The following is a 279,546-nucleotide window of genomic DNA, read 5'->3' as shown; positions in this document are numbered from 1 at the left end:
CTGCCTGCTCTTCCTGCTGCTGTCAGTGGGAGAGGTTGGTTTTGGCTGCCCTGGTTGTTCTGATGGGTTTCCATGAGCACCAGGCTCCACTATCAGGGCAATAACTTGTCCAGTTCCTTTCTTACAATAAATTATTCTGTTCTCATTTAGCTGGGTTGCAAAAAAGGCAATAGACTGGTGAGCTCACTAATGAAAATGGTCAGTAGACTTCATTGGAAAGGGTTATTCCACACCTCCCTGCCATGCCTGGTGCTTCAGCTGCTTGTCCCGTGCTGGTGGGGTCCAGCCTGTTTAGAAGAAGGATGCTTGTACATGGCAGTGAAACAAGGAGATGGTAAGTAATTGCTGCCAGCTCTCAGTGCAACAGAAGAGCAGCCTGGATATTTGGGTGAATAAGAGGAAAAGGGAAGACTCTTCCCAAGTGAAGAAAATCAATACAACACAAGTATCCAGGGATGTTTCCATTTTATGACCTAATTTGTTGAGCAAACCTTTGTAGCAAGTGAAAGATCAAACAGAACAGTTTGCTCTTCCATGCACAGAGTGGTCCATGAAATAAAAAATAAGGATGACGCAGCAGGAATAAGAAGCAAACTATGACTCAGTGTCCAGACATCCCTGCATTAGCACCACTCATCGGACCATGTTAAAGTGGTCTCATTCATTTGCTGTGTGGTGGGCAGGATGCAGTCACTGGAGGAGGAGGATTGGATCTGATTCCAGCCTGCAGATGTTGCCTGTTTTCCAGGTTTGAGAACTGGTCCCTGGGCCCACACATCTGGCCACAAAAGAAAAGCAAAGCAGCAGCAGACATTTATTTTTCTCAAGAATAATTTTCTGCCCCTTTCTTACCACCTAAACTGCTCAAAAAATGCTTTCCCACCAGACAACAGGGAAGGCTCAGAGGTCTGCTCCAAGGCAAGTGCATCTCTCCCTTCCCAAGGGTTTCAGGGAAGCAAACTGCACTTACCCTATTCCAGTTCAAGTTGGGATCTGGATTGTGTCTGCAAGGAACACATTTAGGGATCATTATCCAGCTGCATGAGAGGGATGAGTAGTCCCAGGGCATAAAACTTCTGATCCCGAAGGCTGAGTGAACTTCTGGAATCTCCTGCTTCTCTCTTTGAACTCTGCAGAGAACCTGGATTGTCTCACTGAGACACATCCAATTTGGACACCTTGAGCAGCCCTTCACTTGGCCTGGGACCTGCGTAGTCACTGCATTGAGCCCAGTCCCCCAAACTCTCCCTAGGACTGACCCCGACAGAAGAGGTCTCAGTCTAAGGAGAGGAAGAGCTGTGGGCTGCAGGGGGGGAGGACACCCTGATGGTGTGAATAGACTTGATGACTAACCCTTCTAGGGTAACTACACACACCCAGACACCGATCCTTGCCGAAGTAGATGCTGAGACTCATATTTTGGCTCTGAGCTATGGTGAGGATGAAAGAGTTGTTTTTCATGCTCCAGTTTGACTTCCCCAGCCTTAAGAAGATGAACCCTTTCAAGAAGCCATCTGAAACCTTGTGTACATGCAGCAAGCTCCCTGGGGTCACCAGCCTTCAGCTTAGTGTCCTCTTGGAGACTTGGTCCTTGGTTCAGGCTATGGGACTGGGTATTTGGCACCAGCCCAGGCAGTCAGAGTTCCTCCATTGATCTCAGTGATGCAGCATTTGCTGTACAGACACCTCTAGGACCTCTCTTCTGGCTGGGTTTTAGCAAGAGCTCTATCACGACTCTGGATCTTCGTCTGACAGGGCCATGAGCCCCAAACCATCTGAGCTCATCTTTTGTGGTGCAAATGATCTCAAACCTAGAAGGTCAGGTGGACGATTGGTTCAAGGGAAGCACAGCCAGCCTTGTGGCAATATCAGGAGGGCAATGAAGGCAACAAGATGAGAAGAAAGTGCCTCCTTTTGTGTCTTAGATTTGCTTTGCTGGGGTGAGTCAAGTCCTGGACTGTGGCATCAGGCTGAAGATGTTCTCATCCTGCCCAGATGGTGACCTGATGCCCAAGGTGAACCTGGGCAAAGTCACAGCTCTCAGGAGAGACCTGCCATAAATAAATCATTGAATCACAGAATCATAGAAAAGTTAGGGTTGGAAGGAACCTTAAAGATCATCCAGTTCCAAACCCCCTGCCATGGGCAGGGACATCCCACTGGATCAGGCTGCCCAAGGACCATCCAACCTGGCCTTGAACACCTCCAGGACATCCACAGCTTCCCTGGGCAGCCTGTTCCAGTGTCTCACCACTCTCATGGTGAAGAAATTCCTCCTTATGTCCAGTCTAAATCTGCCCCTCTCCAGTTTATACCCATTCCCTCTCATCCTATCAGTACAAGCCTTTATGAACAGTCCCCCCAGCTCTAGCACTCAGCTGGTTTCCAGCACACCAGAGTTTTTCAGAGATAATGAGCTTCCTGCATTCACATCAGCTGAAACTGCCTCATCTGCCACGGCTGCTGGAAAGGTCTCGCCCTCCCTTTCTTCCATATCAAAGCTTTGATTGCAGCTCCATGGGAGTTGGAATGCACTGCAGGATAAATGCAGAACTAGAGCTCTTCATATTTCTTTCACTGGATTCAGCTCTCTGGTAACCGACAAGAGCTCAAATCCCTTTCCCACACACTCATTCCTGGGTTAGTTCTTGCTCTAGGACTTTGAGAATCATCCTGGTGGCACCAGAACCCACGTGTGACTCCACTGGGCCTGGACAGAGGTGGAGCAATCCCTTCCCTGCTCCTGCCGGCCCCACCATGGCTGATCCAAGCCAGGAGGCTGTTGGCCTTCTTGGTCACCTGGGACACTGCTGGCTCACGTTCAGCCACTGTTGATCAGCACCCCCAGAGCCTTTTCCTTTCCTACTGCTCCCGAGTGGTGCACCAGATCCCTCCTCACTCCTTGACAGCAAGAAACCCGGTTGAAATCAGTGCTGAGTGAACAACAGGAAGATTTCAGGAGTAGACCTACACAGGTCTAGGTTTGCCCAGTCTGGCTTTGGGCACTGCAGGCTCCTCTTTAGCCTGTGACCTCCCCCTGCTCCCCTCTACTCACACACAATCCAGACCCACTCAGGCTGTGCTACCGTCCCCAATGTCTCCTCCAGCCCCACATTTCACCCTCCGAGTACTTGCAACCCTGCAAATCCCAAACCCACTGATGCTATTCGTGCATTTGGAGCCACACCAGCCAAATCAGGAGTGAAAATGCACTCCAGAAATCCAGAGGAGAACCCCAACAGCCTCTCCTGAACCACTCCTGCAGGCTGAAAGAGGTTTGATAAATGTGTTAAGCTGCCATAATCCAACCATGCCTCCTGGAGACACAGACGGGTCCCTGTCCTCAGCTGCTCATTCCCAGCCTTTCACACCCTTTTGCTGTCACAAGTGTCTGGGTAGCCCTGCCCTGGATCAGTTCAGGCATCCAGCTGCCTGGAAAACAGCATCAAAAACCCGTTCATGAGCCCAAAGAGCACTTGTGTGGATGCAAAAGTGTGCCCAGTAAAGGGAGTGTGTCTGAGAAGTGGGGAAGGGGAGATCATGGCTTATCTTGTGGTGGCAATGCTTTACACTGATCCCCACAAACCTGAACAAGATCTCCCCTGAGATGGGCTCATGTTGAGTCTGCTGTCTCCTTTGGAGACACAGAGCAGCCCAAAGCATTGATAGACTCTATAGAATCACTTCTCCCTTTCCATTGGGCCATCAGTCCTGAAAAGAGGACACAAATCTTAGTTGGTGTGAATTGATCGTGTTACTATTTATAAACCTCGTATCTACTCACCCCACTTTGGTCTGATATCACCCTGATGATGGGCTGATGGGCCCTCCTGTTCCTCTGGCCAGGTTTGTTGCTCTCTGCTCCATCTTCCTTTTCTCTCAATCATCCCAGAATCCCACCCTGAGCACATCCCATGCATCTACAATATTGCTATATCCCACCTCTCCTGTTCTGGTCTCTTTGCTCACATCCCATTCACCACCTGCTCCTGTCTGGATAGTTACGAAGATTAAAGCTAAAAAAAAGAAACAACCAAACTCCTCTGTCTTCCCTGCATCCTCCTCTGTTTTTTCTTTCCTGCTGAGCAGTGAGCTGAAGCTCTTCTTCAGTCCCCTCGCTGCAGCTGCTCTTCATTCTGCTGCACACAGCAGCCTCTGCTTTCCCATCAACACCCTACTCACTCCTGTTATCTCTCCAGGTTCAGCCTTGTCCATCTGTTCTTCTCTTCAATGCTCTAGGGTGTGAGGGCTTGTGCAGCTCTCCCACTCCTCTCCTGGCATGTCCAATGTTTCTCTGAATTGCCAACACTTCCCATGGAGCTAAGAGTCCCGCTTGGGAGCTGGCAGCTTTCCTGTCCTCCTTGTCTTCACAGATCCCCTGCTCAGAAGATCCTTATGGGCTGATGCCAGCTTTTTTCGTTGACATCCATATCCCAGGGCTTTTCATAGAGTCATGGAATGGTTTCGGTTGGAAGGGACCTCAAAGCCCACCCAGTTCACCCCCTGCCATGGGCAGGGACACATCCCACTGGATCAGGTTGCTCCAAGCCCCATCCAACCTGGCCTGGAACACCTCCAGGGATGGGGCAGCCACCACTGCTCTGAGCAACCTGGGCCAGGGCCTCCTCACCCTGACAAGAAAATATTTCTTCCTAAGATCTCATCTCAATCTCCCCTCTTTCAGCTGAAAACCATTCCCTCTTGTCCTGTCCCTGCACTCCCTGATCAAGAGCCCCTCCCCAGCTTTCCTGGAGCCCCTTTCAGTCCTGGAACCTGCTCTAGGGCCTCCCCAGAGCCTTCTCTTCTCCAAGTGAACAACCCGATCTCCCTCAGCCTGTCCTTATAGCAGAGGTTCTCCAGCCCCGCATCATCCCCATGACCTCCTCTGCACCCATTCCAACAGCTCCATGTCCTTCCTGTGCTGAGAACTACAGAACTGAACACAGGACTCCATGTGAGGTCTCATCAGAGCAGAGCAGAGGGAAGGAATCCCCTCCCTCACCCTGCTGGTCCCACAGCTTTGGATGCAGCCTTGGACATAGTTGTTTTCTGGGCTGTGAGCGCACATTCCTGGCTCCTGTTGAGCTTCTCATCCCCTGGCACCCCAAGTCTTTCCCCTCAGTCTTTCTGCTCCCAACCCATTCTCCACCTAATCTGTAATAATGCTTAGGATTTTACTGACTCAGGTGCGCAACCTTGCCCTTGGCCTTTTTTGTCCTTCTGTTTTGAACCCTCATATTCAGCTGCATTTAGACTTTTTGTGGGGTCAGCCCTTACTTGAAGCTGAAAATGAGTGAAAAGCTCATATTTAAATGCAGCGTTTCTTTGGTTTGCACCCAAACAAACCTCATCCACGCACTCCTGCTCTCTGCAGGGCAGCCTGGTACAGAGGATGCCACAAAGCTGTGTTCCTCCAGCTCCTCCACACGCCCAGAAAAATGAGTAGGTGATGCCATCCCCAGGCTCTGAGAGAAATAGCAGAGGGTTTGAACAGTGAGAAGGAGATGGGCAGACTGGGCACACACCCAGGGATTGTGGGCACCTAGGAGGGAGGAAACAGCACTGCTTTCACACAGCTGTCTTCTCCGTCATACGGCCCTGGGTCTCAGCATCCCCCAGCAACTCACATGCCACATGCAGAGCTGCCGAGTGTCCTTCAGGAAGCACTGGCAGAGCAGGGCTGGTCTGCAGGGACACGCAGCTCGTCTTGCGCTGGCTGCTCCAGGCTTGTGCCTCTCCAGCAGACAGGGAGTCCCCCAAGCCCTCCTTAGGTCTGGGAGACTGTGCAGAGCCTAAGGACAAACCTTGAGTTCAAGCTGCCAGGCTGCAATGCAACCTGGAAGACTTTGTCCTGCCCTGAAGATTAAGAGGGAAGGTGGGATGATGCACTGCAGCCCATGGAAACCAGGGGGAACATAGCTACCCAGGCTGAGCCAGAAGATGAGTTTTGCATGCAGATCTGAGACCTCAGAGCCCTTCGGGGAAGAACTTGTTTTGGCTTAGACAAACGGGGATGTTTTTAACCGGTGTGAACAGGGCTCTGAGCCTCATGGATGAAACTCAGCTGAAGAGGCCACTGGGCACAGGTGTCTCCACCTTCCTTTGATGGAGCTGAGAAAACTGAATAGAGCAGGATGTTGGTTTGATGCAGGACTGCAGGAATCCTGTACCTTCCTGTTCCTTTCCTCCATTTCTGAAGTCCACAGACTTTGTGGTCCTCACCCAGGGACCTCAGCAGTTGAGGGGTCAGGCTGTCCCAGGAATTTGGGAAGTCACCAGGTATTTGGATTGGCTGAGGTCAGCTCCTCTGAAAGGTGGACAATGCTCCAAAGGTACCAGAAGTCTCTTCTCTCTCCGGAGGTTTAGGAATTCTTTATCTCATTCCCCTTTATGGGCAGGTCCTGAATCCATATCAGCAGGTGATTTCTCCAGTTATTGGCAGGTACAGCCAATAACTCCCACCATTACATCCTTTCATTGGCTGTTACAGACCCCTAAAGACCCTAAAGACCCCTTAAACACTGGAGTGTTTAAGGACCCCCAGGGCAAGGGCGGTGTGAGGTTTCTATCGTGTTTAAATATACATGGACCAGCCTTTTTCACAGAGCAAGCATACAACTGGAAGTCTATTAAGGTACTTTTATGACAGTTCACACTGAGAGCTCAGATTAATTAGCTGCCACTATTGCTAATGATCTCTGCTGCAAGGAGTTGTGCTGGGAAATGCAGGGCTCTGAGGGCTTTGGGGTCTCGTGGCATGGTCTCTCTCCAGACAGTCTGTCTCCCCTTGCACAGACATAGCTCCTCCCTCCACTTGGAGAGCTGTAGACCTATCTGGTCCACCCAGACTCTGCCAGGATGCTCCAATTTGTTTTCCCTTCATCCTACCCATCTCTTGAGATCCTGCAGCAAGCCACTCCAGTCCCTGGATAGTCTGGGTGGACCTTCCCTTCTCACCAGCCCTGCGGGGCCACCAGCCAGACCGGAGATTTCCAGGATGGTCCAAACTGGACTAGGACTTGGCTGGGGGTAGAGTGGGAAGAAACCATGGTGCTTTGGCTTGCCCATGCCTGTGCTGGACCATGGGCTCGTGACACTGGGATGTCACTCTGGAGAGCCTGCAGGCTACAAAGAGCAGGGTCTCTCCAAAAAGGGGACAGTGTCACCAAACAGCTGGCAGCCACCAAGTGCTTCGCACATCTCATTTGTTCCCTGCCCCAGCCCAGATCTCCATGGCTGGGGCTGAGGACACCATCAGCCGCTGGGGTAAAAGCCTGGCTGACTTAAGTTCAATAACATCACTGCTCTGAGGGTTGTAAGCTCTTTCTTTCTTGCCTCTGAATTCATGCTTGCCCTCCAATTATCAGAGCACCACTCCTACCCAAGGGCCACATTTCTCATCACAAAGGCATTTGGAAAAAAAGACAAGTTTCCTTTGGGCCAATTGTTTTGTGCTGCTGCCTTGGCAAAAAGAAGATGATGGCAAAGCTGGGAAAGCTCCACGTCACGTCTGATGCTGGATGGTGCACAGACCCCCTTCCCTTTCTTCCCCATGGCCCTTAAGACCTGAGACCTCTGAAACAAGGAGGATCACAGGGAAGGGTGAAGGTATCCAAGCCTGAATCCTGAGGACAGGAGGGCAGGGATGGAAGGATGCTCAGGAAGGGCACCCATCCCTGCTGAGCATCCCCTGGGCAGAGAGAGAAACTGCAGCAAGTCTTTGGTGACTGCCTTAGCAACTGGCAATCCTCCACCCATCGTCTGAGAATCATAGAATTATTTAGGTTGGAAAAGGATGTTAAGTTCATCAAAACCAACTGTAAACCTCACACTGCCAAGCCCATCACTAAACCATGTCCCTAAGCAGTACACCTACATGGCTTTTAAATACCTCCAGGGATGGTGACTCAACCACTTTCCTGAGCAGCCGGTTCCAAGCCTAGATAACCGTTCCAGTGAATAAGTATTTCCTAATATCGAATCTAATCCTCCCCTGGTGCAACTTGAGGCCATTTCCTCTTGTCCTATTGCTTTTTACTTGGGAGAAGAGACCAAGTATCCAGCGTCTTGGGATGTTGGATGACTTTGTAGGGCTTGTCTGGGCCCTGTGGTGTGTTTGATACTCTTCTTGGCTCCATCAGGGATTGGTGTCCCACGGGGATAGAGATGCAAGGATTCCAGGCCTTCGCTGGCAACTGCCTCTGCATTTCTGATGGCTGCACACATAAATAAACCGAGGGCCATGCTCAGAGCCCCTGGTCAGAGGCTCCCCACGTCTCCTTGGCTCCTTTCCTCCTCAGCAGCTTCTCCACTGGGAGGATGGACATGTCTGTAGGATGTGAGCACTTGAAATCCTGCCCAAAAGCAAAATGTTTCCCATGTTAGGGAGCCAAAAGAGGCAAAATGGCCAGTGCTGTCCCAGGACCAGCCAGCTCTGAGTCCTGAGATGGACAGAAAAGGCAACGCTGGGGGAGAAACTCGGGCTGGATGGCATACTAGAGGCCATTTGGATGCAGGTGGGCTGGGGGAGGTTAGGAGAGGGAACCAGTGCCCAGTCCACCTCCAGTGGTCTGCCCCAGGCACATCCTCTCCATCACAGTCGCCTGGTTCAGAGCTGCTCTGGTCTGAGCTGGCCTTGGGAGCAGTGCGGTTTGGGGTGTCTGTGGCTCCCAGCTCATGAAAATCCAGGGCTGAGGCGGGAACGTGGTTGCTGGCTGTACCAGCGGAGAGCAAATAGGTCAGTTTGCACCAGGGGTGGGTAGAGCCATGGGGAGTGGATGTGCTTCAGCCCCCCAGGGCTGTTGCCATCACCTTGGAGGAGGGACTGCTGTCCAGCTGCAGGCTGGGCAGCAGGCAGGGATGTGCCTGCAACATTCCAAACTCTTTCTGTGGTCTCTCTGAGGTGGCATCTGAAGGTGGTAAGGAATGTGGGGCTCTATATGGCCCTGGGTAACTTTCTGCATGTGCTTTTCTGTGGGATGGGCTGCCCACCACACCACCCTTCCACTGCGAGGGGCCCCAGGGAAGACTCCAGGCACCCCTGGAGGTGTCTGTGCCGCTCAGGGGAGCCAGGAGTGTAAGGAATTGCAACTCTGCAGCTTCCATGGAGTTCAGCACGTCCCCTGAATCACAGTGAGGAAATTCAAACTATGTGCAGGGCACGGGAGTTCAGAACAAGCCCAAGTCCCCAGCCGCCCATAAAAGTCTGGCCAAGATGAAGCAAAGCCTAAACATCCAGGCAAGCAATGGATCCTAAGGACCACGGCAGCTCTTGGAGACAGTGTCCGCTTGCTTCTGTTTTACTAATGAGCTGCAGTCTTGGGGCTTCCTCTGGTGGACCTCTGTAAGGTCCTGCATGGGAACTTCAGCTCCTGGGATGGTGCAGACAGCCGAGATCCCTCCTCACCCCGCAGCACCGACTGGCCAGGGCTAGGACAGAGCCGAGAGGGGGGTAGGGGCCTGACTCTGATCTTCTGAGCTCTAAAAGAGCCAGACACTGAGATACAACCAGTGGTGTCCCTGCCAGTCTTCAGCAGTACCAGGGCATATGGAGAGCCCTGGGCTGATGCTGCCTATGCATCACTTTGGCTTTCAATCCACAGTTGCCAGAGGGGCTCCAGGGGCTATAGCCCCAGGGACAGAGGTTGTCCAGGGAAGGTGCCCAAAAGAGCACAAGCTGCTGGAGTCAGCTTCAGGGCAGAGAATGGGCAGCCCTGTGCTCTTCACCACCCTGCTGCCTGCTGAGCACTTTGCTCCCCATCCTGCCTCTCTCCACCTTTGAGATGTAAGCTCTTCTCGGTTCTCGGGATTGCCCCAGGCTTGGGAAACATCCCTTCTTCCCTAAACAGTGCGGTCGTGTGCAGCTAGAGCAGCAGGTGCAGTGGGAGGAGCAGTGCTGGCAGAGCCCTGATGCTGTGCCGGACCCTTCCCCAGGGCCTGCCATCCTGATCCTCGTGGGAACTCCCTGCCACCCACCAATTCATCTCATTTAGGTACAGCTGCTGCTCACAAATGGGGCTTCCCAGGATGGAAACCTCCAGCAGCTCTTCAGAGTGGAAAAACATGTGAAAACCTGCCACAATGGGCTGCCTGCGAGGCAAACGCCTCTTTCTTCAAGGCTCATTCGCTCCCTGGCTCACCTCCTGGCTCTGCCTCGTCACCTCCTAGCTCTGCCTCGGCCGCAGGAACCCTGGGCTGGATGGTCACTGACTGCCCCTTCACTCCCTGTGGAACAAAACTGCTCTCAAGGCTCCTGCCTGGCTCTGGATGCCAGAGTGTGGGGCTCGTCTGAAGACAGAGGTCAGCCTGAACATCACGATGGCCAATGATGGAGTAGGACGCACAGTTCTACACACTCAAAGCTGTGCCCTTTGGGTCCCCTGCGCCCTTCTGTTTGCGGCTGTGTCCTCCCTACGGAGTGAAGGCTCTCATGAGGAACGAGAAGCGACACCAAGAGCTTGGCAGACTCTATTCCCAAGCTGAGGAGCAGGAACAGGCATTGCGGCTCAGCAGCCCAGCAAGAGACCCCCTAAACCTCTGAACCTTTCAGGCAAGCCTGCCAAGGTGGCCAGAAAAGAACTTGCTTAGGAACGAGGGGCAGAGGTTCATGCCTCACCCTGTTTTAAATGCAGACGCTAGACCTGCCCGGTGCTGCTGCCTGTGGTTTCCCAGCAGCCGGTTCATGCACCGGGCTGTGTGCCTGTGGGCAGCACGGCCGGGCTCACGGGTCACCCGGCACGCAGCAACGCAGAGCAGCCTTGGGCCACCCTGTGAGGCTGCGCAAACACCAGGGTGGGACCTCGCACGCACAGAGGCTCCCAGCACACCAAGCTCCCCCCCGAGCACACAGGCTGCCAGGGTCCATCTGGGAGGTCAGAAGGAGAAGGAGCCCAGGAATTCAGAAGAAGAATGTGTTTGTTGTTTGAACTGTCAGGAAGATGTTCTGGGTTGTGGCTAAAACCTGTTTGCAATGTGCTGATCCTGTTGTGAGAGCTGGCAGCAACCTACAGAACAAAGCAGGCAGGGGAAAACCCACAGCACCTTCTTGTCTCCTGGGTGGGCAGCTCTGTGCCCCTTCTGCCCCAGTTCAGAAGGGAGTTGCTCCAGGGATGTGTAGTGGGACTGGAGGTGGACCCAGGAGAATCCACACTTGGGGCATCATCTCCCCTTGCACGATGGGGAACAGATGAGCAGTAGGAGCAGAGCCTGTTCCTGCCTGAGACATCTCCCCAGCACTGCTGCCGGGCTGGGGTGAAGCACGCTGGAGCCTGAGCTCCTGAGAGCACACTTCCAGCAAACTCCCACTGATCTGGGGAGCCCATCTGAAAAAATGGGAAACTTCCCCAATTTTCAGAAGACACTGAGTCAAAACACCTGAAAAACCAGCCCTGCAGGGGTTAAGAGCCTGCACTGGGCCCCCTGCAGCTTGGGAGCCAGAGGAGACAGAAGGCGAAAGTGTTTTTAAGTGGAGATGTCGCTTATAAGGCTGAATCAACACTCTCATTTCCCTGGGGACTCCAGTAGTGACATTTACACTGCCTTTGGCAGGAGCCCAAGCAGCCCAGAGGACGGGAGCCAGCGCAAGGCCCATGCGGGAAGGTGGCTGCTGGGATGGTCCCGGCCGCGTGCCCCAAGGCCCTGGGGAGCAGAGCCATGCCCACATCTTGCAGCCTTGTCCTGCAGACAGGGGCATGTGACATGTCCCATTGCTGGTGTCCTGGTGGGATAGCCAAAGCAAATCAACCTTCTTTGCCACCAACAGTCACCTCTGCGGGGCATGGAGGAGTCCTCCTGTGGCCACGGCTTCATCACAGTAGATCTCAGCCTCCACAGGGCTGTGTAACACGAGGGAGGGTAAAAGAGATGACCCAGGTTCAGGATGGGGCTGTTGTGGTCCTCCCTGCACAGCAACCGCGAGTCCAAGGAGGGTTGCAAGGAACTCTGAGAGGTGGACAGGGCAGGGTCATCCCTGGGAATGGGATTTCTCCAAAGAGCTCTCCATGGTTTCTGCCTGTTGCACAAGAGCTGCTTTAGCCAAGCCACCCTGACCCCCACCAGGCCAGGCCTCCTCCCTGTGCTGGGACACTCCTCTGACTGCAATCGCTGGTCTGTTTTCATAGTATCATAGTGTAGTTTGGGTTGGAAGAGATCTTAAAGATCATTTAGTTCCATGGGCAGAGACATCCCCCTGGCTCAGGCTGCCCAAGGCCCATCCAACCTGGCCTTGAACACCTCCAGGGATGGGGCAGCCACAGCCTCCCTGGGCAACCTGGGCCAGTGTCTCACTACTGTCACAGTGAAGAAATTCTTCCTCATGTCTAGACTAAATCTGCCCCTCTCCAGTTTATACCCATCCCCCCTCATCCTGTCACCACAGGCCTTTATGAACAGCCCCTCTCCAGCTTTCCTGGAGCCCCTTTAGGTACTGGAAGGTCACTATAAGATCTCCTCTGAGCCTTCTCTTCTCCAGGCTGAACAACCCCAACTCTCTCAGCCTGTCCTCATATGGGAGGTGCTCCAGCCCTCCGATCATCTTTGTAGCCTCCTCTGGACCCGTTCCAACAGCTCCATATCCTTCTTAAGTTGAGGATTCCAGAACTGGACACAGTGTTCCAGATGAGGTCTCACAAGAGAGGAATAGAGGGGCAGAATCACTTCCCTCGCCCTGCTGGCCACGCTGCTTTGGATGCAGCCCAGGATACGGTTGGCCTTCTGGGCTGTGAGCACACATTGCCATCTCATGTTGAGCTTCTCATCAACCAGCACCCCCAAGTCCTTCTCTGCAGAGCTGCTCTCAAGCACATCATCTCCCGTCGTGTACTGAAAACGGGGATTGCCCTGGCCCAGGTATAGGACCTTACACTTGGCCTTGTTGAACCTCATGATGTTCTCAGAGGCCCACTTCTCTAGCCTGTCCAGGTCCCTCTGGATGACATCCCGTCCTTCTGGTGTGACAACTACACCGCTCAGCTTGGTGTCATCTGCAAACTTGCTGAGGGTGCACTCAATCTCACTGTCAATATCATTGATAAAGATATTAATCAGCACTGGTTCCAGTACGGACCCCTGAGGGGCACCACTTGTCACAGATCTCCATCTGGACTTTGAGCCTTTGACCACTACTCTCTGAATATGATCATCCAACCAGTTTCTTATCTACTGTACCATTCACCCATCAAATCCATATCTCTCCAACTTAGAGAGAAGGATGTTGTGGGGGACTGTGTCAAAGGCTTTACAGAAGTCCAGATAGATCACATCTGTTGGTTTACCTGTGTCCACTGCTGTGGTTACACCATCACAGAAAGACACCAAGTTGGTCAGACAGGATTTGCCCCTGGTGAAGCCATGCTGGCTGCCATTAATCACCGCCCTGTGCTCCATGTGCTTTAGCATGGCTTCTAGGAGGATCTGTTCCGTGATCTTCCCAGGCACAGAGGTGAGGCTGACAGGTCGGTAGTTCTCAGGGTCATCTTTTCTACCCTTTTTAAAAATGGGCACAATGCTACCCTTCTTCCAGTCACCAGGGACTTCTCCTGACTGCCATGACTTTTCAAATATCATGGAGAGTGGCTTGGCAACCACATCTGCCATTTCCCTTGGGACTCTGGGATGCATCTCATCAGACCCCATGGACTCATATACATACAGGTTCTTCAGGTGTTCGCAAACCTGATCCTCCTTTACTGTGGGAGGGGGTTTAGCCCCCTGGTCACCATCTTGCTGTCCCATGACCCAGGAGGGGCGATGAGAGCAGTTATCAGTGAAGACTGAGGCAAAAAATTGTTGAGTACCTCAGCCTTTTCCTCATCTGTTGATACGTGATCCCCATTTCCAGTCATCAGTGGGGGTACGTTCTCTTTGATCTTCCTCTTTCAGTTGATGTACCTGTAAAAGCCCTTCTGGTTGGAGAGGGTTGACTATTCACACCCGCCAGGCTCCTCAGGTTGGGGTGGGCAGGCACTGTCGGCGTGCGATAGCTGCCACAGCCCCAGCAGGCTGAGAAACCGCATGGCTGCTGTCCTGCCTGCTGTCCCACCTGCCTGCCCCTGAAATTCCCCACCACAAATGGCTGGCTTGCTTTTCCAGCTGGCTTTTCCTGAGGGACACCCGCTGCAGGCACCGGACCCCGGCTCAGGCTGCAGCACCCGGAGCAGGGCAGCCCTGAGGCTCCCGTGCCACTTGTCCCCACACCCTCTCTGCCCCATCGCATAGAAAATCTCCAGAGGAAAAGACGTGGGGAGCAGCCGCTTCTTACAAACCCCACTCAGGGCCCTCTCTCCTCGAGCTGCCAGACCTCTCGCAATAAATCAGAGGGTTTTCCCAGCACAGCATTCCTTCTGCCAGACCACAGAGCTTCGCTTCGGCTTTTGTCTCTCATTCCTGATTACTTGCCTCCTGTTTGCTTTCCTGTGGCCTCTGCTCTGCAGTTACCCGCCCCCCCTTTCCTCGGCGATGGGTCAGCAGTGTTCTCTCAGAGCTCTGTGCCCCACATCTCCCCTCACTTCATGTGGGTCTGCGTGGCTGAGGGTGGGAAATGCAGGTGGGCACCAAAGCTGTGCCCACCAGCACCAGCTCCGAGTAGTCATTTCCAGGAACAGTGGCTACGTTGTCCAATTTGAGCTTCAATTCCTTTGAGTTTTTCACCTCCTCTGGTCTTAAGGCATTTGGGGCATCCTCTACATCCAGCCCGACGTGCGTGACAGCAGGGCAGGGTGCCGGGGCTCTGCTCTCACCCATAGCCAGTGCTCTTCCAGGTAGGATGTCTGGCAGATCTGGAGGTCACTGAGGCTGTCCCACAGCTTGATAGGAAATTATCAGTTTGGGCTACAATCGCTGCCCCCCAACACCTTCACCCATGCAGCATCCAAGCAGAGTTTGCGGCTCCATAGCTCCAGATGCACAGAACAGGTCCACAGCCACCCTGCAGACAGTGGTCCCCTCCCTGATGGGAAGGACTCCAAGGAATGTGTGTCACCCCAGGACACCAGGCGAGGCTGCGCTGCAGCACCCGTGTCACGCATCCCCAACCAGGGCCCTGGCTGCCCTGCAGAGACAGAGGGACACAAGGATGGGCTTTTCTGGGCTCAACCACAGCTTGAAACTGCCCACTAAGTACCAAACGTGCCTCCACTGGGACTGCTGGAGGGGTTTCACCCTGCTTTGAATCCTGGGTCCTTCTGGGCTCTAGAGAAAGCAGGCAGGGAGAAGTGGAGGAGTTGGCTCAGGTGACATCCAGGTCTATTGGTGACAAGCAAGCCCTGCCACTGGCCCCCAGACCAGCCTGGCCTGCTGGTTAACTTCTCAATGGAGCTCGAGAGAGCAGTTCTGCTCCAGGCAGATCCATTCACTTGTGCAGTTTGCAGGGCAGTGGAATTTAGTTCCGTGTTTCCGTGCTGGTAAGAAAAGAGTTCACTTGAAACAGTGCAGGTAGAAATTCTCACCGAGGGTGGCATCCTTACCCCGAGCATGCTCCAGCGCTACAGCACGTGAGGCATCAGAGGAAATATTTGCTCCTGGCACATTGCATCAGGGAAAGTGTACAGGTCAGCCCAGGTGAGGACTTGGTCATGCCCAGGCAGTGCCTGCTCCAGAGGTTTGTCACTGGCGAGAGAAACCAAAGATCTGGGAAGACCACAGGAACTTAGGGGGCACAGGAGGAGAATTTGGAACTGAAAGGCCCCATCAGCTTGGAGTCTCCCATGTTCCTCTCATTTACCTCCAAAAGCTGAGCTTTGGTAGCAGCAAAGATAAGAAAAGGCAATAGGGCCCAGCAGTTTCTCTGGAGGACACAGCTTTGCAAAGCAAAGGTTGGCCCTGAGGGCTCCACCGGTTGTGCTGACCAGGAGCTGCTGCCAGCATCTGCCTGGGTTTGTAATGAGAGGAGACAAAGAAAGCAGGACAGAAGCAAAACAACCTGCTGTCCAAGGTTCCTCCCGTGTGAGGGACGGGATGGAAACGTCTCTTGGTGCTGCATTTCGCTTTCATTCCTTGACAAGGCCTCTGACACAGCGTGATAGAAACCAGAGCAGCCCTGAGTCCTGCACTCAGGGTGGGAGCAGCTTCTTGCTCGCTCTGCCCCAGCTCCACACCAGCAAATAGGCACCACTCTCACTAAAGGAGAGGATTCAGCTCTCCCTTCCCCTGGACCATTAATATCCCGGCTGGGAAGGTGACTCCCATGTGCCATGGGCTTTGCATGCATTCTTCTCTCACAGTGGGTCAACACAGCTTGGGCAGTCTGACCCAGATCACCAGCTGACGTGTCCATGAGAGGATCTTGTACCCCTTTCCCACCCCTGCCCAGCAGCAGTTCCAAGGTAGCTGATAAAAAACGCCCCCACACCCCCCCGTCACCCTGCCCAGGGCCTCTCCCTTGTAATCTGAATGAAGCCCAAGAACAACAGCTCAAGAAACTCAGACACCTTGAGGAGATACAACACGAGGGGCCCTGTGCAATGAGTTGGTGGACACGGTGGTGAGCTGCTACGGCACAGAGAGGAAAATGCACCACAGGCTCCAAAACAGCTTCAGATTCTTGGAAAGCTGGTGAGGTGGGAAAGGAAAAGGAGATGCAGGCAAATAGGGAGTGTTGGGGGGTTGCTATTAAATAACAACGCAAAGCAAACCAGTCAGTGTTTCCATCGCACTCGGTTTCCCGCTCATTTGGCCTGGCTTTTCATCAATAACTGGGATGAAAATAAGACTTCTCTAGAAGACTTCTTGCATTTTTCCATTTAGAGAAAAGCATTGAGGCTCATTGATGCTGAACTGCCTAAAAGCAAACCATTCCTGCTGCCCTTCCTCGGAAGAAGGTGGCTCCTGAGTGGTGTGTGCCGTGGTTCCATCCTGAACTGTTGTGGTTCCCAAGAGACTCCACACATGTGATTGAGGAAGGCTAGAGAGCAGCAAGAGAGGGAAGCAATTGTTCACCTCTATATGGCATTTGTGGGGCCACTTCTGAATTAATTGTGGCCTATTCTGGGGCCCTCAGTACAAAACCAACTCTGACAAACTGGAGTGAGCTCAGTCATGATGCTCTGAGATGATGAGGGACCTGGAGCACAGGACATGCGAGGAGAGGTTGAGGAAGCTCTCTCGTCCTGGAGAACGGGGAATCTGGTAGCAAACTGTCTTCATATCCCTGATGGGAGGGCATAGAGGCTACAGGGGGGGTCTCTTTTCAAAGGTGTGCAGTGAAAGGACAACAGGTAAGCGGAACAAGTCACAGACAGGGAAGTTCTGATGGGAGTTAACAGGATGAAGGCAGCAGCACTCTGGAATAGAAGCCCAGTGAAGCAGAGGGATCTCCATCCTTGGAGGTACCCTGACCACAGTCCTTAGCTAACCCATCTATGCTGGCCCCACTCAGAGCAGAGATTGGACCAGAGACCTCCAGAGGTGCCTCTGAACCTCAGATCTTGTGTTCTGAGAGCACCAGCCCTGCCTAGGAGAGTGCTAAAAGGACTTGCCTCTCCTACTGACTTCTGTGGCCGGAGAACCCCAGAGAGGCCAGGACTCATGGGTGGCACAGCAGAGATTCTTCTTTGGGAGCTTTCCACCAACAGCCTTTGGGTGAAAGAGTCCAGCCTGATACCACCTCTCCTGGAGATGGGGGCTGTGAATCTGTGGTCATGTATCTGCCTATCAGAGCCACAGCCCCAGACAAGCCTTGAGAATAGAGAGACAGTTAAGTTTGTTCACATGACTCATCCCAGAGAGATGAAAAGGGACCGCTGCCCAGAAGTCTCATTTAGCAAAGTGTCCTTGATGCTGGGCTATAGCCAAGCCCTTCCTCAGTTTCCCAACAGCTTTGCTTTTTGAGTTTATAGCTGCTCTTTGGTGTCTTTGCTGCAGTAGGCAAAGAAGGGAAGTTTTTCATAGCATCATAGAGTGGTTTGGGTTGGAAGGGGCCTTAAAACTCATCCAGTTCCAACCTCCTGCCACGTGCAGGGACGCCTCACTAGGTCAGGCTGCTCATCAATCCATCCAGCCTGGTCTTGAACACCTCCAGGGATGGGGCAGCCACAACTTCTCTGTTTCCACTCAGCCTTGCCAGGCAATAGTCCTCAAGACAGAAAAAGGTTTGAATCCAGCTTTTATCTGCTGCCTAACCATGGTCTTTAGACAGAAGACGAAGAACACTCAACTCCAGGGTTCCAGCTCACGGCCGGCAGAGGGCTGGTGGACAGACAAGGAAAGGACTGAGACTCAACAAATTTGGTGGTAAAGACAGTCACATCCTTCCATGCTTCTCACTGGTGGGATCTTCCTGTCTACCTGCAGAGCACCACATCCTGCCCAGGGCTGACCACACTCTGCATGGCCCCATCCCTCCCCAGGAGGGCTTGCGTCATCCCACAGGGCAGCCAAGCTTGCACCAGCCTTTGAGCTTGGCTTTCCTCCCTGGAGGTGCAGCACCAGACCAGCCGCAGATGGGCACCAACCCCTGGAGAGGGTGAGACGGTCACTGCCCGGACACATCCCTACTCGCTGGAGGCCAGTCGCTGTCTGGACTGCAGAAGAGAAGTCCGATCATGCAGAGTCGTGGTAGGAATCACTTTCATCCAGCAAAGGGCTGTTTGCAGATGTAGGCAGACAGGAAACATCTGCGTTGTCGTAGCTGGCGGGTCCTCTGTAAACACAGGATACAATCATTAAACAGCCTGTTTCCCTTCCCTGCCTGACAGTGGGTGCCAAGTCAGCCTCTGCTCAGGTGGGATGAGCGAAGCTTTGGAGGGTTTGCTCCAGTGTTGCACCTTGGGGCCACGCACACCTCAGCCGAGGGAGTCTGTCAGGGGGCAGCCCCACACCAGGACGGGCACCCCAGCATGGGCGTGGGGGTGCTGGGGCTCAGGCTGCTCCCTGTGCATGAGCTCCTGGCCCTGGCACAGTCCAAACTGGGCAACGTTGGGCTCTGCAGCTGATTTCTTCCATGAGGGACGTGGGGTTTGATGAATGGTGAGCAGAAAGATGGTCCGTTGTCGCTCCTACAGGGCAGAAGCCTCCCCTCTGGTGTCCCACAATACCACAACCCCTTCACAGGTGGCTTTGTGCAGTCATTCACAAAGAAAACAGCAAATGCTGGCACAACGCCCCACAGCTGGACCTGAGATGCCACAGCAGGAAAAGACATCTCACTTCTGTCTTCCTTTGTCTTGCTTTTACTCTCCAAGTAAGCAGAAAATGATTCCAACACCAAGCAATGTCACAATTCCTGAAAATATATCCTTTCCCCCCAAAAAATCAGTTCCTGTTATCTTTAATTCCATCTGAGATTTGGTCAGACAGGGAGATTTGCTTATGGAAATTTCATGGCGAAGGGGAAATGGGATGAAGGAGGTGAGAACAGGAAAGTTTTAACAACCACATCATGTTTTGGACTCTGCTTTCCCCAATATTCCTGGAAGCTCAGGTAAAATGGTCAAAAGTACTGCTGAAGGCATTGCTCATCTCAAGACAAAGCAAAGCTGATGCCTGCATGAAGTACAAACCGAGATGTCCTGTTGGTCACTCTGCCAATGTGGTCCAATTCTTTTCATCTTCAGGGATGGATTTTCCCATCACAGCTCAGCGTGCTCCATCTTAGTAGTCCCTGGAGATGCTCCAGACTTGAACTGTCTGTCCGCAAAGGAGAGATGCACGTGTGGTGTGTGCAGTTCACCCTATTCAGAGAGAAATGGAGGACTCTCAGCGGTGCTAAACTAAATTAACCTTGAAAAATTCATGTCACATCTGACTGCAGCAATTAGTTGCTTTTAATGAGCTGCTTCACCCAGGTTGATGTGCGAAGGTCCTGGAGGAAATCAATATCTACTGCACATGCCCCCCCAACAACTGATGGCTGATAGGAGCTGGCAGCCACCTCCCAGCTGCTTCTCAGTAAGAAGGTCCCCACATCTGTGGCTGCAGTTTCTTGGTTTATAAGCCTGAGCGCTTCGATGAAGGTCCCTGAGCCCACTGCTTCACTGGTGCGTCCCCAGGAGAATAGAAAGGAGAGACACTTTTTAAACAGACATCATGGAAGGATAAAACTTAACAATATTTTCATGTCAAATCCCCAGGAAAAGGGCAAATCAATAGTGTTGGAGCTGCAGCTTGGTGCAGGGATGTGCAAACGGCTCCTTGGCTCTGCTGACCACGTCTAGGGAGGGTTGGGGTCCCCCAAGGGGCTTTGCTGGGGAAGGGGCAAGTAGCCTTGCTGGCCCTCGACGTGGGCTGGGCTCTGTACAGCAGGGTCTGCCACTGCTTTCTCATCTCTCATTTTAACTAATAAAAAGAGCCAGCAGAGACCCTGCAGTACAAACTGGGACATCTCTAGTCCATCCTTCGGCCTCATGGGAGCTTTGCTGGCTGCACCCCTGTTGCTCTTGACCCTTACGTCCTCCTAAGGTGGGTTGGCTTGCCCAGGGCATCCCATGCCATACTGCCGTGTGGCTTCTGCCCTGCTGGGAGACTGCGAGTCAGACAAGCCTGTGTCGCTGAAACGAAGCAGCACCCTTGATGAGGAGGAATGGAGAAATACGAGGTGCGCTCTGCACAGGGCTTATGCCCTTGTTCCCATTCGTCCAGCACTGAAAGGGGCTCCAGGAAACCTGGGGAGGGGCTCTTGATCAGGCAGTGCAGGGATAGGACAAGAGAGAACAGTTTTGAGCTAAAAGAGGGGAGATTGAGATGAGATTTTAGGCAGAAATGTTTTGCTGTGGGGGTGGGGAGGCCCTGGCCCAGGTTGCCCAGAGCAGTGGTGGCTGCCCCATCCCTGGAGGGGTTCAAGGCCAGCTTGGATGGGGCTTTGAGCTCCAGTGCATGGTGTCCCTGCCCACGGCAGGGGGATGGAAGTGGGTGGGCTTTGAGGTCCCTTCCAACCCAATCCATTCGATGATTCTGTGGTCCTATGATTCCTGTGTGCCTGCAGAGGAATCCAATACATGCATTAGGGACTTAAAATGGCTTGGGATTGCTTGGGGTTACCAGGCTGTCCTGCCACCTTCCCAGGTGGTACATCACACCTCTGACATTCTTCCTGCCTGCAAGGAGCCAGTGCCAAACCATTGCCCTATTTCAGAGAACTCAGGAGCCCACACACCCCTCGGCATTGCTCTGTGGTCAGTCTAAATCCACTTGCAGGCTTCAGCGCTTAAACGGATGCTGGAGCAGATGTTTGGCTCATCTTCCCCTGCTTGGGTCTGCAGTTCATTGCTCTCACGCTGCATTTCCCTGCCTGCTCTATCTCTGCATCCCATCAGGGGCCCCACGCTGCCCCTCTAAAGGCTGTTGCTATTTCCCAATGGGTCCCTTGGACGCCTCAGCTCTGCAGGGCTCCTATCCCTGACCTTACTCCTGGCATTTTGCTTTGGGCTCAAACATGCAGCAGTGATGTTGTCCATGCGCCGGCCTGATCCCAATGCATGTCTTGGAGCTGCCCAGATTGCTTTCACAAAACCCCTGCATAACCCCAAACCTTGCACTTTGCTGTTTGCAGGCCCAGGTTAAAACAAAATGATTTTTAGAGATGCCTCGGATCCCTTCCCTGGGCCTCGCCTCTCACTACGGCTTAAAGTAAATACTAATAAATCTAATGTGGATTTCTTTCAAGCGTAACCTCCTCTCGTGTATGCCCTTGATTTAGCAGAAAGGCTCTCAATTTTCTGTTTTAAAAGCCATAACTGCGCAAAACATCTCCTGCACCAAAAATTCAAACCACATTAATGTTTATTCATTAACCACTGGAAGAACACCAATGTTTTATTTTCTTTTCCCTATGCAATTTGCTTAGCTCTGAGAAGTCCAGAGGAGGCCACGGAGATGATCTGAAAATCTGGAGCATCTCCCATATGAGAACAGGATGAGTGAGTTGTGGTTGTTCAGCCTGGAGAAGAGAGGGCTTTGGGGAGATCTTTGAGCAGCTTCCAGTACTGAAAGGGGCTCCAGGAAAGCTGGGGAGGGGCTCTTGATGAGGGAGGACAGGGATAGGATGAGGAGGAATGATTTTCAGCTGAAAGAGGGGAGATTTGAGGTGAGATCTTAGGAAGAAATGTTTTGCTGTGAGGGTGGAGACGCCCTGGCCCAGGTTGCCCAAAGCAGTGGTGGCTGCCCCATCCCTGGAGGTGTTCAAGGACAGTCTGGATGGGCTTTGAGGTCCCTACCAACCTAAATCATTCTATGATTCTATGAAAATCCTTTCTCTGTACTTACACCAAAAATGCAGTATACGGAGCATAATTTCCATGAGGTGCTCCATAAACAGTGGATACTGCATGTGCTAAGGTGTTTAGACAAAGCTTTTCACAGGAAAAAATGGCCCCATCCTGCAACCTCTCTGGTGGTGCCCATCCGCATGCAATGGAGGTGCCTGGAGTAGAAGCAGAAGATGGGACCCCAGGGCAAAAGCAGCACATGTCAGAGGGAATCTCTTTCTAAAATAACCATGTAGCTGCCAACTTGCAGACAGCGCCATCAAACCCAGATTCCTCCAGCGTGGGGCAAAACAGGATGGCATTGAGCCTTGGAATCTGCTGCAGTGTCCAATTTTCATGCCCAAAGTGTCAGAGAAACAAGAAAAGTTGGGGCACAGTGTCATATGGTTTTGCTGTGATTCAGCAAACCACATGAAAAAAACCCTCTGTGTAATGACTTGTGATGGACCAAGCCAGAATCCAGCCTGTTTGTTTTCCAAAAGCTTGTCATTTCCTGGACAGTGACATTAAAGAGAGACTGAAGATTTCAAAACCACCTCCAAATGTGGTCGATTTTGCAACGTGCCCTGGAGCTTTTTACAAATGCATGTGCTTGACAAGCAGAGTGCTCTGAGAAGGACAGCTCCTTCTAGGTTTGGCATTCTTCGCTCAGATATGCTTTTCAAGAGCTGCTTGTCCTCCACACCACATCCCCAGCACAGACTTCCTTGGTTGGTGCTACCTCAGAGGGTCACAACAGCTGAAGCCAAAAGGAATTTGCCTGCACGATGGGGCAGGCTGGAGCAGCCAGGTCTGGAAATCACTGTTACTCCCCTCTGAGCCCTGGAGGCGTCTCAGATCCTGTGCTGTGATAATCTGAGACCTACAGGTCTCCTCCTTCTGCCCCAAAGTGCTCCTGGACTGGAAACAAGCAAGTCAAGGCTTCAACAAGACTCGGTCCAGTGCATCCCAAGTGACAGGGGACAGGACAAGAGGAAATGGCCTGAAGCTCCGTCAGGGGAGGTTCAGGTTGGATATCAGAAAAAAATTCTTCACAGAAAGAGTCATCGGCACTGGAACAGCTGCCCAGGGAGGAGGTCGGGTCGCCTTCCCTGGAGGTGTTTAAGGAACGGGTGGATGAAGTGCTGAGGGACATGGTTTAGGGAGTGTTAGGAATGGTTGGACTCGATGATCCAATGGGTCTTTTCCAACCTTGTGATTCTGTGATTCTGTGATTCATCTTTCCTGAAGTTTTGACTTGCTTTAAGCCTAGGGAGGATCCTACACCGATGGACACCCGCTGGTGAACCAGCTGAGTGGGTTACACATGCACACACATGAACAACATCTCCTCAAAACCCCTTCCCCACACCCCTGCAGTGTTAGAGCCTGATACAGGAGTCAGGGCTCTTCTCCAGGACAGGCACCACTGCTTCAGGCTGCAAGGTCCTTCTCCTCCCTCCTGGGGTGCAGTATGCTGTGAGGACATCCACTTCTCATCCCACTTTGACTCCTGCGGTCCCACCAGCCACACCGCTCACAGCCCTACTGATCTTCATACCTGCAGAGAACCCTCCTGTGCTGCGTTTCAGGACTATGTTCATACCTCAGATAACCTGACTTTATCCACCCCAAACCATGCCCCCTTTCTAGCAGGGTTTCGGCTCAGCCCATTCCTCCCAGCGGTGCTCTTCTCCAGGGCTCCTGCTTCCCCGTCACTTGGAGACAAGACCTGCCCCATCAGAGCTCGTCATCAATGGTGCTGCCCCTGGATTCGGCCCCAGCTCTTCCCCCTCCTGCATCCGTCATGGGTCCAGCCCAGCCAGGGGTATGAGGAGCATCCAGCTGGGATGGGTGCAACACAGAGAGGTGAGTGTCTGCCTGGTGGCACCTTGTGACCCAAGAGCTTGCGCCACCTTGACTGATACAATGGGGAGACGTAGAGGTGAACCTCAGGTGAATTCCTCCCTAACAGATTTGCACTGTACTGGAGTCCTGCCAGCTCTGTCCATCTATCCGGTGGGAACCACTCCTGAGCAGACTCTGTCTCTTACTTTGCCCTGACTCTCCCACCTGTAATTCTGGTTGGAGCAGCCCCTCACTCAGACCTCCTGCTCTAGTCTAGATAGCTCCAGCTATAAATACATATCAGTTTGCCCTAAAGACATTGACCCCAAGTCCTGGCAGCCTGAATATCCATGAGAACTCTTGTCCCTCCAGTGATCCTTGGGCTCTCCCAGGACGCTCCCTGCTGTATGTGCTTCTCCTTCTTGAGAGCAGGTCCCAGTCTGCCTTTCTGAAGGTCACCCATGCCTCATCCATTAGGATGCATCAGGATCTCATCTGCTTTGTGCATCTGCCTTGTCCAGGTCCCTGCTTTCCACTGTGTGCACCTGCTCTGACCATAACACCGGAGGGACCAGGGCTGTGAAGGTCCTTGGCTCCTTGCACATGAGGACACCTTAGACCTGTCCAGGAGGAGAGCAGAGGGGCTGCAACCAGAAAAATCTTTTGTTCCTGGGGAAGCACAAGGCTCATGTGTCGCTTAATTCCCCATGGGGCTTGGGAAGCTGTGAGCATTGCAGGCCCTGCTGCAGCGGATTTATCTCCAAACCTGGAGGAAAGCCTGGAAAGGGGTCATCCCTTGATTTAGTACTGGACAGGTACACTTGGAATTGATGATCCTAAAGGTCTTCTCCAACCTAATGATTCTATCCCTAACACTCCACAGCTCCAGAGCCAGCGTTCCTGCCTGTCTTCACTGCCACTGGGTATGGGATGCAGCCTGCCACCCTGGCCACGCTGAGCACAGGTCCTGGCAGTGTGATGACTCCAACAGCTGAGCAGCACAGGGAAAGTCACTTTGGAAAAGCACAGCAGGTTTGTAGTGACCCAGTGATCCATCCCGGGGGGAGATTCAGGTGATGGATCTGGAAGAAGGGAAAGCTGTGATGTTTGACATGGCAGAAGCCCCAGGCTGGGCTGGGCTCTGCCTGGATGCAGGACCAAGGCAAGGGTCTCTGCTTGTGTCTGGGTCACAGCCTGGAGATAAGTCCCCTCTGGTATGCTGGCCCTGCCACCCTCACACCGTGTGTCCCCCATCAGCCGCCTCTGCCTTGGGGCCCGCAGAGCCCCAGGCACATTCTTTGGGATTTAATCATGCTGATGGGGAGAATGCAGGTTCTCAGGGCAGAGAGGGAACCCGGCAGAGGGAGGAGAGGAGAGGGAAAAGGCGATGATTGCTCTGGGAGCAGAGAAGCAGGTCTAGGTACTCTGCGTGGTTGGGTTATTTATAAGCGCTGAGGTCAGAAGCTCTGCATTAAATACGCTCATTTCTGCCACATGTGCTAATGGATCTGGGGCTCCAGGACCCTGAGATCAACTTCCAAATACAGCCTGGTCCCTGGAAGCACCGAGCCACCCCGCCAGCCCAGGCTCACAGCCTCCTGCTCACCAGGACTTGTACACAAAGGGGCCTTAGAGCAGCGCTGGATTAGAGCAGCTCACAGGGCAGCGGGACAGGAGCCAGGACCTCGGCCCCAGCTGCCCTGCTCTCAACGCCGGCACGATCCTGCCCGCAGGGGTAGAAATCCCATTCCCCAAATTATTTTCTCCATGATTCCCTTCCCAGAGGAGGGGAAAGAAGATCCATCATCCCTTCAACACGCTTGGGACTTGGCCATTGGTAGATGAGCAGCAGTCCATCATCTCCCCCTGCGTGAAGGACTCTCACTGCTCTCCTCCAGGTCAGGCTGCTGCAGCCCCAGCTTAGAGGTCTGGGGGCTGAACCAGCCTTCCCCCAGCACCCGAATCCCTGAATCCTGAATACGCCAGGCAGAGAGATTCCTTGCTCCCGCTTGTCTTTGCTCTGCCCAGGGAGAGGCAGGTGTGGGGTGAGATGGAGCAGAACACAAACATTGCGTTAATGCCGGCTGGCGCTAATCAAAAGCTGATGTTGCACAACCCAGCCAGCCAGCATTGCTGGGGATCTGTGGGAAAAATGGGATCCACATGGCGATTCACACTCCAGCTGCCGCCTTATCTCCTGGAAATGTTCTCTCATGCACACTTGAGCTGGAGCTTTTTTATTTTCAGATGAGGAAAAATGTGTCAGTTTTATATTTATATATTAGGTCGCAATCCCATGGGAAATTAATTTGCCCAACAGCAGAAATTCTGTCATCGCACGCATCAGTCAGTCTGGGAATGGGAATCTCCAGAGCAGGGCCCAGAAATCAGGGGAATGGCTTAAAATAATAACCATGGGAGGATGCGGGAGGCTGAGCACATCACCAGAGCTCCTTCCCGACTGCAAATGTATGTAGGGGGAATTTCATGGCTGATAAACGCAGAGCCGGAGACTTGGCACAACTCCTGGCTCCCTGGGTTCCCCCCATGGGGAGGAAGCGGCTCAGCCCACACATGCTGTGGGATGCGAAGGGACCACTCTGGCCTCAGTGCTGCCCCTGTTCCAGCTCGGTGCCCAACAAACCCCCCCCAGACAGTTGAATCTCCCTTCAGAAAGCGGGCAGGGGACAGTGGTCTGGAGCGTGGCCATCACTGCATCCCCACCACTCGTGGCACAGCAGCTCTGGGTGCTACAGGCAGGGAACACCTGGGGGACAACCCCAGCTCTGCAGCTCTGGGTGCTTGGGTGGTACCAAGGGGTGCAGAGCTGAGCCTTCACCTCTGCAGAGTGGGGACGCTGCCTGGTCCACTGAGGCTGGGATGAGCCTGGCCCTAAAATTTCCCTCCCATCATAGACGTAGTGCAGCACCAGGTGCAGAGCATCTCCCAGCCCACCGGCACCACCCTGGACCTCCAGCATCACACCCACCCCGGGCTGAGGGCTGGAACGTGGTTCGGGGGGTGCTGGGGCTGTGGTCCAGGGACTGCAGGAACCATGCCTCTCTGAACCAGGGGGCTGTGGTGGCTCGAGAGCACGTGCCCGCTGCTCTCTCGCCTTGCAGGTCCCCATGGGGTGATGCACGTGTCCAGGGAGCCCATCCAAGCTGGGGGGTGTCAAGTTCTGGCCGCAGGGCTGCCTCGCTGGACTTTGGCAGCCTGAACAGACGGTGTGGCGGCTGCCAAATCACGTGGAGGCATTTGCTGCCTGAACAGGGATGTTTGCATGGAGGGAGCAGTGGGGCATGGAGGCTCCGAGGGAAGGAGAAGAAAGAGCCTGGGGGATGAGCAGGGTGGGGGAAAGAGAAGGGGAAGGGGAAGGGGAAGGGGAAGGGGAAGGGGAAGGGGAAGGGGAAGGGGGAGGGGAAGGGGAAGGGGAAGGGGAAGGGGAAGGGGAAGGGAAGACAAGGTGCTGAGACAGTGGTGAAGGACAACGCAGAGCATCCCAGACACAAGGAGTTGTCTCAGCCAGCAGCAGGCAGGGCTCAGGTCACAATTCAGAAAGTGCCAGTGCAGAGGTAGGCTGGGACCTGAGAGTGCTGTGTCCCTGTGCTGGGGGATCACACCTGCTTTGCCACAGCAGGAGGAGACAATGGTTCAGCAGGGTGATGGGCAGCGCGTGGACATGATGGGATGCAGCAGCATCGCAGCTCTATGAGGTGCCCAGGAACAGTGATGGAAGGGGCTGTGGCCCCAGAGAGGTGGGGAGCTGCAAAACCCAAAGTGTGCTGGCACATCCCTGGACTGTATAGGTCAGGGGTGCTGCTGGGTGCTGACAGGGCTACAGCCTGTCCCTTGTCACAAGCAGCTGACACCCCAGCGAGGTTGGTTTTCTTTCAGTGGGATGCAGTCCATTGGGTGGCAGAGCTCCCCAGGGCGGTCCAGAGAGTGATGGTCCCCCAGGCAGTGGTCACGGCAGAGGGGTCAGAGTTAAGGTTATTTGTGCCTTGGTGATCAAGGTAGCAATGAAGCACTGGACTCTGCCTGGCCTTTGCAACAAAGCTGAGGCAGCACAGTAGCCAGCATCTTCCCAGATCCACGTCCCTGTGCCACAGCTTCCCAGGAAAGCCCTTGCCACCAAGCCAGGACTGCTTTTGCCAGACTAAGCCCTGTCAAAGCCACTTCCAAGCTCAAGATCTCTCTTCCTCAGCAGACACGCGTCCCCAGATGCCTCAGTCACTTTCTCCATCCCACTTTTACTCACTGTTTTTACCCATCCTTAAGCCCCAAATGCCCTCTGAAGGTAGGGCGACACATCCCACCTTCACCAGCTCCTCCAACCCACAGCCCAGCTGGGTCTGGGAGCCAGAGAGATCAACTTGCCCAGCTGGGATCAGCTGGTGGAGAAGGAGAGAGACCTTTCCCTTTGGAAGTGTTTCTCCTGCAGCACCATCTCTGCCTTTCTCTGCTTCCCAATAGATTGTCCTTCTTCCTTCAAACCCAGAGGCTTCCTGGGAGCTTTTCTCCTTCCTTCTCTCTCCAGCCATGCAGAGCATGCGGGCAGGGCTCGAGTGCTCTTATCCAGCCAAATTCCCCCAGGTTTAATGAGTAAATCTAGCCTGTTTTCTCATGGAGACACTCCCACTGTTGAAAACTCCCAACCTGAGTTGGTGGCAGCCCTGATTTATAGCCAAAAAACACCAAGGCCATGCCAACCTCTCCTTCATAGAATCACAGTATGGTTTGGGTTGGAAGGGACCTTAGAGATCATCTAACTCCAACCCCTCTGCCATGGGCAGGGCCACTTTCCACTGGATGAGGATAAAATCAAAGAATGGTTTGAGTTTTTCTCCCCTAGTTTTTGTGTTTTAAGAGCAAAACCATTCTGGGGCTGGAGGGGCACAGACACAGAGGGAGGCTGAGATGGACAGATGCTCTTGCAAATAACGGGGCTTTGTGGGACCCTGAAATTCAAGTTTCACCCTGTAAATAGAGACTGGCAGAAGCATGAGGCTGAAGCAGAGCTGGGAAGTGCGGTCCCGAGCAGCTCCAAGGCTGACGTAAGAGCAGCCCCGGAGCTGGCTCGCTCACCACATACCTAATTTTCCCATATAAGGCCAAGGAGAGCAATAACTCTCCTGGCAAGCAGATCAATAAAAACAGATGGTGGGCTTACAATTCGAGATTAAGCACATACCAGTCCAGAACAAACAGGCCATAAATCATACGTGAAGGGGTATTTATAGTTTAGATCACATTCCTTAATTAATTCAAAATGGCCCAGAAAAGAAAATAATACAAAACTGCTCTTTTCTGCTTTGTTCCTGCTTTGGTTTTGCAAAGCCACATTCTTTTCTCAGGGGGTGCAGAGGACGGGGCAGCCACAGCAAAGACTCCTGCGGGATGATCCAGCCTGGGCTGCCGGGGGAGGAAGGCAAAGGCTGGGGCTGTGCAGGAGCTGTTGGAGCAGGCACCGATGCTCACGCGTGCAGCAGGGCGAGTGCCCGGGGCCTCGTGGCATGAAGCACCTCTGCTATGGGGACAGCCTGAGAGAGCTGGGGATGTTCAGCCTGGAGAAGAGAAGGGTCCGGGAAGAATATAGAGCAGCTTCCAGTACAGAAAGAGGCTCCAGGAAAGCTGGGGAGGGGCTTTTTTTCCGAGAGCATGGAGTGATAGGATGGGGGGGAATAGCTTTAAATGGGAATGTCTTCAGCCACTAAAGCCCCACTGAGTGAACCCAGGACACCCATCAGTGGGAGCTGAGCCACACCCCAACCACCTGCCCCCAACCCAGGGTGGAGCAGGGCTGCCGACATCCTATGGATGTGGTGCACAAGGAGCAACTCTCACTCTGTCCGAGGCAGGCAAGCAAAGCGCCAGAGCAGCCTTAAAAATAAAGCGAGCCCTTTGGAACTTGTCCTCCTCTTCCCGCTCTCTGGGTGCTGTCAAACAAGCAGGGCATGAAGGAGATCGTTGAGCTTGTGGAGCTGGAGACCCTCCGGGACAAGGAGCGCAGGAAAGACCCTCGTGGCAAAGCAGACAGGACCCAACCATCCACCAGGCTCCTTAGCATCACCTGCAGCTCTGCCTCTCAGCAGCCCTGTGCCTTCTGAGTTGGCAAACTGGGATAAGGAGGCCGTACTGACTGGAGCTGAAAATGGAGTATCTCTGACTAGAAGTGATTTAGGAAGAGAACCTGGTCCTGGTGCAGTGGTACAGGGTGGAATCCACATTCATTTGCATGAAGCAACCCCATAAGCACTGCCCAGCTCGAGGACATCACAAGAGGTCAACCAGAGAGGGCAAAATGGATCTCTGTCCAGCACAGTAGTTTGAGCAGAGTGGATCCAAACATCTCATCACCATTAGAAGTCCCTGGCTGGACAGGGCTATTTCAAAATCCCAATTTGCACCTTCCTTCCATGTTTGAGCTGCTGGTGGGACACCGTGCCCATGTCCAGACATTGACAATGGCTTTGGAGATTGCACTGGCACAATGCTATTTGTTTTCTTGGCTCAGCTCTGCATTTTGTGGCTTTGTGGAGGGGTTGTAGACCTGAAGAGATGGGGAGCAATCCCAGCCATGACGTAGTTCTTGTGATAGCGATCATGCAGGCATCCACTGACAAGCAAGTCTAATCAGCACGCGAAATAGCATGTTAGCTGTCCGCTATCATAACTGATCTGCTGACAATCTCGGCTTGTGTAATAAACCAGAACTTCAGATCATGAGGCTATAATTGCCCTCTGCAAACTCGCTGTGGTTTATAAGGCAGCCCAGCTACTGTGTGGTGACTTTCCAAACCTGCAGCCACAATGAGGTCAAGGCCGGCTGTGTAGGTTCCATCAGTTGCTGTTGAGGTGTCCTCCTCTCACAGACATATTTCAGGTCTGCGCTGCACCACAGAGGGCTGCGTAGTGAAAAGGCTCCACCACAGAGCAGGGGAAGAATCACCAAAGCAGCAGTGGCAGGTATTTCACGAGCAACCAAGATCTAAGGGTCAGGATCTTTCCCAGAAACCATTTAATTCAACAGCAAGGCTGTAATCCGTGCACCACCTCTGTGGGTATCACTTTCTGGTGCTTTTCTCCAGGAGGCAAGGCCACTGTTGTCTTGGTGCAGACACCATTAGCTGCTTGCAGGATAGTTACCTCCTGACCATCTCCACCTCACTCACCACCAGCCACCACTGCACTCATCTTGCACACCCACCCTCTGCTCCACCACCACGTGTGAAACGCCAAAATATGCCTCTACGTTTTTGTTGCATTGAGGAGGGACCAAGCCTCCCCTTAAAAAACCTCTGTGGTGGAAATGGTTTAACTTTTTTCTTTGACTTTTACCCAATCTTTTACCTTTTTACCCCCAACACCATTTCATGTCCTGAAAGAGATTTTCATAGAAATCATAGAATCATGGAATAGTTTGGGTTGGAAGAGACCTCAAAGCCCATCCAGTTTCACCCACTGCCATAGGCAGGGACACCTCCCACTGGATCAGGTTGCTCCAAGCCCCATCCAACCTGGCCTTGAACACCTCCAGGGATGGGGCAGCCACCACTGCTCTGGGCAACCTGGGCCAGGGCCTCCCCATCCTCAAAGGAAAACATTTCTTCCTAAATTCTCATCTCAATCTCCCCTCTTTCAGCTGAAAACCATTCCCCTCATCCTAACCCTGCACTGCCTGAACAAGAGCCTCTCCCCAGCTTTCCTGGAGCCCCTTTCAGTACTGGAAGCTGCTCTAAGGTGTCTCTGAAGCCTTCATCATTTCCATTCTTCTATTCAAAGCAAAAAGGACATTGATATCTTTTATGCAAAGTATTCACAAATATTTAAATTACCAGAGGAGATTTTTCCCAGGGTGAAATTCTCCCCAAGCATCCCCCTGGCTGGGACAATCCCCGTGACCGAGGAACCTGTGGGACTCAGATGTTTGGGGGGAATTACGTTCTTGAAGCCTTGAAACAAAAGCCATCCCCACTTGTGTTCAGTGCTCTGCTCTGCACAAAAGAGCCTCTGTCGGATGATCTGAGGAAGATGATGGTGCACTCTATAACAAAGCACTGCCACAGAAGGTGTCCATGGTTTCATAGGGTGTCAAGCTGCTGAGACCTGGCAGAAACGCCCTGTATGCATAGAATCATAGAATCATAGAATCATAGAATAGTTTGGGTTGGAAGGGACCTTAAAGATCATCTGGTTCCAACCCCCCCGCCATGGGCAGGGACATCCCACTGGCTCAGGCTGCCCAAGGCCCATCCAACCTGGCCTTGAACATTTCTGGGTATGGGGCAGCCACAGCTTCCCTGGGCAACCTGGGCCAGGGCCTCACCACTCTCATGGTGAAGAAGTTCTTCCTTAGTATGCAGCTGGATGGACTCGGATGGCACTTGCCCAGGTCTTTGTGAGCCCACTGCCCCCCCAGCCCTGTCCCCATTGTCTGTGGTGTCCAACTGCAGAGTGAGGAGCTGTCAGTGACTCCCTCCAGGCGATATTTAGCAATCCCCAGTACTGGAGATGCAGACGAGGTGTGTCTCCTCCCACACCCCTGAAGCGATCCAGGCCCTGGTGATGCCTCAGCTCTGGACTTGCTCCCTGCAAGCAGGTGAACACCCCTGTTTTCAGCCTCCTCCACTGAGGTTCTCTCCACTGGCTTTCACCCAAACAAACTCTGCTGATGGAAATGCCACCCATCCCATCTTCATTAGTCACAGCCTCTCTTCACCCTCTTCGGCACCTGCTGTTTGCAGACTCAGCTGAACTTCCCTTGAAGACTCCTGGCAAGGAGAGATTGTCCTCTGCTCTGGCAGTGACCGTGGAGGGCTTGTGCTGGGATGCATCCAGACCTCAGCGGAGGAATCAACTCCCTGTAGGGCAGTTGCATTGGTGTGAATTGTGCTGCAAAGCCCATCTTCCTCCCAGCGCACAGTTATTTACAGGCTGTGTTAATACGTTGGACACCACGCCAGCCAACGCACAGGGATTAAACCAAAGCCCTTCAAACAAACTGTGCAAACTGCTGAGGAGGGAGGAGGGACCCAGCCCTTCCCATTGGGTTGCCAGGACCCATTGAGCTGAACACACTCTGTGACACCTTGTGCTGCCCCATGCTCGTCTGCCAGCTCCAAGTAGACGGGCAGGTTTATCAAATGTGTCCCAATCCACAGGAATCGTAAGCTTGTCCATGTTCATCACACTTACTGTCAGTGGTGTCCACTGGCTCCGGGGGAGCAGCAACGCCTATCTGGCTGCTTTCATCTGGTATGAAATCACTCCAGGAATCCTCTCCTAGCAGTTAGTCAGCCTCCTCCTCCCCTCCCAGGGAAAAAAAAAAAAAAAAAAAAGAAGCTGTTTTGTCAGTAAATGTGATAAAAATCTCCCCTTCATCTAGATTCAAGGAGAAGCTCAACAAAATATTTACACAATCCTCCCGATACTGCACACGTTAGGGGTTTTGTGGTGTCCTGATTGCAGCAGGTGCCCCTCGAGCAGCGCTCCAGCCCAGAGGAGGATATCCCAGGCTGGCTACCACAGCCTGGGTGCGCACGGGCATCTCACATCGTCTGTGTGGCTGCTTTCTGTGCTCATTGTCCCCATCCCACCCCATGCTACTGGCTGCAAGAAGCTATGTCTGCCAAGCAGCCAAAAGCCTTGCACATCTGTGGGATCGTGTGTTTGTTTGCTCATCTGGCTGGGCTAGGGCAATTAAAAGAAAAAAAGCACATTAAAACTTGCGCTTCCACCCTGTGCCAACAGGAGATGAACCCTGGTTATGGTCTGTCTGGCCCAGTGTGGGCAGCACAGGGCCGAGCAACCCATGCACGGGCAGATCTGCTTTTACCCACCCTGAAGCCTGAGGCTCTCTTGCCTGGCTGAGCCCTGCCCATCCTGCTCAGGGCATGTGGTACTGGGCAGCCAGCACCCATCTGGGTGGATGCTGACATTCTGCATCGCAGCGTCCCTTGGGCAGGAGCATGGGTGTTTTTTCCATCTTTGTTCACACTGCAAGATGAGCGTGATGCAAAGAACGGCAACTCGGCCAGAGGCGCTGACAGGCAGTTCCCCTGTTCCCACTCATGCACAGTGAACCATAGTTGTACTAACCGTGGGCTGTCTGGTTGTGTCTGAGGGGTCCTGCTTGTCTCCACCAGGCCAAGAATCTTCCCATGGTCCAGCAACTCTCTGTCTATCTCGAGTCATCCAATCTTACCAGATGGCTCGCTGTCCATCTTAACTCATCCCACCATACCCAATGGCTCCCTGTCCATCCCACTTAGTCCCACATGAACATTCAGCTACTTCCATGAGTTGTGTTTGCTGACAAAGACATTAGAAACATAGAATCATGGAACGGTTTGGGTTGGAAGGGGCCTTAAAGATCATCCAGTTCCACCCAGTTGCCATGGGCAGGGACACCTCCCACTGGATCAGGTTGCTCCAAGCCCCATCCAACCTGGCCTTGAACATCACCAGGGACGGGGCAGCCACCACTGCTCGGGGCAACCTGGGCCAGGGCCTCCCCACCCTCACAGGAAAAGACTTCTTCCTAAGATCTCTCATCTCAATCTCCCCTTTTTTAACTGAAGACCATTCCCCTTTGTGGCTTCCGCTGGGCTCACTGTAACCTTCCTGAATGAAATGCCAGATCTGGTGGCCCCCTCTCACATTTGCAGAAGACCCTGGTAATTTTCTGGATCCATCTAGCGAAGTGAGCATGGGCTGTCTCCTGCAACACCCTCCAGATGGAAAACATTGACCCTTGGTAGATATGACCAGAGGGTGATTTCAAGAAGCAGTGGCCAACCCTGACTGAGATCAGACTGAGACCTTGATTTGCTTTCCGTTGACAACTCACACACCTCTATGCCTCCCACAGCACCACGTTCTGACAACGTTTGCCAGCAGATGGAAGCTGCCGTCACTGGTACCGGAGTGTGATTTCATCATCACAGTGGATCATAGGCCGGCTCCTGATTTTGCACCCATTTCTGAAACTGCGGTTATAAAGATTAGATCTTATGTTTCCATTTCCACCTTTCACTGCAATTTGCTTAAAAGTAATAGCGCTGATGCGTGGCCCCGCTCCTGCTTGGCCAGGTGAGCCACATCTGCCAGCGAGGCATTTCATTTGCATCTTTAGCTACAGTGGATCCAGGAAGATCATTTTAAACATCTGAGAATAAGGATCTAGAACAAGGTCATCTTTTTGTTTGGTTTGTTTTCCAGGCACTATAAAGAAACAAGTGCTACTTCAGTCCTGGAGATAAGCTTTTCCTGGACTATTGTTCCAGGCTGTTTTCCTTGATGTACTCTATTTTTGGCACATGGAATAAGCCTTAACATCCCTCCCTATCTTGAAGTTCGCTGGAGTCCGGTTTAAAATATGTCTGGCCTTTATCTTAGATTTTCCGGCGCTGAAGCAACACTTTATAACCTTTAGACCTTATTTTTGTCTTATGAATCACCAACCTTTAAACGAGACCCTACTGGGTATAAAAAGCCCCTGCTAAACAACAAACGGTGCCTGTGCAATAACGTAGCGGCTCCCCACAGGCTCCTCTACAGCAGTAGCACTGGCATTCCGTTTGCATCCGACCGGAGTCTAGACAAGCAGTTTTGATCCAGCAGAGAAGTATTAGTTCAAGCTCTGGACTTTGCTCCCACACACTTTTATCAAATGCTCCCAAAGTGCATTTGAAACCACTAAATCTTCTCCTGTTAACAGCCCATTTGCAGATGGAAAAGGTATTTCTGCAGCCTTGTGGGGGCAGTTTGTCAAGCAGGTTTCACTGTTATTGGCTTCCTGTAAACAAATATATGAAACATTGGTACTGGTTTCTCCTTCTCTGGGGATTTTGGTGCTCTAGCACCACATCGGTCTCCAGGTTCAACCGTGCTGTTGCAAAGATGAGTACCTGTGTCCTCCTGGGACTGCACTGGCCGACATCTCCTGGAGGCGTTTGGTCCCCGTTGCAGAAGGACACGAGGGTAAGAAGGCCAAGGAGAAATTCCAGCTGGGAAGTCAAATTCTCCCAAGTAACAAGTGATAGGAGGAAATCAAATGATCTCAAGTTGCGCCGGGGAGGTTTAGATTGGATATTAGGAGAAATTTCTTTACTGAAAGAGAGGTGAAGCACTGGCAGAGGCTGCCCAGGGCAGTGGTGGAGTCTCCATCCCTGGAAGGTTTCAAAAACATGCAGCGCTTCAGAACTTGGTTTAGCAGGCAAGGTGGTGATGGGCTGATGGTTGGACTGGATGAGCTTAGAGATCTTTTCCAACCTCTAGTCTATGAACTGTTGGGACCAAGAGGGTCTGTCATGCACAGTAGGTCTCCAAGGCCCAGGAGTGCCTCCCAGTCTTGTATTCCTTTGCAGTTTGCTGCTTGTCTCGTGTCTCCTGGGGAATGCATCATGCTTAAAGCTCTTTGTGGGAAAGCTGAACCTCATGCCTGCTGTATGTCTGTGTGATCCATTCTGCTGGGCTGGGGGGACAGTTCTCAACATCAGTCACACTCAAAGGTTCTACAGATTCCTGTGTCATCAGAGGGGGCTGCTGCTATGCCCTCATGCTTATCTTTCACAACTTGTTGCAATAATTTCTCACTTAAGCAAATTATTTCCAGATTTATTCTGTTGTCTTGATTTTTTTTTCTTATTGAGCCTTAATCCAGGAGCTCTGGCTGCTAAAGAGTGGCTCGGACCCATGAATCATGTTCCTCTACTCTTTCCAACTCAAAACATCACCTGTAGAACATGAAATATCCCAAACATCATTAAAAATGGGTTTATTTTTCTGTGCTACCCTGCAGTGCTGCCCACCACCCAAACAGCAGTGAGGTCAGCGTATCCTAAAGGAGACCTCATTGCACATGAGATTGCTCCTGTTTTTCCAAGCCTACCTGCCAGAGCCCCTCTAATGCACATAATGTAAAACTATTTGGCATGTGTCACTTCCCTCAGAATTTTCCCCCTGGAAAGCAGTGGAAATATTTCTTCTACACATGGAGCATGTTGGGTCTGGGTGTGAGTGGAGAGTTGTGTCAGCTGCTTTCCAGCAGCGATCACCGCACACCTCCACCCTCGTTTGGGCGTCCAGCACATTATGCCACTTGGTTCTTCTTTTAGCCCTTCCTACGGGGACGGACAGGGGTACCATTGGGGTCTTCTGCTTCTTTGCATGGAGCTGGGAATTTCTCTGGTCAGTGGAAGGTCACAGAATCATAGAATCATAGAATGGTTTGGGTTGGAAGAGATCACAGAATCACAGAATAGTTTGGGTTGGAAGGGACCTTAAAGATGATCCGATTCCAAGCCCCTGCCATGGGCAGGGACACCTCCCACTGGATCAGAGGGCTCAAAGCCCCATCCAATCTGGCCTTGAACACCTCCAGAGAGGTGACATTCACAACTTTCCCAGGCAAGATGTCCTCAAAATCCTCCTCTACAGCTCTGGCCCTTCAGCTAGCAAATATGTTGCTGTGAAATCTCTGCTTTCTGCCCACTTACAGGTAATGCTCACCCTTACAACACTCTCTTTTCTACACTTTTAAGTCTGCACCTTTATGGTCACATTGAGGCCCTGGCCCAGGCTGCCCAGAGAAGCCGTGTCTGTCCCATCCCTGGCTGACCAAGGCCAGATTGGATTGGGATTTGAGCAACATGATCCAGTGGTAGGTGTCCCTGCCTGTGGCAGGGGTTGGAACTGGATGGGCTTTGAGGTCCCATCCAACCCAAACCGTTCTGTGATTCTATGATTCTGTGATTGCTCAACTCTTCCATGGAGATGAGTATGGGCTGACATCTCCTTCATGCCTACATGCGCGTTTTTCAGTTCACCGCTAATATCTGCTCCTCGAGCCACTCCAGCTGCAGCTTTAGGATCTAATCTAGAAAAAGTAAATGTTCTGATTGCTTACAGCCTGTTCATCTGCTTGTCCTCTTCACCATTGAACAATGATGTTCCCATGAAGGATTTCTTGAACTGGTGGAGCTGCTGCCTGTGCTACCAGAGCCCTGACAAGGGAGAGAGAAGCCAGAGTAACTCCTAGTCATTCTCACTGGCTTCATTTGTGGTGTCCCAGCAGCCCAGATTCAGGGATGGCAGAACTTTCTGCCTTGGGTCTCCTTCCCTGTAGTCCTTGGGTTTGCATCCACTCCCAGGCTGGCACACCCCTGTTCAGCCAAAGCGTTTGGTGTGGACCAGGTCTGTGTACTTGCCCAAAACTAGTTCTGGGCTCTGGGATTTTTGTCCTTGGTCTGTGTTGCAGTTTGGTTTTGTGCTTGGGACTCAGTTTGCCTCCTTGCCAAACTGTGTCACTGACTCTCAGCCCCAGTCTGGTCCTCACCTTCTTGCATTTCCCACTTTAAAAGCCCCTCCCAGGTCCTGTTTGCTGGCTCGGTGCAGGACACCAGAGACTTCTCCAGCAGCTCTGTTGGTTTTCACCGAGTTACACAAAAGCTGTTAAGAGTGTCAAGTGCTGAAATCAGGCTGCCTCCACCTCTCCCTTCCCTTCAGCCTCCACAGAAGCAGCGTTTAAACCCTCTCTCCACACAGATGGAGTTTCTCCTCTGAAGCTTGAACTATTTTGCTCTTCTACTCCATGTATCTTCTTGGCTCATTCTCTTCTGATCCCATGGGATGCTCAGGAGTCTCTAAGCCCTGGGATGTGGCAGAGACTATCCTTGGTCCAATGGCTCCTCTCTGACCCATCAGGATGATGCAGAGGACCTCCCTAGCAGCTCTGGGGACCATATCTGGAGGTGGAGGATGCGTGCATGGGCATGACTCTACCACAACCACCACACGAGAAGCCTGGCAGCACCCCGGGACTCAGGTGAGCTGATCTGGGGCTGGGCAAGACCCCAGACCTGCTGGGAGCTGCACTCCATCAGCCTTTGCCTGCAGATGGTCTCCAGCCCCTTGACAGAAGCACGGCCACCAGCAGGGCTGCCAACCGCGTAGCCTTTGCTCCCAGAAACACCTCACACTGGGATCTGGCTGGGACTCAGCACAGATTCCCAGACTAAACCCTTCCTGCCTGGTGATGAAATCACCCCTCCAAAGCGCGCGGCAGTGCTCCCACCATCAGCCAGATGTCTGCCGGGGGCTGTAGGGGAAGGAGCTGGGAAAATAAACACTTCTTCCTGCGCACGTCCCCGTGCTGGAAGAATGAAATCACTGAAACCAAACACGTCCTTTCTGTCCTGTCCGTGAGCTGGGTCAGCTCAGCTCCAGGGCCACCAAATAACCAGGTGCCCATGGTCAGGAGGTACCCAATTCACCTCCCAGGCCACAGGCAGAACCTGCTTTGCCTAATTTTGCACACGCTTGAAACAGGAGGTTGTCAAGGATTGGAGAGGACCGGGACAGGGAAGGAGAGAGGAATTCCTGGGAAATCATGGGTGAGGATGACCAGAAAATCGCAAACCACAGAAAATGACGAGAAAGACGGGAGAATGAAGGCAAAGGAGATATAAGCTTTGATCCACCACTGCATGGACAACCCCTCCTGGTTGTCCCTCCTGGACAATGTCCCTCCTGGTAAGCTCCACAGCAAGGTAACATCTGCCTTGGCACTGATCCCAACAGCATGGGGACCCCTCACATGGCCCCTGAGCTCCAATGGTGTCACCGCACCCTGGAGCCACTGTCACAGTAGTGACAGCGGGATGCTTGGCTTGAATAGCAAAGGCTCAGCCCAAGTGTCCATCTCCAGTGCTGACCTGGCGAGGATGCTCTCTGCTAACATGCTGGAGGGGAAACAGGGCGCTGAGAGCAAGCGGACAAAGACCTTACTGAGCAAATCCCAGAAATAAAGATGAAAACACTTCCAGGAAAACACTTTCCCCACAAAAATAGGGTAACATAACTCATTCTGACTTAGCCTTCAGACCCCAGCTCTGCCCAAGGCCACCCAGCTCCTAGCACCCAGGAAGGCCTATCACCTCCCATGATGTCTCTTTGTTCAAGGAAGAATTTCAGCTCCTTCTTAATATATTACAACTCAACAAGCTTGGACAAAACAGCTCCAAGTTTCCCCCCCCCTCCCCCGGAGGGATTCAGTGAAAGCTGTGATTTATCACGCTTTGCATGTAGCACTTCCTCAGGCCTGACTCCCATCCTGTGCCAAATACTGTCCCCGAATGATGTGAAAAATGTGCCTTTCCTTCATGGTCTCTGACCTGTGTGTGGCTCATAGGGATATAATGCCTTTATCCAGGAACACCAAAGCTCTGTGCAAATACCTACCACCCCTCCAAGGCACAGGAACCCCACCGAGAAGGAGAAAATAAGTCACAGGATAATGATGTGACTTCTCCACGCTCATACTGGAATGGGTCCAGCCAGCCCCGTGATGTAGGAATTATGGGATGCCCTCACTTCTGGAGTTGTAGACAAAATGTGAGAGTTTTGCCACAATTCCCAAAGGCTTTCCAGTACCAGAGTTCTTCTAATGAGGTAGACGGCAATGATCTGAAATGCCTACCATCACTTCCAGGTACTTTTCTTGCTGACGCTGTACTCGTTTCAGAGCTCCCAGGGTGCACGTGTAATGCATGGTGGAATGTGCTAATTACTAACCTGGAACTGGTTATGTTTAGGATCATGGATTTATGCTGCAGGGTCCTTCCAAGTTAACTGTAACAGCCTCCATTCATCCTTTATGTATGGAGAGCCATCCTGGATGGAAACAGAGGGAAGGAGGGGTTGGGAGGTTTGTGTTCAGTTTCTTGCTCTTTAGCTCTGGCAAGACTTGGCAGAAGAAGGCTGGCCTGGTGATGAATATACTAAATGAGATTTAGGAGATCTATATCCAGCTCTTGGCTTTGTCACAGATTCCCTGGATGACTTCAAGTTAGACGCCTGCTTAAACCTAAACCTGCACAGCAGCATTTCCAGGATCAGGGTGATGTCTCTTATCAGGGGTGAGGCTGATGTTCTGCCTCCCTGGCATTAGGACAACTACATTTTGGCCACGCCACCATAGAGAGCCTGTGGCTGTTTGAGCAGCCCTGGTGCTGAATCCCCACATTCAGCACAGATGCCTTTTGGTGAAGCATCCCATGTCCAGCCATGGGAAACAGAGCAGCATTGAGCTCCTGGAGGTCTTCCAGGGCTACTACACAATAGGGGACAAAGTAGATATATGACGATCTGGACCAGGGTATTCCCAGTGTCCAGGCAGCTAATTGTTATTAGTGAGAAGGTCTTGGTCTTCTCCATCCGCACAACCACAGATCCATGTGTGCACGGGAGATCCTCAGTCCCAGGCTGTGTTGGAGCTACAGCGTACAAGCAGATCAGCCAGCAGGCTCATCCCACATTAAAGCTGCTGCAAGTAAAACCAGAAAATACAGTTGTCTCGCCAGCAACCAGAAAGGCAATAGCCAAACCAGCCAAGCTGGATAGAAACCGGTCGGGTAGCACTTCTCGCCCCGGTTAGGCTGGGCTGGGAGCGAGGCAACGGGCAGGTTTAGGAAACATTCTTCAAGCTTCTTCTAGGTGCCCCCGTTTGCATGCCCAAAAGTCACTTTCAAAGGCAATGTCTACAGGCAAGGAGGACAGTGTGTGACCCCTCGGTCCCAGCTCTGGCAGAACTGGCTGCAGCTCCTGGAGACACGGAAAGTCAAGGTTTCTCCATCTGAGAGCTGCCACTGCTTGAGGCAGTGGGGCTCAAAGGTGATGGAGGAGTGAGTTTGGCTCGTAGGGCTGCAGGATGAGGAACAGCAGGAATTCCCTGCACACCGGACAAGGACTGAGGGACACAGACAGACCCTGTCTTACAGGAGTGTTGGTGTGGATGGCATTACTCACAGGGCCTGCTCAAGCATCCTTGGCTAGGAGATCTCTTCCTATTTTGAGGGATGATGACTTGGCTTGAGCTTTCTACAAAAAAAAATGCACATCTGGACACAATCAGCAGCCGTGGTGGCTGGGAAGAGGGGCACGCTCATCCCCACTGCCTGTGAGGAGAAGCACAAAAGGACTTCGGACAGAAAAGGTGGAAAATGGATGGCTCAAGCTTGAAGAGCTTCTGCTGCACTGTCTGAGAAGTAAATGCAATCACAAAGCCAAGTTTTAATCAGACTTTTATTTCCCATTCAGCAGAAAATGAGGACAAATGTCCCAGGTTTCAGCAAAAGAACCCCTTCCTGCTGTCTTTCCTATGAAGCCCTCTATCTTGCACCCAATACCCCGCAAGATGCAGGAGCTCAGCCTCCCTTTCCAGATCTAATGCATCCCTCTTATGCTGACGGCATTGGATGCTCTTCTGGCCCCTTGCAGGTCCTGCCACGAAGGATGCAGTGTCCCTTTTGTTAGCAGGATGGTGCAGGAGGCGAGTGGCTCGATGGGCACCTTGTGGTGCTGCACCAGGAGGTTCTCAAAGGTCCAGCCCAGGGTGTACAACAGAGGCACAGGGACCCTGGGCCAGGAGCCCAGTGCTTCAGCAGGGCTTGTGTTTCAACTCAAAGGATTCAGGGAGTGCAGGGACAGGACGAGGGGGAACAGTTTTCAGCTGAAAGAGGGGAGGCTGAGATGAGACCTTAGGAAGAAACGTTTTGCTGTGAGGGTGTTGAGGCCCTGGCCCAGGCTGCCCAGAGCAGTGGTGGCTGCCCCATCCCTGGAGGTGTTCAAAGCCAGGTTGGATGGGGCTTTGCAACCCCCAATCCAGTGAGAGGTGTCCCTGCCCATGGCAGGGGGTGAAACTGGATGGACTTTGAGGCCCCTTCCAACCCAAATCTTTCCATGATGCTATGATTGTTTCACTTCTTGGTGGCTTTTTTACAGAATTCAGAAGCCCACCGCATTTTCTGTAGATGGAACTAAAGGAAAAACTTTTTGGGACAACACAATTTCCAGTGGGAAGCTTTTACTCTGTCTTAGAAACAGGAAAAACAGTACAACTGGAGGGTATGAGGCAAAGAGAGGAAGGTGAAAATAACCACATCCAGTCGAAAATACCCACATCCAGAGATTCCGGCTTCACCTCTGTGTCCATGTCTATCAAGCGGACACCTTCCAGAGCATGTGGGCAGCTGCAGAGGCTGGACTGGAGGGATGCTGGAGCAAACAATACTCCTCTGCTGTCCTCTCCTCGTGTGAATCCGGTGACTCGGACTGCTGACTAGCGGAGCTGAGAAAGCTCGAGTGCTCATTTCGAGGCCTGCAAATGATATCAGCCCTGTTCAGTCATCCATGGCTTGCCTGACAAGTGATCCACATTTCAGACTTGTCTGCAGACTCTAGTTCTTGTGAAGGAGAAGACCCCTCACAGCTGTAAACCAAGGCAGGGAGGGCCAAGCCACCAAAGTGAAGAAAGAGGAAAGGCACAGGATGGAGGGAGAAGCATTGAAAGGTACAGTGGGACTGTCAGACTCCAGAGGAGTGTCTGCTCAGTGATATCCTGCTGAAGCCTGGCCAAGAGGACAACAATCTTACTAGAGCACAAGAAGTTCCTTGACCATCAGCTGAGAGCCTGGGCCAGGTCTAAGCCAGCTTGGCCAGGTGATGCTCAGGTTCCCACTGCAGGGTTCTGCCCGGAAGCCAAGCACAGTCTGGAGGTCTCAGTCAGGGAGATGGGGTGCATGGATCAAGCAGAAGGCTGGTGATAGCTCCTGGCTAGTGGTCACCACAATGCCAGGAGTGCTTGGAGGAGGCTCAGGCATGGGGTATCCAGGAGCCCCTCGTGCCAAGGTGGTCTTGCTAACCACAGGAATTCAAATGTTCATCAGTTCAGTGTAAAAATAAACAAGAGGAATCCATACTATTTGAGCTGCACCCACTTATTTTCTACTGGTTTCTGCAAAGAGCATTCTGTTGGAAAATGGGAGAGACCAACCTATCTCTGCACGGTGCCTCAGTGGGGACTCAGGATAGTCAGCATCACGGTTTCTCCTGGGTGAACCTAGTGGTGGTGGTCAGCAGACATAGGATTTTCACAGCCCCAGGGTCTGCATGAACCAGGGGCTGCCCGTCTTGGAGCTCTGGGGCAGGGGTGCCCCAAGGCCGTGTCCCAGGGGAGGCTCTTAGGGGCAGGAAAAGGGGCTGTGGACTGAGAGAGAGAGACCAGAATCACCTGGTCCTGGGCAATGGCACAGGTTGGGCTGTCTTCAAGGCTCAGCCAACAGGCAAACCTTGGGCAAATCCTGTCCCTTCCCAGTCCAAGCTGTCTCCCAGGGACACAAGCAGGGAGCCCACATAGGGCCTTACAGGGCTGCTCGCAGGTGATGGTGACAATGGTGAGATATGAAGTAGAGGTCACGCTGCACCCATTCCTCCTTCTCACACATCCCTCTGCTCCCATGCAGCAACTGTTCATCTCCAGGGTGGGTCTCATAGAGGACTGCTGGGTCTGCACATCAACACCTCCTCCTTCTCCTCCTCACCAGTGACCCTCCAAGGAGTCCTCAGTAAGGATGGCCCCCAGCAGGTCAAGGGAAGCTGAGTTGCAGCGAGGCTGCCAGCGCTGCCAGTGCAGGGGCAGCTGCCCAGACTTGCTGAGCACCGTTTATCTCCAGCAGCTACTTCGAAGGTGAAGCAATGCCGGCGCTGATAGGAAACCGCTGAGCGAGCAGGGGCAGGGCGCGGGGCAGGTACTGCCATGCCGTGACTCAGCCCTGTGCTCCATCCCATCAATTTTCCACCCAGGCAGCCCCGCTGAGTCCAGGGCTTATCCTAATTTGTGATAAGGGCACAGGACTCAGCCGTGAGGTCTCATCCTAGCATTGAAATGCAGTTGGATTCCTATGCCAGCTGGGCAGCCTCCCCATTGCCACCACTTATACCACTCGGCATCCTTCTTCCCCATGGACATGGAGCCAGCAAGGAGCCGCTCCTCTCCTGCCTGAACCAGGGTAGGAGCTGAACCACACTCTAAAACATACACATGGGTGTTTGTCTTCAAGGACCTTTCAGGTTTCTATTCTTTACCCTCTTGCTCTGCAGTTACTGCCAGGAAGCACAACTTCTTCAAGCACCAGAGGCAAGATTTTCACCTGGGATAAAGGGACAACCCCCAGAGCAGCCTCTGGATCTGCCCTGTTTACACTCACTCCCCATGTAGCCCCACGGCCAGTATGTCTTGCAGGTGGAAGAGCTCTGCACCAGAGCTCAGCAGCTTAAAATTATTTAAGTGACTTTTTCAGTGCTGAGAAGGAAAGATCTGATGGCTAGGGGTCAGCCCTGCAAGCACCTGGTGAAAAGCACAAGTGAGGCAGAGTCATCCTCCTGCCAAGGATTTCCCAGAAGGTATGGAAGAGCTCATGGCCATGGGATGAGAAGTCAGGGTGCTGGGCGAGGAGCTGGAGGATGCTTAGGTGCATTTCAGGTTTGCGTGCCACCAAGCTGCAGAGTATGCGTGTGTGAAAGGGAGAGGTTTCTCATTAAAGCCAGTCTTTTCAATGCTTCCTTGGCCTGGGACATCAGATGAGTTTGAATAGAAACAGAGTCAAAACTCTTGAGGCTGCTTTGGCAGCGGTAACAAATACATATGTTACACATACAAAATGGTATTAAGACAGAGTAAGGGGGAGCTCAGATATCTGTAGTTAGGGGCGGATAATATTACAAAGTAATTGCTATTAACCTAAACCCAAATGTTATAAACCCAGGAAATTCAGAGCTGAGGTTAAGCATCAGGGAATTCCAGACATGTGAGGAATGCAAAGATCAGGCACAAAACACCTGTAGTGAAACCAGAGAGGGGAGAAATGAAATGTGTCTTTAAAAGAAGGTACGTCTAATCCAGCCCCACTGAGTTATCGCTCCCCTGTGTCACTGTGGGACAGAGCAGGCACCTTCAGCCACGCAGAGGAAAGGGGGATGTGGTCGTGAATTAACAAAGACATTTGCAAACAGCTCCCGTGCATGGTTTGGTGTGGTCCAGCCTGCCTGCACATGTTCCTTCCGCTACACGTGCAGGTTTTTGTTATTCTATAGTGCTAGTGAGAATGTTTTAGAAAACCAGAGAGACAGGAGACCAAAAAGAGGGGAAATCTAATTGTTGCACTTATGAAGGGAAGGATGAAAAAGTGAATGACTTTTCTGATTTGGCAGAGAGCTAGAGATGGGTGCTCCGGGCCACAGAGCAGATGGGGTGAAAGCAGGAGGACCACTTTGCTAGGACAAACCCATGTGGCTTCAAACTGGCCGGATCCCTGCCATTTCCCGTGTACCTTTCAGCCAGAGACACTGCCCAGCACAGGTGTTTATTGGGGAACATTACCAACACATCTCTGTGCCCACAGAAGTGATGCCAGGAGCAAAGGGCTCAGTCCAGACCAAAGATGCGACACCAGCCCTTTTGGGGCAGCAGCTCCTCAACAGCAGTGGGGAAACACCAGCTAGTAAAGAGGCTTTGCTCCAGGACACCTCCCCACTTGCAGCTGTCACCTGCAGTTTGCATCCAGCCCTTCCTGTGGACGGAGTTGCAATTAATCCCTGGTGACAGTTTGCTTCCTAGATGCACAAGCATTAACACCTTCAGTGCTTGTGGCACCGTGGTGGCTCAGCAGTGGGTGGGCTTGGAGGGGTTAACCCAGCAGAGCCACATGGCAGTTAATCAGATTGGAATTCAGTTTGATTGCAGGTTGCTCGAGATTCTTGATGCCTGCTCTTACAAAGTGAAGGAAAATGACAAATATTTATCCCTGCTCTGGCAGCAGCCCTTTATCTTCCTACACTGTCATCAGGCTTTTCCAGCCCAGCTTTCAGGAGGGAAGAATGTAAGCAGATACTATATAAGGGTAAAAGCTGGTTTGGGCAGCTGTCAGCTTTTGCATTTGCAGCATTCCTGGGAGGAGAGGCTGGGGGAGGAGGTGTGAGACTCCAAGGTAGCTCATGGACACCTAGACACTGCCAAAAGGGCTTCCTGGGATCCCCAATATCCAGGGTCCCCACTGCCTGGGAGGAGGAGGCACCCAGTCCAGGTGCCACGGCAGAGTGGGCGCCTTCGGCGGGACACAGAAAAAAGGAGATCTGCATGAACCCTGTGTAAGGTGTGGGATAACCTGCAGTTATCCCTGAGCAAGGAAAGCTTTTCTGCTGTTGTGCAGAGATGGGGAGCGGTGAATTGTGCTGCTGCTCTTGCTCCACCAGCCCCCTGCGCTGGGCATCCTGGGGGCACATGGGTAGGCGAAGGAAAACACCTTTGGGAAGGCACAGGCAGAGGAAAGCAAGCCAGGCGGCGGCAGCAGCCACACAAGCGTGCAGTGCTTCACATTCAGTGACACAGTGACTATGGTGGTGGCTGTGGGCTCCAGCAGACAGTCAAGCCCTCGCCAAATACACCAGAATTTCTCCCAGGGGGAGTTGCAGTGCTGCAAAAAGATAGAGTTGTGGTCTGATCCTGCAGCTGCAGCGTGCCCTAAGGGTCCATGGGCCTTCTTTGTCCCTCATCTCCCACAGCCTCATGATCACCTGCACATTCCCATGGTGCCAGAGCGGAGGCCAAGCAGGAATCCATCCCACTCCTATTCCCCAGCTCTCCTAAAAAACAGCCTGGTTTCTCTCTAACCCTAAAGCTCAAATGGTCAAGGGATCATGCTTTGACCCCTCTGCAAAGTGGCCACCTTCCACCCTTCTCCTGGCACTTTGGAAAAGCTGGGATGGGAGCATGGAGTTATGAAACCATCTTCCACTGCACTGGACCTGCTTGGCCACAGCTAGAATAGTTTGTGGCTACGCCAAATTTTCCAGCAAAGGGCTGTTTCCTCCACTAAAAAAAAATAAATAGGAAGATTTGAAATCTCCCCCTCCACAAGATGCCTTCAAGTCAGCACATTTTAAAATATTAGGAATGAATAAATTGCATTCTGCCTCCTAGGTGTCCAAGGCTCCTTTGTCTACGAGAGAGCTCACCAGCCTTTCAGTGTTCATGGATTACCTTGCTACCGCAGGTTGCAATATTACCCTGAATGGGTTTGTCTCCCAGACATCCTGCAATATCTTAACTCCCGTCAAACTCTGCCTTTCTTCCCTCTGCAGCCCTCAGGGTTTGGACACCCGCCAGCGTCCTCTTTAAACGTTACCAGAAGGGCTGGCAGGAATTCAACCCTAACTCATTACAGGTCCTGCTTACGTTCAGCTGGGGGTGAGCGCTGGCCTCTTCTGGGACCCTGACAGAAAAGTTAAATTGAAAGGAGTGGAGGGAGGGGAAAGAGCCCTACAGAAAAAGAAAATTCCTGACAAAGATGTGTATACTAAACCCTCTCCACAGACTGCATCTCCTGTTGCAAACTGATAGCCCCATCCCCTGCAGCATGCGCTGCCACTGTCATTGAAAACAGCTCTGGCAAGCGGAGGATGTTGTTATCCCATGCTCGAGCTGGGGATGGTGGGGGCTTTATGTACCCTAAATAGTGGCTTTGCTCCCTGGCCCGAGTCACTCCATCCCCTCAGCTAATGCACCAGGGTGAAGAGTGTCCCCTGGGTGCAGTGGCTCTGTATCTGTTGCTGAGGACTCCTCATTTCCCTGCTATTGAAATTAGATTTCTTTCAACTACAAGCTCTGCTCATCTCTTCTGTGCTGTTTCAGTCCTTTTGGTGGTGCTTACACCATGCAAAGCCATCATCGCTCAGCACTATTTAAACACCATCCCTGTATGAGCACTCCAGCTCTGCGCTTATTTCCACATAGTTTTACATAGAAAAAGCTCTCCGCTCTCTGCCCTGGATGCACAGCAGCACGCAGAGTGGAGGTTGTAAAAGTAGAAAACAATGCAAAAAAAATATGGTATTTTATTTTTCCCAGATTCAGGTTTGGTTTCCGCCCAGTGCCGAGGTCTTTTGGTGACCCAATTGTTTTGCAGAATCAACCTCTATAACCCAGCCCCCCTCGTCTGCTTTCGCAGGTCACAATAACAACACACATTTAAAATTACAACTAAGAAACTATAAATAAATAAACCAATGACAAAAACTTGAGCTACTAAAAGAGATGAGGATCCATTTCAGACTCTTTAAACTCCAGGGTGTAAATAAATGCAGAGAAAGGAAATCTCTGTCCAATATTCAGCACAGAGATCCTTCAGAGGAGGCGGGGGAGGTGGCAGTGGCTGCATCTCCAGATTGCTTTAAATTCTTCTGCTGGATAAGTTTGTTAAAATGATGAATCGGGGTATGTGGGCTCTCTTCAATCAAGTTGCAGGTGGTTAAATGAAGGTTGTTGCAACCGCTGCTATGCTGATATGCAAATACCTGCACCAGGTTAACTTAACCTAGCAGAGTTCATCCTTTAACAAGAGCAGACCTTCCTACCATGCCTTCCAGCAAAGTCAAAGGCGACCAAGGTTAACATCCTGGATAATTAATAGCCTGTTTGTTTGTTCTACAAACAACCTTTTCAGATGCTCAGACCAATCTCATCCATCTTAAGCATATGAGAAAAGGCACAAGTGCAATTAAAAACTAATTCATTGAATCATTTGCAATCACTTTTATCTCCATCTACCAAGCATCATCACCATGGTGCTTGGCCCCTGCTCTGTGTCTGTCAGCCAGGAGCAATTATCAGGGTGGGGGGTGTTAGTCCAAGTTTCTCCATGGCCCTGACATGGGCTGTATCCACGCTAAGGCGGGAAATGGGAATGCTGCCTACATTGGAGCAGGGTGATGATCACAGGAATGGGGCAGTCAGCATGGGAATGGAGACACAATCACAGGAATGGGGCAGTCAGCATGAGAATGGAGACACGATCACAGGGACAGGGAGGTGACCATGGGAATAGGGTACCTACCACAGAATTGTGGATATGGCCATGGAAATGAAGCGATGATCAGAGGAACAGGGAGATAGATAACCATGGGAACAAGGTGACGTCCATGGGAATGGAGAGATGACCATGATGAAAGTACCTTGCTTACCGTGATGCTCTGCCCTTTCAGGTCCCGATGTCACGAGGCAGGAAAGATATTTCTGTACCTCCAGGAGCCATTTATGTGGTACCCAAGCGCTTCAAGCTCTTCACTGTTGTTCTCCCTTCCTTCCCATGCAGTACCCACGTTTTCTGCCTGCAGAGCGCAGGATATGAACAAGAGATTGAGGTATTTTAAAAGCCATCCCATGGCTGAGTTGTCCCTGCTGGGACTGGTGAGTGCCTTCAGCGCTATGCTCCAGCCCTTCGCAGATGCTGAGATTGCCCACAGTGTCTCAGCCCAGGCACACTGCTTTGTGTCCCCATCTGCCAGCCAGGGAAACCTTCTCCACATCATTACTCTGCTCCATCACCTCTTGAGGGTTGTGACTTGGGGACAAGATACACCAGCACAGGACAGTGATCCTGCTGGTGTGATCTCAGTGCTCAGGCCAGCACCAGGGCCACAATAGAGTGAGTACAATGGCCTTAACGGGGCTGTGCAAGCTCTTTATCCCTTTGGCATCAAGAGAGTAGCACCAGCACCCATCTGACAGCGGAGCTGGGCTCCACACCCTAATGTGCAGTGTGGGCTGTGCCAGGGGTTAACTGCTCCTCACCCTGCTCATCTTCACTTGCCCGAGGGACTTCGATGTGGGACTGAGCAGAGATCGATCTCTTCCCCATGTCTCCTCCCCAGCCCAGAGAAGGGCTTGGCACATGAGTTAAAAACTGAATGACCAGTTGATAGCTGAGTATTGGCTTGCTAATTAAATCAGCAGGGTTCAGTCAATCATTAAATTAGATTGAATGAAATCAATGGTAGCTGTGCGCTACCATCCCAGGGCGAGCCCGGCTGCCAGGGCTGTGACAGAAACTCCCTGCGCCGCTTATCCCAACAGAGCTACTACAATATGTATGGGAGAGGAGGATCACTGATCACTTCCCTTTGCGGGAACATTCCCTAGAAATAATTTATCTCACTGGGCTCAGCTGCTGGGTTTCCAGGGGAGAGGGTTTCTCCAGCTGACCCTTCACCAGCATCAGGAAGCTGGTGTCCATGAGGCCTGACTCTTCTGCTTTGAAGACAAAGATAAATAGCCACGGAGGAGGCCTGTAAAGGCCAGCTGGCTCCTTTGAATGTAAGATGATAAAACAAACTGCATGTGATGATTGATAACAGGAGGAGACCACCCTCCTTCCTTTTAGGCGTACTAGCATGCCCCTTGAGCAGAGATGAACTGGATCAGGGCAGAGATCCCTCATGCCTGTGAGTCCACAAAGTGCTGTATCACAGGAACATAAAGTGTGGGCTGCAAGAGAAGAGACGTATCTGACAGCCACTGGGTCTGTCACAGTATCTGCTGGATGCAAGGGGGGGAGAGTGGCTGGGACACTGCCTCTGTGCAGTCCTGAGCTGGGGGGCACTGAGATGTGCCCAAGGCAGGCAGCAGGGCGAGCCTGGATCATATCTCCTGTGCCACAGCAGAAGCTGGGTTTAGCACCCTGGGAGGAACACCTGCACATTTGCGTCAAAAACATTGAGGCAGAAACCTTGAAGCCAAATTTATGGGACAGAAAAGCCACCAATGAACCCCAGGGCAGGGGATGAGAGGTGGCTGTGCTGCTGGAGCCGCCAGGCAGGATGAACAACTCTCCAACCGGCCAGCCTCAGACACACTCATGCCTCAGGGTTTGGGTCCACTGACGGACAACCAGACAGGTTCCTGCTGGCCCAGCTGGCAAGAGTCACTCATTCCAAGACCAGAGAGGGGCTGCGGTGCTTGTGAGCAGGCGGCAACTATAAAAAGCTCTACAATTGCCTCCCAAGCTGGTGATACAATAACAAAATGCAGAAGTAATATTAAAGCTGCCTGCTGTGCCAACTGCTGGCTGTCTGCAGCAATAAAAATGCCATAAATCAGCTCCAATTAAAGGCTACACGGAGTCAAACAGGAGGTTCCTACTGAAGCCAGGAAAATCCCTGGGCAAACCCTGCATGCCATTGCTTGCCACTTGCAAAAGACTGGAGGAGGTCAGAGAGTGCAGTGCTGCAGCCTGGCCCTGCAAAAGCTCACTTTGGAAGTATGAGAGGGTTTTACAGGGCTAGGAGAGTTGGCAGTGTCTGTGCCCCGTGTCCAAAGATGAGGCAGGGCTTGGAAATGCTTCTCCATGGTTTTCCAAGGAGGTACAAGTTCCTGAGGTCAGGTCTGAAGAAGCTGAAGTTCCTGATAGCCCTGGAAACTGCTGGCAGTCTAGTGGGACCTGCTGGCACACTTGGGCACATCCATGCCTTCCCCAGGTGGACCTTGAGGAGCACACACCTCCTCACAAGGCAGGGAGACTTTCCAAATGCGCTATTCATCTTTAAAAATGGGCCCTAGGCTTCCAAGGCACATCAGTAGCTATGAGCTCTCTGCTCTTGGTGGAAGGTTTCTCCCCTATGGTCTGCTGAGTGCTATTCTCAGGTTGGGTTTTGGCCATTTGCTCCTCAGAGTGGGCCTTGAAGGGTTGCATCTTCTCCTCCATGGGTTGTTAGAACATTTGAAAAGCCCATGAGAGTGGGTGTGAAGCAGGCTTTTGGAGCTGGGATGCAGGACAGGCCTGGTCTCCAGCACAGGTCCCGTTGTGTTCCAGTAGTGTGACCGGTAGCCTGGGGGCTGTCTGGGGCATCCCTGACCTAAGCGTCCCCTCAATTCTCAGCATCTCACTCACAGTCCTGCCATGCCCTCTGGCCCTGCAGAGAATGGCCAGCTCTGCCAAGTCTTTACTCCTTGGCCCGGCCAGAGCTGCCACCAAGGGCACGGGGTATGCCCAGAGGGGAATTTTTTTAGCACTGTTTCCTCTTTGCTGATCCTTTAATTGGGTACAAAGTGGATGGGTTTAGTTAAATCTCTGCCAGAAAAGACTGGTTGCTCTTGGATGGAGTTTCTGCTCCAAGAGGAAGGACTTGAGGATCCCTTCAGCCTGGCCAAGGGACACTGCAGGGTGGTGAGAAAAAGGCTCCAGGCAGCTGCCCCCTGCCAGACACAAAGAGAGCTCAGCTCTCCTGTCCTGGGCTTTTGGGACGTGAGTTGTCCCAGGGGCAGCCCCTTGCTTTCTGCTCAGCCGCTTGGCATAATTTTCCTATATGACAAATCTCAAAAAAAATGCCCTGTTGGATTTGCCCGGCTCATCCTATTTTAATGCAGGTTAGAAACTGTGCTGTGAGCTCCAGAGCATGGATAGAGGGACAGGGGAAGCACAGTGTAGGGATAAATAGGGTTTCCAGCTGCAGTACCCAGGGTGAATGCTGTACCGGTGCTGATGCACAAGTCTTGCCTCCAGGCAAGGAAGATGGGACATGGGAGAGCAATCTACCAACAGTCTCCACATCCAAACTGCGAGGAGGGAACTTTTCCCATCCGGAGAGGTATGTGTGATGGGCTCATCCTGCTGGCACCTCATCTTTCAGATGTGTTGAGTAAAGGCCAGTTCCAGATGAGGCAGAGATCCCCACGGAAATGTGGCCTCCACAAGTGGCTCCATGGGAAACCTCCACCATTATCTTTATTCTAGGTACGCTGAGCTAAAGGATCTTTTGAAGTGCAGTCCCACCTCAAATACTGGGAGCTGCAGTATAAAAAGGATCTAAAGCTAGCAGAGAGTGCCAAGAGGAGGCCACAAAGTTGGTGAAGAGTTTAGAACAGAAGTCGTGTGAGGAGTAGCTGAAGTCCCTTGATCTGCTCAGCCTGGAGAAGAGGAGACTGAGGGAGACCTCATAGTGGTCTGCAGCTTCCTTACAAGAGTAGCAGCAGGTGCTGATGTCTTCTCCCTGGTGACCCATGACAGGACCTGCGGGAATGGCAGGAAGGTGCCAGGGGAGTGTTAGGTTGGACACTGGGAAAAGGTTCTTCCCCTAGAGGGTGGTGGAGCACTGGAACAGCTCTGCAGGGAAGCAGTCACAGTGCCAAGACTGACGATATTCCAGAAGCCTTTGGCCAATGTCCTCAGCCTCACTGTGTGAATGTTGGGGTGTCCTTGTGCAGGGACAGGAGTTGGACTTGATGATTCTTGACGAGACACTGGAACAGGCTGCCCAGTGAAGTTGTGGCTGCCCCATCCCTGGAGGTGTTCAAGGCCAGGTTGGATGGGGCTCTGAGCGCCCTGACACAGTGGGAGGTGTCCCTGCCCATGGCAGGGGGGTTGGAACTGGATGGGCTTCAAAGTCCCTTCCAACCCAAACCATTCTATGGTTCATCCTATGATTCTACAATCCTTGTGGGTCCCTTCCAACTCAAGTCGTTCTGTGATTCTGTGACATCCATTCCAGCTTGAATGACCTTCTGATCCCAATATGCCTAAGGTGTTTCTTCTGGCCTTCCTGCTAACTCGTGGCTAAAATACTTTCCTCTTAAAAACAGTAATGCAAGTGAGAAGTGCTTCTGCAATGCAAAGTGATGTAACTGGGATGAGGATCTGGCCCAGTTAATCGCAAGCTCCCAGCTAGCCAGAAGTAGAAGGGCAGCTCCCCAAACCTGCCGCACGTGGTTTTCCTGGGACAATTTCCGCTCTCAGGGTGTGGTTAGTGAGGCGGGGGATGACATATCTTCCAGACAAGTCCCTGCTTCGAGGGGAAAGGGGAGGTTCAGGTTTGTGTCTGTTTTTAAGCAGAAGCTTCTGAATGAACCCTTCTTTTCCTTGAGGGAAGAGAAATGCATGCCAAATCATTGTGCGGAGGGTGGAAGGTATGGTTGCAAAAATCCTGCTCTACATTCCCAGCCTCTGCCTCTTCCAGGCGTGACAGATGGAGGGATGGGGAAGGAAGAGAGAAAGCAAGGAATAGGTGAGCACAGGTCCCTGTGTGTGTCTGGATCTTGCTCCTAGGATGATTGCAACAGGATGATCCAAGATGGATCTCCCTTCAGATTCTCCAGTCCTTCATGCTCAAGGACCTTGAGATTTTCTATGGAGTTCTCAGCTTTCAGCACAACCTGTTAGCAAACGGATGCATGGTTGTCTGAGGCTTGCTCGGGGGGAATGCAAATCTTTCACTCCGCCACTCAGATCTTGACTCATTTGCTGCAGAGGTGGCTATTTTTGCTGATCTGACATCAGGTTCACAGCAGCTTGTCCAAACAACTATTGTGCAATCCCCTTTTGTGAGTAAGAAGCAGACTTTCCATTCCTGATTTAGCTGACTTTTTAAAGTATCCAGGACTAAAGTGTATGAAGGATGAGACAATGAAGCTCATATTTGGTGCTGATCCCTGCATGGCATCCTGGAGAACACCTCCTGTTTCAGAACGTTTCCTATTGACATATGAGATAAAATAAACGGCATGGTCCTGGGGGACAGCATGCTTCAAGAAATAAGTGTAAACTCATCTTGCTGTAATGCTTTACATCTGAGAAAGCTTTGAAACTCAAGCGTTAAGCATGAGGCTTGAATTTCCAATTCCTTTCAAGCTTCTCCCATAGAAATATTTATTATAAAATAATTTTATTGTGGAATAATTTTTCTTTTATTTCTATACTTCTCTGTGTTTTGATTCCACGCAGCAAAGCAACCAGTTTTTCATGTAAGAAATTCTGCCTTTTCCTCACACCTTCCTCATGAAAGCGTCAAAGCACTTTATATGTCAAATGTGATATCACCTCTGAAATGGCAAATGAGTGTAACAAAGCCTCTTCCCTTCACGGGGTGAGCGAGGACAGTGAAGATACCACGGCTGCCCAAAGCCAGGATTTGGACTGGAAACCAAATCCACATGGATATTATTCACACATCCCCTTGTCACCACTAAACACAGACCATGTCTGTGCATATGCAACTCCTGCGTTTAAATATTTATTTCTAATCCCTGGCTCAATATTGTTCAGTACTTGAAGTTATGGAGAAAGTTATGACCCAGAAAGACACTAGGCTGTCCTGCTTTGCAGAGATGTGTGGCACCTGGGGGAGGCCAGACCTGGGTCTGGAGAAGTGCCCAAACTCTGTCGCAGTCAGAAAGCAGGGCAGGGAGAGAGGACATCAGTTTCCACAGGAAATAAAGTTGTTGAATAATCATGGGATGGGGGTTGTTTGGCTTATTGGGTGCTGCAAAGAGGCATTGTTTGGCTTATTGGGTGCTGCAGAGGACAGAGCAAACAGCTGTTGGATGTCAGGTGTGTGTTTTCCCCTTGCAGAAGTTTGTTCTGGCCAGTGATGTCCAAAGCAGAGTGGGGATGAAGGCGCACATCGTTCAGTATGGAAATCAGCTTTCCAATATGTGGCACCAGTAGTAAGACCTCTAAATTAGAAATGAATGGAGCATTTTTTGCCTAAATCATACACATCATTGCTTTAAAAATCTCAAGCTTTAAGCTTAAGTGATTATTTACCTGCTTGGGTTCCAGCTCTAGAAACACTCATGGCAATATGCTTTGCCTTAAGCACATGCACGCCCTATTAGCAAAGGCATCATGAGCCTTCAGTTTAACTGTAGGAAAACAACTTGAGGATTAGGGACTAGCTGAATTTTTGTTTTAAATAAACATCCTTTACACAGGACATTTGTTTCTGCTTTTTCCAGTCTCCTGGGAAAGATAAAAATACCGTCTTTCCCTTCATGGGTTAAAGACATCCAGTGGATTTGGGGAATTCCTTCCTAATACTGGCCTGGATATAAATAATTGTGTGATAAAAATAATAGCTCAGTGCTATAACCCTCACATGCTCCACGTGACACCAACGGGATCCTCAAAGATTTTCCATGGAGATAACTTTCTAAATGAAACTGAAGTCTTCAGCCAGCTTGCCTTTAGAGTAATGTCTCCTGTGTGATGTTTCTATTTTTCTTTTAAAAGATGCTGTATGCCTAAAAATGGGAGTTTTGTGACTGGAGCCCAAGCAGCGTGATGTGGATGTGCTGACCAGGAGCAGGAGGGCATCAGAGAGTTGGACTCAATCAGCCTGGAGAAGGCTCTAGGGAGCCCTTAGAGCAGCTTTCAGTACTGAAAAGAGCTCCAGGAAAGCTTGGGAGGGGCTCTTGATCAGGCAGTGCAGGGATAGGAGGAGGAGGAATGATTTTCAGCTGAAAGAGGGAATATTGAGATAAGAAATTGGGAAGAAATGTTTTGCTTTGAGGGTGGGGAGGCCCTGGCTCAGGGTGCCCAGAGAAGTGGTGTCTGCCTCATCCCTGGAGGTGTTCCAGGCAAGGCTGGATGGGGCTTTGAGCTCCCAATCCAGTGGGAGGTATCCCTGCCCGTGGCAAGGGGTTTGGAACTGGATCATCTTTAAGGTCCCTTCTAACCCAAACCATTCTGTGATTCTATGATTTGATGATTCTCTGATTTAAGCACCCCAAACTCTGCATGGTTATGGCCTCACTCTGCTGCCTACGGCAGCTCACCACGCAGCTCAGCCGCCCCAGCTCGGGAGTGGCAGCCCTTGCACAGCGAGAAACAGCTGGGGAGTAACCAGTTCAGCCTTTCAGCTTTCATCTACTTGCGTTTGCAGGTCAACACCCTTACTTTTCGGTGAAACAGGATGTATGAGACCTCCCACTGAAATGGTAATTAATACTTTCATATAAATCCAAGTGCCAGGAGTTGTGCATGAACTGATTTGTGTGCAGAGAGGAGCAGAACTGACCGAATGATTTCCAGCTCCATATCAGCAGCCCGGTTCCCTGTGGTTTGCCTTATCGCCGCCCTTTTTGAGCTAAGCAATCTGTTAAAAAATGCTAAGTTGCTTCAAAATGGCAGATGCCATCCTCAACAGATGAGGAGAAGGCTGATGTACTTAACTTTTTTGCCTCAGTTTTCACTGATAACTGCTCTCCTGACCCCTCCTGGGTCATGGGACAGCAAGATGGTGACCAGGGGGTAAACCCCCTCCCACAGTAGAGGAGGATCAGGTTCGCAAACACCTGAGGAACATGAACGTATATAAATCTATGGGACCGGATGAGATGCATCCCAGAGTCTCGAGGGAACTGGCAGATGTGGTTGCCAAGCCACTCTCCATGATATTTGAAAAGTCATGGCAGTCAGGAGAAGTCCCTGGTGACTGGAAGAAGGGTAGCATTGTGCCCATTTCTAAAAGGGGTAGAAAAGATGACCCTGAGAACTACCGACCTGTCAGCCTCACGTCTGTGCCTGGGAAGATCATGGAACAGATCCTCCTAGAAGCCATGCTAAAGCACTTGGAGCACAGGGCGGTGATTAATGGCAGCCAGCATGGCTTCACCAGGGGCAAATCCTGTCTGACCAACTTGGTGTCTTTCTGTGATGGTGTAACCACAGCAGTGGACACAGGTTAACCAACAGATGTGATCTATCTGGACTTCTGTAAAGCCTTTGACACGGTCCCCCACAACATCCTTTTCTCTAAGTTGGAGAGATATGGATTTGATGGGTGGATGGTACAGTGGATTAGAAACTGGATAGTTGCATTCAATGAGTAGTGGTCAATGGTTCAAAGTCCAGATGGAGATCTGTGACAAGTGGTGCCCCTCAGGGGTCCATACTGGAACCAGTGCTGATTAATATCTTTATCAATGATATTGACAGTGAGATTGAGTGCACCCTCAGCAAGTTTGCAGATGACACCAAGCTGAGCGGTGTAGTTGTCACACCAGAAGGACGGGATGTCATCCAGAGGGACCTGGACAGGCTGAAGAAGTGGGCCTCTGAGAACATCATGAGGTTCAACAAGGCCAAGTGTAAGGTCCTATACCTGGGCCAGGGCAATTCCCGTTTTCAGTACACGATGGGAGATGATGTGCTTGAGAGCAGCTCTGCAGAGAAGGACTTGGGGGCGCTGGTCGATGAGAAGCTCAACATGAGATGGCAATGTGTGCTCACAGCCCAGAAGGCCAACCGTATCCTGGGCTGCATCAAAAGAAGCGTGGCCAGCAGGTCGAGGGAAGTGATTCTGCCCCTCTATTCCTCTCTTGTGAGACCTCATCTGGAACATTGTGTCCAGTTCTGGAATTCTCACCATAAGAACGATATGGAGCTGTTGGAACGGGTCCAGAGGAGGGTTACAAAGATGATCAAAGGGATGGGGCCACCTTCCCTATGAGGACAGGCTGAGAGAGTTGGGGTTGTTCAGCCTGGAGAAGAGAAGGCTCAGAGAAGATCTTATAGCGACCTTCCAGTACCTGAAGGGGCTACAGGAAAGCTGGAGAGGGGCTATTCATAAAGGCTTGTGTGGATGGGATGAGGGGGAATGGGTATAAACTGGAGAGGGGCAGATTTAGACTAGATATTAGCAAGAATTTCTTCACCATCAGAGTAGTGAGACACTGGGACAGGTTGCCAAGGGAAGTTGTGGCTGTCCCATCCCTGGAGGTGTCCAAGACCAGGTCGGATGGGCCTTGGGCAGCCTGAGCCAGTGGGATGTCCCTGCCCATGGCATGGGTTTGGAACTGGATGATCTTTAAGGTCCCTTCCAGCGTCAACTATTCTATGATTCTATCATTCTATACTGCTGTGAAACACTTCCATTTGTCCAGGTAGCCCATGGACAGTCCTACTTCCTGAGTGCAGGGAATATGGGACATCCTTGCTTCTGTACACAGGTGTTGCCTGAGACCCCCAGCCCTTCCTGGGATCCCCTCCTGTGGCTTGACCTCATGATACTTCCTGCCACTTCCCTCTGCTCCTCACTCTGCTCATTGACTTGATCAGAAGGGTCCAGCATAAACTCCTTCCACCAAAACAGCTCTAATTTCTGAGCTACTCACATTTGTATTTGGTCTGGGTGGAGAATGGAGACTCTCAACTCCAGCAACGGGAAAACTTGATGCTTTTAACTACCTGCTTGCATGCAGGGCTGGAGCGAGCCATGGTTGTGGGGAGAGGTTGTACCAAAAAGAAAGAAAGGCCACCTTGGTGTTGAAATTCTCCATCTGGAAATCCCAGGCAGTGGCAGCTCTGGAGCGTGTGGTCCAGAAGACCCCAAGCTGATACACACAAAGCCCACCCAGAAGCAATATGAGCCCATGAGACTCTTGGAGACACTGCAAATGGCTTTTTTTTCCCTCATGCTTTTGTCTCCACTGATCCAGAAAAGGTGCAAAGTCTCCAAAAGTCCTCAGGAATGTTTAGGGAAGGGGAAATACACACAGGTGAGCAGGAGCTTGGAATCTGGTTTGGGTAGAGGAGGCTTAAGTGTTGGAGTAGTCTCTGCTGAGGGGGCTGCCAGGACAACCGGATTTGGAGGGCTAGGAGGGTGCAACAGATGGGCAACGAGGGCTGGGCTGTTATTTCTAATAGAATCATAGATTCATAGGAAAATTTGGTCTGGAAGGGACCACAAAGGTCAACCAGTCCAATCCCCTGCCATGGGCCGGGACACCTTCCACTGGAACAGGGGGCTCAAAGCCCCATTCAGCCTGGCCTTGAACACCTCCAGGGATGGGGCAGCCACCACTGCTCTGGGCAACCAGGTCACCCTTATCATGAAGAATTTCTTCCTAATGTCCAATCTAAATCTTTCCCCTTCCAATTTAAAGCCATTCCCCCTCGTGCTATCACTCCATGCCCTTGCTAAAAGCCGCTCCACGGCTTTCCTGAAGCCCCTTTCAGCCCTAGAAGCTGCTCTAAGCTCTTCTCTTCACATTCATCCACCAGGAACCCTGAACTGGGTGGGCTTTGAGGTCCCTCCCAGCCCAAACCATTCCATGATTCTGTGACCGCACCTTGAATCCCGGGTTCAGTTCTGGACCCCTCACCACAAGAAGGATGTTGAGGCTCTGGAGCGTGTCCAGAGAAGAGCAACAAAGCTGGTGAGGGGCTGGAGAACAAGTCTTATGAGGAGCGGCTGAGAGAGCTGGGGTTGTTTAGCCTGGAGAAGAGGAGGCTGAGGGGAGACCTTATTGCTCCCTACAACTACCTGAAAGGAGGTTGTGGAGAGGAGGGAGCTGGGCTCTTCTCCCAAGTGACTGAGGACAGGACAAGAGGGAATGGCCTGAAGCTGCACCAAGGGAGGGTCAGACTGGACATCAGGAAAAGATTTTTCACAGAAAGGGTCATTGGGCACTGGAACAGCTGCCCAGGGAGGGGGAGGAGTCCCCATCCCTGGAGGTGTTTAAAAGATGGGTAGACGAGGTGCTCAGGGACATGGTTTAGTGGTAGATGGGAATGGTTGGACTCCACAATCCAAGAGGTCTTTTCCAACCTGGTGATTCTATGATTCAATTTAAAGCCATTCTCCCTCATCTTATCACTCCATGCCCTTGCAAAAAGCCCCTCCCCAGCTTTCCTGCAGCCCCTTTCAGTCCTGGAAGCTCCTCTAAGTTCCTCACGTTCATCCACCAGGACCGCTGCACTGGGTGGGCTTTGAACTCCCTCCCAGCCCAAACCATTCCATGATTCTGTGACCCTGGGAGGGCAGTGCCCGGAGGCGGCTTTCCCCCTTCGCTCTCTCTTTCTCTCTGCCGGAAGGCGTTTGGGGGCCTGAAAACGCTCTTTATTGACCTTAAACTGAGGGACATGACCGGGGGGGGGGATGGGGGGGGAGTGAGGGGAGGCGCGCCCCCGCCCCGCGCTGCAGCACCGCGCCGGGCACCCGCCGCGCCCCCCCCCCCGACCCAGCCGGGCGTGCTGCAGCGCGGGGCGGGGCCGCGCGCGGAGCGGCGGGGCGGGCGGCCAATGGGAGCAGCGCCTCCTGCAGACGGGCGGGGGGGCTGCGGCCAATCAGCGCGGGAAAGGGGGCGGGGCTTACGGGATAGCGTGGAGGGGTTGCTATGGCCGTGGCTGCAGAGCCGCCGCACCGCAAACCAATGGGAAGCGCCGACGGGAGGATGGACGCGCGCGGCGGCCAATGGGAGCGTGGCGCGGGCGGGGGGCGGGCGGCGCGCGGCGGCGCTAAAGGAGCGCGGTGGGCGCGGGGCGGAGCGGGCGCGGAGGAGCCGGGCGGAGCGGTGCGGTGAGGGCTCCGCGGCGCTGACACGGGTGAGGCGGCGGCGCCGGGAGCCCCAGGGGTGGGTGTGCGTGGAGGGGTTAGAGGGGGCGCTGTGCCGGGCTGAGCCCGCGGGGCGGCGCGGGGGCGGGCGGCGGGCCCGGCACACAAAGACCCTCTTGTGCCGCCCGCCCGCGCCGCGCCCCTGAGGGAAGGTGGCCATTTTCTGCCTCTCCCGCATTCTCGGCGCGGGGGGCTGGGGCCGCCGCCGCCTTTGTCCGGCAGGGCCCGCCCGGGGGCCCGGCAGCAGCTCCTGCGGCGCCGCGGCTGCCCCTGCCCTTGAGAACGACCGCCCCCCCCAACCCCCCGCGCTTTGTTTCCAGGAGCAGGGCGCGTTGGGCAGGGTTTTCCCATCCCCTCGCCGTTTTCTTTGGTTTTGCTGGGTTCCTGCTGGATAAATGTGAAGAGAAGAGCTTAAAGCAGCCTGCCAGGGTTGAAAGGGGCTGCGAGAAAGCTGGTGGGGAGCTTTGCGCAAGGGCATGGAGTGATAGGATGAGAGGCTTTAGATTGGAAGGGGGGAAGATTGAGATTGAGAAGAAATTCTTCACAATGAGGGTGGGGAGGCCCCGGCCCTGATTGCCCAGAGGAGTGGTGGCTGCCCCATCCCTGGAGGTGTTCAAGGCCAGGTTGGATGGAGCTTGGAGCAGCCTGATGCAGTGGGAGATGCCCCTGCCGATGGCAGGAGGTGGAACTGGATGGGATTTGGGCTGGAAGGCTGAATGGCCTCAGGCTGCACCAGGGAAGGTTCGGATTAGACCTCAGAAAAAATTTCTTCAGCAAAAGGGTTCTCAGGCACTGCAGTGGCTACCCAGGGCGGTGGTGGAGTCACGTCTCTGGAGATATTTTGAAGACCAGTAAATGAAGTGCTTAGTGATATGATTTAGTAGTGGACAGGTACAGCTGGACTGGATCTCAAAGGTCTTTTCCAATCTAGTGATTCTATGATTTGAACGCTATGGTGAGCAGAGGGGCAGGGAAGGCTGCAGTTTGCTGAGCTGCTGCAGAGGTTCTGGTGTGATGGGCTTTGCAGGGTTGAAAGCCAGAAGGGAAAAAATGACCCTGAACCTGTCTGTGGTTCCCTGTCATTGGGTATAAGGTGGGTTGTAAGGTCAGTCCATGCATTCATTTCAGCCTTCAACACTTCATTCCACTGGGGACCAGTAATGATTGATTTTGTCATACAAGTTCTATCTGACCTCTACGTTCTGCTCCATCTTGGTGTGCAGAACTGAGACTGAGCTTATTATAAATGGGTTTGTCTGTCTGTCAGCTGCCCAGGGAGCCGTTGGACCTCTGCATGTGAGGGCAGCAGTGTGGTGTTGGGGTCTTTGCTGCACTTCAGCTGCAGTCTTGCACAGTGGAGACAAACAGCGATCTGGGTTTGGTCTCAACAATCAGAGTTGGGGTTGAAAGCTCAGATACTGAATCTGAGGGCCTCTTGAGTGAACCATAGCATTCCTTGACTAATGTATTCATTTTTTCTGGCTGAGGAGTACAGCTATTGCTTGAGGTGTCCCCTCAGTGAATACCTCTTTCTTAACTGAATTTTTCTCTTAGAGGCTCCCTTAGAAGTACCTGAAATGTTGAGTCATTGCCTCTTGATATGAATTAAGCTGTCAGTAGTAAACGGTCTGCTCCTCAAGCATCCAAAGGGTTCAGTGACTCCATGCTTACTTACATTAATGTTGGACAATGTAACATGCCCATGCCTTGGTTGGAGATACAATTATTCTATTTAATTACACCTTCTGAGGATGGGTGTGTTGCAGAATTGCCATCAGGGTGCATACCAGAGTGTGAAAGATGACAAATTCAGTTTGCAAAACCTCCCTTGCGTTTGAAGCTGACCTTTAGGTTACCTGCTGGAGGAGGCTGCCATGAGCTATGTAACATTCTGCAGCAGAAAAGGCCTAGTGTGTAGAAAAACAAGATATTTAATGACCTGGCTATGGTGTCAAACTTGACCTTGTTGCTCTTGGGGCAGTTGCAGATGAAACTGCTTGCTCTGGGAATCATGAATGTGACAGGATTATTAACTGGAGATACAGTGGCCTCTGTTAGATGGAGGCAGATAGGTAAAATGAGCATGCAGGAGCTCTCGTCAGCAGTTTTTCTTTCCCCTTCCAATTACCCATGAAGCTGTTGGAAAATCTAGCATCAGTCCTTGCTTGTGTCTTGAGCCTCAAGGTAAACTTGAGATCTGGAGATGTTTTTTTGGCATATGGTAATGTCAGCATTCACGACTAGGAACAGAAGCAGGCAATAGGAGTGCAAAGCCTTATGGTTTGGGGAGGAATATGAGCAAGGTTTAGCTAGCTTAATGGCTCGCAGAAACCCCAAGTGTCCTGAGTTATTGTCTGTAGTTAAATGTCCACAATTTAAAACTTATTCTTGCCTTGTTTGGTTACTGTAGTTAGCTCTTCCTGAAAGTTTTTTGTATTTTCATCTATTTTTTTTTTTTTTTACTCTTCAGTTGTAGTGCAGCTTGTTAAATTTCCTCTTCCCTGTTTAGGCACAGAACACAGGTGTGTGTTTTTCCTGCTGGTGGTTCTCACGTTCGCTGCAGTGTCTCTGCTGGCGCACAACTGGAACCAGCTTATGCTGAGTTTCCTGTACTGGGTCTGCAGTTGTACTTGGCAGATCAATTTAGCTGATGTGTGGCCATTGGTGTATTCCAAGTGCCACAGTGTAAGTGGGGGCTCTCAGCTGTGTAGCAGCTTATTTAGGCAATGGTGGTCATTAACAATGCCTCTTCATCAAGAGAAGATGTAGATATTAGTGATCATTTAATCAATGTACTGTACCTCCATTTAGTTGATAAGAATATGGTACATAACATGCTCTTTTCCTTCTTTCTTCTCTGTTTTACAGGGTAACTGATAGTGGACGCCTTCACTTTCTGCAATGGCACAGAGGTTGGGACAGGAAGATCCGGAGAGATACCTTTTTGTGGATAGGGCTGTGATCTACAACCCTGCCACCCAGGCTGATTGGACTGCTAAAAAGTTGGTGTGGATTCCTTCGGAGCGCCATGGTTTTGAGGCAGCCAGCATCAAGGAGGAAAAAGGGGATGAAGTGTTGGTTGAACTGGCAGAGAATGGAAAGAAAGCACTAGTCAATAAAGATGATATTCAGAAGATGAATCCCCCCAAGTTCTCTAAAGTGGAAGACATGGCAGAGTTGACCTGTTTAAATGAAGCCTCTGTACTGCACAATTTAAAGGATCGGTATTACTCTGGGCTCATCTATGTAAGTAATAATTATTAGATTCATCACGGGTGCTAATTCAGCTGAACTTACCTGATTCCCATCCCTTTACCTACTTGAAACTCAGAAAGTGAGTCTTATCTTAATAGCCTGAATATGTTATGTCCCTAGCATTTAGTCTGGTGCTTTTTTTTCCAGGCTGCATACAGGTCAGGAACTCCGTTGTCATAAAACATATAATACAAACTTCTCCTATGGAAATAATTCTGCCAGCATCTTTCAAAAATAGAATGCGAACTGGCGGCTCTGGGTGCTGAGCTCATGGCTCTCATTGGAGCGCTTGCCTCAGACATGCTTAACTGATACAGGGAATAGTATCAAATGGCTCAGTTGAGCCGATGGGAAATTACAGACCTGAACTTTGCTGAATTACTGTTGGTTAATTGCTCGTATGAATAAGCATATGTCTTGTTTGAACTTGCTGTGTATTAAAGATGATAATAAGAGGCTAAGCTGTTGTTTCAAAGCTGAAGTTGCAGAGCACTAGGAATGCAAAATGGCTTTTTGGAGTCTAAGATCAACTTAGTGGGCCAGGAAAGAATGTGCTCAAGCGCTGAAAATAAAACGATACAATAAAGCTTTCTTTTTCACTGGTTTTGAAGCGCTGGGTGGAACATCTGGCTTATCACTATCTTTTATAGAGTTGGAGATCGCAGCACCATTGATACTGCTTCCAACCTCGTGCCTTCCCTGAGTGATGTCAAACGGGTGCTTGTGCTGTACCGTTAAGAGCAGCTCCTTGTCTCTTGGCAAGCTGGCTGCATAGTGACTCCTTGAGTCACAGTATCGTTAAGAGCTACAAGTAGGCTTTCTGTCTTAAGAGAAACTGGAACATCTGCTTAAATGCTTGGCTCATTTTAATAAACACTTGTTCTAAAGCTTAAATCAGTTTTCTTTAGTTCTAGTAGTTAACTTGGCTCATTCCCCTCCATTTAGATATCAATGGGGTTTTGCTTGGCTTGTTGTAACATTTGGACTTATTAGATTATTAGATGCAAAGCTGCATCTAATTTTTAATATTCATTTTTGTGCTTCTCTACCAGTTGCCTCTGTGGGATTTTGGTTCTTACCCCACCAAGGCCCCTGCAGCAGAGCACTGTGAAAAATACTTCTGGAATGCTTCCTGCAAGCTTATAAGTAAACTAATTGGATAATTAGTAAGGACTGGATTGAAAATTAAAAGTAAACAAGTTGATCGGTCAAAAGTGTTTGGGATGTTTATCAATCATAGTGATGGTTGTTATGGAATTAATTATAACTGATATAACCATGTTTCATTATGAAGGTTAAAACCCGAAGGCCTTAAATGTCAAAGCAAGCTCTGGCCCAAGGACTCCATGTTTTTATCCCTTTACCCTCTGCTTCCTAGAAAGGTGCTTTCTGTCTCCATTCTTTAACTATTGAGGCAGACTAAAGCTTATTTCCTTGGTGTTGATATTCTCCTGTCACACAGGAAGATCACCGCGTTGGTGTATTGCTAGTGACCTCCCCCAGCCCTGGGCTGGAAGTTGGTTAGGATCAGGAAGCTAATGGATTTGTTGGCCTTGACTGGAGGCCTGAGTTATGGGAACACTGCTAGAGGATGCTACTGCTACCAAGAATAATGTTTCTATCCAGCTGTAATAACGACTTCTTCTTTGAAATTACAACTCAGCATGTCTTTTTGGAAGGCGGGGGGCGGAAAGCAGCTGTGAGTACTGTTAGAGTGGAGGCTGAATGCTGGGAAAGATCAGTAGGTCATGGGGAGAAACTTTGAGACCTTGAGCTGGTGTGGATTTCAGTGCAGTTCTGGTAGGAATCCCCATCAGGGGTCCCTGGACCCCTTGACTGCAGCACTGTGGCGGCAGCTGCCGGCACAGCCTGGAGCAATTGTCATTGCCTGTCTACCCTGCTGATGTTTGCTTGGTGTGGAGGAAAGAGCCAAAGTTAACTGAGCTGATGGGGTGGATTATGGTGGTTTGGCCATGGCAAGAATCAGTTAAAGAGATGCTTTGATTTCCAGACAGTGCTCTTACAATAACCAAACTGATTATATCTGGTGGTGTTCGGGTGGAGATGGTTTTCTTTAAATCACAATGGATAGTGTTGCCTTTCTAGGAAGCAGATGAAAGATACAACTGAAGCAGATACGTTTCCTTTCAATCCCTAGAATGGAAACAAGCAGGATAAGGGATTTGGTCATCGGGGCTAGTCATGGGTCTATGATGTACCTCTTGAAGATGACGCTGCTGGAGGAACAGAGAGGGCTGACTAAAGTTGGCTACTGCCAGTGGGCATGACCCGGACCCTGACGCTCATTTCATCAAGAAGAGTTTCATGTAACATCTAAGTAGGGATGGTGAAGAGTTTCTGGAACTTTTAGCATTTCCAATGTCTGCCAAGTGGTGTGGTCTTGGCCTCCAAGTTGCATTATTCACATGTTGTGGGAGATGGAAAAAAATATTTCCTAGAGAAGCTGTGCTGTCTTTGCAAATCTGATCACCGCCTATGAATGGATAAATCTATTGTTATGTCTTCTGCACTTATACTTTTCTCTTTAAGCACTCAATGACTGAGTGTGATCCTACAAAATCTGTCCCTGGGATGTGGATGTGAAGAGTCCACCAGCCTTGAATGCTTCTCAATGCCATTGTTGCCTTGACGCTTTGTGACAAGCTGTGATGGGCAATATTACAGCTCCAGTAATTCTGCTCATCACTGCTTCGTGAGGTTCAGAGTTTCTCCTGAACCAGCTTCCAAACTCTTCATTGTCTTGCGTGGCATCGGAACATATGAGATGACTGACTTCGCTTTTTAAACTGCTGTGCTTAAGCTGCAGAGGTTCAGCAGCTGTTTTGTTCGCAGTTCAGAGGGTTGCAGTGTTGCTTTGCTGTCGAGGGGAGTGAAGCCCAGCTAAAGAAGTGACTTTGTCCCAGTGACAGTGTCTCCTTCAGCTGGAGTCCAGGGAAAAGGAGAGTCTTACAATGGGTCCCTAGTTTTGGTAGGAAGGAATGGGAGTGGTAGAGGAGGTGATAAATGAGAACTTAGGCTGAAAATACAGTGCTGAGAGGACAGATGCTGCACTTGACCATATGGAGGGGAGGAGTACTTGAGTGCTTTGATGAAGAGCTGCAAACAGAGTCTGAAAGCTGCAAGGGAGTTTCTGGTGTAGGAAGAGGCACCTTCTCCATCTTGATCTCTCTGCATTTCAGTATCAATAACTTATCTTCAGTGTCTATTCAGAAAGCTTATGCATAAGCAAGTCAGTTCTGTTCAAAATCAGGCTTCTACTTCATTTACTGCGCAATTTGACTCATGGCTGATCTAAAGAAAGAACTATGTCAGTATTTTTTTTTAAAGTATTTGAGTTGGGTTTTACCATTTTATTTTCCCTGCACATGGAAGAGAGTGTTAGTGTGCAGTTTGAGAGTCCTTTTCTATCACTTGAGAAAGAAAAGCTATTCTTTTCTAACTCAATATAACTTTTGACATGTACTATACCAGTTATGGGAGTACAGGAAGCAGAGTGGTCAAGAATGTTTCTGATCACTTGAAATAACATTTCAGTGGGTTGTTAGCCACCAATCTGGATAGAACTTCTAGTATTTTAGATTTCTAAGTCTATTAAAAGTGTCTCATTTAATCAAAATGCAGCTAATTGCATTGATCAGGAGTGCGAGTACCTCATTTCTACTTAAATAGAAAGCACCTTGTTCTTGATTTTGAGACACTGCCTGGAACTGGAATGCGTGAGGTAATGACTGTTAATGGCTCCCTATTGAGGCTAGGTAACTATCTTTCAGGCAATTTAAAGCTCTGGTTTTGTGTCAAACTCTTCTGAAAGAAGAAAGAAGCAAGAAAGATGCTTCCATTTCCCTTTTAAAGCATATTTTAAATATTTGTGTTCCTAAGTATTTTGTTGATGAATGTGAGAACATAACCTTACGCTTGTCTTGTTAACAGGAGTATTTTGTTAAACTCAGGTGGGTTTCTTGCTTGGTGCACTAGCAAATGCTAGTAGTATGAATCCTGCAGAGGTTAGACATCTTGCTGATTTTGTATGGAAAGGCTAACATCTGAGTTGTGAATTGCTGTATCACGGGCCTGACTGGTAGGTGCAGGCTAATACCTGAGCAGTTCCTGGGTAACTGATGCCTTGTCTACTCAGTGGTCTACAAATGTTAGAGTTTGATTCGGTTTTCTAACCGAAATAAATCGCAGGACCAGAAGTCTGCCTTGTGCCCTCAAAAGTTCCTATTTCTATACTGAGTGCAGTAAGATAGAGTAAAGGAATTGCTCACTCAAACATAGCATGTCTTTAAGCCGCATCAAAAACTGAGATTCAAAATCCAATGAGCTTTATAAAAATCTATTTATAAAAATGCTGCTTTTGCTACATCTGTCGCAGTCCCAGCCCTCTTAGGGGAAGTCCATTGCCCACAGTTGATTATATGTAGTGTACTGATACCCCCATAAATCACTGCAATCACTACTTAACTGCTTCCTGACCTCATTCAGTCAAAAGGATTAAAATTAATAGAGTTTCTCAAATGCTTGACTTCTGTAACCCGTCTTCAGTACGCAGCGGCCTCTTGCCAGTGTGACTGGGTGTGGGATGCTCCCTGAGTGCTGTCTGGTGGTGGGGAGTCCACGACCTGTGTTTGTCAGGTGGGGACATGTGCCAGGAGACATGTGCTGTGGGTGAAGGCAACAGAGGTGTGACTGGTTTTGCTGTCCTGGAGGAAGGACAAAACTATGGTGGAGCATTTTTGTTGAAAGTGTTGGGTTCAACTTCAGAGTCCCTCAGACTCCAATGAGCTGTGCGTTTTCTTCCTGCCTACTCCTCCACTTTTCGTTTTATCAAAGACTTTTTTCAAAAAGCTTGGAAACTGTTTATGGGGCTGAGAGCTCTTGGTACATTGCTGCTAATTATTCCTCTCCATATATATGCTTACTGGGGTTTCTTTCTAACAGCAAAGAAGAAAGCACGTGTACTATTGTGCAATGAAAAATACTTTAGCAGATAACTTTTGATAATTGCAAGTATTGCCTCTGTAATTGCTCTGCAGCCCTGTGCTATTTTCATTTTTTAATGTACTTTCCATTTTATTGGGGCAGAAGAGGGAAAGAATGAGAAATATGCTGTAGTCCCCAGTTTCAGAGGCTGCTGTGGGTGGGAGCCCTTGACAAAACTGCACTAAAGGAGTTCTCTTAAGCAGTTTTTTCTCTTGAGCTGCTGCCTCCTGCAAGGCTGGTGTGTAACCTAGAACAATCTGTGGTTTTGTATAAGCTTCTATGTTCCAAGTGCTTTAATTTTCCTGCTGGTCCAGTTGATAATGTTTCCCATTACTGAGTATTGAAGACTGCTATTAAAAGAACCTGTAAGAAATAGTTATTTTTCTTAATTTTGTCTTTTTTCTTAACACAAACTAGTCACTTGATCATGTCCCTGATGTGTGGCAGGAGAAGTGCTGGGGTTTGCATTGTAAGGGCTGCTTTGGCACAAGAAGTTGTTTTAAATTAACTCTGGTTTTTGTAAGACTCAAGTTGAGAGAATTGTGTAGGGTTTAACTTTATTAGAAATGTCAGAGGGATTTAAGGGAGATGAATCGATGCCCTCCTTGCCCTCAGGTAGGCAGGAGTATGAAAAAGTGCATGTTCTTGTCATATATTCTCTGTTCCTGTTAAAAAAATGGTAGATTAGCAGCCTCAAAAGGTACAGTAGTTCAGCTTATAGGCTCCCATTTGAATGTTAAGTGGAATGTACTGTGTTGCAAGCCACCCCTTAAGCTGTGTGCCTGCATCAGAAGTCACAGGTAGCTGGTTCTAAGCCTTCTGTAGGGCAGTCAAGCTCCAACCTGCAGCTATCCAGAGCCTGTGAAAGGATATTAATACTCTTCTGGCACTGGTGCAACCTCGGATCATGTTTGTCTCGGTAGCCGCTGTGGTCAAAGCAGTGATGCTGGGTGGCGGTGACACTGTGCCTGCCTGTCCCTGTGAGGTAGCTGAGCAGGGGTGCAGCTGATGCTGCGGTCTAAGTTGGGTTTTCTTTCCTTAAACACAACTTGGAGGCTACAGAAAATCCAGTTCTGGTGAATGTTCTCTCTTTAGTGCTAACACTAGCAGAGTGTTAGAGGACATCAATAGGCACATCTTCTAGAGTTTGGGCTGTATGTTTTCTTTAGTAGCTTGTGTGTCTGCTGTGCTCTTTCCCATTCTCCTCCTAGTGCACAGGTTTTACTCCCCAGATGGCTTGAGTAACAACCAGTGGCTCTTGTCTCCCATCTGTCAGAGCCAAGGCTCTTGGTACTCCACAGGGGTTCTACAGCCTTGTAGGCACCCTTGACTCCAGCTTCTTGGGTGCCAACAGGACTCATCTTTTATTATCTATCAGTTTGGGCTTGTACAGAGATGTCTGGGATAATTCCGGTGTTCCAGCTTTTTGTCTGTGCCCTGGCCAGGGAGCAGGGGCCTTGAGTGGTGGTGCAGGGACTGCCTGTGGTGTGGGCCCTCTGCCCTGAAGGGAGGTGATGGTGTCTGGGGATCAGCTGCCCTGTGAAGCAGAGAGCATGTTCCCTGCTAGGCCACAGCTTTGCATTCCTCCTCTTGGAGACTGAAGAGCTGCCTGCCTTTCCCTAAGGCTCGAATCCAGGATTGCATTACTGTACATGAGAAAACCACATCAGTCTCGGAGGACTTCACAGATCCTGGCCTGTGGAAGGCAGGTCCATAACCTTGGGAAGTGAAACCAGATAAGAAAAGCTATGATGATGCCATTTATCACTATGGAGAATGTGCTCTACCATATGAGTATACCGGATACTGCATAAACCATGCATTACTTTCTAGACTAGAAACGGCTTGTTTGTGTTGCAGGTAATAACGGGAGGTGTCTAGATGCTTCCTTCAGCTTAATTATTGATGTAGTAATAGAATAAATCTGTCACTTTCTATATTTGAAGAACTGGAGACAAACATTGAGCTTGGATACCTGGGTGATGTTACAAATTCCCCAAATCTACCTGCATGTTGTGAACACACTCTGAAGCGATGCTTTAAAGAGACCTTTTGATGTTGTGGCAGGAGAAACCAACCGAACAGTCACAACAGCGTGTTCCTTGATGCAAGAGCTGAGAAGCTGAACTGTTAATGTGAGGAATACAAGGCTTTTGACAGTGATATCACCATATGTGTACATACAGAGAAACATTGAGAAGGCTCAAATGGAAGACAGGCCCTGAAAGTATTTCTTGCTCTGGAGCCTGCACTCCAGATTTAAAGCCTAAATTCCCATGTGCTTTCACCTGGAAATAGTGCACTGTCTTTACCAGTGGTGCCCTTACACAGATGTCTTTCCAGGTTGCTTACTGCTAGGAATATAAAGTCATTTTCAAATAGGGCAGGGCCAGGAACCTGAACTTTGCAACCTGGTACAGGTTACCAAAATCCCAATTACCAGATGATATACTACTGGGTAAAGGCTTGCAAGCATGTGGAAACGTTCAAGCTCCACAATTAGTGTCCTAAAGGAGGGTTTGTATAACAAACCTCTGTCAGAGCACTGCTTTGCTCTCTGTCACTGGAACCTTGCCTAGAAAGTGCGCGTTCTGACGTCTTATTGCTGTGGGTTGATGTTGTCTAGATCATATTCCTGGGTTAAAGCAGAAATGGGTGCGTTCCAAGCACCTGGCTTGTTTGCATCTGATCCCATCTTCCCAAGGTGAATAAGTATCTTTATTTGACATTAACTTCTTGATATATGTATGTACCCCTATCAGCTGAGAAATCAATGAAGTCTGATTCTTCATCCAGGCTGGTGAGTTACTGTAGCTCTCCCGTGCTTGATCCCAACTGTATCTCCGATATTTTGACGTTTGGGCAGAGTCTGGGTACTGCAGAGAAGAGAGGAGGCACAAAGGATCACTCAGCCCCTCTGGCATGTGTGAGAGCTCCAGGCACAGTGGTAATCCGTAGGCAGAGTATCTGTGAGTAAGGCAGGTGTGTAGTGTTCCTATTAATTCTTGCAAATTTTTTTCATAGAAAGGTGTTTAAACAATCTCAGCCTACTTTTCCTTTCTTCGATTTGCATGCAGAAAGCCCATCTGACATCCTTCATTCTGCTGTATCGGGTTGTAGAATGGTTGGGACTGGAAGGGACTTTAAAAGCCCATCTAGCTCCACCCTGTGCCATGGGCAGGGACACCTCCCACTGGATCAGATTGCTCTAAGCCCCATGCAGCTTGGCCTTGAACACCTCCCGGGATGGGGCAGCCACAAACCTGTGCCATTTTTATGCTTCTTGACTTCTAATTTGGCCCTGTTCAATTTAAAGCCTCTTCAATTACTCATTTTCATTTGTCCAAGGTATTTCCTGGTGGTCTTCTGTATGGCCTGAGTAGGCATCTAGTTGGACTTCACTTATTATGATTGCTCTGGATTGACCAATCCATCCTATTACTGCATCTAGAGACGGTCTAGAAAGGCTTCAAGGTTAGGTATCCTCCATAGCAGTCTGAAGGATTGTTAAATTTGTTTTTTCTAAATTATTAATTCTTTATGTAGCTAAACACCAATAACATGTACTCCTTGTCTGCACTGGGGAAATAAACCAAAGATGCTGCAGCACCTGGGGGGAGGAGGGGAGGAGAGGATAATTCTCCACCAACTGTTCCTGTCCTAGCATTGAAGATTTTGGGTTTTGACTGCTCAGATCAGTTTGTCCGGGGGGGAAAAAAACCTTTTCTCTGTGAACATTAGAAGCAGCACAACTGGTAAGGGTTAGATGTCTTTGCAGAGCAATAGCAGTCTTGCTCTTGCAAGAGAGCAGTATAGCCAGTGTGTACAGCAGTGCCTCTGCCATGGGGTGCTGTTTGGAGTGCTCCTGTCCCCAGGAGGATAATGATCAGCTGCCTGGGGAGGTGACCTGCAAGTCTCTGGAGCCAGGTGGGTGAAAACCAGAGTAGGGCTCGGAGGTGCTGCTGGATGAGAGTCTAGAATTGTCCTGAAGCAGAGAGGTCTGCTGCTTAAAGCAAGTATCTGTGCATTGTGCTGGTTGGAGAGAAGGTGTTGGGAAAGGGCCAGAAAAGAGCACTGGCTATGGGTGTTCTTTTGCTCAGGACCAGATCTCATCTGCAATCAACAATAAACAATTCTGTTTCTCATTACATGTGGCTGTAGTGGAGAAAGGTGGCAGAGATACTGCTCAGCTGTTTCCACCTGATGATCATCCAGTGGGTCTGGTGAATGTCTGCCTGTTGTCTTAGGCTGGTTTGAAGGCTGGAAATTCTTGATTCCTTCATGTCACCTGTAGTAGTTACAGAAGGATGTGGATGACCTTGGCTGAGCACAACAGGGAAGGCAGCTGGCTAGGAACACAGATCCAGTATTTATCAATTAATTGGCTCCTTGGTCAGCTGTACCATGCTAATAACTATCCTGCCATTCCTGTCCCTTAGTGAGTAGTGGCCATGAATGAGTTTGGACAGGGAACTAATCCTGTTACCAACCAGTTCTGTTTGACATTTACCTGCGTAGGTGCTGATGCTGGCAGGAAGGATCATGGTAGGAACACAAGGCTGAGGAGGAGCTGCCCACTTGCCAACAGACCTGTGCTTATGTTAAGTTGTTCTTTATGCTTGGGTCAGTTGACTGATAAAATCTGCTTCTTTTCTCCTGAGAAATAAATACCTTATTACCAAAGATGTTGGGCTGGGTAAGGCACTTGCACTACTTATCAGCCAGTGGATCTGACCAAAGCAGAGGGATTGTTTTCCTAGCAGGACATATGATGTCCTTATGTCAGGGTGTTTGGCATAAAACCAAGTTCCTTTTCTTTACCAATGGAGTTCTTGAGTCAATTCAGAGATCGCTTTGTCTGCCTTTCCAAGCAACGCCTGTAGATGTAGAAAGAACAGGGCACCTTTTCCTTCAATAAACTCTTTTATATATTAAAAAAAGAAGACAGATGAGGAATTTCAGCTACTCTGTTCAGACAAGTGTAGCAGGAATAATTTTGGAATCTAAGAATTGTCAGTTACTGGCTTAATACTGCAGGCTCTCAGCAGTTGTTAATGCTGTCTGTTGTCTCCATTCCTTCTTTCCTCTCCGCCTGCAAAGGTAGAAAAAACGGTTTTTCTGATCTTAAGAAGATACCCCCTGGCTCTGTCAAGAGAAAACTGGTCTCTTGCTGACATTCCTGTGCCAGTGAAGATGTGAATGGTGTTAATGACTCGGTGCACTTACAAAGCATGCTATGGGATAAAGTGAATGGAGAGGTTGTACTTAAAACCCATCTATTTAGCCAATCTCAAATGAGCCATCCACGTGCTTTGGTTCAGGGAAATGCCATGAATTAGGTTTTTTGCCTGGTCCAAAACTGAGCTTAATCGTTGATTCCCTGGTCAAGCCCATACAGCCAATCCATCCAGCCTATCTGTCCCTCCTAGATAACAACATACAGGGGGCTGATTTTTGTCTCCTGTCTATATTTCTAGGATAAATCCATTCTCAATAGCTTCTATGGAGCAGAGGTTGGACTGCCTTGAAGTAGTCTGATCTGTCACTTGGGGAATGTGACCCTGTGTGTATGCTTGTGATGTGTATTCAGTTTGCTAAAACTTGAGGCATTTATTTGGCAAAACTGAAAATGCCTCAATAAGAATCAATGAAATGAGCAGTGTTAAATTTGTGCTTAGGTTTCTTGATGTTGTAGCAGTGTTGGTAACTTCTGTTCCTGACCAGCTCTAAAGCATAGTGTGAAGTGTCATGTGCAGGGCTGGCTGCAAGGTTCGCTGTCGGCTGGAGTGGGACCCGGCAGGGAGTGACACTCCAAGAGGAGACTGCTTTGGGATTGAGAGAGACTGATAAGCAGGGAAGATGCATGAGAAGATAGTAGGACAGCAGAAATAGTGGTGGTTGGAAAGAGACTTTTTCCTTACCCAAATTATTTACTAGAGTAACTGTGAGTATCAAGTCTTCAAAAACAAAGAAAACAGCTTTGCACATTTTACTGAAGGAGTTGAACATCAAAAGGTGCTCATAAATCCTGTAACTTGGCAAATGAAAGGGAGATTTAAATATCTGTAGGAAAGAGATCAGATCCTCTGCTCCGTATTTACTCACATTAAGTTACTTACATTTAAACACTCACGTATTTACTTACATTAAGTTTAAGCAGATAGTTAAAGCTAATAAAAGAGCCTCTTAAGAGAACTGGAAACCAATAATTTGAATGTAGCATGTACTATGAATTGCTTAACCTCAATTCTGTGCTAAGGTATCTTTTTTCACTGGTTCTGTAATATTTTTCAGTTCTTTATTGTTCCTTTGCAATAACTGTCTCCTAACAGAAACATTTATTTCTTTTTAAGACCTATTCAGGGCTGTTCTGCGTAGTTATAAACCCTTACAAGAACCTCCCGATTTACTCGGAAAACATCATTGAGATGTACAGAGGGAAGAAGCGCCATGAAATGCCACCGCACATCTATGCAATATCTGAATCTGCATATCGATGCATGCTCCAAGGTAAGAGTTAGTTCAATGTTACTGAACCGTTAGCTGACATTTTTGTAATGTACCTAAAACTCAGGAGCTTCATTATCCAGGTACATAGCAATTTCTAACACCATCCAAATCTTTTCCTAGTACTTAGTGAGGAAAAAAGCTTTCTTAGTTAGAACCTTAAACTTTCAGAATAGAAATAACTTGGAGATTGATCCCTGTTGGCATATTTGTCTGTCTTAGTGAGGCAGAGAAGCAAACCAACACTGGTAGGAAGTGTGTGGTGCCAACTGGTGACACTGAATAGGGTATCAGAAATACCTTTTTCTTAAAGGAATAAGATTAATGTCCAAAGCTGTTAGTGCAGTGGCTTTGAACGAGGTGGGAGCGGCAAAGTGTGATTGTAAAGGGAGAGGTGAAGTGTGTTACTGAGTTATCTCTAATTCTATAAAAGTATTGGCGTTTTGACATCTGACCCATAATCTGAGGTGACAATGAAACAATGGTGTGTTTGAGTTCACAGGGAGGTCAGGGAAATACTGGGCCTTGAATTCCACTGCCTGAACTGGTGCAGGTCATGTCTGCAGTAAAATTGAGTAAATTTGTGGTGGGCAGATGCCTTTTGTTTGTCCAGTATGGCCTTAAAGCTAAAATTTTGACACCTATGAATCTGACATTATTTAAGTGTGTTGAAATAAAGACAGGCTGTTGAACTGGTAAAATTGTCCTTCTGACACAGTGCGCTGGAGACACAGCTCGTACTAGCCAGTACTGGTTTGTATGACCATATTTTCTGCTGTAGACCTGGTATGGATGTCCTGGAAGTAGGTTAAAAGCTGTTTGACTTAACATAAATTAAGCAAAGACTGGTTCTCTGATCAGGTTTAACAACCGTTTGAATGCAAGTCTTTTTTTAAAAGACATTTCCTGTCTTTAAATTACTGCAAGTCACGTTTCTGCAGTTGTGCCTTTGTCTTTAGGGCTGCTTAATAATAAACCACAGGTTGCTGGGTGGCTGAGTGCTCTTTTGCCTGTGCAGAAGCTCTGCTGTCACCACTGAGCAGGGCAATGCAGGGGCCGGCAGTGGAGGAGCAGCCAGTTGAGGTCACCTAGATCTGTCAGGCTTCTCAGTGGGTATTTAGGGCTATTCTCAGCCATTTGCATGAAAGGAAAACAGCCACCTCTTGATCAGAACAAAAGCCTCCAACAGCTCAGATCAGAGGGCTTGGAAGAACAAGTATCTATGCAATAATAGGACAGACTAAGATTATTTAAGGAGTTTATTCCCAGCAGTCTTGGGTGGTTTCTGAATATGGGCTTCCACTCCAAAAGCACCATATCCTTTGAAATTGTCTCAAACTTCAAAAAAGTCCTCTAACAAAGTAAGTCAATGTCAGCAGTTATCACATCCCCGGTGCTCTACATTTTGTGCACGTACTGTGCTGGTAATGGTTTAGATCTCAGGAGATCTTGCTATATGTACAAATTGTACTATTTTTGGAAGGCAAAATGAAAGAATATCTCATAATGGTGTATGTTGGGCAACAATCTTGTTTTCTTTCCATACTGATATTTGGACATTCATATGTTCTATCAAATCTCTGTTTGTGTCTGTACTTGCTTTCTTAATTTTGACAGTCTGAATTTTTCTTTCTTGAAAGACTGAAGCCATAGATTGAAATAAGAATACATGCAAACTATGTGAAAGGATCCATTTATTAGGGAATAACTTCAAGGTAACTAAATCTGTTCTTAGTGCCCTTCACCTGTATGAAGCTGCTCCCTATTTGTCTTATCCAGTGATTGCCATCAGCCCGTGAGCTCCTCATTGATGGTTTGCCTTCACAGTTGCTTTGCCAGGATAAGTAACAAGAAAAGGCATGAGGAGTTTTGTGCTGGGCAAATATTTAACCAAGGAAACTTGGTTGTGTGGAAGTGTTCCTGACAGCCAGTCATCGGCCTGCTGCTCTGTCCTTCCCCTGAGGAATTCCATGCTTAGGACGGCCTTGTAGGTCAGCAGCGCTCAATGCCCTTCAGTCGGGAGGAGAATAGGCTGAAATTCTTAGTGCTGGTTAAACACAGAGGGCAAAGGGGCAGGGAGGGAAGAGCTATGAAACGTAGAATGTTCCAGAAGTCCAGTCTGCCCTTTTGGAGAGGGAATAGTGTTCTCTGGAGAGATGTGTTGAACTGGTGTGAGCTGTCACAAAAGGAGGGGGGTGCGGAATCATTTTCAGTGGTCTAGTACTGCATCTGAACAGCTCAGTTCTTGTGCTGCTGTGGGACATGAGGAATTTGGGGCAAGTTTTGAGAGTAAAAACAAACCACCTTGCTTGCTGGATCTCATCAGTGTTGCCTTTTCTGCAAGACTTGCAATAAAGATTAATAAGACTGTGTTCACACTTAGAAACAAGCAAGATGTTGGGTGCATTTTGGCTATGACAGTCAGGGTTTCTTTTCAGGAACAGACTCCTTACCCAGTGCCCTGACCTCAGAGCTAATAACGTGCAGTTCAGCTTTACATACTGGATTTCCCCTCTCTCTCCCCTGTAATTACTGTTCAAAGCAGTGTGGCAGGAGGGTAAGTATTGCCTCACAGGTGGTTTAGTGGATTTCTCCTGTGCTTGCTCTTAATTTTCTTAATGTTACATTGGAGCAGTGAGTACACAGAGCCCAATGGCTTCTGGACAACTGAAATCGGTCGGCCCTAGCCAGAAATCAAATGCATAAACATGTAGGGCTAGAGCTGGTGTTATTCACAAAAGAATGCTAGACTGAGCTTTCCAGGGCTGCCGGACAGTTGACATGGTCATAAGGAGTTGGTATCCTAATCCCTGTGACAACATTGACCTTAATTCTGTTCGGTAATACAATTTGCAAGACGTGCTGGTGGTGTTCTGCACTGCTAGACGTAATAGGCGGTCAGAAGCAGGGACTGACGGGGACTGGAATTTCCTTTAAGGAAATGAGTTCTGCAAGTCAAATTGTCCATCTGTGACAGTCCTTGTTTTACTAGACCTGACTGTGAAAGCAGTGCTAGCACACATCTCTACTGCTTTTACCGTCCTTGGCTTTCTCTTCTCCCCCCTCCCATTCTTATTCTCCCATTTCCAGAGGAAGTCTGGCATTGTTTTATTGGGCCTCTTTATCCACTGAATCTTAAAAGTGTTTTGGAAGAAATACTAAGGAAAACTGATTTGCTTTTTATTGCCAAAGGCTGACTGGCCTACTGATATTACTCGTGTATAATTATGCTTACTCTTTCCTTTTTATCCTGTTTCCCTGAGGACATCTCAGTGAGCACTAAATTAGCGCTGATATTTTAGGACTGCCTTTAATCCTGTTGCAGAGAAGGTTTATCGGAAACAGTGTAATACTCGAAATGGACACTTGGTGTTGGAGAAGCCAGCACTGCCTTCAACCGCAATGCTTCTCTCTTTAAAAACATCATATTGATTGGTATTTTTAGTTAATCTTGATTTAAGTCCTGCCTTTGGGGATGTTTGCTTTGCCCCTACCCTAAGATAGGGAAGAGAAGGATTGAAACTATTTTATGACAACTCTTTTCTTTAAAGGTCCATTAACTCTTCAAATTGAAGAGGAAAAAATTGCTCTGAGTCCAAAAAGCCCGGGAATGCTGACAAACGTTATTTGAGGGAGGAACCTGCTAAATGTGCCATTAATATTCTTGATAGTTCATTACATTTTGACATACCAAAAGATTCCTCAAAGCTTTTGCAGTAGTTACAAAGCACAGGATGGCGAGTGAAGAACTGGCTGCTTGGTAGATGTAATGTGGGGGGGTTATTGGTCACTTTGTTATGCTGTGATTTATGTTTTCACTTTAGCATAGTCAGGCTGGGGTGCGATATAAATGCTTTGGTGACAATAGCATTAACATCCAGATTTGTCCGTATACCCATAGGGATGTGATATACAGTGGTCTGAATGGCATGCTGGGGAGAGACTCTAGGAGCAAGAAATGAAGCAAAAGAAACTGAAATCCATGACACTGAAAAAGTCTACCACTTCGTTGGTTTTGAATTTGAAGTAAAATGAGAACTGCCTCTGTCAGTTGAACCTATAGTGCAACATTTCATGTCCTTCCCCTTGCTCTTCTTTCTCTTGGCATTAAATCCATGCGCATTGGTGACTGTGAAGTTATTGTCATGATTTAAGTTATCTCCCCTTGCTAGGCCATCTCTGAATGGTAGCAATGGCGGCTACACAGTGAACAAACTCAGATGAACTTAGTTTCCACAACTTGCTTGTAGTACACTACTGTGCATTTTCCTTCACATTTTTGTTTCTGTTGGGAAAGCATTAATGCTGCAGTGTTTGTGGCAGCAGTTCCTCACCTTTGTCTTTCTCAATGTCAAACCCTGTTTGGATTTCTGCTCTTTACTGTTGTTCACCCTCAAGGTTACAGGCTGAATTAGGTGTGAAGATATTTATAGTAAACAACTCTTTTCTTAAGGCTCAGCTGCTTAGAAGTGTTACTTGAAGTGGTTGACTTACATTTTTTGAGTAACTTTCTTTCCTGTTTAAAAATGAAGCCAGAGTGGGAGGTGTCCCATACAGAATTCTTCCTTTCTTTGATGCTTCAGCTGTTTTCCCCTGCCTCTGAAGTGCTGCACCAAGTTAGCCAGTTCCATGGTCTTTTTGGTTGATATTCTGACCACCTAAGGATGATTTTCATTTTAAAACTTGCTGTGCAAGCTGGCTTCGTGATTGAAGTGTGATTGTGTCAAGACAAGAATTGAAGACTGACTGCATCCAACTTCTGAAATTGTTTGTGAGATGGATCATTTTGTGCCTGTTCCTCAGCCAGCACCCTCTTCTACTCTGAAGCTTTTGTTTAATTTAAACTCCATTTATTTCTATGTAGTTGCAAAATGGATAATTCATTTCTGCTTGGCTTTAGCCTTCAGATGACATCAAGGTGTTAGTGCTTGTGCAACAAGAACTGTGGTCTCATCCTGACAGCACCTTGTGCTGTAACCGCAAGGCTGGGGAGTGTGTGTACCGCACAGTCCCTGGGTTTCATCAGTCCTGTCTGTGTCCCTCGAGGTGTTGAACTGAGTTCAGCTATGCTGTAACTGCTACTGCTAGTAATTGCAGTAGCTACTTTTTACCACCCCTCCTCTTTACTTTAATTTGTTATTCTCTGGCAAGGAAGCAATTTTTACTGCTTAGCAAATGGTGAGGGGCTACTGGTGTTCTACTCTGTTTTCACTAAGCCAAGGCTACACCACCAACACAAATTGCCTGGTTTTGTCTTGATGTGTATCAATTTAACTTGTGCATGCTCGATGCTTCTAGGGCGTTTGGCTGCTCAGGTAACTCCTGACAGACTCCATGGACCTTCCTCAGTGACTCAGAGTGCGCCTCTGCTTTGCTGCTTCATGAAAGCAAGGTGTGGATAAAAGCTCATGGCTTTTGAGTACTCCAAGGCATTAAAATTATGTATTCTAGGACTTTTTCAGACTGATGGCGAAGTCTTCATATGATGCATAGAAGGAACACCCAGGAGAAAGCAGGAAAATATGTGACTACCACTTTCTGTGTGTCTTCTATGAAGTTGCTTGGGGGAGGTCTCAGGCTGGGAATGCTCTTTTGAGGCAAACATGCAGGAATCACTCAAACTGAAGCACTAGTAAGTACAAGGATGGTAGTAGCAAACAGCAAGCACCGAATTCTGAATCGCAGGGATGGAGTAGCTGATAGACTTAACTGTGCTGCACAGGAATGTCTGGTACAAACCAGATGTGAGCTGTGGGTGCTGTCTCTAAGATTCCTGTGCAGATCTGGGAACCTGAAAACCAGTGCGCTCATGGTCAGTGTCAAACACGTTGGGAGAAACTGTTCCAGAGTATAAACCTACCCTTTGCAGGGACATGCACACGCATGCATATAATCATGTATTGAGACTCTGGATGGGTTTTCTGAAGAGAGGTCAGGCCTTGCAAATGCATGGATCTGTGGATGAATCTGTATGGACCAGAGAAGACTGAATGATAGAGCCTGTGGGGCTTTACAGAACTAGTTTGATTAGCAGTTCTAAGCAGAGTCTCTTATGAGTGCAGTATGAGGAAAGGCCTTCATATGTGCAAAGACCTGGTTAAAGGTTTATCAGTTTTGTCCACTGTTTGCTTTTTATTGTTTGGCAGGGTCACTGCTGTAGCCTCATGGAACCTGCATTTAGTGTGGTCATCTTTCTTGTTTGTAAATGTCTTGCCTGGAAAAGAAATTGTAGGGGGATACTTGGCATATATTATCTATGCTAGCAAAACTGAGGGCCTGATGTGAAAAACTGCACCTCAGAGTATATGGGAGGTGAAACTAGCCTGTGAGATACCTTGTGTACCACTGTGCAGTGGTGGTGCTGCGTGGAATGGGTGGTGTTAGCAGTGCTGGAGCTGTTATTGCTGGAGTGGGAGCTGCAGGGAACAGAGCAGAGCTGTGGAAATGGAAATGCAAGGTCAGCAGTGGTTATAAATCCAGTAGAGAAAGCAAGGAGTAATGGGAAGAGGGATCAAAGCAGGAAACACTTTGCCATAGACTTATAACACATTTTATCATCAGCACTTTTTGCAGCTCTGGCCTTCCCTACTTTGGGCGTGGAGGAAATTGGACGGGAAGGCATTCAAAAACAACTGGAATTAACAAAGCTATTTGTCATGGAAAGGATAATTCAGGTCCGATAGAACAGAAATCTGAATATGGAGTGGCACAGGGAGAAGGAATAGTGATCCTTCCTACCCAACCTCTTCCCATGGCAGAACAAGGGGTCAGTGCTGGAAATTTCAAAAAACATCTTCAAAACAGTAAAAAGAAGCAATTCTTTAACAGTGTAGCTGAACTGTGGAAGTTTGTGCCTCAGAATATAGTGGGTGCTGAAGGCTTGTGCTTGTCCAGGAAGCCACTTGAGAAATACATGGACGTGAATTCTGAGGATAACAGATCAGGAAACTGTGGGAGACTTGCTGACTACTGGGAAAGTGTTGTGGGGTGTCATCCGTAGCCTCTGATTTTGGTCCTTCCATTATCTGTTGTTGGAGTGCCATACTGATCCCGATTGTACGTGGTCTGCCTTGCTCTAAGTTGACTGTGTAACGTGCAAATAAAAGTACCTTTGGGTTAAATGGAAACAGTCCCTGTCTCCTGAACACGGGAGGGTTGTTGAGTGGGATGGGTTAGTGGGTGCCTCCCTGTGTGGCACATGGGTGGTAGGATTGCAGGGATCTGCTGGAGCTGCCTGGAGATGGCTGAGATTGTAGCACAGCTCTGAGTTTATTATGACTGCACAGAGATTAATTAGTCTTTATTGGAGTGCTCTCTATAAGTCCTCTTTCTCACTACTCTGAAGTGATAAGCTGGCTGAGAAGAGGCAACTGGTGAAATGTCATTGTGTCTCTTTTTGAAGCAGTAGTTTTTCATGGTGTCTCAAATGAAACATTTAAGTGATGAGTTTTTTTCTTCACAAAAGACAGGGAAACGTTGCCTTTAGTGCAGGAATGAATTCACAGTAGCTTCTGGGTCAAAAAGTCCTTCAGTAATTATCCTCTTCTTTCTTGTAGTCTTCTTTTTTCATAGAATAATAGGGTAATTTGAGTCGGAAAGGACCTTAAAGGCCATCTAGTTCCAACCCCTCTGCCATGGATTGGGATGTGTCCCAACCAGATCAGGCTGCCCAAGGCCTGATCCAGCCTGGCCTTGAACACCTGCAGGGATGGGGCAGCCACAACTTCCCTGGGCAACCTGTTCCAGTGCATCACCACTCTCATGGTGAAGAAATTCTTCCTTATGTCTAGTCTAAATTTGCCCCTCTCCAGTTTATACCTACTTTCAGGTACTGGAAGGCCCCTTTCAGGTACTGGAAGGTTGCTCTAAGGTCTCCTCTGAGCCTTCTCTTCTCTAGGCTGAACAAGCCCAACTCTCTCATCCTGTCCTGGTATGAGAGGTGCTCCAGCCCTTTGATCATCTTTGTAGCCCTCCTCTGTACCCATTCCAACAGTTCCATATCCTTCTTATGTTGAGGATTCCAGAACCAGACACAATACTCCAGATGAGGTCACATCCCCTTCTTATCAAAAACTAAGGCTGGCAGAAAAGGGAGTATTGGATGCTGAGAATGGGTGGCGAAATCTTGGTGGAGAGATGCTCTTCCTTGTTCCTCTCCTCCCCTCCTCTCTCCGTGCCTAGTAATCTCCACTGGATTTTTAGATGGAAGCAGTTTAAAACTACATAGGAAAAGCCACTAATCAAAGCTGTTCTGTGACCAATGATAATTCACGAGCATTTCTGGTAGGGAAGGGTTGCTTCAATTGTCAGTGATTACAGTGAAACCATTAGGTGAAAGTTAGTGCTTTGCACTTCCAGAACAAGCATTTGTGTTGGATCTGTGCACTCAAGGGAAAGCAAGAAGAAGGTTTTGAGGATTTATCCCCTGTAAATAGCGTAAGGAATACCTGATGCTCACATTCAGAAAAATGGCATAGCAGAGAAAATGTTTGTGTGTGCTTAAGTGCACTTGAATAAAAGCTGTTTTGACCTTAAAGAAGTTAGGGTCTAGGACATATGAATACACCTGTGAATATTTCTTTAAAGGCTGAGGAACAGGTTTATGTGGTGCAATCTCAATTTTGATGCTGCGATGGTTCACTTAGAGCTTAGTGGTGATTTAGACACAAGTAGGTAGGACAAGTGTGGTGTTTGTCCTCTGAATTGTTGAACTTCTTTAAAAACTCTTCAAACCTAAAGTAAATCTGTGTTTAAAATAGAAGAAAGTAGCAGTAACGTGGGCATTTTGTGGGAAGGGTTTTAATGTTACTTAACTTGAGACACCCATTCCCCCCGCAATGTTAGCTGTAGTCACACGTGTATCTGGGACACATTTATCTGCTCTGTTGGCTGTGCCTCCCCACACTTGGAAGTCAGCCTCAGTGGCTTGGTATGTGGTGTGGTGGGAGCTCATGGGCTTTTGTCTCCTGAAACATCCCTTCAAACTGTAATAGTGTTTCTACCTGTTCTCACGTGGAAGTGTTTTAGAGCTTTTCATAGTACTCAGTGATTGTGAAAAGGAATAACTTGACTACACTGCTGAAGAATAGAGTGGTCAAAACTGTACAGGGATTCTGGGAGTATTCTCAGATAAGCATACTCATCATAAGGCTTGTGGTGGGTCTTAGAAACCATCCATCAGAAAAATGCTCACAGCTTTTTAGTTCAGCTGTTGTAGGCAATGTACTGAAATTAATGGTGGGTGTAAGTGTAGTGTGGCTGCCCTTCCTGGGATGGGGTGGTTGGCTGGGGCTCTGTGTCTTGTCCCAGGTGTGACTGACTGTGTCATGTTGAGGTTGGAAACACTGGTAATGTACTGTTATCACACTTGCTATCTTTACAGACTTGTGGAGTTCAGGCACAATGAAACAGCTTAGGAGGAAACCCACAAGAGTGAAAGCTAGTTCATAGCCAGGCTTGTTAAATGGCTTGTGCTTGCTTATTTGAGAAGAAGAGCAGAAGTTAAATGAGTGAGCTTAACCAGCAGACATTGCAGTTGAAGGACCTCCTCGAATCATTGTTTTGGCTGACAGTGTGGTCTTTGTCTAGGCAAAAGCCAATTACATGGGAAAGGGAACAACCTAAGCAGGGTCAAAGGAGAACAGAAACCACTGCTATGTTGAGTACTCGGCAGTCCAAATAAACTTTTTCCAGCCTATGACTGCCAATTACTGCTCATCTTGGGTTACTTCTGAGCACCATGCAAATGAAAACTGAAAAGTAAGCAGAGGAAAGGCCTGTACAGGAGATTTCAGGGCTTCTCACTTCTATCAGGTAAGCTCTTGGGGAGCTCCAAGTCGGGAAGGCCAAGAACTGCTTCTTCGCATCAGACAGTAAGTGTAAGTGAGCGAGTCCTTGCAGCTCTGGTTGGAGCAGTTGAAGGAGTTGCTGCCTCATGGATTGCTCCTGCCCTTCGGCAAGGTTGCATTAGGGGCTTCTGTGAGAGCCAGGCACTGCCTTGGGTGGTAAATCAGTCCCAAAAGGTGTAGCTGGCCCCACCGGCTTGATGATGTGTTGTGTTGGGAGGGTTCTCGTGGTCAGAGTTGGTTCCTTCTTCATGTATCAGCTGGTTGTACATTTTGGCCCTCACTTGCAGCGTTGATCAACCCTTGGGATTGTGCAGTTCTCTCTTGTCTTTCTGCAGACTGGAGGCTGGCTGGTGACCTCTGCTCATCTCCAGTTGTAGCCATTGCCTGTTTCAAAAGGCTAAATAAATAAATGTGGTATTGCCTAAGAGATCGGAGTGTTTGCCAGTCCTGTTATAAATCCATACCTGTTTGGATGAGTTTGTTAGGGAAGGAATGTGCTGCCTAATGACTTCTCACAAATGTAGCAACTGGTTTAATTTCTAAGTTAGACTTACTAAAGCTTTTCTTAATGATAGTTAATAAAGGTAGTGAAAGACTGCCAGTGAAAACATGAACCATGTTTGAGCCTCTTCAAACTTAATGAGGACTGAAAACATTCCAATTCTCTCTGGTCTGTAATGGAGATGCTGCCCACAGCTTCATTAAATGGGCAGGACACAGTCTGACAGCGATTTGCTTTCTCCTTTTGTGCTGATTCAGCTCTGTCTAGTAGCTCTGAAAGCAAATGGCACTGTCTTTTATTAAGGAATTTGGGTAATTTCAAGCCAATTGTGCAAATACCCAACTCATGACTTCTAAAATAGCCTAAATTCATAGTGCGGCTTATTCTTCAGGGTGAGATGGTGCTGTGCTATGTTGGCCACTGGCACTGTGTCTGCTCTGGAGTGCTTGTGCAGCAGCCTGGAGGTGGGCGAGTGAATAAAGAGCGTGGTCAGGGAGTTTGCAACAAACACTTGTGTTCAGTGCTACGGTTAACCGTCAACAAGTTCCAGGGTAAACCATGATGTGGGTTTGACTGACCTGTGCTATGCTTCAAAACAATTGACTCCATGTACTTCGCAGTCCATCAGCCAGCAAAACTGAAGGGTGGCTGCTATGATTTATCTCAAGTCTTGCATCTTTTAGAATAAGGGATAGAACAATATATGTATTTATATTTAAACCTTTTGTTATTTTGACTTCACAAGTAGCAGGAACGCCTATAGAGGTGATGCTTGTAGCAGCATCCATGACCCCACCCCACAGTGAAGAGGCGCTTTCTCAGCCTTCGCTGAAGACTCGGAGGCAAGAATGCAACACTAGTCTGCCAGAAGTGGTTTGTGCCAGTGCAACCTGACAGCGTGCTCCTCCAGGGTCCAGGCAGAGGAGACACAGAGATGCAGGGTGCTGTGGCTTGTGTTGTGCTATATAGGAGATAACTGGGTAAACGGGCAAAGCTGTGAGTTGGGAGTTGATGTAAACCAGCACAGTTGTGTTTGTATTTGAAATGGATGCTGTTGGGCTGAAGGGAAAGGTCTGATGTCCTTCCTCACAGATTGAGCCAGCATTGGAGGCTGTCACTGTTCTGTGGAAAATGTTTGAGCACTGAGGAAGCAAAACTGATAAGAGTTATTACACTAAATCTAAAAACCGCTGGATACCTATGAGAAGTGGAGTGCGCCTGAGTTTGGTCTTACTGCTTAGTGTATGAATTAGTGTTAGGGCAAAGAAAGAATTTCTGCCAGGTCATGGCTTGGATCTGAAAGCCGTCCAACAGATGAGTGAGCTGATAATGACAAAGCAAGAAGAGAGAAATGCAGTTTCAACTTACATCAACAGAGGTGATTTCCCCCAAACAGCGCCAGTGTCCTTGATCATCTCTGACCTCAAGGGGTTCCTCCCAGCTTCTAGAAGGACAGTCCAATGATGCTGCTCACCTTTCTTGGAGGTACCTGTTATGTCTCCTCCCTTTCAGTCACCCAAAACCTCCCAGAGTGACCGTCTGTGATACTGCCCAGCTCCTGTAGCAGCAGTGGATGCATCGCATCAAATGCTTTGGGTTCAGCTTCCTTAAATAGTTCTGGCTTGATTAACTTTAGGGATTATAACTTGAAATGTCAGCTTTAGTGCTAGCGCATTCCATGCTTTCTGAAGAGTTCCCTTGACTGTTTAAGGGGTTGCTGTTTGTGAAATGCTGTCTGTATTCCTGTGAGCTGTCATTGTCTCTCTGTGAAGCTGCAGAATGTATGTTGAAGAGCAAAGGACTAAGCTGTGCACAGCAAATATCATTGTACAACTGCAGGCAGAGGCGAAATGCAGGATAAACGGTGCTCTTGCAGAAATGCTGGGGTATGTTTGGCCTGCAGTGGGGCAGGTACCCAACACACAAACTTGTGCCTGTCAGTCCCACTGTTAACCTTGTTAGAGTTGTTTGTCGCCAGGCCCGTCATAGCGTTAAGTGCTGGGTGATCCTTTATGGAGTAGCTAGGCAACATTTTAGAGACAAACACCAAATATAAAGGCATGCTTCAGCCCTGTAACAGGATCTCTTCCTGGGCTTATCAGTCCAGTAGGACTTGGTTTAGTGAAAAGAGGGGAAAAAAGGAAGTTATCTAGGGCTTGGAAAGGAGGAGAGGCAGACCGTGAGACCACCTGCATGCTTCATAAAGCATGTGTAGTGTTTAGGACCTGATCCTGTGAATGCTCTGGCAGCAGAGAAATCTCTGCTGGTGGGAAGGACTCTTTCCTCCAGGCAGTGACCCATTTCCACAAACCTTGTCAGGAATTCAGTTTTCAAATGTCCTTGGCTGGATTGATATTTGAGCCTGTTCACCTATAGCAGAGGGCAAATACACACAGCTCTTCCAAGCCTGGCATCCACAACAAACAAGGCTATCGACCAGGGAACCGGGCTTTGCTTGGTGTATGGCCTATGGCACCTGAGTATTAAATATTGCCTAAAAATAAACAAGAACCCTCAATCCCCCCTCTACCACTGCCTCGTTTTGGAAAGGCAGTTCCTCCCATTATGGTAAATATTGGAGAAGCTGCCTTCTTCCACCCTGACAAAAGCATCAACTGCTTTGATTATGCCAGCTACAAAGGAAGGCTGGCATCTTATCACTGCTAAGTGGGTGTTGCATGCTTTGGAGAAAGAAAGAAAGGAAAGGCTGTATCCAAATGAGGGATCCCCAAGAGTCTTCTGTGGAGGTTTTTAGGAAGGACAACCCTTCATGTGCCTGCAAAGAAGTGCCCCTTTCTAACTTCCTGCTGGTCAGTGGCTGGATCTGTAGCAGCCACTGGCTTTTTCTTCGGCTGGGGTCAGGAAAGCAGGTTAATACTCGCTCACATCCTTTTTTGCTTCTTCTCTAAAACTGACCTTTGTATCTTGGCACATGTATTTCATGTCCTTACCTAAGTAAAGGCAAGATGCCGAAGGGGAAATGTTTATAGTGAGGGTGGCAGGATAGCAAGGCTGGCAGTGTTTGTGTGGAATTTACTGTGTTTAACAGCAAACACTGTTTGTGTCAAAGCGATCAGAGCTGCCTGAAATGTGAAAACGGGTACTACAGCTGTGAAATTGTGTTAATAAATTTGCATGTTTGTGTTGAGCTCAAACAGTGACTTCTATTTGGGCAGCTCACTGTGTGGAATGGCTCCAGGTGGCTTCTTCCATTCACTTGGAGTCAAATGGTGAGGGATAATGGCAGGTCTAGGTGTTTGCAATACTGATACTGTAAGGGCAGTTGGAGCAGAGGCAGGTGTGGAGGGTGGGCATTCCCTTACCTCTCAGCTCTGTTCTGCTACCATGTCCATACTTGCGATGCAACTGCCTTTGAGTTTCAATAGGCAGCTTTTAGGCACATCCTTCCTTTCTGTTTGATTATCTTGTATCAATTTATGAATGACTGTAGCGTGACCAAAGCGGAACTAAGCCCTGCTTTTAAGAAAAGCTGCTTTGTCAAAATACAGTAATTCTTTTGCAGACAGGCTTTGAGCTCTAACTTTTCAAACATCCTACCCTAACCGATTACCCAACAAATGCGTTTAATGCACATCTGGAGCCTTCCCAGAGTTCATGGGGGCTTGTTAAATCTGATCCGTTTGTTGGGGGGAAATCCTTCCATAGTTTGACGAGGGAAGGGATGGAGTGCAAAATGTTTTATATTCTGACTGTCAGAACTCCATGTATTTTACTATACATTCATAGTAAACGTTGGAATCTATTCTCACTGGTTTTTCTAACAAGCAAACGTGGCAACATGTTGGTTTGAGTAGCTGCCAGCTGCTGTGCCCAGTGTACATTCCCTGGGAAGATGAAAGCAAAGGAGGTTTAAGAGTGTAGGGAAAAATGGCTTACGGGACTGAGATTCTTTGTGTCCTTTTCAGACTGGGGATTTGCCTTGGCCTCTCTTCCCAGCTGGGTTTTCCTCATGTGGATGCTGCTTCTTGCATCCTGAGGTGTCTTCCAGCTCTCACAGTGGGTGTTAAACACAGCTCTCGATTCCTGGGGTGTGAGAGTCTCCCTTTGAGTGGAAGCAAAAGAAGGATGAGAGCAGGAGTGAATGAAATGCTTTGTCTGATGCTTCCAGATGTTAAATATACAGCTGGATATAGCATAAGTTAGTCCCTTGCTGGTGGGTGCATTGTAGGTGTATGAATGCCTGCTGGGGAGGCACCTCCTGCTGGTAGCAGGTATCCTATTGGGAGTGGAGCCAGGGAGTGTGCTCTTGCAGCAGCTCTAGGGTGAACAGAGTATGGGTAGCTGGTAAAGGAGGTGGTTTTCTCCCTGTCCATGCACTAATTCCAGTGTTTGTATGGCTGCCTTAAACTTGAGCAGGGAGCTGATCTGTTTGAAACCAAAATGTTAGATCCCTCAGTTACAGAGCTGGTATCACATGCATCTGCCCAGCTGGCTGCTGGTCCGAGGGAGGAATGGAGTGGGGAAGCTGGGCAGAGACAGCAATGGCAGCCCAAGTTGAATCACAGCAGTGAGGGAGCTTCAGCCGAAGTTGGGCTGTATTGCCTATATGCTTCCAGATTATTCTGTTCAAAAGGACATACTGGTCTATAAAAAGCTTATTTTGTAAGCAGAAAATCAAATTTTTGTTTTCATTCATACACTGCATAATTTTGGAACTTTGTTTTTCATATTAGGGACACTGCAGTAGTCCTCTGTGCAGCTTGAGTGTTACAGTCTTCAGTGTGGTTTGGAAACCTTGGCATATATTTAAATCCAAGCTGTTTATTTCTGAAGTGAAGTGATAGATGATCACATGTGGACCAGGGCTGTAGTTATGGACTTAGATCTGTTTTGAACCCATTAAGCATGCAAGGAAGCTGCCTTATAGCAACAGAAGCTGTCTGTTCATCCTGAGTGTTGTTATCCTGGAAGGAATAGTGATCAGCACATTATCAGTTGCTCCCTTTCTGTGGTCTGTCAGAGCGGCCGTTCCAGGAGAAGAGGTATATGCAGAGAGCAGCAGGGAGCCAATGTGCAGTACTGAACTCAACACTTGAAGAAAATAAAGCCCGATTTTATTTATGTTACTGTAATCCATTACAAATGACTGATCAAGCCAGCAAACCTGTTTGGAGTTCTGAGCTTTCGGGAGGCAGTTGTGCTCTGGTGGAGGCAGTTGTGCTCTGGTGGAGGCAGTTGTGCTCTGGTGGAGGCAGTTGTGCTCTGGTGGAGGCAGTTGTGCTCTGGTGGAGGCAGTTGTGCTCTGGTGGAGGCAGTTGTGCTCTGGTGGAGGCAGTTGTGCTCTGGTGAGGCAGTGACAAAGAGCTGAAGAGTAAAGGCCAGAGCTTTTTGATGCAGATGTACAAAACAGATGTTGAACTCGCTCAAAACCCTGTCTCAAACACCTTTAGCTGGAATGTTTAACTTTGGCAGGTATATTTGAATGTTTTGATTCTATATTTTATATTATATGGTGCACGATGTTGAAATATATTCAGTAAATGTCTTGTAATCGTGAAATACCTCTTGCAGGGCATAAGTGACCTTCAAGCATTCTTTTCAGAAGTTGGGAGCACAGCAGTGAGTGTCATAAGTGCTGAGCCACACCGTAATGCAGAGCTGGGCTCTGCTGTGTGCCCCTGGATGTCCTTTTGGGAAGTCTTTAATGAATAAGCAAAATCATGGAGACACTTTGGGCTTGCAGCTTCATTTAAAAGGGAAGGGGGGGAGGAAAAAAGCTGTCAAGTGCAGCACTTGTCTGGCAGAGATGTTCGTGCCATTTCCAAGTGTTTGAGTGTTGGCACTGTGTACTTGAAACTGGGGTTTTTTTTGTTTCTTGCTTATTACTTAAGAATTGATATAGTTTCATTAACCTGAGAAAGGGTGTATACACGATAAAAAATGTTGGGCCAGCTTTGTCTGAGAATATAGTTAAAAAGATTCCCATGGATATGCTATTAAATTTAACCAAAATCTGGGCTTTATTAGATAGAATGGTAGAACTTTTAGGAATTTCCAGGCTGTTGTTTGAGAGGTGTGTGTGTGTGAACCGGAGCATTTAAGGGATGTTATTGAAATTGCTTCAGAGTACCCTTAGAATTCTTAAGATGAAAAGCTGAATTTTTTAAGTGTTTTTTTAAAAGAAACTGTCTTGCAAGTTAGAGATCAGTATAACAAAACCTGTAACCATGTTTGTTCTTGTTTTGCAGACCGTGAGGACCAATCCATTCTCTGCACGTAAGTGACCGCTTTTCATTTAGGCTTTTCTGGGAATGTTGTGAAAGGGTCTCTGATCCAGCTGTAGAGGTCCAAACCTGGTCTTTAATTGTGACAGGCAGTGACTCGTGGTTAAAGATAGAGCATGAAGTGAGAGTAACTGTGGAGAAATCTTCTATTAATACTGGAATTCGCCTTATTGAAAGCTTTATAGGCATGTGTCATTTAAGAGATGTAGTTTAAAAATGTCAGTCAAGATCTGGGGAGGGGCTCTTGATCAGGGAGTGCAGGGATAAGATGAGGGGGAATGTTTTTTAGCTGAAAGAGGGAGATTGAGTTGAGCTCTTAGGAAGAAATGTTTTGCTGTGAGGGTGAGGAGGCCCTGGCCCAGGTTGCCCAGAGAACTGTTGGCTGCCCCATCCCTGGAGGTATTCAAGGCCAGGTTGGATGGGGCTTGGAGCAACCTGATCCAGTGTGAGATGTCCCTGCCCGTGATAGGGGGTTGGAACTGGATGGGCTTTAAGGTCCTTTCCAACTCAAGCAGTTACATGATCCTGTACTCTGAATCAGAAACAGAAAACACCACTCTGATGTGCTGGGTTGTAACTGCCCAACATGCAGAGCTTGAAGAGGGACAGGAATCCAGCGTTGGAGTGGAAGCTCTGCTGATCGATGGCTTGACTTTTGCATCTCCTTCCAACAGGAGTACTCAGGAGCTAATATAAAGGCTTTGTACTTTTTCTGTGTGCACCTGAATTTCTCTACCCAGGAGCAAACTTACCTTCACCCTGCATTTCTCAGAGACCTGGAAATGCAGTGAGGAGGTGGTCATATTATGCCTGTGCTTGTGGCACTGCTGAGCGGAGCTATCTTTGGGTTACTGTCAAAGGGAGTGCTCCAGTTTACATCCTTCTCCCATGCGGGCTGTGTTTCCACAACCTCATATGCTAGCACTGGGGATAGGCTGCCTCCATGATCGACCAGGTCCAGGAGTGAAGGTGGCTGGACACTGACCTTGCCACAAGATGATGCTTTTCATTAGTTTAGTTCTTGGGGCCTGCACTCTGGGCTCAGAGGAGCACGGGCCTGGAGCACGAGGTACAGACATGTTGGAGGGGAGCTGTGCTTGTTTGGCAGCAGCCTAGAGGTGAGGCTGGTTCCACTCTGAAGCTGTTCCCAGTTAGGGTCTGGGTACACCTTAAGATATTAAGTTACCTGAGGGGAGAGGGACTCTACAGTAGCCTGCGTGCCTCCAATGTGGTTATGTGATCAGTTGACTACACTGTGTGCCAGTGCGTTCCAGCTGCATTGAGGCCATAGTTTGTGAGGATGCCGGCTTCCTGAAATAGCTTGCTGTTGGATTAATTGCTGGAAAGAAGCCTGGGTTCAGTTTCCGTCTTGACATGAAGAGATTCAAATCTTCATCTTCTGCCTTCCACCAAACTGCCTTAGCTATCAGGCTCTCCACGAGACTGAAGGCAGATCCTTTTCAAGCTGTGCATTTTTGCCCTGTGGATTCTGTGAATACGAGATCCTTGGGGCTTAAGGACACGCAAGCAAATTCAATTCTGTAGCCAAGGTAGAAGTTGATTTAATTAACACAAGGCTGCCCAGATTTGTGCTCCCTTCTCTTAGCAATTCTGTTTTCATGTGATGACTACTTCATCTGCAATGTACAAAACAGCCCTCAAAGCAGGGATGGGATCCCAGAGTGAAAACAAATGCTTTGTTCTTGTGTGTTTGTGGATACTCTGACAGCGTATGCTTGCCTCAGGTGATTTTTGTGAAGTAGCTTCGTGTTTTGTGCCTGTGCCTGAACTTTGCACTCCTTAACGTGGTCAGCTGAGAACACAAAGGCTGGGATGGAAGTGTTACAGGATTCAGTGAATCTCTGATCTGTTCATTTGCAAATTGGAAAGCCTCTCTTGCCTTTCAATTCTGTTATCACCTCACCTGTAAGATTACTGTGAGCTTTTGATCCTTCTGCACTGACTGTGGTTTACAAGGAAACATGTATTTCTTCAGTCACATGGGCAGACCTGTGGCCTTGGAATTCTGATGGGTAAGGCATTGTATCTCCAAACTGGATGTATGGGACCAAAGAACATCCAGTCTAGATCTTAACTTTTGAGAACATGAAGACACGTGATGTTATTAAAGCTGGGATCCAAGGTGTTTCTATCATCTGGAAGTTGAACACCAATGTTCTACCATAGCCCAGGAGATTTTGCTAGTCGTGTGTAGCCATCAGCACCATTTAGATGCTGACCTTAGAGACTAGAAGAGTTTAGCAGGCTGCTGGTCAGGTTAATAAACATTTTTCTCTTAAAATAAGTTTCTTAGACTGCTTCTCAGCTCTGTGTCCATCAAACCAGTGTGTAGTGCAAAAAAGATGTTTTGCATAAACTGGTGATCTTAAACTTAGTGATTTTATCAAAGTCAAACTTAATACCAGGAGGGGAAAATAACCAGCTTGCCGCTCCATTCATTGGATGCTTATCTCAGGAGAACATCTTATCCTTCGTATAATGTGGGAGCTGGCCCTTCAGTAGGGCATTACTCATCGATGGTCACTGTCATTCCCTTCTCCAGTCTAGACTTGGTGACACAGATCACTTCCTGCTCTTGCTGTAGGAAGTAAGATTTTTCTCAGGACATAAAATGATGTCCCTTCTTCCTCTCATTTTGTTACCATCTGTTCTCTTCCCTTTTATACTTTCCATCTTTTGAGGAACCGAATGTGGATGGTTGGATTGCCAAGGAGAGTAGGGCTTTAGTCTGAGCTAGTGACATGTAATTGTAGAGATATTTATGCACAGGCTTCCTTTCTTCTTGCCTTTTTTCTTTGTTTTTGTGCTCCCTCTTTCCCCAGCCATGTTAGTTCTGGTGAATTGATTGGTACTTGAGCCCCAGGGATGAAGTTTAGAGGAGAAACTTTTTGATCAGATTACTTATTTACAGGGAGGCTTTTTTCAGATTGAATAAGAGGTCACTTTCCTGTGTCTAGCAGGACTCCAGCTGCTCTGTGACAGTACACCAATCTCCACAGGGAGCAGTGACAACACTTTAGGTGACTTTTGGCCTTTCACCAACTGAAAAACCCAGGTGTGCCCAGGCCCATACATGTGAAGTTCCTGGATCCATAGGATAATTTATTTATTGGATGCTGGTGAAAGCCAAAACCTTGCCTCGTTAATGTTGAGGTGGGAGGAGTTGAATGAACAATGGTTTAGATGGTTTAATCCTGGGGTGCTGACCCCTAACCAACCCTAGTGAGGTTGGTGAAGCTCATGATTGCTCGGTAGTTCAATTCATCAAGCTTTCCAATGAAAAGCAAACAGGCCAACCCCAAACCGTGCAGTTCTCTGGGAAGCTCAACTTCCTAACTTCCATCTGGTCAGTCCCCTTGGATGGAGTGCAAGTGATCATTAGTTTAGCTGCTTCTGTCTGTAAATTCCTGGTTTGCTGGAAAGAAAGGAAAATGGAAGTATTTCCAGCATGTTCCTGCTAGCTTGGTAGCACAGTATCAGCCTGTGTGAACCCAGCCTCTGTCAGAGATCCCATATGGAACAGTGCTGCTGACCCTGCAATGAGCACAAACCTTGCTGTGAGCGTTCTCATTGCTGTAAGATGTGAAGGGGTAACAAACAGCTTTGCAGGTTGATTTTTTTCTTTGAGAAGGTGCAGCTGCTGGCATTTGGCAAAGTTTTGTCATTTCTCTTTGGTGTTGCTCTCTGTTGATGTCAAACAGTGTGCCAAAAGGAAGGAATTTCTCTTGGGGAACACTATGGATTGAGACATCCTCAGACCTTGCCTGGCTGCTTTGTCTTTAGCTGCAAGGCAACTTTTGGCAAATCAGATCTAAAAATATGCTGCACTGTGCTTTTTTGAGCTGATGTGTTCTAAATTGGAGAACCTTACCACAAGCTGATGGTATTCCAGTGCTTGAAGGGGCTCCACAAAAGCTGGAGAGGGGCTCTTGATCAGGGAGTGCAGGGATAGGATGAGGGGAAAAGGTTTTCAGCTGAAAGAGGGGAGATTGAGATGAGATCTTAGGAAGAAATGTTTTGCTGTGAGGGAGGGTGGGGAGGCCCTGGCCCAGGTTGCCCAGAGAATTGTTGGCTGCCCCATCCCTGGAGGTGTTCAAGGCCAGGTTGGATGGGGCTTGGAGCAACCTGATCCAGGTGGAGGTGTCCCTGCCCATGACAGGGGTCGGAACTGGATGGGCTTTGAGGTCCCTTCCAACCCAAACCATTCTGTGATTCTATGATTCTCAAAAATGAGACTGGTCTTGATAGTCACGTAGCAGCCGCTTGCAGCCACACAAGGATATCTCATCCAAACTGGCTTCAGGAAGAGTGCTGGGGTGTGGAGGGAATAGCGGCTGCTTAATAAAGGGCAGCAGCAGCAAATACCAAGCATTTTTGTATACAACCTCTGGCTGCAGTCCAGCTCATAGCATTCCCTTAACAACTGGTGTCGAGATGATGTGCAGCATCCAGAGAGAAATGAAGGAGCTCAAAAGCTGCCTTGTAAACAGTGAAGGCAATTAGTGACTCTTCTGCGCTGCTCCAAAGTATCAGTTATACGTCTTCTTTCAAAAAATTATCCAAGTGATTAAGACATCCTTTTAATTACAGGTCTTGACTGTAAATATCTTAATTTGTAACTGGCAGATGATGCTCAGTTGTGTCTGAGAATAAATGTCTCTTCAGTTCTTTGCAACTGCTGTTTGAGGAGGACAAAAGGCCCTTGTTGGGGCTCTTACTCACACAGTTACTTCTCCTGCAAGCAATCCAAGTGCAGACTTCCATGGTTTGGTGCTGTTACGTAGCTGCTTTATGTGAAAGGCAGGTCGGGGTTCCTGTGTCTGGTGGAACTGGGCACTGAGTAGAACTTGCTGATGTGGTGGTGGTGGTGCTTCTTCTGAGCAGAAGGACTTTCTGCTTCCAGATGAACTTCTCATTCCAGAGCTTGTTGCTGATCAGGATCAACAGAAATAGGCTGAAACTGCTAGGGCAGGGGAAAGGTTTGAGTGATCCAGGTCTCCAGCATGGGAAATACTGACTTGTTTGGTTAGTTTTTCAGGAACTGAAATCATGGAGATGATCTGTAATGGTACAGATGGCACCAGCTGCTTCTGACTGTCCTGATATATTCCAGGTGCTCATCCTCACAAATAGTGTGAGCTTGCAGTAGACTGTGCACAGATAGGAAGGTGATGAAAAACCTGACTTTGGATTTCGGAGCCTGCTCTGAACACATTCTTTTGTCCTTCTGCCTTAGCTGGTCAGGACACTGTGCTCTGTACGTCCTGATCTGCTGGTGAAATTAAAGGCTGTCTGGGCGGTGCTGGAAAGGAGCCAGTCCTTGCTGTGGGACCTCAATAAGGAACATCAAACTGATCTGACTTTCCTGAAATCCAGAAACTCCTTTGCCAGTTCAGGGAGGGGAGTGGTGTCTCTTCCTGCCACATGGGATACTGCAGCTCTGGCAAGGTGTTGTGTGGATGCTTCAAACCTTCTTGACAATAAGAGAAGCAACTGTTTTGCTCCTGTTTTCCTCTAGAACAGCATTTCTCCTTGGAATATGTCTTTCTCAGACAGGTGGTAAACCTGTACATGGGATGATAACTGCCACTATTCATAGGCTGTATGGGAGGGGCATGCTGCTCTCCTGGAAGGCAGAAGACTGGTTCATTCCTGGTTGTTGCCTGATTGCTTTGTGACCTGTGTGTCCTCTCCCATTGTGTTTGTTTTCCCTGGTTTCTGCTGGCTATCTCTGCTGCAGAGGAAATGCCTCTGACTTCTGCACAAGACTTGGGCTCAAGTTGCTCTGGGCGCGCAAAATTGCAGCTGGTCAGAAGTCGGTTGCTGATTTTTGCTGACCGTATTGCAGCTGAGATAGATTTGCCTGTATGGTGCTTCCCTTTATAAAACCAACACTCTAGCTTTCCATGTGGTGAATTTAAACCATATACAGGTTTGAAATGCTTACGCCAGCTTAGCCGCTCCAATTTTAAATGGAATTGAAGCTGTTTCAGAGCAGCAGCTTTGCACCTCTTGGAAAGGGCACTGTAATCTTCGGTACGGCACAAATTCAGCAGAGACTAACAGGTTTTCTTTGACCTGTCTCTGATACAGCTTGTGAGGGAGCAGTCCTTCTCTTAATTCATAGAGTAACATCATACCCCCAGCACGAGGCTCTTACTGGAGGTGGTTTCTTACTTGGATGCACTGTTTGCCATAGCCAGGGCTTGAACTGATAGTGTTTCAGTTCGGTCTCATCAAGGTTTGTTTCCGCTGGTGGTGGGGTTGGTACTGAAATAAAGGAGGTGAGATTCTGACCCTGCTGGAGCCGTTAATGAAGCTGCCATTGACTGAAGTAAAGCTCGGACCACAGCCAGGGGTTTGAGCTGTTTAATTTATGGTAACGTATTAATTCAGTTGTATTAAAACAAAGTTTTGAAACAGTTAATCTTTAGCTCCACGATACCAGCTCCATTCTGTAAATATTGCACAGTTACTAAAACTTTACCTTTTTTGGGCAGGTTGGTAGAGGTAGAAGATTTTAATGTATTTTTATAATATGTGTTTGCACTCCTGGACAGGAACTGCAGCATGGAGATGTCGTTATTTCTATAAGTGAAAAGGACTTTATCCTAAATATCCAGATTCCTGCATAGTGTTTGGCCGCAGCGCTTAGCGCTGCGTCCTGCAGGAAATAGTTGGCATACTTGTAAGCTCCCAGGAGAGGAGAACTGGGATGGTTACATCCATCAGTGCTGCTTTTGAATGAGAGCTTGCACAAAGGCTTTCTCTAAGAACCTCACTATGGGATTTAAGGGCTCTCTCAGCAAAAGGAATGTGTTGCAAGCTTTGACCTCCCTGTGCTGGGTGCAGCTTCATTGCTCTGTGCCAGAGAAGCTGAGCAGGAGACTCCTCAAACTGTGCTGTCCTTCTAGAAAGCAGACATTCAGATATTACTATTGTACTGTGTTCTCATCACTGGATGTGTTAGAGTAGGTTTTCCTCCTTTAAAATCTTATAAACTTCTTTTCTGTTATTTGACAGAAAAGATTCTTTATCTAGTTTTCAAGGCACAGCACATAATGCATTTGCAAGCTCCGACGACAATAAGAAATGGTGTTGTTTTAAAATGTAAATGGATATTTTCTTGTGCTACTTCTCTTGCTGCTTTTGCCTGTTGAAATAGTTTTGCATTAGAAATATTTTAACTCGCATCTACAAACAGGCAAAACTGCTTTTACTTTATTGCATATAGTCATGAATTATGTTACTGCGAACACTGCAGCAAAAGGGAAACCAGGAATAAAGACCAGTTTGGAGGCAAGAATTGACATCCAAGGCCTCTGTTTCTCTTTATCAGTGTTCACATTTGTCTTGCATGAGGTGCCTCTGGGCCTGATAGCAGTGGGGTTTGTTTATGAGGAGTCAAAATGTGTTGTTCCCTCTTAGTGGTCCCAAAGTACATTCAGTTTCTGCGCTGCATATTGATGGTATGTTGGCAAAAGGAATCCCAGTTATCCATTAGCTAATTTGCAGAGAAATCTTCGTAACCAGCTCTTCAGGTAAAAGCTTCCAAGTTCCTCATATAATGAGTGAAGCCAGCAGAATCAGCAAGTGTCAAGGGAACTGCCCTTTCATTTCAGAACTTTTTGAATAACTGAGTACAGAGATTGCTAATTTATCATATTCTGTGTTATTTTCCAATTATCTTTATCTTGTGAGGAGAAATGGAACAAAACTGGTTTTAGACAGGTTGATTTTGTCACTTCTGAGAAGCATATGCCATCGACAGATCAGGATGTCTTGGTTAATGCTCCAGTGTTGCGAGCTGCTTCCATCCCTGTGAGTCTTTGCTCACAGCTGGGCAAGGCACATGCTGCCATCTCATAGTGAGAGGTCCCGTTTGCTGGTGCAGTTGTCCAGTGGGGTATCCATGAGTTAAGAGGACTGGTACATGAAAAGAAACAAGATCCTTTCAGGGTCCCTTCTCTTTGAAACTCTGGGGTAATATCCTTTCTGCATATGCAAGGTTAAAATCTCAAGCACTGTATTGTCCCATTTTTGCAGATATTAATTTAGGGATGCTTCTAAGCTACTGGTCTGATCAAGCAGTGTAAGTCTGAAGGTACTAAATACCCAGGTGACTGCAGACCAGCTGCAGAGCTGGGGTGGACAGCAGCGAAGGGACTTTATGAAGACCACAAAAGAATGTGCTTAAATTCCCCCCTGGGTAAATGAACTTTGTCATTGTAAGTATCTTAGCTGAGAGATGTGCAGGCACACAAAATGTGTACTTGTCCTTCTTACAAAGCAGTTGCCCTCCAAACTTGAGTTTCTGAAGAACTGCTCAATGACAGCAGTGATTCCACTCTTTTCATGCAAATCCCTGTCATAAAATCCTTTTGAGCTCCAGCCCTGCTGAGTTGCCGGTGGCTGTTACAGTCTCTCTTGAAATGGGACCTTTCTCCAGCGCTTCACTGCCATTGAATCCTGGCTGAGTTACAGCTGGTAATGTCTGTGTATGAATTTCTCTGAAGGAGCAGACCTAGGTTTAAAACAAAGGAGGTGCAATAACATCACTTGGGATCGCTGTGCTGTGAACTTGGTTCCATTTCCTGCCCGGCACATCCCACATGTAAACCTTGCAATAAACTCTGTCCAAATGTGTTCTGTTTCACATCTGCCTAGGTCTTAGAAACAAAATGTGCATTTGCTATCCCTATTGACCTGATCCTGCCCCACTGCACTAATAAATTCCTTTCTTAATGAATTTGTGTAGTTCTGTGGCCCTGAATAGGTTTTTAAACAGGCTGAGAGTCTGAGGTGAGCAGTACAAAGAAACAGTTTGGTTAAATGGATTTTACTCTACTGTGGAACTGGCTTCTAAAGATAGTGTTTCCATCGGCTTTAATTCTTATAACGAGCTCTTGGAGTATGAAATACAATAAAATGATAAATATTAAAAAATGTGCATATATTATTATTTTAAAAAATATCTGCCTGCACTCTGAAAAATTCTGTCTCTGGCCTTGTGTTGGAGGGAGAAGGACGTGTCTGTTTCTCGTTACTTAAGGTAACAAAGGAATTCGGGCATGTAGTCAAAAGGTTTTAATCAAACTCATGTTACATTTTATATCAACATCTTAATGCTAAGGAGATCTTTAGGATGAAGGAAGTATTTTAAACAAATACGTAGTAGTTCCCTGTGACATCCATGCCTTTGGGTTTAGACAGTGAGGATCTATTGTGTGGTCAAAGCCATAAATGGAATAAAACCCAGGGGTTGAAAAGTTGTTGGAAATGAATTTTGAGAATGTCTGACCTGTTTTGCAGAGGTGAATCCGGTGCTGGGAAGACTGAGAACACTAAGAAGGTTATTCAGTACCTTGCTCATGTTGCTTCCTCCCATAAAGGAAGAAAGGACCATAACATTCCTGTAAGTTGGGATATTTTCTCATTTGTTTATTGGTCGCTTTCAAAACTACTATCTTTACATTAAAAATGACAATGTATTTATTAACGATAAGCTGTAATGTCATCCACATTGCTTTGTCTTCACCCTTATTTTCTCTTTAGTAGTGGCCAAAAAGACCCCTTACATCAGAATGTCCAGTTTGTGTAAGCTGTGTGACTTCTTTTCGGAAATTAAGGCCTTTATGCAAATGTAACTACAAACAGAAGCTTTCTGATGCAGTAAACTCCAGTTTATCAAAAATTTAATTACCTTGGGCAATTCGTAGTGCATTTAGTCCTCACGCGGTGCCCTTTTGTATTTGTGAACAAGCTCTCTGTGCTTTCATAGATCAGTTTATAGATGGGGAAAATCATCAAACTTAAAAAAAATACAGTAGACTCGCTATACCTAGAGGTCAGCAGCTGGTAAACAGCTTGGATTTTATTACAGTACGAATGAGAGTGTATGCACATCTATGTCAGTGGTAACTTGTCATGACTCTGATTTATGTAGAACCTTCATCAGATTTACTGCCAGACTTCAAAATTTACTCTGAATTTGTAGCTATTCTTTGCTCTAGAAAAAAAGAACAGGTTTGGATCTTTGCTACGAGCACTTGGATCTCTTTGCAGTACAGTACTGAGCTTGCTTACAAGCAAGTGGCTTGCTCTAATCAATATTGGTGTGTGTCTGCTTTGCCCCAGTGGTATCATAGTGTCTCTGGTGGTTGGAAGCTGAGACTGCTCTGAGCACTACATGGATGTTTCTATAAAGCAATTTGTATGCTAATGACTGAAATAATTCTCTTTCCAACACTATTCTTCAGTCCAGGGTTTCCTTTGTCAGTTTTGCCTGACAGAGCACTGTAAAAGTGTTAAACGTAGCCCCCTGTTGGGCACCTCAGGCCACAACCAGAGTAGCCCTGATGTTCTGCCCCGTTGCAGATGCTCACCAAGCACCTTCTCCAGCAGCACTGACTGTGAAATGCTTGGTTTATGTGATGTGTATCCTCACTGCCTGTTCCTTGGACAGCCCCATCCTGTTTGGCATTCAGCTGCTTGTCCATGGGGCTTTTCTTTCCCAACAGCCCTTTTCCTCAATACCTAGTGCTGCTGCATCTACAGGAGTGCTGCGTAGCCCTTGGTGTGCCATCCTCGGACACGTGGGAGCCACAGAGGGTGGAATTGCAGTGCTGGCCAACCTCAGCACTAGCATTTCTTTTGGTTTTGAGTGTTTAAATGTGTAGCTTCACTGTCTCGTTCCCTGTTTAATCCCAAGGAATGTTAAAGGTGTTGTCTCAGGCACCGTGCTAGCACGTAGGCTTAGGTGGTGGTGGTGGTGGTGGTGGTGGTGGTAAAGCTGGTGGACAGAAGTTCCTGTGGGACTTGACAATGCCCAGTGAGACTGGAGTAGTTCCTGACATTGGGAATAGAGGCTGGGCTTCCTAGAACTGAGGAATGGAAGGGAGAGAGAAGTTATAAACAAGCTCTTCTAGAGACTGAATGTGGGATGAAAGCGAGCGTGGATCCTTGTCCTTAGTGTGCTTGGTCACAAGTCAGAACTGACACAGGTACAGTCCTGGCTGGGTATAGCAAGGAGAAAGATGTCTGTTGTAGATAACTTAAAGCTTTAGCTTCACACCCAACAAATTTGAGCTCTAAAGAGTTTGGGAGATTGGGGTAACAGTGTTAGGAACTCTGCTGATAAATCTGAATATTTTGCCTGTGCCAAGCATGTTGTGTTTTAGTCAGTTGTTGCCCCAGCTATGTGTGGACTAGCTTTAGCTTGGGTGTCTTGGACCAAAGCTGACCCATGCTGGTATCTGCTGGGCTAGTTGGCTGTCCCATACTCTTAGACCACACAGAGCAGCTTCTCCCACCTTCCGTCTCAATTTTTCTTCTGTAGGCACAGGAGGTGTGGAGAAAAGAGTATCTAGAATTGAAAAAAAGAGGAAGAAAACAAAGGTAACTGATGAGTGTAGGGAAGAGGCCCCTCTAGAGAGAGATTTGGACAGACTAAGCAAGGAGGGCAGGGAGGAAAAGGAGACTTCCAAACTGCTTAGCTTTGTGGCTGATCACTTCCCTGGAGAAATCTCTATACTTCTTAGAGCAGCTTCCAATACTGAAAAGGGCTCCAGGAAAGCTGAGGAGGGGCTCTTTGTCAGAGAGTACAGGGATAGAACAAGGGGTAACAGTTCTAAGCTGGAAGAGGGAAGATTGAGCTCAGGTCTTAGGAAGAAATATTTTCCTGTGAGAGTGGGAAGGCCCTGGCTCAGGTTGCCCAGAAAAGTGGTGGCTGCCCCATCCCTGGAGGTGTTCAAGGCCAGGTTGGATGGGGCTTGGAGCAGTTTGATGCAGTGGGAAGTGTCCCTGCCCATGGCAGGAGTTGGAACTGGATGGGCTTTGAGGTCCCTCCTAACCCAACCCATTCTGTGATTCTCTAGGGCGGCAGGAATGACAGAAGAGCGAAAGAGTGGTGTTAATGCGTGTGTTAGAATTGCTTTAGTAGGGCTAAGAAGCGAGTCTTAATTCTTGACTCTTGGGTTCTGCTTTACCTGACAAATTTGGTGGGTTCAGGTGGAGAGGGAAACCAGCGCAAAATATCAAAGTAATTAAAAAAAAGAAGCAGCATTGCCTAGCTGGGTTTCCAAAGGAGGGAAAGTGCTGGCTGTTCTTTCCTGTGCAGGGGCTGCCGTGCACTGGGATGTGCCACAACCTGAATGCGGCTGGGGATGCTCTCGGCTTTACTTGTAGCCCATGGATGCACCTGGACCGCATTCAGGGTCAGATACATGAAATCAACAGATGAGTTCGATCAGGGCAATGTGGGACATTGTTCAGTCCTGTCAATAACCACATCCATCCACCACTGCTGTCTCCACTTCCAGTCACCCTGGTACTATGCATCTCTGGTTCAGCTGAACAGGATTAGACTTTTGTTCTTTGTCCCTCTTCCCAAAGCCTTCCTGCCCCAGCCTCCCTCTTTTTCAGTAAAATCCAGCTTTCCTGGTGGTGCCATTTTAAGCTTCAGAAATAATGACTGGTACCTGCCGGTCAGTGGTTCTTTTTAGTGACTGCATTTACATTGTGAGGAATTGTCTCTAGTTATAGTTTGGGTTTTGAAACACTACATTGTTTAATATATTTTATTAATATCAAAAATAACTTAATTGGGTTTGCAGTAGGGGGTTTGAGGGAGGCTGCGCAGGCTGGAGCTCTGCATAGTGAGGATTTCACAGATGGGCTTTAGCTGCCCTAATTTAATCACAGAGAAGGTAAATGTGTGTCTGATGGTCTGTTCTGTATCTAGTGAGGACAGAAATGGATGCTGGATAGATTCCAGGTGTCCCTGCCCTCCTCCTGTGAGCATGGGGGCATGGTAGCTTCGCACTGGAACATCTCACCTTATATTTAGATGTCCAAGGTGTCTTCCAAGCTGGTGTGATGCAGCCCTGCAAAATACACATCACTTGGCTGGATAAGTCAGCCCTTTGCCACCTGCTTTACAGAACTCTATCAGCACAAAAGCAGTGCTGGATGTGCAAAATAGCAGAAATAAGCAGAGGAGTGCGCATCTGGTGTGGTGTGAAAACTGCTTGGTGGGTGTTTCAACGATATTTCCCCCCCACGCTTTCTAATGTGAAGCTTCAGGTGATTACACTTGCAGCTGAGCCAAGGAAACAATAACGGAATTGAAAATTTCTGCAGAAACTTTGCACATCTGAATTTTGAGGGGGTTTATTTTACTTTTACATTCATGTTCCCTTCACCGTTCTTCCTGGTAATATGTGAAGATCTTAATTTCGTAAGATTTTGCATCTCATGTGGGCAGTCACCCTTGAAAGACCCAAAGCTTTTGTCTCAATGGTGGGTTTACATTTCTTAAATAGTTAAGGAACAGTGCAAACCCAAACCCCAGACTCCTTCAGCATTGCTTCCTCTCAGCGCTTTCCTCACCTTTTCATTTTTGAAGAATAACTATCATCTCATCTGAATGAAACCACCTTGCAGTGACCTGAGCTGGAGAGAAAGCTCCTCGGTGCTGGGGTTTTATTTGTTGATGCCTGTCAGAACTGGAAAGCAGTGCACACCTAATGAAACTGTTGCCCTTTTTTCCTTGCTGCTCCAGGTCCATCCCTTATCTTGTGTTTTATCAGAATTAATCCTCTGCATAAACACAGGGTTTAGTATTTTCCACGTGCAATGACAAGTGAATAACTTCTGTTATAAAACAAATTTAAACAGTGTCTATGAGGTGAGTGTGCAGTTAAACTGAACCTATTGCCGTTGATATTTGGGATGTGCCGTGCAGCTGGAATCTTGCTTGCTAACATGTGCATTTGTTTGTTTACAATGAACAGCCCGAATCACCTAAACCCGTGAAACACCAGGCAAGTGTTTTTCTTTATGCTTTTAAAGTTCTCTAGGCAAACTGATATATATTCTGCTATTTTCTGTCAATCTGTATCTATGATATATGGGGCATTTTGCAGAGGCATACGGCTAGGAGGCTAGGAATAAGCTCAGTAATTATTTAACTGAGAGACAGGACCCATGAATGATTTCAAGCTCCTTGGCATCACAGAGCACTTCTCCCTGTTTACAGTGATGTTGCTGTCCTGAAGAGAGAGCTTTGCTCTCTCTCCAGCTTTCCCCAACGTGCTCTGTGTGTGTGTGTGTGGTTAATGTGCTAAGTAGAGAGCACAGAACACTTCAATTCATCCCTTTTATTTACTACTTTGTTTAATATTAATGGAAGCTACAAAATTATTTTGATTAACACTCTGTTTTGACTGGATATTGTTATAGCTTCTTGCATAAAGACTTTGATCTCAAGTGTAAAAGGCTTGGCATAACCAATTGGCTTCAGAAATCAAGTGTTTCCCTGACTTTGCAGGCTAAGTGGTGTGAGCTGCAAGGAATCTGTGCGGTGTTGCTGCCTGAATTAATGTGTCCCCAGTTGAGCTCCAGCTACTCTTATTCCTCAGGATGGCTGGAGCTGCTGTGCAGATACTGCCACCCATTTCCTGCTCCCCCCACCCCTCTCTTGGGCAGCAGTAGCTGTCTGCTCTAAGCCACCTTCTTTTATGAGAGTAAGGATTGCAGTACTCCCAGTGCTACAGAGCATTGTTGAGGAGCATTAAGATGAAGATTAGGTGGAAGTTTAGGGTTAGACTAGAAAGAGATAAACAATTGCTGCCACGTAGTCTGTGAGATAAATGCCCGGCTCTAACCTGAGGTGGTGAGTGATGCCTTCTCATGGGCACAAGCTTTTAAATACATGAAAAGCTTTGCAGCAGCTCTGTATGGGATCAGCATGGTTTGGTAATTGAAGAAGCTGTCTATGAGCAAGTTCAGCTGATTGTGTTTTTCCTTTTCCATCTTTCTGAAAACCAGCTGTAGTGCAGATTCAACTGCAGTGCAGAGGGCAATAATAGCAGTAACCTTAAGTTAGGGCTGGTGTATTGGAAGCCAAAGGAAATCGCAGGGACAGTTGTGCTGCCTTTGCTAGTGTGTGGTGACTTGTTCAATCCCTCTAACCCAGTCACACCTCTGAGCCCACAGTCTCATTTTCAGAAGTTACAGACATTCTTAGTACTTAACTCATCCTCCCTCCTTGCAAACCTCTGTGAATCTTAAAGGGTTTATTAAAACATTTCTCTGTTCCAAATATAGAGAGAGCAGTGATTGGTTTAACCCTACTTTTGTTAGAGTTACTACCTCAAGGATGTTTTAGAAGTACCAATGGAAACCCAGATGTGTTGATATTGCATAAACCATAACCATTAATGTCTCTGTTTCCATGCCATTTTGAACTACAGAGTGGATCCCTGTTGTATGTGAGTAGCATGTAGTTTTCCCTGGCCCTCCCAGGCTCCCTAATGAGCTGAGTCACTGGGATGCTGGTGTTTCTGAAACTGAGACAATAACCTGGCTTTATCTTAACGTTACCCTGCATGAGACACTGCATGACCTCACTTTTTCCACAACGCTGCGATACTGCTTTTTCCAAGTTCTGTTGAGATGCCCATGCAGGGGATGGATGCACCTTCAGGACAAATTGACACACTTTCAAAAACATGGAACGCTTCTCAGAGCGTGGTTTCTGGCTGTGAAGCAATCTTATCTAAAAATGAAAGCTGTGAAATCAGAAGGTGTTTAGCATAGTGCGAGGTTTGCTGTTTCTTAGTCATGGCTACGATGTCTACTTGTGAGTGCCAACCGCAGGGGCTGTGCTCACACTGCCTGCTCTCGTGGTTTCACCCATGTCTGAGGATCTAACTGAATGCTTCCTTCAAATCCTCAAAGGTGATCTTGAACTCCTAAGACCTTTTAGCATTCAGTAGGAGATTTTCAGTACTATTATTTTGCAATGTGCTGCAGAAGCCCCTCTGTACAAATAAAATGAGGATTGGGGTACCTAGCAGCGAAGTGTGACTGCAGCAAGGCGCTTCCAAGTGGCACAGTGATGTTCTGTGGAGGAGTCACATTTCGGTGTGCTTTCTTTTCCAGGCTAACTAGAATTTGAGCTGTAAGCCCTGACACGCTTGCTGCGTTTATATACGCAGTGTGGTTTATTTCGAGCTGTGTGCAGCGTGGTGAACAGCCTCTCGCTTTTATACTGGGAGTCTTACGAGCTGCCAGTGTGGTTGGGAGAGCGGAGCAGGAGGAATGGTGTCAGCAAATGCTGCCAGCTAAATGAGGTGTTTACATGGGAAGCTTGTTGAATAAAAATTGCAGGTGTGGTTAGGCCAGGGATGTAGTTTTTCTCCAATGGTGGATATTTTTGCCAATTTAGAAGCGTTCCTGCGACCTGCAGTGCTGGCAGAGCCAGCCCTGTGGCCCGAGCAGGGTTTAGTGTGCTCCAGGCTAAGGCTCACACATTCATTTCTTCTTATGAGTTGCTTATGAAACAGAGAATGTGTAGTCCCAAAGGGAATAAGTTTAGAAGTAAACAAGTTTTGAGCAGATAACTCGAGGTCACGTTGAAGAGGGAGCAGCCATTAATTTCAAGAAGGACTTGAAATACATCTCAGTATACGCGTAAAAGCTCTGTTTAAGTGTGAACTGGTGAGTTTTGAATGTTCTTCTGTAAGAACTGACCTCGTGTGGAAGCCTTAAGATCTTACCTGGGGCCTGTATTATCTGTGCCATAAATAGTTGGAAAAAGCAGGTTTATGAACACAAACATCAGCTTTTGAGACTACATTCCAGACAGCTTCCCTTTTTGTTTAAGACATCCTCCAGAGCAGGAAGACAATGTCCCGTTGCCCTGTGTCCATTCCTGCCTCCTGGGCTTATGGAAGCAGCACAGACTTCTGTTACCAGCCCTACTCATGGGTAGTGATTCTAAAAGTTGTTGTGCAATTTCCTTAAGATAAGTGCTGTGATTTCTACATCCATTGGCTTCAGCTTAAAGAATGCACTCAACATCCTGAGCGCTGCTGGCTGAATTGAGCAACTGGAAAACTATCTTTGAGGTCAGTGCTGCTCAATTCCCATTGCGCCGTTCTCAGGTGGGCTCAGGTCAGAGATGTTGCAATAATGAGAAGATCTGGATGGTTGAAAAAAATCAACATTTTGGTTTAAAAATAGCAATAATGCCAAATCACTGAATGGGAAGTTTAGAATAAACTTGTGCTGAAAGCTTAAATTGGCTAAATTTACTTTTTCTCCTAAGCACCCAAAGTCTGTGCCTGGTTTCATTAGCCCTAAATGTTAATTTTCTTTCCCATGGTCAATGATTTGCAACATCTGTTAAGTCCTCCTTGATCACTGCTCTGTTTGTGTGCATATGTTTGTGTGTTTTAAACCAAACCAAACCCCAAAACCCCCACTACCCCAACAAAACAAACCCGGTTCTTCACTGAATGGAGGAGGTTGTCAGCACATTTAGAAGTGAGGGGAGCAGTGGTGCTCTCACTGCCACAGCACCAGTAAATGACTGTTGGACGGAGCAGGCTGTAGGAACCTGAATCCCTGTGCCCCGTGCTCATGGCTGTTTCTTTTTTCTGTTTGTGTGGTTTTTAGGGGGAGCTGGAACGTCAGCTGCTTCAGGCGAATCCCATTCTGGAATCCTTTGGGAACGCAAAGACAGTGAAAAATGACAACTCCTCCCGCTTTGTGAGTTACTCCTTTTTTTCTTTTGTACTCTTTAAATCTGAATTACTGTTTATGGAGAAATTCCCTTTTTAAGAATTTATCTTCTAAGGGTCAGAAGCTTTCTTTGTTTTCCTTCCTCCCTGAATTCAGGTTCTTGTACACCACTTTCTGCGCAGTGCTGGGATCAGTGGAGATGCATCCTCACTGCCTGTTGGCAACACTTGCTTTAATTTTATGCAGTTTCTAACTTGTCACCCCTGAGCTGACAGCAAGGTCCATGGTACAATAGATGTCACTGTGCTGCTGAGCTGCGCTGCGCCTTGTGTGCACAAATTACTGCTATAAAGTAGGAAGGGGTGTGGCATCAACCTGGCATTGAGCTAAATGTCGTAGAATCATAGAATGGTTTGGGTTGGAAGGGTCCTTATAAATCATCCAGTTCCAACCCCCTCCTGTCAATAGTTGACTTTATCAATTGGTTGGTTTAGAGGGAATATCCTTAATTTTTAAAAAAGCACAAAGCTTGCATATAAAACCCTCTCTAAGCTTCCCTGCCCCCCTGTCTGCCTGATTTGCTGAAGGGAAGTCACAGCCAGCCTGCCTTCTCCAGGGTGGTGGGCACTCCCGTAATGGCTGATGATTTGGGTGGATCAGTGTCACACACTGTTTTGGTGGCCAATAACCATTTTTGATGTGTTCCATTGTTTTAAAAAAGCAGTGGAACTTGGGGTGAGCAATCGTTACAGCATAAGACTTCCTTTCCTTTCAGGCGGGTGAGGGGACCGCCATCTCCTCTTCCTGGGAAAAGCTGTTTTCAGAGCCATTTAAAACTGTAGAGGAGCTATTAAATCTTTTTTTCTTGTAAACCAAAATTTACAGAACAAATGAAAGATTCCTTGGCTGCCTTGATGTTTCAACAGTTGCTTGGATTAATAAGGTCTGAACTCTGCTCCCGTGATAAGGACTCTGGAAAACTGGATGGCAAAACCTCTCAGAAAAGCCTCTTCAGTCACAGAAGGAGAGCAGAGCACTGCAAAAATTTAACTTTGATAATTTTATAGCCACATTATTTACAATATTTCTTGATGCTGATGTGTTTGGTATAGGGTTTGTAATATCAACAGGTTTCACTGCACAATAACTCTACTTTGCTACATGTCTTGAACCCATCAGAGATGGTACTAATTTAACAAGGGTGCTTTCTTCCTAAAGATGTTGGCATCTGGTTTGTGTTAGATCAGTCTGCATCGCCATTGCCTTCATAATTACTCAGATGGCTCCAGCTCTGTTTTTATGAAGGAGGAGTGTAATGCACTCCACATGGTGTCATCTCATGCAGAAAGAATAATCTTCACTAACAACCATTTTAAAACCTGGCTTAAAAGATACAGATTCTCCAGTGAAGTGAGGAGTGCTGTTGTTTGGCCTGTGCAGGTTGACAGCCTTCACCCTTAACGAGAGGGTGCCAGCCTCTGCCCTCTGTGCTGGTAAACCAAGGAAAGGCTGAAATAAGGCTGGGGGCAAATTACTTTTCTTTCCTTTCCCTTCTACCAAAGACAGAGTTCTTTTGTCACAGCCAGTAAAGGCTACAGTCTGCAGTGGGTAGGAGAGCAGGCTCGCTGGATTCGTGTTGCAAAATGAAATGATTCCTTCTTATGTGGTTTTCACAAAGCCGTGTACTTAGTGCTGTAATGACACTGTAAACAGAATTCAGCTGTTTGGCCACCACTGCAGTCTAACTGGTAAATTAAAGATTCCATAACAAGATTTGTGAGTGCCAGCTAAAGGGATGTGTTAATATTTTGCTTTTAAGATGAACTGGATGCACTATTACAGCAGGTCCAGAGGAGGCCATGGAGATGGTCTGAGGGCTGGAGCACCTCTCATGCGAGGCCAGGCTGAGAGAGTTGAGGTTGTTCAGCCTGGAGAAGAGAAGGCTCTGGAGAGACCTTTGAGCAGCTTCCAGTGCTTAAAGGGGCTCCAGGAAAGCTGGGAAGGGGCTCTTCAGGGAGGGCAGGGATAGGACAAGGGGGAATGGTTTTCAGCTGAAAGAAGGGAGGTTGAGTAGAGATCTGAGGGAAAAATATTTTGCTATGAGGGTGGGGAGGCCCTGGCCCAGGTTGCCCAGAGCAGTGGTGGCTGCCCCATCCGTGGAGGTGTTCAAGGCCAGGTTGGATGGGGCTTGAAGCAATCTAATGCTCTGAGAAGTGTCCCTGCCCGTGGCAGGGGAGTGGAAATGGATGGGCTTTGAGGTCCCTTCCAACCCAAACCATTCTGTGATTCTGTGTCTGTGGAAAAAACAAGAGTATTGTCTCTCTCTTAGCCCTTTCTTTACCAGCTGCTGTAAATGAGAGGCCATGCGGGTAGCAACCATCCTGGGCTTGAACATGGAAGTAGAAGCAGGCTGGGCTGAGGTTCAGGACCGCTGCAGATAAGGCACCTTCAAATAGCTATAAATTTGCTATAGAAATGTGTGCTTAAAATCTTGGTATTGCTTTCAGCCTTAGGCAGCATTTTGTTTTGTTGGTATGAGAAACTGAGATTCCCTGTCAGAGAGGTTTTTCCTAAGTCTGGATTACAAACAGATCTGTAATGAAAAGATGTCATCCAAACTTGTGAAATGCTTATTACACAAATGCAAGTGGGATTCTGGTTTTACAAATTAGTAGTTAAAAAAAAAAATCTCATTTTTCTGCAGGGCAAGTTCATTAGGATTAACTTCGATGTTACCGGTTACATCGTCGGGGCCAACATCGAGACCTGTATCCTATTTTGTGCCACATCCTCATAAAGTGCACGTTTCCTCGTTGTTTTGCTTTTAACCCTAGGATTCATCGGAATGCAGTGGAAGGCAACCACGTTTCTGCATTCCTCTGACAACATCCATCTCTGTCTTTGTTTCAAAATAGCCAATCAAATATCACCATGTCAGCATGCTTCCTCCTGCTTAGAAACTGGATACTCCAGAATTTAGCACTCTGAAATCCAGTGGATTTTCAGACAAGTTTTGAACCCAGGGTGTCTGAGGTAGAGAAACCGTTTAAAATGTGCTTGCACTGTGAACATTTCTTTTTAGAAAAAGAGATGCCTTCCTAATCTGAAGCTGAGCTACTGGGCTGCGCCGAGAGGTGGGTTGTGCTCTCAGCAGCTCTGTGGAAGCTGCTCTGCCTGGAAGGGGGTGATGATGCTCATTGTACAGGGAAAGAGCTGGAAAGGCTGGGGCACCTTCTGATTTCTTAGCCCTTTGAGATACCTGTGTAGGTTCAGTAACACAAGACCCACTAGCAATTAATACTGAAACCTAATTCAGTTTCAGCTTTAAGGTTTGTTTTTATTTGATTGTGTAAGGACAAGGTAAAATACTTGCACTGAAAGCTCTTCTCCAATGATGTTTATTTTACACTAAAAATAGTGTAATTTTTTTGGTCTGTTTAGCCTTTTTCTGGGGGAATAGCAGTAGAGTGGTCATAAAATTACGAAATTGGAAGCCTTGGTGCAGTTATCATGTGAGTATTAATCATAACCAATGCTGCAGCTGAGCTTTCATTCTCTTGCTGTGGGTTAAACTGCTTCATTTTAAGTGCAATGAATGCTTGGAACTGTTGCAAAATCCAGTTTCCCATAAGGCTGGGAAAGAGCTATAGGTATTCAAAATATGCTTTGACACGTGATTTTTTTCATTTGGCACAGCACAGGTATGAAGGCAGGGTTTGCTTTTATAAAAGTTCACGTGAATTGTTTTGCCTAGAAGACAGGACTTTACTCTTAGGGAATTTTTTCTTCATCACAAGAACTCGCCCTCGCTCATGACCTGTGTCACTTCTGATTGCTGCCTCACTTTTGTTTTACAATATGGAATATCAAGAAATAAAAACCTAAATAACAATACAGCTTCTGGCAGTGTATTAGAATCTATCTGCCATGCAAATTGGGATGTGGAAGCTGTTTGAAAGCAGTGGAGTTTGTATGTAAAAACACTGTGCTGAGCAGAAATGACAAATGCATTTCAGGTAAAGTACTTGTGAGTTCAGTGGCTGCTGGATTTTTGGCACTAAGAGTTGGCTCTGACCTTAGAGAAGTGATTGAACAGGAATGGCCAGTTCCCTTTCTCGCCTAGATTTCAGCTATGTTCACAGACAGGAACATTACAGACAATATCAGCTGTGTGTAATGGGGAAATGCAGTCAGCATCCAAGAAATGAGTTTGGAATTAAACATGGGCTCCTACCAGTCTGAATTTGAAATCTCTCGTGTAAAGTTACTGGAAGCTCACACTAGCTATAGTCCTGTCATTCCTGTTGAAGTTCTGTTTGGTCTTGAAGTAATTCTGTAGCCTGCTTTGAACGTGTTTGTATTGCACTTTTAACCAACAATTGTGGAAGATCCTTGACTTGTTATGATCAGACTTGTTGGAGAAGTCTCGTGCGGTTCGCCAGGCTAAAGATGAGCGGACATTTCATATCTTCTATCAGCTGCTGGCTGGAGCAGGAGAACACCTCAAGTGTAAGTTGAGAACCTCATTTTGTTGCTTCTGCATGCCACGTTTTATTTCAGTGTTTGTACAGTTGAGTTTTGAACTGTTCTTTGCGCTTAAGACGGCTTTAAAAGAAGACTGAGAAGCCAAGTTGCTTGATTTTTGAAGTAGCATCTGTATTTTATCCGGTGGGCTGTCAAGCATTTCAGCCAGACAGGTCCTGCATGACAGCCCAGTGTGGGCAGCCTCTGCCCGGATCGACACTGCGGTGCTCCCAGCTGACTGATAACAAATGCTGGCAGCCAGCTGTATCCATTCTGAACCATCCCTTCAGACTGGGTGGCAAAGCAGCTGTTTTACCAAACGCAGTGAAACTCTGTAGTGTTCTGCAGCCGTTGCAGTACTGTGATGGTTCTCTTCTGGTCTTTTCCTTTTGGTAACTGGGAATTTCTATTTGATTGTGATAAGTGAAACCGTGTGAAGGTACAGACTTCAGAGACCTGATTCATTCTCCCTCCTCCCGTATTAGATAAACAAGAGATTGCTACAGATAGAGATACTGGGAATCTGACTTCAGCTGCTAAGGCATACATATTTTTAGAGTTTCAGACGCTGGTATAATGGCCTGTAGCCACTTCTGAAGAACTGATTTCATGAAGCATAGTTTGCACATTTGGTGAGAGCAGAGCACAAGTGGGTGTGAACAGCATTTCTCCAGCTGATTTTTCTCTCTTCCCCTTCCCCCAACACAGCCGACTTGCTGCTTGAAGGGTTTAACAACTACAGATTTCTATCTAATGGCTACATCCCCATTCCTGGGCAGCAAGATAAGGATAACTTCCAGGAGACCATGGAAGCCATGCATATCATGGGATTTTCGCACGATGAGATCTTGTGTAAGTTACTGAGCCCTTTTGGAGTTTTAAAGTGTGCTTTGTTCTCTCGCAAACGCGTGCACACACTGGGTAATTTAACGTCACCACATTTAATGTTGCTTCGGTGTCATGACAGTTTGCCCAAAAAGCACAGTATGGACTTTATTGCCTTTCTGAACTCAAACTTTGAATTTGGAAGTGGCAGAGGTAACAGAAGAAAAATGTGTTAAGCTGAGCCCTCTTTATGTAAACTGCATTTATCTCATTGCCACAGCAATGCTGAAAGTGGTGTCTTCAGTGCTACAGTTCGGAAATATTTCCTTTAAGAAGGAGAGAAACACTGATCAAGCATCAATGCCTGAGAACACTGGTAAGTCGATCGTGTTTATACGGCTTCCTTTGACTTGAGCTTATTTCGCTTCCTACTGGTTGCTCAGTGCATATCTTTGAAGCATGGGCTTGTGCACTTCCTTGATGAGGTGCAGGGCCAAAAAGGGGCCCTGATGGTGTGGTAGCAGCCAACAGGCAATTATCAAACCTCTCCTCTTTTATTCTTGTAATGCAGGCAAATTTAAGTATCCACCAACAGAATTTATGCTCTTTGCATGGCTTCTAAGCTTTGAACAAGTATTTGAGTTGTAGTCTTATTTATTGCTAACTGCAAAGGCTTGAGCACTAGAAAAAAGTGTATGCTTAAATCGAGTTTTCTTTGGTGCCTGACAGCCGTTTTCTTGCCAAGGATAAGAGCCCTGGAGCCAAGCACAACTTCCAGAGGGCAATGGCTGAACACAAGAATGCTGTATTTAGAAAAATCTGGTTTCTAAAGCTCACAGTGCTGTAACTGAGTTTGAATTTATCAGTGCGTACCTGTGATGCAGTCAGCATTTTGAGGAGTACCTTTCTTCACAAAGAAAATAGCTGCTGAATTGCGTCTTGGGTTTTCACTTTAGTACTTCAGTACCAGTGCTTCAGTGCTCTCATGGAAAGTCAATTTTGAGAATTGACTTCAGTGGACAGAGCACTAAGAACCAGCATTCACAAGGCCTGCTGCACGTGCAACACTCACATTCCTGTCTGTATCTCACTTCATAGTTGTCTTAAATTGCTATGCATGTAGGTTGCTTAGAATGTCCCAAGGTTTTTGCGTTTCCCAGGGCAGTGGCCCGCTGCCCAAAGTGCTGTGCTAAGCAGCATGCATTGATGTTCCATAGTCACTGACTTGATATTTGCTGGCAGTTGGCCTTTTGAGTTCTGCAGTGAGGGAAGTTTGGGCAAGGGATTAATTTTCTGGGCTTTTAGTGCCAGTGTTGGCAACTGCGTTGCATCATTGTCTATTTAGGAATTGGGATGTGGTACAGAGGATTCTTCCTCCCTGACTGTCTTGGCTTTTGTAGTGTTAACGTTGTATTTGGACATAGCATTGTAAATGTAATATTTGGTATAAATGTGTTTGTACTACTGGATATTTGTACTATTTGGATATTTGGATGCAAAATTCTGAACCGTAAAGCAAAGAGGCTGAGAACCTCAGGTCGTCGTTAAAGCAGGTTACTCTTGTATTAAAAAATTAATGTATTTGCCTGTATGGTCTTTATCTCCTTGATAACCTGAGCGAAACCGATCTCTCCCTTCTCCATCTCTATTGTCACATCTCCCTGTGATGGGTTTCCCTAGTGCCCTCCAGAGAAATAAGTGTCTTTATCTCATCTAGAGGCCCATGTTGGAAGTAGGTCAGGTCAATGTCTCCGTAGAGGGGAAGGAATTTGTGAGAGTAATGAGGGTGTGAACCTAAGCAATGTGGATTTCGATGAGTATGGAAAGCAAATTCTATCCTATAGGTAATAACTATTTATAAACAAATCTTGTTTTGAAGTGTCAATGCAAGAGATGGCAGGGAAGCTGTGTAGCCTTCATGGGTGAGAAGAGGGGAGCAGCTGTTTTATGAACCTCTGTCATGCAGACTGGGTTTGCAAGAAGCCGTTCTGGAAGGGCAGAGGTTTGGAAGGAACCGTGCTTCCATGCTTCAACTGTAATATGAGCTTCTTATTAACTTTGCTTTATAATAATTCAGAATTCTGTATCCAAACCCTGACAATAACAAAATGCAAGTCAGGATAGTCACGACTTTCTTCAGCTGCACACTTTAAATGGAACTGCCTCAGCTGTAAGCGAATGAGATGAATTACGCCTTAATCAAGGTGCAATAGCGTGAACCAGTCCTACACTTAGAGGTGATAGAGCTTTGATTTGAAAACAGTTTCTTTTTGTTCAGACTTCTGAAATGCTGGCTACAGCCTCTTCCATGCCTGGATTGTATGTGACCTCCACTACGGGTAGTTATTGTCGTTACCTAAGCCATGGTTTATTCCACATTAGAAAGGTAGGGACAGTAAATTCCGTGTTACGGTTCATGGAGGAGGAGCCGAGGGTAGCATTTGGTGTGCTGCATGGAGGAATATCCTTTATATGGTATCCATGATGCCACTGTTTTCAAATTATTCAGAGCAACCTGATGGAGCTAAAGATGCTCACTGCAGGGAGATTGGATGGGATGACCTTCATGGTTCCTTCCAACCCAAACCATTCTGTGACTCTATAATTCTTGAGCTCAGAAATGCTCCTTACAGTGAAAGGAATGCTCAGTTCTGTGATGCTGATGATGAAATTGTGTTGATTTGTGAACCCTTCTAATGGATGGCCAGACAGAGGATCTCAACATGAAGAGCAAGTAGTGGTGTGTTTAATACCAGCAGGGAAAAAATAAATGCAGAGGAAGTTCTTCTATATTGGCATTCAAATCCATTTCCCAATGGCGATTTGTAAAAATGGCTTTTTTTTTGATGTTGACAGTAAACCAAGGAGCTGTCAGACTGCAAAGCGAAGGGGTTAAAGTGCTTGCTGGATGGTGTGGAGGGCTTCCTACTAAAGGGCAGCACTTACCCGGGCCTAAAAATACCACCAGCGTCACTCTCATTTTTAGCAGTATGGAATCATAAACACCTCACCTACTGGAAAATGTATTTAGCAAAAAGAATTGAGGCAGTAGGGAAGTGTAATGATGGGGTGGGTGATGTGCTCTTTCAAATAATGAGCAGGACCCAGGAGAGTTCAAGCTGTCTAAAGAAAGGGTGCTGCTGCTTATGGTGTTGTTCTGTATGAAACACTGCAAACCCATGTTTTAAATGGTTTAAACTGAGTATTTTGGTGTAGTTTGCAGTAGAAGAATTACACTGGCTTACTTCCCTGAATTGAAGCAGTTTCTAAGCAACCTTTGGTAGGATGGAGTTGGGGTGTGATGTCCTCGTGCTTATTTTCTGGAGATGAGAAAATGGATGTTCCCTATTGAAGTAACTACATGAATGCTTGCACGTGGGCAGTGGGCTGCAATTTCATGAACTCTTGTGTTTCTGCCCCCCTCACCCACACCAAGGCAGTTCAGTGCTGTGCTTCCCTAGAGCCTTCCCTCAGCCTCCGAGGTGGAGGTCCTGTGGACATGGGCTGTCCACCCGAAGCACAGGAGTGCATTTTTCTGCCCACCGGCTGAGCAGCTCCATGTTCAGTTTTTCACTTCAGTTTTCAAGCCTTTGTCAGTACCTTGTTTCAGCAAGCTGCTATGGTGGGTTTAAGGCTTCCCTTTCTTTGATCTCCAGTCGCACAGAAACTCTGCCACCTGCTGGGAATGAACGTGATGGAGTTCACCCGGGCCATACTGACACCGCGCATCAAAGTGGGCAGAGACTACGTCCAGAAAGCCCAGACCAAAGAACAAGTGAGTTTTGATGCTTTAAAAATGAAGTGAAACTGTGCCTTATGTTGATTTGCTCTAAATAAGGAAAACTGGAATTGACCATGTACTACCAGCAACGCTGTTTAAGCTCACTGTCTTTATTAAACATTCTTATCTAGTTAAAATCAAAGGTAGAATAGAAGAAATCTTTCCCTCTCCTCGACCTTCTCCTGGTTTCATCCTTCAGTGCCATCGTCACACGTATTAAACACCCAGAGAACTTTTGGTTTCCTGTGGAATGATTTAAAACTAAATTTAATATTAATCAAACTACATCCTGTTCCTACTGCTTGTTTTCATTCCTCAGTGTTGTTAATACCATCAAACTTCTGTTACTTTATTTGTGATAGCATCCAGGTCTGTTCTTTTGATGACTTGTCCAGGATAAATAAATGTTCCTGTTTGGATTTTCAGGCTGACTTTGCGGTGGAAGCTTTGGCAAAGGCCACCTATGAACGTCTCTTCCGCTGGCTTGTTCACCGCATTAATAAAGCTTTGGACAGGACCAAACGACAGGGAGCATCTTTTATTGGGATTCTGGATATTGCTGGATTTGAAATCTTCGAGGTACTTCAAAACACTGCTAATCAGTTTTCTCTGTTCCCTCTTAATGTGTGTTTAGGACTGAGTGCAGTGCTCCAAGGCTGCGAGAGGGTTTTGCTTCATAGCATGCAAACACTTCGACAAACCTGAATTACCATGCCAAAAAGTCATACTGCAGTCTCAGTTGTTCTTTTTCTCTTTTTTTCCCCCCTACTATATATAATTTAATTTTATCTAACAGGGAACATGGGATTTGAATCACAGAATCATACAGTGATTTGGGTTGGAAGGGGCCTCAAAGCCCATACAGTCCCACCCCCTGCCATGGGCAGGGACACCTCCCACGGGATCAGGTTGCTCCAAGCCCCATCCAACCTGGCCTTGAACACCTCCAGGGATGGGGCAGCCACCACTGCTCTGGGCAACCTGGGCCAGGGCCTCCCCACCCTAACAGCAGAACATTTCTTCCTAAGATCTCATCTCAATCTCCCTTTCTTCAGCTGAAAATCATTCCCCCTCATCCTATCCCTGCCCTCCCTTATTAAGAGCCCTACCCAGCTTTCCTGTAGGCTGTTTCTGTACTGGAAGACTTTCTCTAGTTTGAATAATGCGTTTTCCAATTTTCTTTACAATACATTTGAACGTTGCAGTGTGTTGGGGAATTTCCTTGTAAGGTCAGATTTTTGCTTTCCAGTTCTGTGATAAATCCTTCCACTGAATCGTTCTTGCTTACTACTGTTATTTTTGTAGCTGAACTCCTTTGAGCAGCTCTGCATTAACTACACCAACGAGAAGCTTCAGCAGTTATTTAACCACACAATGTTTATCCTGGAGCAAGAGGAGTACCAGCGAGAGGGCATAGAGTGGAATTTCATTGACTTTGGACTGGACCTGCAGCCTTGCATTGACTTAATCGAAAGACCTGTAAGTTTGGGCATTAATAATGCTCTAAGGAGATTAAGTTCCATTTCTGGTTTGTCTTTTACTGCCTGCAGTTTGTGCAACTACAGAGATTTCTTGCAGTTCTGTCACAAAAAGTGAGTCAAGGCTGAAATCCAAAGTTTCGACTACCATGTGTTTGTGAAAGGATTTATACTTGGGGGATTTCATCCTCATATTAGGGTAGAACACTGTTCTTGAAGATATTAAGCTACCATCTTTATACTTTTTATCCTAATACTAAGGAAGTTTTATTGTCCTGGCACTCCCATATTCAACACTGCCTTTGCATTATAAGGGGCTTTGCCATGGTGACAGCTCTGTTCGAAAGCTTTTCAGTGCTCATGGTAAACTTGTGCTTCATTTGAGATTAATAACAAAATTCCAGAGCTTTGTTTAGGGTCAGGTATTCCCCATAAATCTGCCTTTTGAACTTGAAAGCAACATCTTAAGGGTGATTTTAAAGATATTCTTTTGGTTGCTTGTTATCTGGAAACTGCAGAGGGCTCCAAGGAGCAGGAAAAGGGAGAATGGAGATTGCTGTTCCTGAAAGTTACTATTCTTCACACCTTGGAACTGTTCTGTCATAATATGATATTTGAAATTAAGTGTAAGGCCTTATGGTTGCTTCTCTCTACATTTGGGAGGGGGTGTTCTAGAACCCGTGTCAGCTGCCAGTGATGCTCTGCATCCTGGAGGGCAGGAAAGCCTGTGAGCCACACTGGTGGGTTTTTTAGAGAAGGAAAAGGGAAATCTTGTTTCAGTTATTAAAGGTTTGAGCTTTGTGTGTGGAACTTCAGGAAATTCTGCCTTCTTGGTATGTAAAAATCTCTGTCAAAAGGGCCGAGGAGGGCAGTGGGATGTGTTCCATCTGCAGAGGTGTAGGGGAAGATCCTAAAACGCATCCAAGAACTTAATTTGTTTTTTTACTCTGAAAAGTGAATGTCAGTACCTCCAGAATTGTTCTGTAAATGTGCTGCCATGTAGCAGCCACACAGGAACGTCTCTCTCCAAATATTTAAATTTTACATTGACTACGAACTTTTGAAGTGTAAGTTATTAAACCCTTTTTCCCTATTGCTTTGCTGTGTACATCCTTCTGTCTTCCTTGAAGAAAATGAGCCTGCCAAATGATTCTACAGCTGCAAAATGCAGACAGTGCTTGTTCCCTACTTCACTTTAAGAATAAACAAACCTTCAAGTGCGGTGCTTAAACTGTATGAAAGGAGGAGGAGTATCTAAAACGACAGGCTGCTCATGCTGAGCCTGCTGAATCTCTCAGGATGCTGCTACGGGGCTTGGCAAGGGGAGGCTTCATGGCTGCCACAGTGGTGTCGAGTGGCTGGGAAGGATCATTGTCTTCAGTTTAGCCCACATTAGTGTGGCATTAACAACTCTCGAGATGCAGCTGAGCTGCTGAGTTACGTACATGTTGCCAAAACGTTTGGAAGGTAGCTGGATGTTACCTATTCCAGACTGATCAAAGCAGGGCGCTACGGAGTGCCCAATCAGATCGCTTGTCTCTGGGTCCAGTGTACATTGGAATGAGTTTGAACCAGTAATAGTCATTCACTGAACTGAACGCCCCTACTGCTTGATTTAATGTAAATTAAATTTAGAATCAGTTTAGGCAACTTCTGATGGTGGTGTTCATTGGTATGTTCTAAATACAAAAATTTAGAATGTATAAAATATTAACATAGATTAACCCCAACTGGCTTTCAGGCAAATCCTCCTGGTGTGTTAGCGCTGCTGGATGAGGAATGCTGGTTCCCTAAAGCTACTGACAAGACATTTGTGGAAAAACTGGTCCAAGAGCAAGGAACCCACTCCAAGTTCCAAAAACCAAGACAGCTAAAGGACAAAGCGGATTTCTGCATTATCCACTATGCAGGGAAGGTAAGGGTTAGATGCTAAATTCTTGGTTAGAAATGTTTGGTTTGGGAAAGTACCACCTGGCATCACTACCAGATTCTGAGAGGCTCCTGCAGGAGGGTGGCTGTGGCTCATTTCCTTGAGCATATTCAGGAGTGCTCTAGTGGAGCTCTTATTACCAAATAGAGCTGAAAATATAAATTACTAATAAATTAAGCAAATATTTTAGTTTCCTTTTAATTTTGTTGTCAGGTCTTGCAGATGAGTTTCTTCAGGTTTCATATAGAAAGGAATCTCTTCTGAGTATCTGTTTCCCAGTTGATAGCAATGCTTGAAGTAGAGCTGGGTCAGCACCCTCCTTACTTGCACCTCCTCAGTTTGTCGGCTTGTCTGTATGTCCCTTTTATAGCTAAACCTATAGCTTTGGTCTTACTGTCAGTTCAGTCTTTATTCTCCTATTGAGGGACGGAGCTCAGCTGTGATGTGAACAAGTCTGTGAAATAGCAATGTGATTCTTGTCAGCTTTGTGTGGATCTATCATCACTGGATCTACTCCATAGGGCCATGCTGTGGAATTAGTTTTGTAAATAGTTAAAACTTAGTACCAGTTTTTGCCCTGATACTTAGAAGAAATTGTGTGAATGGTTGAGCCATCCTTTCATTTTCATTTAAAGTGTTAATAGCTTGGTGTTATCTGTTCTTTGATGTCAATGGTGCCAAGCAGGGAGCTGTAGCAAAAATCGAAGTAAAGAAATCATACGTTTTATTCTATCAATATTTAAAACTCAGAAATAGTGAAATCTTTGCTGCTACTGCAGTTAATGGGGGACAAGTTGTGGAAAACAAAAAGGTTACCTTTAGATAATGTGAATTAAACTAGCTTGGTGCCTGACTACTGGGAAGGGGTTCTGGAGAAACTTGACTTCTGCCAGACTGGGCATTTTGGGATCCTGATGCCTCCTCCTCTGACCGAAGGCATCTTTGTTTTCCACCAGAATGGGTATTTCCTTCCAAACTACAACCGTTTGTGTAAGAGTTTACACTGCAAGAGGGATTGAGATGGCAGTGGATTGGGTTTGGATGCTGGAAGCTTTGAAATGTGGCTTTGCTTCCAAAGCCTTTATTTAAAAATAGAAAAGTCGTTGTGTTTGAAGCAAACCCACACCAGTCTAGAGGGAGGTCTTGTTGGACTTGGGGAATCTTAGGGCTCTCTTGGGTCAGGATGAAACCATGCTGGTTGCATTAAGTTTAAGCTATAGTTTAATTACAAACCATAGAATTGGTTCTTTCAAGATAAGAGCTTTGTTTGTTTTCTTTTGAGAACAAAGTGTTTTGAGCTCTAGTAAAACTTGAAAAAAATCATGTTGCTGCACATCCTTGATTTGCTTTCCAGTAATTTAAATACAGCGATTAAGATCTGCACTGGAGCTTTTTTACATCTTCTCAGCAAACACTGAAGCCTTATTTTGGCAATAACACTGAGCTGAAAATGTGTAACAGCAGCAAAAGTCCCATTGCTAAATTTTAAAGAAAACTCCCATTTATTCTCTCAAAAGAATAATCACTTCTCAAGGTGCTTTGAACTGTGGAGGCACCACAAACTCATGGCAAGCAAACATCGAGAAGAGAATAGGAGGAAAACATCAGTATAGTATATCAAAGGGGTTTTGTGCTTGTAATTTGAGATCATGTGCATGTTGGCTTCTCTGCAGGTGGACTACAAGGCAGATGAGTGGCTGATGAAGAACATGGACCCCCTGAATGACAACGTGGCTACACTCTTGCACCAGTCTTCTGACAAGTTTGTTGCAGAGCTTTGGAAGGATGGTAAGAGATCATGCTGAGTACACAAGTTATTAGTAGTTTACCTTGCTAGATGAGTGGGGTTTTGTGCCTGTTCCCTCCTCACCCTCCACCTTTATATTGTGAATATCTACAGTGTTTTCTCTGTTGTTTAACACCAAAAGTACAGGAAGGAAACTGGTTTTCACTGTGGTCCCTTGCACATGTACCATCTCAAGTAGCTGCTTCTCATGTTCATTATTTGAACTGGTATTCGTTTACTGCTCGTTACCCTTTGTAAAGTTCAATCTGCAGAACCTTGTCCAGTGCTCTTAGCTGGAATTGCTGCAGTGAAGTCCTGAATGTAAACAGCTCGAGTGGTGCTTGTTCAGAAAATGTTGTCTTGTGTCAGCACCAGCACAGTTGTTTCTTGTGTGGGGTGGCCATACCCTCGAAATCTGCTGCTCGTAAAGTAAAACTTGTTAACTGCTATACTAGTGCTTAGATACTGCGTATTGAAATCAAATCAATCTTTCCCTGTGGTAACCACATGCTGCGGTTTAGCTGCTCTGCCTGTGTATCAGCTGCAAGTATTTATCAATGCTTTTACCAAAATACCCCAAGAAGCAGAAACAGCCAGATAAACACGTATAAGGACTTTTCTGTTCTGGTTTTTAATGTCACAGTACCTTCATTAGTGTGTATTTATATGCAATAGTGTATAAATCTTGTAGTTCCTTATTGCGAGAGGAAATAAGTCCTGTGATGTAGACGGTGATGTAACGTGATGATTTACTTTGGTTAATGCTGAGTTTCCCTCTTACTCTAGGCAATAATGTTCAGCTACAGAGAGCATTTTATTGACTGTATAAAGAACTTTTTAGTGTGGAATCTACTCCTTCCCTTCTGAGTACACGTTCTGGTCCAAATACACAAAACCTGTTTCCCCAGATAATTGCGATGTGCATGGAATATGTTGTGGCCTGATTGCTTTTGTAGCAGAGTTAAGTCTGTTTGCAATTGATGAACCTGTTCTGTATACTAACTGAAGTGTCTTGTGTATCTGCTCTTCTGTCTTTCTGTTTTTGCTGTTTCTCTGCCTTAGAGATTCAGAATATTCAGAGAGCCTGTTTCTATGACAATATTACTGGTCTCCATGATCCACCAGGTGAATGGATATCAAAGCTGTAGGCCTACTGAAGGCAGGGCTGTCGTATCCACAGGAAACCCGTTTTTGCTCGTAGGCTTGCATGAACTTTTCATTTCATGCTGAACTGAGGTATTCCTCCACCAGGCAAATGGTCTCCGAGTGCGTACCTATTCCGTTGCTGCTGCATACATATAGCATCTCTATTAATGCACTGCATTTAAGCATTGCAGATAAAAAGGTTTGTTGCTTCCTAGTTCCATGTTGAGATGCAGGATTGCTTCTTAAGTGATAACTCTGGTAGCTCCAAGCATTTGAGAGAATGCCTAAGCTTTGTACCACTATCAAGCTTCTTTCTGCAGTCCAACATTGACGCAACTCTGGAACGCTTTAGAACGTGGATGTATTTCTGGCAGGAGAGCTGAGGGATGTATTGAAGTATCAGGATGAGGCTGCAGTGATGGTGGGGGTAGTGTGGGATAGAAACTTCTTCCAGACTTGTTGGAATTTTAAAACCTCTTAATTTAAATATTTCCCTTTGTAGAAGCTGCACACGAGTTTTGGGGTTTTTTTTATGCGCTGAGAGGTCAATAAATTCAGTTATTTGGAATGCCTTTTGGAAGACGCTTTAGATAGTTTATCCAACCTCTATCTCATCCTTCCTGTATTGCTCTCCCCAGACTTAGAAACACGTGTATGTGAAGGCTCTGTCTTTCTACTACAGATCTTGACTTGGGTTCTCCTGCTCCACATGACACATCACATCCTCAAGGAAGGGAGTGGTGGTTTCTAAAAGAATTGTCAGAGGGCTGGAGTTCAGAGCCCTTGGTCAAGGGGTGACTGGGCAGTGCTCGCTGACAGCTCTGAACCAATAGGGAAGGCTGCATTGAACTTTATTTCAATGAGGATTATCAAATAAACATGTTACAGTTGGGGGACAGAGGGTAGTGAAGCAAAAGACGTGCCATTAGCAGGTATATCTACAAAATGTTAAAAAGTAGGTGGCCAAATTAAAGCTGGATGGTGACCGGTCATTCGCGGAGTCTGATGGGTCCGTGTTTGATATGTCCCAGCTGTTCTGCTCATCCTCTCTAAGACACTCAGTAATGTCTGTCCCGTTCCTGGTTTAGAACGGAATTCTGCCTCAGAGTAAATATTTGGGATGTGATCTTACAAACAACTTACCACCTCTTTATTCTTCTAATTTAATAAGCTGCTTAGATTCTTGTCTGCCAAACTGTGTGGAGGAGCTGGACCCTGCTCTGTGCTACGTGCAAGACTCAGAAGTGATTACTTAAACTTGTTGCCGTGTATTTTCCTGCATTTAATTCTCTTTTTTTTTTTAATAGACCTTTGAAAACCACTAGAGTATGAAAGAAAATATTGTCACGTATTTGTCATATACAAAACATATTCTGGTAGCAAAGCATGGTTCCCTCTGTCTTGGTTTGAATGAATTTGTAGGTAACTTCACCAAATTGGAATTGCAGCCTACCTAGAGTTGCTTGTTTCTGGCTGGCCAGCTCAGATTCTGCGGAGAGCCAATATATGTTGTGTATTTGCTCAGTAAAGAAATGCCACCTGTGGTTATTAAGGTGTTCAGCTATCTGTGTATTTTTTAGTGAGCTATTTAAATGTTGACATGCATTTGGAATTACTTTCATGGTTTTGGCCTAAAGGTTTTAATGATGGCAGTCAGATTTGTGCCTCTGAAGAAGAAACCATAAAAATCCTTACCCAAAATGTTCCAAAGATCAAAGAAAAGTTTCTGTCTGGATGCTTTATGGGAGATTTGAAGGGCTTTGTGTGCAGTTTTCCTGGTTTAAAACTTGTCTTTTGGCAAGAGAGGCCTGCGGTTGTATATAGAAAACTTGGAAGAATGCTTCAAAACAGCAGACTAGAGAGTCTGGCAGATACTTTTTTTCCCCTCTTGTCACTGAAATAACACCATTTCCAACTCTTCTGTAAATACTTCTGCTTTCAAATCACTCTTGAGTAGTCAATGAAACTCAGATTTAATCCCTCTAATTGCCGTAAGTGACTCTTTGTTGTGAGCAAACATGCACGGATGACAAACTCCAAATAATCAACACAGACACTTTCATGGAGTCACAGAAAGATTTGGGTTGGAAGGGACCTTAAAGCTCATCCAGTTCCAGCTTCCAATTTTGCATTGTAAGAATTCAAATCATTGCCAGTTTTCAGGCAACTTTCTATCTCTTGGAAGTTGACTTCAAATAAAGAAAATGGCTTTATCGGTCATGTAGAACTGCAAGTAAAGAGCTGGATACTTCTAGTCTGTATCTACTAAAGCTACACTGTCCCGCTGTATAAGTTTGTGGCTTTTGTTTCCCCTGCTTTCGCACAGCGTCCCTAGAACGTGCTGACTGCCTTGCCCTACCGATGGCGTCTTCCGTCCTTTGTTCCGCAAAGCTTCTGCTGCTGCACTGTTGCTCCTCCTCCTGCCTGTCTTTTTACCTGACAAATGTTAAAGTCCACTTAATTATTTTCTTTTGTCCTTCCTAGTGGATCGGATTGTGGGTCTGGATCAGGTGACTGGAATAACAGAGACAGCGTTCGGGTCTGCGTACAAGACCAAGAAGGGCATGTTCCGTACTGTTGGCCAGCTCTACAAGGAATCTCTCACAAAGCTGATGGCGACGCTGCGGAACACCAATCCCAATTTTGTTCGATGCATCATTCCAAATCACGAGAAAAGGGTACGTACTGCAGACCCCTCCTCTAATCCTTTCTTTTTATTCGTCTTTACATGCATTTGAAGTTATACATGCTGTCCGTGTCTTCCTTTCGAAATCAGAAGCCAGGTTTCCCAGAGTTTTCACACTGGTCAAATATCGGTATTCCTTGCACGTTCCCCTATTTAGGTGGTTGTCTTTGTAGAGGGCAGTCTAAAACGCTTAAATTAGTTTTTCATTAATACAAATTGGAAGACTAAAAATTAATGCTTGTTTTGTTTGTCCAGGCTGGAAAATTGGATCCACATCTGGTTCTAGATCAGCTGCGTTGCAATGGTGTTTTGGAAGGAATAAGGATTTGTCGACAAGGATTTCCAAACAGGATAGTGTTCCAGGAGTTTAGGCAGAGGTAATGGCCAGAACAGCTTTTTGGGGTTTTGTGAGATAAAAATTCCTTGTTAAATCATTGAAGACACTCTGTATCCCCATCTCATCTGGAAGAAAATCCAAATCCATGTGTGAGGTCTTGAAGTTGCTTGAACTTGAAGCAATTAAATGGTACAGGTTTATTCTAAAGACAACCGAGAAGGTGAAACAGTCTACAATGGATGGCTGGAAAAGCTGTCTGGAGAAATCCCCTAGCTCTGCACTTGGTGACTGCGGCTTTGTGGATTTATATTAACATTGCTTAGTGTTGAATGTAAAGGTGTTTTTTCCTTTGACTTAAAGGTACGAGATCCTCACTCCCAATGCGATTCCAAAAGGTTTTATGGATGGTAAGCAAGCCTGTGAGCGCATGGTAAGTGGTTACACTTAAATGTTGTTCAAACGTTGACAAGTTGAAACAGAAATTGTCCTTTTCTTGATGTAAGAACAATGTTCCTACCTGTCTGTTTAGATCAGAGCCTTAGAGCTGGACCCCAACTTATACAGAATTGGACAGAGCAAGATCTTTTTCCGAGCTGGTGTCTTGGCACACTTAGAAGAAGAACGAGATCTGAAGATCACAGACATTATCATCTTCTTCCAGGCAGTCTGTAGAGGATACCTGGCTAGGAAGTATGTGTGTTTTTATGCTTTGATCTTCTTGTGGTCATCCTAAGCCTCTTTGATAGGGAGATTTGTGTTTGAGCTTCCATTGCAGGAGGGATTTTCTTGAAGTGTGGTGCCTGTTGAACTCTGGTTGTACCCAGCATATTAGGTGAATTTTTACCTAATAAAAATTAGCTCTTTCACCCCTTAACAGTCTCTCCTTCCCCCAATCTTGCCTTTGTGACACACGCAGCTGCTTACAGGGTAGCTGGCGGCTGAAAGGAAATCTCTCCTCCTGCCCCAATGGAAGTTCTTGGAGATACTCTGGAAAGCTGCTTTTTTGAGATTAAGGGATAGTTCAGTGTCTGATCCATCCTGCGTTCATCTTTTTTAAGACTAAAGTATCTTACGAGTAAGAACAAATAGCATTTGCAATTATTACTTTGAAAATGATGAGTCAGGCTTTTGCTGTGCCTCTTCATATAAGGAATGAGTGCTCATAAATCAGTGTAGTCACTGAAACTTAAACTAAGCCTATTTATGGTCTGCAAGTGTTCCAGGGTTGGGTAACCTAAAAATTAAACATAGACAGATGATCAGCTGCATTTAACACAAAATATTTTGCTCTTTCTGTCTTCAGGGCCTTTGCAAAGAAACAGCAACAACTGAGTGCACTGAAAATCCTGCAGAGGAATTGTGCTGCGTACTTAAAGCTTCGGCACTGGCAGTGGTGGAGAGTCTTCACAAAGGTTCATTATATTCTGGGACTTCTCTTGACATCTGTAAACAGGTGAATGCCGGTTCTCACTTGTTCATTTCCAATCTTCACAGGTGAAGCCTCTCCTTCAGGTCACTCGTCAAGAAGAAGAACTTCAAGCCAAGGACGAGGAACTAATGAAGGTGAAAGAAAAACAGACAAAAGTGGAGGCAGAACTTGAGGAGATGGAAAGGAAACATCAACAGGTTTGTGTCCAAGATCAGTTTTTGATATCTAGAATGTGAATTGCACCTTATCCCATCTGAGGGAGCCGTGCTGGGGGGAGACTGAGCAAAAGCATTGAGGGTCGGGTGAGCTAACTCCTTTCACACCAGCTGAAAGCTGGAATAGGAAGCTATAGCGTGAGCCACTCCTTGAGGAAAGCAGAAACATCACATTAATAAAGCTAAACCTTTTTAGGTTAGGTTTTTAGGCCTTCCCTAGTTCACAGGAGAACTTCAGTAGAGATGTCACTCTCCTTTTCATAGTTGTTTCCAGATGTGCATGTGCTGTTTGAGACATGGGAAGCAATTATGACAATTATTGGACAAAGCAAAGTGGATTTATCCTGCTAGGTAATATTGATATCAGTTTAAAGGAGACCTGAAAGAGTGTCGGTAAAGATAAATGTGTATTTATCACTGTGGTAACTTTACAGATCTGACAGGACTGAGATGGATATCAGGAAGGTCAGAGCTTCAGTTCCCGTTGATGAAACGGCAGGGAGGCCTGTGAGGAGTGTCTAAGGTTACTGGGTTTGTCTTAGTTTGGGAATAGGAGCCTGAGGGGTGACCTCATTACTCTCCGCAGTGTCCTGAGATGGGGAACTGGAGAGGAAGACTGATTTCTTCTCCTTGGGATCACGTCAGGCTGTGTGAGAATGGTCGAAAGCTGCACCAGGGGAGGTTCAGACTAGATGTTAGGAAGCATTTCTGTACCTGAGAGGTGGGTCAAACACTGGAACAGACTTTTTAGAGAGGAGGGCGATACCTCACGCCTGTTAGTGTTTAAAAGGCGTTTGGAGAATGCCCTTAATAGCCTGCTTTAACGTTTGGCCAGTGCTGAAGTGGTAAGGCAGTTGGACTGGATGATTGCTCTATGTCCCTTCTAGCTGAAGCTGTTTTATTGTCAAGTTTATCCAGCAAGAAATGATGTGTTCCAGTTCTGTTCCAGTAACTCCACATGTCAGCTTCAGCCCAGCTACCCACAGCACTCTTCTGCCTCTGAGTGTGAGGAGCAGCCCAGGAATCAGGCACTTCCCTCACCCTTGTGCTGCTGGTAGAACAGGGCAGGTGGAGGAGGTGAGGTGGGATTTATTCCTTAAACTGGGAGGACAAGTGAGTGAATGTTGCTATAGCAATACTGCAAAAGCTGGTGTCTCCTGGCCTGGTGGTAAAGCCCTCTGCTAACCGTCTTTGGGTTTGGATGTTGACCAGGGAATCAGAAATTGGAGCAGAACTTGGCCTTTAACTAACTTTGTAGTTGTCATATGTATCATCTCTTATGAGATACTTTGAACTGTTGTTTTCACTGCTTTACTAACTTTTGTGGATGTTTGCAGCTTCTAGAAGAGAAGAATATTCTCGCCGAGCAGCTACAGGCTGAGACAGAGCTCTTTGCAGAAGCTGAGGAGATGAGGGCTCGCTTGGCTGCCAAAAAACAAGAGCTGGAAGAAATTCTCCATGATTTGGAGTCCAGGGTTGAGGAGGAAGAGGAAAGAAACCAAATATTGCAGAATGAGAAAAAGAAGATGCAGGGACATATTCAGGTATGCTTTTCAGTAACTGGAGATGGAAAAGCAGGCAAACAGTGTGGTTAAGGATGGGCAAGCTTCCTCAACATCACTGCAGCACAGAGGAATTTAGCTCCCTTGCACCACGTGTGGAGAAAAATGAATTTGAATTGCTTCTCTTCTTTCCCTGTGTTCAGCTTTATCTGCCTGTGGTCTCCAGGCATGTGAGGGGGAGGGAAGCAAGAGAAAAGTCAAAGTGTCCTGTTGGTAGTGGTAGTGGATGCAGAGAGGGTGTTAAAGGTAGCAAGTGCTTTTGAGCAGGGAAGAACTGGATGACTGCATGGGGCTTCCCTGCTTCCTTACAGAAACAAAGACTGACGGGATAATGTCACTTCAGGGAGAAATGTTCCTTTTTGATTTAGTGAATATCATGAAGACTGTTCCTTCTTTGACTTTGACAAAACTAAGACAACTTCATCTCCTCCAGGTCCCTTGGGGTTTTTTTGGTACAAGTCAAATGATTTTGATGCTTCTTTTGAATAATGGGAACTTGGAAAAAGAGAATCCCTGAGAACTTAGCTGTCCTTCAAAGTATTCGAAGGAGAAACAAACACCACACTTTGCAGCTCTTGATGCCTTTTAATAAGTGTCCATTAATGTGGGGCTGAGAATCTTATTTAAAACCACAAATTAATAGAAGTACAATAAGTTGTTGGTTTTCTAGTTGTATCTGGCCATTTGTGCTGATATCTGAGCCATTGCAGCTGCACTACTGAGATCTGGACTCATACTGAAGTCAGAAGTTCTGTGATGTCTCTGCCTGGACACATGCACTTTTATTCCAGCTGCCCTATTTGGGTGCAGTCTGCTAGGAAATCTTTGACGCTGAAATCTGATCTGCTTTGGTTATCATTAAGTTGAATTATTTTGTGTTTAGATTTAGGAAAGTGAAAAGACCCTGGTGGGAAGTGAGTGTTTCTTTCCTAGATGGCTTATCTCAGCCAGAGCTGAAATACAGAGCATAAAAACTTCCATGTGTATCACGTGGCCCTTAATTTCATCACCAGATCATTGATGTTATAAATAAATCTAAAAAAGCAAATGCACTTTTATTGTTAGGGCAGGTGGCTTTTCAAAATAATACATCTTTTTCACCAAGTTAAATAAAGGAATAAGTGTGTACCCTGGAAAAGGCACAGATGGAATTGCCTTTCTTCCCAGGACCTAGAGGAACAGCTTGATGAGGAGGAGGGAGCTCGACAGAAGTTGCAGCTTGAAAAAGTAACGGCTGAAGCTAAGATCAAGAAGATGGAGGAAGAGATCCTGCTGCTGGAGGACCAAAATTCCAAGTTTTTAAAGGTGAGACCAGTCTGCATGGTGGAGATTCTGCACGGAAGTGATAGTAGTGCCAAGTAAGAGGTCCCAGAACATCTGAGACTGCTGATACGTTATCTATAAAAGCTGTGCCTGAGACTTGTGGGGTTTGAGCCGGCTGGAGCTGAGACACTAGAGATCCTTTTGAACTGACCTTCAAGAGGAAGGTATTTGCCACACATTCTTTCCAGCTCCATGAATTTCCCAAATGTGAGAGCTAGAAACAGTGTTCATCGTTGCTGCTGTTCTTTGCAAACAGATTTCTAAAAACCTACACCAACTGCTGTCCTAAGCCAGGCCTCCCGTGTGTTAAATTCCAAGTGTCACTTTCTCTTTGAGCACCCTGATCCAGTGGGAGGTGTCCCTGCCTGTAGCAGAGGGGTTGGAACTGGAGGGACTTTAAGGTCCCTTCCAACCCAGACCATTCTATGCTTCTTGGAAAACAAGTGTCCATCTTTCTGTCCTAGTCCAATCGATCCTTAATATTGACAGGTCAGTACCTTGAAATAAAACCCATATGTTAGTCACTGCGTGAGGCTCTGTATGCTTTTGTCTCTTCAGTTATTTGTGCTGCTTAGTCTCTGCAAAACATGTCAGAAGTTGTTCTTTCTCCCCTTTCTCCTCACTAGGAGAAGAAGCTGATGGAAGATCGAATAGCTGAATGTACTTCTCAGCTGGCTGAAGAAGAAGAAAAGGCCAAAAACTTGGCCAAACTCAAGAACAAACAGGAGATGATGATCACTGATCTGGAAGGTTTGTTCTTCTTACTTTGCTATTGACAGATTGGACATCATGCTAGAAAGGAATGAATTGCTCACTATGGTGCACACAGCATCCAGTCTGTCTGCCAAGCACAGCCTGAGATGTAGATACATAATAGCTGTTATTTTTGTCTCCATCTTGAAAGAAATTTGTGTCACTTGCAAGATGTGTTGTAGCTGGCAGCTCGGTTGTTCTCATGTTTAACTGGTTAGGTTTTCATTTCTGAGAATCCATTGAGTTTACAGACACACTCAGAAGTTCATGTTGCTGTGTGCGTTCCTTGGTAACGAGGTAAAACGTTTGTCTCTGAGGACGTTGCTACACTTGATATAATAACCATTAGAGCGACGTATAGCTAGGAGAACGTTAGCAGGCATTCATCAGGCTTCCAATATTTTTTGAATAAGCCACTTGGAATGGTTTTGTTTTTCTTAATGCTTTGTTTATCTAAAATGGTTCAATTTCTTTGACCATTCATTTCTGAGTGTTTTGCCTAGGTTGGCACAGGCTACCCTAGCCCTATATGTGACCTTTTGTGATTTCATGGTTTCTTAAATTACTTATGGCTGTAAATAGCCATTGTGCAACATCATTAAACTAAGGCGAAGTTGCAAAATATAAGGCAAAGTTGCTCTCTGTGTCCTAATTTGGAAATAGCTTTTTGACTCGCTCCACTGTGACCTGTCTTGCTGCATATTTTAAAACTGATGTGGTTATGGAAGAAACCCAAGTTTTAATCTTATCTGTATAGGAAGGCCTTGAACTCGTAGGGATCATAGGTGATTGATGTACTTTCCCTTTAAAAATCATACTCTGAGACGTTAAGATGGGCATAAGTAAGCTTTGCTCGCTGGAAAATTAATGCTTGAGTAGTTTTGTGCTCAAATCAGGACTAATGTTTCTGAAGATACTTGACAGCCATGTTCAGTTACGGTACCATTCCCACAGCGATGAACTTAGACATGGAAATTAAAGCTTAAATATAAAGCCTGTAATTTCTTGGCTAGTAAAGCACAGCAAAATGATATTTACTCTTGGAGATGACTCAAGAAGCCATTAAGGTATCTCTGCTGGTGTCTTGGCGCTGATATTGGGGGGGGAGAAAAATCTAATTCAGTTTTCCATGAACTTTCTCAATTACAAAATTGGGTCTTTTGACACTCTTCCAGCTGTCACTCACCAGGAATATAATGTGAAAAGAGAGGGAAAAGTGCTATTTTTTTAAGTAAAGTACTGTTTAGAGAAAAACAGTGTTACATGAAATTGTCTGGAAAATCCCAAACAGCCGTGAGTGGCTCCAAGAGGTGATTCCTGAACATCACTCCTGTCTGTGTAGAAAGTGTGGCAGGCATTGGAAGGGTGGGAGAGAAATCTGCACTGAGTACCCACAGTGTTAAACAAGTCTAATAACTTTGGTTTGTGCTAATACTCTTCTAAGCAAAAGCTCCCCATGCATGAAGAGTATTACACACCCAGTCATTATCTAACTGTAACGATGCAGCCAGTCACTGTCTTAATCAGACAAGAGGCAGTTCAGCTTGGCATGCTTTATTGCTGTGGCACTGATAACTGGGTGGCTTTCACAAAGCAATACCCATGGCAGGAGTGTCTTGGCTATAGCAGTAAAGTACCGGAAGCTTGGGGTTGCGTGATCTCGCTAAATATCGATGGGATGTCTGTGGCTCAGATGCTTGCAAAAATGGTTTAGCTGAGCTTTGTGTCAGCTGTGTTGTTTTCCAGTAGACCTTTTGCAGTCCAGCCTAGCCGTTGCAAAACTGTGCAAGCCAGTGTTTTTTCCACCCCATAATTGATTTTCGTTTTTGAATCTTGATGTCCGACTGTCTGGCCTAGCAGCTCAGACTGCTCTTCTTTTAGATCCCACTCCTTATTTGCTATCAAGATTGTATTATGTTTCTTTTCCCCTATTTCAAACTATTTTCTCTACTCATTGACTTTTTGCTGGACTTTCTGTCTAAATCACGCAGTTCCGTTTTGCTGTTTCACTTTTTCCCAGCAGCCCTCCTGCTAAAGACCAGAAAAGGAGTTGACACAGTATAACTTAAACTTCCCACCCTTTCTGCCGTCCCGTGACCTTGTCCTGAATGTTCTGAAGATGGCAAGGGAAAAAATTGCATACAAATACAATTCTTTGTTCCCTTAGAGCGCTTAAAAAAGGAGGAGAAGACCCGTCAAGAACTGGAAAAAGCCAAAAGAAAACTTGATGGTGAAACCACAGACCTACAGGACCAAATAGCAGAGCTGCAGGCCCAGATTGAAGAACTGAAGATCCAGCTGGCCAAGAAAGAGGAGGAACTGCAGGCTGCTCTCGCCAGGTCAGAGCACGATGGTGCTTATGACTACAGACATGTGGCAGTTTCATCTCACTGCAAACGTACCAGAACTGGGAGCACTAAAGCAGAAGTCAGTTCACGTTTGTACCAGAGCATCTCTTGGACACCAGTGCTGTGTGTAGACATGGCAAAAAAAGTAATTCAGTGTTTTATTGGCAGCCTTGCTCTACAAAGCTGGAAAAAAGTTTTCCCAGGGTGTAAACAGTGTTTGGGCTCTAGAAGCTCTTGGGAGAGAAAAAACACAGTGAAAGGTTTAGAGCACAAGCCTTATGAGGAACAGCTGAGGGAGATGGAGTTGTTTAGTCTAGACAAAAGGGGACTGAGGACGGGGGACCTTATTGCTCTCTACAACTACCTGAAAGGAGATTTTAGCGAGGTGGGGTTGGTCAGTTATCCCTGGTAGCCAGTGACAAGACAAGGGGAAAAGGCCTCAAAATGCATCAGGGAGATTTAGGTTGGATATTAGGAGGAATTCCTTTACTGAAAGGGTTGTCAAGCATTGGCAGAGGCTACCCAGGGAGGTGGTTGAGCCACCATCCCTGGAGGGGTTTAAAAGACGAGTAGATCTCGTACCTGAGGGCATGGTCTGATGGTGGACTGGATTGATGGTTGGACTGGATGATCTTAAAGGTCTTTCTCAAATGAAACCATTCTGTGATTCCTCAGTGAGTCTCCTTAATAGAGTGTTTCAGTGACTGGATAGGACAGACATCAAGGCTTGTGTGGCGATCTCACAGTCATGTGTATGATGGAAACTAAACATCTTTTGGATTTTGTGAGTAATGATCTATAATGCCATGGGAAGAGAGAATTCTACAGGCGGTGCGTTTTGGGGACTGTGAGTTCCATAAAATTTGAATACTTGGATGTAAACTTGAAAGCTGGATTGTTGTGAGTGTGCTTGTCGGGATCTTGAGAATACAGTAGCGGTTTCTTTCTAAAGCTTGAGAAAGGTCTATTTTATTTTAGTGGGAAAGTTGGGTACTCTTTTTCTAACTGATTTAAATAAGGCTGGACTGTTCCGTGAATAGACATGAAGCTGTGGAATCTTATTACCTGTTGTGCCTGTGTTTAACAGAGGTGATGAAGAAGCAGTTCAGAAAAACAACGCACTGAAAGTGATAAGAGAGTTGCAGGCTCAAATTGCAGAACTCCAGGAGGATCTCGAATCTGAGAAGGCATCGCGCAACAAGGCAGAAAAGCAGAAAAGAGATTTAAGTGAGGAGTTGGAGGCTTTGAAAACTGAACTGGAAGATACCTTGGATACCACGGCAGCACAGCAAGAGCTGAGGTAGGATTGTAAGAGATGTAAGAGAGCACCATTAAAATTCATGGCCCACAAGACCAGGGAAGTGATTGTGCCCCCTGTACTTCGCATTGGTGAGGCTGCACTTCAAATCCTGGGTTCAGTTTTGGGCCCCTCACTACAGAAAGGACATTGAGGGGCTGGAGCACATCCAAAGAAGGGCAAAGGGACTGGAGAACAATATGAGAGGTGGCTGAGGGACCTGGGCCTGTTTAGCCTAGAGAATAGGAGGCTGAGGGGAGGCCTTACCACTGTCTACAACTGTCTGAAAGGAGGTTGTAGTGAAAAGGGTGCTGATCTCTTCTCCCAAGTGGCGGGCAATAGGTAGTGGCCTCAAGTTGCACTGAGGAGGTTTAGATTTGATACCAGGAAAAATTTCTTCCCTAAAAAGGTTCTGAGGCACTGACTGCCCAGGGAAGTGATTGAGTCACCATCCCTGGAGGCGTTTAAAAGGTGGGAATGTGAGATGCTTAGGGATCTGGTTTATTTGTGGACAGGTATAGTTGGACATTATTTCAAACGTCTTTTCCAACTAAGCGATTCTGTGATTCATCTATAATTTACGAAAGACTAAAATGTTGATTTTGATAACCCTTGGTGCTTCCTCTAGGACAAAGCGTGAGCAGGAGGTGGCTGAACTGAAGAAAGCAATTGAAGAGGAAACCAAAAACCATGAAGCACAAATCCAGGAAATCAGGCAGAGGCATGCTACAGCACTGGAGGAGCTCTCTGAACAACTTGAACAGGCCAAAAGGGTGAGCAAAAAAGGAGTTACAGAAATACACTCTTCTGCTTCAGGAATTTTTATCAGTATCGTAAATGCTGTGGGCCCTTCCACTGACACCTGCAGAGCTAAGTTATCCTCTGTATGCATGTAACGATTGCAATTAATCAAATCTGTCATGCTTATTTGAATATATTGCAACTATCAGACACTCTTGACATCTGTCTCAACAGTGTTCATTAGCCTTGGTAACTGTGCACTTAAAGGTAAATCATGTAGTCCTCTGTAGGAGATCCCCAGCAGTCGCATGCTTTTCTGATGGAAAGCGGCTCTGCGTGAGCAAACTGCAGAACGATTCCAAATAAGGTGACTGTAATGTCAGCACTCGGGAATAATGAACTGTGACTGCAGGTAGGGTAAACGTTCTTCCAGCCACTCTTAACATCACGCTTGTGCTGTGACCCGGAGGGCATCTTGTGCAGCTGCATGGCTGTATTGTCTCTCTCGTAACCACCACCAGCGCAGCTGGGAAGTGTGGTTCCTGCTGGAGCAGCTTGAGTGGCTTGTTCAGAAGTAGAATTATTCCAACACTTCTGAAAAAAAGGGTTGTCTTTGGTTTGTGAAATTAGAGTGTTGGTCATTCACAAATACACGTGTGAACAGTTCATGTACTGTAGTGATACTTTTATGTAGGGAATGCATCACCAGCTTCCTTACTATTTTAAACTAAGGGAGAAACGTTTTAGCTGAAGCTGGTGGAAATCATAGTTTATTCACCTGAGAATCTTATGCGTGTCTCCTGCTCCTTATTCATTAAATACTCCTGAAAAGAACATGACAAGATGGGAAAATACCCTGTAATCTTAAACCAGCAATTCTGTGATGAGATGGTGTCAGTTCTGGTGCTGCAGGAAGAATGGCACTGCAACATCCCAATTATTACTTTTTTAAAGAGCCTTTTGACAAATGTCGGTGCGGTGGTGGTAAGTGCTTTGTTATCGCTTCCAGGCTGCTGGGCCTGCTAAAATCAGGGCAGCTTTAGTCGATATCTTTCCTTTTATTTCTGAGAGATGAGCCGTGCTGATCTGGTAATGGGCACATTCCTCCCTACTTACAGCACCACTCAAACAGTCCTTTCACAGTACCCATGTCCCAGATCTTGTTGAATTCATCATCTGGGCCTCCCTGTTACCTGTGATATCCAAGAGGGGAATAACTTGCATTCAATTGTTCTTTAACGTACACAGAACACTGCATAGCAGCGTGTTAAACACTCCCTGCTTACAACTTGCTGAGTGTTTTCTTTTATCTCTGAACTTGCAAACTTGGTTTGCCCTAGCAAATATTTTGTAGCAGGAAATTGTAATCATATGTGACAAAGCGTTGAATTTCTTTCCTTTTGTCTTTCTTAGTTCAAAGCAAATCTTGAAAAGAACAAGCAAGGCCTAGAGTCGGACAACAAGGAGTTGGCCTGTGAGGTGAAGGTGCTGCAGCAGGTCAAGGCAGAGTCTGAGCACAAGAGGAAGAAGCTTGACGCTCAGGTGCAAGAGCTGACTGCTAAGGTGTCGGAAGGTGAAAGACTGAGGGTGGAGCTGGCAGAGAAGGCTAACAAGCTGCAGGTAAGACTGTATGAAAGTCCTAAACTGCTGGAAAATAGGCAAGAAACTACAAGTCTTAATCCAGAAATGGCTAGGAGAAATGACTGTCAAAGATGCAGCTGGGTCTCCAGGCAGTGAACCTGTAGTGGACATTACTCTGTCGTGTGCTCTCATGTGGATATTAGGGAAAATTTCTTTATTGAAGGAGTGGTAAAGCCCTGGCAGAGGCTGCCTGGGGCAGTGGTGGAGTCTCCATCCTTGGAGGGGTTCAAAAATTGTGTGGTTGTGGTACTTAAGGACATGGTTTAGCAGGCATGGTGGGGTTAGGCTGATGGTTGAAATGGATGAGCCTTTAGGGGTCTTTTCTGACCTTAATGATTCTCTGTATTTAAGGGGCCTTCAAGTAGTGATGTGCCTCAGGTGGAGAGAGCTGGACAGCCGTGACATTAATTCTGAACTTTTTGGGCTATGTGAGAATGACAGTGGCTTTTAAACATTGCTTCCCATCACAAACACCAAATCCTGTCGGAGGCTCTGCGCAGTTGAAGCTGCCAACAGCTGGCTTGCAGGTTTTTTGGCTTGGATATAGAATTGAATACATTGGGCCAAATTCACTCATAGATCTGAGCATCAGTATCAGTACTTGTTGGTGATGGCCACGGGTTTCCTCTTGTGCCTCAGTGTTGGAAGCGTGGCAGATAGAGATGGCAAGTAAAGGCTCACTTTTCTGGGAAATTATAGATAAAGTGGACAAAATCAAATGCAGTCAGGTTTGACATTTAAACCACAGCAACAAGTAGTTTAGGTAAATTGAGCTGAAGTACTTGAGAAAGGGAACAGCCCAGTTCTTTTCAGAGGAAGCTTTTGGCACTCTCTCACTCTATATAGAGGTAGTATAGCCTAAACCAGCAGGAGTTGGCACTTGCAGGAACCTTTTCTCTTACAGCTGGCACAGATAGTCCTTGAATTAATGGTCCTGTAATGTAATAAAAGATACGGCCCTGTAATTGAAAATAGGATTTAAGTATGGATGCAGGTATTGGAATGACATGCTTAGTGCGCAGCATGACTGACTTCTGTTACTTTGTACCACTGAAGTTCAGGACTAACAACCAACTTGAAGCTTCTATCTGAACTTCAATATTTTTAGTTTGTGTCTGTGCCCTGGGATCTGTTGTTATCGTACCAGGCTTGGAATTTGGTGAGGTTTTGTGTTCCAGAGTTCCAGCTGCCAGTGGGATGTGATCCTTGCCGTGAGTCAGCTGCGTGCTCTGACCTTTCAACTGCTTGCTTTGCAGAACGAGTTGGATAATGTCTCAAGCCTCCTGGAGGAAGCAGAGAAGAAAGGCATTAAGTTTGCCAAGGATGCGGCTAGCTTGGAATCTCAGCTTCAGGATACACAGGTGTGTGTGCAGCGAAGCTTGAACTTTGCGCTGTAGCTTTGTTCCTCATTGAAATGCTGCCTGCATAACAGAAAAAACATTTTTCACTCATGGCTTGGAAAGTCCCTTGGGTAGAAGCTGTGTTTTCTACTGAGGTCTAGTGAGATGTGCTGTATAACAATGGCTCGGCTACACAAGGGAGCCTGTTTCTTATTCTCTAAGATTCTTCTTATTCTCTAAAACTGGAGCCTTTCAGGTACTCTTTTATTTCTTAGTCTCTGTGGGAAGATTTGTATTAAATCAGGAAAGCCTTTTCAAGCAGAACATTAACATAAATAAGATCCTTGGGGTGTAGGAAATGCACGAGGGACAATACCCCATCTTTTACTGACAGCTTTGGTTCTTAAAGCTGCTGGTGTTTCATTTTGAGTTAAATAACACAGCTTTATTCAGGTATTCATCATTGAAATATATTTGACTACTTGAATGATGTTAATCACAATTAATCACAATTAGAGAGATCTGTGAGGAACAGGAGGGGGAAAGGGGATGGTGCTACACCTTTTGTTCATTCCTCTTATGACAGGAGGTTCTACTGCTGAATTACAGCTGTCTTTAAAGTGACTTTAATAATGCAGCAAAACTTGGAAGCGTGCTGCCATAGCAGGGTTCGCTGCTATGGATTCTTTCTGGGTGGTTTCAAACAGGTACTCTGTGCTTGTCTGAAAGAAAAAAAAAAATAAGTTTTGAGGGTGACTTCTGTGCTCATCCTTTTAAAGATGGAAAACTATCATCTATTCTCTTTTGGAACAGACAGTGGCATGGGTTCCCTGACCAGAAATACACTTTATAAAGGAGTAACTGTACCCAAAACCCAAATTACAGATGTTTTCCTAAGCACATCCTTTTACAAAAACACTATGAGGAAAATAATCAAACCTGAAACTTCCCAGGGAGTGATGGAGGGTGGTAGCCCAGGACCACCACTAATGCACTGTGACCCAAACGGGATTTTGAATGTGCCTGTTTGTGTGACAGGAGCTGCTTCAGGAAGAGACCCGACAGAAACTCAACCTGAGCAGCAGGATTAGGCAACTGGAAGAGGAGAAGAACAACCTGCAGGAGCAGCAGGAAGAGGAAGAAGAGGCCAGAAAGAACTTGGAGAAACAAATGCTCGCCTTGCAGGCACAGGTACGCTGTAACACAGAACAAGACTTCTGTAAGGCCTGCACGTTCCAGGGGAGAGGAATTGTTGCCCCAAATCTCCTGGAAAAACGCTGTGTACTTTGCATGTGTGCCAGGCCAGGTATCTGAATAAAATGTCCTGTGGCCTTTCTCCATCACAGGAATGACTGCAACCAGCAGGACTTAGTCCTGCTGGTTCCTGTTTCCGTGTTATTTGAGCTAGCAACAGCATTCATCTCAGGTTTGTGCTTTTCCTTTTTTCCTCCTCATGATGCCTAAGGAATTTTATTTTGTTTTATTAAATCTCAGTTGGCTGATGCTAAGAAGAAGGTAGATGATGACTTGGGAACCATTGAAGGTTTGGAGGAAACTAAAAAGAAATTACTGAAGGATATGGAATCCTTGAGCCAGCGCTTAGAGGAGAAGGCGATAGCTTACGACAAACTGGAAAAGACAAAGAATCGCCTGCAGCAAGAGCTGGATGACTTGATGGTGGATCTCGATCATCAGCGCCAGATTGTTTCAAACTTGGAGAAAAAGCAGAAGAAGTTTGATCAGGTAGCGTGCTTTCTGTCATCTTCCTGCTTGCTGTGACCTCTAAATAATGTCTTGTTTATAACAACATATAATAGACATTACTGCATAAATGAGCCTTGGAATAACAAGGGTCTGACTGGAGCAGTGGTTATCGATAAAACTTTTGTGAGCAGCTTGGCCTTTAAGAGCAACTTGTCACTCATTTCAGTAAGCTAAATGCCAGCTTTGAGTCTTGTTAATTTAAGTCATAAGCTCTTTATATGCAAAAAAGGAAATTATATGGAACCAGAAGCCTGACCTAGAGTATTATTGTAATGCCTCAAGATAGACAAAAGAAAGATGTGAAGACTCAAAGATGAACACAATATAGAACTGATTTAATCCAGATTAGGAGCTTGTTTCTCTCATCCCAGAGAAGGTGTAGCTGTTTTCTAGCACTTCAAGACTGAGACTAGACAGCTTTCGAAGGCAATTTAAACTTAGAGTGTTAACCACTTCATTGACTAAAATACCTGAGGCAGGCAGGACCTGGTTATAGAACTTATGAGATGGATTAATTATTTCTTATGTGCAGATGCTGGCGGAAGAGAAGAATATTTCTGCCAGGTATGCAGAGGAAAGAGATCGTGCTGAAGCAGAAGCCAGGGAGAAGGAAACCAAAGCACTGTCTCTGGCTCGGGCTTTGGAAGAAGCCCTGGAAGTGAAGGATGAGTTTGAAAGACAGAACAAGCAGTTGCGTGCAGATATGGAAGATTTAATGAGCTCTAAAGATGATGTGGGCAAAAACGTGAGTACTTTTCCACACCCTATTTTATTCATTACTGCACAGGCAATAATGCAGTAGATTTGACACAAACTTAGGACTTTTGAAGCTGATTCATAACCCAAAATTCTGGAGGAATTAATGCTTAGGATAAGGGAGTGCTTTTTATCAGGCCTTTTCAAAAGATGTGAGAGTGTAGAGGGCAGAAGCTGCTGGCCAGTGATGGATGACACCAGATGTAGGAGCTGATCTTGGCACTGCCTTTTCTCTCTTTAGAGATGTTTGGGCTCTAATACAGTCTGAGAGGGGCTGCTCTGCCTGTTCTGATTCAGAGCATCACATGTTGTGTACGGGAAAGGGTCTGATTTAATGCTCTTGGCTTAGGTCCATGAACTGGAGAAGTCAAAGCGAACTTTGGAGCAACAGGTTGAAGAGATGAGGACTCAGCTTGAGGAACTGGAAGATGAGCTGCAGGCTACCGAAGATGCCAAGCTTCGTCTGGAGGTGAACATGCAAGCCATGAAAGCGCAGTTTGAGAGAGATCTGCAAGCCAGAGATGAACAGAATGAAGAGAAAAAGAGGATGCTAGTTAAACAAGTAAGTGTTTTACTGTACTTCGTAATGGGAAGGGTGTGAGGATCCTTTGAAAAGCTCTGTGGTTTCAGTGATCATTTGCTACCAGAAAAATAAAGCCTTTTGCTTAAAGATCCCACCTTGTAGAAATTGCAAGCAGCCTTCTTTATGATAGAATAGGTCTTGAGAGGACTGGCCACTGTAACTGTTAATGTCAGCCTGCTCATGACAGTCCTCCAATCCAACTGGATTTTTCCTCAGAAGCACTCAGCACACACATGGCTCTGGCTCCAAGCTAGCTGCATGGGTGCCCTTCAGGCCCATCCTGTTTGGTGTACAGGAGCAAATCCACATACACCAAAAGAGACTGAAAGACTGTAAGTGAACGGTTCCCTACATGAAAATCATGGCAAAGATTCCAGATTTATCAGACTCGAGTCTCTTCAGATCTGCATTGTTACTAGAATTGTCAAGGAGTGTCTTTAAAATCTCATATTTGGAGGTTCTAAATCAAAGTTTCTAAAGCTTTAAGGAAAAATCCCACCTATTATCTCAAGATTTATCACAAGAAAACAAAAACTTACAATTACTGAGCATCACCAATGTAGAGCGTGCTCTGAACTAAACACAAGCAATGGCTTGAAAGGCTGATGAAGTCCATTGCAGTGCAAAACTGCTCTTACCTTGCACTCGACAAGGGCTCTTGAGGAGCAAGACTTGCTTCAAAACACAGTATATTCTTTCACATTGTTATGCACTGGTATTTCTGGCTCAATGTTACTTATATATGAATTTGGCTTCGTTCATATTGGCTGGCTGCTGAGATACTTGACTCTTCTGGTTTGGTTTGGATGAAAGGTGTTGGTGTATGGGTGCTGGTGGCACAGCTGTCTCAGAATGATTTTGGTTTCTTCACTAAAAATTAGGTGATTCTACTTCTCTTCCTCTTAGCGGTTCAACCAGAATTAGCGATGTCTGCCCCAGAGCAACAGCTAAATGTGCTGGGCAAGAAGCTGATCACTGAGCAGCTGAACAGATGAGATGGAAGCACTTCAGGCGCTGAGTTCTTGTCTTTGTTTTCCTTTCAGTCATTTTGAAGATCTCTGCTTCCCATTTGTGGGTTTGTTTTTGCCATCTGTAGTGTCTTCCTATGTAGCTTCCATTTGAGTAATGTTAATTCTGCTCTGTAAAGGCCTTTTGGATTCATTGACCATTTTGTTGAGAACGGAGCCTGTGAAATGCCTTGATTTCCCAGGTGCGAGAGCTGGAGGCAGAACTGGAAGACGAGCGCAAACAGAGGGCGCTTGCTGTGGCAGCCAAGAAGAAAATGGAGATGGATCTGAAAGACCTGGAAGGTCAGATAGAAGCTGCAAACAAGGGTCGAGATGAAGCCATCAAACAGCTACGCAAGCTCCAGGTAGGCACAGCTCATCACAGCTATCCCCTGTGTACTTGTATTCAGTACTCATCTATGTCTTTATTTTGGCATTTTGCATGAGGAGTTACTGAGTGTGGCTTCCAAGGCTGCATTTCTAAAGTTTGATTATTTACATCTTTGAATTTACTGATTTGAGCTCAGGTCTTGATGGCGGCTTCCCCAAGATGAGTTTCTAAGGCGTCTTCAACCCAAAACGTTCCAGAGAAAAAGAAGGTTTAAAAGCACATAACTTACAAAGCTCTGAGGTGCTTATTCATTTTAGTGTGGCAAGAGAGTAACCTCATCTTTGTGTCAAGGATTTATTTCCCATTCCCAACAAATATTCAGCATTTGGTAGGGTTCATGTTTGCCAAAAGTTTTCAGTGTCACAGCCCAAAGCTGCAGGAGCACGAGGCAATGGCAAGGCCGTATGGCAAATGAAATTGCCATTCTGCCTTGTCTGCTCTATTCTTTGGCAGTCCTGCTCCTGATCCTGCTGCATGCGAACGAGGGCAGTGCTGGAACTGAGTCCAGACAATGGATGAGGAAGGAACATAGGTTATAGCAAGAAATGCTGGTACCTAGCAGTATCCTGCCTTTCTGTTTCAAGAGGAGAGGTCAGCTACAGAGTTCACACCAGATCTTCCTGCATTTCCATACAAGTACCTGAAATAAGTGGTCTCGTGAATGGTAGGATTGGAGGACACAGGTACAACCCCAATACAGTTTCTCCAGCTTTTATTACTCTTTTAGCACCTCAAGTCAAACTTGTGTGAGTTAAGGTCTCGGTCTGTGCTAACAGTGTCTTAAGAGAAGGCTGAGTACGTGCAAAATGGTGACTTGTGTTACTTCTACACTGAAAGGTTCCTTACCTTGCGTACTTGTAACAGGTTTTACTGATCAATGTAAGTAAATAGACTTTTTTCCAAGTCCATTCCAAGAGCTCTACCTCTCTCTGCAAGTTTCATGGTAAACGTGATGGAGCAGCCCCTTACTTAACATGTTTATCCTACAAGAAATACTGGTAAATTAAGTGAAGTTTTATAATGGGATCTTTTTGATGAGGAATGAGTAATGGGAAGATAAGAAAACAGAGTTTTACATTGAAAACAAGAACAGGAAATACATTTTTGAATGAAACCGCCTCAGGAAGAAGGTTTTGTATCTAAAGGGCAAAAATGCTTCAAAGCTGCTTATAAATCTCATGGTTGTTGTAATGCAGCATGTTTTTTTTTCTTCCCTGTGCTTTCCAACTGCAGGCTCAAATGAAAGACTACCAGCGGGAGCTGGAGGAAGCCCGTGCGTCCAGAGATGAGATCTTTGCACAGTCCAAAGAGAGTGAAAAGAAGCTCAAAGGTCTGGAAGCAGAAATACTCCAGCTCCAGGAGGTGAGGCTGAAATCTAAGAAATTTCTTTTTCTTGCCTAGAGTAAGAGGAGGGGTGGGGGAAAAGAAATCAAGTGAGTTGAACAGAGAAACAAGAGCCTGGAGGTCTTCCTCTTCCCTCCTGCCCCAGGTCGTTAGGAAGTTCTGTATAGCTTTGTAGGAGTCATCCCAGTGGTCTGGACTTCATTTCTCTGCTAAACAGATTGAGGCATCTTTAAAGTTAGCCAGGTGGTCCAAAGCTGGAAGGTGGCAATCACAGTGTCACTACTGGAATTAATTACTGGAAATACATCAAAATGAAACAGTCTCTTCAGTTTCTCAGTGGACCCTTTCCACTTGTGGAGGTTTATCACTGCCTGCTTAGGTCCTGATCCCTTTCTCCTCCAGCCATGTGTTCCCTCACTGTTGGTGATCCATGTAAGAGCTCTCAGTCCTGCTCCGTATTGTGTATCTCCTGTTATCTCCTTGGTCTGCCACAAGGTTGGACATCACCAGAGTGGCCTTGTGTGAGAGGCTGCCTCTGTATGAGCTGCAGACCAAAGCTTGAAGCAGTGACTTGGACTCCACCACTTCCCTGGGCAGCCAGTGCCCAGTAACCCTTTTGGTGAAGAAATTTTTCCTGATATCTAATCAAACCCTCCCCTGATGCAACTTGAGGCCATTTCTTCTCGTCCTATCACTTGTTTCTTGGGAGAAGAGACCAGCACCCACCTTGCTACAACCTCCTTTCTGGGAGCTGCAGAGAGCGATGAGGTCTACCCTCAGCTTCCTCTTCTCCAGGCTAAACAGCCCCAGTTTCCTCAGCCACCTCTCATTGGGCTTGTTCTCCAGCCCCTTCACCAGCTTCATTGCCCTCCTCTGGACATGCTCCAACACCTCAACTTAAAATGAAGTTCAGTGCCATTTATACAGCTGTGCTAAAACTTTTATACCTGGTTTCCATTCCTGCAATGTACTCCATAAGAACCTGAACAATTTGCTTTATGCAGTGCTCACCTTACACTGAATGTTTTTATTAAAGCACATGACAGAATGGTATTCTCCTGCCATTTAGGGCTTGAATGTTACGGATCTTCACAGATTTTTTCCTTTTTGTAAGGAACGCTCAAGGACAGGGACACGGAAATCCATTGCAGTCATACAGCAGTTCAGGGGGAAGTAAGGTGATATGCCCTGCTAGCTTCCACAGTTGTCGGTTCTGCTCTTCCTTTAAAAAAATCTATGGGTATCGCCCTCACAGCATCTTCCAGAAGCCTATTAGGAGGCTGAACTGTTTCAGAAGTTTTGACGTTCCTAATGCTGTAATGAATCTCTTCCTAACCTTTGCAGGAGTTTGCTGCATCTGAAAGAGCCCGTCGTCATGCTGAGCAAGAGAGGGATGAGCTGGCTGATGAGATTGCAAACAGTGCTTCAGGAAAGTGAGTCATCACTGTATTAGTTGTGCATCAGAAGAACTTCAGGCACCAGCAGCTGGAGTTCTCAGCAGTCTGCTTGCAGATTCCGTATCAGCCTGTCTTCATAAAAATTCCTTGCTATTATAAAGAGAATTGCTGACGCAGTAGCTTCTCATGACAGTTTGCAATGCCCGAAGCAAACTCGCCTGAAGTATCAGAAGCAAACTAGCCTGTTGCTTTGTATCCGATCTGACTGTGTCTTGACCCAAATTCTTCCTTTCTAGGTCAGCGCTGCTGGATGAGAAGCGCCGGCTGGAAGCTCGGATTGCACAGTTGGAGGAAGAGCTTGAGGAAGAGCAGAGCAACATGGAGCTTCTCAATGACCGGTTCCGAAAGACCACGCTGCAGGTGACTCTGTGGTTGGCAATGCTTGAGGGGCAATTTGTGTTCAGGTGTGCAGTTGCAGAGCAGAGACTCTGAATTAGCACCAAATGACTTTCTGTTCTTCTCAAAGGTTGACACGCTTAATTCTGAGCTGGCTGGGGAGCGGAGCGCTGCCCAGAAAAGTGAAAATGCACGGCAGCAACTGGAGAGGCAGAACAAAGAGCTGAAAGCCAAGCTGCAGGAACTGGAGGGATCTGTGAAGTCGAAGTTCAAGGCAACAATTTCTACTCTAGAAGCCAAGATTGTGCAGCTGGAAGAGCAACTTGAGCAGGAAGCCAAGTAAGGAAAAAACGCTGTTTGCCTGTGTTTGCTCTGTCAGCTGAGTGTCTGAAACCTCCACGCTGTAAGTTTCTGTAGGGCTGAGATGTGAGGCATCAGGGCTTATCTGGAAAGTTCCTGTTCAGGGGACACACTTTGACAAGACAGCTGTAAAGTAACTGACTGAAGATTTCAGAATCTATTTGCTCTGTAACCAAAAATGCTGAGTTAGCTCCTGTAGTTCAGCAGGTGAATGTGTCACCTGGCAGTCTCAGGATCCACAAGGTGCTGCACAAGTTCTTTGGGACGAGATATAACACCCCCTTGAGGCTCCTGGCCTCTGGTTAGAGGAAGTGTGTTGAACAGCGTAGGTGTGACAGCTGAAGTTAGTTGAGATGAGTCCTGTGCTCAGCAGAACTCTTCCTGCAGTGAGCTCTGCCTCTGTGCTTGCTGGCTTGGTCCTTCCCATGTTTATTGAGCTAGTACTTCCCTGGCTCTGCTCTCCTATCACCATCTCAGCATTTTTTGTGCTTCTGGCTTTGCGGGAGGACCCTGTTACTGGTTGGCAATAACTAAAGCTGCTCTGTTTGATCTCACTGTGAAAAGGCACCTTCTTATCCCTCTTTTTAGCCCACTTGTCATACTCGCAGTGCTCCAGTGCTGACTTCCTGCTGTCAAAGCTCCACCTAGCACACTAAAAATGAGTCTGTTCTGCTGACAGTGGCAGCATGTTAAGAGGACTAGAGTGTCTGTTACACAGGGAGGAAAGAGCCTTTCCAAAAGGACAGGTCTAGTGTTCTGGACTGCCAGTACTGAGACAAATCATGTGTTTTGATTATTCTGTAACTGAGCCCCCTGATCCCCAGTGGGAGGTGTCCCTGCCCTAGGCAGGGGGTTGGAACTGGGTGAGCTTTGGGGTCCTTTCCAACCCAAACTGTTCTGTCATTCTGTGATTCTAGGGAAAGAGCAGCTGCTAACAAACTGGTCCGTCGTACAGAGAAGAAATTGAAAGAAGTCTTCATGCAGGTGGAGGATGAGCGTCGACACGCGGACCAGTACAAAGAACAGGTAGGTGGGGAGGGGCTGTGCTTTTCAGGTTTGTTCCTCACAAAATGCAAATAGAACTGTAGTTGGAATGGAAAAGTCTCACGAAGAAGCACGTTACTGACAAGATCTAAGACAGTGTATCGTGATGACTACAGCAGTAGAGTAGTTCCTGGCAGTTCAAACCCCTCTGGTGTCATGGTCTGTGATGCATCCTGCTCTCCCAGCCTCAGGAGCTCTGTAGCATTTCCAGGAGTCCAAGCTAGAGTTCTACACTGGGACTAGAGGCTCATCTCCAGTGGGGTAGGGGAAGGACAGGGGGTTTGCTAAAGCCCCCATCATGGGGCTGTCTTATTTGATCCGAGTGCCTGGGTTTGTGTTCTAGATGGAGAAAGCAAATGCCAGAATGAAGCAGCTCAAACGCCAGCTGGAGGAGGCTGAAGAGGAAGCCACACGTGCAAATGCTTCCCGACGCAAACTTCAGCGTGAGCTGGATGATGCCACGGAGGCGAACGAGGGCTTGAGCCGGGAGGTCAGCACCCTGAAGAACAGGCTAAGGTGAGTGGTGCCAGCGCAGCGGGCAGGGTTCTCTCTGAGCTCTCATGTGCCCACAGGCCATCTCCATAATGCATTCCTGGGGAGCATCCAGATGTGGAACTGCAGAGGCAGAGCTGCTGATGTTAGGAGATGGGTCAAACTGGAGCTTGCTGGGAAGCTGATGATAACAAGGAAGCTGCCAGGCCACAGGGATGTTCCCAACAGCTCTTGAGCCTGAGCCCTTTAGAAGTTACACTGGCAGGTTTTCTGGGGCTGCCAGTTCAAGCCACCAGCTATAGGTAAATGCAACAGGGGAGACAGACAGCTCAGTTGGGCTGTTCCTGGCTGGTAGATCCCTGTTCCTGACCCACCCTGATGGGAGTGTGTCAGCGCATCCCCTGGGGAGCAGCTCTTTAGGAGGTCAAGGTCTGTATCGAATACAGACAGGAGTCAGCAGCAGTGAAGCTGCTGCAGAGCGAAAACCGCCTCAACAGGGAGAAGGCTGAGCTGGCGGGCTTGGGGAACAGCTGAGGGGCACAGTGCAACACTAAAGCGGGCGGGTGATGGTTTTCAGGGAGCCTGCTCTGTTCAGTACTTGGTCTGCACTTGGTGCTTGTACAGATTGTGTTTTACTTGCCAGGATAAGGTGGTGGTTTAGGCTGAGCAGGAATTTCGGAGTACCAGAACGTGTTTGCACACTGCGTGTTGACCCCTTAGTGAGAGTGGGTTTTACAACACAGTGTGTGAGATCTGCCCTGTGGGTGGCCTGGAGCTGAGCTGCGCCATTCCCTGTGGCTTCCGGGGCAGCCGCCAGCACCAGGCTCGGGCTGCACGTGGGATGCAGCCCATCAGCGATTGCGCTCTGCTTCTCATTGGCAGGAGGGGAGGCCCCATCACCTTCTCCTCGAGCCGGTCCGGGAGACGCCAGCTGCACATCGAAGGGGCCTCTCTGGAGCTCTCGGACGATGATGCGGAGAGCAAAGGCAGCGACGTGAACGAAGCGCAGCCGGCCCCTGCGGAGTAGAGCCCCTCACGCCGTTTGCATGCAGAGACTCGTTACCCAGTAGTCGGCAGGAGGAGGAGGACTTTCCTGACCACCGGACTGCCTTGTGGCCGTAACTCTGCCTTACGAAACGTCAGCATGCTACAAGGTTCCCTAGTGTAGGTCAGCTCTGTCTTACGGCTCTCCAGCCTCCCCCTGCTCAGATATAGGTACAACCGCTTTTTTATAGAGTAAACAGAACGGGATCTTCTCTGTTAAGTGCATCCATTTTCCAGATACTTATTGCGAAGCCATTTTATAAAGCACCATGTGAAGGAGGAAACTTTTTTTATCGAGAAACGTCATTCCCGGGTGGGCGTTGGGACAGACCCATTGTCACGGCTATGCATGCTTTGTTGTACAGACAACATCCTTCTACCGCTTCTGTGCTCGGCCGGCCCTCACCTGCCTCGCGTCGGCTGGATCATTGAAGACCAAACTGCACCCGTATCTTTCTTTTCTCCTAATTGTTGTGATTGGCACACAATCAGCAAGCAAACTGTGAACAGGCCTTGGGAAGCGTTAGAGGGAAATGTAGGGATGAGTGAGTAGTGTCCATTTTTAACCCACAATACCATTTTGAAGTGTTCTCAGCACCCGCATCATCAGTCAGTGTCCTGGCAGCACAGGCTTGCTGGGCTAGCGTCATTGTTCCTCATCTGTACAGTGCTCCCGCCTCTAGAGACCTGCGAATTCCATACCCAGCAGATCCTGTATATATTCCAGCTAGAATAACGCAAACACCAGGAAATAAACATACAACACAGGCAAAACTAATTTATTACTGTATGGCTGAGTTGGTCCCCATGGAGCTGAGTGGCTGCATTGTGGGCAGGGGCTCACGGGACACCCCGGCAGCCAGGCCGGTGTTCCCGAGGGTGCCGGCACCGCGGGCAGGGTGTCCGGGATGGATGTTGCCTGCCTGCGAGTTAACAAGCCAGTGGATGTGAATCCTTTGTTGTTGTTGTTGTTGGTTCTTTCTTTTGAGCAGTATTACAGCGAGTAGTTAGCGTTCATTTTGTTTAAATTAGCCGAAAAGCTGACATTACAGAAAGTGCCTTCGACACTACCGTACTGAGACAGCGTTTCCTCTATGATTTGCCTCTATAACAATGACTTAATGTATTAATTTTGACTGTGCTTCATATCACGTACCTCTCTAGTCCAAGTGGTATTATTGGTGTTAGTGACAATGAATCAGTGTTAACTAGGAAACCTCCTCTGCCACAGGCTCGGAATCCATGGAGTTCCTTTTTTTTTGGTTAAAAGCTTTAACATCCGTTGCAAAGGTTTTGTTGTGTGTTTGGATACTTTTAAGCGAACTGGCTGTTGACCACCAGGCACCCGACTGCAAATATCTTGTTTTCTTGTATACCCATATTTCTAGACAATGATTTTTGTAAGACAATAAATTTATTCATTATAGCTGTGGCCGCCTGCTCTGTTTACTTACAGGAAGAGCGATCTCCTGAGGCTGGCATAGACCTTAATAAATGAGAATTATGACTGGAAGCTGCCTTTTCCCTTTTTCCTGGTGTGTTTGCTTGGGATTTTTGCGGAGATGACCTGGTCGGGGCTGAGCCTTTGCCTTTGGGTGGTAATAGCACCACAGGGCTGAGCGCACAAGGCCCTTTCGCCCTTCGTGCATTTAACAGTGTCCAATCTGTTTTCCCAGCAGTTTGATCCCCCTTGGGCTGTTCCTGGTGCGCAGGACCCACTCCACTCGCCCATCTGAGGGCAGAGCTTTCCCTGGAGCACGGAGCTGCGTGCACTGGGGCCCTTGCGCCCAGCCCTGCTTGGCTCCACGGCCGGGTGAAGGCTGTTTGCTGTGTCTGCATGGAAAACAGGGACGGAGATGGACCCACAGCGGAGGGATGGTGCTGCGTAGGTGGCTGGGTTAAAGGTGCATTTCCACCACAGCTGGGAAAGGCAGGGACTGATCTCCTGCTTGGCTTCCCACAGCTGGGAAAGGACTGAGCCCAGCCCAAGGTTTCTCATCCCTGGAGCAGGTGCCCACAGACAGGGGTGCAGGTTCCTGGTGAAGGCCAGGACAAGGCTCGGGGTTAGGTGATGCCTGGGCTGGGCTCACCTGTCCTGTGGGGATGCTGATGGGACCGATAGGAACCTCAGTAACAAAAGCAGAGTGTAGTCACAGCTTTGCCTTGGATCTGGCAGACTTTCCCAGCTCTCCCTTAGTTGTGATGAGCTGGGGTGACGCCTACCTGAAAGCAATTCTCCTGGTGCAAGTCCAGCTGCCCTGGTCTGGGCTCCGGGAGACTTGAAGCGCTGAGGGGCTGCTGGGATGCAGGCTGGTCCCACGCTCCTCAACCCTGGTCCTTCCTGGGCACCTTTTCCTCAAGTGCCTCCTTCAAGGCTGTAGCAACTGCTGGGAAGAGTGCGGTGGCTGTGGAAGTCGTGCCAGCAGCCGGGGCGGGCCCTGGCCCTGCTCCCACCTGGGAACGTTCAGGAAGGTTGGCTGCAAGGAGGGCTCCTGTGTGCAGGGATCAGTGCTGGGGATTGGACTGCGTGGCCTTTAAAGGAAAGACCATTCTATGATTCCCAGCAGGAGCGAGGGTACTGCCAGTGCTGGCAGGAGGAGGAGAGCCCGTGGCACACAGCACCCCTGGATCCACACGGCCTGGGGAGCGCGAGGCTGGAGAGCAGCCCTGCGGGAAGGGAGCTGGGGCTGCTGGTCGAGGGCAAGGTGACCATGAGCCAGCAGTGCCCTGGCGGCCAAGAGGGCGACCGTGTCCTGGGTGCATCCGGCACAGCATCGCCAGCTGCGCGAGGAGGGGATTGTCCTGCTCTGCTCCACACTGGAGCAGCCCCACCTTGAGCACTGGGGGCAGTTCTGGGCACACAAGGTAAAAAGGGTCTAGAGCTGCTGGAAACATCCAGAGGAGGACATAGAGTTGGGGAAGGATTTAGAGAGGAAACTGTGTGAGGAGTGGCTGAAGTCACTGGGTCTGTTCAGCCTGGAGGAGACTGAGGGGAGATCTCACTGCAGTTACAGCTTCCTTACAACGGGAGGAGGAGGAGCAGGCGCTGAGCTCTGCTCTCTGCTGGTGACCAACGACAGGACCCCAGGGAATGGCAGGAAGATGCCAGAGGGGGGTTAAGTTGAACATTAGGAAAAGGTTCTTCCCCCAGAGGGTGGTGGAGCACTGGAACAGCTTCCAGGGCAGCAGTGACAGCGCCAAGGCTGACAATATTGCAGCAGCATTTGGCCAACGCCCTCAGCCCCACAGTTGGGGTGTCCTGTGCTGGGACAGGAATTGGACTCAGTGATCCTTGTTGGGTCCCTTCCAGCTCAGGACGGTCTATGATTCTGCAGGGCTGACACCACAGCTGGGCCACTGGCTGTGAGCAGGCAGCAGCCCCACAGTCGCTTTGTGGGATTTGGGAGCAACCGGGCTGCAGCTGAGCCAGAGGCTGCACCAACCTCTGTGGCCAATGGAACAGCACCGGCGCAGGCAGAGCCAGGGGCACTGGCAGCCCCCAGGCACTCTGGAATGGAAGGAGCCCCCTGGGGAAGGGCCCCAGCCCTGAGCTCACTGTCCTGCAGAGGATACGCCTTTCGGCTGCTCCCAGAAGGCACAACTTCCCGGCAGGGGCAGCCAGAGGCATCCCTCGCTTTTCCAACACATCCCCAAATCCAATCTTGAAACTCCGGCCTCAGCCGCATTTTCCCCCCCCCCACCCCCCCGGGCTTTCAGGGAGCGGAGGCATTTCCCAATCAGCAGTGCTCGCTCCCTTCTGCCCACAAAGCCACTCACGAGGAAACGCTCCCCAACCCGGGTTGGGGTGCAGGAGCTGCCTGGCAGCGCAGAGCAGCACCAATCCCTGCCGGGGGCTCGGCCCAAACCCCTGCCAGACAAAATGCAGCCACGGCCACCAGTTCTGCAAAATCCACGGATTCCACATTAGAAGAAGTTTATTTTTAGAAGATGACTCTCACGTTGTTGTTGTTAACCCACACCGTGACCTGTGTCACCGCCACAGTGGGGGACACCGTCCTAGTGACACATGCCAGAGAGGTTCAGAATAAATAAAGCTACAAAGCCCAAGTTATGTACAGAGTGCTCGGGCCAAGGCGTTCATGTTTACAACCCTATGTACAGTAAAACAAATGTAAACAGTCGGATGCAGCAGAGGGTGCGGAGGGAAGGAGCGGCCACACAATCCCAAACAGCAGGGGGGTCCCACCTCCCTTCTGCGGGGTCCAAGGGGTTTGATTGTGAATAAACCAACTGAGGGCTGCGGGAGCCACCGGAATGCGACGGAGCAGGCAGGGAATGATGATTTCCAACCCCACTGCTCAAACCCCACCGGGACTTGCTGGCTCACTTTAAAATCCACCGACTCGGAGGCACATAGACAGGAAAACCACACACAGACCCACACGGACACAGTCACCCAAAACTGTCACAGAAGCCTGGAGGTGACGCTGCAACATCCAGTCACGTATGTCAGACCAGAGCACGGCTGTGATGGATGCAGGGAGGGGGGCGTGGGACTATGGCCCGGTGGATGAGTGGCTTCCAGCCGCTCCTGTGGCATCCCTGCTGCGGAGGGGCGGGAGGGCCGGGGACGGCGGGCCTGAGGCTGTGCCACAGGAACACAGCTGGAGGCACCATCAGCACTGCAGCATCCAGATGTGTTCTGTCTCCCAGTCGCGTGGGCACAGGAACGCTGAGGGAGAGCACATCCGCCTCGCGCCAAGGCATCCGGTGTTGTGGCTGACGAGTGCAGTAGCTGTGCCAGTCATCCCCAGTGTGCCGGCACCAGCAGCTCCCTGCCTGCTCCCGGAGCCCTGACCGGCACAGCCGGAGCTGAGGAAAGGCTGCAGGAGACGCGCATTCTCCCCTGCCTGCTCCAGCGGAGGCGGGATGGGAACAGGCACCGGCAGCCACAATCGCCAGCCTGCCCGGCTGTCGTTCATGGAGCCGCAGTAACCGAGCCACATACCCAGATCCAATTCCCAGGTGCCAATGTCCAAAGTGCCACCACAACACGACCACATCCAGGGTCCCACTCATGAGGTCTGAGCTGCACGGGGAGGCCAGCGGCCGCACCTCCTAAGCAGCAGGATGCTGGAGCAGGCAGGGAGAAGAGGAGCAGCCAACACTTGCGTTGTGCCAAACCTAAGTTAGAGAAGAGATAAAGCAAGGGGCCAAGGGCTGCCTGGCTGCGGTTTGGCGAGCAAGACCCCTGCATCCCCTGAAACGGAGCACCGCGCAACTCCGCTTGTGTGGCACAGGCCGTGGGGCCACATCAGAGACCATCCACGATGGGAGAAATAATGAACTTCATTAACAGGACACGGAGGGTCGTGAATACAGGGGCTCCTTGGGCAGCACGGCGCGGGTCGTGTTCCAGCAGGGCAGGAATGGGGAGGAACCGGGAGTAGTTCTTCTCTTAGTGGGCCGAGAAAAGCACCCGCAAGTCCGAACACGACCTTCCGCGGGCTCATACGCTCAGGGGGAGCATGCCAGGCGCTGAGGATGGTCGGGATGCTCCCAGTCCAGGGGGTCCTTGATCGAAGCCATTTACTGCCCTGAGAAGCAACAAGAGACAGACCATTAAACAAGGAGCAGCCCCAGAAGATGGCACCATTCACCTCTTCCCCCACCAGCAGCTGGAAGACAGAGCCCTCTCCTCCCTTCTCACTGCATCTGCTGCCCTGACTGTGGCTGCTGAGAGGGTGCAGGAGCAAGCCCAACATATGACAGGGATCATAGAGTAATAGAAAGGTTTGGGTCGGAAGGGACCTCAAAGTCCATCCAGTTCCACCCCCTGCCATGGGCAGGGACACCTCCCACTGGATCAGGGGCTCCAAGCCCCATCCAACCTGGCCTTGAACCCCTCCAGGGATGGGGCAGCCACCACTGCTCTGGGCAACCTGGGCCAGGGCCTCCCCACCCTCATCATGAAGATGGGATAGGGCTCCCACCTCCGGCTGTGAGGGTGGGTGCTGAACTTTTGCCTGGAGCGGGTCTGTGCTGCCCTGTGCAGATCCCGAGCTCGCTGCACACTGAAGGCACCAGGCAGAGGAGCTCTGTGGGCTTGGTCCCCACCAGCAGCTCCTCTTCCCTCTTAATCGCTGCCTGCACACCCGGGAGCAGGGGTTTGCAGCCGTGGAGGCAGCGCCACACCACTGTCACAGCAGGTGCAGAGCAGGGCTGGGGCCAGCACCACCCTGGAAGGGGTTGGATGGACACATGGACACAGCCATGGGGCACGGGCTCCGCAGGAGCAGGCGAGCCCGTGTTCCAGCACAGCAGAGCTGCCTCTCCACTACGCCACCCCTGGCTGTGGTGCAGTGGGGGCTCTGTGGGCCTCCACACCTCCACAATTTGTGGGTTCCCCGCTTCCTCAGGCTGTCAGGAGAGAGGAAGGCATGGAGAACTCGACTTCCTGGGGGGCTGGGAGAGAAGCATCAGGCTCTGACAGGTTTTCCGTTCTGGCTTTGACAGATCTGTAACCAGGCTCACCCCACAGTGCCGGCCTGGGCAAGCCCTCTGCTGCCCACTCTCAGCCCAGTCTTAACAATCAAAGGGATTGCATCCCTGTCTCCAGACAGCTTGCCCACCCGCTGCCCTCGTGGCCGGGGCTGTAGAAGCAGAGGTGGGGGTGAACCGCACTCCCCCACAAGGCAGGACAGGTCCCCGTCTCCGTGTCCACCTGCTCCAAGCAGTGGAGCACTTCACCAGCTCAGACTGAGCCACCAGCACCCCAAAAGGTGCCACTTAGATCAATCCTTGCAAGAAGGGGCAACTCAGAAGAGCCACGGTGAGCAAAAGCAAGAAGAAAAAGAAGTGCAAGGGCTCTACTGACCAGGAAACAGCTGCCCCGGGAGCTGCTGGCTCTGGAGCCCAGGCTGCACCCTCTGCAAGTGCTCAGAGGAGCACATCCCTCTGGCTGCCACTGCTGCTGAAGGCATCAGCCGAAGGTGCCAGCAGCTCACACGCGGGCAGCTGACAGCAGCGTCCCCAGGACAGAGCAGCACCAGCTCCACACTCTTCCTGCACTGCCTGTATCCACTGGTGGCCTCACACCTCTAAGATCAGGGATGCAAACCCCCTGCCAGCAAACCCAGAGGCTGCCGCTGTTGCACCAAGCAGCTTCAAAATCCTTCCAGAAGAGCAGAGGAAGTGGTAGAATCTCCACACTTGCTAGCGAGGACAGATTCCCATGGCAACACCACTCGCTGCCGTAAGGAGCCAGGCTGTTTCCTTTCCCCATCTTCCTGTTAAACATCCACACCAGCACAGCCTGGGTCAGAGCAGAGAGAGACCACCTTCCCTACCTCCTCCCCATTAAGCTCCCACTAAAGTGTTGTTTCCAAATGAAAGCGCCTCCCTGGCTGCCAGCAATAAAAAGCTGCTGGAAGAGGCTTAGGAAAGGGTGTATTGCACCATTCCCATTTGGATCAAGGGGTGTGAAGCCAACCTGATCCCAGTATGACTCTACACATCAGTTATCAGCTGGAAAGTACTTCTACCAAGGAGGGCAGGGATTAAAAAAACCCCTTAAACAGGATTAAAACACGGCATTTTGCTCCCTTTTGGAAGGGCTGGAGAAAAGTGTCCCTCACTAGCCTGAGAGGGCTCATGTTTGATGAGTCACGTTAAAGCCAAACCCTGTAGCTTTGTCAGGTTCCCTGCACTCAACTCAGAGCTGCTCTTTGTGAAGGATGGACACTACTGGATGGCCGCATGCGGGATGAGGCCAGGCCAACGCCAGCAACTTGGCCACTCTGCCTCCAGGGCAGCACGGTTGGACAAGCCGGCTGGAGAGGAACACAGATCCCTTTCAAGGCCATGGCACATTATCCCCCTCTGCACCAGGCCAGCTGTCTCTCCCTGCCACCAGGCACGTCCCTGCCATCGCCCACTGCCTCCCTCGCACGATGGATCCGAATCAAAATCCAACGCTTTGGCGCTACACCAAGGATGCAGCAAGTAGTAGAAACTTCTCAAATATCACTATTTCTGGAGCACCAACTGCTCCCAAACTGGGTTTCCAGCACCCAAGCTCTGTCTGTGGGGAGAACGCCTCCCTGCAGCCATCCCCATCCGACAGATCAGCCTCTGCAGGCAGTTTCTCCTTTTAAATAAAGCAACACAACTCTAAGGCTCCTCAGCTCTTGCTCGGAGGCATCTTTAGCAACTTGGGTGCCCTTTTCCACCTTCCAGTGATATGCAAACAAGGCCAGAAGCCCTGAAGCCACCAGATGCTCACCACTTGGACAGGATAGGACTCTGCCTAAATCACTTGTGTCACAAATAATCCAGCAATGCCTGAAACCAAGAAGAGAGACCAAGAGCCAGGACAGCAAAAGGATGAGTGTTGTAAGCATTACAGCACAAGACAAGGAGTGCTTGCAGCACTGCAATACGTGAAGGAGACACAAGCAGGCTTTCTGCTGAGGGTGGAAGAGACTGAAACTCCATTTAGAAGCCTTTTGAGGTTTCCCCATTGTTTGCCAATTAAAAAAAATAAAGCAGGAAAGCAGCAACGACTGCTTTTGTGGCAGCTTCTCCCAGGACCAGCTCCTGGAGTCAGTTACCTGCATTGCTCATTGCATTCTGCCAGCCCTTGGAGTGGAAATAGAGATAAAGCATCAGCTTTGGGTTTCTGAAAGCCTTTTCCCAGAAAGGCTTCAAATAGTGGCAGGAACTGGGGGACATTGAAAGCTGGCACTATGGCTGAGCTTAACAAGGCCTTATCCAGCCAGAGATTTCTGTTGGTAACACGAAAATGCACAAAAAAAGGTAAAGAAAGCATTGCTGCAGTTCGAAACAGAGTTAAAGGGAAATAAAATACATTAAACAGAGCAACTGTAAAAAATAACAAACTAGAAGGGCTGGATGACTCCTGCCTCACCTCCCAGAACTGAGCTGGGCAGAGGAGTCCTGGTGCGCTGTCTCTGAGGTCTCAGGAGAGCGCTGGGAGAAGCACATGCATCACTCCAGCCCTCGGCCGCACTGCCCAGGCCTGGCAGGCGTGCGAGGCTGCTGCACGGAGCTGATGCTGACCGAGGGCCTGGAGAGCTGCCCACAGGGATTAATGCCAGCCAGATCACTCGCCTCGTTTCCTCAGCCTCAGCCTCGACACACTCGGCAGGGCTCACGCCGTGCATTCGCTCTTGGCTTCCTGAGACACTGGAGCCACAGAAGCATCAATCCCTGCTGGAAACGTCCCCTGCAGTGCTTTCTGACAGATACTTCTGACTGTCTATCCTTACAGTGGCATGGACTTTGTGCCCATTTCCAACCACTCTCTCCTTCCTGTGACTGCTCAAGACAGATTTTTACTCATTAAACTGTATTTCAAGCTGTGTTTTGTACTCAGCATCTTATCTCCCCCCTCAGCTCTATCTATCCAACAGAACCTCAGCAGAAGAGTCTCTGGCAGCTGAACAGTCCAGCCTGAGGAGTAGTAAATGGATGTGGTCAAGGCCTCCTTGGAGACCAGACCCACAGGAAAACAAAAGGAACAGCGAGGTTTGGGGCAGTTTGGTGCTTTAACACCCAGGACTCTCCCACAGCACAAGGAAGCAAAGAAATGCCCAGGACAGAGATTTAAGGAGGAGGATGGGGACAAGGCTGTGGCAGTTTAGGACAACACAGGGAACCCCCTGTGCTCCTCATGGGGTGGGTAAGTGTGACAACTCCGACCCTCAGTGGCTGCAGGCCTGTGCCGCAGGATTTCCTCCCACAGAGCCCACAACCCCCTGCCCTGTGCAGCCTCGCTGGCATGACTGTGCCATCCCAGTGTTTCCAGCTGGCCTGGCTGTGCTGGGCAGGGATGGTGACTCGGAGCAGGAGCATCCCTGTGACTACCCACGCGCTTCAGACCACTCCAAGCTCCCAGCACATCTCAGCTTTTGCTTGCTTTCCCATTAGCCAGAACCACAGCATCCAAGCATCAGGAAGCTGATAGCCAACAAACACGGAAAAACAGGACTAAAGAGTAAACTAACTTTCAAAATTCGCTTAATTAACGGCAGCAACGCTTCACCCTGTATCTCTGACGTAACCAGATTCAACCAGAAACATGCATGTACTTGAAGAGACGTTAATTAGATCAAGAAAGCAAGCGGCACTCAGTCTGACAGGTCACAGCACCAGAGAAGTTTATCTAAAGCAAGGAGAACAGGGAGATTACAGCCCCCCTCCCCCAGCTTTGATCATTAGTTTGTAATGCAAAGAGAACTACCTCATGCTGTTAGCACAACAACCAACTCTACCCTCCCAGCACCAAGTTAAAACACATGCAGCTTATCAGTGCAAATGAATTCATTTACCCATGACCAAGGTGGGGAATATGACCTTCTCACGCCTAGTGGAGAGAAATTGGAACAGTTTATGCACACAATAAAGACATTCTGGGACACAACCCTGGGTGGAAGAAGCAGGAAAAAGCAAAAGCGTTAAACTGAATCTCACCAGATCTCTCCTCTTGACCTGTGCATTGAGAGGCTGCTCTGCACAGGCAGGGAGGGCTCCCGTTTCAGCGAAAGCCAGCATCCCAATATGCTCTGTGGCTGCAAGCGCATGGCCCAGATAAAAGCCTGGAGCATTGCAAAGCACATTACTGGAGATCAGATTACTCACCTGCAGCAGAGTTACCCACAGACCCTTGTTTTTCCAGGGAAATTTTGACTAAGGTGGACTAGAGAGCAGAGAGGAGACCCTGACTTCACAGCATTACAGCCAGGGCTGTGGGTAAGAGTCTCTGCTGTGTGAATATCCCTACATGCTCCATGGCACTGCTAGAAGCGTGCAAGCAGAAGCATTTCTCACATTCAAACTTAAGCCTGTCTTACTAAAACAAAGCCCAAGGGATTCACTGCAATAACCTAAGAATAAACATTAACTAAAAGGATTTGACATTCGAGAGCATAAGAAGGGGCGCAGTGAACAAGGAGTTAATGCCTCAAGATAAAAACTCCCTACAGATTCAAAGAATTGCAGAATAGTTTGGGTTGGAAGGGACCTTAAAGCCCACCCAGTTTTGCTCCCTGCCATGGGCAGGGACACATCCCACTGGATCAGGGGGCTCAAAGTCGACCCAGCCTTGAAGACTTCCAGGGATGGGGCTCACACGCTGTCTCAGCTCAGCTGTTCCAGCACCAGGCCTCTGCCCAGCCATCAGGGCTAGAGCCATTTTGTTCCCCGATTGGATCCAAGTTCACGACAGATTAAGATCAACTACAACAGCAAGAGACAAGTACCAATCTGAGCACATCCTCAGGTGCTGTTCAGCCATGCCCTGGCATCTGGAGAGAAACCTCCTGTTCCTGAACGAACATGTTTGCAGGACTATTTTTACACCTGACTTCATTGAGCATTAAAAGACGGGTAACTCCTGACTCTTCCAATCTCCAGCAAAGCTTTAGCACAAGCCCAACTGCCCTCCAGGCTTCCCCCAAGCACTGCACCCATCACTGTCCTCCGCTCACCGCTCAGCTCCACCCCACAAGCAAAGAGCCAGTGTTTGATGGAGACTTGAGACAGAGAATCCTCAAACACTCTAACCAATAAAACAGCGGAGGAAGGAGAGTAAATGGGACCGTAATGATGTGGCTGAGCTACCTCTATCCCAAAACCATCACCCAGAAACTGGCTGTTCCTTAGGCAGTGGCAGCAGGTTGGATCGGATTCACGATTACACGTGGCTGTTTCAGGCTCCAGCAATGATCAGAAGCAGAGAGGAGAGTAGAGTTGCTGGAGAGAGGGGAGGAGGAGGAGAGAGGAGAAGGAGCAGCACCAGCTCCTCATGCCCAGCCACCACAGCACGCTCTGGATCCAATGCCTGCCAGCAACGTGTGCCAGCACCGCTGGGAGCTCAGGTACTGCTGCAGCATGCAGCACAACAGGCAGACCTTGTCCAGGTAACACCTCACACGTGCAGACAAAGATGTAGAGGTTCCACAAAGCAGTCACGGACATGCGTATGCAGCAGAGAACCTGTGGTCACCCAGCATGCAAAGACCTGGACAGGGCAGCAACACAGAGTGACAGCCAATGTACGGAGGGAGGTGAGCAGCCATTCCAGGTGCAGAGAAGATGGACAGGACAACAGGGCTGTGCTAGGATCTTTAACATCTTGCAGATAAACACATCAGCCACTTCCACCTCCTTTTCTAGCCCACTAACATCCTCCAGCCCTGCTGTATAAGTTCACAGAATCACAGAATGGTTTGGCTTGGAAGGGACCTTAAAGTTCATCTAGTTCTAGCCCCTGCCATGGGCAGGGACACCTCCCACTGCATCAGGTTGCTCAAGGCCTCATCCAACCCGGCCTTGAACACCTCCAGGGATGCAGCAGCCACCACTGCTCTGGGCAATCTGGGCCGGCCACACAGCAACACATTTCTTCCTAAAATCTCATTGCAATCTCCCTTCTTTCAGCTGAAAACCATTCCCCCTCATCCTATCCCTGCACTCCCTGATCAAGAGCCCCTCCCCAGCTTTCTTGTAGGCAAGAAAGATCTCTTCCAGGAGGCTGGGTTTCAAGCCTTTTTCCACTCAGCCTGCTCCTAACCCCAGACACACAGCCCAGATAACAAGGTTGACGACAATATGGATAATTAAAAGTGACCCCACCCCACACAGCAATCGGCTTATTCACCACACCAGACTCAATATAGCCATGCTGCCTCCTAAGACCAGCTCTAATCCCTCCCTAGCAACTGCTCTGAGAGCCTGCACCCAAAACGTGAGCACGGCTGTGGTGATGCATTCACTCCAGCCAGCCTTGCTGTACACAGATCACCCAAAGGTCTGGCTGATTTGTGCATGACACTGACTCTGTTAACCCTCCAAACTCTTCCTTTCCAAAAGCAGCAAACAACAGTGGCTTGAAAAACTCCAAATGCCAGCTTCTAAGACGCAATTTGCCCTGCTGCCCACATAGCAACACAATGCAGCTCAAACGAGAATGACTGTAGGAAGCTCGGCTTGTCTGCTCCGTGGCACTCATTACATTGGTAACAGCTCATTTAATTCTCTGAAATAAATTCTGGATCAAGGATGTGCTAAATATTAGCATTAAATTGCACTGGCCTGAAGTTAAGCATTTTAGACTGCTACGGTGCAGGGAGCATGGAGGGTGTTTTGCCCAGCAACAGCAAGGAAAGCTCACAATATCATAGAAACACAGAATCATGGAATGGTTTGGGCTGGAAAGGACCTTAAAGCCCATCCAGTTCCAACCCCTGCCACGGGCAGGGATACCTCCCACTGGATCAGGTTGCTCAAAGCCCCATCCAGCTTGGCCTTGAACACATCCAGGGATGGGGCATCCACCATGGCTCTAGGCAACGTGGGCAAGGGCCTCCCCACCCTCACAGAAAAACATTTCTCCTTAGGATCTCATCTCAATCTCCCCTCTTTCAGCTGAAAACCATTCCCTCATCCTATCCCTGCACTCCCTCATCAAGAGCCCCTCCTCAGCTTTTCTGGAGCCCCTGTCAGTACTGGAAGCTGCTGTAAGGTCTCCCCAGAGCCTATCACTCTGCTAACTTTGGAGGAGCACCATGCTTTTCACCCTGCTCCTCAGGGCTGCTCATACAACTACAGGGACTTACACTACGAGAGACTGTGGGAAAATCATCCTGCTGATCCACTTCCTTCTCTGAGAGGAAGCTGTGACGAGGGTCACGGGAGACGTGTGGGGTAGGTTTTCCTGTGAAGGCAGTCTCTGGCTTCAGCGCTGACGAACAGCACAGCCAGCATGGAGGCAGCTGCCCCCTCAATCAGCCAGAATTACATGGTTAATGATGCTTTCTTTTGTCTTAATAGTGGGGTAAGTAGAGGAAACAGGGCACCGCCCTCCAAGCAAGCATTTGCTGCCTGCACTCAGCTGTTCTCACCAAGGGAATCTCCACAGATTTGCGGTTAATGTACTTCCCCACGCATGAGCGCACCAGTAGCCATGACAACTCCACCACTATTTCCTTGAGATCCTTTCTGAAGGGTGCAGTCACCAGTTTGCTGCCTGGGATTTTGCTATCAATGAGATGCAGTCGTCAAGCATTTGGCAGCAGAGGAACAGAACAGGCGCTGATATGCTACCACCTAAGAGACAATCCTGCTTGCTTTTCTCTTTGCTTTACAGAAACCAGCACTGACACCTCCATCCCCTTGAGACTTTGGCTCCACCGAGTGTTTGTCTTACAAGATTAAAGTTATGGTGCGATGAAGGCAAGCCAAGAAAAGTAGCACCCTGAAATGCACTCCCCTTAAGGGTAGAACCACACCCCAACTTACCCTTTGTCAAAGAAAGAAGTGTGCCCAGGGTGGGGGTACTTCGTGCCATTACTGTTCATCAGGCTGCTGTTAACGTTCCCTGAAATGTAGGATTTCCGTGATGCCTGGTCCTTTGCAAAATTCCTGCAAGCAGCTAATTTGGATTCTAAGGCCTGCGAAAGGTAAGAAGAAATAATGATGTTACTTCTTTGACATTAAGGGAAAGTATTTTGCTGCTCTAGTTCAGGATTTGTTGCGACTGCAGCTCACCATGATCAGGACCCCAGTGTGATCCCCTTTGGCAAAAACTAAACGCAAGGGGAACAAAGCCATCACTTTCTCTGTCACAGAGAAGCTGGATTTTCAACTGATGGAACCTCCCACACAACGAGATGCTGATGCCAACTGCCAGGCACAACTCGGTTCTATTAGGGCTCAGATTTTAGAACATGTAAACAATTGATTACCCCAAAAAAGGAAGCCAGTTCTTAGCAGAAGGTACCAAACCCTCCTGCTTTAGCAGCTGGAGTGAGCCTGGCATAAGCTAATCAGAAGACAAAGAGAGTTTAAAGCAGAATCCTCAAGTTTTGGGAGGGACTGCGTATTTGGAAAGCCAGTTTTTAACCCAAGACAAGGCCTTCCAGCATTTCTTTCTTAATCTTGGCCTGCAAAACAAAGCCAGTTTCTCAAGCCCCTCTGATATGCTTCAGAACAAGAGGTGCTACACCCACAGCATCAGGAGGAATCCAAGGCAGCAGCTAAGTTGATCTCCAAGGGCTGTGCCTCATCTCTACTACTCCCAAGCAAGCCTGGCGAGAACTTTTTCCCCTGGTGAGTCTCTGCCTCATTCGCTGACTCCTGGCAGGAGGGAAACCAAAATCCTGATTCTCTCTTTCACTTAAGAACATCATCTGCCCTTTCTGCCGTCTATCACAACCTGCTTGACATGACGAACATCCACCTGGTCCAGCAGAAAACCTATTTTTTATGTCCACCCTGTGTGACGGGGCATTCACACAACGAATGAGACAGGAACTCATCTCCTCAAACATGGGGTTTGGTCCTATTCCACATAGAAGCATATTCCATTGACAAGGGACTGACGTGCTATGAGGAGTGAACTCCTAGAGACCCAGGTGAGGTTACTTAGTGACTGCACAGCTAGATAAGGATAACTACCTCTCTTTTGGTCTCAAAGTACCCATCAGCTACAAATAGTCTGTGTGATCTGTGCTAAGTGACTCCCCATCCCAGTTGCAATGTGGGAAACCTTGCAGAGAAAAGGAGAGGAAGACTTGGGGTGAGGCATTCAGCAAGCAGCCAAACTCGAAGAAATCCTGAGCATAATTGCTACTAAAATGCAGGAGCTGGATTCTGTATTGGTGGCAGAGCATGTATAAGAGCAGGCCGGGAAAGCAGTATGCTTATTTGGCACTTCCTGTCCTTGCAGAGTAATCACCCGGGATTGTGACTAAGCTCCCTAAATCCCCTGCAGACTCTTACTCACAATGATCCCATTTTAAACATGTCACTCCATAACCTCGAATTGTCCTGCTGCCCTTTCAAACCCACTGCAAGCTCACTGGCTCCAAATGCAAGCAACAAGGGAATTTTTAATGTCAGAGTCTGCTAAAACAACTGTCTCTAGGGCAGCTACTGTCGTTCTCGGCACCAGCCACGAGAGACAGCGGAGCACCAGCACCGCAGGCTACACACAGAGCTATCCATGCTTCCGTGCAAGAAACTGACTACTGAGGCACATCAACAAGGGTCTCATAGCCCACATGTCATGTTTTCGTTCAGCTGGAAAGCCTGGCATCCTGAAAAACGCTGGAACAGATGTTTAAACCACTTCTAGAGGTAATCTCTTTAAGGGCTCAGGCATTTCACTTCCCCATCAAGTACAGATGGGAACATTTGGCTTTCTCCTGCTTTATTTTCTCACTTTCTTATCAAAGGTTTCTAGATCTTTTTCCACACTCAGCATCTGTTCTCCCAGGGCACAAGGGGACGCTGGCAGAGTGATTTGGGCTCCCCTCCCATGGTATACAGTAACAGTGGGTACACAGAGCCCAAGGTCCAGTTCTGCGTCTGGGTCTTATTAGAGAGAAAGCCACAAGCCAATGTGAAGCAACAACAAGCGGCTGACGCTGTTTAACCCAATATACCAAAGGGCTTGAGAAAGTTTGTACTCCAAATATGAATTTCATCACCCAGAGTTGGGATCAGAACCTTTGTAACATGCTTTACAAATCAAGATAATCATAAAAAAAATACATAATCACATACTAAACTGTGTCTAAACTAAACATACTAAATGAGGATGATTTGGAAACTACAGCATATGCTCAGCGTGGGCCAAGGCCTTGTAACTGCGCACAAGTACAAAAGCTCAATGACAGCGGCACAGGGCCAGGGACAGTTCAGGACAGAGCACTCACCCCCACTTTCCGTAACAGGTCTCCCACGATGTTGAGTGCAGATATTCTAGCGGAAGGCGTAAGGGGACTGGTACCAAATCCGTTTGGTATAGCTGCAAACACAGATAACGTTTTATTATATGCTCCACACCTCTACGGCTCATTTTTATATATATGTATATTTAAATTAATCAATTTCTACATGAAAAGATAAATCTAAAAATCCTACTACAGACTATTCATAGTTATGCCACAATAAGACACAGCGACATGGAAGAATGAAAAAGCTCAATTCCTGTCCCCTGCCCTCTTTCCCATTAGGCCTACAGGCAGAGTTCATGCACTCTCCATCTGCAAGGCCACAGCCTGCAATTCAACTAATCCAGGCAGGGCTTCCTTTGGAATCGACTCTTTCTAATTTGAAAAGTAATGTGTTAATCCTCATGGCTGTCCAGAGCCTTCCAGATGGGGAAAGGGACTGGACTAACCTCCTGATGCCTCACAGGGAAACAGGAGCCCTGAAGAGTACATGTGGCAACAGGGGCAGCCTGGACTGTTCGATTCACTGCCCACCAACCACTCACAAGTGCTACTCCACAGAAATATCAGTCACTGCACTTCCCTGCAAACCCAAACATCTTTGGTGCTCTGCTGCAGGCATCGACTGTAGAATGCAAACCTCTGACCCCCCAAAGAAGCGCTATTGGAACTTCACTGTCCTCTCCCACACTATCTGCTCACGATACTCCTTAAACCCACCTGATGCCACCCCAGGATTTAACACACCTTGTGCCTTGTGCAATGCCTGTGTGACCCACACATTCCTACATTTCCTTCAAGTGCACTAACAAGCACCTGAAATGGTTTGTTAACAAGCTGCACATACTGCCAAACAACCATATGCAGTTTCTATCAACTCTACCTTTAGGGGAAGGAAAACTATTTTCGGATCCTTTTCCAACAGGTGTAGCCGGCAAGGAGAGGGACGCTTGGACAGCCGAATCCATCTTTTCACAGTCCAGAGTTGGAGAACTTGGCGCTGACTTTCGGGTGACTTCTTGTTGCCTCTCCCGTACTGCAAGCTCTTGCCGTAAGTCTGAGGGTTGAAAGAAGGAAAAACCATACCTCCTGGTGACTGATTTCTCTAAGGAACACTCTTTGTATCCATTTGGGAGAGAGGAAGAAGAGACAATTTGCACCAACCCTGTATTAACTGCCCACTGCTGGCTTTCTCCAGCAGCAAGGACACCACTGGGGCAATTACAGCCCAATTAGGATCATAAAATCATAGAATGGATTGAGTTGGAAGGGACCTTAAACATCATCTAATTCCAACCACCCTGCCATGGGCAGGGACACCTCCCACTGGATCAGGGGGCTCAAGGCCCCATCCAGCCTGGCCTTGAACACCTCCAGGATGGGGCAATTCTATCACCCCTCATAACAGCTGGGAGAAGAGCAAACAGAGCCCTCCCTGGTCCCTGGACCACACGACCTCCCTGGAGTGTCGTGTGGTCCCAGCGAGAGCAGCAGCTGACTTCACCTCACTATTTTTCCCCACCGGTAGTGTAAGTCTCATGGAAAGTGTCTTACAAAAACTGCAGCTGCTCACAAATGCGTTCAGCTCCTGCTTACACAGAGGCTGGAAAAACGGAGGAATGACCTACTCCAATTCCTCATGTTATTCTGCCAGTTAATAACCCACAGAATTCCAAGCTAGCCAAGGAAAACCGAAGGGCTGCATGCAGTTCCTTGATGCCTCAAAAAGCAGAAGAGCAGACTGGCAAGTCTGGGTAGTCCAGACACTGAGGAAAGAGGCTGAAGTTTAGGAAAGCTGTGGTTTGTTCTCACCTCCTCTCCCAACTGCTTACCCCTGCCTTGCCACTTCCTGCTTCCATGTCCATTTGCTACAAAGGACCTGTAGCAAATGGCATCAAAAATAGAAGGAAACCCTAAGAAGGGCATCCAGCAGCTCAGCAATGAGTCTGTAAAATCCTCAGAAGGGACTAGACAAAAATAAATACACTACAAGGGAATTGTTCCTTTTTGGGCAGAATCTTTTACAGACTCCTTATCCCTTATCTCAATCTGGTATAATGTGCAAGAGCAAAATTAGTTGTGTATTATGGCTTTTAGGTTATCGTAAATATTTACAACTGATTTCAAGTAAAACAGCACAGCTGAAATGAAAATCTATTCTGGCTCTTCAAAGAAGATCTGTTGCTGTTCAAAGACAAATATTATATTTGACTTTGACACCCTATCAGTTCTCTTAAAATTCCTGCTTGCTGTCAGGGGAATAACATGCAGCTTTGCTACCCTAACAAAAGCTAAACATTTCCAAATGACTCATCCAAGAAACAAGATGTCTTCTTTGCCGATTATTCCAGTGTTCTAGAAAACAGTCTGCTATGTTATGCTGGTTTTTCCCAGTATTATTGCCCTAATCCCAATTACAACACATGTATTTCCTCAGAAAATACTTCATCTCCCTTTCCATATTCATTATAAAACCCCTGTGCTTCCAACAGAGGCCTTCAGTTTGTGGGGCACAAACTTGGTTCAAAGAGGTTCACAAAGGAGGACAACAAAGATCCCAGCCAGTTGTCAAGCACATTGTCTTGCACTGAGATCTAGGGCTTAACTGAGGAATTATTTTAGGAAGTTTCACCTGGGAAACGAAAACCACTGATCTCTAAACTACATTAATGGCAGGCCCAGGCTCTGAGCAGACCGACCTCACCATTAGAGAAACCAGCTTCTGCCAAGGGTTAATAAAACGCTTCCCCAGCATCCTCAGTTTGAAATACACTGGGGAATATCCTGGAACATTGTCCTGAATGTCTCTGATGCCATAGGTCTAGACTGGAGACCTTAAATAAACCAGGTGGTTTCCAAGAGGTTCAGAAGAAACGCAGAAGACAGATTTTAAGAAAGTTATTTAACCATTTATCACGCATTTCCCTGTCATTTCCTGTGGTTTTCCTTCCTATACAAGGCACAAAACTACAGTGAGTGGGAACTTCCAATGCACACTTCCTCAACTCTGTTACATCCATGGAACAGAGTATTTTTGTACTCACCTGTGTCAAAGATCCTGCACGAATCTGACATTAATTTTGCCTTATAGGAGAAAGTTTTTCCTCAGACTGATACTGGACGTGCAAAGAACAGAGAACATGCATTACGCACCCAGTTCAAGTCTCCTCATGTGAGGCTCTCGATAAACATGAGCTTTAGTTGCTACACGTCTCTATTTGCAAGCCAACACGGTTCCAAGACACAGAACTAATCACGCAAACCTTACCTCTCGCTTCATCCTTTAATCTCTGCACAGAAATGACCAACGACTCCTTGTCATCCAGTTCACTTTCTAAAAATGCATTTCTCTCAATGGCTTGGTTCAGCCTTTGTTCAAAGTCTTCCAATGAAACTATTGTTGCCCTAGAAACATAATCCAGAATATTAGGTTCTTCAGCTCAGCTAACATAAAAGTGTATTCAAAAACAGAGGAAAAAGGTGAGCAGGCTCTACATTCAAGCTAGTCATTTGAAAGCTATGGAAATGCCTCTTAGGAAGGACTAATCAAGTCCAAAGAGGCAGGGGAATTAGATGAAAAGAACATGATAGCATCTGGCTTTCAAAGATGAACCAAAGGACTGGAAAAGAGCCAGTCCAGCAGATCTAGCTCCACTTTTCCCAAGGCCTGCTCCAAAGCCATATATTTAATCAATGTCTCAGCTCAGGTGGTGCTTACTCTCCAGAGCTTCGGACAGGCAACAGCCCAGGAAACAGCAAGCAGGGATATTACCTAAGACCCAATTCATTCCAAGATTTCAGTGAGACAACTCATCTGTGTCAAAAGTTAGTCATGAGGGTAAAAGCCTTGTGGAAACAGAGCCTCAGCTCTCAGATCTTCTTGCCAAATAGCCCAAGGCTCATTCCTGGTCCCACTGAATCAACGGCAGAATTCTCATTCAGCAAAATGGAAGCATGACCTACTCCAAAACTGGGCGTTTCTAACAGCAGCCTGTTCATTTCATGAACTTAAACAGGACATATTTGCTCCCTGCAGTCATTAAGCTGTTAAACAAGGGAAGAGGAGACTCCTTTGGCCTGTTTGATTTAAAAGGGACTATGTAAAGCATTAGTTTCCTACTTCAAAAGGGCTTTAAGCTACAAGGATCTATTACCAGAGTCACCAAGCTGGTAGTATTACGAGCAGTGCGCTGGCCTGGCTTGCTGTGAGCCTGCTGCACAGCTCGTTTGTCAAAGAAACACGAAGCACTTTGATGCCTTTCTTGCTGTAATATAACTCCACCAGCTGATAGGAGGTGGACTCCAAAGGTAAACTGCACTGCTCAAAGAATCCATCATCTTGGAGTTTGTTTAGGTGTTAGTGAATGTGTGTTATTTTCCGTTTTAAGGAATCAATCTGAGCAGCAAAGAAAAGATCTAGTGAGAACTTGAAGGAAAGAAGAGGTTTGCAGCCTTCACCTCTTTGCACGCTCCAGGTCATCGTTGGCCTGCTCCAGCTCCCTCACATACTTATGGAGCTGATCCTTGATGGCACGCGTCTGGCTCAGGTCATCCTCTAACAACGACACTTGCTTGTAACTTTGCGCATACTGGTGCTCCAGTTTCTCCTGAAAGAAAGAAGCAGTGAGATAAACATCAGTTGCATACACTCAAAGTCATCAGTAGTAAAAGGAGACAAAGTAACGTACTCGCTGCAGTCTGCGATATGGGACTGCTGGTAACACAGAGCGAACACTGGAGAGTCAGAAGAAACACACTCTGAACTGGACACAGTATAAAATCACAAGCACTGCATTGTGCACAGACAGCACCACAACACAGCTGGCCACTCCGAGACTTCCCTGCATCTGTTCCCAACAGCCTGCACCAACAGCTGCTCTGAAGCCTCACACATCTAAGAAGCCAGAGAGAAATCTGACTGCACAGTCTCCACTTCGGTGCCTCTCCCTCAACAATCCCCTCGTTGTTACCAGAACTTGTCTGACATCTCCGTCGGCAAAAATGAGCCACTCAGATCTGTTACAAATCCTCCAGACCTACACGCTCATCTTCAAAAGACTGGAAGAATTCATTCCAAAACACACTTTTACCAGCTATCATGGAACACTGAGGGGCTCAGGGAAAAACTGCTGACCTTACAGAACACATACGGACCTTACACATATAGCTGGGACGCAACGTGCAAACAGCTAATCCCATAAACTTTATTTCCACTAGGTAATTTCCCAATGTTTGCCTTCACTAAAACCCAACACTACCCAAAAATTATGCTTTTCCAAGATTCTAGAAGAGGCAAGAACTTGTTAACATAAAGGCATAGAATCATAGACTAGTTTAGATTGGAAGGGACCTTTAAAGATCATCTAGTTCCAACTCCCCTGCCATGGGCAGGGACACCTTCCACTGGATCAGGTTGCTCAAAGCCCCATCCAACCTGGCCTTGAACACCTCCAGGGATGGGACAGCCACAAATTCCCCGGGCAACCTGTTTCAGTGCCTCACCACACTCATCATGAAGAAATTCCTCCTTATGTCTAGTCAAAATCTGCCCCACTCCAGTTTACAGCATCAATCAACGCAGAGCCTTATGCAATTCCTGCCTCCACAGAGGCAGCTGTTAAGAAAAGATTAGGAGATTCTCTCTGAAAGATGTGCACAGATCACCCATCTTCAGCTCTCTTTAAGGTCTCATAAAGGCAAAAGAACAAGCAGGCAAAGAAAGATGACAGCACAGTGGTCGGATGAAACACACTTGTGCTGTCCGCCCTGTTGCTATGCTGATGTTGCTTGCGTAAATAATAAAGCTACCACTTGGCAAAGCCTAGGGAATTCAAATAAAGGAACACAGACTCCATGGCAAGAGTTTCATGATGTAAGCAAGAAAAATTCCACCACAAATTTCCCTGGCAAGTTGCTGGCCTTATTTGGAGCACATGCCATACTCACATCTGGATCTTAAACAGACAACTGCTTTACTCCATTTGGATATTCAGTGACCAAGAACAGAGCAGACAAGCTAAAATGAGATCCAAGAAGCAGCAATGCTATGATAGAAAAGACTTACCTTTAATGTCTCCACTTCATACTTCAGTCTTTGGTTATCTGCTTGCAAATCTCTGTTCCTCTGCTCAGCTTGCACCAGCTGAGCTTCTAACTCAGCTTCCAATTCTCTACTTCCCTCCTGAAATTCAGCCAGCTCTTCACGAGCTTCCTGGAAGCTGTAAGGAGATTTCATCAGTCAAAAACGCAGCTTCTCCCAAGTTGAAACAAAACCCTCAGCTCTTTTAAAATAATAAGCTGAAAAAACAAGAAGTTTAAAGTACTTAAGTGCCATCTATAGATCTCTAAGGTGGGGGAAAAAAACATGGGGAAACAGAGAAATCACATTAAGCTTAGCTATAAAAGGAAATTAATCCTCTTACATCAAACTAACAGCTACATTAAATGCATGTGTGAATACAAACTTGTATCAAAGCTATTTACAGGATTCCTGGGAGTCTGACAACTACTCCATTAGATTTCGTTGCTAAGAGACCCAAGAGAGTTGATGAATTCAACAAACATTTAACCAGATTTTGGTCAAAAACTGTGAGAGAGAACAACAGTTTCTGGATCTCTGCACTACCTGGAAACTTAAGGTTCTGGAAAAGCATGACGGCTTGAATCTTAGTGTTACCAAGCACCGTGGCTGGAAGGCAGCAAACACCAACCTCTCACCACTGTGAGTTATTACATACTAAAAGTGGCCAATCCACATACCTGGCTTATTAAATTTGCATCTTCACCACACATAATTGCTTAGCTCTTAGGAAGCAGCAGAGAAAACTAGCAAGGCTTTAGGAAACAACAGATCCATTGGTGTCTACGACAGAATTTCCAAGAACAAATCCAAGAACAGCTCAGGGTTCTCCACAAGGACAAGCCCCTCCATGCAGTCACCCCGCAAAGAAGCCCCAAACCTAACAAAAAATGCAGTTTGCACCTTGGGCTTAGGAGAGGTTTAACTGGCATCACCTTGATCGCATGAGTAACACCAAGTACAAAGAACGCTTTCCAAAGAAAATAAACTTAGAGACTCCAATGTCGACCACTCCAAGCAGCACAGCATTACTCAACAACAGCCTCTCATGTTGTTTCAGGCACTAAAAAGCCCCGTGTCCCTAAAAGATGCAAACCGCTGGCACAGGCTGGACTATAAGGCACAACATGCTTCAATAAATTGCAGCAGACACCAAATCAGCCACTTCTCATACCAGTAACTCAACTACAAGGAGCTTGAGGGAACAGTAATGATATCAGGTGTACTTCTTATGATAAAACACCGAGATACTACTTAAGGCAGCACTTTAATTACGCAAAGATGCAGCTGATCGCAAAAGCACTTGCTCTTGCTCAAACATGCTCAAAATATAGCCTGGAGTTCATGGCATGGGAACGTTGTGCAACAAACACACTCAGCTCCCACACGGCTGGAAGTTTTATAACTGATTTAAAGCTGGAAACTCAAAGATTCTTTATAAAATATCTAATATTCACCTTGGTGCAGCCTTGCAGAGAAATAGATTAAACATGGTTCTGGCCACTAAGAGCCAAATCCAGCCTGCAAATCTACCTTACCTTTGTTTGTACTTCAAGGAGAGCTCTTTCCAATATGTAGTTTCCTCCTTTGGACTTGAAAAAGTTGGGATTTCTTCACTGTCCATGATCAGTACGACCTGCAGGACACAAAAATAAGAACACATTCAGGATAATCCGGCAGCCCCCCCCGAAACTGCTGCTAAGTACTGGGCTTCATCACGGCAGCCTTTCTGACACTGGCATCCAGCCTGGGCACCCACAAGCAGGATGCTAGTGATCCCTACCAAACATCATTCCACAAAGAGACCTGCTGCAACAAGCAATGTAATTTCATCCAGCTTCTGGGAGTGCTCGTGCAGCAGCCTGTAATGAGACCAGAAACACTGGCTGTGTTCTCTACCTGCCTCTGAAATGGAAGCTCATGCCACAAGCTCCCTCAGGGTTAGTCAGGATTTTAAAATCTACAGCTATCAGTTTCCGCTTTTGTTCCTAAAGCGTTCTTAAAAAGATTTCACCTCCTGTTGCTAACGCAGCAATGCACACTATAGCTTCCATTACAGCAGCAAAAGCGTGTAATGAATGAGGACAAATCCTCCAAGATCAGCTGCTAACACTGCTGTGGAGGTTAAAATTCAATTATTCAATTTACCCTCTCTGTGTTCAGTCTTGGTTAATTCCTGCTTTCATGTAAAACAGGCAAGTAACAGAAGTTATCCACAGTTTTACTCCCTCTGTCCTCTCAAACCAACACAAGAAATATCAGCCTCTCATAAAACTACATGGTCACATCACACAGCAGTGCCTCCAGCCTGGAGGTGCTCCAAGCACCAGCTTCCCACGCCACGGCAGGGGGACCATGCTTTCTGGATGAGGACATCTTTTCCTCAGCTACTTGGACTACTGAATGCCATTTGTGCTGCTGCTCAGCTATCAGCTGGTGTGAAAACACAACCCAGCATGAATTTTATAGCTGCTGCTCAGTAACGGAGCGACACTCACTCCTGGGGATGAAAGGACATGTGAGGCCTCAATACACACCAGGTCCCAGATGCGGAGGAAGATGCTGAAGTGGTGGTCACAGTCCAGCTATGCATAGCAGGGCCAAGAGAAATGTTTGGACAGGCACAGCTCCTGACCACAGCCAGGAGAAGCACCACACCACTGTTTCTGACTTCTGCCCAAGCAATCCTGCAACTCTTCTACAGGTATGCATCTGTTTTCCCCACCCCAAAGCAAGACTCGAATTCTGTTACTAACAAGAAGAAAACAGCAAAACCAACCTCTTCTCTGTTTAAAGCAGAGCTTTTAAACAACACTGGCATCAAACTCATCAGTCAGTAGCAGCTGACCTAGAAGCCCTGACTTTCACACTCTGACAGGCATCGATAGCCAACACTGTCCCTTCAGGGCTAAAATTGTCACACTGATGTGTCCCACATCTCAGTGACCCATATTTTAGACACCTAGAAGTGGGACAAAACAATCCTAGGCTTTCACCAGAGGGCAGGCAGGCTCACGTCAGAGACCAGCACTCAGCTCACAAACAAAGCGAGGCAGAACCGGCATATTTCTGACACTGCAGCTGCCAGAATCCAAGGGCACGAGATCAGCTCCATCCAGAGGGTGATAAGCTCCTCCAAACCACCCCAACCCTTGCACTGTGTTTATTTAACCTTACAGGTTTACTGCAGAAGCGAGTTTGTCATGGATCAGGTCTTCACGCTGCCCGAGAGAGCTAATGGCATTTCCTTTTCCTTACTGCCCTGTACTGAGGAAATAAACCACCCATGTGAAGCCATCGTCATTCTTCCAGCACAAATACCATCAGCCCCGTTGGTCTTCTTCAGGTAAAAACTGTTCGGGGTGTACTTGCTTCAGGAGTCGCAATCATTACCAAGGCTGCTTTATCACAACACAGGGACAAACCCTAAATCCTACGCAAAAGCGTGTTTGCAGCGGGGGCAGAGCCTACGAATCACCTCCCAGACTGTGGCAGTGTGGCCGCCGGGTGCGTTCAGGAGAGCAGACGTTGCTGTGGCTCAGGCACACGTCAGGCTGCTCCTGGACTGTGATTTGGATTGTCAGGGAGAGGAAGAGGTGAATAGCTTAGCTTGGTTACTGCTGCTGGCTGGCCATGACGTCAGTGTCACACCGAAACCGCTTCAGTAAAAGACTTCTGACCTTTCCCTGTATGGAACTTGGCTCCCCACCAGCATGCTCCCAGCGGCTTGGGTCAGCAGGAAGCACATTTTCCCCAAAATAAATGAGGCGTAGCACAGAACAGGGTCAGCTACCGCTGCTCCGAGGGAGCCGATTTCAAAAGGTAGCAGCCAGGAAGCCATCCGTCAGCAAAATCCAGGACGCATCTAGAAAAGAGTCTGTGCAAGGAAGTACCTTACATCATTTCCTAAAAGTAGCCAAGATAAGACACGTCTGGTCCCACGGCGCCTTCCTATCTGCTCGCACGGAGCACACCCTTGGAAGGAAGCATCCAAGGAAACCCTGCAAACACACCAGGCTGCCCGAGAAGTAGGACGAACTGCCTGGGACCCATAAGTACTGGCAGAACCACCAGCTGTTGATGCAGAAGGTATTTTTTTTCCGGTGGGTCAGATCTCTTGGCAGCAACTCTTCCTTCCCAAACCCACCCAGTGGGAGCAAGCTGACTTTTTCCAAGTCTCCTGTTCCTTGCCCACCCTGGTTACGTGAGTGAGAGTTCACCATCACCCATACTCTGGGTCTACCACCATGCCTAACACTCTCAGTATGGGTTGTTGATGTGACTGCACTGCATAAACACCTACCCCGGATCCTAAACCCAGCACATGAAGGTCCAACAACATCCAGATCCCAGTTTCTATACACAAATACATCACTTGCCTTCCCTCGCATGCACGGGCGACAAGAGAGAGAAATAGGAACACATGCACACAGTGGTTCAGGGTCAGTCTGAGAGCAGGGAGGTGCAGACCAAGCCCACCACCAGCATGCACGTGGCCGTGAGTAAATCCCGTCACTTCTGCCGACCTTTGCCCGTTCCCTCCATTTACAACCCAAACACATGAGCCTACCCAAGCACATGGATACTCCCAGCAGAGAGCAGCTCCTAGGCACTATCAGAACACATCCAGACAACTTCAAACATCTCATGTGTGGGAGAACAGATGCCCACGGAATACCAAAAGTTTAACAAAAACTGCTTTGCTTCAGCCTGTTGCCAGTTGTCTCGGCTCGGGGCATTATGTGAGGAGCTGAGAACCAGCACGGCAAACCCTTCCTATTGACGGGCTTCTTTGCATACGTGGCACTTGCAGAATCCAGCCTTTGACAAACAACACAGAGGCTTTCAGGATACAGACAAGACAATGCAGCAGCGTCTTCTAGGGAAATGAGAGCAGGCTTATGCTGCTGCCCACTCGGAATTCATTACAACACAGCTCAGCATTCACGCTGCGCCCTGGGAAAAAAAATCAGCAACGCAGGCATAACTCCAGGATCTGAAGCAGCTCTCCAACAAGAACTAAGTTCAAAATGCGGTAGCTCCTTTCAAGCCCCCCCCTTACGCAGTCAGCAGGACAGAGCAACTCTACACTTAAAATGGAACAGCTTTTCCATGCTGCGACCACTCTAAAACCTGCAGTTTGTAGGTTAAGAACTTCTTTAAATGCAGGGAGGGGGTTGTACAGTACAAATTTGGTTTCCCACCTCCAGAAGCATCCTTACAAGTGAGATGCTCAGCATCCTCTGGATACTACACAAGCCAAAAGCTGAATCCAACAAGTAGCAGAAGTCACTACACAAGCAGACAGTTTTTTTCAAGTAGCTTAAAGAATCTTCCCTTTAAGGACAAACTGAAATCTTCCTGCAGCCACCTTTTAGCTTAAGTCATGAAAACACAAACACAGCTGGAGGTGAAACACAGTACCTTAAAAAAGCTTCTCGGGTTCTCCATGTGATGGGAGGCTGCTGCTATGGTTTGGATCAAATATCAGATCAAAACACTCAGCTTGAAATATTACACGATGCTTCCACTGTTACCTACCCCTTCCCACAGTCAGGAATCCACTCCTCCCCACTCTCAAAGCCAACTCAATTCCCTGATGCATCTCGGTGAGGATGAGCTGTAGAAGCACATCCAGAATTTTTCTGGGTACTGCTGGGAGGCAGCGCGATCCACCCCAAGCGGTACCCGCAGCATCTCAAACGGATGGAGAAACCGTTCCTCACGATTTTAATCACCCCACATTCTCCCATTTAAAACCAGCTTATAAATATTTGCCATATAAAGTGAATGAACATTACTTAATATTCATGAACAGCCAGGTTTTTTGCGTGCAGGCCACCAGCTGTCTTCCTCACAATCCTGTTTGCCCAGTATTTTCAGACACCAAACATGAAGAATTAAAGCAGAGGCAAAGCAAGGCCAGACAAACAAAACAAACAACAGTCCCCCATTCATGCTTTTCTGCTCCACCACCACACGCAACTGACCTTCGGAATTAAACAAGTAACCACCTAAAATAGGACTTGATAAAGGAATTCTGCCAAGCTCACATCTGGCCTTCAGTTCTCAAGATAACAGTCCATTCTGGCTATCAGAGTCCCCAGAGCTGCCAAGCGCCACGGAGCTGCCGCAGTCATCCCGTCTTGCAGGGAATGACTCTGCCGTTGAGCGTTGGCACCGTCTGTGGAGAGCAGGAAGCACTGTCAGCAACCAGGCCTTCTTCCTCTTTCCATTTTACGCTGATTCACACACAGAAAAGCAGAAGAAATCTTGTTTGCACCACTCTTCACCTCCTCCAAACATGAGAGTCAACAGGTAATCCCTGAAACCCCTGAAGCTCTGGATGTTTCCCCCAAACCCAATCAGGATTCAAAGCAAAGGAACCTGAGCACTCCAGTCACAAATCAAAGCAAATTTGCCCTGCCTTTCACTTATTAGAGTATGGAAAACAAACAAACAAAAGCCATGGATTAGATTTCACCAATCAATTTGTGCTTGTTTTTCTCATCTTGAAATAAGAGCTTGAGGCACTTTCATACGCGTCTTGGAAGGCTGCCTGCATCCATCACTGCTTTGGAAAGCAAACCTCTGTCTTTTCCTGCACTACTATTTTTGAACTGAATGTTCCCTGGTGAACCACAACAAATAACTCCTTGCCTCTTCCAACAGCAGCACATGAGCTTTTAGGAAAAGAAGAGTCACCAAGCACAGCGTCAGCAAAACACTCCGTCCTCTGCTGTCATAACAAATCCTGCCTTTATAATTTGGACAGCACAGGAGGCAGAAGATAACCAATCCTACCCGCAGGAATTCTGTGCCAGTCGGACTAAAAGCCTTTAAGATAACCAAATACCATACAGTAAAGCCTTCTTATCTCCACAGCCTCATGTGGAATTCGTCTTATCAATCAAATAACACAGGTATGCTTTACAGCACATGGGCAAGACTCACCCAGCCTGTGAGTATAGGATATCTGGGGGGGGAAACCTTGATGAGTTCACCAGCACCGGGATGCAGTCCTTCAAAACCAGAATAAAGGTACTGATGCAAGAAGCCTCTTTTCAAAAATCAAGTTACTACTACCACAGGCATCAGCTTTCAGTATTAAAAAGCATTTATCATAGAATCACAGAATGGTTTGGGTTGGAAGGCACCTCAAAGCCCATCCAGTTCCACCCCTTGCCATGGGTAGGAACACCTCCCACTGGATCAGGTTGCTCCAGGCCCCATCTAGACAGGCCCTGAACCCCTCCAGGGATGGGGCAGTCGCCACTACTCTGGGCAACCTGGGCCAGGGCCTCCTCACTCTGACAAGGAAACATTTCTTCCTAAAATCTCATCTCAATCTCCCTTCTTTCAGCTCAAAACCATTCCCCTTGTCCTGTCCCTGCACTGTCTGAACAAGAGACCCTCCCCAGCTTTCCTGGAGCCCCTTTCAGTACCCCTTTAAAAACACGGGAAGTCTAAGGCATCCAGCCTCTATCTGTTTTCAAGTAACACCACTGAAGAGCCTTAAAAAGCAGAATCTGAAGAGGCGGATGCTCCTGATGCAGGTTCAGTATCCACAGAGATGAAAGAGAGGCCCCGGAGATGTACATGTCCCAGAACAATCCTGACCAGGAGAACAATTTGCTTCCAGCTTCATACCTGGGAACCCTAGAGGAATGAATCCATACAGAGCAGAAAGGTCGGGGGTAAGCAGCAAATTGAGAAAGAAATTAAGGCTTTGGAAATGACCTGCTTCTCCCTGTGTCAGCCTCTGCTCTCTGGAAAACCACCTCTTTGGGAAGTCAGTGAGATATGATGTGCATCAAGAGCACGGATTCTGATTGCGCAGCAGAGACTGAGCGCTGGCACAAGCTGCCGCGTGCCTGTACACCTTCTCACCACCTTGGAAGGTCACCCACCCAACCTGCACCTTCTCCAATTCATAGTTGCCTGCTTTCTCTTTAAACCCCGAAAAACTACAGGGCATCTTACCCAGGAGGAATGCATTTATCTGAGAGCTTACAACACACGCAGCAAGAAGCTTGCGACAAATGACAGCACACAGGTCCCTCGGGCCTCCCTATTAGCTCAGCAATTAATACCATTCGGATGACGACATTCCCTGGAAAGGCGGTGGTCAGAGTGGAGGTGGACACTGCAGAATGACAAGCGAGCAAGAAACTTAAAAGGGGAAGCCCGCAGCCCAGGTTTCTTTCAAGAGGAATGAATTCTGTGGCTTTTATATCTCTAAGTTCTCTGAAGTGCCACGGAGGGGACAATGGCTTTGAATACAACCCAAAAGCTCATCACAGGCCAGCCACCAACAGAGAGGGCTTTGGGTCTCTTTGGTAAGCACTTAACAAGATCAGGGTTAAAAATAAATACCCAAACTCTACATTGATGAGGAGGGAAAAGCAGTGCAATCTGCTCCTGAGCTGTATCAACAGATGCCTCGAGGGATGCAGTCGCAGCAGGAAAAAACACGCTCCGATGGGCACATCTGGCTGTGGACGAGCATGGTATAGTGGTGAAAACAGTTTGCCTGAACACACTTCACAGTTTACTTGACTATGTTTGTGACGACACGAACGCCAAGGACTGTAAAACCACTGTTTCCTTCCTGTAGTCTGACTTGCCCTGCTTCTCAAAAATAACTGCAATTGGCCGAGAGAATAAATAGTTCTTGGCTGCTATGCTCTTTGCTAGTTTGCTCCTAGACATGCTTCCAGTGAGGAGACTCCTTGTGGCACCAAGGTCACAGATACCATCAGTCTTGTGTTTTCTCTCTACTTTTTTTCATCTCCTTTCTCTTTCCTTCACCATCAAATAAGGAATTATCTCACATGCCTGCAACCTCTAAAGAGTCACGAAAAAACACTGGGCTTGATCCCAAGGAACGGGGGAACGAAATTAAATCCCTGTGCCTCGGAGCTCATACCTTCACCTCTGTACCTCTCAGTGACACGCAGGATCAAATCATCCCCTCCAGATCTCCCAATGACACACGGGATCAAATCGTCCCCTCCAGATCTCCCAGTGACATGCAGGATCAAACCACCACATGTGCACACTGAAAGGAGAATGCCTGGGCTCTCCCTCCCCGTACACAACACAAACAGACCATCCAGCCAGGTCTGGGTCTAAAAGCAACACACAGGATCTCTTCCAGGGCAGACTTAACCCTGTTAATCAAACAAACGCACTGCTGACGCACACCTATCACATCCTGCACAATCGCAGGCACTATCAACCCAGCCTGCTTATGCAGTCACATGGCTGACACGTCAGATTTAAATATAAATAAATAAGTATAAAAGACTCCTTCTCACTTTTCTGCCCCTGGAAAGCTCTTTCCTCTTAGTTATTAATACCTGTACCAAACCCCTGACCTTGAGAAGGCCACCTGCCCTCTGTGGTGCCCAGGAATTGTTTCTGGAAAAAGAACTCTTCTGTGGTTTTGTATATTTAACCACCTCTTAAGGTAATAAATGCCAGGGGCCTTCAAAAGTGCCCTCTGCCTCTTCTCTGCACTCCTGAGCAAGTCAAGAGAGTCTGAGAGGGAACAGAGAAGACCTGAGTCACTGAGTACTCCCAGTACCAACCGGTCAAGAGTGACAAGGCCGAGCTGTGGGTGGGTGAGGATGGTTCTCCTTCCTAGGAAGGGGAGGGATGTGTTAACTGAAAGTCACTTAACTGGAAGCCTAACTCCAGTAACATATTTCCTCTTTACACCCTTTACAGCATGTCTGCTGCAATTTGGGTCAAACTCATCAAACTGGGAGCACGAGGCGGGGACTGGTCAAGTTTGTTCATGTTTGTACAAAATACAGCGAGATTCGCAAAGCTGAGAGTGAGGCGATAAAAACCTCTGGGAAAAACCCTCAAAGAACTACGGAAAAATATTCCATAGAGATGTACCCCAGGCATCTATCAACCAAGTATTTCATGAGAACAGAGGCAAATCCTGTCTAAGTCCAGCTTCCTGTCAGTGAGTGGGGATGGATGATACAGAAATAAATGATTCTATGACAGAAAAATAAGCACCTTATGGGACAAAGGTGCCTACGGCGGAGGGACAGGGACTGTCAGGGAGGTGGGCAGGTGACCCAGCTCAGCCCACTGCCTGGGACGCCCCTCTGCATCACACAATAGTTTGTGTTGGAAGGGACCCATCCAGTTCCAATCCTCCTGCCATGGTCAGGAATACCTCCCACTGGATCAGGGAGCTCCAAACCCCATCCAGCCTCGCCTTGAACACCTCTAGGGATGGGGCAGCCACCACTTCTCTGGGCAACCTGAGCCAGGGACTCCCCACCCTCACAGGAAAACATTTCTTCCTCATGTCCAATCTAAATCTTCCACCTTCCAATTTAAAGCCATTCCCCTCATCCTATCGCTCCATGCCCTTGTGAAAAGTCCCTCCTCAGGGACTTTCAACCTGAAGCCCTTTTCAGCACTGTACGGTTTCCCCTTCTGAACAACCCCAACTCCCAGCCTGTTCTCATAACAGAGTTTCTCCAGCTCTCGGATCACCCCCCTGGCCTCCTCCGGACCCACTTCAACAGTTCCACACCCTTCTTACGCTGGTGACTCCAGCACTGGATGTAGGGCTTCTGGTGGGGTCTCAGGATTGGAGCAGAGGGGCAGGATCCCCCACTGCCCTGCTGGCCCCGCTGCTCTGGGTGCAGCCCGGGACACGGTTGGGTTCTGGGTTGCAGCCCCAAGCCCTCGGCACCCTCTGAACTGGGGGCAGGGCAGGAGCTGCGAGCGCATCGCCCGCCCTGGGAAGGCACCCTGCCAGGGCTGAGGGGTCTGGTGTGGGCTTCGTGCACCCAATCCTGCTGTTTCACCCCGACACTCGCTACCTCCCACAGGCCCAGAGCCTAGCTGCTCGCCTCTTGCTCAACCCGGAGTACCTGAGTGCAGGGCAACGCTCCCGCACCGGCACCAGCTCCGGGGGGCTCCGGTTCAGCTCAAGAGGGATCACCGGTTCCACAGGGCACCGGTTCCAAGGGCAGCACCGGCTGGGGTGGAGGTCAGGGAAACCAGTTCCAGAGGGCACTGGTTCAAAGGGGAGCACCTGTTCCAAGAAGGGGATACCGGTTCCGGAGGAGTGAGGGGGTCCCGGTTCCAGGAGGGTGAGGGGGTACACGTTCCAGAGGGCAGTGGTTCAAGGGGAGACGGGCACTGGTCCCAAGGGGACGGCACCGGTTCCAGAAGGCACCGATTCTGGGGGAAGAAGGGGGGACCGGTTCCAAGAGGCACCGGCTCAGGGAGGGGGGGGCAGGGAACGGGTTCCAGCGGGGGTACCGGTTCAGGGGGGTGGGTGGGATGGGCACTGGTTCCAAGGGGAGGGGACCGGTTCGGGGAGGGCAGAGTTGGGGCACCGGTACCAGGGAAGGGAGACTGATTCAGGGCGCGGGTACCTGTTCCAGGGAGCACCGTTTCGGGGTGGGGGGAGGGAGAGGACCGGTTCCAAGAGGCACCGGTTCCGGGGGGAGGGGCGGGCACCGGTTCCAGGGAGGGGGTACCGACTCGGAGTAGAGGCACCGGTTCCAGGGGGTACAGGTTCGGAGGGGGGGAGGACGACGACACCGGTTCCAAGAAGCACCGGTTCCGGAGGGGGGTGGACACCGGTCCGAGGTGGGGGGCAACTGTTCCAGTAGCGGTACCGGTGCCAGGGGAGCGAGGCGGTACGAGTTCCAGTTCGGGGAGGGCGGGGGGGGGGCGACGGGGACGGGACACGGACACACCACAACGACACCGATTCCAGAGGGCACCGGTTCGGGCGGGGGATGGGGGTGGAGGCGGAGACCGCTTCCGGGGGGAAAGCACCGGTTCGAGGTGTGGGACACCGGTTCCAGGGGGAGGAGGGGGCAACCGGTTCCAGGGGGTTGGTACCGATTCGGGATGGAGGCCCCGGTTCCGCGGGTACCGCTGGGCCCCGGTTCGCACAGGGCGGCGGCCGGCAGGCGGGGCGCGGGGACGGGCGGTGGCAACGGCCAATGGGGACGGCGGGGCAGCGGCCGCGGCCAACGGCGCCGCGCCGGGGGCGGGCCCTGCCCCGTTGTCAGCTCGCGGCCAATGGGCGCAGCCGCGAGGGGCTCGAAGCGGCCAGCAGCGGAGCCTCCGCTCCGGCGGCCGCTCCCCCCTTTTCTCGTCCTCCCCCACTCCCCGGGGCCGGGATGCGAGACCGCGGGCCCGAGCCGCCGCCGCCGCCACTCACCGGGGCGCATCCCGTGTCGCTGCCGCAGCGCCGCGCTGAGATCCGGGCATCCAGGGGCGGGGCCTGAGAGGGGGCGTGGCTTTGTGAGGGGCGGTGTGTGGGGGCGGGGCTGAAAGGGGGCGGGGGCCTCCCTTGGCTGCAGGGCGGGGGCTGCGAGAGGGGCGAGGCCCCAGCGGGAGGGGCGTGGCCTGAGCGAGGGGGCGTGGCCTGAGCGATGGGCGGGGTCTCATAGGCTGCGGGGATGGAGGGGCGAGGAGCGGAACCTCGGGGAGGGGCGGGCGGGCAGAGGGGCGGGGCGTCCCCGCCTAAGGGGGGAAGTCTGAATGAGGGGGCGGGGCCGTGGTCTCCTAAGGGGGCGTGTCCTTGGTGAGGGGGCGTGGCCTCTCCGGCCATCGGGGCGTGGCCAAGTGAGTAGGGGCTCTGCGAGGGGCATGGCCTCTCCATATATGGGTGTGCCCTCGGACGGGGCGGGGCCTCTGTGGGCGGGGCTCAACCCATCCCCTGCCCGTACTCATCCCATCCCCTTTCTCACTCCATCCCCCTTCTCACCCCTTCCTCATCCCATCCTTTTTCTCACCTCATCCCCTTCCTCGTCAAATCCCCTTTCCCATCCCATCCCTTCTCATCCCATCCCTTCTCATCCCATCCTTTGCCGTCCCCTTTGCCATCCCCTTTCCCATCCCATCCCCTTTCTCATCCCATCCCCTTTCCCACCAGATCCCCTTTCCCACCCCCTTTCCCATCCTCTTTCTCGTCCAGATCCCCGTTCTCATCCCAATGCCCTTTCCCATCCCTATTCTTGCACCTACAGCCTTGTGCCCTGCATGGCTTTTCCACTCCAAAAGACCCAAAGAGCTGGGAAACTCCCTGGGAGCAGAGGCTTTTGGAGCCACACAGGGGCCCTACTGGCCCCGAGCTGAGCTTAGGGCAGTCAACAGCCTCCAAGACCATCCCAGTCCATCCCAGCTTTCCTACTCTTGGCTTTCCCAGCACAACATCTTCCCACCGGCAGGATTGTCCTGCCACCCCACACTGGTGCCCTTGCGTCCCTGCAGCCCCTGGGGCCGCAGGCAGGGGAGGGCAGGGGGCTCTTGGTGCTCTCAGCGCTGACCTCCTGGTTCTCTCCCGCTGACCTAATACTTCAGCTTCGTTTTCATGCTTAATTTCCTGCCCTCTGTAATTAGGCAGCTGGCCTGTCATTAGCAGCAGGCGATGCTGTTGGGATGCCCTCATGCTTCCCTTGCTCCGGGCTGACGCTGCTGGGAGCGTCGTGTGGTGGGGGCCAAAACCACAGCCATGCCGGCTGCCCTTGTCAGGACAACCTGTGTTCTCTATGGATGTGGTGCCACCAAGGCCACCTCTGTCCCTGCATCTGTCCCCACAGCCAAGTCCCATCCACCTGTATGTGGGGTTATCCAGGGCTGATGATCTGGTGCTTTGCCGCCTTTTTCCACAGCGGATGGGATGGGTGGTTGGAGACAACATGAGGATGGAGACCACATACCACTCCCTCCCCAGCCAGCCAGCACCATGGATGTCCCCCAACGCCTGCACAGGACTTTGTGAGTCACCCTACGTGACCTGGGTGTTACACAAGGCTGCAAATGCTGCTTGGCAGCGTCAGCTCTGAGCCAGAGACGTGTGGCAGAGCACGGCTCCGAGACACACACTGCACCTGAATTAGAGGCTGTGAGAGGTGGGGAAACCACAGCGTCCTGTGAGAAGTCATCCTGGTGGCAAGCTGCCCTTGAAGCCGTCTCATGCCTCCTGGAAATGGAGCCTTTTCCCAGCATTTGTGCACCTTCCACTGTGTCCCCTGTGCCCAGCCATGTCTGGGTGATGCTGGTGATGTTCATAGCCCTGGTCCAGCATACCTACCTCTCACCTTCTCACTTCAACTGACCCTTCCGTTGGCTCTCTGGAACCCTCTCTGGAGGGCAAAGAAAGCGATCAAGGTGGCTGTGCAGAGCCTGGAGGCCTGGCTGGGAAAACAGTCTTTTACTGCTGTAACCAGATGAAGTTCTAGTTGGGCTTTGTCTCTTCTACTTTTCTCTCTGCATAATCTCGTGACATACTTGTAGTCTTCCTGATTGCCAGCATCGCCTTCTAAAGGCCATAAACTCTCTTTTCCTACTGAGCTCCAACCAGAGCTATCTGTTCAGCCAGTCTGGTCTCTTCATTGATGGCTTGTCCTTCAGCACATGGTGACAGACTGCTCCTGTCCTTTAAGACTTCCTCCTTGAAGAATGTCCAACCTTCCTGTATTCCTTTGCCCTTCAGGACTGCCTCCCAAGGAACTCTGGTAACCAAGCTTCTAAACAGTCCGAAGTCCATCCTCTGCCAGTCCACAGCAGCCATTCTGATGATCCCCCTACTCACTTCTTGAAGAATCAAGAACTCTATCATTCCATAATCACTATGCCCAACGCAGCCTCCAGCCATCCATCACCCATAAATCTTTCTCTGTTTGCCAATGACAAGTCCAGTGGGCACCTTCCCTGGTTGTCTCCATCACCAGCTTGGTCAGGAAGTTCTCCTCCACACACTCCAGGAACCTCCTAGACTCTTTCCTCTCCATTGTATTGTATTTCTAGCAAACATCTAGCAGGTTGAAGTGCCCCATGAGGACAAGGGCTAGCGATTGAGAGACTTCTCCCAGCTGCTTATAGAATATTTTGTCTGCCTTTCCATCTTGGTTGGGTGGTGTGTAACAGATTCCCACCATCATATCTGCCTTGTTGGTCTTCCCCCTGATAAACACTCAACCCTAACAACCCCCCCTCCCCCAACACTCAACCCTATCATCACCTTTCTCCGGCTCTAGTCAATCAAAACGCTCCCTGACATACAGGGATACCCCACCACCTCTCCTTCCCGAAGCATTTGTGGCCATCCACTGCAGCACTCCAGCTGTGCGAGTCATCCCACCATGTTCCCATGATAGCCACTATATCAGAGTTTTCCTGCTGCACAACAGCTTTCCAGCTCCTCCTGTTTATTGCCCATCCTGCATGCTTTGATATGGATGCTCTTCAGCTGATCCCACCACCTTTTGAGGGGGCCTTAATTAGAGTAGACATTAGGAAAAATTCCTTCACAGAAAGTGTTCTCAGGCGCTGGCAGGGGCTGCCCAGGGAGGTGGTTGAGTCTCCATCCTTGGAGGTGTTTAAAAGGCGGGTAGGTTAGGTGCTTGGGGACATGATTTAGTAGTAGACAGGTATGGTTGGAGCTGATGATCTCAAAGGTCTTTTCCAAACTAATGATTACTTCTGTTGTTTCTAACACATCACTAACCCTTGTGTCTTTGCCACTGTGTGGATCTCCATCCCTACCTCCGCTGAGACAACAGACCAAGGGCCTCACTAGCACACCGTCCCTCAAACACCGGTGTGCCGCCCCTGCCCCTAGCAAGCCTAGCTTTGCCCCTTTCCCCTTTCAAATCCAGTTTAAAGCCCTTTCAATGAGCCCTGCTAACTCCTGTGCAAAGATCCTTTTCCCTCTTTAGACACTGGCTCCATCAAAGCATCCTTTACCAAGCGCCTCCATCCCAGCCCGGCAGGGCTTTGCCCCCCGTGAAAAAGGCGTAGGGTTGGTGGGGGCTGTGTTTCCCAAGAAGTTCAACATGCCTGCCTGGTTAACACTGATTTTTAAGTCAATGTTTGCTTTGAGGTCGCTCCCGCCTGCACCCCATTGTAATTGGGAGCTGTTCCCATGCACTCGAGGAGGGTTTGGTGCTTCCAGGCGCACAAAGGAGCAGTCACTTAGCATTAGCAGCCGCACAATGCGGCCGTGTCTCCCACCAGCTGAGCCAGGGCTGTGTTTCACCAGCAAAAGCCCCTCTGCTGAAAGGCTGAGGAGACACAAGGCAGCCGGAATGGATTTGAGCAAAGGAGGGGGGGGGTGTCTCCAGTGGGGGCAGGGGGACCTTCACAGGCAGGAGCGGAGGCTGTCCCACGGTCCAAGGCTGCCAGAGGTCATTTTCTGTGGGGTGAGAAGGAGGACATGGGGCACAATGGTTGTTGTATCTACAAGGGCTGTGCCACAACTGGGGAGATCTGCGTGGGAGGCAGCCCCAAAGAGTGGGGTGCAGGGTGGCTGTGGGTCCCCAGTGTGCAATTATGGGCTGAAAATGTTGGCCCAGATGTGTGGGCATGCAAAGTGCAGGTGTTCCTGGGCATCCTTAGAGCAGCTTCCAGTACTAAAAAAGGGCCTACAAGAAAGCTGGAGAGGGGCTCTTGATTAGGGAGTGCAGGAACGGGATGAGGGGGAACACTTTCCAGCTGAAAGAGGAGAGATTGAGATGAATTATCAGGAATAAATGTTTTCCTGTGAGGTTAGGGAGGCCCTCTGGGGTTGCCCATAGCAGTGGTGGCTGCCCCATCCCTGGAGGTGTTCAAGGCCAGGTTGGATGGGGCTTGGAGCAAACTGATCCAGTGGGAGATGTTTCTGCCCATGGCAGGAGGTTGGAACTGCAGGGCCTTCAAGGTCCCTTCCAAACCATTCCGTGATTCTATGATTCTATCCTTCTGGGGAGATGTTAGTGAAGGTGAGAGAGGGAGAAATAGTCCCTGGGACTGGATTTTTTTGAGTGGGACAGGAATTATTTTGCTAATCTCTGCCTTGGAGGGATGTTCTCTTTACTCCAGGAGCATCCAGGCTGTGGGGACAGAGCTGGGAGCATCTCAGTCAGAGAGGAGACATATCCCCAGCAGGACACATGGGACCATCAGCATCTCCTCTCGTGTCTCCCTGACTCCAGCAGAACTAATCCCATCTGCCCATATGCCTTAATCAGCTGAAGCGACCCGGGGAGGATTGGATGTTTCGCCTCTCAGCTGCTTGTCAGTGAGATGAGGCAATGTCTGAGCTGCTTTGAGCATGGTGGGGGGACCTGGCAGGGCTCCAGGGCCAGCAGCCGTAAGGGAAAGGAGACTTTGGGCAAGGAAGAAGCTGGGATGGAGTGGAAGACATCGGAAGCTGGGCACTGGTTTGTGCTGGGTAAGAGAATCCAGATCTTCTTGTGGCTGTGTAGCTGTGAGCACTGCCCACGGGACGTGGTCTGAAAACTGTCAACTCATGGCATTTCAGAAGCTTTGTGGAGCTTGAACTGGCAGAGCCTGCCCACTGCTGGGCTCAGGAAAAGTGACTCCAGACCTTCAGCCTCGCACAGCTCCTGCTGAGAACTCCATGTCATGAGTCTGCTGGTCTCAGTGCTGGCAGGAGCTGTGGGACATTCCTGCCCAAATCAACGTTTGCCTCCAAAAAGCCATAATCTCATATCCCCACCCCACTGCCTCCTTCCCTGTCTGGCTGAGGGCAGTGTTTGAGGCAGGACCTGCTATCTGCATGCAAGATTTTCTACTCCCACCTACCCTTGTTCCCCACCCAAGTGCTGGGCTGATGACTGCAGCAGCAATATTTCATCCTTGTAACCCGGTGGGTTCAACCATGGCCTCAAGAGGTGTCTCCCACGAGGCTCTGTGTGCCCTCAGCAGGAGAGTGGGGAGGAGTGGGACTGAGGAGGGTGCCGGATGGGATGGAGTACATGTAACCAGGTATGGGACTGGGATGGGGAGAATGCAGTGCTAGGTCTGGAAGGGATACAGGAGGCCATGCAGGAAAGGATGGGGCTGGAAAATGTATTATGAAAGATGGGGTATATTTGGAACTGGGACGGATTTGGGGTGGATTTGCAGCTGGGAGGGATGTGGGGTGAGATGGGACTGGCAGGGATGTAGGGTGGATTAGAACTGGGAAGGATGTGGGGTGGATTGGAACTGGGAGGGATGTGGGGTGAGACAGGACTGGTAGGGATGTAGGGTGGATTGGAACTGGGAGGGATGTGGGGTGAGACAGGACTGGTAGGGATGTAGGGTGGATTAGAACTGGGAGGGATGTGGGGTGAGACGGGACTGGTAGGGATGTAGGGTGGATTAGAACTGGGAGGGATGTGGGGTGAGACGGGACTGGTAGGGATGTAGGGTGGATTGGAACTGGGAGGGATGTGGGGTGAGATGGGGATGAATGGAGCTGAGTGGGACAGGAGTGAGGGTGACGCAGGGAGTTCAGGTCTGTGAAGGTTGTGGCAGGGCAATGTTGTGGAAGGTGTACGGAGAGGCAAGGGTCTAGGAAGTCTTTGAGGAGTCCGTGGCAGTGGTTTGGGAGCGGATATGGCAGAGGAATGGCTCTGGAGAGGGCAACTGGTCCCTCAGTGCTCCCTGCTCAGCCTCTACAGCCCAGCTGTACAGATGGGACCCCACCGTGGCTCACCGTGGGGCAGAGGCTCGATGGCTCTGCGCTGGCGTGTCCCCCAGCCGCTGGCAGCACTGGCAGTGGGGCTGCCGAGACTCGCCTGACACATGCCATATCCCGGCAGCCTGCTGGGATGATGCAACAGCCAGGAAAGCAAAGCAACTCTGTGCCATGCAGTGAATCTACAGTAAGTTTGTGTGCTTCCCTTGAGAGGCTGACGTGGGCACCAGGGTGAGGAGACAAGCAAGGGGACAATCTGCCATTGTTTGGCTGCATTTAATGCTACCAGGAAATCTGACGATGGATCCCTCCTGGGGTTTGATATGCAGCTCCCCACCCTGGCCCCATCCCCAGGAAGGCTCTGCTGAGCAGGACCCCCAAAGGGAGCCACGGGGGAGCTCAGCCCCTGCTCTGCGCAGGCAGGCGGGCAGCTGCCTGTCCCGGCCGCCACCGGTGAATAGACGCCTTCTTCTCCCCCGAGCATCTGCCCGCTCCCTTCAAAGCTGTATTGTTTCTCCATTCTGCACGCGATGCCACGGATTACCACCGCGGCCACCCCCCCCCCTCCCCACTGCTAACCAGGGTCCCAGAGGGGAGGGGTGGGATGTGAGGTGGGACCAGGACCAGGGAAGGCGTGTGGGGAGGCCAGGAGAGGGGAACATGGGTCAGAACTTGGTACCACAACCACAGTGGATTGTGCAACCCTGGTCTTGCTCATCATTTCAAGCAACCACATTTGGGCTGCCCCCAGACTCACCCGAGGCAGCTCTTGCGGTGAGCTGACCCCCTGCCTGGTGGAGGGCACCTTGCGGGGAAATAAGTGGAGTCATAGAACCATTTGGTTGGAAAAGACCTTTGAGATCATCAAATCCAACCGTACCTGTCCACTACTAAACCATAGCCCTGAGCATAGAATGACAGAACCAGTTGGTTGGAGAAGAGCCCTTGGAGAGCCCCTTGAAGGAGCTCCCGGAGGGCAGTTGCCCTCCAGGCATGGCAGAACCCCATGCACCATGGGTCTGTGTGACTCTGCATGGACCAGATGGGTCGGATCTCCAATATTCGATGTCAGACTAAGGCTCCCAAGGGCTCATGCCAGGTATAGGGTGATTTCTGGGAGAGTTTTTTTGCCAGCAGCAGGGAGGCAGAGGAAGGTTAGAGCCATGAAGCCCAGGTACAGCACAAACCTGTAGCATCTTTTCAGCAGATCCCTGCCCTGGCGGGAAAAGAGAAGAGATTGGGAATATACCCAGTTATTCCTTGGTGTTTGACAAGCATTCATCACATCAAATGGCTGTACCTATATTTCTGACTAGCAGGAGGAGGAGCAGATCCCACTCATCCTGGTGGGGAAGAGGCAGAATCCCCGTTGATGGGGACCACCAGCTCCAGACGCGGCAGCTCTGGAGAATCAGGCTCAGGGCTTTTCTTCAGTGCATCTCAGCCTTCTTTTTTTTCAGGGTGGCCAAAACCCATCAAAGAGCACCACCTCCTGGGCACGGCAAAAAGCACCGAGGAGAAAGCTGAAGGAAGCCTTTGCTATGCACTGCAACCTGTCCTGCCCTGCAGCTTCACCGAGAACACTCAGAGGCCACTGAGAGGGACACTGGTCATCACACCACAACTTCTCAAATATGATGGAATATGGCTTAGCAAATTCTTCCACCTTCATCCCTCAGGACCCGGAGATGCATCTTACCAGGTCCCATGGATGCATCTTATCAGATCCCGTGGACTTGTGGGCCTTCAAGTTCCTAACATGGTCTCAAACCTGACCTTTTCCTACAGTGGGTGGTTCGTTGTTCTCCCAGTCCCCGTCTTTGCCTTCTGCACCTTGGGCAGTGTGGCTTGAGCACAGAAAGGAAAGCTTGGGTGGTGCTGTGAAAGACGAGGGCTGTCTCTTCAGCATCATCCTGTCCTTGCAAGTAACTGCAAAGCTCCATCCAAAATCTGTGGCAGTTGCAGGGAGGGGACCCCCTGCCACCCAGACCCTGCAGGAACTGCTGTTCTTCTGGGTCAGAAATGTCCCTCATTTGCTGGAAGCCACTGACCCCAGAGCAAAGAAGGTCTCGGTTACGGTTCCTGAGGAGGAGCTGAGGCTGGTGCCACCTTCTTGCTTGGATAAAATGATCCTGGAGCCCTTGGCTCTTTATTAGGTTGAAGGGGACCCAAACACTGGCTGTGAGCTGCAGTCCTTAAAGCCTAAAAAGAAATACAAGCAGCATTTAGGGACTCACTTTGCCCTGAACCTAGCTTCTTCTTCTTCAGGCACCCACAGAAACAATGCTGTCACTCAGGAAAGATGTCGCCACATGTCAAAGTGGGGCAAAGGCACGGAGAAAAGCCATCCTGGGAAAGATCGAAACTGCTGACAGAGCCAGGGCTGTGATGTGCCAGGATCCCTTTGATTTTGGTGTGGTCAAAGCAGCACAGGGAGGCAGACTCGTTTATCCAGTGCCTATGTATAGAGTCGTGAGCTCATAGTTTCCGACTGCGGAGAGCATTCAAACTATGGGAAACAGGAATTTCCACCCCACCTGGGTTCCAGCAAAGAGCAAACTAAAGCTGTGGAGATTCTCTGCTGCCCTAAATCTGCTCTTGCTGGCCCAGATCACTTGTTCAGCAGTGGAGATCTCGGGAGGTGCAAGCAGCCCTGGCACCTCCAACAGCTTCGAGGATGGGCCAGGAGGTGGAGATGCTGACCTCAAGGGTGACTATGCAACCTCAGCCCCAGCACAATCTGTCTGGAGAACCTCAGTTTCTGACTATCCCCAGGAAACTGGGGTAATGAGTGGAGTGGTTTCGTCCATGATCCTAAGCAGAGATGTGGAAAGCGTTGACATGCTCCAGGGCTCCTTTCAGAGAGGGATAAGACTTCATGGCTCTGGGATACAAGCTCCCCAGCATGGGTGCTCCTGCAAAGGGCAGATACATTTTGGAAGTTGGCTCAGTGCATGGGGCATCCTGGCTTGGCTTCACCCACCCTTCTCCTTCCAGAAACCAGCCCTGTGTTGTAACCACTGCAACCGCTGCGCCCACGAGTGACTGATACTCCTGCCCACACCTGCAGCCGTGGCACCCAGCCGTGCGAAACCACCCCTCCTTCCCATGAAGGGACACCAGGGGCCATCTCGTTGGGTTTTGGGTACTAGGGGTGCAATTCCTCTTCTGCTTGCCCTATAGAACCCACAGAACACTGGGCATCATCTTGAGACTGGAGGAGCACAGGGCTGGGAATGCTTGTGTGGAGCATCTCTCTATCCAAAGGAAAGACTTTTTCCTGTGTCCAAGTTTCTCCTGAAGGCTTTCCATGATGGAGACGTTGGCACCTCCATGGCATTCGAGTCCCTTGGTGGTGCAAATCCAGGACCTATGGATGCTCTGCCACAGCCAGAGCTGGGGAAGGTGTGTAGGCAGTGTTCCTTGAGGTCATCACACCTGCTTGGGGACCATCTCTGGATGTGACGAGTGGTGACCAGATCCCCAGGGAGCTGCTCAGCACGACTGAGAGTGGGCTGACAGCCCAGTGGCCGCTGGCTGGGCTGAGAGGTAGCAGGGGTGGCTGGAAAGAGTTGAGATTGAGTCAGGAGCGATCCACCCCGCCGGCAGTTTTTACAAGGCTTCGCAGGGAAGATGCCTCTCAGCTTCTTGCCTGGGGGTCGGGTGAGGGACGAGCAGCACCCTGAGATGTGGGTAAGGCCACAGGGAACCTCCTTTATGTGGGTTTCCAGACTGCACGTGGCCAAACAGTGACTCACAAGCCACCCGCAGCTGCTGAGACAGCCAAGCACAGGACTCCTCTCTACCTTGAGCTCACGGGGCTGTTGCTGCTGCATAGACCATGGTCCTCAGAGATGCTGGAAACCCCTCCAAGGTGGTGGTGGGCCTTGAGCCTGCTCCAGTGTGTTTGTCAGGCTGAACACTGCTTGGGTGAGCATCTAGCGATGTAGGATGACGATTGCAGGGCTGGAGTGATGAGTGTTTGAGGAATGAGGAGCGTATACAGGGACAAAGTTGTGGCCAGGGTGAGGGATGGAGAGTGGAGATGGATGGAGGTGAGAAGTGTTTAGCAAGAGCCCAGTGCTGGTGCAGCTCATCCTGCTTTGCAGCAACAGAGGGCTTTGCGATCCCAGCATCTCCTTCAGCACCTGCTTCACGAGGGTTTGACCCCAGGGTTGGACCCTGCTACAGCTTCCCATTACATGAAGGAAAGCAGGCAGGACTGTGCCTCCTGACCCTGCCCTCCAACGCCTGACGCTGGCTCCTCACCCACTCCCTGGCCAACCAGGTGACTATCAGACCTTTAAAACCCAAACAAGTTCCTCCACATTCACTCTCCAGGAGCTGTCCCTGCTCCAGCTTTTGCGCAATGAGCCCATATGAAATGCAGAGCCAACACCTCCGTGTTACATAGGTGTCCTGGTCCTCTTCACAGCTGGTGCTTGGGGCTGGGGCACAGCTGCCTCTGCTTCTGGGAATAGCGGTGGAGTGCATGGAGGGGCCCCTGCCCTGGTGCCCTGCAGCAGGTAAGGGGGCTTTGGGACATGGAGGAGCTGGGGCATGGAATTAGGTTCTCCTTCTGCAGCATTTCAGGTGAACATCAAGTCCCTGATCCCTCCTAAACCAGAGCAGGATCCTGGGTCTTCCTTCTCTTGCATGATGAGGCGATGGCTCATTGCATTCATGTGGCCATCCTAGTGTCGGTGAGGGCTCCCATGCAAGAGAGGGGAAGCCAAGGAGGAGATGCCATAACCTCCAGAAACAGCTGTGAGGATGCCCATCAGCACAGTCATGTGTGAGAAAAGGGGTGAGGATCTGGTCTGGAAAACTACAAGGTCTGGAAAACCTGCTAGTTTCATGAAGATCCAGTTCCTGATCTAGTCTGGGAGAAGGGAGATGAGATGAGCATCTCTTCTTCCCCTCCTCTTTCCCTCCTCCCTTCTCCTCTTTTCCCCCTCCTCTCTCTCTTCTTCCCTCTTCTGTCTCCCCTTCCCCTTCCCTGAAGCCACGATGTGAATCTTCCCTGCCTTGGAAGACCCACGGGAGAGCTTCAGAGCCAGCCCAGATGCAGCTCTGGGGATCCCAGCAGCCCCATGCTCCCCCTCACACCCTGGGTCAGGGCGGTGGCCAAGCGAGCTGGCTGGGCTCTGCCCTACCTGCTCTGACTAACAGGAGAGGCTGGTCTCCGAGGCTTGATGCCCACACTGTGCTAGAGGATGAGTGAGGAGCACAGCCTCGAGATGGTGGTGCCTGGCCACCAGCCTGGGACATCCTCCAGCAACCTGCAAGGAGCCTGGTGTGGGTGCCTGCTGCTGGCACAGTCCCTCTCCGTGTCTGTGGGGTCCTGCACTCCCACCTGCCCCACTGACCTGGCCTTCTCCTGCTCTTCCTGACCTCTCCATGTTTCCTAGAATGGAATCATCTCCCTTTCCTTGGTAGGTTTCTTTGTGGGATGGGAATTGCACCTCCTGTGCACCTGGAACTGGCAGCAGAAAACAGAGACACTCGTGACACAAGCTGAACCTCCTTTATCTCTGCCAGGCACTGAGCAGGGAGACACAGCTCCAACCAGGGGCTGATGCTTTTTACGATGCAATTTTGCAGCCAGGGATTGTTGTCCCTGGTGGCTCTGGAGCTGGGGTCTCTCTTGTTCCAAGGGCCACACCAAGAGGCTTAATGCTCCTGAAAATGCCCTGCGTTGTTGAGAACATGCCCAATAGCTACCCACCCTATCTGTTAGGGGCAAGAAGGCAAAGACAAGAGAGCGGAGAGTAGGAGAGGTGGAGAAGAGATGGATCATGCTAATTGCTGCCACTTAGACCCTTATTGATCTCTTCATGCCTCTTCCTTGCAGCTGGGAAGCTGCTGTGGCTGACAGAGCAGGGATGTCTGACACCTCATCCAGCAAGGATGGTCTTCCAGCTGAGTGCCCCGTGTGCTACGAGAAGTTTCACCCGCTGGAGGCCACACACCGCAAGCTCAGCTGCGGGCACACCTTCTGCCACGACTGCCTGGTGAAGTGCCTGCTCTCCACCAAGCTCGAAGGCCAGGTCCAGAGCAGCATCATCTGCCCCATCTGCCGCTACGTGACTTTCCTCAGCAAGAAGAAGGCTCTATGGCCGCCCAAGGCAAGCACCAGCCTCCGGACACTGGAGATGCCTCTGTCACCTTCCTCCTTGTCCCATCTGACCAAAGTGGAGCCCAGCAACACCTTGGTGGTTCCCAGCCATTTTGTGATGCCCGTGCAGAGCTTTGACCGGTGCTGTAGCACGGGGACTGGCCATATGGACTCACTGGGGGTGCCAGGAGAGCTGGCACGGGAAGCCCACATCTTTGTCATCAGCAACCATGGGATGCCACTGTTGGATGCAGAGTGCGGCTCTCTTGGGGGAAGAAGTAGAGCAGAAACGCGGAGCTCGGTGTCATCCAGCTCAGCCCTGGGGGTTAAATGCTGCCAGTCACCCATCGCCCTCGCTGTCCTCCTCATCTTGACTGTGGCCATGCTGGCAGCTGTGCTTCCTTGGCTGCTGCTGGTGAAGAGAGACTCCTAGCAGGGTTGAGATCAGTTTGGATGCCAGAAGGGTGTCACTGGTGTTGGGACCTCTCTTAAAACGATCCCTCAAGAAAGCCCAGAAGCAGCTGCAGGCAAAGCTCTCTCATCTGGCCAGTGACTGACTGGACTGTCAGACCTTTCTGCAGATGTCCAGGTGCTCGCAGTGTCACTGCTGGCATTTTCTGTCTCTCTGGTTGAAATACAGCAGGTCAAACCCTGCTTGTGGGTTCCTCTGGCAGCTTAGTAGAAAAGGAGGTCACTGCTCCCACACCCTGTGGCAGCATGTGCAGAGGGTGAAGGGGCCATCCTGGTCCCTCTCCTCCATCCTAGCTCCTAGAGGATTGTGACTATGACATCTAGGTATCCAGAGCTTGGGGACAGCTGAGGGCTCTGTGAGTCGGACAGTCATGCTGCCAAGCTGTGGAGCTTTGGGAGGTTCCCAGGCTTCTAGCTGGCTCTTGAGGTCATCAGGGTACCTGTTGCAACCACCCTAGAGCAGAAGCTCATGGCTTTCCATCACAAAGATGTGCTCCTCCAGCTACCAGGCAACAAGGGCAGCAAAACCAGAGGAAGGAGAGAGTGATCCTGGCCCCCACGAGCTCATTTTCCCCTCCATCCCCTCTCTGCAGAGCAATGGGATGGAAAGAGATGCCAGCTCACCCTCCTGGCAGTCTCAGCCTTGCCCTCCCTCATCTCCCTCTGGGCTCCCTGGGGTGGTGTCCACTCTCCTGGTGTCACAGACATCCCTGCTGTCCTGGGGATCCCGGGACCACCAGTGGGATGTGGGGCAGGGAGCTAAACCAAAGGTCAAGGCTGTATAAGGGGATGGATTTGGGATCCCACCCTGTTCTCCTCGCTGGAGCCCTGTGCCTTGGCAGAGTAACGGTTCCTCATCCTTGCATCCAGCTCCTGAGAGGTAACACCTGGCAGCTCATTTTCACCCATGCCAAGCAGGGCAGGCGCTGCTCAGCCCCACATCCCACCCAGCTTCCATAGAATCATGGAATGGCTTGAGTTGGAAGGGACCTTAAAGATCATCCAATTCCAACCCTCCTGCCATGGGCAGGGACACGTCCCACCAGACCAGGCTGTTCAGAGTTTTGCCCTTTTTGGGACCAGTCCCACCCAGAGGAGTCTCGCAGCCCCTCATCCCTGGGTTGAGAGGGGCGCGGATGTCTGAGAGCTGTGATGTGAGCCCCTCCATGCCCACCCCCAGGGGCGGTGGGTGCTGCTGATCACACCCGTGCTGGAGCTGCCTGCTGGTACCGTGCTCCTCATGGTGTTCATGCCCAGCTGTGCTGCCCAACATCTGCATGCTCACTGCCAACTTTGTCTTCCTGACCCAGTCCCTGGCCCCGTGGGTGCTGCTCTCGGCCCTGTCATTCAGAAATGTGCCCTGAGGACCTCAGCACTCCCACGGGCACCCCAGAGTGTCCAGGAGAAGGCTGTCCCTCACTGTGTCCCTCCACCACGTGGAGGGCTGGACACCATTCCCTCGCTGCTGAAGCGAGGTGCCAATTGCACAGCTGAGCATCAGGAGAATCACAGCTGGCAGTGCCACTGGGGCAGCTTTGGGATCAGCCAGAACATTTCAGGGGAACAAAGAAGAACAGCTTGGGCTTGGAAAGGGACAAGTAGTCTGGGGCAGAGGAGCTGAGTGCCATCAACTCAGCTCCCACCCCTTCCTTTGGGGCCACGACCTGGGCATGAAGCCCTGGCAGGGCTGCCCACTGCCTGGCTTCTCCCTGCGATGCTGTTACTGCACACCCCCACGCTGTGCCTCAGTTTCCCCACCCACGCTCGGGGTGCAGTGACCCTGACCCCTGCACAAAGCGCTGGGAGATCACCTGGAAAAAAGTGCTTGAGACACCTCACTGGAATGGATATCCTATTTCATAAGGAATGATTACCTGGATAATGATGCTTCCGTGCCTCATTATTTAATAATAAACTTTATAATTAGTCTGTCTGGGGAATTAATGCAGGGTGCCAGGGAAACAGCCTCTTGCTGAGAGGTGGGAGCGGGCACTGGGCTCATCTGCACCCCAGAGAGGGTCCCCAGGGGTAGGAGTGAAGGAACCCACCTTCTGCCATTGCTGGAGCCCTGCGGAATCTGGGGCAAAGCAACAGGGCCCAGGTGGCCAAGAAGGCCAATGGCATGTTGGCTTCTATCAGAGACAGCGTGACCAGCAGGTCCAGGGAGGTGATTCTCCCTCTGGACTCGGCACTGGTGAGACCGCACCTTGAATCCCGTGTTCAGTTCTGGACCCCTCACCACAAGAAGGATGTTGAGGCTCTGGAGTGTCCAGAGAAGAGCAACGAAGCTGGTGAGGGGCTGGAGAACAAGTCTTACGAGGAGCGGCTGAGAGAGCTGGGGTTGTTTAGCCTGGAGAAGAGGAGGCTGAGGGGAGACCTTATTGCTCTCTACAACTGCCTGAAAGGAGGTTGTGGAGAGGAGGGAGCTGGGCTCTTCTCCCAAGTGACAGGGGACAGGACAAGGGGCAATGGCCTGAAGCTCCGTCAGGGGAGGGTCAGAGTGGATATCAGGAAAAAAATTTTCACAGAAAGGGTCATGGGGCCCTGGAACAGCTGCCCAGGGAGGGGGGGGAGTCACCTTCCCTGGAGGTGTTTAAAAGATGGGTAGACGAGGTGCTCAGGGACATGGTTTAGTGGCAGATGGGAATGATTGGACTCAATGATCCAAGAGGTCTTTTCCAACCTGGTGATGTTATGAAAAAAAAAAAAGAAAGGGCAGCAGAGGCAGCACTGGAATGAGCTGGGATGCCTTGAGTCAGGGTGAGGGGCACGAGTCAGGGTGAGGGGCACCAGCAGGGCCAGCAGAGGGGACCCAGGGGTGGGGGCTGTCAGCGGTGTCGTGGGGCAGCAGGCGGGGGGGCAGCCAGAGGCATCGCCCCCATCAGAGACCAGGAGGGTGTTTGCCACCGGGTGGCACTGCTCGGCCAGGGCTGGCTGTCAGGGCGGGCACAGTGGCAGGATAAGCCTTGGGGAATGGCATACTGAGTCCTCAGCCCCTGCCTTCCTCGAGGGAGGGTCAAAAGAAATTCCCTGGGAAACCCTGGGCTGAGCATTCCCTGGTGCTGCTGGGGGTGGCACGGTCCTGTGCCCGCTGGCATGAGCAGGGACCAGTTTGCACCAGCGCCTGCTGCACCAGGCTGCCATCATGTTTGCTGCTCAGGGCCAGTCAACCACCCACCATCCGCACATCCTCATCCGCAGGCAGCGAGGCCAGCGTTTGGTGCTATTGGAGGCACAGCTGTCTATTATTTTAGATCAGGATCTGCCTGCATCTGGTAGAGATGTTTCCAGCCTCTTCCCATGCGGATGGAAAAGCTGCCATCATCTTATTTTCTTATTAAAGCTGATGACCTTCCCGAGCCCTCTGCTGCTGATGGCCCCTGGGGAAGAGTTTCAGATCTCCAGCAAAACAGAGCCCCCAGATTCTGTACAGCTTGTTCTCCCACAGGCATGTGTCCTTTAGAGGACATTGGGGCCATTTCCAGCTCGGTCCTGAGTAACTCAGTGCTTTGGTTTATCATGGTGACCTAAAGCCCCGAGGTTTATTTGTGCCTGCAGCTCCTAGATGTGTATTCATAGAATCATAGATTCATAGAATAGTTCGGGTTGGAAGGGACCTTAAACTTGTTGGAACTAGATGATCTGTAAAGTCCCTTCCAACCCGAACTATTCTATGGAATAGACATCCCACTGGATCAGGCTGCCCACGGCCCCATCCGACCTGGCCTTGAACACCTCCAGAGATGGGGCAGCCACAACTTCCCTGGGAAACCTGTTCCAGTACCTCACCACTCTCATAGTGAAGAAATTCTTCCTAATGTCCAGTCTAAATCTGCCCCTCTCCAGTTTATGCCCATTCCCTCTCGTCATATTCTCACAAGCCTTTATGAATGGCCCTTCTCCAGCCCTTCAGGTACTGGAAGGTCGCTATAAGATCTCCTCAGAGCCTTCTCTTCTTCAGGCTGAACAACCCCAACCCTCAGCCTGTCCTCGTGTTGGATGGTTGTGTTCTCTGTTCGTGGCAGGGGCACTCACATGGTCCTGGCTTTAGCCCTGGTCTCTCTCTCACAGCCAGGTCTGCTGGTGAACAGCCCCATGCAGCACCTTGCACACTTAATCCTTATCTGTAGGCTCCTGGCACAGGGCAAGTGCTTGTGATTTGAGCAAGGAGCTATTGGTGGTGCCCTGAGTGCCCTGACTTCATGGCATCTGCTTGTCACTGGTACCGGATCTCAAATGCCCCCCTGAAACACACACAGCCCCTGGCCACCCCGCCGCAGCCATCAGCATCCCCCACACTACCAACCTGGCCGAGCCCTGCCTCATCTCTGCCTTTCCACCACTGCAGAGGGCTGTTTGCTCCCATCCCCTGGCCCACAGGAAACCCTGGTGATGCTGGAACCATGTCCACACGTAGGAGCCCAGTGCCCAGGCTCTGTCCATGAGCTGCCTTAGGGCGCCCTGGGGAGTGCATGGACCAGGCAGCCAGTAAAGCCCATTACGGCAATTATTCCCTAATGTGTGTATGAGTAGGATGATAATGGTTCTTTCCTGCAGAAAAGGAAGGCCAGCGTGTGTGCACACAAAATTAAGGGTCAGATAATGGCATTGGCACAGCTAAAGGACCAGAAGCACATCCTCCCGGCAGCTCTGGAGGAAGGGACATGTCCCAATGGACAGGAACTTTGTAGGATGCAGAGATGAGGGCAAAGAGCTCTCAACAAAGGGGAAAGGTACCAGCAGCCCCAGTGCTGGTTTGGGACTGCTCTGCAAGCACAAGGCAAGAAATAAAGACTAGCTTGGGCTGGAGGGTGGACTTGTGTGCAGGGATCGAGTGTAGCCCTGAGCTTATGCGTGTACGTATTCACACGTGTGTGCGTATTCACATGTGTGCATGTATTCACATGTCATTCATGCCCAGCCAGAAGCTAGCTGTGTGCAGGGATGTGTGTGGCTGTTGGTGGGTGTGTTTCTATGTGTATTTTCATGCTCACATTTTATTTCAAGCAGCTGCCAACGCACGTGTGTGCCTCAGCGAGCACTATCCAAAGAGACGCTTGAGTCAAAGTGAGTGACCAGGCATCTTCCACCCCATCAGCGTGGTCCTGGGATTGCAGCACTTGTTGTCCCCATGGAGGGAGCTGGTGAACTGAGCTCCTGATGGCCAGCACAGCCACACTGTGGACCCTCTTTGTGGACTGCTTTTAAAGCAAACGGAAGCTCCCTCTCAAGTGGGCGTGAGGATGACACACAGGACTATGCAAGGTGACATAAGCTTTGGCATCATACTCTGGCCCTCATGAACCCTCTCTTTGGTTGCATGGCATCTTGAGCTGTGCACGCACCAGGACTGTGTTTGCAGGCCTGCCCAGATGGTGTAGGATGGAAACATGGACAGGATTGGGTGAAAGTCCCAGGCCAGTGTTGCAAGGGGATGAAGCCAGAATAGCTGAGATGCTGGCAGGTGTTCCTAATGCAACATTTCACATGTTCTGCAGAGTCCAACTATTAAATTTGCTATTTCTGAGTCATCTTCCACCACTGCCTCCACCTGTTATCCATGGCATCGTTCTACTCTGCGGGTGGAAATGTCCTGCAGGCAGTCAGCACGTCATGCTAACTGGTCTGCAGCACCTGGGGTGCCAGCTTGTGTGGTTTAAAGTGTGCTTTCTCATCTCCTTCACCTTTCTGCCTAAAAGACCTGGGATGGGATGGCTGCAGGTCATGCTATGCTCTAGGTATGTCTGTTGTCTCATTGGTTCCTTCTCTTTTCCCCATGTAAGCCGATCTCAGAAGGCCTATCATCTCTCCGTCAGCCTCCAGTGCATTCCAGACCCCTGGCAGATCCCAGCATGTGGGATCTCCCTGGCTGGAGAGCATACACTGCCCTTCCCACCCCAACAGCTTGAGATCTTTGCATGATGGCAGCAGGGCGATGAATCCTGGGTAATGGCTGCATAATGCATCATTAGCAGGAAAAGGTGGCATTTTTATGGCATGGAGATGGGAGAAGTGGGAATTGCCTGGGGCCCAGGAGTGCTTACTGGCCAGACACGTCAGCAGGCTCCATTAGGAACCTGCCTCTGAAAGCCCCAGCTCCATCAGCTGAGATCTCACCATGAATAATTGAGAAGGAGGCTCTGCCAAGCTCCCTCCAGTCCCCTGCACCCAGCCAGGGCTCCTGGAGAGCCAAAGTCAGTGGGAGGTTAGGGTGGGGCTGACCTGATTTGTCCAGTGGGGCCGGTGTGGAACACAAACAAGAAGTGACACCAACCCAGTTGGCTGTCCCTATTCCTGGGTCTCTCCAGCCAAGATCCTTCTGGCTCTATCTCTAGCACACGACAGACACCTTTTCACGTTGTCCACCTGTGCCAGCACATGGAGCATGGCCTTGGGCTGAAGTCTTCTTCTTGGGCTTTGCATAAGAATGGAGTTTTCTGAGGTTGCAATGGGGCAGGAGGTTTAGCAGCTGTGTCCTCGATGGAGATGAGCAGCCTCAGTAGCAGTAGCTCATTGGGACAGGATCCTCATCCCCTCTGCTGAGGGATGATGGGGACAGGAGCCAGGCTGAGGCCAGTTTCTTGGTGAGGGTGTGATTTATTCTCCTGTGACATTTTTTTTCACAGCACAGTAGAGCTGTGGCAGAGGAGAGTGTGGCTGGCCCTGAGGTCCTCTACATTCCCTGAGTCGCATCCTGCTCAGCTGACGGGGTGGAGGGTGTTACACCTCCCTGTGTCATTCTGATGAAGTGCTTTATATAATTTAGTAGTAGTGGACAAGTACGGTTGGACGTGATGATCTCAAAGGTCTTTTCCAACCTACGGATTCTATGATTCTTGCAGGTTCTTTTTGTCAAAAACTTACCATGAGACACACCTCCTCCCCCCTTGCACACTACCAAAGGTCTGCACTTTCTTTCCAGCAGCTGCTGGCAAAGACCTGCAAGTTTATTTTCTAGGAGGAGCTTCTTTTCAACAAGTTTTTTTTAAATGATATCCTGTTTTGCAACAGCAAATTTAGCTGGGAAAAAAACCGCTTTCCTCCATTCAAGTGTGGTTGATGGCTCCACTGGTTGATGGCCAGTGGTCCCTGTGGTCACTGGTGGCATAGCTGTGCCTGATGGTCCTGGTCCTGGATGCAAGAAGGGATTGATGATGCCAAGGCGGGATGTGCCATGGGGTGATGCAGGGCCAGTGCTGTTCACCCAGCTCACCATGCATGAACAGATCCTGGCACATGCAGACAGGAGCTCTGGCATGTCCTCTCCACAGCACAGCTCTTTGTAATCCACCATGGAAGCCTGAATGTGGTAAAGTCAGGGGTTTAGTGGGAAGCTGCATGCTGAGAAACACTTGTGTGTGAGGGGAAAACCCAACATTACTTGACTAGAAGGCGTGGACCCTCTGAGAAAACATACCCTGCTTGGTCAGGTGCCTCAGGGGTCAGAGTTGCCAGGCACTGATACAATTCAGGACCGTAGGTGGCTGCTGTGATTTCAGGAATCTCCAGGGACCCATGTGGAGCACATCTTTAGGGAGAGCTGATGATTACATCTGCTGGAGCGAGATGTTGTCTCCAGCCAATCTTGCCCCCTGCCCTGGTGGAAGGGTTTGGTCCTGAGGTTTTCATTCCCTGGGAACTGATTGTATGGCGAGTGGGTGGAGAGCAGCCATGAAGCACTGCTGAGCATCAGTCATGGCACGCATGAATTAGCCTGGTGACTGCTCAGGGAGAGCCCTGGCCATGAGGCCCAGTGATACAGCAGAGCCACAGAGCCAACACCGGTGCTTTGGCAGCTGGTGTCCTCCCAGCCAGGATCTGGAGCTGCACCCAGCACCAGGGGTACGCAGGGATGCTGGTGCTGTGCAAGGACTATGTGCCACCAGGAGCTGCTCTTCAGCTTCGCATTCAGTGGCTACGGCAAAGCCCCTGGGCAAGAGCCTTTGGCTGCTGATGACACCAGCACTTGCTCTCACCCCTCTTGCTAATGACTGCAGGGCTCTCAGTTACCTTTCAAATGAGCAGCAATTAGCTTCTGGCTAGCACTCCCTGGCTGTTCCATTTGGATCCCCACCAGGCCAAATACAGTCATTAACGGAGCGTGGTTCATTAATGGAGGCTGGGCAGAGCAGTGGGGCTGGGCACAGTGGAAGGGCTGGGCTGTGGGATGGAACAGGCAAGACCCTGAGGGACATGCCTGAGGAAGAGGACACCATCCAGAGGGACCTGGACAAGCTTGAGAAGTGGGCCCATGAAACCTCCTAAGGTTCAATAAGGCCAAGTGCAAGGTCCTGCACCCGAGTCAGGGCAAATCCCAGTATCAGTACAGGCTGGGGGATAAAGGGATTGAGAAGAGCCCTGTTGAGAAGGACTTGGAGGGGGAGCAACACCTGATGGGTGAAAAGTGGGACATGAGCTGGTAATGTGTGCTCACAGCCCAGAAAGCCAAGTGTATCCTGGGCTGTATCAAAAGAAGCATGGACAGCAGGTTAAGGGAGGGGATTCTGCCTCTCTACTCTGCTCTTCAATAGATCAGTCTTTGTCAGACACTCCACATGGGACATGGTGGGGTGTCTCCCATCTCAGCAGTGTTTGAGTTCTATGGAGTTCCAGTCATTTGGAGAAAGGCTTTGAGAGGGCATGGGTGAGGTTTCCATTCTTGCTGTGGGGAGGAGGGACAGCAGTATCTGAGTTACCAGGAGTGAGGAGGAACAGGAGAAGAAACACCTTCTGAAACACCTTCCTGTTCCAATTGCTGCCTAACAAACCAGCCCAGGATGCCTTGCACTATTGCCCATGTCCTGAGCGTCTTCCAAGCTGTTCCTTGTGCTGAGGACATCTTACACCACTGGACTGGGTCTGCCACTCAGGACATTGGAGGACTTGTGGGGCTGGCAGAGAGTGCTCTGGTGTGACTGGTGTGCTCCAGAAATTTCTACACTGATGTGGCTTTCAAAGGTGTTAAACTTAAACTCTCTAGCTGCCTGAGTGGTGGGGGCACCTCTGGGGAGCCCAACAGACATCGCATGGCAGGGAAAGGCTCATGCTCAGAGCACAGCCTAACGCAGGTCAGGAGGGATCTGTGGAGGTCCCTGATCCCTGCTAAAAGTAAGGCCCACCTCGCAGTTAGGTCAGTTTGCTCATGAACTTGTCTAGTCAAGTTTGGAAATGCTCCAAGGACAAAGACGCTGTCCCTTCAGCTCTCTGCAAACCCGTCTCAGTCTGTGACCACCAACATTATGGGTTTTTTTAAAGCTTATATCCCACTGGAATTTCCTTCCGTGCATCTCATGCCCATCACCTCATCTTTTTGCTGCACATCTCCAGAAAGAGTTTGTCTCCTTTTCTCTACCCATTAGTGAGTCCTGCTGCATCACTGAGATTGCATTTGCCCCCACTTCCCAGAGCATCAGCAAAGCAAGGAGAGGTGCAGAAGGCCTGAGCTGCCCTTAGGGGTTGTTATTTCAACGGGTCTGCTGCTCAGATTCAAAGATGTCTTCATTTCAGCCCAGCCGAAGTCCTGCCCCCCCCCAGGACTGAGCTCCCTGGCAAATCGAGATCATGGTTTGACTCTACACACACAGAAGCCATACCAAGATCAGCCTCCAGCCTCTGCTGCTGGTGCCTCCGCCTGCAGCAGGCAGGTATGCACACTCCCAGGTGCCTATGGAAACACCCATGACATTGCAAAGCTCTATGCACTGCACAGTCTGTCGCCCTGGGGACTTGTTAAACAATCCAGTCCCCTCCTGCCATCCAGTGAGAGTCAGGGAACAAGCAGGGGAGCTCCTGCTGCAGTGGACCCTGGAGGCTGTCTCTCCAGGATTCCCAGTGTGTGATTTCATCTCACTCCGTGCTGATTCTTTTAGGTGGTGCAGGATTGGTCATCTTTGATACCAGCAATTGAGCTGCATTAGCACTCGGTGGGGACAGAAAAATGAGCCTGCAAGGAGCAAGGCAGTGCCTGGACCTGGAGAGTGCCAGGAAATGCTCTGAGCATGATGTCATAGAATCATAGAATCATAGAGCTACAGAATGGTTTTCTTTGGAAGGGACTTTAAAGATCATCCACTTCCACCCCCTGCCATGGGCAGGGGCACCTCCCACTGGATCAGGTTTCTCCAAGCCCCATCCATGCTGGCCTTGAACCCCTCCAGGGATGGGGCAGCCACCACTTCCCTGGGCAACCTGGGCCAGGGCCTCCCCACCCTCGCTGTGAAGAATTTCTTCCTAATGTCTAGTCTAAATCTTTGCCTCTTCAATTTAAAGCCATCCCCCCTTGTCCTATCACTCCATTCCCTTGGGAGGCACCTTAGGGCTGGCCCAGTGGCTGGAGGGTGGGAAAGCTGCTCATCCTGTCGCACCTCACCCCATCCGTCAGCCTCAGGCACCTGTGCGGCCGGGCAGCTGCAGCCGTTTTGGGCAGGTGAGGGTTAAATCCCAGTTCAGAGCCCACTCCCTCCAGCTCACAGGCTGTGCTGGGATCAGCTGGAAACAGAGCCACCAGAGCAATAGCAGGGACTCCCTTCAGGACCAGACACCCTACTCCCTCCAGCACCAAAAGTGCAGCAGGATTTTGTGGTCGCTGGTGTGGATCCCATCTCAGTCCAGACAGTGCTGGTCCCTTTTTAACCTCTGCGCAAGGCTGGCTCTGCCTGTGAGTGAATCATTGAATCATGGAATGGTTTGGGTTGGAAGGGAACTTAAAGCCCATCCAGTTCCATCCCCTGCCATGGGCACGGACACCTCCCACTGGATCAGGGGGCTCCAAGCCCCATCAACCTGGCCTTGAACACCTCCAGGGATGGGGCAGCCACCTCGTCTCTGGGCAACCCGTGGTCATGTAAGCAGTAGGGTCATTTCTCATTTCAGAATTTCCCCAGCCCCTTGATCTGATAAAATTCTTGGCTGCAGGATGGCGCCTTCCTTGGTCAGCCATGGATGGATATCTGGCTTCACCCTGGCAGGCTGCCCTGGAGAAGGTCAGCTCCTGCCTGGGGCAGAGGACAGTCATTTGTGGAGATGCTGCAGTTGTTTACGTCAGAGTTATAGAATCATAGAGTCATGGAATGGTTTGAGTTGGAAGGGACCTTAAAGATCATCCAGTTCCAACCCCGCTGCCATGGGCAGGGACACCTCCCATGGGATCAGGCTGCTCCAAGCCCCATCCAACCTGGCCTTGAACCCCTCCAGGGATGGGGCAGCCACCACTGCTCTGGGCAACCTGGGCCAGGGCCTCCCCACTCTCACAGAAAAACATTTCTCCCTAAGATCCCATCTCAATTTCCCCTCTTTCAGCTGAAAACCATTCCCCTCCTCCTGTCCCTGCACTCCTTGATCAAGAGCCCCTCCCCAGTTTTGCTGGAGCCCCTTGGAAGCTGCTCTAAGGTCTCCCTGCAGCCTTCTCTTCTGCTGCCAGAGAAGGGTTAATGATTTACCACTCACGTTCTGCCTGTAGGATTTATATCACATCTGCTGTCACAGTTTCCAGCTATCATTCTCCCCTGTGGAAGAGGTACTCTTCAACAGAGTTGCTGCAAACAGACCCACCTCCTGCCAGGAAACAAAGTTGCAGAAAGCAGCGTAGCAACTTTAATAAAAAAGTCACTGAAAGGTGACACCCAAACCGTTCCCCCAGAATGAAGCAGAATGCTGCAAGCACCCTGGCACCAGCTCTGCTCCACTTTGCATCCCAAGAAGACACAGCCTTGTACCCTTTTTGACATTCTTAATGGCATCCCTTATTGTGATGGCTCTGATTGATGTTCTGAGGAACTGAGAGGTGGTCCCTGTTCTCCCTCGGGCAGGATTAAGCCCCAAATAGGGCTAAGGTTCAAATGTAAGCCATTTCAATGCTTTGAGGCTGAGGGACTTGTACAGGACTTCTTTGGAGTTGAGCAGAGAGCCTTCTTTTGCAGCTTGGGAAGACAGGATGGTTGGATGGCTGCAGGGAGCCCCATCTCGTGGCAGAGATGCCAGCCCTGCCATCAGTCTCATGCCCTGAGACATAGAGGCAGAGGAGGGCTGCTCTGTTCGCCCCAGCCAGCAGTTCCCACGATGAACAACTTGCCCACAAACCCCACTGCCACTGCTATTGCCCAAAGTGTTGAAATTAAGGCCAGCATGGCCAGCGCTGACCTGATACTACCCATAACGTGTTGCTTGATCCATGCTGTTGTCTATGCAGCTGTGAAGGCTGACAGCCCCAGCTCAGCCCTCCCTTTGGAGATCCATGTGTTTTGTTCTCCATGCGTTCTCATTAACTGTACATGAGATGGCTGATGGAGCTGGACTGAAGGCAAGGAGCAGTGCACACGGAGCCAAAACCACATCTCTGTCACCGCAGGGAAGTCTGGAGAGGTCTTTCTGACACGATGGGAGAGATCTCTCCTATATGAGGTCAATGCATCTCCGTATCAAGCCTGTTCAGCAGAGATCACCAAGGTGATCCTTGGCTAACAGAGAAGTCCCTGAGCACCAGCACTGTCCTGTCAGCCAGTCTCCAGAGAGAAGGGCCAAGGGAAACATCACAATCTATCTCAGAGGTGGATACTGCAGGATGGGAAATCACAAAGAAATACATTTGAGTAAAGTTGCAAACAAGTGAAAAGAGATGTCTGCAATGGATAGTACTGAACGACCTTTCTGATAGCTTCCACCCGTAGCTTTTGTGCTTCCATCCTACACAAGTGTCTTTACTGTCAGCTGAACACTGTATTAAAAACACAGAAGGATGGAGATATGGGTCTTTTTGTTTCCTCTCTTCCCACCTGAAATCTGCATTTTGAGTCAGCTGGGAAGTTTGTTTCCACATTGAGCCACCACCGGTTTGACAGCAGAAAAGCTAAATTGTTTCCTGACATTCACAACTGTCCACAGCTCCAGTAGTCCTTTGAAACAACATCTTCTGCGTATTTCATGAAGTGCCACTTGGAAAGTGCAGGAGACCTTGGTGAGATGAGGTGAAAAGTACCTGAGATCTCTGTCCCATCAGCAGCTGGATTTGGCTTAGGAAATCCTGTCCTCTCTGATTTTGTTGTCTCCCTCTCCCACTGAGTGCATCAATATCCAGACAAGGTCCCCAAGCAGGGGACTCAGCTGAACCTCAGGCAACGCCTCCAGCTGTGAGCCCTGTTAAAACAGTTCTTCCTGTCCGTTCAGCGAGGTTTGCAGAATTGGTCCTGTCAGCTGAATCCTCGCAATCTGCACCGGCCCACAGGCAGGACAGCTCTCAGTGGCTCCGTTGCCACCAGCTTGCTTGAGTTGGGTCTTCTGAGACCACAGCAGTGGGCAAGAGTGAGTGTCATGTACTTAGAGAGGATCCAAAAAGAATATCCACCCCTGAGTACTTGTGTCCAGAGTGGTAACAATGCGTCCAGCAGATCAGTGTCAGCAGCTATGGCATTCTCTGCATTTTCAGTGACAGATTTGCAAGTGTAGCATGATAAGGTCCTTGTTTGGTGCTTCTCTTCTTCATCTGCTTGCTCCTTGTATCCACACTGGTCCTTTTCTGTTTCCCTATAAACAGACAGAGAGAAGAGGGGTGAATACTTTACCAGGCCCTGATGGTACCTAAGGAATCCAATATCTCTCCAATTAAGACATCAAAAATCAAAACACTGGGACACAGGGGACCATTGGCCACCAGCTAGATTCAGTACAGAAGCACCATCAGACTTCTGGGTGACAAAAAAAAGATGTCCTAGATACCCACGATGTCCAAGATGACCATATGTGGAGCCATATCAGCTGCTGGGTTGGACATTGTGGGCTGCCTAGTGATATTCGGGACCAACCCAGGTCAAGGTATGAGGAAGGCTGCTAATATCTGGTCACAAAAGGAGGATTTTTTCCCTCTTGAAGATCTTGACACATGAGCAAAGACATTGTTTGGGCTGATGTTCCCCATGGTGCATCCCCTGGTGCAAGAGTGGGGGATGCTGTGGCTGCGGTGCCGTACAGGGGTGTAAGGCAGCCTGGACTCCTAAGAGCATGCATGAGTCGTGAAAGAGCACTTCTGCCATGCACTTGCACAGCACTTTGGGGTTAAAGTACCAGGGCAGGAACAGCTGGAAGGTGCTGTTTGTCAGCGAGGGCCCATTCAGGTCAGAGGGTGACTTGAGAAGCACAGGCCGGTCATGGAGTGGAGGAAGCTGCTGATCCCAGTGCCCTGCACGCATGGGCTCTGTGCCATAGCCACAGGGCAACTCCATCCCAGAGCTGTGAAACACCCTCGGCAGCCTTGAGCAAACCAAATGAGTACAAAACCACGAAACCCAACAGCGAAAGATAAGCTCTTGGGTCAATAACACACTGGGCTTGGGCCAGGTCTCCCAGCGCTGCACAGGACCAAGCCTCCAAGGAACAGGGACTCAGGGATGATTCGCTTGTGCTTATCCTGCTGTTGCTGAAGCTGGGGAGCAGAAGGATGGACATTTGTCTCTGGGATTGGAAGAGAACTTAGAAACCATCAGAACTGATGTTCTGGAGGTGCTAGTGTGCAGGCTCATGGGGGCCCACCATGGGAGAAGGTAGGATGGGGAGGCAAGAGAAATCCCATGGTCCCCTGCCATGGGCACACGCTACAAGTGGGATGTTTTCCCTCTGGTAGCTGGGCCTGGTGGATCGTTTCTGTTTGTGCGTGGGGGAAATTGAAGTCACATTGTCTTGCCTGCACCCACACACCTCCATCCAGCTTCCTGGAAAAGGTGAAGGATGCCGAAGGCGCCTCACAGACACACAGAAATATAGAGACTTGTTTGAATTTCACTTGTGCAACACCTGCCTGCATGCATCCCACTGCGGAATGGTCCTTGCCCTGCCTGGAGTCCCATGAGTTGTGTGACTATCAGAGACCATAGATGATTTGAGCTAGATGATCTTTAAGGTCCCTTCTAACCCAAACTATTCTATGATTCTATGATTTTGTGAACCAGAGAGGGAAAATGTGCAAACAGGGACCCCCCATGGGGAATGCGGCATTTCTAGGACCGTGGTAGCGCTTGAACTGAGCCAGCGTGTGATGGAGAGCATTGGAGGCCTCTGCTCTTCCATGTGGCCTCCTCACCACATGTCGGGAGGTCTGGGCACAGGGCTGGCAGCACTTTCATGGATGGGTGAACATCATCCTCCCTCCCTCATCACCTCAAAGCTTTCCTCTGTCCATGTACTGGTGATGTGCATCCAGTGCCAGGTGTTGGCAGAGACTTCGCTCCCCAACAAGCACCAGTCAGGAGTGGTCTGGCCCACTGGCCTCTGCTGCAGGAGAAATAAGTGGTGATGAGGATCTCACACCCATTTCCTGCTGGGTTCCCTGAGTGATGCCACCAGCTCCCTGGGTGTTGTCCGTGAGCGACGCACCCAGGCTTGCACACAACATGAGGCAGACAGTGAATGGTGACAAAGCTCTCAGCCAGGCTTTACAGGCTGGATTGGACAAGCTTAGCTTTAGCCATTAAAAATCCCAGAGCAAATATAAGAGGGTGTTGGTTACTGCTGCCCTTCCTTATGCGTAGATGCAGATCCAACTAATGCTTGTTAGAGGTTCTTATCAGGGGGGCATCAAGGAAGTTCTTAAAGGAGGTAGTCCCAAGGGCACACGGGTGGAAAAGCATCCCGAGATCTGATGGTGGAGGGTAAATCTGAACTCCTGGTCTGGGCATCCTGGTAAGGGTACGGCTGTAAAGCACCATGACTCACACTGCAGCTTCCATGCTCCCAGGAGAGATGAGAAAACTTCCTGGTTGCTTTCTGCGGTGACATATCCCTCCCTCTCTTGAAGCTGCTGAAGAGGGCTGCTGCCTTGCTGAGTCACAGGGTGGAGAGGGGCCAGATGGAGGTCTGGTGGCCACTCCACATCTGCGTCCATATCAAAGCCCACCCGTGCAGCAAGGATGAGTAGGGAAGAAAGAGCCATTATGTCTCTGCCACTCTTTGCCTATCAGGTTGACTAAAGTGGCGCCTGGTCATCCTCTCTCTGATCAGATTTCGGAACAAAGATTCAGAGATGAGCCTCAAAACAAAAGTATTAATGAGGTTTGTGAATAGAAATCTACATATGTTGCACTTTTATGATTTAGACTATGAGTTTTTTTCTGATGGAAACATCCTGATCTACGACCCTGGATTTTCTGGATTCCTACACATTGGTGGGGATTGCACTGACTAAAAGCATCCACTGTGTCCCTTACCATCGGGCACCACTGACAAAAGTAAAGGAGATGGTACGCCAGATGTTATCACTCCAGAATGGACTATAAGAGAATGAGAAGAGGAAGCCTTAATTGGAGCTCCCTCTCAGCTGGTCTGAGATCCCCCACCAATGGCAACAATCTACACCAACAATCTACGAACACCCGAGCACTTGCAGAAACTTCACTTGCAGTAACTGTTTCAAGGAAACATCTAAAGACTTTATCACCGAACTCCATACAGGTCGTATAGTCCCTCACAAATCCTTATAGGATGCTAATATTGGTCTAGATTAAGCTTCTATTCTTGACTTAGAATTGTAACATTATAGGTAATAAACTAAATGTCTAAATACAGTTCTGGGTCCTACTCTGTCTCCCTTGGGGTGTGACATGTGGTCACTGCCAATAAGATGAGAAATAAAGAAAAAAATGTGAGTACTAATGAAAAAAATGTTTCCCACTGATTCTAAGAGGCTTTATAAAAAAATCGGCGCAAGGAAGTCGCCCTGCAGTGGGTCCTGATTGGGGATCACATCAGTTTGGCAATCTCCCTGTGCTGTACAATGGGAGGTTTTGCCTGGGGGCACTGGCCTGATTTGTGTTGGCTCTCCGCACATGGATGCACTCTTGGCTCCCAGCTGGGGCATCCTCCTACTGTCACCATCCTCTTGTCACATACCATACAACTCCAAGTACTGTGGGGTTTCTCATTAATTAACTCAAGCAAATTGGCTCTGCCAGCCTTGCAAGCACACTGACAGGGAGGAGCACCCCATTGGGATGCTGGGAAGGAGGCAAGATTCTGTCCATGCAATGGTGATTTCCTGACACATGGGCATTTCCACTTTGATTAAGATTTGTGATGGTTTTGCTGTTCATACAGGAGGCCAAAACCAAGCCCTTTGCAGCAGCTATTGGCTGACCTGAATGTTTCCATGCCCACACCAGCCCCTCAGTGCAATAATGCTGATGCTCCATGTGCAGGTCCCTCCTGCTCACGTGCTGTAGGACAAGGCTGCAGAACCCAGTCAAAGTCCACGCTGCCTGATCTTTCTGCCCACTGGGCAACTGCCAAATGAACCAGGCATGCTCTAGACAAGCCTGAGATTAAGAAAGCATAATCTGGGAGCCAGTATTCAAAGGTGAGACTTTGTACCCCATTTCCATGTATTTAGCATTTGTCACCGGGCTGCGTGCAGGGCATCACAGTGGTGCCTTGGTGAAACAACCTTCATTTGTTTTTCTCACTCTTCCCCATTACCTTGCTGGAAATACATTCCCTGCTGGCAAAACCTTCCCAAACTGGGCAGCCCAGTAGCGCACACTGGTGTGATGAGGGTATGCCAACAAGCAGACAGATTTGTTCACTCACACACCGTTTACACAGAGGTTTTGGTGCTAAGTGACAGTCTGGATTTGGATTATTCATATTGACTTTCTCTGTTTGACCACGCTGTAATGCTAGGAGACTGCTCATGCTCCCTATCCCTCTGCTGCCAAAACCAGTCACAAGAGAACAGTTGCCCTCCAGGACCCACAACCCACAACATTGTCTGATGAGAAGAGCTGAGGAAATAAACCCCAGCCACCTCTTATTTCCACCAAAATCCCCAGATCCATTCTGGCAGACTCATCCAACCCACGTTCCTGTCCATCATTAATCCATTGCAGAGTATTTTAAAATCTAATCTCACTCCTGAAGAGTGTCTGTCACCATCAGGAAAATCCGGCTGCCCTGCCAAGACCTCTGCATTCCCCAGTGCTGTGAAAGCATCCCTGCATGTGCAGACCTGTAGGTACCTTTGCCTGAGGGTCCATCTGGCTGGTTAATGCTGTGAGGACCAGCAAGCACTTCCCTTTGGTTGTTTTGGATGCTCCACACCAACTGGATGATGCTTTGAAGCTTCTCAGTATGAGATGTTGTTCCTCCAAGTACAAGTTTCCATTCTGTCTTTGCTGGAGCTGTGGGTTAGTTAAATCCTAGGTCCTTAAAGGGGACCTCGATGTTGAATGTATACCAGAAGATCCAGAAGAGGAGGCTGAAGGCGAGCAGCAGAGCTCCCAAGTAAACGAAGAAGTCCCAGAAGCTTAGTGGAGCAAAAATTCCCAGGAAGAGGATGATCAGCCCAACCACATCGCACAGCACTGCCAGGAGGAATATCACAGCATAGCGGCCCATGAACTTGAAGAAGTCCATGGTGGGACTCCCCAGCAAAACCCCTCAGGGCAGGGGCTGATGGACCGGCAGCATCCCAGCAAGTCTCTCCCTTGCAGCCTCTGCTCACTGGCTGCCAGGAGGAAGTACAAATGTCACAACACACCTTGCAGAACAATCGGGAGGGAGCACACAACACTGCTTTAACCATTTCATGCCCTTGCCATCACCCTATCTCTGTCCTGGAGTGGATCCCAGGGATGTGTTTCTCTGCATGGCATGTGCAAGCCCTCTGGGTAAGGGACGCCGCTGGGATACTCTGAGATTAATCCGGGTGTGGGTGCGTCACACCCAGCCTGTCTAAAAAGTGCAAATCCTGTCCTGACCCATCCCACAGATGGGCTACAAATGGAGAACTGGGATATCTTGTGTCCCTTTTCAGCAGACGAACCTTGGCAGGATCCCAGCAAAGTCTGCAGGACACAGGCTCTGCAGCCTGGAAACATTGTGCCATTCCCCTCTCTTTACAGGCAAACTGAGGCACGGGAATTTGCCCAGAGTGTCAGAAGCACATCACTCTGGCAACACCTCCAAAAGCAGGTCTTGCTAGAAAGCCTTAAATCAGACAACTTCTGTCACTGCCCATCCCCAAAATGGGGAGCGAGCAGGTTAGTGGTGAATCACCAAATCAGGCAGAATTTCCCAGAGCTCCTGGCTGATCTCTGGGCAGCCAATATAACTTGGTGAGATCCAGGACTGCCACTTTCTGCTCCCAAGTTGCTCTGTGACACTTGGGCACACGGTTCCTCTCCTGCCTCTGGTCTGTGCCTGCTTGGCAAACAGGGAAAGTCTTGGGGAGGTGGAGCATCCAGGGAGCCCTTGGCTCTGGGAAAGCCATTCCAAGACATGACACTGCTCAGCCTGCGGGCTGACAGCTGACTGCCCCATCGCTTGGCCACGCAGAGGATGTTTCCATCCTTGAGACAGGACTATTAGGCATGAGGTGCGCATCAGGAACCGGAGCAGTCCCCAGCTGCAGGTTCCTGCTGGAGGTGGCTTTAGCTTCAGGGGGTGCCAGGGAGTCACACCAAGAGTGTCTTCCACCACCTCCTTGCCAAACCCAGGGCACGCAGGGCCATCTGCCTCCTGGGCAGCCCCACCACTCCTCTGGCGATGGCCGGAGGGAACAGGGATCATCACTCATCTTGTCTCTTTCCTCTGCTGCCCAGGGAATCCCAGGGGCTAAAAGTGGCCACGCTCCTGCCTGCCACCCTCGGTGTGCATTTCACAAACAGCAGGCCCATGGCAGCGGAGGGTGCCCAGCACAGCCCTGAGGTCCTCTCTTCTAACCTTATCCAGCCTGCTGCTTCGAACCACAGGGCAGACAGCTCTGTGCAAGCCAACTATTCCAGTATCTTATGTTCCCTCCCATCAGCAAGGGTCTGCCTGTTCCAGGAGGTATTTTTCCCCCTTATCTGAACAATGAAGGCTTTTAAATACAGTAATAAATAACTAATATTTTGTTTGTGCATTATCATCCTCAGGGGCCTGAGGGAGAATCTGTTCTTTGCCAGCCCAGCATCAGCCCTGGATTAATTACCTTCAACACAGCTTCCTGCGGGACCCCATCACCTCCCGTGAAGGAAACATGCTCTGAAATCTGCCTTCATGGATGCTCAGCCAAAAAACCTCAGTCTTCAGTTCCTCGTGGTCTTCTTAACGACTTCAGCCTCATGGGGAGCTTGGGAGTCACACAGAGTTTGGCAGCCAGGGATTCTCCAGCCCTTGAACCCTTGGCGCAGGCTGGCCTTCCCTGAACAGGGATGGTCTTCCCTTCTCCCTGCCCTGTCACAGGTGTCACGAGGCTCAAAGCCATGCTCAGCGCTGTTGGGCAGCCCGTTGGGTGGATATCTTTTTTCCAAAGCCTTCTTTCAATGGACTGCAGTGATTGAGGAAGTGGGCAGAGGATGGAAAAAGATCTGCAGCTCTTTGCTCCCTTGTGTAGCCGTATTTTCATGAACTTACACAAAGTTTAGCATTGATGATGACGGAGCTGCTGCTGCCAGTTTTCTGATGGATCCAAGACCCGTCACCTAGAAGGACCTTTTCTCTGTCCTCTCTTGTTCCCACAGCTGTATCCATTTCCTTTCTCCTTTGTTTTTTTCTATATCTTCATCTTCTTATTCACTGAATTTCAGGGAGTTCTTCCAGGTGATGAGAGAGTTCTTACTGTAGTGGGAGAGCCCAGAATATGCCTCAAGACTTTTCTGTCCTTTCTAGAACAGGTTGTCCAGAGCAGTGGTGGCTGCCCCACCCCTGGAGGTGTTCATGGCCAGTCTGGATGGGGCTCTGAGCAACCTGATTCAGTGGAAGGTGTCCCTGCCCATGGCAAGGGGTGCCTTTGGGCTTTGAGGTGCCTTCCAACCCAAACCATTCCATGATTTTATGATTCCAGGAATCCCCCCTCAGACCAGTGACACCTTGCAAAAGCAAACAGTTTGAAGAAAGATGAGTCCGATGGAAGGACCTCAGGTCAATCCAGGCCACTTGGATTAGGCCACCTTGCTCTCACCAGACCAGATGAAGAAGTCTCCTCCTGGCCTGCATCCCATGCCTAAGGCATGCCTAAGGCAGTCCAGGAATGAAAATGAGAGCAAGTAAACCTGTGGAGAATGGGAATTGCTGACCCCACTCCAGATGGTGGAATAGCTATGGGAACTCCTGTCCTTCTAGAAGAGACACTGTGTGGTGGGATGGCCTGTCCTATACATCTGGTGTCCCTCCAGGAGAGTTCTGAGGCTGGGGTGGTATTTACTACTGCAGACAAGGCTTTCTTCAGGCTTCCTCCCACCGGACGCTCTGGCTTTAGTGAGCCAAATATTATGAGATGATCACCCCATGTTGCCTTTCAGGAGGGCTTCAGCAGCCTGGGTCAGATTTTCTCTGTAGAAGGCAGGGTTTTCATCTGGATGCATTTCAGTGACGCAGTGCACAAGAGCAGTGATTTGCTCCTGCTAGCACGGAAAGAGATGTGACACTAAATAAAGTCACTCACTGGGTTGGAAAGGAACCTAAAGCTTTCCAGAAGTTCATACACCACTAAATAATGGCTTAGAAGCCTACAGATAGCTGCACTTTGGTCTGAAGATGCTTAAAAAAGAGCAGAAAACTGTGTCTACCTCTTCTGCCTTTCTGTAGCCCCGTACTGCTCTAGTTGGAAAGATAATGTTAGTGGAAAACACCTTCCTGGAGCTGGCTGAGAACAAGTTTGCAGAAGTATAAGACAAGAGCAAACCGATTCTTCACAGGGAACAATGAATGTTGCTATCCTGAGTTACATATTAGTCAGGAGCAGCAAGAATTCAAGTAGGCGACTGGAAGTGGTCCAACAAAATCTTTGGCTAGCGGGAGTCAGTCCATATTTATTTAACTGCAACATGTGGAGACAAATCCAGGAAGGAGCCTCCAAAAGGTTTATCCAGTAGTGAAAGACAGGTACCTCCCTGCAGCATGAGCTTTCATGACGTATCTGTTTGAGGATGAGGAGAAAGTGGATGGGCAGCACAGCGCTGCTTGGCCAACCACCGCAGGGGTGGTTCATGCACAGTGACCTCCAGCCATGGCTCAATGCTGGCTGTGACTTTTGTGGGGAATGGCTCAAGATGTCATAAATGCAGGGGTTGCAGATGAGCTCAGCTTTGAAAGGAATGGACAAACTCCCTCCTGCAGCACAACGAAATGGGCTTCCTTCAAGGGCCAGCAGCTCCACCAGGGTGGGAGCATTTTGGGATTGGGTCTCAGCTGCAAGACTCATGGCTGCTCTCCGGGCACTCTCCTCCCAGGACCAGTTGTAGGAAGAGCTTCCTTGACTGAATGACAGCTCGGAGTAATTTATATTGAACTCTCAGGCCATGTCCCTTGGGAGGAATGGTGAAATGAGCACCTCCTCCTTCCCCCAAAACACTGATTGATAGACACAGTGATTGTGTCTCTGCTGGGAAGGAAGCCAGACATCACGAGTGCACAGGAATAGCACTGAACTAGGAAAGCCTCCTGCCTCCAAAACTCCTTCCTTCCTGACCACTGGCTGGTGAAGCTGATTCCCTGGAAAGCATCCCACAGAGGACAACACTTCAAAGCATCCCTGTGTGTGACAGGTGGCACATCGTAGAGGTCTAGCTGGCACACAGCTTTGGGGGTACACAGCAACTGAAAGCCCTTCTGCAAGACCTGCAAATGCTGCCCAGAAGCAGCCAGCAGCTGGAGAGGCTCCTGTGCAATCTCATCCGGGAGAGCTGAGTGGTGGGAGTGGAGAAGCATCACTGCCGGGATCTGATCTGCACGGCAGCACCTGCCGGTGATGGCAGGCACCACTGTAAAACTGTTGTGACGGATTCAGCAAGCAGGAGCCGGATTGGACTCGAACCTACACCGAGAGCAGCCGAAGGGCGGATGAACGCTCCCAGACCAAGTGCCCTGGGGACAGCTTATCTGCCTGCTCCTCCACTGACCTGATGCAATCGCCCATGTGCAGTGCTGCTCGCCTTGCGTGGCAGCTCCTTCCGCAGCATGAGCGGCTGACAAACAGGCATGCCGAGCCGAGGTCAGTACAGCTGAGGATACACTGGCAGTGCTGGTTATACTGGCCTGCAGTTTCCAGCCCCTGCTTCCCTATGATGGAGTTCAAAGACCTGGTTTTAGGCTGCACTCAGGGATGGGGGGCAAACAGAACAAAAGCAAAAAGAGGGTTGCTGGCTTAGCTCACTGTGCAAAACTTGATGTAATCTATGGGCACATCAGCCCAAAGTGGGACCCTAAGGGCTGGTGCGGTCGTGGGGGCAGGTGAGGTGCAGAGCAGACCATGCCCTCAATATCCCGCACCTCCAAACCCTCCAGATCCAACCAGAGCTGGGGGAGCACCCAAAGCAACCTGGAAAACCAGGCAGACCTTTAACACCTGCTCCTGTCCAAGCAGAGGGATGAATCTGTGCACTAAATGATGGCTGCAACCACTAGGAAGTAGTCAGTGGTCAGCACTGGGCAGAGGGAGGGGGTGCACTTTTCCCAGTGAGGATTTCAACTGGGAGCCATCGGGGCCCATCATTCGTTCAGAGCCTTAGTCTTTCAGGCAGAGATGCCGCTGGGTGTTGCCACCGGGTAGTGCCGCACACCCCCCGTGCCTCTCACAGGGCGAGCCTGGTGGCTTGCTTCCCATTTACCTGCAGTAATCACTGATCTCAGAAGAGCCGGGAGAGCTGCTTTTGACAGAAGAGAACGATTATGTGTCAGTTGCAGTTATGTCTCCAACTGTCATTGGAGTCAGCAAAAGCACGCCGGGAGCCCAGCCCGCTGCCCTAAGCGATCCCTGTGGTGTCCCCATCAGCTCTGGGGCAGTTGGTCTCTTCTCATCTCAGACACACAGCAAGAGCCCACAACCCCGAGGAGCTCTGCCCCAAGTGCTTTCCCTGGAGACCCAAAATAGCGATTATCCCCTGGTTCCACATGTACACAGATATGTGCTAGAGCACCTCTTGTATGGGGACAGGCTGAGAGAGTTGGGGTTGTTCAGCCTGGAGAAGGCTCCAGGAAGACCTTAGAGCAGCTTCCAGTACCTGAAGGGGCTACAAGAAAGCTGGGGAGGGGCTTTTTACAAATGCATGGAGTGATAGGATGAGAGGGAATGGCTTTAAACTGGAGAGGGGAAGATTTAGAGTAGACATTAGGAAGAAATTCTTCGCAGTGAGGGTGGGGAGGCCCTGGCCCAGGTTGCCCAGGGAAATTGTGGCTGCCCCATCCCTGGAGGTGTCCAAGGCCAGGCTGGATGGGGCTTTGAGGCCCCTGATCCAGTGGGAGGTGTCCCTGTCCATAGCAGGGGTGTTGGAATTAGATGATCTGTAAGGTCCATTCCAACTCAAACCATTCTATGATGCGATGTGTGATGCCCTTCCGAGTCCTTTGGCCCCTCACAAATCAGGCAGAACACTCTCCTGAGCTGCATCTTCCCTTAAATCACCTGGCTTAATGCTTCCAGAATGTCACCAAGTGGGGAAGACCCAAACTCCCATCTCCCTTCCTTCCTCCTTGTTTTGTATCTTGTCCAGGAACAGCTTTGGGAGCCTGAACCACTGTTTGCATTACCTGCACCCAGCAGGGACTTTCTGAGCCACCTTCACCTCTACAATTTGTCCTCTCCATACCTGTGCTCAGCTTTAAACTTCTCCGGGGCAAAGGACACTGAAGAGCTTTCCAATTAAGTATTTCTTTCCACGTAGAGGAGATAAGGAGCAGGCAGGGCAGGAGCCAAGCCTGGATGAGACCTTCTCTAAGGGCTTTGCCCAGAATCAGAGGCATGGGCAGATTCTCTACAGCAGGTGAGAAGGAAAGAGCAGAGGAGCAGAAAGTCCGAGTCCTCCTCCAACATGAGCCAACTTGCACTCCATCCACAGGGAGAGGAAAAACTATGTCCCAGTGGCGGGTCACGCTGCTGCAACTGCCGTGCATGCCTCTAAGGCTGGCTGGCACGGCTTGAAGGCACTCGACACCCATCTGCATCAGGCTGTCTTAACTGTTCAGGGATTAAAATCAGCTTTGTGTGGGGACTGTATACAGGCAGGCAGGTAGGTAGATGGGAAGGAAGGAAGGAAGGAAAGGAAGGAAGGAAGGAAGGAAGGAAGGAAGGAAGGAAGGAAGGAAGGAAGGAAGGAAGGAAGGAAGGAAGGAAGGGAGAGAGAAAGAGAGAAACAAAGAGACAAAGAAAGAAAGAAAGAAAGAAAGAAAGAAAGAAAGAAAGAGAGAAAGAAAGAAAGCTCTTTCCTTTCAGCTCTTTCCTGACAGCTCTTTTTCTTTCATTCACAGGGATCCTGACAGAGGAGGCTGGGATAGAGATGTATACCTCTGAAGCTCTGGGCTCTGCAAACTCCATAATTAAGGTAGGCGGAGCTTTACCATTTCTCTAAATATCCTGGGTTAGAGCACTGGAAGTAAATAGTTTCTTTTTTGTGTTGGCTTTCTTCTGTTGCAACCTGATATTCCAGTTGAGTGAAAGAAAAAAAAAAAGAAAAAGCACACAAGTACACAAGTACTTCTGTTGCTGCAACGCCCAGCTGTGTCCCGGGCAACTCCCAGCCCTGGGACTGCACACACGTGCCGGGGCATCTCTGAGCGACTGCATGGCCGGAGGTGTTTCCTCCCCTGGAGACACCCAAGTCACAGCAGTACCAGCTCTGGATTAGAAATAACCAGGTTTACCATCCCTGACATGGTTTTGGCCTCTTACAGTTTTGCTGCACCCTTCTCAGAGGTGCCATGGTGTAAATCTGAGCTTCCGTGTGCCTAACAGTGTGAAAATGGGATAGACTGGGTTTTTTGTTAAGGTTTCAAATTCACTGCAGGCATTGAGTCCTCTGAAAGCTATTACTCCCCTTCCTGCTCATTACGGACAGCAAAGGCTGCTGCTGGCTTTGTGTGTGGGATCACAGAATCATGGAATGGTTTTGGGTGGAAGGGGTCTCAAAGCCCAGTTCCAACCCCTGCCATGGGCAGGGACACCTGCCACTGGACCAGGCTGCTCCAAGCCCCTTCCCACCTGGCCTGGAACACCTCAAGGGATGGGGCAGCCACCACTGCTCTGGGCACCCTGGGCCAGGGCCTCTCCAGCCTCACAGAAGAACATTTCTTCCTGAGATGTCATCTCAACCTCCCCTCTTTCAGCTGAAAACCATTCCCTCATCCTGTGCCTGCACTTCCTCATCAAGAGCCCCTTCCCAGCTTTCCTGTAGGATGGACGATCACAGTTCATTCCAGAGGGTCATCATCTGCTCCTTATGGTGCAAGAAATCACCAGCAGAATTTCACGGCGCACACTGAACTGGTGGCCCGGCTAATATCCAGATGCAAGCATGAAGCTCCAAGCAGGAACCTGGGATATCATTCCCTGCAGCCCAATGAGCCTTTGGACGGATTGATGGAGGAGCTCAGGGGATTATACGAGTGCACTTACGGATACCAGTGGTTGCCTGCTCCCTTCCACAGTTAAATCATCTCCACTGCTGAGGAGTGGGGGTGGCAGTGCAACACACAGCAGCAGCTGCAAGAATTGTAAAACCATAGAATCATTTGTTTGGAAAAGACCTTTGAGATCATCAAGTCCAACTGTACTTGTCCACTGCTAAACCATAGCCCTGAGCACCTCATCTACCTGTCTTTTAAACTCCTCCAGGGATCGTGACTGTACCACTGCCCGGGCAGCCTCTGCCAGTGCCTGAAAACCCTTTCAGTGAAGAAATTTTTCCTGATATCCACCTAAACCTGCCCTGGTGCAACTTGAGTCCATTTCCTCTCCTTCCATCCCTTATTACCAGAGAGAAGAGCCCAGCATTCACCTCACCACAACCTCCTTTCCAGGAGCTGCAGAGAGTGATGAGCCCTCCCCTCAGCCTCCTCTTCTCCAGAATAAACAGCCCCAGATCATAACCCTCAGCCGCCTCTCATAACACTTGTTCTCCAGCCCCTTCCCCAGCTCTGTTCCCTTCTCTGGACAGTCTCCAGCCCCTCGATGTCTTTCTTGTAGTGAGGGCCCAAAAACCGAACCCAGGATTCGAGATGTGGCCTCACCAGTGCTGACCCCAAGGGCACAATCCATTCCCTGCTCCTGCTGGCCATCCCATGGCTGATCCAAGCCAGGATGCTGTTGGCCTTCTTGGCCACCTGGGACACTGCTGGCTCGTGTTCAGCCAGCTGTACCCCAAGGAAAATCCAGTTAATGTGAAGTGGGTTAAACCACAATTGAACATCCTCGGAGAGAGGTGTGTAACATCGGTGTAACATTATCGCACCTTGAGTACTGTGTTCAGTTCTGGGCCCCTCACCACAAGAAGGATGTTGAGGCTCTGGAGTGTGTCCAGAGAAGAGCAACGAAGCTGGTGAGGGGCTGGAGAACAAGGGTTACGAGGAGCGGCTGAGAGAGCTGGGGTTGTTTAGCCTGGAGAAGAGGAGGCTGAGGGGAGACCTTATTGCTCTCTACAACTGCCTGAAAGGAGGTTGTGGAGAGGAGGGAGCTGGGCTCTTCTCCCAAGTGACAGAGGACAGGACAAGAGGGAATGGCCTGAAGCTCCGTCAGGGGAGGTTCAGGTTGGATATCAGAAAAAAAATTCTTCACAGAAAGAGTCATGGGGCACTGGAACAGCTGCCCAGGGAGGGGGTCGAGTCGCCTTCCCTGGAGGTGTTTAAGGAACGGGTGGATGAAGTGCTGAGGGACATGGTTTAGGGAGTGTTAGGAATGGTTGGACTCGATGATCCAGTGGGTCCTTTCCAACCTGGTGATTCTATGAATCTATGATTATCTTTGTACAGGTTGAACCTTTGTTGAAGCCCAGGAATGAAGAAGCAGTTGCCCGCACCCTGTAGCGGAGCGTCATCCGGCAGCAGAGCCTGCTCATCGGGTTTGCCAGGGGCTGACCTTTGAGATGAAGGAGAGCCATTTCCTCTTTGAACTACTCTGCAGAGATAATGAATTTTGTAATGGATTTCCTGTTCTTTTTATAGAACAGGGGAAGCTGGCAGATCACATCTAAGCTTGCTTTAGTGAGAGCTGGGCATAATTATGTTTGCTGGATAACCTGATATGTTCTTAAAACATGGTTTTCTTTGCCTGTTTTTCTATCTACTTATCCATCCATACATCTACCCACCCATCTACCTACTTATCCGACCATACACACTCTCCACACAAAGAGAAGTTGATTTTAATCCCTGAGCAGTTAAGGCAGCCCAATCCAAAGCATCACACTGGGATTCAAACATGCTTAAGTGGAAGTTGAGAGGAGTGTTTGAGAGCAGCCAAATAGTATTTTGCAGATCCATGGAAATGACCCAAAGACATGAACTGTCCTATGATCAGATCAAAGGTCCCTCTAGCGCAGAACTGTCTCCAGCATTGGGGGGAGGAGATAGCACGTGAGCCCAGCCCTTGCTGCTCTCTGCTCCTTTTGGTCTTCTCTGTTGCTTCCACTGTCTCTTTTTTGATCTCTTGTCCATCAGCCCGTTTTGAATGCCAAGATACTCCCTGCCTCTGCAGCCGTGTCGGTGGGATGTACAAGTCCACTGGTCGCACAGCACAGAGGCAGATTCCACTTTTCAGTGCCCCTGAGGGCCACAGTAGGACGTGCATTATATGCCAGCTCCTAATGAAACCCTTGTGAACTCCAGGCTCCAGGACACCCTGCACTTCTGTTTCCCAGAGCTGCTCCAGCTCAGCCTCTCTCAGTTCAGGATAACGATGCATTTCCCAGTGTTATAGGCTCTCAAGTTAGCATTGTGTTAGCATTGTGTGCAGAAATGCAAAGTCAACCCAACTACCAGAGGAAATCAAGAATTTATATCCCTGCCCACAGTGTCCTTGCCCATAGCAGAGGATTTGAACTGGGTGTTCTTTAGGGTCCCTTCCAAGCCAAACCATTCCATGATTCTGTGATCCCATGCAACAAAGTGGAGAATTCCCACTCTGCTGCCAGAATTCCTCCTGCATGTTGATCTTGAAGCTGTTAATCCAGTTTTCCCCTCAGGTAAAATTTCTCTCCCATTACTCCCTACAGCTCTGAGCAGCAAATGGTCAGATCTGCCTGATAAATCCCTTCTCCTTTCCTCAGCAGGCTTTATTGATCCCTGGGCTATTGCCTTTGCCCTCACCTAGGCAGGATCCTGGCTCTTAGAAGGTGCTTTGCCATGCCACACATGTGCTCCTTTAGACCTCAACAGTGTTCTCCACTGAGCACACCTGCAGATCGGAGACTTTCACTCAGGGCACATGGCCACCACCCGAACAAACCTGCAGCACCAGCACTAGTCTTCCTCCTCCTGATGTCCTGAGAGAGCCCCCCTGCGTGGTTCCCCTGGATGCCACACCATCATCCCTTCCAAACACCTGATCACACAGCCTCCCCTCCTACCAGCAGGCACAAAAGAACAGACATGAGACCAAAGCAGGAATGTGAAAGTCCCTTGGGAAATTTTTGCTTTAATTATGCCTAATATTCTTGTTATAAATGACCAGTCTGGAATCCCATTATGTTCTTGGTCTCAAGTGACTTCTTAGCATGTTAGCATCTCATTGGCATTATTCTTGGCTGCGATACATGAAGAGCAGGACCCTTGCTCTGTCTCTTCAGGCCATTTGGTACTTCTGGTCCTCCTGTCACATTCCCTTGGACAGTGAGCCTGGGATGAGCAGCCCCTTGCCACAATAGAGCTCTTTGCAGCAGGGACCATTTTCAGGCTCCTTCTCCCAATTGTGCAGGTTTAGGACATCTGTCTGTGATCAGATCTCTATGCTGGAACAAGCCAGGACCTGGCAATGCTCTTCACGATTGATGTCGTGATGTTCGTGATGTCACCCTCATGGGTCATGCTCTTCTGCCTGCAGCTACCCCTCAAGCAGTAGTTCTAGGTGAGTATCCTCTGCCCGTTGCAGCTAAATCAATAGAGACTGCTGCCTGGAGCCAAGCCAGGACTGCAAAACCAAGCAAATCCTTGCACAGCATGATGAATGGCTGAGGAACAAGTGGAGGTTTGCTGGGTCCAGTGCCAGACCTTGCACACCCATTCATGAACCCAGCACTGGTTGGCCAGAGACAGAGTTGTCTTCATCATCCAGGAAACAAAACTCAGGACCACGTTGAGCCTGGGGTAAAGGGATGTGTGTTGCTTGAATATTCATAGTTCAGATGTGTCAGCCTCCTCAAGCTCTCCCAGAGCCGATGGAGGGGATTGGCAGGGGCATGAGACTGGTCACATACTGGGAGGAGTCCAGCAGCAGTGTGAAGGTGAACCTGAGCCACTCGGTTAATCCTGTTAGCCAAATTGTGGTAGCACAAATGGTTCCATTTAAAGTCTTTGAGCCATGGACACCTTGGACCATACTTGCAAGCAAAAATTCTGATGTGACATCAATTTTAGGTACAAGAGAATTCAGTGAAGTGTGAGCAGCAGGTCAAAGGAGGGGATTCTGCCCCTCTAGTCCACTCTCAAGAGACCTTACCTGGAGCCCTATGTTCCATTCTGGAGTCCTCAGCACAGGATCTGCTGCAGTGAGTCCAGAGGAGGCCATGGAGATTATCAGTGTGGAGAAGAGAAGGCTCCAGGGAGACCTTAGAGCAGCCTCCCGGTACTGAAAAGGGTTCCAAGAAAGCTGGGGAGGGGCGCTTGATCAGGCAGTGCAGGAAGAGGACAAGGTGGAATGGTTTTCAGCTGAAAGAGGGGAGGCTGAGATGAGATCTTAGGAAGAAACATTTTCCTGTGAGGGTGGGGAGGCCCTGGCCCAGGTTGCCCAGAGCAGTGCTGTCTGCCCCATCCCTGGAGGTGTTCAAGGCCAGGGTGGATGGGGGTTGGAGCCCCTGATCCAGTGGGAGATGTCCCTGCCCATGGCAGGGGTTTGGAGCTGGATGGGCCTTAATGTCCCTTCTAACCCAAACCATTCCATGATTCTATAATTCCATGACCAGGAGGAGGTTAAGTATTCCCCACAGGGAATCAACTCTTGGCCCCCAGCACAGTTTCCACAGCTACAGCTTCATGATCCTTGACTACAGAGAACACTCACTTTTAACTGACCTGCTGGGCGCCTGCAGCAGGATCTGTTACCTTCTGGTTTTGTCATGTCTCCTGATGTTTTGCAGAGCTTCCAGCATGTCTGGCTGTAAGGGATTGAGGCTCCAGCATTTTCAGAGCCTGAAAGTACAAACTGATTTGAAAAAATGTGCAAAACAGAAGGATTTGGGCATATTTGCCATATGAATGACTGCTAAACAGGGGCCTGGAGAAACCTCTGCCTTGGCTCTGAGCTGCTGGGAGCCGGGAGGCAGACATAAACAGAAGGACTATTCCTGCATGCCTCATTCCTTGTGCTTTTCTCCAGCTTTCCTTGAGAGCCGTTGGCAGAGGTGGCTTAAAGAAGCCTGAGGGCTTACATGAGCTCCCCCTCACCAGCAGCTGATGGAGGTTAGCCCAACCTGTCTGTTTGAACCCAAAGAGCAAATACATTGCAAATCCTTTCAGTGAACACCCTGCCAGCCTCTCTGCCTCCCGTTTGGAAGAGCAGCAGGGCAGGCTGTAAAGAGGAGCTTGGTGGGGTTGCCTCTTCTATGCTCTTCTGCTTCCCATCAGCACCGACCACATCCTCAGTCCACAGCGGGTGTCAGGGCATTTCTTTAGTCTTTGTCCTGCTGAGGAGACTCATGGGGCTGATGAAGAGCTGTCATGGATCTATCCTGGCTCAGCACTTCTGATAAATCAGACTCTCATCAGTGCTTGAAGCCCAAATTAGGAGCAGGACACTATGGGCCTGTTTATACCAACCCAGGTCTCGTTGTCCAGACTGATAGCAGTTGTTTTGATTGAGAAGTAAATGAGTAAATCACGCCTGCCAAGAAGATAAAACTAAAGCAAAACTCATGCAGAAAGGATCTGTGCTTTCCTTGGTGAATTGCCTCAGGGAACACATTCATTACAGGCAGGAATAAAGAGGTGTGGGGACAACAAACCTGTCTCGCTTGCCTTTGTTCCAGTTCTGATCACCCAAACGAGCTGATGGTTCGAGTTTATGGAGGTCTCTAGCAAACACCAGTGCAAACACCAAAATGCTGCAGAACAACTTTTCTTAAGCATCCTCTGCTAAGGGAGCAAAAAAATGCTGCTTGTGATGCTGCCCTTTCCCTTGAGCAATAAATAAAGCTTGTGAATGCTCCACCCTGAGCAAGGAGTGAGCTCCAGTTTGCATCCGTGTCTCAGTCATCCTTTATAACAGCCCAGTGGCAGGAAAGTCCTGACCATGGTATCACGTCTGGTCCTCTTAAGTTTTGGTGATATGTGATGCCCATTCTGATGGCCTTGTCTGATACAAAGCGGTCTGGAATGACATTGTCCTGCTTCTCCTCTCCATTGTCTTTGCATGAACCATCTCTGGCCTCCCAGTTTCTACATCTGAGCTGCAGTTTGCAGTGAGCAGTGATCACACCTGGCTTTATTCACACACAGCAGTCAGTTGGCTCCTCTTTGCTGACATATCTTGCCGAAGATACTGGGTGGAGCCAGGCTACTTTGAAGCTTTGCATTTCCCAATACGTGACTTTGGTTTGCTCATTGGACAGGGGGTGATGAGGAGAGTTTGGACCTGCCTTGCTGGGCTCGGCTGCAAAATCCTGCTCTCTTTTCTTCTGGGATTACTTTGATGAAATACAAAGTTCATTTTCACACTGGAGAGTGCTACAGTGTGTTTCACCTCTAGAGAAAAGACTTAACAGGATTAAATCCTCTAGGAGAGTACAAGAATGTATTTCTTTTCATGGCTAACCAACGCAGGTGGGTAGAGGGGAGGGGAACCTTCCCAGGAAGGTCCTGGGCTGTCCTCAGCGATTAAAGAAGAAGGACTTGAGGCTCTGAAGAAACTGTGGCTTCTGTCTCTGCTTCTGCTTCTTCCGGATGATGGGGATCCAGACAAGGCCACAAACGAGGAGCATCAGTCCCAAGGAGAGGAGAGCTGGCCCACACATTTTGTAGACATTTTTGTTCTTGATGAGGATGCAAGACAGGCTCGTGATGACTATCCCCAAGAGGAAGATGGCTGCTCCGACAGACATGACAATGATGGGCTTGTGGTATATGTCCCACTTGCTTCTGGATGTAGTGGTCCAGACGGACTCGCTCCGGGAGCTGATGCAGAGGGTGCTGGCCGTGTTACTGGTCAGCAGCTCCTTCGACTGAGGGGACTTCTCACTCTCGTCAGGGCTCTTGGGGGGATTTTCCATGGTGACGGGGTCTGAGGAAGAGACCTGAGGTGGACAAAAGAGAAAGGGCAGAGCAGGTCCAGTGATGGAGGATAGATTGGGTGCTTTCCATCAATCAGAGACAAGTCAAATGAGGGTGGAGAAGACTTTATGGGTCACTGCAGGGGGAGAAGAGCATCACACCTATGACAGCAATGTTTACAAAATGAAATGTAGGAATAGACAATAGGATCCTGCGGGTAGGCTGGGCTGAGGATGCCCGCAGAGTCCCACTGCATGAAGAGTGGGAGTCCTGCAGTCCCTGTTTGTATCCTGAGAACTTCCATCTCACCAGCTTCCAGCTCCTACAGGGATTTAGTGGGATAACTGGATGTCCATTGGGACCAACCACCCTGGGCCACCCAGAGCTCTTGGCAGCTTTCAGTGGATTAGCAGGGTGATGCAAGCAGCACTGGTGATGCTGCCTATGGGGAAAAGCTCTGTATCCCCAGACCTGCTTTCCCTCCCAGATCCCAAATTACACCTCTGCACCTTGTGGCATGACCATCTCTTCCCCTTGTAGGCAGGGAAACTGAGGCATGGATGTTCCATGTCAGGACTGCTCAGCGGGAGGGCAGAAAATCCCCTCCCATGGGCTGAGCACTTCCTTTGGTCTTCTGAGACTGGATGCTCCTTACTGCCACATCCAGCCTAGGCACATTGGCCTTGTGGTAGCCACAGCACAGGAGCTTCTCATTTCCAATCTAAACACACAGATGGGAGCTGGGGAAATGCTCATCTTGCAGGAAATATTTCTCAGCCTTAAGGTGGGGCAGGCTGCTCGGTAGCAGAAGCACACCAAACCGCTCAGCCCTGGGTCAGCAGTGTGGCTTTTTGAAGCATTATTTTTGCACCAACTCAAGGAGGAAATACATTTTCCCAGAAACAAAGTGCCTTTAGCGCAGAGAAATCATTATAGTAAATGGGAAGGGCCAAGCATTATATTAACCACTATTTCCTCAGAGCTCTGCTGAGAGGAGGGGGCAAGAGGCTGGATCAGGGAGAGCTCTTGACGCACAGTTTGCCCTGCTGCTGGGAAGCTCCACAGAGATGAACCCATGTGAGTAACAGGGGTGAGGAGGATGGGAGAGGCTGGGGGTGCTTCTCACCCAGGAGTCAGATTATTTTTGCAAAGTGAACTCCTGCTGGACATCAGAGCTGTCCCCACTCTTGGGGCACGGGGCTGCTCTGCAGCAGAGTGCAGTGCCAGCCCAGAACTCCTCATTGCCCTCTGCCAGCACCACAAAGCTGAGCTACTGGTGGCTGCTGCCAGTCTCAAACCTGTCCCTGTGGAGCTCCCCCAAGCAGGGCACTAGCCAAACAGAAGCCACATCCATGCTGGCCAGGCCACAATCCCACTGTGGTGCCCAGATGGATGAGCAGTGCCACCAGAGCTCTGAGCCCGCTGCACTGCCAAAGGCAGATCTTCCTAGGCACCAGGGAAGTTTTGAACCTAAGGAGGCTTTTATCGTAGATTCATAGAGTCATTAAGATTGGAAAAGACATCTAAGGTCACCCAGTCCAACCATCAGCCCAATCCCACCATGCCCAAAGTGCCATGGCTACGTGCTTTGTGAACTCCTCCAGGGATGGAGACTCCACTACTGCCCTGGGCAGCGTCTGCCAGTGCTTTTCCACTCTTTCGTCTAGAGCAGAACCACAGAGTCATTTAGGATTAAAACCCCTGCTTCAGCCCTGGTTTGTCACACAGAGCACTGTGGGCTGCGTGTTTGTTCAGTGCAGCCCTGCACTGAGCACCATGGGATGGTTCACCAGGAGGTGCACACCACGGGTGGTACCGGGCTGGATTTGCATCCTGTGCGTGTCATTGGAAGCCCTGTGGCTGCAGCAGGCAGCAAGAGGTGTAGGTGAGATGAGCATGAAGCTCTGTGATCCCAGTTCATTACCCACTGCTGCTGATTACTGTGAGATCATCCAAAACAGGGGCGCAGCCCCACAGAGGCTGCAAAGCCATCATAGCTCCAGAGGCACCGTCTTAAGGAAACCTGGCTTTATTTGAGCCGTACAAGGCCCAGTGCCCTTCTAGGGATGCTAATGCCCGAGTTCCCTCTCTTATTCTTTCACCTGTGTCCCCTGGCAAGGTTTGTGGCTTATTCTGAAAAAGAGACAGATGTCTTTTTCAATTTAGTTCCCCCCAAAACAGACACCATGGTAGAAATGCAGATCTGGTGGTATTGATGTATTTTGTGATGCTTCAGGTTTGACAGAATTGGATCGACAAGCAAAAAACAAAAGGCAAGAGTAATGGACACACCTCGTCCACAGTTTTCACCGCTCTCTGGACAGATGGGGCAGAAGAGGGGACACATTTCTGCCATCCTGATGTCTGTTCCACAGCACTTGGTCAGGGATCACAGAATCATGGAATGGCTTGTGTTGGAAAGGACCTTAAAGCTCACCCAGTTCCACTCCCCTGCCATGGGCAGGGACACCTCCCACTGCATCAGGTTATTCCAAGCCCCATCCAACCTGGCCTTGAACCCCTCCAGGGATGGGGCAGCCACCACTGCTCTGGGCAACCTGGGCCAGGGCCTCCCCACCCTCACAGCAAAACATTTCTGCCTAAGATCTCATCTCAGCCTCCCCTCTTTCAGATTAAAACCATTCCCCTCATCTCATCCCTGCCCTCTTTGATCAAGAGTCCCTCCCCAGCTTCCATGAACCCCCTTTAAGTACTGGAAGCTGCTCAAAGGTCTCCCCAGAGCCTTCTCTTCTCCAGGCTGAACAACCCAAACTCTCAGCCTGTCCTCACATGGGAGGTGCTCCAGCCCTCTGATGACTGAGCACTTGACAAGGCAGGTAACAAGCTCTGGTTTCTCTGCTTCTCTTTCCTTTGTGTTGCTAACCATATCTCTGCAAGCCAGACTGATTGTGGTGGAACATGCTGGCCCCTCGGCTTTGCAGAAGCAGGGGCCACCATGAGATGTTATTTTGACGGCTACAGCTGTGTTAGCCCTGCGGGCAATCAGGTACAGCTTCCTCTGCTGTCTGCTCTATGATGCAGCTCACCTCTCTGCTCCTGTAAGTTGTGGCTCCAGGCAGCCATAGGCGTCTCAGACAGAAAAATACTGATAGCAGTGTTCACTGTTCTGGAGAGAGAGTGAAGCTGGCTCTGCATGGGCCAAAACCTTTGTGCTGCTTCCACCTACAAAATCCGAGTCAGCCCAGACCTGCAAAAAACCCCACCTAATGCAGCTCAGTGGAGATGTGCCGACCCTGGAGAACTTCTTGCCTGCTGTGCACAGCCTGTCCACAAGCTGCCTTGCTGGTAGCATCACTGGGCTGTGATCCCCCTCTTCCAGCTCAAATTTTTCATAAGGCTCTTCCTGAAATTTTGTCCTAGGTAGCCACAGCATTTCTTGGCTTTCTCTTGTAACGTCCATTGTGGAGAGGTTTTTATGATCAAGCTACTGTATCATTTTAATTTGGCTTTGTGGTTGGGAATTTGCCTTCTCCCCTGGAATCACGCCCAGATCTCGTATCTTAGCAGCCTAATGCAGTCTGCCTTGCCCCATCCTTAAGGCACCCCACTCCCTGCTTCCCCATGTGCTGCTGCCCTGCCTCTGCATCCAGAGGTATTTTGCTCTGCAAAGCACCTTCCTCCTCATTTTATGGTGCATTAACGCCAGGCTCCTGCAGAAATCATTGTCTTACTTTCAAGTTTGCACTTACACTATGGTGTATTTTCCATGCCCTTTTGTTTCCCAGCATGAGCCGGTGAGAGTGTCCCTGTCACCACAATTCCCAGCCACTGATCATTTTTCTGGCGCTTCCTGGCAGAGCATGCATTTATTTTCTTGACTTTTAGCCTTTTCCCTCTATTTTATGTATTCTGCTTTGCTGTCCTCTCTCTGCTTTTGCATGAGGCTCTGTGTATTTTCCCCACTGGTGAAGGATTTCACTCTCTTCGAGTGGTCAGGAATTTGGTTGTGAGCACCACACGTATCTGCAGCTCTTGGACAGCAAATGTGATTTCAGTCCCTGCTCTGCCCATGCGCCACACTTAATCCATCAGAGATGTGCAATGCGAAGATGCGATGTTACACTGAGCAGCCTGGCAGGATAACGCTATCAAATTCCTCCCATTTTTTTTTAAATCGTTATTACTGTAAGGAAAGCAGTGGCAGATGGGCTTTTGCTGGCTTGCAAATGCCTCCATAGCACACCTCTGGTTTCACTGCCTCTGAAGTCTTGGACAGCCATTGGTGATGGAGCTAAGAGTCTTTCTTTCCCAAGTTAGAATCATGGAATGGCTTGGGTTGGAAGGTATCTCAAAGCCCCTACATTTTCACCCCCTGCCATGGGCAGGGACATCTCCCACTGGATCAGGTTGCTCCATGCCCCATCCAACCTGGCCTTGAACACCTCCAGGGATGGGGCAGCCACCACAGCTCTGGGCAACCTGGGCCAGGGCCTCCCCACCCTCACAGCAAAACATTCCTTCCTAAGATCTCATTACAGTCTCCCATTTTTCATCTTCAAACCGTTCCTGCTCATCCTCTCCCTCCCCTCCCTGATCAAGAGCCCCTCCCCAGCTTTCCTGGAGCCCCTTTCAGTACTGGAAGGACTGGCTTTCATAAGCAAGAGCCTCATGTGATGCAATTTCTCCTCCCTTTGCTTTTCCGATACTTTGTGTGTCTGATCTGGCAGATCCACTGGTGCCCATCTGTTGGAGACCCCTATGACAAAGCAGCACAGCACGTGCTTGGGTACCTCCTGGACCTTGGGGACATTACATGGCAGTGCTGAGGAGAGAGCTTTTGACTGAGCAGAGCACCTAAGGGTTCTGCCTCAGGTCCCTCAGGCCACCCTGTTCCTTGTGTGGGGGTCGAGGAAGGGTCCAAGCGCCAAAAGCCCACTCACCATGCCGCGTCTCAGTCGTCCCAGCTGTCACCGGTGGGTAGTGGCTCTCTGCAGAAGGTGAGGTGGCTCTGTACATCCTCCGAGCACGCCACAGAGGAACGCAGCCACCGGCTCCTGCAGGGACAGGAGGGATGGCTCAGAGCAGCCAGCTTTCCGTCGCTGCGTGTCAGCCCCAAGCGGACTGGATACTGCTGGGCTGAGCAGGCTCTGCCCTAGAAGACAGGGAAAGTTGTGTTGGTGCCAGGCATGAGCGCTAAAGCCCCATCCTTGCTGCTCCTGTCCCCAGGCCCCTGCTCACTTCAGAGAGAGGAGGAGGCTGGTGGTGGCTCTGTGGGCAGCGGTCCCTGCAGGCTGACTAGGTCTGCTCTGAGACCAGGGGTGGAGAATCAAGGCAAGGTGCCAGACGGGGTTGAATCGTCTACAAGATCTTGGATGTAAACTGAGATGGAGTCAGCATCCATTCGCTGGTGAAGTGGAGCTGGGTTGGGCCGAGCTGCCTGCATCCCTTGGGAGCAGCTTTCCAGCATCAGTGAGAGTTTAGATGGTCCCAGCAACATGCTCAGGGTCTCGCTGAGCAAAGAACAGCTGCAAGTCCCTTTCTGGGGGTTTAGCAAGAGGATGACCCCCAGGATTTCTGTGCTGTATCTCCTCTCCCTTTCCACCACTCCCACAGCCAAACCCATGGAAATCCATCCAACTTACGTGGTGAGTGGTGAGGAGTGGCTGCCCACCCCACCGGCAGTGGGACAGGCTCCAGCAGAAGGTCCCGTTCTCCTAAGCCATGTTCATCCCAAACCCTGCATCCCTCTGGATGTCGTCTACTGGGCTCTCTAAGGAGTCTAATGAACAATGGAACGTATCACAGCCCTGATGATCTCACCAGGCTATCAAGTATATTGTTTAACTCTTTGTTTCCCAGCCTCGGGCCCCTGCAAAGCTGACTTCTAGGCAGTTTGCCTGGGAGTGTTTTATAAAAAGCTGTTTGGGACGCAGCCCAGCAACGTGGAGGAGAGGCAGGGTGGGTCGGTGCTTGGAGCAGGGATCCAGGATTGGTCATCAGCAACATTCTGAAACATCTCTGGATTGCAGTTTCTGCACCCTCAAAGCAGGGGATCAGAGGCAGTATTTGCAAAGTGCTGTGAGGCTCCTCATTGACAGATTATGGATGTAAGATATTAGCAATTAGCTATTAATTAACATCCTGAGTCCATTACAAGGAGGGAGATGGAAGAGGGAGGTGGTTCTGTCTCATACTGCCTCCTTTCACCAACCCACAGTCAAATCTTAATACCCTCTTACACCACTGTGAATCCATTTGGTGCAGGGAAGGAATCCAGCCTGACACAGATATTACTGGTGTCCAGGACTGAGTTCCAGTGTCGATGGAGCTGCCTCTGTTCCCAGGGTCTCTTTGTTGCTTTGGTGCAGTAAATAACACTATCTAAGCTGCTCTGCAGATTTGGCCAGGGAGCAAGATGGAGTGAGATGGAGAAGCAGTTGTGGAGGTCTCACAAGGGTGTTGGGCGGGTCACAGAGCATCCCACGGCAGCACACGGGGCTGGAAAGTGAGGAGAAGGGTCCAGGGGGACTGCGGGTCAAGGTCAGGGGAAAGCAGCCCATCATGCAGGTGTGGGGAGCACAGGCAGGGAGGTTTGTCAAGATGAGGTTCTTCAATCCAGCTGTGTGTAGACCTATGGCCAGCGGTAGGTGGACGTGAGACAAGTTATGGAGCTCCCCAGTAAGGGGCAGATGGGGCAGTGGGCTCAGAGGCTGAAGCAGGGGCAGAGAGGAGTAGAGGTGGAATGATCTCAGCAGGTCTGATCCATGGTCTGTCCTCAGCATTTGATGGACTGATTTAGCTGAGCACAACGGCCAGGAGCTGGGGTAAGGGGGTGGGATTCATTGGTTTGGGGGTGTCCAGGAAGTATGTATTGGAACAGATGAAAAGACTCTCTAGAATCGGGAGAGTTGAGTGGATTTGGGTTCTCTAGTGCAGGTCCAAGGAGTAAATTCTATGGCCTAAAGGAGTAGTTGGGGTAAAAAAAAGAGAAAATGGAGGTGGAAAGTCTTCATTTCAGCACCTGCAGCAGGGTGCATTTCAAACCCTGGTTCTGCACCATCTCCAGGCTGAATTTAGTTTCTTCTGCCCTGCTGGGAAGCATCCAGCCTTATGCTTCAGCCAGTTACCCCATCAGCTACTCATCTCAGTTCCCACTCCCAGCTTGCCCTGTGACCCCTACAGGACCCTTCCTTCCTGTCCCAAGGACCCAGCTGTGGTCCCAGAGAGCAGGCAGGAACCTGGGCATGGTCACAGGCAGGAGTGCCAAGGTAACCTACACAAGCCACTTGGGGCTGAATATTTACTAGGGAGAGCTTTGGCCCCTCTAGGGTTGAGGTACACCCCTCCAGGGGTGGGAATGTCCCATGTGCTGCAATCTGGCCCAGGGGGTCATCCATGGGCTGAATGAATGGGGGAAACCCTTGTAGCCTGCCCTTCGTGCAGATGCTGTGGGTGCACTCCCCACCCCCAGCTCCTCTCCAAAGAGAGGTGGTGGAGTCCTCATCCTTGAAGTTGTTTAAAAGATGGGTAGATGAGGAGTTCAGGGCTGTGGTTTAGTAGTGGACAGGTACGGTTGGACTCAATGATCCCAAAGGTCTTTTCCAACCAAGGGATTCTATGACTCAGAGCATCCTTCAGCCTCCCAGTTTTCTCCATGGACCCTTGCTGCCACCTTGTGGGGCTGTGGACAGGGACATCAGCACTGGGGTCTCCATGGAAACATTGCATAGGCAGGGACACGTTATCCCTGAGCCCCTCAGGGACAGAGCATCCCCCACCAGAGCTCACTGGTAAACGCATACATGCACGGTTGTGCTTGCAGCGATGCAAGTTTGCCAATGCCACCAAGCTGTGTGATGTGGTCGACGGACTGGAGGGAAGAGATGCCATCCAGGGCCTGGACAGGCTGGAGAGGTGGGCCTGTGAGAATCTCATGAAGTTCAACAAGGGCAAGGTCCTGCACTTGGGTCAGGGCAATTCCAAGCACAAATACTGGACTGGAAGCAGCCCTGAAGAGAAGGACTTGCGGTGCTGGTGGATGAGAAGCTTGACGTGAGCCCGCAACGTGTGCTTGCAGTCAACACTGCTGTTCACCTGAGCCCTGCATCCTGCCTGTGTTTGCTCCTCAAGTCCTTACAGAGGCCATGGCCACCAGCATGGCAGTGTGCCCTGGGGATGGAAGGTCTCCCTGCTTCGCCAGCACCTGCTGCCCTCTTCTCTCCCTATCCATGTTGACATGATCTCCCAGAGGTGGACCGGTGCTGGGTTCTTGTGGGTTCTGTGGCCTTCTCCCAAGTGACAAGTGACAGGCTGAGAGGAAATGGCCTCAAATTTGCACCAGGAGAGGTTTGGACTGGATATTAGGAAATATTACATCATGCAAAAGATTGTCAAGAACTGGCAGAAGCTGCACAGGGAAGTGGTGGAGTCACTGTCCCTACAGGGATTTAAAAGACATGTAGGTGTGGTGCTTAGGGGCATGTTTTAGTGGTGGACTTGGCAGTGTGAGGTTTATGGTTGGACTTGATGATCTTAAAGGTCTTTTCCAACCTAAAGGATTTTGTGATTCTGCGACACTAATTGCCTAAAAGTGGGACGGCAGCGCTCAGTCAGTAGTGAATAAGATGGGTCCCAGATCTGCTCTCTGGGGCACTCCTCCCTCCAGGCAGCTCCCTCCTGGGTGGCCTCTGCCTTTTCAGACTTTCCTCAAGTTGTTTCCATGCTGGTCTCATGGTTGATGAGGCTCCATGTTCTCCACTTGAACTGGTGTTTTCCCAGGTGGTTGAAATGGCTCATGTGGGAGCAGGAGAACCCCTCTCCATCAGCTGTTAAAGGTGAGGGATTCATCCAGGCTCAGACTGCATGATCCTGCTGAATCCATCCTGTTATTCCTCTACGTTCAGAGGAGCTCCTTTGTGCCTTCTCCAATGCCCAGCTCCATGCCCATGCCCCTTCCTCACCCAGTGCCCTCCCATGGCCAGGACTAAGAGGGAGGTGGTGTTGGAGGCAGATAGTGGAGGACTTTTCCAAGCAGAATCATTCCACTAGGGGGGAAAAACTCATTGCTTTGGGTGTGGCAGTGTCACAGAGGTCCAAGTGAGCTCAGGTTCCCCTGGGCTCTTCGCTGGGACCTCAGACCGTGGACAGACAGCCCTGAGACGTCACAATGATACCGAACAACCCGTTGCAGGCATTTGAAGGAGGCAGGGAAAGGAAACAGTGAACAAAGCTGATCCCTTTATATCTTACGGGGCCAGAGTGAGGTGTGGGTGACAGGAGCCCAAGCCCTCTGCCCCAGGCTCAGGGATGTGTGTGGGCACAAGGTGTGTGCCCACAGCCACCCTTGACTCAAAGCAGCGGGTACCCGCTGTGAGCAATGCTCGTGGGCTCCATGGGACTCACCAAGCCCACCTGGCACTTTGGAGAACTGACAAAGAGGCACGAGGGGGGGACTTGAGGGCAGGACATATTTCTGTTCCAACTCTAGCTCTGCCCCAAATGACGTGAGAAAGATCATTAAGCTGGGTGAAATAATTAAAACCAAAGCTTTTCCTTCCTGTCGCTCCATGAGAGAGCAGGGACCTGCTCAGGTGGCATAGGGAGGAAAGGAAAACCGCTTTGCTCCTGGCTGTCCACCGTTTATCCCATCTGGAGTGGGAGACAGAGTACCCCCACCACGATCCCTGTAGCTCTGCCCTCACTGGGAGCCTATTTATGCTGCTACCAAAGCATTTTCCCTGCTACAGCCCTTTCTGGTGGGTGAGGAGACCACTTCCTCATGGATCTGGAGCTGTTAGAGGGTATGGCCAGGACAAGGAAGGAGTCCCGAGCTGGATGCAGCTGTTCTCAGGAAGTCAGTGCTGCTGCGGCCAAGCAGGAAGCAGATTTGCACAGCATTGCTGGTTCTTGTAGCAGTAGATGGTGCTGTTGTCCTGCTCAGGATGGTGCTGGTATGTCTGGCTGTATAGACAGGTGAAAGTCAAACTGGCATCTCAGAAGGTGTAGGTTCATCACGGGCTATGACCAAGGAACCTGCACACCAAAAAGCCTTTTCCAGACCCTCTTCCATTCCCCAAATCCGAGATGCAGTTCTTGGGCACTGCGTTTACAGGGTTTAGTAGAAGTCGGGGCTCAGCTGTGTGGGCTGAGCACTGTGCTGCACCAGCATCCCCATGCCCAGCATCCCAGGACACAGCGTCCCTCTTCTAGGTGTTTGTTTCATGGCAAATGGAGTTTGGATGGTTTAAAGAGTCACCAGCGAGCCCTGAGCAAGCCTAGTGGCAGCCAGTGCCCCAGTTGCAAATCTCCTTCCTCCTCTGGGATGCAACCGGAAGTTAACTCATTTTTAGTACTTGTGTTAAAATATGTCCTTTACAAAAATATAGAAGGACTGCCACATTCTTAATGTTAACTTTGAAGTCCGTACTACCAGTACCTTAGGAAAACTGCAGACACATATTGCAGCTGTACCTTGTCCTTGGTGGATTCTTTCCACCTATCTTGTCCTTTCATGGCAGAAGAAAGGACAACCACGGTGGCTGCAGTTCCAATCAGTTCCACCCCCCTGCCATGGGCAGGGACGCCTCCCACTGGATCAAGGGGCTCATCCAACCTGGCCTTGAACACCTCCAGGGATGGGGCAGCCACCACTGCTCTGGGCAGCCTGGGCCAGGGCCTCCCCACACTGACAGCAAAACATTTCTTCCTAATGTCTCATCTCAATCTCACCTCTTTCAGCTTAAAACCATCACTTCTCATCCTGTTCCTGCACTGCCTGATCAAGAGCCCCTCTCCAGCTTTCCTGGAGCCTCTTTAAGAACTGGAAGCTGCTCTAATGTCTTTCCAGAGCCTTCTCTTCTCCAGGCCTAACAATCCCACCTCTCTCAGCCTGTCCTCATATGGGAGGTGCTCCAGCCCTTGGATCATCTTTGAGGCCTCCTCTGGACTCACTCCAACAGATCCATTCCTTTTAGAGTAGCCATCAGAAGCTGGTGGGGATGAGGGGATGACTGGAGCCATCTGGGACAAGCCACTTGAGTGGCAGGAGAGCAGAGTGAGTGTCAAAGGTGTTAAAGCTTGTATACATGTGGCCTAATATTTGACCTTTCGTGGGCTGTAGTTAGAATCTAGATGGTATTCCTAAAAGGCAACAAGATCTCTGGAATACTTAAGCTTCCACACAGAGGATTATAAAGGTGAAAGGACTGAAAGCATTAGCTGGTTCTCACCTTCCGCTGGCAGTGCTTTTGTAGCTGCATGAACCCTGGGGTTCCAGGCTTGCTTCTCTACAGAATGATTGCCTTAACTTCTGATGTGCTCCTCAGAGCCCTGCTCTAAAATTGTAAAGGTCCAGTGATTGCTCCCAGCCTAGAAGGTGCTAGGGCTGAAAGCTCTTGCTGGTTCTCCCCTTCCCTTGGCAGTGCTTTCAAAGCCGTACCAAACCCAGGGATCACCTCTTGCTTTGCTATAAGCCTTAGTCTTCCTGAGGGCAAGGTAAACAACAACCACCCCTCTTCCCTTCTCCACCAAGCTACTCACCTGGCTTTAGAGGGCTACCAGCTTGGTCAAGCATGACTCTGTCCTTGCAAATTCACACTTACCATTCCCAGACACCTCACAAGCCTGCTCTGACCGTACCATCTTCCTCGATGCCAAATACACCATCCCATCCCCTCACGTCATTGGGTCAAGGTTGCTGCCTGTGCGGAGAGCAGGGCGGTGAGCATCGAGGTGTGGGGTGCAGGGAGGGCTCCCCTCGCCCTCTCTACATACATTGCTCGGCAGGCTCAGGGCTGTCAGCAGCCTCCTTGCAGGGGTTGAGCAGCTCATCCTTGCCCTGCAGAGGGTTCAGCTGCTGGGAGGCGCTAGGCTTGATGGGTTTGCCCTCCATCTCCTCCTCCTGGGGCGCCTGGAACGAGGCAGACAGCATCTGGTGCAGCTCTTGCCCATCCTTGCTGTCCTCCAGCTTCTCCTTGGGGCCCACGGCCTTGTTCAGCAGCTGCAGGTCGGTGGCCGTGCCCCGGCAGCATCGATGGTGCAGGCAGCAGGACCCCCAGCGGTCCCGGAGACACGCAGTGTCGATGCTTCGGGCAGCAGGTGGTTGTCCCCACTGAGCGCTGTGTCCGAGGGCCGTGTGAGGACGAGTCGAAACGGAGCGTCCCCTGTCCCTCCCGGGTTGTCCTGTCGCCATCCTGTCCACATCGGCTGAGCTTGTCCGTGCTGTCCGCTCCATGTCTGCCAGCACCGTGATGGGCGAGGGGCACGTGCAGGAGGGATCCGCCCCCCCCCGGGGAGGGTGGAGAGGGGATAGGGGAGAGGAAAGGAAGAGAGAGGGGGGGAGAGATGAGAGAGGTGGGATGGAGTGGAGGGTGGAGCTCTGCGCTGGGCACTGCAGGCAAAGGCAACGCAGCTTCCTGGGACAGAGGGCCCTGGGAAGGCCTCCCACCCGCAGCCACAGAGACGGGGCTCAACTGGAAGCACAGCTCGATTCCTCGGCACCTGCGACAGGATCCCAAACCCATTGCACCCTTAGGATTTGGTGAGAGGAACACAGCTATGCTGGGCCAGAGGACTCAGGGCAAGGGAGCAGGCAGACAGCAGCCCAGAGCTGTGTCAGCGTGGGGCAGAGCTGGGCCCCGGAAGCAGCACCTCACTGCAAGCCAACCCGGGGGACATGTTCATCCCACAGTCCCCTCCCACAGGCACACGGGACCGGTGAGGGGACAGCAGAGAAGAGCAGCACGGGCTGCCGAGGGGCCCCACGTATTGGCTATAGACATTCAGGCGGGCCCTCTGCATGGCGTCGACGGTAAAACACAGGAACTCGTGTGCGTCCTTCTGGCGGCCAAAGCAGATGTGCTTGGCGATCTCTGCAGGAGAGGGAGGAATCAGTCCCAGCACGCGCTCCAACACATGCAGGCCTTCCCTCCCTCTTTCTCTCCCACCCTGCCTTCCTCCCTCCCTCCCTGCGTCCCTCCCTCTCTCAGGACAGCAAATCTGGGGACTGAGCCCCCTCAAACCAAACCAGATGTCAGGCTTAGGCTGGACACGGGGGAAGCCCCACGCAGCCCCTGGCAGGCTGGAAGTGTCACCTCTGAAGAGCAGTCTGGTGAGACCTGTCCTGATCTCAAAGGTTCTCAAAAGTTGGGGTAGCCCTGGCTGCCCCACGAGATGGTGGAGTTGAGACTCCTGCGTGGGACAAGCAGGGCCATGAGCAGGGTTTCAGCCTTGGATTTGAGGAGAGCTCGTGGGAGCCTCTTCAGCGAATGACTTGGAGGAATCTCCTGGGTTGGGGCTCTAGAAGGTAGGGGTGTCCGAGAGAGCTGGTGTCAAGCCCTGCAGGCAGGAGACCTGCGTGGTGGAGCAGGGAGAAGGTTATCGGGAGCGGCCCCCATGGCCTGACCAAAGGGAAGTCACGCTTGACCCATCTGACAGCTTTCTGTGATGGCATGGCTGGCTGGGGGCAGGGAGACGGGGGAGCTTGGGGTTCCGCTTTCAAATCAGTCTTGCTTAAAAGAAGAAACAACAACAACAACAAAAGCCGGTTGCAGGTTTTTACTAACGTGAAATAAATATAAGGAAAAAAAATCAAATCATATTTTGGGCAGCCGTAGTCTGAGTTTGTCCGGCTTGTCTGCCAGCGAGCTTGGTCGATTCTCCTGGGCCGGGACGAACAGTAGCTTGGGGAGGTGTCCATCGGAGCCGGTTCTCGAGGCAGCAGAGCCTGGGGGCGAGGGGCAGGGTTGAGCCCCCTGCACCCCCCTGGGCAGCTCAGGATGGGGCAGGCAGCAGGGTTCCTGCCCGGTAGCAAACACCGAGACGAGGGGTGCAGCCCCCACCCTGAAGGAGGTGTGCTCTTGTCCAGGAGCACCCAACCCCGTGGATGCCCCACCCACCTCCCAGTCCCCTTCACACCCTCGGCTCCCCCCACAAGCCTGCCCTGCCCGTACCATCTTCCTTGACGTCAACTACAGTCTGCCGCCTCTTCGGCAGCCACGGTAAACTCGGCCATCTCGGCCCAAGAGAATTGTCTCCTCGTCATCCTGGGAAGCAGAGAACGGGCTGGCTGAACCACAGGGCCGAATCCTGCGTCCCTAAGCAAACTTCCCACCCCCAGCACTCCCTGGGGAAATTGAGGCACGGACCCCTCTGCATGCTCAGCATCACTCTCCCAGCCTCGCTCTTCCCCACCGTATCCCTGCTTTGGTCATCCCTACCTTTCTTGGCCGCGGCGTGATGGGTGGCTTGGGCTGGCGGATCATGTAGAGCTGCAGCGGGGTGGTGATGGTGTGCTGACCCCCACAGCTCCGTGGCACGGTGGGGAACCTGCCCCTGGCCGCCTGCTCCCTGTGGGATGGAGCACGAGGGTGCTCAGCGCCTGGCACCGTGACACCCCAGGTGCCACCGTACAGCCAGAAGCACCCTTGGGCTCGTACCCTTGACAGCCTCCCTTGCCCCTGGGGAGGTGTCCCTGTCCCCCTGCTGTCAGACAGGGTTGTGCGAGGGGCTTGGCAGGGTCGGATCCCCCATCAGACCCCCAAGCCCCCGTGTCCCACCCAGCTGGGCATCACCAGCACCCATCTCTCCCGACTCCCCCCATGGTGCCCAGTGCTACGTACGGGCCAGGCCCCCGCGGGCCCATGGGCCGGTCACAAGACAGACAGGAGCGCCGGTTCAGCGATTGCCTGCAGAGGGGAGAGAAAGCCTGGGTGAGCTCCTTGGTCGGATGTGGCTTGCAGGTAGCAGAGAGGGGCTGGGCACTTCCCTGCCCTCAGCGGGGAACCTTTGGGCTGTGAGCCTGGATTATCGCCACCACCCTAGCAAGGTCCCAACCCGCTGGCTGCTTCCAGCATCAAGGGCGTACGAGGAGGGAGAGCAGTTGTTTATGGGCTCCAGCGGGGCAAAAAGGTCCCCCTCGTATCTGGCACCTGAGAATCCACAGAGGGGAGCACCCAAACCCCACTAGCGGCACGGGAACTGCTCCCACACGCTTCCACAACATTTCAGTCCCATGGGAACTGGGGTGCTGGCAAGGACAAAAGGAGGGCTTTCTGGTACCTCTTGCTGGGGTGGGATGCTCCCAGCCTGGGAGCAAATGCTGGACGTGGGGGATGGAGTATCCCGTGGGGTTTACCCTGAGTTTTGTCTCAGCTGCTCCCAGGACCAGGACACCTTGGCCCCACCAGCAGCTCCAAAACCTGGCAGCTGCCACTGGCTGGGTGAGGTGGGCAAGGACATGTAGTGAAGGGGGCAGGAGCCCACGCCTGCCATCCGAACCTGCCCTCACGTGGCTTTCACCACTTCCCTAGCTCTAACTACACCCCGGTGCCTTGCCAGGAGGGCAGGTCACAACCCAGGTCCGTGGACACTGTTTCCTAGTGCTGCCCCAGTGCACGAGCCACTGTCCCCTGCCCTCACGCCAGAAAGCCTTTGCACCCACCCCGCAGTGCGGGCTGGAGAGGGCTCCAGACCATGGGAGGCCCCTCCTTGGGCCTGCTCTAGTGTTGGGAAGCTGCTGCTGGCTCCTGGTGGGAGAAGGCGGCACAGCTGCTTCCCGACACTTTGCTGGCTAGATTGCTCCCGTGCCAGGGTACCATGTGGGCGAGCGCTGTCCCCGAAGCCACCACTGTCCCCATCATACTCACTTAGTCACAGCTGCCTCAGCAGCGTCTCTCGGCGATGACTCCTTCTGCAGTTGTTCCACGATCTTCTTCCAGCTCTTCAATTGCTGCAGGAGAGGCTCCAGCTCCTGGCGGTCCAGCTGTGGACAAGGGCACCCCCTCAGCCAGCCGCCCCAGGATGGGATGCGGTGGTCCCTTACGGGGGGAGCTGTGAGAGGGGTCCCTCGGAGGGAGGCTGCCAAGCCCCAAAGATGCCAGTTCTGTGTGGAGGCGACCAGAGAGCCCTCACCTTGGAGTTCACCTCTTCCCGGACCTGCTTCAAGCGCTGCTCCTTCTCTTCTTTGTCCTTCTCCAGGCTCTTCAGGGCCTGGAACAGAGCCTTCCAAAAAAGAAAGCAGCCCATGATGCCACGGTGGGTCTTGAGCCATTTCCCAGCCACTCGAGTACCCTTTGCCTCGCCACCCTCCTCCAAAGCCTCCCGGAAAGGCATTTTGGAGCTGGGTAGGGCTACGAGCGCATTGGCAGGGGGACAAGTTACTTGTGGTGCCCAGCCGGGATCTGCCTATAGGATGCTCTGACCCCGCAGGGCTTCCAGCCACCTACGTTGATATTGTTCTGATTCTCCTGACAGCTGTCCCGGAAGTTGGCCGTGAAGGAGCTGAGTTTCTGGTGGTCCCCTCGCAGCTGCTTGACCGCGGCCTGGAGCTGTGTCAGCGTCTCCTCCTGCTCCTCCAGGGAGGAAGATGACAATGCGGTGCCGTGCTGGGAGGGCTGGCTGCCCCGTGGGGACAGACCCCGCTTACGTGGCCAGTGACCATGGGCTATGGCGCATGCAGGACATTTGCCCCAAGGCTTTCATTGCCGACCATACTGATGACTTGAAAAAGCCAATCTGGGCGGGCAGCGAGGGACTCTCCCACATTACAGTGAACCTCATCCAGCCGGGGGCCTCTAACAGACCTCTGCCAGACTCTCCCTACCTGACTCTGCTTCTCCTACCTTGTCCGCTGGGTGGTGGGCCACGGAGTCCACCTGCTCCTGGATCTTCCTGAAGTCCTCCAGCAACTTTTTGAGCTGCGCCTGGGTATCCCTTTGGCTGGAAGGGTGCACTGCCTGTGCTTTTGCCTCCTCCTGCTTCATGTCTTCCACAATTGGCATAAGGTCATTCAGCTGCAAGAGCGGGAGAAGGAACAGGCTCTGAGATGAGATGGACTCAACAAGTCCAGAGTCTGTGGAGGCTCAATGGCCCCATCCAGCCCAGGGACGTGGCTGGGAACCCCACCAGGGCCACCCCACCGAGCCAGCCGGCAGTGGGAGTGCTCACCCCCAGACCTCACCTGTGCCTCCTGGTCAGCCGTCTGGGCCATCAGCTCCTCGAGTGTGGCATTGTCCATCCTCTGCTGCTCTTGCAGCTCATTCAGTATCTGCCTCGTCTGCAGAGTGGACCTGGCCAGCGAGACAGGGGCACGGGCAGGCTTAGCCTCCATGGGGCTGCCGGGCCAGCGTGCCCCAAAAGCGGGATGTTCCCTGGCCTCCGGGTCTCCCCCATAGCCCCGTGGGTTAGGAAACACTCTGCCGTCTTCCTACCCGTGTTGCTCCTCCTGGATCTTCCGTACTTCCTCTACCATGCGGGCTTGTGTGGCCTTCATTTCCCTGATTTCCTCGAGGAGAGCCTGGGAGAGAGCGATGGCCCCAGAGAGGGGTAGTGGGGGTGAGCCCCAGGGGAGGGTCCCTGGGGACCAGGCCCTTCACCCCCACTGTGGCCGGCACAGAGCCCGGGGGGCAGCGCAGGGTCCAGGCCAGCCAGGCTGGCAGGGCGGCACGGGCAGCATGAAAACATTGGTCCCATCTTCAAGAGCCCAGAAGGGGCAGCAGCTCCCCAGAGCCCCCCAGCCCTGCTCTGGGAGGGGCCAATGCACAAGCAGAGCCCTCAGGGATGGATCCAGCCCTGCCTGCCCGCACCAGGCTCCCTGCAAGACCTGTGTCAAGGTTTCCCGGCTGCTGTTCTTGAGGCTGTGAGACCTTGGCTGGGTCCCTGGCCCTCTGGCCTGGGCCCCGGGGCAGCCAGGCTGCATGGCTGGGGTGGTGCTCTGGGTGCCAGGGGGTGCCAGGGGGCTGTGTCCCCAAGGTGTGAATTCCCTAAATGTCCCAGCCCCAGCAGGATCTGGCCCTGCAGCGCTGAAGGTGGCTCTGTCCTAACAGCCAGGGCTTTGCAGTGGGAGGTGAGGCTCAGGAGGTGCTGCTGCAGCCTCTCAGCTGCCCGAGGAGCACACGTGCTACCCAAGCCATAGGTCAGGAGCAGGGACCGAAGGGATGGAGGGGATGATGGGGCCGGAACGCCAGGGGTCCTGGACCTCCAGCCAGATGAACCAAGGACACCAGAAGCAGGATGCAAAGCAGCTCTGATGAAACCCATCCCGCTCCCGACCTGTGACCTCCCTGGGGATGAGCAGGACCTGAGTCCCTCTCCAAGCGCAGTGACTGCCCCATCGCCCCCAGCCAGCCCAGCAGGGAGGGTCTGGAGCCGCATGGCTCTCCTCTTCCCTGCCCTGTTTTCCTCACACCGTGTGCTCCACATGGTGTCCAAATACCCTTCACCGCCTCCCTTTCTACCCTGTGCCCCTGCTCGTCCGGGCTGTACCTCTGGGGACTGGTCTCTCAGGCGCTGGAGAATGGCTTGCAGCAGGTTGTACAGTGCTTTCAAGTCAATGGTGTTGAACTCGGGATTGAGGAAGGTGGAGTCCAGACGCTCGGACAGGCCGTTTGAGGCCATGGCTGCTGCTCTGCCTGGAAACACAGAGATTCCCTCGGGGGGACCGGGGACGGCGGGACCGCAGCCTCTGTGTCTGGAGGAGACCCGGGAGGGTGGGAGGGTGGGCAGCAGGCAGCCTTCCTCCTCCTCGTGCTCCTCTCCTCAGACAGCGAGTGAGCCCCGGGCAAGGAGTGACCCACAGGCACTGGGGCCACACACACACTGGGAGCCCCACAGGCACTGTGGGACACACAGACACTGAGGGACTCAAGGACACAGAGTGCCCCACGGACACCAAACGCCCCACGGACACTGAGGGACCCACAGCGAGGCAGTGACTCAGAGAGCGAGTGCCCCACGCACACCCGGAGCCACACAGACACCGAGTGACCCCCAGGCACCCTGTGATCCCTGAGACTGAGTGGCCCCAGGCAGTGTCACAATGGGGGGAGGAACGGGGCTCATTGTCACCTCACCCGTTGCCAGGTGACACCGCCCCGAGCCCCCCCGAGCCCCCCCAACCCAGGCCCCAGGAGCCTGTGGGCGCCACTCCCGGTCCCTGAGGGGCTTGGCATGAATTTCTCCCCTGCGCTGACAGATGCCCAGGTCCTGCCGCCTTCTCCCCTGCCCTCCCTGCCAGGCAGCGGGGCCGCGCTGCTCTCTGGCAGCAGCTTCCCGCAGCCCGGGCCTAGGGAGACGCAGCTCCCTGCCCAGGAGGGCTGAGCCGGCTGCGACAGAGGGGCTGCGGCTGCGACAGAGGGGCTGCTCTGCTTGGGAAGGCTCCGGGAGACGAGAGCCAGCCAGGAAGCACCTCCAGAGATTTTGGTTGTGGTGGAGGGATTTTACCCTCTCCCTCAGGCTTTGCCCACGTTGGGAGCTGCCTGACTGAACCTACATCAGCCCAGGTCTAAACATGAGGCTGTGTTTGCAGCATTGAAATCCGTAACCTCCAGGTAGCTCTCTGTGGTGTGTAACCCCCGGCTTTGAAATGTCCTCCTGATCCTACCCTCCAGCACACTGACACTTCCTCCCAGCTTAGTGTCGTCCGCAAACTTGCTAAGGCTGCACTCAATGCCTTCATCCAGGTCATTGATAAAGACATCGAACAAGACTGGACCCAGCACCGAGCCCTGGGGGACACCACTTGTGACCGGCCTCCAGCCGGAGTTAACTCCTTTTACCACAACTCTCTGGGCCCGGCCAGCCAACCAGTTTCCCACCCAGGAGAGGGTGCTCCTGTCCTGGCCAGAGGCAGACAGGCTCCTGAGCAGAATGCTTTGGGAAACTGTCTCAAAGGCTTTACTGAAGTCCAAGAAGACCAACAGCCTTTCCCTCACGCAGGAAGCGAGTCACCCAGTCCTAGCAGGCCATCAGGTTACTTTGGCAGGACCTACCTTTCATGAAGCCGTGTTGACTGGGCCTGACCACCCGGTTCTCTTGCATGTGCTGCGTGATGGCACTCGAGATCACCTGCTCCACGACCTTCCCCAGCACTGAGGTCAGAGTGACAGGCTTGGAGTTTCCTGGATCCTCCCTCTGACCCTTCTTGTACATGGGTGTAACATCAGCCAGCCTCCAGTCAAGCGGAACCTCCCCAGCCAGGCAGGATGGGGGAGTTGGGCATGGACCGCCCACTCAGGAAGGGGAAGGGCATTCAGCCATCTCCAGAGAGCTGGAAGTGGCCTCCCCATCCCAGGCCCTGGGTCTCCTGGAGGACTGTGGCGCCCGGTTTCTGCTGGAGAGACAGCCCAGCCAGGCACACGCAGCCCCGAGATTCCTGCAGGGCAGGAGGAGGTGCTTTGGGCCAGGGCCGGAGCAGCGACGCAGAGAGGGGCTGACAGAGAGGGGCGGCGTGGCTGGGGCTGGGAAAGTTGGGGTAGCCCTGGCTGCCCCACGAGATGGTGGAGTTGAGACTCCTGCGTGGGACAAGCAGGGCCATGAGCAGGGTTTCAGCCTTGGATTTGAGGAGAGCTCGTGGGAGCCTCTTCAGCGAATGACTTGGAGGAATCTCCTGGGTTGGGGCTCTAGAAGGTAGGGGTGTCCGAGAGAGCTGGTGTCAAGCCCGGCAGGCAGGAGACCTGCGTGGTGGAGCAGGGAGAAGGTAATCGGGAGTGGCCCCCATGGCCTGACCAAAGGGAAGCCACGCTTGACCCATCTGACAGCTTTCTGTGATGGCATGGCTGGCTGGGGGCAGGGAGACGGGGGAGCTTGGGGTTCCGCATTCAAATCAGTCTTGCTTAAAAGAAGAAACAACAACAACAAAAGCCGGTTGCAGGTTTTTACTAACGTGAAATAAATATAAGGAAAAAAAATCAAATCATATTTTGGGCAGCCGTAGTCTGAGTTTGTCCGGCTTGTCTGCCAGCGAGCTTGGTCGATTCTCCTGGGCCGGGACGAACAGTAGCTTGGGGAGGTGTCCATCGGAGCCGGTTCTCGAGGCAGCAGAGCCTGGGGGCGAGGGGCAGGGTTGAGCCCCCTGCACCCCCCTGGGCAGCTCTGCCAGCCCAGGATGGGGCAGGCAGCAGGGTTCCTGCCCGGTAGCAAACACCGAGACGAGGGGTGCAGCCCCCACCCTGAAGGAGGGGTGCTCTTGTCCAGGAGCACCCAACCCCGTGGATGCCCCGCCCACCTCCCGGTCCCCTTCACACCCTCGGCTCCCCCCACAAGCCTGCCCTGCCCGTACCATCTTCCTTGACGTCAACTACAGTCTGCCGCCTCTTCCGGCAGCCGCGGTAAACTCGGCCATCCCGGCCCAAGAGAATTGTCTCCTCGTCATCCTGGGAAGCAGAGAACGGGCTGGCTGAACCACAGGGCCGAATCCTGCGTCCCTAAGCAAACTTCCCACCCCCAGCACTCCCTGGGGAAACTGAGGCACGGACCACTCCGCATGCTCAGCATCACTCTCCCAGCCTCGCTCTTCCCCACCGTATCCCTGCTTTGGTCATCCCTACCTTTCTTGGCCGCGGCGTGATGGGTGGCTTGGGCTGGCGGATCATGTAGAGCTGCAGCGGGGTGGTGATGGTGTGCTGACCCCCACAGCTCCGTGGCACGGTGGGGAACCTGACCCTGGCCGCCTGCTCCCTGTGGGATGGAGCACGAGGGTGTTCAGCGCCTGGCACCGTGACACCCCAGGTGCCACCCTACAGCCAGAAGCACCCTTGGGCTCGTACCCTTGACAGCCTCCCTTGCCCCTGGGGAGGTGTCCCTGTCCCCCTGCTGTCAGACAGGGTTGTGCGAGGGGCTTGGCAGGGTCGGATCCCCCATCAGACCCCCAAGCCCCCGTGTCCCACCCAGCTGGGCATCACCAGCACCCATCTCTCCCGACTCCCCCCATGGTGCCCAGTGCTACGTACGGGCCAGGCCCCCGCGGGCCCATGGGCCGGTCACAAGACAGACAGGAGCGCCGGTTCAGCGATTGCCTGCAGAGGGGAGAGAAAGCCTGGGTGAGCTCCTTGGTCGGATGTGGCTTGCAGGTAGCAGAGAGGGGCTGGGCACTTCCCTGCCCTCAGCGGGGAACCTTTGGGCTGTGAGCCTGGATTATCGCCACCACCCTAGCAAGGTCCCAACCCGCTGGCTGCTTCCAGCATCAAGGGCGTACGAGGAGGGAGAGCAGTTGTTTATGGGCTCCAGCGGGGCAAAAAGGTCCCCCTCGTATCTGGCACCTGAGAATCCACAGAGGGGAGCACCCAAACCCCACTAGCGGCACGGGAACTGCTCCCACACGCTTCCACAACATTTCAGTCCCATGGGAACTGGGGTGCTGGCAAGGACAAAAGGAGGGCTTTCTGGTACCTCTTGCTGGGGTGGGATGCTCCCAGCCTGGGAGCAAATGCTGGACGTGGGGGATGGAGTATCCCGTGGGGTTTACCCTGAGTTTTGTCTCAGCTGCTCCCAGGACCAGGACACCTTGGCCCCACCAGCAGCTCCAAAACCTGGCAGCTGCCACTGGCTGGGTGAGGTGGGCAAGGACATGTAGTGAAGGGGGCAGGAACCCACGCCTGCCATCCGAACCGGCCCTCACGTGGCTTTCACCACTTCCCTAGCTCTAACTACACCCCGGTGCCTTGCCAGGAGGGCAGGTCACAACCCAGGTCCGTGGACACTGTGTTTCCTAGTGCTGCCCCAGTGCACGAGCCACTGTCCCCTGCCCTCACGCCAGAAAGCCTTTGCACCCACCCCGCAGTGCGGGCTGGAGAGGGCTCCAGACCATGGGAGGCCCCTCCTTGGGCCTGCTCTAGTGTTGGGAAGCTGCTGCTGGCTCCTGGTGGGAGAAGGCGGCACAGCTGCTTCCCGACACTTTGCTGGCTAGATTGCTCCCGTGCCAGGGTACCATGTGGGCGAGCGCTGTCCCCGAAGCCACCACTGTCCCCATCATACTCACTTAGTCACAGCTGCCTCAGCAGCGTCTCTCGGCGATGACTCCTTCTGCAGTTGTTCCACGATCTTCTTCCAGCTCTTCAATTGCTGCAGGAGAGGCTCCAGCTCCTGGCGGTCCAGCTGTGGACAAGGGCACCCCCTCAGCCAGCCGCCCCAGGATGGGATGCGGTGGTCCCTTACGGGGGGAGCTGCGAGAGGGGTCCCTCGGAGGGAGGCTGCCAAGCCCCAAAGATGCCAGTTCTGTGTGGAGGCTGCCAAGCCCCAAAGATGCCAGTTCTGTGTGGAGGCGACCAGAGAGCCCTCACCTTGGAGTTCACCTCTTCCCGGACCTGCTTCAAGCGCTGCTCCTTCTCTTCTTTGTCCTTCTCCAGGCTCTTCAGGGCCTGGAACAGAGCCTTCCAAAAAAGAAAGCAGCCCATGATGCCACGGTGGGTCTTGAGCCATTTCCCAGCCACTCGAGTACCCTTTGCCTCGCCACCCTCCTCCAAAGCCTCCCGGAAAGGCATTTTGGAGCTGGGTAGGGCTACGAGCGCATTGGCAGGGGGACAAGTTACTTGTGGTGCCCAGCCGGGATCTGCCTATAGGATGCTCTGACCCCGCAGGGCTTCCAGCCACCTACGTTGATATTGTTCTGATTCTCCTGACAGCTGTCCCGGAAGTTGGCCGTGAAGGAGCTGAGTTTCTGGTGGTCCCCTCGCAGCTGCTTGACCGCGGCCTGGAGCTGTGTCAGCGTCTCCTCCTGCTCCTCCAGGGAGGAAGATGACAATGCGGTGCCGTGCTAGGAGGGCTGGCTGCCCCGTGGGGACAGACCCCGCTTACGTGGCCAGTGACCATGGGCTATGGCGCATGCAGGACATTTGCCCCAAGGCTTTCATTGCCGACCATACTGATGACTTGAAAAAGCCAATCTGGGCGGGCAGCGAGGGACTCTCCCACATTACAGTGAACCTCATCCAGCCGAGGGCCTCTGACAGACCCCTGCCAGCCTCTCCCTACCTGGCTCTGCTTCTCCTACCTTGTCCGCTGCGTGGTGGGCCACGGAGTCCACCTGCTCCTGGATCTTCCTGAAGTCCTCCAGCAACTTTTTGAGCTGCGCCTGGGTATCCCTTTGGCTGGAAGGGTGCACTGCCTGTGCTTTTGCCTCCTCCTGCTTCATGTCTTCCACAATTGGCATAAGGTCATTCAGCTGCAAGAGCGGGAGAAGGAACAGGCTCTGAGATGAGATGGACTCAACAAGTCCAGAGTCTGTGGAGGCTCAATGGCCCCATCCAGCCCAGGGACGTGGCTGGGAACCCCACCAGGGCCACCCCACCGAGCCAGCCGGCAGTGGGAGTGCTCACCCCAGACCTCACCTGTGCCTCCTGGTCAGCCGTCTGGGCCATCAGCTCCTCGAGTGTGGCATTGTCCATCCTCTGCTACTCTTGCAGCTCATTCAGTACCTGCCTCGTCTGCAGAGTGGACCTGGCCAGCGAGACAGGGGCACGGGCAGGCTTAGCCTCCATGGGGCTGCCAGGCCAGGGTGCCCCAAAAGCGGGATGTTCCCTGGCCTCCGGGTCTCCCCCATAGCCCCGTGGGTTAGGAAACACTCTGCCGTCTTCCTACCCGTGTTGCTCCTCCTGGATCTTCCGTACTTCCTCTACCATGCGGGCTTGTGTGGCCTTCATTTCCCTGATTTCCTCGAGGAGAGCCTGGGAGAGAGCGATGGCCCCAGAGAGGGGTGGTGGGGGTGAGCCCCAGGGGAGGGTCCCTGGGGACCAGGCCCTTCACCCCCGCTGTGGCCGGCACAGAGCCCGGGGGGCAGCGCAGGGTCCAGGCCAGCCAGGCTGGCAGGGCGGCACGGGCAGCATGAAAACATTGGTCCCATCTTCAAGAGCCCAGAAGGGGCAGCAGCTCCCCAGAGCCCCCCAGCCCTGCTCTGGGAGGGGCCAATGCACAAGCAGAGCCCTCAGGGATGGATCCAGCCCTGCCTGCCCGCACCAGGCTCCCTGCAAGACCTGTGTCAAGGTTTCCCGGCTGCTGTTCTTGAGGCTGTGAGACCTTGGCTGGGTCCCTGGCCCTCTGGCCTGGGCCCCGGGGCAGCCAGGCTGCATGGCTGGGGTGGTGCTCTGGGTGCCAGGGGGTGCCAGGGGGCTGTGTCCCCAAGGTGTGAATTCCCTAAATGTCCCAGCCCCAGCAGGATCTGGCCCTGCAGCGCTGAAGGTGGCTCTGTCCTAACAGCCAGGGCTTTGCAGCGGGAGGTGAGGCTCAGGAGGTGCTGCTGCAGCCTCTCAGCTGCCCGAGGAGCACACGTGCTACCCAAGCCATAGGTCAGGAGCAGGGACCGAAGGGATGGAGGGGATGATGGGGCCGGAACGCCAGGGGTCCTGGACCTCCAGCCAGATGAACCAAGGACACCAGAAGCAGGATGCAAAGCAGCTCTGATGAAACCCATCCCGCTCCCGACCTGTGACCTCCCTGGGGATGAGCAGGACCTGAGTCCCTCTCCAAGCGCAGTGACTGCCCCATCGCCCCCAGCCAGCCCAGCAGGGAGGGTCTGGAGCCGCATGGCTCTCCTCTTCCCTGCCCTGTTTTCCTCACACCGTGTGCTCCACATGGTGTCCAAATACCCTTCACCGCCTCCCTTTCTACCCTGTGCCCCTGCTCGCCCGGGCTGTACCTCTGGGGACTGGTCTCTCAGGCGCTGGAGAATGGCTTGCAGCAGGTTGTACAGTGCTTTCAAGTCAATGGTGTTGAACTCGGGATTGAGGAAGGTGGAGTCCAGACGCTCGGACAGGCCGTTTGAGGCCATGGCTGCTGCTCTGCCTGGAAACACAGAGATTCCCTCGGGGGGACCGGGGACGGCGGGACCGCAGCCTCTGTGTCTGGAGGAGACCCGGGAGGGTGGGAGGGTGGGCAGCAGGCCGCCTTCCTCCTCCTCGTGCTCCTCTCCTCAGACAGCGAGTGAGCCCCGGGCAAGGAGTGACCCACAGGCACTGGGGCCACACACACACTGGGAGCCCCACAGGCACTGTGGGACACACAGACACTGAGGGACTCAAGGACACAGAGTGCCCCACGGACACCAAACGCCCCACGGACACTGAGGGACCCACAGCGAGGCAGTGACTCAGAGAGCGAGTGCCCCACGCACACCCGGAGCCACACAGACACCGAGTGACCCCCAGGCACCCTGTGATCCCTGAGACTGAGTGGCCCCAGGCAGTGTCACAATGGGGGGAGGAACGGGGCTCATTGTCACCTCACCCGTTGCCAGGTGACACCGCCCCGAGCCCCCCGAGCCCCCCCAACCCAGGCCCCAGGAGCCTGTGGGCGCCACTCCCGGTCCCTGAGGGGCTTGGCATGAATTTCTCCCCCGCAGTGGCAGATGCCCAGGTCCTGCCGCCTTCTCCCCTGCCCTCCCTGCCAGGCAGCGGGGCCGCGCTGCTCTCTGGCAGCAGCTTCCCGCAGCCCGTGCCCAGGGAGACACAGCTCCCTGCCCAGGAGGGCTGAGCCGGCTGCGACAGAGGGGCTGCGGCTGCGACAGAGGGGCTGCTCTGCTTGGGAAGGCTCCGGGAGACGAGAGCCAGCCAGGAAGCACCTCCAGAGATTTTGGTTGTGGTGGAGGGATTTTACCCTCTCCCTCAGGCTTTGCCCACGTTGGGAGCTGCCTGACTGAACCTACATCAGCCCAGGTCTAAACATGAGGCTGTGTTTGCAGCATTGAAATCCGTAACCTCCAGGTAGCTCTCTGTGGTGTGTAACCCCCGGCTTTGAAATGTCCTCCTGATCCTACCCTCCAGCACACTGACACTTCCTCCCAGCTTAGTGTCGTCCGCAAACTTGCTAAGGCTGCACTCAATGCCTTCATCCAGGTCATTGATAAAGACATCGAACAAGACTGGACCCAGCACCGAGCCCTGGGGGACACCACTTGTGACCGGCCTCCAGCCGGAGTTAACTCCTTTTACCACAACTCTCTGGGCCCGGCCAGCCAACCAGTTTCCCACCCAGGAGAGGGTGCTCCTGTCCTGGCCAGAGGCAGACAGGCTCCTGAGCAGAATGCTTTGGGAAACTGTCTCAAAGGCTTTACTGAAGTCCAAGAAGACCAACAGCCTTTCCCTCACGCAGGAAGCGAGTCACCCAGTCCTAGCAGGCCATCAGGTTACTTTGGCAGGACCTACCTTTCATGAAGCCGTGTTGACTGGGCCTGACCACCCGGTTCTCTTGCATGTGCTGCGTGATGGCACTCGAGATCACCTGCTCCACGACCTTCCCCAGCACTGAGGTCAGAGTGACAGGCTTGGAGTTTCCTGGATCCTCCCTCTGACCCTTCTTGTACATGGGTGTAACATCAGCCAGCCTCCAGTCAAGCGGAACCTCCCCAGCCAGGCAGGATGGGGGAGTTGGGCATGGACCGCCCACTCAGGAAGGGGAAGGGCATTCAGCCATCTCCAGAGAGCTGGAAGTGGCCTCCCCATCCCAGGCCCTGGGTCTCCTGGAGGACCTGTGGCGCCCGGTTTCTGCTGGAGAGACAGCCCAGCCAGGCACACGCAGCCCCGAGATTCCTGCAGGGCAGGAGGAGGTGCTTTGGGCCAGGGCCGGAGCAGCGACGCACAGAGGGGCTGACAGAGAGGGGCGGCGTGGCTGGGGCTGGGAAAGTTGGGGTAGCCCTGGCTGCCCCACGAGATGGTGGAGTTGAGACTCCTGCGTGGGACAAGCAGGGCCATGAGCAGGGTTTCAGCCTTGGATTTGAGGAGAGCTCGTGGGAGCCTCTTCAGCGAATGACTTGGAGGAATCTCCTGGGTTGGGGCTCTAGAAGGTAGGGGTGTCCGAGAGAGCTGGTGTCAAGCCCTGCAGGCAGGAGACCTGCGTGGTGGAGCAGGGAGAAGGTTATCGGGAGCGGCCCCCATGGCCTGACCAAAGGGAAGTCACGCTTGACCCATCTGACAGCTTTCTGTGATGGCATGGCTGGCTGGGGGCAGGGAGACGGGGGAGCTTGGGGTTCCGCTTTCAAATCAGTCTTGCTTAAAAGAAGAAACAACAACAACAAAAGCCGGTTGCAGGTTTTTACTAACGTGAAATAAATATAAGGAAAAAAAATCAAATCATATTTTGGGCAGCCGTAGTCTGAGTTTGTCCGGCTTGTCTGCCAGCGAGCTTGGTCGATTCTCCTGGGCCGGGACGAACAGTAGCTTGGGGAGGTGTCCATCGGAGCCGGTTCTCGAGGCAGCACAGCCTGGGGGCGAGGGGCAAGGTTGAGCCCCCTGCACCCCCCCCGGGCAGCTCTGCCAGCCCAGGATGGGGCAGGCAGCAGGGTTCCTGCCCGGTAGCAAACACCGAGACGAGGGGTGCAGCCCCCACCCTGAAGGAGGTGTGCTCTTGTCCAGGAGCACCCAACCCCGTGGATGCCCCGCCCACCTCCCGGTCCCCTTCACACCCTCGGCTGCCCCCACAAGCCTTGCCCTGCAGAGGGTTCAGCTGCTGGGAGGCGCTAGGCTTGATGGGTTTGCCCTCCATCTCCTCCTCCTGGGGCGCCTGGAACGAGGCAGACAGCATCTGGTGCAGCTCTTGCCCATCCTTGCTGTCCTCCAGCTTCTCCTTAGGGCCCACGGCCTTGTTCAGCAGCTGCAGGTCGGTGGCCGTGCCCCGGCAGCATCGATGGTGCAGGCAGCAGGACCCCCAGCGGTCCCGGAGACACGCAGTGTCGATGCTTCGGGCAGCAGGTGGTTGTCCCCACTGAGCGCTGTGTCCGAGGGCCGTGTGAGGACGAGTCCAAACGGAGCGTCCCCTGTCCCTCCCGGGTTGTCCTGTCGCCATCCTGTCCACGTGGGCTGAGCTCGTCCGTGCTGTCCGCTCCATGTCTGCCAGCACCGTGATGGGCGAGGGGCGCGTGCAGGAGGGATCCGCCCCCCCCCCCCCGGGGAGGGTGGAGAGGGGAGAGGAAAGGAAGAGAGAGGGGGGGAGAGATGAGAGAGGTGGGATGGAGTGGAGGATGGAGCTCTGCGCTGGGCACTGCAGGCAAAGGCAACGCAGCTTCCTGGGACAGAGGGCCCTGGGAAGGCCTCCCACCCGCAGCCACAGAGACGGGGCTCAACTGGAAGCACAGCTCGATTCCTCGGCACCTGCGACAGGATCCCAAACCCATTGCACCCTTAGGATTTGGTGAGAGGAACACAGCTATGCTGGGCCAGAGGACTCAGGACAAGGGAGCAGGCAGACAGCAGCCCAGAGCTGTGTCAGCGTGGGGCAGAGCTGGGCCCCGGAATCAGCACCTCACTCCAAGCCAACCCGGGGGACATGTTCAGCCCACAGTCCCCTCCCACAGGCACACGGGACCGGTGAGGGGACAGCAGAGAAGAGCAGCACGGGCTGCCGAGGGGCCCCACATATTGGCTATAGACATTCAGGCAGGCCCTCTGCATGGCATCGACGGTAAAACACAGGAACTCGTGTGCGTCCTTCTGGCGGCCAAAGCAGATGTGCTTGGCGATCTCTGCAGGAGAGGGAGGAATCAGTCCCAGCACGCGCTCCAACACATGCAGGCCTTCCCTCCCTCTTTCTCTCCCACCCTGCCTTCCTCCCTCCCTCCCTGCGTCCCTCCCTCTCTCAGGACAGCAAATCTGGGGATTGAGCCCCCTCAAACCAAACCAGATGTCAGGCTTAGGCTGGACACGGGGGAAGCCCCACGCAGCCCCTGGCAGGCTGCAAGTGTCACCTCTGAAGAGCAGTCTGGTGAGACCTGTCCTGATCTCAAAGGTTCTCAAAAGTTGGGGTAGCCCTGGCTGCCCCACGAGATGGTGGAGTTGAGACTCCTGCGTGGGACAAGCAGGGCCATGAGCAGGGTTTCAGCCTTGGATTTGAGGAGAGCTCGTGGGAGCCTCTTCAGCGAATGACTTGGAGGAATCTCCTGGGTTGGGGCTCTAGAAGGTAGGGGTGTCCGAGAGAGCTGGTGTCAAGCCCGGCAGGCAGGAGACCTGCGTGGTGGAGCAGGGAGAAGGTAATCGGGAGTGGCCCCCATGGCCTGACCAAAGGGAAGCCACGCTTGACCCATCTGACAGCTTTCTGTGATGGCATGGCTGGCTGGGGGCAGGGAGACGGGGGAGCTTGGGGTTCCGCTTTCAAATCAGTCTTGCTTAAAAGAAGAAACAACAACAACAAAAGCCGGTTGCAGGTTTTTACTAACGTGAAATAAATATAAGGAAAAAAAATCAAATCATATTTTGGGCAGCCGTAGTCTGAGTTTGTCCGGCTTGTCTGCCAGCGAGCTTGGTCGATTCTCCTGGGCCGGGACGAACAGTAGCTTGGGGAGGTGTCCATCGGAGCCGGTTCTCGAGGCAGCACAGCCTGGGGGCGAGGGGCAGGGTTGAGCCCCCTGCACCCCCCTGGGCAGCTCTGCCAGCCCAGGATGGGGCAGGCAGCAGGGTTCCTGCCCGGTAGCAAACACCGAGACGAGGGGTGCAGCCCCCACCCTGAAGGAGGTGTGCTCTTGTCCAGGAGCACCCAACCCCGTGGATGCCCCGCCCACCTCCCGGTCCCCTTCACACCCTCGGCTCCCCCCACAAGCCTGCCCTGCCCGTACCATCTTCCTTGACGTCAACTACAGTCTGCCGCCTCTTCCGGCAGCCGCGGTAAACTCGGCCATCCCGGCCCAAGAGAATTGTCTCCTCGTCATCCTGGGAAGCAGAGAACGGGCTGGCTGAACCACAGGGCCGAATCCTGCGTCCCTAAGCAAACTTCCCACCCCCAGCACTCCCTGGGGAAACTGAGGCACGGACCCCTCCGCATGCTCAGCATCACTCTCCCAGCCTCGCTCTTCCCCACCGTATCCCTGCTTTGGTCATCCCTACCTTTCTTGGCCGCGGCGTGATGGGTGGCTTGGGCTGGCGGATCATGTAGAGCTGCAGCGGGGTGGTGATGGTGTGCTGACCCCCACAGCTCCGTGGCACGGTGGGGAACCTGACCCTGGCCGCCTGCTCCCTGTGGGATGGAGCACGAGGGTGTTCAGCGCCTGGCACCGTGACACCCCAGGTGCCACCCTACAGCCAGAAGCACCCTTGGGCTCGTACCCTTGACAGCCTCCCTTGCCCCTGGGGAGGTGTCCCTGTCCCCCTGCTGTCAGACAGGGTTGTGCGAGGGGCTTGGCAGGGTCGGATCCCCCATCAGACCCCCAAGCCCCCGTGTCCCACCCAGCTGGGCATCACCAGCACCCATCTCTCCCGACTCCCCCCATGGTGCCCAGTGCTACGTACGGGCCAGGCCCCCGCGGGCCCATGGGCCGGTCACAAGACAGACAGGAGCGCCGGTTCAGCGATTGCCTGCAGAGGGGAGAGAAAGCCTGGGTGAGCTCCTTGGTCGGATGTGGCTTGCAGGTAGCAGAGAGGGGCTGGGCACTTCCCTGCCCTCAGCGGGGAACCTTTGGGCTGTGAGCCTGGATTATCGCCACCACCCTAGCAAGGTCCCAACCCGCTGGCTGCTTCCAGCATCAAGGGCGTACGAGGAGGGAGAGCAGTTGTTTATGGGCTCCAGCGGGGCAAAAAGGTCCCCCTCGTATCTGGCACCTGAGAATCCACAGAGGGGAGCACCCAAACCCCACTAGCGGCACGGGAACTGCTCCCACACGCTTCCACAACATTTCAGTCCCATGGGAACTGGGGTGCTGGCAAGGACAAAAGGAGGGCTTTCTGGTACCTCTTGCTGGGGTGGGATGCTCCCAGCCTGGGAGCAAATGCTGGACGTGGGGGATGGAGTATCCCGTGGGGTTTGCCCTGAGTTTTGTCTCAGCTGCTCCCAGGACCAGGACACCTTGGCCCCACCAGCAGCTCCAAAACCTGGCAGCTGCCACTGGCTGGGTGAGGTGGGCAAGGACATGTAGTGAAGGGGGCAGGAGCCCACGCCTGCCATCCGAACCTGCCCTCACGTGGCTTTCACCACTTCCCTAGCTCTAACTACACCCCGGTGCCTTGCCAGGAGGGCAGGTCACAACCCAGGTCCGTGGACACTGTGTTTCCTAGCGCTGCCCCAGTGCACGAGCCACTGTCCCCTGCCCTCACGCCAGAAAGCCTTTGCACCCACCCCGCAGTGCGGGCTGGAGAGGGCTCCAGACCATGGGAGGCCCCTCCTTGGGCCTGCTCTAGTGTTGGGAAGCTGCTGCTGGCTCCTGGTGGGAGAAGGCGGCACAGCTGCTTCCCGACACTTTGCTGGCTAGATTGCTCCCGTGCCAGGGTACCATGTGGGCGAGCGCTGTCCCCGAAGCCACCACTGTCCCCATCATACTCACTTAGTCACAGCTGCCTCAGCAGCGTCTCTCGGCGATGACTCCTTCTGCAGTTGTTCCACGATCTTCTTCCAGCTCTTCAATTGCTGCAGGAGAGGCTCCAGCTCCTGGCGGTCCAGCTGTGGACAAGGGCACCCCCTCAGCCAGCCGCCCCAGGATGGGATGCGGTGGTCCCTTACGGGGGGAGCTGCGAGAGGGGTCCCTCGGAGGGAGGCTGCCAAGCCCCAAAGATGCCAGTTCTGTGTGGAGGCGACCAGAGAGCCCTCACCTTGGAGTTCACCTCTTCCCGGACCTGCTTCAAGCGCTGCTCCTTCTCTTCTTTGTCCTTCTCCAGGCTCTTCAGGGCCTGGAACAGAGCCTTCCAAAAAAAAGCAGCCCATGATGCCACGGTGGGTCTTGAGCCATTTCCCAGCCACTCGAGTACCCTTTGCCTCGCCACCCTCCTCCAAAGCCTCCCGGAAAGGCATTTTGGAGCTGGGTAGGGCTACGAGCGCATTGGCAGGGGGACAAGTTACTTGTGGTGCCCAGCCGGGATCTGCCTATAGGATGCTCTGACCCCGCAGGGCTTCCAGCCACCTACGTTGATATTGTTCTGATTCTCCTGACAGCTGTCCCGGAAGTTGGCCGTGAAGGAGCTGAGTTTCTGGTGGTCCCCTCGCAGCTGCTTGACCGCGGCCTGGAGCTGTGTCAGCGTCTCCTCCTGCTCCTCCAGGGAGGAAGATGACAATGCGGTGCCGTGCTAGGAGGGCTGGCTGCCCCGTGGGGACAGACCCCGCTTACGTGGCCAGTGACCATGGGCTATGGCGCATGCAGGACATTTGCCCCAAGGCTTTCATTGCCGACCACGCTGATGGCTGGAACAAGCCAATCTGGGTGGGCAGCGAGGGGCTCCCCCACATTACAGTGAACCTCGTCCAGCCGAGGGCCTCCGACAGACCCCTGCCAGCCTCTCCCTACCTGGCTCTGCTTCTCCTACCTTGTCCGCTGGGTGGTGGGCCACGGAGTCCACCTGCTCCTGGATCTTCCTGAAGTCCTCCAGCAACTTTTTGAGCTGCGCCTGGGTATCCCTTTGGCTGGAAGAGTGCACTGTGTGTGCTTTGGCCTGCTCCTGCTTCATAGTCTCCAGAGCTGCCCTAAGGTCGTTCAGCTGCGAGAGCGGGAGAAGGAACGGACTCTGAGATGGGATGGATGCACTCAACAAGTCCAGAGGCCATGGAGGCTCAACGGCCTCATCCAGCCCAGGGACATGTCTGGGAACCCCACCAGGGCCACCCCACCGAGCCAGCCGGCAGTGGGAGTGCTCGCCCCCAGACCTCACCTGTGCCTCCTGGTCAGCCGTCTGGGCCACCAACTCCTCGAGTGTGGCATTGTCCATCCTCTGCTGCTCTTGCAGCTCATTCAGTACCTGCTTCATCTGCAGAGTGGACCTGGCCAGCGAGACAGGGGCACGGGCAGGCTTAGCCTCCATGGGGCTGCCGGGCCAGCGTGCCCCAAAAGCGGGATGTTCCCTGGCCTCCGGGTCTCCCCCATAGCCCCGTGGGTTAGGAAACACTCTGCCGTCTTCCTACCCGTGTTGTTCCTCCTGGATCTTCCGTACTTCCTCTACCATGCGGGCTTGTGTGGCCTTCATTTCCCTGATTTCCTCGAGGAGAGCCTGGGAGAGAGCGATGGCCCCAGAGAGGGGTGGTGGGGGTGAGCCCCAGGGGAGGGTCCCTGGGGACCAGGCCCTTCACCCCCGCTGTGGCCGGCACAGAGCCCGGGGGGCAGCGCAGGGTCCAGGCCAGCCAGGCTGGCAGGGCGGCACGGGCAGCATGAAAACATTGGTCCCATCTTCAAGAGCCCAGAAGGGGCAGCAGCTCCCCAGAGCCCCCCAGCCCTGCTCTGGGAGGGGCCAATGCACAAGCAGAGCCCTCAGGGATGGATCCAGCCCTGCCTGCCCGCACCAGGCTCCCTGCAAGACCTGTGTCAAGGTTTCCCGGCTGCTGTTCTTGAGGCTGTGAGACCTTGGCTGGGTCCCTGGCCCTCTGGCCTGGGCCCCGGGGCAGCCAGGCTGCATGGCTGGGGTGGTGCTCTGGGTGCCAGGGGGTGCCAGGGGGCTGTGTCCCCAAGGTGTGAATTCCCTAAATGTCCCAGCCCCAGCAGGATCTGGCCCTGCAGCGCTGAAGGTGGCTCTGTCCTAACAGCCAGGGCTTTGCAGCGGGAGGTGAGGCTCAGGAGGTGCTGCTGCAGCCTCTCAGCTGCCCGAGGAGCACACGTGCTACCCAAGCCATAGGTCAGGAGCAGGGACCGAAGGGATGGAGGGGATGATGGGGCCGGAACGCCAGGGGTCCTGGACCTCCAGCCAGATGAACCAAGGACACCAGAAGCAGGATGCAAAGCAGCTCTGATGAAACCCATCCCGCTCCCGACCTGTGACCTCCCTGGGGATGAGCAGGACCTGAGTCCCTCTCCAAGCGCAGTGACTGCCCCATCGCCCCCAGCCAGCCCAGCAGGGAGGGTCTGGAGCCGCATGGCTCTCCTCTTCCCTGCCCTGTTTTCCTCACACCGTGTGCTCCACATGGTGTCCAAATACCCTTCACCGCCTCCCTTTCTACCCTGTGCCCCTGCTCGCCCGGGCTGTACCTCTGGGGACTGGTCTCTCAGGCGCTGGAGAATGGCTTGCAGCAGGTTGTACAGTGCTTTCAAGTCAATGGTGTTGAACTCGGGATTGAGGAAGGTGGAGTCCAGACGCTCGGACAGGCCGTTTGAGGCCATGGCTGCTGCTCTGCCTGGAAACACAGAGATTCCCTCGGGGGGACCGGGGACGGCGGGACCGCAGCCTCTGTGTCTGGAGGAGACCCGGGAGGGTGGGAGGGTGCCAGCAGGCAGCCTTCCTCCTCCTCGTGCTCCTCTCCTCAGACAGCGAGTGAGCCCCGGGCAAGGAGTGACCCACAGGCACTGGGGCCACACACACACTGGGAGCCCCACAGGCACTGTGGGACACACAGACACTGAGGGACTCAAGGACACAGAGTGCCCCACGGACACCAAACGCCCCACGGACACTGAGGGACCCACAGCGAGGCAGTGACTCAGAGAGCGAGTGCCCCACGCACACCCGGAGCCACACAGACACCGAGTGACCCCCAGGCACCCTGTGATCCCTGAGACTGAGTGGCCCCAGGCAGTGTCACAATGGGGGGAGGAACGGGGCTCATTGTCACCTCACCCGTTGCCAGGTGACACCGCCCCGAGCCCCCCGAGCCCCCCCAACCCAGGCCCCAGGAGCCTGTGGGCGCCACTCCCGGTCCCTGAGGGGCTTGGCATGAATTTCTCCCCTGCGCTGGCAGATGCCCAGGTCCTGCCGCCTTCTCCCCTGCCCTCCCTGCCAGGCAGCGGGGCCGCGCTGCTCTCTGGCAGCAGCTTCCCGCAGCCCGTGCCCAGGGAGACACAGCTCCATGCCCAGGAGGGCTGAGCCGGCTGCGACAGAGGGGCTGCGGCTGCGACAGAGGGGCTGCTCTGCTTGGGAAGGCTCCGGGAGACGAGAGCCAGCCAGGAAGCACCTCCAGAGATTTTGGTTGTGGTGGAGGGATTTTACCCTCTCCCTCAGGCTTTGCCCACGTTGGGAGCTGCCTGACTGAACCTACATCAGCCCAGGTCTAAACATGAGGCTGTGTTTGCAGCATTGAAATCCGTAACCTCCAGGTAGCTCTCTGTGGTGTGTAACCCCCGGCTTTGAAATGTCCTCCTGATCCTACCCTCCAGCACACTGACACTTCCTCCCAGCTTAGTGTCGTCCGCAAACTTGCTAAGGCTGCACTCAATGCCTTCATCCAGGTCATTGATAAAGACATCGAACAAGACTGGACCCAGCACCGAGCCCTGGGGGACACCACTTGTGACCGGCCTCCAGCCGGAGTTAACTCCTTTTACCACAACTCTCTGGGCCCGGCCAGCCAACCAGTTTCCCACCCAGGAGAGGGTGCTCCTGTCCTGGCCAGAGGCAGACAGGCTCCTGAGCAGAATGCTTTGGGAAACTGTCTCAAAGGCTTTACTGAAGTCCAAGAAGACCAACAGCCTTTCCCTCACGCAGGAAGCGAGTCACCCAGTCCTAGCAGGCCATCAGGTTACTTTGGCAGGACCTACCTTTCATGAAGCCGTGTTGACTGGGCCTGACCACCCGGTTCTCTTGCATGTGCTGCGTGATGGCACTCGAGATCACCTGCTCCACGACCTTCCCCAGCACTGAGGTCAGAGTGACAGGCATGGAGTTTCCTGGATCCTCCCTCTGACCCTTCTTGTACATGGGTGTAACATCAGCCAGCCTCCAGTCAAGCGGAACCTCCCCAGCCAGGCAGGATGGGGGAGTTGGGCATGGACCGCCCACTCAGGAAGGGGAAGGGCATTCAGCCATCTCCAGAGAGCTGGAAGTGGCCTCCCCATCCCAGGCCCTGGGTCTCCTGGAGGACTGTGGCGCCCGGTTTCTGCTGGAGAGACAGCCCAGCCAGGCACACGCAGCCCCGAGATTCCTGCAGGGCAGGAGGAGGTGCTTTGGGCCAGGGCCGGAGCAGCGACGCACAGAGGGGCTGACAGAGAGGGGCGGCGTGGCTGGGGCTGGGAAAGTTGGGGTAGCCCTGGCTGCCCCACGAGATGGTGGAGTTGAGACTCCTGCGTGGGACAAGCAGGGCCATGAGCAGGGTTTCAGCCTTGGATTTGAGGAGAGCTCGTGGGAGCCTCTTCAGCGAATGACTTGGAGGAATCTCCTGGGTTGGGGCTCTAGAAGGTAGGGGTGTCCGAGAGAGCTGGTGTCAAGCCCGGCAGGCAGGAGACCTGCGTGGTGGAGCAGGGAGAAGGTAATCGGGAGTGGCCCCCATGGCCTGACCAAAGGGAAGCCACGCTTGACCCATCTGACAGCTTTCTGTGATGGCATGGCTGGCTGGGGGCAGGGAGACGGGGGAGGTTGGGGTTCCGCTTTCAAATCAGTCTTGCTTAAAAGAAGAAACAACAACAACAAAAGCCGGTTGCAGGTTTTTACTAACGTGAAATAAATATAAGGAAAAAAAATCAAATCATATTTTGGGCAGCCGTAGTCTGAGTTTGTCCGGCTTGTCTGCCAGCGAGCTTGGTCGATTCTCCTGGGCCGGGACGAACAGTAGCTTGGGGAGGTGTCCATCGGAGCCGGTTCTCGAGGCAGCAGAGCCTGGGGGCGAGGGGCAGGGTTGAGCCCCCTGCACCCCCCTGGGCAGCTCTGCCAGCCCAGGATGGGGCAGGCAGCAGGGTTCCTGCCCGGTAGCAAACACCGAGACGAGGGGTGCAGCCCCCACCCTGAAGGAGGTGTGCTCTTGTCCAGGAGCACCCAACCCCGTGGATGCCCCGCCCACCTCCCGGTCCCCGTCACACCCTCGGCTCCCCCCACAAGCCTGCCCTGCCCGTACCATCTTCCTTGACGTCAACTACAGTCTGCCGCCTCTTCCGGCAGCCGCGGTAAACTCGGCCATCCCGGCCCAAGAGAATTGTCTCCTCGTCATCCTGGGAAGCAGAGAACGGGCTGGCTGAACCACAGGGCCGAATCCTGCGTCCCTAAGCAAACTTCCCACCCCCAGCACTCCCTGGGGAAACTGAGGCACAGACCACTCCGCATGCTCAGCATCACTCTCCCAGCCTCGCTCTTCCCCACCGTATCCCTGCTTTGGTCATCCCTACCTTTCTTGGCCGCGGCGTGATGGGTGGCTTGGGCTGGCGGATCATGTAGAGCTGCAGCGGGGTGGTGATGGTGTGCTGACCCCCACAGCTCCGTGGCACGGTGGGGAACCTGACCCTGGCCGCCTGCTCCCTGTGGGATGGAGCACGAGGGTGTTCAGCGCCTGGCACCGTGACACCCCAGGTGCCACCCTACAGCCAGAAGCACCCTTGGGCTCGTACCCTTGACAGCCTCCCTTGCCCCTGGGGAGGTGTCCCTGTCCCCCTGCTGTCAGACAGGGTTGTGCGAGGGGCTTGGCAGGGTCGGATCCCCCATCAGACCCCCAAGCCCCCGTGTCCCACCCAGCTGGGCATCACCAGCACCCATCTCTCCCGACTCCCCCCATGGTGCCCAGTGCTACGTACGGGCCAGGCCCCCGCGGGCCCATGGGCCGGTCACAAGACAGACAGGAGCGCCGGTTCAGCGATTGCCTGCAGAGGGGAGAGAAAGCCTGGGTGAGCTCCTTGGTCGGATGTGGCTTGCAGGTAGCAGAGAGGGGCTGGGCACTTCCCTGCCCTCAGCGGGGAACCTTTGGGCTGTGAGCCTGGATTATCGCCACCACCCTAGCAAGGTCCCAACCCGCTGGCTGCTTCCAGCATCAAGGGCGTACGAGGAGGGAGAGCAGTTGTTTATGGGCTCCAGCGGGGCAAAAAGGTCCCCCTCGTATCTGGCACCTGAGAATCCACAGAGGGGAGCACCCAAACCCCACTAGCGGCACGGGAACTGCTCCCACACGCTTCCACAACATTTCAGTCCCATGGGAACTGGGGTGCTGGCAAGGACAAAAGGAGGGCTTTCTGGTACCTCTTGCTGGGGTGGGATGCTCCCAGCCTGGGAGCAAATGCTGGACGTGGGGGATGGAGTATCCCGTGGGGTTTACCCTGAGTTTTGTCTCAGCTGCTCCCAGGACCAGGACACCTTGGCCCCACCAGCAGCTCCAAAACCTGGCAGCTGCCACTGGCTGGGTGAGGTGGGCAAGGACATGTAGTGAAGGGGGCAGGAACCCACGCCTGCCATCCGAACCGGCCCTCACGTGGCTTTCACCACTTCCCTAGCTCTAACTACACCCCGGTGCCTTGCCAGGAGGGCAGGTCACAACCCAGGTCCGTGGACACTGTGTTTCCTAGTGCTGCCCCAGTGCACGAGCCACTGTCCCCTGCCCTCACGCCAGAAAGCCTTTGCACCCACCCCGCAGTGCGGGCTGGAGAGGGCTCCAGACCATGGGAGGCCCCTCCTTGGGCCTGCTCTAGTGTTGGGAAGCTGCTGCTGGCTCCTGGTGGGAGAAGGCGGCACAGCTGCTTCCCGACACTTTGCTGGCTAGATTGCTCCCGTGCCAGGGTACCATGTGGGCGAGCGCTGTCCCCGAAGCCACCACTGTCCCCATCATACTCACTTAGTCACAGCTGCCTCAGCAGCGTCTCTCGGCGATGACTCCTTCTGCAGTTGTTCCACGATCTTCTTCCAGCTCTTCAATTGCTGCAGGAGAGGCTCCAGCTCCTGGCGGTCCAGCTGTGGACAAGGGCACCCCCTCAGCCAGCCGCCCCAGGATGGGATGCGGTGGTCCCTTACGGGGGGAGCTGTGAGAGGGGTCCCTCGGAGGGAGGCTGCCAAGCCCCAAAGATGCCAGTTCTGTGTGGAGGCTGCCAAGCCCCAAAGATGCCAGTTCTGTGTGGAGGCGACCAGAGAGCCCTCACCTTGGAGTTCACCTCTTCCCGGACCTGCTTCAAGCGCTGCTCCTTCTCTTCTTTGTCCTTCTCCAGGCTCTTCAGGGCCTGGAACAGAGCCTTCCAAAAAAGAAAGCAGCCCATGATGCCACGGTGGGTCTTGAGCCATTTCCCAGCCACTCGAGTACCCTTTGCCTCGCCACCCTCCTCCAAAGCCTCCCGGAAAGGCATTTTGGAGCTGGGTAGGGCTACGAGCGCATTGGCAGGGGGACAAGTTACTTGTGGTGCCCAGCCGGGATCTGCCTATAGGATGCTCTGACCCCGCAGGGCTTCCAGCCACCTACGTTGATATTGTTCTGATTCTCCTGACAGCTGTCCCGGAAGTTGGCCGTGAAGGAGCTGAGTTTCTGGTGGTCCCCTCGCAGCTGCTTGACCGCGGCCTGGAGCTGTGTCAGCGTCTCCTCCTGCTCCTCCAGGGAGGAAGATGACAATGCGGTGCCGTGCTAGGAGGGCTGGCTGCCCCGTGGGGACAGACCCCGCTTACGTGGCCAGTGACCATGGGCTATGGCGCATGCAGGACATTTGCCCCAAGGCTTTCATTGCCGACCATACTGATGACTTGAAAAAGCCAATCTGGGCGGGCAGCGAGGGACTCTCCCACATTACAGTGAACCTCATCCAGCCGGGGGGCCTCTAACAGACCTCTGCCAGCCTCTCCCTACCTGACTCTGCTTCTCCTACCTTGTCCGCTGCGTGGTGGGCCACGGAGTCCACCTGCTCCTGGATCTTCCTGAAGTCCTCCAGCAACTTTTTGAGCTGCGCCTGGGTATCCCTTTGGCTGGAAGGGTGCACTGCCTGTGCTTTTGCCTCCTCCTGCTTCATGTCTTCCACAATTGGCATAAGGTCATTCAGCTGCAAGACCGGGAGAAGGAACAGGCTCTGAGATGAGATGGACTCAACAAGTCCAGAGTCTGTGGAGGCTCAATGGCCCCATCCAGCCCAGGGACGTGGCTGGGAACCCCACCAGGGCCACCCCACCGAGCCAGCCGGCAGTGGGAGTGCTCACCCCCAGACCTCACCTGTGCCTCCTGGTCAGCCGTCTGGGCCATCAGCTCCTCGAGTGTGGCATTGTCCATCCTCTGCTGCTCTTGCAGCTCATTCAGTACCTGCCTCGTCTGCAGAGTGGACCTGGCCAGCGAGACAGGGGCACGGGCAGGCTTAGCCTCCATGGGGCTGCCAGGCCAGGGTGCCCCAAAAGCGGGATGTTCCCTGGCCTCCGGGTCTCCCCCATAGCCCCGTGGGTTAGGAAACACTCTGCCGTCTTCCTACCCGTGTTGCTCCTCCTGGATCTTCCGTACTTCCTCTACCATGCGGGCTTGTGTGGCCTTCATTTCCCTGATTTCCTCGAGGAGAGCCTGGGAGAGAGCGATGGCCCCAGAGAGGGGTGGTGGGGGTGAGCCCCAGGGGAGGGTCCCTGGGGACCAGGCCCTTCACCCCCGCTGTGGCCGGCACAGAGCCCGGGGGGCAGCGCAGGGTCCAGGCCAGCCAGGCTGGCAGGGCGGCACGGGCAGCATGAAAACATTGGTCCCATCTTCAAGAGCCCAGAAGGGGCAGCAGCTCCCCAGAGCCCCCCAGCCCTGCTCTGGGAGGGGCCAATGCACAAGCAGAGCCCTCAGGGATGGATCCAGCCCTGCCTGCCCGCACCAGGCTCCCTGCAAGACCTGTGTCAAGGTTTCCCGGCTGCTGTTCTTGAGGCTGTGAGACCTTGGCTGGGTCCCTGGCCCTCTGGCCTGGGCCCCGGGGCAGCCAGGCTGCATGGCTGGGGTGGTGCTCTGGGTGCCAGGGGGTGCCAGGGGGCTGTGTCCCCAAGGTGTGAATTCCCTAAATGTCCCAGCCCCAGCAGGATCTGGCCCTGCAGCGCTGAAGGTGGCTCTGTCCTAACAGCCAGGGCTTTGCAGCGGGAGGTGAGGCTCAGGAGGTGCTGCTGCAGCCTCTCAGCTGCCCGAGGAGCACACGTGCTACCCAAGCCATAGGTCAGGAGCAGGGACCGAAGGGATGGAGGGGATGATGGGGCCGGAACGCCAGGGGTCCTGGACCTCCAGCCAGATGAACCAAGGACACCAGAAGCAGGATGCAAAGCAGCTCTGATGAAACCCATCCCGCTCCCGACCTGTGACCTCCCTGGGGATGAGCAGGACCTGAGTCCCTCTCCAAGCGCAGTGACTGCCCCATCGCCCCCAGCCAGCCCAGCAGGGAGGGTCTGGAGCCGCATGGCTCTCCTCTTCCCTGCCCTGTTTTCCTCACACCGTGTGCTCCACATGGTGTCCAAATACCCTTCACCGCCTCCCTTTCTACCCTGTGCCCCTGCTCGTCCGGGCTGTACCTCTGGGGACTGGTCTCTCAGGCGCTGGAGAATGGCTTGCAGCAGGTTGTACAGTGCTTTCAAGTCAATGGTGTTGAAGTCGGGACTGAGGAAGGTGGAGTCCAGACGCTCGGACAGGCCGTTTGAGGCCATGGCTGCTGCTCTGCCTGGAAACACAGAGATTCCCTCGGGGGGACCGGGGACGGCGGGACCGCAGCCTCTGTGTCTGGAGGAGACCCGGGAGGGTGGGAGGGTGGGCAGCAGGCAGCCTTCCTCCTCCTCGTGCTCCTCTCCTCAGACAGCGAGTGAGCCCCGGGCAAGGAGTGACCCACAGGCACTGGGGCCACACACACACTGGGAGCCCCACAGGCACTGTGGGACACACAGACACTGAGGGACTCAAGGACACAGAGTGCCCCACGGACACCAAACGCCCCACGGACACTGAGGGACCCACAGCGAGGCAGTGACTCAGAGAGCGAGTGCCCCACGCACACCCGGAGCCACACAGACACCGAGTGACCCCCAGGCACCCTGTGATCCCTGAGACTGAGTGGCCCCAGGCAGTGTCACAATGGGGGGAGGAACGGGGCTCATTGTCACCTCACCCGTTGCCAGGTGACACCGCCCCGAGCCCCCCGAGCCCCCCCAACCCTGGCCCCAGGAGCCTGTGGGCGCCACTCCCGGTCCCTGAGGGGCTTGGCATGAATTTCTCCCCTGCGCTGGCAGATGCCCAGGTCCTGCCGCCTTCTCCCCTGCCCTCCCTGCCAGGCAGCGGGGCCGCGCTGCTCTCTGGCAGCAGCTTCCCGCAGCCCGTGCCCAGGGAGACACAGCTCCATGCCCAGGAGGGCTGAGCCGGCTGCGACAGAGGGGCTGCGGCTGCGACAGAGGGGCTGCTCTGCTTGGGAAGGCTCCGGGAGACGAGAGCCAGCCAGGAAGCACCTCCAGAGATTTTGGTTGTGGTGGAGGGATTTTACCCTCTCCCTCAGGCTTTGCCCACGTTGGGAGCTGCCTGACTGAACCTACATCAGCCCAGGTCTAAACATGAGGCTGTGTTTGCAGCATTGAAATCCGTAACCTCCAGGTAGCTCTCTGTGGTGTGTAACCCCCGGCTTTGAAATGTCCTCCTGATCCTACCCTCCAGCACACTGACACTTCCTCCCAGCTTAGTGTCGTCCGCAAACTTGCTAAGGCTGCACTCAATGCCTTCATCCAGGTCATTGATAAAGACATCGAACAAGACTGGACCCAGCACCGAGCCCTGGGGGACACCACTTGTGACCGGCCTCCAGCCGGAGTTAACTCCTTTTACCACAACTCTCTGGGCCCGGCCAGCCAACCAGTTTCCCACCCAGGAGAGGGTGCTCCTGTCCTGGCCAGAGGCAGACAGGCTGCTGAGCAGAATGCTTTGAGAAACTGTCTCAAAGGCTTTACTGAAGTCCAAGAAGACCAACAGCCTTTCCCTCACGCAGGAAGCGAATCACCCAGTCCTAGCAGGCCATCAGGTTACTTTGGCAGGACCTACCTTTCATGAAGCCGTGTTGACTGGGCCTGACCACCCGGTTCTCTTGCATGTGCTGCGTGATGGCACTCGAGATCACCTGCTCCACGACCTTCCCCAGCACTGAGGTCAGAGTGACAGGCTTGGAGTTTCCTGGATCCTCCCTCTGACCCTTCTTGTACATGGGTGTAACATCAGCCAGCCTCCAGTCAAGCGGAACCTCCCCAGCCAGGCAGGATGGGGGAGTTGGGCATGGACCGCCCACTCAGGAAGGGGAAGGGCATTCAGCCATCTCCAGAGAGCTGGAAGTGGCCTCCCCATCCCAGGCCCTGGGTCTCCTGGAGGACTGTGGCGCCCGGTTTCTGCTGGAGAGACAGCCCAGCCAGGCACACGCAGCCCCGAGATTCCTGCAGGGCAGGAGGAGGTGCTTTGGGCCAGGGCCGGAGCAGCGACGCACAGAGGGGCTGACAGAGAGGGGCGGCGTGGCTGGGGCTGGGAAAGTTGGGGTAGCCCTGGCTGCCCCACGAGATGGTGGAGTTGAGACTCCTGCGTGGGACAAGCAGGGCCATGAGCAGGGTTTCAGCCTTGGATTTGAGGAGAGCTCGTGGGAGCCTCTTCAGCGAATGACTTGGAGGAATCTCCTGGGTTGGGGCTCTAGAAGGTAGGGGTGTCCGAGAGAGCTGGTGTCAAGCCCGGCAGGCAGGAGACCTGCGTGGTGGAGCAGGGAGAAGGTGTCGACGGCGAGGGAAGCAAGCGGACAACTCAGTGTGAGTGATAAAGCAAGCTTCTTCTTTATTCAAAATCAGCCCGGATTATATACCCTAACATTCAAAAGATGCTTTGTGGTTTATAATTTGTTACACCTTATACATGATTAGTTACTTAAAACTATTTGTTCTCTATTGATTCATTGTCCTTTGTTAATTCATTAATACTATGTTGCTACTTCGAGTTCCGTTTATCTACTTGCAGTTATATTACAGTTGCAGCTGGGCTTGGTGCTCCATCCTGTTCCCTTGGGAAAGACTCACTTGTCCTTCAGAAGTTTCTTCTTAGAGATTCCTCCTTGTATGCCTTCTTGTTCTTTCAGTCCATATCTACACTCAGAGTTTAACAAGGTTTCCACTTACACAATACGTGTCTCACAAAGCTTTTCTATTGAATCATGTCCTTGTTCACTTAACCATTCCTCAATCCATTTTTCAACATTCTCATGTCCTTTTTCACTTAACCATTTCCCAACATTTCCCCCTTTTTCTTTTTGCACAAGCAGAGCATGGTGATTTTTTGTTATACTGCGCATAATACAGTTGTAGCCTATCTTAAACGCAACTATAAGCAACAGTATTAGGCCTATCCAACGCAATACTTCTTTAATTACGGAGAGGAGCCAGGGTGATAAAGAGCCAAATATTGGTTGTATCCAATTGTCTATTCCCCATCCATCTTCTTGTTTCAGTTGGTGAAGGCCCTGTTGTAACCGTTTTATTTTAGCATGTATGGATGTGGAGTGATCAGACAGGTTCAAGCAGCACATACCTTCAAACTCCTCTCACCCATGGCCTAGTGCCAAGAGCAAGAAATCTATGGCAGCTCTATCTTGTAACACTGCATGATTGATGCTTTGTACATCACTCCTAAAAGTACGGGGTGCTGTTAAAGCCATGTCCTCCCTTAAGAAGATCAAATAATGGACTTAGTTCTGCATTAGTTATACCCAAATAAAGTTTAACTCGATTGATTGTTTCTAGGAGCTTTTGTAAGTTGTTTTAACTACTATTTACAATTTGGCTTGCTGGGGTTCAAAGTTTTCCACTCAAAATATTTCCAGGTTTGAATTTTTTCAGGTGCGACTTGAAGGTCTATTTTCTCTAATACAATCTTTGAAATGGTATTAATTGAGTAATACAACTGCTTTGGGTGATATACACAGGTGGGAAAGGAATATAAACCATAGCTTGTATTTGTCCAGTAAAAGCAGAATTAATAACACCAGGTTACAGAAAAAGACTTTGCAAAGTGACACTCGAATGACCTACTAACCAAAACACTTAAACCGTTACCAATAAGACCAAAAGCTTGGAGCAAAACCTTGTGTGCTTTTCAATCTCTTCTTACTGAGGAGACTATGAAGAAGATCCAAGCAGGAGCATTTACTGTTGTCACACGTCTCCGCTGCATGCTGGGTTGCTGGTTTCCTTGGTTCTTTAATGTTAACGGTTTACCCTTCTTTTATCTGTTTTAACCTGTATGGGAATTCTCAAGGCTGCAAATGCATTAACTTTTCTATTCTTTTGTAATTTTTTACTCTCAGAGGATACTCCTTTTGGACTCTTAAATCATGACTTCATTAGTATCTGGCTAAAATTCCCTTTACGGTTGTGGGCGCTAGGACCCAGCAGTTGCTGATCTGATAAGGGACGCTGGAATGCAGAGTGCTCTTCATAAACTGTTACTCCCCTAGAGAGAGATAGAAACTCCCAGGCTGAAATAAAACAAAAAACCTTACAGGAGTAAAAGGGGGGAGATGGGGGGGAGGGGGACTCACACACACAGCCACAGGGCTGGGTTTTTTTCCATTTTGTTTTGTTTTGTTTTCTACATTCTTTTTTCTATTTTTCTATTTTTTCTTTTTCTGTTTTCTTTTCTGTTTTTCTTTCTGTATTTCATATTTTCTTTCTTTTTTCTATTTTTTTCCTATGTATTTTAAAATCTTGTCATCTGTAGCCTTTCACTTCAAAGGTCCCAGGTAAATCTACCTGTTTGCCAGCTTAGTGGACGTTTGAGATTGAAAGGTTTCAGAGTTGCATTTTAAAGATTAATCAAAACAGAGGCTCAATATAATCAAAACGCAATTTGCAAGTCTTACAAACGTTTAAAGCGCTTTAAACAC

The 279,546-nt window shown here is 50.6% G+C and overlaps 8 protein-coding genes across 18 annotated transcripts; 2 read left to right on the top strand and 6 right to left on the bottom strand.

The window, feature by feature from the left end:
• Positions 1–61,709: 61,709 nt before the first annotated feature.
• MYH10 (myosin heavy chain 10) lies at positions 61,710–153,865 on the top strand. 2 transcript variants are annotated; one of them, XM_054083145.1, is made up of 42 exons: positions 61,710–61,798; positions 64,677–65,054; positions 76,421–76,577; positions 93,134–93,161; positions 102,503–102,605; positions 106,984–107,013; positions 110,654–110,746; positions 113,424–113,487; positions 115,130–115,228; positions 115,952–116,095; positions 116,349–116,444; positions 119,725–119,843; positions 120,276–120,428; positions 121,155–121,328; positions 123,069–123,242; positions 124,931–125,045; positions 128,674–128,867; positions 129,131–129,252; positions 129,573–129,642; positions 129,742–129,902; positions 130,516–130,624; positions 130,707–130,838; positions 132,194–132,400; positions 133,586–133,723; positions 134,368–134,491; positions 136,662–136,833; positions 137,930–138,142; positions 138,768–138,912; positions 140,294–140,500; positions 141,778–141,882; positions 142,900–143,052; positions 143,356–143,604; positions 144,158–144,370; positions 144,731–144,943; positions 146,175–146,336; positions 147,596–147,724; positions 149,051–149,139; positions 149,400–149,523; positions 149,630–149,838; positions 150,777–150,885; positions 151,247–151,419; positions 152,278–153,865. In XM_054083145.1, the coding sequence occupies exons 2-42, from the start codon at positions 64,710–64,712 to the stop codon at positions 152,420–152,422; spliced, it is 5,961 nt and encodes a 1,986-aa protein (XP_053939120.1). In that variant the 5' UTR covers positions 61,710–61,798; positions 64,677–64,709; the 3' UTR covers positions 152,423–153,865. The 2 variants fall into 2 exon arrangements, with proteins under 2 accessions (XP_053939120.1, XP_053939121.1); XM_054083146.1 differs by lacking the exon at positions 106,984–107,013.
• Positions 153,866–156,355: 2,490 nt separating this feature from the next.
• On the bottom strand, positions 156,356–187,532 carry NDEL1 (nudE neurodevelopment protein 1 like 1). Of its 7 annotated transcripts, XM_054083185.1 has the most exons (11): positions 180,444–180,583; positions 176,778–176,875; positions 175,225–175,378; positions 173,619–173,767; positions 172,429–172,565; positions 170,044–170,217; positions 169,143–169,234; positions 166,723–166,874; positions 162,753–162,787; positions 160,685–160,743; positions 156,356–157,997 (listed from the first exon to the last, which is right to left on the bottom strand). In XM_054083185.1, the coding sequence occupies exons 1-10, from the start codon at positions 180,477–180,479 to the stop codon at positions 160,709–160,711; spliced, it is 1,062 nt and encodes a 353-aa protein (XP_053939160.1). In that variant the 5' UTR covers positions 180,480–180,583; the 3' UTR covers positions 156,356–157,997; positions 160,685–160,708. The 7 variants fall into 7 exon arrangements, with proteins under 7 accessions (XP_053939160.1, XP_053939162.1, XP_053939163.1 ...); XM_054083187.1 differs by lacking the exon at positions 160,685–160,743 and having other exon boundaries at positions 180,444–180,580; XM_054083188.1 differs by lacking the exons at positions 160,685–160,743; positions 162,753–162,787; positions 180,444–180,583 and adding an exon at positions 187,457–187,532.
• A 10,099-nt stretch (positions 187,533–197,631) lies between these two features.
• RNF222 (ring finger protein 222) lies at positions 197,632–202,172 on the top strand. Its single transcript, XM_054083471.1, has 2 exons — positions 197,632–198,234; positions 199,563–202,172. Exon 2 carries the CDS (start codon positions 199,594–199,596, stop codon positions 200,257–200,259), a length of 666 nt encoding a protein of 221 aa, XP_053939446.1. The 5' UTR covers positions 197,632–198,234; positions 199,563–199,593; the 3' UTR covers positions 200,260–202,172.
• Positions 202,173–211,931: 9,759 nt separating this feature from the next.
• On the bottom strand, positions 211,932–239,195 carry PIRT (phosphoinositide interacting regulator of transient receptor potential channels). 4 transcript variants are annotated; one of them, XR_008452949.1, is made up of 4 exons: positions 239,048–239,195; positions 238,346–238,557; positions 232,181–233,467; positions 211,932–213,815 (listed from the first exon to the last, which is right to left on the bottom strand). XR_008452949.1 is itself a non-coding variant. In XM_054083732.1 (3 exons), exons 2-3 carry the CDS (start codon positions 238,346–238,348, stop codon positions 233,045–233,047), a joined length of 426 nt encoding a protein of 141 aa, XP_053939707.1. In that variant the 5' UTR covers positions 238,349–238,557; positions 239,048–239,195; the 3' UTR covers positions 228,549–233,044. The 4 variants fall into 4 exon arrangements, 3 of the variants coding, with proteins under 3 accessions (XP_053939707.1, XP_053939709.1, XP_053939708.1); XM_054083732.1 differs by lacking the exon at positions 211,932–213,815 and having other exon boundaries at positions 228,549–233,467; XM_054083734.1 differs by lacking the exon at positions 211,932–213,815 and having other exon boundaries at positions 228,549–233,467; positions 238,346–238,459; positions 239,048–239,188.
• A 7,756-nt stretch (positions 239,196–246,951) lies between these two features.
• On the bottom strand, positions 246,952–253,366 carry LOC128854032 (structural maintenance of chromosomes protein 4-like). The gene is made up of 12 exons (XM_054083670.1): positions 253,172–253,366; positions 251,667–251,812; positions 250,613–250,698; positions 250,363–250,471; positions 250,025–250,195; positions 249,629–249,754; positions 249,315–249,404; positions 249,050–249,165; positions 248,024–248,089; positions 247,622–247,751; positions 247,355–247,447; positions 246,952–247,128 (listed from the first exon to the last, which is right to left on the bottom strand). The coding sequence occupies exons 1-11, from the start codon at positions 253,329–253,331 to the stop codon at positions 247,373–247,375; spliced, it is 1,275 nt and encodes a 424-aa protein (XP_053939645.1). The 5' UTR covers positions 253,332–253,366; the 3' UTR covers positions 246,952–247,128; positions 247,355–247,372.
• A 681-nt stretch (positions 253,367–254,047) lies between these two features.
• LOC128854030 (uncharacterized) lies at positions 254,048–257,563 on the bottom strand. Its single transcript, XM_054083669.1, has 9 exons — positions 257,507–257,563; positions 257,170–257,340; positions 256,774–256,899; positions 256,460–256,549; positions 256,159–256,274; positions 255,131–255,196; positions 254,729–254,858; positions 254,461–254,554; positions 254,048–254,225 (listed from the first exon to the last, which is right to left on the bottom strand). The coding sequence occupies exons 1-9, from the start codon at positions 257,561–257,563 to the stop codon at positions 254,095–254,097; spliced, it is 981 nt and encodes a 326-aa protein (XP_053939644.1). The 3' UTR covers positions 254,048–254,094.
• A 4,806-nt stretch (positions 257,564–262,369) lies between these two features.
• On the bottom strand, positions 262,370–269,653 carry LOC128854029 (putative mediator of RNA polymerase II transcription subunit 26). The gene is made up of 12 exons (XM_054083668.1): positions 269,533–269,653; positions 268,030–268,175; positions 266,976–267,061; positions 266,726–266,834; positions 266,384–266,554; positions 265,988–266,113; positions 265,676–265,765; positions 265,411–265,526; positions 264,383–264,448; positions 263,981–264,110; positions 263,713–263,806; positions 262,370–262,626 (listed from the first exon to the last, which is right to left on the bottom strand). The coding sequence occupies exons 1-12, from the start codon at positions 269,651–269,653 to the stop codon at positions 262,370–262,372; spliced, it is 1,512 nt and encodes a 503-aa protein (XP_053939643.1).
• A 755-nt stretch (positions 269,654–270,408) lies between these two features.
• LOC128854028 (golgin subfamily A member 3-like) lies at positions 270,409–276,867 on the bottom strand. Its single transcript, XM_054083667.1, has 12 exons — positions 276,678–276,867; positions 275,174–275,319; positions 274,120–274,205; positions 273,870–273,978; positions 273,532–273,702; positions 273,135–273,260; positions 272,821–272,910; positions 272,520–272,635; positions 271,492–271,557; positions 271,090–271,219; positions 270,822–270,915; positions 270,409–270,586 (listed from the first exon to the last, which is right to left on the bottom strand). The coding sequence occupies exons 1-12, from the start codon at positions 276,835–276,837 to the stop codon at positions 270,456–270,458; spliced, it is 1,425 nt and encodes a 474-aa protein (XP_053939642.1). The 5' UTR covers positions 276,838–276,867; the 3' UTR covers positions 270,409–270,455.
• Positions 276,868–279,546: the final 2,679 nt, after the last annotated feature.

The sequence above is a fragment of the Cuculus canorus genome, chromosome 18, assembly GCF_017976375.1.
Source record: "Cuculus canorus isolate bCucCan1 chromosome 18, bCucCan1.pri, whole genome shotgun sequence".
NCBI lineage: Eukaryota > Metazoa > Chordata > Aves > Cuculiformes > Cuculidae > Cuculus > Cuculus canorus.
The sequence above is the reverse complement of the archived record's forward strand: the minus strand, read 5'-3'. Positions and strand labels throughout refer to the sequence as shown.

What these genes read in the sequence shown, in the direction of transcription:
- MYH10 (XM_054083145.1), top strand. Translation starts at nt 64,710, where the DNA reads ATGGCACAGAGGTTGGGACAGGAAGATCCGGAGAGATACCTTTTTGTG. An exon ending in ATATCGATGCATGCTCCAAG is followed by an intron (nt 76,578 to 93,133) that starts GTAAGAGTTAGT and finishes CTTGTTTTGCAG; the next exon opens with ACCGTGAGGACCAATCCATT. An exon ending in CTCAGCTTCAGGATACACAG is followed by an intron (nt 141,883 to 142,899) that starts GTGTGTGTGCAG and finishes TTTGTGTGACAG; the next exon opens with GAGCTGCTTCAGGAAGAGAC.
- RNF222 (XM_054083471.1), top strand. Translation starts at nt 199,594, where the DNA reads ATGTCTGACACCTCATCCAGCAAGGATGGTCTTCCAGCTGAGTGCCCC.
- LOC128854029 (XM_054083668.1), bottom strand. Translation starts at nt 269,653, where the DNA reads ATGCCTGTCACTCTGACCTCAGTGCTGGGGAAGGTCGTGGAGCAGGTG. An exon ending in TCACGCCGCGGCCAAGAAAG is followed by an intron (nt 263,807 to 263,980) that starts GTAGGGATGACC and finishes TCTGCTTCCCAG; the next exon opens with GATGACGAGGAGACAATTCT. An exon ending in AGTTGACGTCAAGGAAGATG is followed by an intron (nt 262,627 to 263,712) that starts GTACGGGCAGGG and finishes CCTCTCCTGCAG; the next exon opens with AGATCGCCAAGCACATCTGC.
- LOC128854030 (XM_054083669.1), bottom strand. Translation starts at nt 257,563, where the DNA reads ATGGACAATGCCACACTCGAGGAGCTGATGGCCCAGACGGCTGACCAG. An exon ending in TCACGCCGCGGCCAAGAAAG is followed by an intron (nt 254,555 to 254,728) that starts GTAGGGATGACC and finishes TCTGCTTCCCAG; the next exon opens with GATGACGAGGAGACAATTCT. An exon ending in AGTTGACGTCAAGGAAGATG is followed by an intron (nt 254,226 to 254,460) that starts GTACGGGCAGGG and finishes CCTCGCCCCCAG; the next exon opens with GCTCTGCTGCCTCGAGAACC.
- LOC128854028 (XM_054083667.1), bottom strand. Translation starts at nt 276,837, where the DNA reads ATGTACAAGAAGGGTCAGAGGGAGGATCCAGGAAACTCCAAGCCTGTC. An exon ending in ATCCAGGAGGAGCAACACGG is followed by an intron (nt 273,979 to 274,119) that starts GTAGGAAGACGG and finishes CTCGCTGGCCAG; the next exon opens with GTCCACTCTGCAGACGAGGC. An exon ending in GGCCCGCGGGGGCCTGGCCC is followed by an intron (nt 271,220 to 271,491) that starts GTACGTAGCACT and finishes TCCATCCCACAG; the next exon opens with GGAGCAGGCGGCCAGGGTCA.
- LOC128854032 (XM_054083670.1), bottom strand. Translation starts at nt 253,331, where the DNA reads ATGTACAAGAAGGGTCAGAGGGAGGATCCAGGAAACTCCAAGCCTGTC. An exon ending in CCCACCACCCAGCGGACAAG is followed by an intron (nt 249,755 to 250,024) that starts GTAGGAGAAGCA and finishes TCCTCCCTGGAG; the next exon opens with GAGCAGGAGGAGACGCTGAC. An exon ending in GCTGAGGCAGCTGTGACTAA is followed by an intron (nt 248,090 to 249,049) that starts GTGAGTATGATG and finishes TCCCCTCTGCAG; the next exon opens with GCAATCGCTGAACCGGCGCT.
- NDEL1 (XM_054083184.1), bottom strand. Translation starts at nt 180,479, where the DNA reads ATGCTGAGCATCTCACTTGTAAGGATGCTTCTGGAG. An exon ending in GACCTGGAGCGTGCAAAGAG is followed by an intron (nt 172,566 to 173,618) that starts GTGAAGGCTGCA and finishes TTATGTTTCTAG; the next exon opens with GGCAACAATAGTTTCATTGG. An exon ending in ACTTCTTTCTTTGACAAAGG is followed by an intron (nt 157,998 to 166,722) that starts GTAAGTTGGGGT and finishes GTTGCTTCTCAG; the next exon opens with GGCAGTAAATGGCTTCGATC.